Source organism: Carassius gibelio, chromosome B7 (genome assembly GCF_023724105.1).
Source record: "Carassius gibelio isolate Cgi1373 ecotype wild population from Czech Republic chromosome B7, carGib1.2-hapl.c, whole genome shotgun sequence".
Taxonomy (NCBI): domain Eukaryota; kingdom Metazoa; phylum Chordata; class Actinopteri; order Cypriniformes; family Cyprinidae; genus Carassius; species Carassius gibelio.
The window spans coordinates 15,435,841-15,683,576 of record NC_068402.1 but is presented as its reverse complement, the minus strand read 5'-3'; the positions used below and the strand labels follow the sequence as shown (position 1 = coordinate 15,683,576).

Sequence of the window (247,736 nt, the reverse complement as noted above, 5' to 3'; positions counted from 1 at the left end):
TGCTGTATCTGCTATCATCATACTCCGGTAACTTGACTGCTATAATCAATATTCATAAAGCAAGACCTTGAAAGCTTAGAAACAGTTGAAGAAGACTCAATATTAATTTTATGGGATCATGAATTATACAACCTCTACTATTTGGGGTGGAAACTGTGGTTACCCTGTTTTTTTGGATGTATGATGTTAAAGCAAAAATGTATATTAATTGCTTAATAAAATGTATATACTTGAACAAGAATCGCATATTAAAGATTCTTCTTAAAATAAGAAGTGTGAAGAACAAGAAAAACAAAAACAAACATCTAAACATGATGTAGGTTTAACTGTAACTTTATTATGTTCTGCTGCCCTCTTGTGTGCCTCAGCAACATTACATCATTAATTACATTTACTGAACAACACATTTAAAGGGATAGTTCACCCTGAAAATGTCATTATTCGTTCATAGCCGTGTGTACTTTGTTCTGTGGAACACAAAAGAAGATGCCCAATGGAAAAAGATGCAATGAAAATGAATAGTGACTGAGGCTGTTATTTTGGTTAACATCTTGTGTTGTATGGTTGAAGTTCATACTAAGGTTAACTTTATAACAAAATGACAATTACAAGTAGATAAAATAATTTTAAAGCGTGTCTCCACTTCCTTGAAATTGAAGCCAAAATGAACCAGAAATTTCATATTTTGCTGACATTTAGAGTGTGTGCAGTAGTGATTGTGGCATTTGGACCAATCAGACACACAACTATTTGTTCTATTTAACAAATAATATCTAGCCTTCCCTCATCTAACCAAAGGGTCTATGGACCCTTCTCCCAAAATGCAACTATCACCTCAAAAAAGGTAGAACAGGCTTCTGGTTCCATAGCAACCAAAGGCACTTTCAGAAACAGACTTTCAGAAATAAAAGTCTTTTAGAAACAGACACATAATGGCTATAAAAGGCACTCTTCTCTAATAAGTCCACCAGAAAACTTCTCTTTGATTGAACACACATATCCTTTAGGTCATTGTGCATATTATTGCTATTCTTGTATATTGTCTGTTGAATTTGACTGTTTTATGCTTATGATAGAACCAGATCTATCAAATCTTTCCTATGTGTAATCTTACCATGTTTAGTATCTATGAATTCGCCTTCTGATGATCTAAACGAGAGTGTATATTGTATGTTGATACCTATGCAACATATATTAGTGTTCTAAGAATCCTTACTAGTTTGTATATCAACTTTTGATCCAGTTACATATGCAAATTACCAGGCTTTCACACAAAGGGTTATAAAACTCCCCAATATTTCCAAACTCCTTTCTCCTTGGACAAGCCCATCCTGAGAGGCGTGAACCTTCTCAGACCTTAAACACTTCACATCAGGGGATGAGGAGGATGAGCTAGAACTCTCTTGGCCCCCTAAGTCTGCGCCAGGCCTCGTGCCTTGACTTTCCATTCACCAAAGATCTTAGGATCTCAGCTGATGTCTCTCTTAGCTCTTTTCACTTTCCGCTGGGAAGAAACTCCCAATCACCATCGAGTCACAACAGCTTTGGAATTCCATCACTCTTCAAAACCCGAAGAAGGTGATCATGACTCCTACGCCATTGAACCTCCAAACCATAAAGACTATGCATCCAGACGCTCGTTCGTTATGCCAAGGAGATGCAAGTATCATATATACTTGATATGCTAAACTATGCTATGCTAAACTCAAGGTGGCTCAAGTTGGCACAAACAGCCAGAGAGTCACCACTGTCTCCCAGCCATGAGTGGCAGGTGCGTGTCCGATTGTTCTGGACCTTTGACATCACTCGCGGTTGTCTATTGGATGGACAACAACGTTCGAAATAGGGGGATTATGTTTAAGCTGAGCTGGAACTGTGCTATCAAGGTCCTGCCCATTTTTTAACAGCAGCAAATAACTGATCAAAACCAAGTTTTAAAAACAAACACTTGCAATCACATTAGTGTCACTTTTTAGGATGTGTGTGACATGTTTAGCTTTTTAGTAGCCCCTTAGATAGCATATCTACATAATTGTTTAGGAGAAAATTGTGAAGATTGTACACTGAAGATGGGTACACTGTAGTCATAAAGGGATGGACATGGTCAGCAACAATACTCAGGTAGGCTGTGGCATTTAAACAAAGTTTTTACTAAGGGGGCCCAAGGTGTGCCAAGAAAATATCCCCCAAAACATTACACCCCCACCACCAGCCTGAACCATTGAGACAAGACAGGATGGATCCATGCTTTCAATTCTGACTACCACCTGAATGTCGCAGCAGAAATTGACACTCATCAGACCAGTCAACGTATTTCCAATTTTCTGTTGTCCAAAATTTTGTGAGTCTGTGTGAATTGTCTTCTGTTTCTATAGCCAACCTGCTTCAGGGTTCGACGTGTTGTATGTTGAGAGATGGAATTCTGCATACCTTGGTTGTAACGAGTGGTTATTTGAGCTACTGTTGTCTTTCTAGCATCTCTAACCAGTCTGCCCATTCTCCTCTGACATCAACAAGGCATTTTCGTCCACACAACTGCCGCTCGCAGGATATTTTCTCTTTTTCTGACCATTCTCTGTAAACCCTAGAGATTGTGTATGAAAATCTCAGTAGATCAGCAGTTTTTGAAATACTCAGACCAGCCCGTCTGGCTCCAACAAACATTCCTTATTCAAAGTCACTTAAATCCCCTTCCTTCCCCATTCTGATGCTCGGTTTGAACTACAGCAAGTCGTCTTAACCACCTCTAGATGCCTAAATGCATTGAGTTGCTGCAATGTGATTGGCTGATTAGCAGTTTGTGTTACCAAGCAACTGAACAGTAGCCTACATAATAAAGTGAGCGATGAGTGTATCTGTGCGTGTGCGCGCATGTGTGTGTGTGTGTGCGCGTGTGTGTGTGTGTGTGTGTGTGTGTGCATGTGTGTGCGTGTGTGTGTGTGTGTGTGTGTGTGTGTGTGTGTTTGCATGCATGTGCGTGTGTGTGTCTGCGTCTATGCATATACCAGAAACAACCCTTTTCAAAATATCTCCTTTTATGTTCAACAGGACATATAAAGTCATTCAATTTTGGAAAAGACATGGGTGTGGTATTCGTTTTATACATTCGTTATATTTACTTTAAGACTCCTAATTTGGCTAAAACAGGTCTTAAAGCTCAGTTATGGTGATTATATCTGATGTTTGGAGTATTGCTAGGGAATAGTGTTCAAATACCACATTGTCCTTAAAGTTACATTATAGCATGCATTGTCCAAGTATGCAGAGTAAATATTGCCTCATTAAAACAATATGGAGAAATGCCTGAGATAAGCCATGCTTTGAAATTCAGAAACCTAGTTACTGGAATTACTGTCTACCTACAGAAGCAGAGATAAGGCATGTAGTAAATATATTTTCTGCTCAGTCATGCCTGAAATACTTATTTATGATTTTGACTGGATCTGGAGAGCTCTACAGGAACTTAAAGTTGGAAATGTAGTTTTACAATTGACAGTGATGAGTGCGGTCATGTGTTACTTATAATCTTTTCTTTGGGTGTTAAGATGTGTGTGTGATCGTGCAGCAGGGGGCAGCATATTTCCCAGTGTTCTGTTCACTTGCAGAATGCTTACACTAGGGGGCAGTATTATACACTTTGCTTAAGTTGGACATTCAAGGCAGACCCCCAATTCTGGCTCGACTGTCCACCAGATCTGTCTGCACAGAAAGTGTTACTCTAGTGGAACTTTTAATGTGCACTTCTTTGGTTAAAGTTTCCCATGTACATGACACAATGTTCCAGCTACACGCTGTCTGCACAGAAACCACTTCCTCTGAGGTCAGGGGCGAAGGGAAAAAGTAAGGGCCTCCATGAAGGAGACAGGAGAGGACCTGATGAACTGATGGCCTTATGGAATACGGACAAAAAGAATAAGATGTAACAGAGGATATGGAAAATTATAGTTAAACATTAAATTTACTTAAAAATGTATGGATACTAACACTTTATATTCAATATTTTTTTTCCCAAAATGTCTTACTTTCTTCTGTAAGAACACAAATAAAGACATACAGGTTTGGAATGACATGAGAGTGAGTGAATGATGACAGAATTTTTGGATGAACTAGTTAATGAACTGGATAGTGAAAAAGAAGTAAACTATAAGTATACTTGTAAAAAGATCTACTTTTCACAGAAATAATATATTTGAAGCAAATTAAAAAGAGCTGTAAAATGAGTGCTTTGTTTTCAGACTCTTAAATGCATGTTAATTACATGAACATTTTATGATATTTAAAATTTACATTTAATGCAGTAAGCTGAACTGAGTGCTTTTTGACTTTTATACTTGGTACACATAAGTACATCATAAATACTGTAGAATACTGACAAGCATTTTTGCTAAACTAAAATATTCGTAATGTTATTTCTATTGAAACTTGCATATCATGTATTTAAATATATTTATATTTTGTAAAAATATATCCATAAAGTGAAGTTTCAATTTAGTAATTAATAATTTATGTTTGCAATTTAGAACAAGGCATTTACTTTGAATTGCCTTGCTATGTTAGTCAACACATTCAAAGAAATGTACTTCTTTAAAGCTCAACAACAGACTATTATTTATTTAAATTTTTTTTACACTATTACAATCTGCACTTTTTAAAAGTGTACTTAAATGTGTTAAGAAACAGTCATAAAGTTATACACTCTTTTAAAGTACTTAACGAGACATTGATTTCATTAGCATTATTTTATATGCAAGCACAGGTTTTCTATACTGGTAAGGTTTGAAGTGTACACTTCAGGTGCACATTCAATACAATTAAAACACTTTCTTTGACCAGGGATGCTGTGCCCTTTTTTAGAAATCTTCTATATAATGTTGCTGCAGTAGTCTTGTTTTTTTCTATATAATTTTGTATTGATTGTTCACCCATATAGATCTGCACCTTTAAAACATTACAAGTGGAAGGAAACCATGTGACTCCACTTCCACCATAACTCTCCCTGTATTTTTCTTTAGAGTGATACATTAAGGTTTGCATTGTTCACTTGGCATTTTTCCCCTTATAAAGACATTAACCTGTTAACCCCGTCACATCATTACAGGCTTGTTCTGGTGAGTTATTACCACTGCTCCAGAGGGTTAACTGGTTGTCTGGAAATTAAGCCTTCTCAATAGGTGATAACTTTTAAACAAGCTTTATATAATGTTCTCATAAAGAATTACATTCTTTTGCATGTCATATTTGACTGATTCACTGCACATATGCAAAAGACAGCTTAGATGCAGTGTTTAGATGTTAGGTATAAATAAATGTAAGTGTCCCTCAGGGTATCATTAATAAGAAACACCATAATTTATTCTATAGCAAAATATTTAGAATTATCGTAAAAATAACTGCATAAGAGAAATTACACAAGAACTAAATTACCTCACACTGGTTTTAGTATGGTGTGGCAGTTAAAATATAATGGATTTTTTTTTGTTTAATGGATATGCTGTTCGTATTTCTAAGTGTAAATGGTTTTAAATGCTTAAATGTGATTGTAAATTGTAAATTGTAATAGTTTAAGGCTGTCCTGAACTCAGTGATCACAAATGCTTTGATGTGGTCAGAGATCCATTTATCTATTCATTTAATGTTTGGTTAAGCTCTTTGTATGCTGGGCTGATCCAGTGCCAGGTACTGTGTGCATAGGTCAACACAACACAAGGTCAACACTTTCATGTGTGTGTGGCTTTTGTGAGACTGACAATCCAAAGAACAATATGGTGTGTGTGTGGTCTGTCAGCTACCTCACCTCTGAAGCACAATGGCGCTTTGACCATTAGTCCAGTTGTCTTGCTTCAATTATAGTAGCTTTGTGAGCCTGCTTACATCTCTCACAGAGTTGCATGCATAGAGCTTCGACTGCAAAGCTTTATTAACAAACCAGAGATAAGAATGAAAGGAAATTCTTCTGAAGTCATGCTGTCAAAGCATGGCAGTGTTTCCTTCATCATTTATGTGTGTTTGTTGTGAAAAACATTTATAAAGATCAGAGAAAAATGGAAAAGCTCATCATTCATTCATATGAGGTTGTAAAATTTGGACACTAATGTAACTGGTACAATGAATATTTTGTGTGTATATATATATATATATATATATATATATATATATATATATATATATATATATTGGCCAAGAACCACTAGATGCAAAGTGCATTTAAAATACTGTATTACACGGCTCTGTGGAATACTTGATTCTGATTGGTCAGTCTGCAACATTCCGAGGTATGTTATCCCTTCATAACAACTGGTAAAAGCTGATAACACGGACTCTTCCGGTTAACTGAAGTCTGCGCCAACATCAGGGAAACAAAGAAAACCATTACTGTTGTAAACCGTATAGCAGTCATCATAACTAACCCCAGCTAATGACATCAATAACACTATCAGAGAAAGAGATGCTTCACCAAGCACACTGTTTTTTATCACATCTGTCCTCCATCACATCTGTGGGCCAATTATACACCTATGTAGGGAAAAAAATGCCCATATGTGGACCTTATGAGACATCTCGTGAATGTTTTAGACTATGTCAACATACTTCCTGGTGACTTTCCAAACAGATCCTGTATTCTTGGAATGTCTGAAAGGAAATTTCTACAGAACTGCTAAGTTTGTGATGATTCCCTCACAAGGATAATGCTATTTGCCCATTATATGCTCAGATAATGTGTTTCTACTTTAGCATATAGGTCACCTGTATTCATTACAGGCATTGTGGGATTTTCCATTCTTTCCGTGGAGTGGTGGTGCTTCTACGCCTCTGGAATAATCTTTACCTCTAATTCACCAAGCAGTATGTTAAATCAACCGGCTGAAAATCTGAGCTGGTATTTCCAGCTGAACACTCGCTCCAGGTCCCCAGCTGTTTGGCCAGATCCAAACCCTGCCGTCCAGATATATTTCAGTACTCTTTGTAAAGATGCCCATGCGATATTTCCAGACCTTTTCAAAAGACTTAGGAAGTGAGTCATACCCATTTGTAGAGCAATTATGTGTTTATTTTCACTTCTGTCCATAGCATATTTGCAATTTCTGTGGTGTCTGTGCCTTAGGTCCAGGAAACTGATATTGTTGAGTGCTTAATCCCTGGCTTGTTCATTCCTGACAAATGACATGTAATGAAACTGTAACTTTCTGGGTGTGATTATCATACAAGCTGATGAAGCAGAAAGTACAAATCTATTTTAAGGGATTAAGTCACATTAGGAAAAAATCTGAAATTGTGATTTTTTTCTTCTTCCATTTTATAGTTTCCTTAAAGGGCAATTATATTCACAGTTATGACCATATTATACAGATGATGTCTTGTTACCGTAAATGGTCAGTGTAGGATCAAGAGGCGGCTTTTTCTCTGAAGTCTGTCCAGCAACCCTTGACCTGGCCAAACATCAGAGAAGCAAACGGTAAACAGGGAAGTACAATACTCACTGTTTACTTCCCGTCTTCTCAAATAGCTCCATTTTTTCCTGAGATTCTCATGAGAAAATTTCCTTTGTTTTAGTTTTTATAGTATATTGGATTATTTCCCTTACAGTATTCGTGGGAATAAGAAGATGAGTTGTATATGTTCTTAATCCAGGATTATCTTAATATTTAGGTTTTCCATTTTATTTTCAGATTATCTTAGTTTATAATTCTATTTTAGTTAATTTTTATGGCAGCTAATGTTTAATGATGTTTAATGTAAAGACTTGAAGTTTTATAATTTACCATGTATCCAAAACAAGAATTCATTTATGGCGTTTTGGAGTCATGGAAATGTTTTTATTGTTAAATTTTTTTCAGTTGACAAAAATGCTCTCATTTAGTTTTAATTTCATAGTTTCCTTTAATGTTAAAGAAAAAAACAACAACTTTATTCAACAATTTTCTTCTCTTCGGTGTCAGAATTCCTTGCATGTTACTGACAGTACCACGATGTATGCATGTGCATTCCTCTCTTTGGAAACAAGCTGCAGTGTCTCCACACGCATTTGTCATGGTACTCTCGTGAATGTGCACGAGGAAATGTTGGATAAAATTATTTTAATTTTCTTTGTGCACAAAGTATTCTCATACCACTGATCTCACATGGACTATTTTAATGATGTCCTTACTACCTTTCTGTGTCTTGAACATGTCAGTTGTGTTGCTGTCTATGCAGGGTCGGAAAGCTCTCAGGTTTCATCGGTTTTCAAATTTGTGTTCGTAAGATGAACTAAGGTGTTATGGGTTTGGAACAACATAAGGGTGAGTACTTAATGACAGAATTTTCATATTTTGGGTGAACTATACCTTTAATAGCAGTGGCTAGAGCACCGGGGATGAGAAGGGTCTCAATGTTTCCACTTGCTGAAATGTCCGTTAAAGGTACAGGTTGTAGGACCTGCCATGAGAGGGCGCACTACCAAAACAATAACAATCGTGTGGTTTGATGACGCTAAGAAGGAGCCTGGAATGATGGGATTTGTTGTTTTCTACTAAACCACTGACGGCCATCAATCAGACAGGAAGATAAATCATGGATTTAACGGATGCAAAGACGTGATCAGACTATAGATCAGACGCATCCTCACGTGGTTCTAGAGACGAGATCCCCTGCGTTTGGCTTGTATGCCCCATAATACTAATCTTGTTGATCGTTATAATAGCATACGTTTTCTGTAAAGATATGAATCAAAAAACTCACGTGTCGAGTAAAACACAAGCGAGATCAGCATCTCTTTCTAGTTGAAGTTTGTCGTGAAGCTCTCTCCATCTAGAAAATGCAACACCAATACAGGTCCTTCTCAACAAATTAGCATATTGTGATAAAAGTTCATTATTTTCCATAATGTAATGATAAAAATTCAACTTTCATATATTTTAGATTCATTGCACACCAACTGAAATATTTCAGGTCTTTTATTGTTTTAATACTGATGATTTTGGCATACAGCTCATGAAAACCTAAAATTCCTATCTCAAAAAATTAGCATATCATGAAAAGGTTCTCTAAACGAGCTATTAACCTAATCATCTGAATCAACTAATTAACTCTAAAAGATTCCTGAGGCTTTTAAAAACTCCCAGCCTGGTTCATTACTCAAAACCGCAATCATGGGTAAGACTGCCGACCTGACTGTTGTCCAGAAGGCCATCATTGACACCCTCAAGCGAGAGGGTAAGACACAGAAAGAAATTTCTGAACGAATAGGCTGTTCCCAGAGTGCTGTATCAAGGCACCTCATTGGGAAGTCTGTAGGAAGGAAAAAGTGTGGCAAAAAAACGCTGCACAACGAGAAGAGGTGACTGGACCCTGAGGAAGATTGTGGAGAAGGACCGATTCCAGACCTTGGGGGACCTGTGGAAGCAGTGGACTGAGTCTGGAGTAGAAACATCCAGAGCCACCGTGCACAGGCGTGTGCAGGAAATGGGCTACAGAGAAGCAGCACTGGACTGTTGCTCAGTGGTCCAAAGTACTTTTTTCGGATGAAAGCAAATTTTGCATGTCATTCGGAAATCAAGGTGCCAGAGTCTGAAGGAAGACTGGGGAGAAGGAAATGCCAAAATGCCTGATGTCCAGTGTCAAGTACCCACAGTCAGTGATGGTCTGGGGTGCCATGTCAGCTGCTGGTGTTGGTCCACTGTGTTTTATCAAGGGCAGGGTCAATGCAGCTAGCTATCAGGAGATTTTGGAGCACTTCATGCTTCCATCTGCTGAAAAGCTTTATGGAGATGAAGATTTCGTTTTTCAGCACGACCTGGCACCTGCTCACAGTGCCAAAACCACTGGTAAATGGTTTACTGACCATGGTATTACTGTGCTCAATTGGCCTGCCAAGTCTCCTGACCTGAACCCCATAGAGAATCTGTGGGATATTGTGAAGAGAAAGTTGAGAGACGCAAGACCCAACACTCTGGATGAGCTTAAGGCCGCTATCGAAGCATCCTGGGCCTCCATAACACCTCAGCAGTGCCACAGGCTGATTGCCTCCATGCCACGCCGCATTGAAGCAGTCATTTCAGCAAAAGGATTCCCGACCAAGTATTGAGTTCATAACTGAACATAATTATTTGAAGGTTGACTTTTTTTGTATTAAAAACATTTTTCCTTTATTGGTCGGATGAAATATGCTATTTTTTTGAGATAGGAATTTAGGGTTTTCATGAGCTGTATGCCAAAATCATCAGTATTAAAACAATAAAAGACCTGAAATATTTCAGTTGGTGTGCAATGAATCTAAAATATGTGAAAGTTTAATTTTTATCATTACATTATGGGAAAAAAAATGAACTTTTATCACAATATGCTAATTTTTTGAGAAGGACCTGTATTATCCTCACATCATTGTTTAGAATGGGGATTTTCTAGTAGTTTAAAACATTAGAGATATTGTTAGTAATCAGCTGGACAAAATATATAACACTAGCCTTATGGTTTTTTGATATTTTACTGCAAATATCTTACAAATTGTACCTTTAAATGACTTTATTGCTAGGAAATAAGAGGACAACAAAAACATTTAAGTGAAAAAGAAATGACTCTGCAAATTACTATTACTGCAAAAATCTTCCCACCACAAGCAGTATTATGCTTTCTTTTGCTAATATGTCATCATATGGGATGCATTTACAGGGCTTGCTCACAGGGGCTCAGTTCGGCGTTTAAGCGGTCAACCCTGAAATAAATAATTACGTATAAGGCTCCTCAAACCTAATAATTACACGCTGGAAATGACGGAGCTTTGGGTTTTCCATGGTGATGCAGGAGAAAAGAAAGATATGATTTTCCCCCACTTGCGTTTTTCCATTTCATATGAAGTGATGCGGAAGCTCTATGAAACAGGAGCATTTCCCTTTAGCAGGCACGCACAAGACATTGGGTGATTTAAGACCACATTATGAGCTAATTGGTCGATGGTGAAACAACTGCCTGTGTTCAAGCGGCTGCTAAAGGGCTGACTCAAGCGAGAACGAACCAACGCTAAAGCCTAGCCTCAGAAGTCATTACTATTGCAGCTTAAAGGTTACAAAGGACAGCTTCTGTCCACAAATTCCTTGTTTGGCTGTAGATGACAGGGAGGAATTGTGAATTTATGATTTCGTTAGTCCAGTGGTTTAATGTGTACCCTGAGTTTACCTGTGTATATAATTTGTTTGGTGGAGCAGTTATAAATTGCAAGGTTAAACGGAGCTGTATTGCCCCTGGTTGGTTCCTGGTTGTGTGTCTCCATGTCTGTGCATTTGTTTGCAAGTTTGAGCATTTTGTGCGTGTGCATGTGTATTTTACGTGGTGCAAATCATGTGGCTATTTCTGCTGTGGTGTGCGGTTTCAGTTTCCACATCTCCTGATGTTGCTACTGGCTCTGAGCGCCTGTCAGCTCAAATGCCAGATATCTGGAAAAGTAAGAATGACTCACTGCTCAGACTAGACCATTTGCTTGCTTGCTTTCAGTATTTATATTAAAGGCCTCTGCCATTTTTCACATCATATGAACATTTCTATTGGTACACTGTTGCCCTGCTTACAATTAAACCGCTCTCCATTCTCTCAGCAGTATTCTTATGTGAATAACCACATCATGTGCAATAATAAAACCAATGAGGACTGAGAGAGTTAAAGGGCCTTGGCACACGGTACTACAAATATGGAGACTTTCCTTCAGAAATATCAAGATTTTATGACACTTTTGATAATTTGGAGCTCCAAGAGTAGAACAGACCTCCATGGTGGCAAGAATGTAGCTAATTATAGTAAGTTCTTTTAAACATTGTAAGTGATATACTTTTGAAAAGGCAACATAAGGCACAAATAAAAAGCGTGTAAACTGTGGGAATATCAAGTAGTGCAGATCAAAGCAGTTTGCAAGGCTTAGAGAGTGAACATAATGACGTTATTTAGTCATGTGGCATGCCATTTACTGATTTATTTTCTACACATGAGTTTTAATTATTAGCTCATATGAAAAATGTCTAATGTGATTCTTGATAATCTTGCCAATTTATTTAAGGACCGTATGTGAACTTATTATTTTTTTTTAAAATTTATATATATATATATATATATATATATATATATATATATATATATATATATATATATATATATATTTTTTTTTTTTTTTTTTTTTTTTTTTTTTGACTTGGGAGTAGCTTTCCTAGCTTTTAGTGTATGTTTGTATTTTTGCAGTTTGTAGCTAAATTTTGGTGAACTGTTGTATACTTATTATGAAATTATACAGCCTCATTTGTATGTTTTACCCCCGATTTAGGTTAGGAGTTTACCTACAGTATTAGTGACCCCCCCCCCCCCCCCCCCCAAAAAAAAAAAAAGAAAAACATTTTGTTTTCCTACAAATCAATTGATCTGTTTGACCTCATCAATGGAAGTTATTTTTAAAGGTTCAGGAATAAATGTCTCCTTAAAATTACAATCTTCATTTTTTTCCCCCGAAGTGTGTATTAATCTTCAGAATCCAAAATAATTAGTCAGAGCATCTCTGTGAAGTGAGTTCATGTAAACCTCCACTCTAAAAATTAATTGCTGCACCCTGCTTAGATGGAAAAACATGTGGACCCCCCAAAAAACATAGAAAACACTCAAGAAAAAGAGAGAAAAAAATCTCTCGCACATCATAAAATGTCTAAGCTACTATTTTTGACTTCACTGTGGATGAGGTCCAGTTCAGCACTACTGTTAATGGAACGGTAGCACAGAACTGAGATGATTGTCTATGGACGTCATTTTTGTGCCTATGGTTTAACGTTCCAGAACAACAAATCAAAGTTCAGCGAATGTGTTTCTGCTCAGTGTAAACTCATTCAAGAACAAAGTCGCAAATCAACCATCAAGCCTGACCTTGACTGCTGCGTCCTTGAAAGGAACTCTGAGACCATTAGAAAACCATGAAAATCTCACATCATTTTTCATCAGTAATATTTGCCTGTTTATTTGTGTAGTTTTGTCATAGTTTGTCTTTGAACTGAACAGCATAACCAGCAAAAATAGCCCTTTCATGCCAGATCTCATGGAGAGAGAAGAGCAGCTGGAATGCAAATGGCTATGAGATCACCATTTACTGTCCAAACCGCTGGATTTCAACACAGCAAGAGTGTTGATTCGGGTTTTTAGCATACCAAGATTACACAAGTTGAGCTCTTGATAAAATATTGTATACTGGGAAAGCAAAGCTTTCATCACAGCTTGCGAGTGAGTGCGAGGACACTTGTGTCTTTGCCCAAACCACTGAATTCCTCCAGCTGAATGTTGCCTGTCAGTCAAATGGCCAAACACATCACACTCTGCATGTTTGATTGGTTGACTCATGCTTCCATGGCCTAACCACAAAATCTCTGATTCCTAGGATGATTTCATATGATTCATGAGCACATTTATGCTGGGGATTAGAGAGTCATATAGATTAATGTGATGTGTACTCATTTAATGAAAGAGTATTCATATTATATAAAAGAAAAAAGAACAACCTCCATCATATGCTATTTTTTCAAGGAAGATTCTTAAAATCTTTTTATGGCAACTGACTAATGTGTGGATTCCCTACTAGCAATTTCACAATGTTATTTGACAGAATTGTGAAAAGTTTACATTTTCTACTTGGGGTCATATAGGTCAACCATCATCTGCTTTCTGACGGTTTCTATTTTAAATTCTGGAAATGGAAAGAAACGGCAACAAAACAAAGCAGGAGACTGGCATTCAGATATTACCACAGTTCAGCATTATTGACTGTGGTTGCCATGTTTTGATCAACATCAGACAGAAATAGCCGAAGAGTCCAGATTTGGTTTGATCTGACTGGCTCTTGACGCTGTGGTGACTTCTAGGGTTTGACCACAGCAGGGTTGTCACTGAGTTTGCTGTATGTTCTTGCCAACACAACCAGGCTAAAAGCAAAGGAATATGTGATTACCAAAATATATTTGTTTTTATTGATGGAAAAATAATCAATCTATATGTTTGTCTGTTATGTACAGTATTTACGAGTACAGAGTTCAAAATAAGGACTTCTGGAATTGACCAAAAATGTATTTAATCATGTTGAATTTCCTTGTGATTAGAGCAGTTTCTGAAAAGCATTACTGTTATTATTTTTATTACTATTCAGATTGCAAAATCCATTTGCACAAGAGTGCAAGTTATTATTTCTCCATTAGTTGCAGCCATGATGATGATGTGGAAGGCCTGATGCTGTTGACTAATGACATTTGCATTGTAACCCTTAACTGTGATCCATTGAGTGCAACAAAGATTGTTACTGGCTTTATTTTGTTGGCATTGTGTTACTCTAATTGGTCAGTCATACATCATGCAGCAGGTAATGTGGAGGTTATTGGGATAATTGTTTGCAGTTGCTACTGCTGGTGGAAGGTTTGTGGTCATGAGGTAAGTGTTGCTCCTGCAGAGGATATGTATTGATTTCCAACCTCTTCTCAACAAGGTGCTCAGGACCCCCACATGTAGAAATAAATGTATGGTTTCCAGGAAAAACAACATCTCAAACATTTGTTTCTGCAGTCCATTCTATATGTCAGCCACTCTTTTTCTCTCTTTACTGAATGTTTCTCTGACTTTAAGTATTGGCATGGCAATTTTGGTCAGTAGCTCAACATCATGAACGAAAGCATTTTCCATCCATGTGGAAACAGTGAGTGAACCAACCCGTCTCCCTCTCAGGCCCCTATCCTATTTTGAAAGAAAGAATTTGACTTTCATTTAATTGCAGGTTCCTCTTTAATTTATCATTTATTTGGACTGTTGACATTTTGCAAACTAGCAGTGGGGATTCTTGAGCTATGAGTTACAACCTCACAATACTGGTAAAAGCTGCCTCATGTTGTGTAACCAAATAGCCCCTTCCGTCTATTAATTTGCCCACTTTTTCATTCCTCAATGTGCTTGTCTTAGCAGAGGACAGAAGTTTGCAAGAGGAGTCAAAAGAAACTGAGATGTTCCTTTTCTGTTTTGATGAGAAGTCTTAATTAGCTATGTTCATTGATATGGCGCTTGATGTATTCACACTCAGAAAAGAGTTCAGGTGTTTCACTATATTGTTCTTGTCTGTGTATGAATAGCCTAAATTTCTCTCTGTCTCACTCTTTCTCTTCCGCATCTGTCTGTTGGAGTAACTAAACAGCTTTCTGGTTTGACTGCGCATTCCTCTGCAGAATCTGAAAGAACATAACTCCCAGCTGCCTCATTTGCAAAGAGGGTGAATTATACTGCAAATTATAATGCTTGGCTTTGATAGAAACATCTGATGAAAGGAAAGCAAGATGACGTTTTAAGTACTCTTAATGAAAGCAGCACCCTTTCCTTTGGTCACTTATGTTTAAAGTAAAATCAGCTCAATGTTCATCAGATGTTTTATAATCACTTTGGTTTCAGATAAGAGGCTGAATTCCTTTAATTCTTATGAAAAATATATTATATATATATAAAAATAAATGTTCCAATGAATGTACTTGCAAAAGGCCTGACAATAGTAGTTATTATTTTTGTGGATAGTACAGTTATATGGTAGATATCTTCTCACAGGAAACTTGCCACTGTCTTATGAATTTTATAAACAGGATATTATGTGTTTGGTAGTTTGCTAGTGTACAAGATTGCATTTACACTGCATGTTCATTTTGACCAAAACTTAGTAAATGTGGTTTTGTGATTTTCAAGGTTAAGTTGAAATGGAGGTGGGCCATATTTCACTATTAGAGCAGCCAGAACGTCAGTATTAGTTAGTATATAATCTGTAATTATAGGCTTGGGTCGTGTGGTTTGGATGGTGTCTGAGGTTCTGCTGAGAGTTTGTCAGTGGGCTTTATATGGTAACATGCAGCTATGTTGACCACAAATCTCTGCATCAATCAAGACGGAGGGCATCTATCTGAACCGTATGCAGTTTAAACTGCATGTTAAGCAAATTAGAAGATTATAGAAGATCAGTTTGTGCCGTAGAGGTGATGTACAATGATCCCCAAAACCTGGATTTCCAGATTCATCACAAAAAGCATTTTCAGGAGCAATGCATGAGCTCATAACATGGTGACCCAAATCAAGCATAGATGGATAGACAGATGAAGAGACCGAAGTAGGGAGGGAGGAAGTGAGAGAGAAAGAAAAAGAGAGAAGATCTGTCTGTTGGCTGAATGAGCACCTCCTTTTAGTTTGGCCACAGTCCCCTCCTCCTTGCCTCAGATATAGAGTGTTTTTAGGAGCAGCAGAGTCCATCAGAGCCGGGTGTACAGGAGAGCGCACTGTCAGGATATTCCATCCTTACGCACGCGCACACACACGCATACACACTCTCTCACGTCTCCCTCACGCACACGCACATGGAGTACTATTGGACCCACCTACTCTGGATTCTCTGGAGCGTGATGCCAGGTGAGTTTGTATGTGTGTGTTGCCTGTTTTCAATCAAAATAATTTAAAAGAGGCAAAGTAGAAATGCTCCATTGATACTACAAAATACTTTGCAGCTGGAGATGAGACTTTAGTAAATACCATGGATGTGATTTGTGTGTAAGGGATTGTATCCCAGTGCTATGCATCTCCCACGTCTGCTTTCCAATGTCAGGCACTTTTAAATTGACCTCCCTTGATAGATGGGGATGCTGGATTGGCTGTGGAACGGCTGGAGTTTACCCTTGCTCCAATTTTCATCATAGCACTTGCATACTTTGAAATTAAAGGCGATGTTATCAGGAATATATTGGGAGTTCATAGTTTACTGTTTCTGGGAAAGATCTGGTGAGCAACCAGATGAAAGTTTACTTGTGAAAGGACACTCTTGACAGAATATTCAAGTACTTTTGCAGTTCATTGCTTTCGTGGGTCAAGAGTTCCTGGGAAAATTAAAATCAAACTTGCATTTCTGTCCATCTGCCAAATGAACAAGATGATAATATATATATATATATATATATATATATATATATATATGACTTATGTGTAAGTGATATAAATAACATTTGTGTTGCTATGTGCAAACATTTTTTTTTTATGGTTAGTGTGTTGCTCATTTTGACCAGCTGCCAGTAAGCCAGCTGTGAACCAGGCTTTAATCAAGTCCAGCAATCTAAACATTATACTAGTACAATACTGTCTGTTGTACTCGTTTTTTTAGCCTTTCTCTGCACACATTAAATGTGGCCCACATCTAGAACCTCTTTATAATTAAAATTTTTTTTTTTTTTTATTATTTATATATATATTTTTTGTGGCTTATGACCTAATAAATGTGGCCTGTATCAGATACTCATCTGAATAGTTGACACTCTTAAACTGACCTGAATTCACAAACACTATGGCTCATCGCAAGTGCACACTCATGACAAAATGTTTCAATTGATTGATGTCAAAACTGCCGTAAATCCAACCTGTTTATAGAGAACAGAAAGGCTTAGCAGTGGCTCTCTTCCTCACAACCAGTAGGTAATGACACTGATTTATATATCACAAACCTTCAGTACAAACAATTGCTGCTCATTTTCAGTAAGTGCTCTGATGGATTCAATGGCTCCTGAGTTTTGGAGTCTTTTTAGGGATTCACTAAAAGAACTGACTAACATGATTCTGTTCATGAATCAGACTACACAGCTTGTGCTGTCAGTTTGTTTTAGTGTGAAGCTTGCAAGAAAAGGACAACTCAATAGAAACATTTGACAATACATTCAGGCTGAAAACTCACATTCACAATTCAGGTTAAATATCTCTTTTGCTTTGATAATGGAGATAACTGCAATATAAACAATAGGTGAAAATGTTGTTTGAGTATTGGTCCACTTTCTTCTGGCAATTGCTAGTTTTCAGGCAGATTAATGGAGTAACAAACAACACTGCAAACAAAAAAAAAAGGTTTAGAAACATTTTACACTCAGAAATCTTTAGGAATTTTCACAATTTGAATGAAATCTTAAAGTGTGATTTTGAAATACCTTTTTTTTTTTTTTTTTTTTTTTACAGTGCATCTACAGTATTTATCTGTCATGTAGTTGGCAGATAAAGTTTTGCTCTGCCACAAACAGTTATTTAATCTGGCCCTAGATCTTAGTAGCAGCTGATTTACATTGCAATAAAACATATTGTGATCTCAGATGCTTCTACCTGGAATACTACTTTGGAAATAATAATTATAGAATAAGGTTATTTTTTGCGGATGAGGAACTCCAGAGCTAGTGAGTAATGCCTGACTGTGGTGTATATCAGTATGCTGATGCCACGTGCCTCACGGGTAGTTTACTTTGGCCACAAACCCAGTCGCAGGCCACCAGGCTCATCCCCTGCTAGCCATCTCTCAGCAGCCCTTCAATGAGCTTTCCAGACAACAGAGCTCACAGCTGGAAAGTCAGCATGAAATGAGCAATGTCTGGTCATTTTACTCTTGATCTGTGAGTCTAACAATGTATATCTTTCCCTGAGGTGCAGCACATACAGTAAAAGCATAAAGCCCATGAGATCTTAAGCAGAAGAGCATTTCAAAGCAATGCATTTCTGGCATGTGGAGTTAATTAAAAGCTGATCTGCTGGCCCATAATCCTCGCCAGTGGGCATCAGTGAGGCTCATTAGCATCAGGGCAGTTCCTCACGTAAATATTTGAGAAGGAGGGGATAGACGACTGAGGGGTAAGCAGATGTTTAGAGGGGGATGTCTGTCACATGTTGGCTTGTACACAGCTGCATGTTCAACTGAGGCCTTGGTAATGAATTAGTATTGGTAGTTTTCTTTGGTGGCAGTGATGTGGGTTTTGATTATGAATTAGATTTTGATGGATGGTTTGTGGTGGATGTGCCCTACATATGGTCTAGCACTAGCTCAAATGTTTCTTTTCTAAATGTTTTGATTTTAATCATGACCTGGGTTAACCTGATCATGATTTCTGAGTCCTAACATGAGGCACTGATTGTTTTTAAGAGGTTAGACAGAATATATTGCAGCTGCAGGCTGTAGCTGGAATTTTGTTTTGAATTTTGTGCCACTGTTAAGTTATGCATCCTTTTTGACAAAAATAAATTATGTATGTAACATGTATCAGGCATGCTTAACCAAGCATGTAGCTTTACTAAAATAATTTCCTCAGAAAATCAACAGGATGTAGCACTATTTTGCAGCTATCTCTTAAAACATCAACATTTTCATTACAAGATATTGATAAGATTTTTCTTCAGTTAGTGTTTTGGGTATTTAGTGAAGATGTAGATTATATGTAAAAGATGCTGCCTTTAATGACAATGCAATGGAGAGATAAAGGGGAATGAGACCAGAAAATGACGTAGGCCATCTTCAAACCTGCATCCCTGTGAACAGCTGCTCATATAGCCAGAAAACATGCATCCTTCCTGACTACTATGCCATGGTTCTGTCAAGCAAATTGTTTTGGTGATGCATGGACATTCTCATAGACTGGTGCTTCTCTGTCAGTATGACTGTGGTGTGGCTCCTGTAGCTTGATTGTGGTCCAAAAGCAGCTCAGGCCTTTCCCTGGACACAGAGCACAACCCTTGCAGCCACTGTACTGAGGTTTATTTATCTGGGCAAAAGAATCCACACACAGGAAACCCACTCTATAGGATCTGCTGATATTACAGAGAATATTAAAGTGCCTGCCACGTTTGGGCTTTTAAATGGAAACTAGAACTTTTCTACTCCCCCTTTTTACTCATTCTTTTTTCCCTTAGGTTTTTTTTCTCTTTTTTAAGGGTAAAGCTGTTCTCAGCTGGTGTCTGGGACAGTTTGGTTTCAGTAACAGACTGGATGCCTTAGATGTGCATTTAAGCTCTAGAAAAAGTGATCAATGACTGTGGGAGAGAATTTAGGTTTAAAAAAACTTAGAAAAAGGTATCATTATCAAGAATGATAACAGGTATTATTCAGCTTTTCTTCTTTGCTGGTCATCTGACTGATCTATTTTTAGATTCATGCAAGGCTGTCATTTTGTTGACTATTTATAAATGAGGACTTCTGAGGGAACGTTTCGAAAGATCAAAAGGTTCTGGATGTCTGCACTGTGTTGCAATTAGTGCAACATCATGTTGCCTTGATACAAGTGAATTATATGTTTTCATATAAGTAACTATTTGAGTTCATATGTAATTAAATGAGTTCAAGCAGTTAATTTAATGCTTGATCTCTGCCAATGCTTCTTTTTTCAGGAAAGAGGTTTTCGTCTGATAGTCAACAAAGCAGGAGGCAGGTGACAAACAGCTTTGCTTAAATAATATTTAAACTACTGTTCAACAGTTTGAATAAGTCTGATGATAATAAGTCTGTTTTTGTGAACCAGGATCAAACTGAACCTCTTTATATGAGCTTTCATTGCTGTTCACAGTGTGATATACAGTTCTCCTGCTACAATAATACTGTACGTCAGTCACTGGCAGTGTCACTCACAACTCTTCATCACTTTCTGTGAAAAGCTGTTGTCTACACAGTGAATGTGGGAAAGAGAAAAAGTGTATGTGTGTGTGTGTGTGTGTGTGTGTGTGTGAGAGAGAGAGAGAGAGAGAGAGAGAAAAGAACTAATAGCACTTCACTTCTCTTCCTCTCCCCTCTACTAAGAGGAAGATCTCTTCATCTCATTCATCAATCATCTGCAAGATATAATACGATGAATGGAAACTGTAGTAACAGACATTATACTTATCAGCACTGTCATCAATAAACTATTTCATTTTCGCTGGTAACAGCTGGAAAAAAAATTATATATGTGATTTTTTTTTTTTTGAAAGACTTTTTTCTTTTAATTGAATCCAGAGTAGATGGATGTTTTCCCTCTGGTTTTTCCATTGGTATAGAGGCCAGACTGGAGGCAAGGTGACCTGGGGCCACCAGAGAGAATCAGATCTTTCATAAGATCCCATTGTATGTTTTTTTTTTTTTTGAATCCTTGTCTTTTTATTTTTATTTTTTCAGTTTAGGTGTGCAGGGATATGATATCCATATGCTGTTGTTCAGGGTTCAAAGCATAGATTAACAGAGTAATTCAATGTAATTCTCAGATAAATTAACAGTTGTGTTTACACTTAGATCAAAGCTTTTTATATTTATAAGTTCAAAACTTGCTTTAGATTAATTTTAAGAGCCATGCTTCTGAATACTGATCTTTAGGTTATGGGGTTGCCATCATGTGATGTTCTAACTTGAGAATACCATCTCTGTACTGTGCATCTTATGTAAAAATATTTGCCAAATCACTAAAAACCTGTATGACATTAGTTCTTTCTTCAGTAGAAATCAAAAGAAGATATTTTGAAGAATGTTTTAGCTGTTTTTGTCCATGCAAATGACAGTCAGTGGGGTCCAAAACAGAACTGGACCTTTAAAAAAACCGAAACAAAAATAAAACATTGGAACATTTTTCAGCGTATCTTCTCTTGTTATCCACAAAAGAAAGTAAGTTTGGATCAACTTGAAGGTGAATAGTGAACCAACCTGAAGGTGAAAGTCAGTTTTTGGTGAAAGTCAGTTTTTGGTGAACTATCACTTTAATAAAAAAATATATAAATATCTGGAGCTTAAACAGTCATCTTTCTCAGCCTTTGCTTCGGGTTAAGCCATAATTATGGTGCTGAAAAGACAAAATAGTCTTTGATAGACTTGACTGAAATTGAACCTGCCTGTAAAAGCTCTGTGAGTCAGATGTAGCTTCCTTAACTGCTGTCTTTCTGTGACTGACAGACTGACTGTCAGATTTTGTTCCGATGACTGACAACTTCATGTTTAGTCTCATCCATAATGAGGTCCAATAGACCTGTGTCTCCCGCACCAGAGTCTGCTGACAGAGTTGAAGAGTGTCAGGTCGAGCTTTGGAAATCGTGCAGGCTTTCTCCACGACTGTGAGCATGAAGGCTTTTCAGCAGGAGACCTCCATCAATGTGTTTTTTAATCCAGTGACCAAGATCTTGTGTTCTTTGGGAGTCTGTCAGAACTAGTGCTGTCAAAATTAGCGCGTTAACGCATTCGATTAATTTGAAATATTTAACGCGTTAAAAAAAAATAACGCAATTAACGCGGTTGCAGTTTTTTTTATTTCCAGTTGTGGCCTATGTGTGTTCAACGTGCAAAGAAATATGGATAAGACCAAGGAAGGACTTTTAGACGGAAAGTTTCAGTATAAAACTCTGCCGGATTACTCTTCAGTCTGCCACAAGAAACATTACTCTTCATTTAGTCTGCCACAAGAAACAGCAACATTAAAATCATGAACTCAAATGTCATTGTTTAAATAAAATTTAAAAAAACAATGACTGTAACAGTGTGTAAATCAGACCTTTCTGTAACGCTAACGTTAAAAAGCTTAAACAAAAATAACGAAATAATTGTGTAGCGGAGTATTTTTTGAACACATTGCCGCGAACTGTCAATCACTCCTGTGCGCGTGCATCACTGTCCTCCTCGCAGCTGCAGCAACTTGCGCTCTCTCTCTTCATCAAGCTTTAAAACAAAAAGGGGACAAAAATATCATATTGTCTTTGTGCATAGGCTATAGATTAATTAGATAAATGAATATCTAAATTTGTGCCTTGCCGTCTACGGTATTTTTTTAGAACTTAGAAAAAAGATGCTGCAGCCAATGAACAGCCAGCGGGGGCTGCAGGACGACTCAACCTCCGCAGACAGTTTTTAATGTTTATCAGACAATAAATACTCAAGATTTTGCTTTAGTATAACTCACAACGAGTTTCACACACCTTCTCCGGCCACGTTGAGTTGTTGACACTTAACAGTGGGAAAAGCGACACATGCGCTATTCACTTGTATAACTTAAGGGTGAATGGGTAATGTAGTTTCTGCTATGGGTGGGATGAATTAGGAAGCTTGCATTGTGAAGGGCGCTCTGAAAATCGGCAGTGCAGGTAAAAGATTAAAACCTCTATTAAAACAGATGTCCAAATGAGCGTACCGGTACGCTACAAGCACGTTCTGGGCACACGGAGAGGTGGCGGTAAGCTCAAGAGCTATATTTGGAAGTGGCGGTACTGAGTACCTGTGCGTACTGGCCCACTTAAAGCACTGGCAATGACTATACTTTGGAATTTTTTTGCAGTCCACTTAGAATTCAACATGGAAATCATTTTTGTTTTTTTATTGGCATTGATTGTTTTGAAATTCAAATGGTACTTGCATGCCTGTGTTTTTATTTCTGTAATAAATATGGCTTTCAAGCCAACAGGATATTGGAGGATATTGATGGTTTATTGCAGGTATGTTGTTTACATGAGAAAATCTGTGTTACAAGTTAAACAAAAATTCCAATAAACAATCATATTTTGAATTTAAATAGTTTCTTTGTCTTGAGTTTACATCAATTATTTACATTTTACATTTAAATATCCAAAAAGTTTCAGTCTTTTAATTGCGATTAATCGCGATTAATCGCGATTAATTTTAAAAAATTGTGCGATTAATTAGTTAATTTTTTTTAATCGATTGACAGCACTAGTCAGAACATAAACAGAAGCCATAAAGGCATGTGTAAATAGAGGCACCTCTGAACTTTGATGGAGACAAAACAATTAAAGTTGATAGATTAATTTCCATTTAAGACCTGAAAAAAGCCAAATTAACACTGCAGCTCAGTCATCTTATGCTGGGTACACACCAAAAAAGAATCAGATTTTGGGCCGATTCCCCCCTTCCGACAATCCTAGCTCTGTCCAGATTATCTTGATGGTTCTACAGATTATTTTATCAGATTTTCCCTTGGTGTGAGGTGTGCTAAGGGTGTCCGAACCTGATCGGAAGAACGCCGGAGACCAGATTCATTGAAGGTTGTAACTCAGTTTTGACAAAATAATTATTGCGTTTGGCTTGCAAGCAACTCTACTCTTTAAAGTGCAAAACATTGCGAAAATAAAAAAAAATCTATCTGTTGTTTGCTCTCTGTTTGTCTGTGAGTTGTTTAGAAACGATACAAATTACATATAGTGTTCATGAAAGGAAACAACTGTTTAGGACTCTGGCAGAGACTCAGTTTAGCCACAATTAAATTTTGCTTAGTTTTGGGTCATTGCTGGAGCTCCTTGGCTCGTATAATCTTTTGCCAGTAAATGCAGTCTTGTGTCTAAGCATGCTGTGGATGGTTCATATTAAAATTGTCTGTCTCTTTACAGGGTTCCATGTCTGTTTCAACATTGACACCAGAAATCACAGGATCATAAAGGGCCCCAGGCAGACACAGTTTGGCTACACTGTTCAACAGCACGTAGCTGGAGGACAGAAGTGGTAAGAAGCATTTATAAGGGCTTTTTCTGTACCCCTTCATCCCATAATGTACTCCCGCTAAAGAGAGCTGATTTCTTCAAAATATCATAAAAGATTAATTTTTGGTAACACTTTACTTAAAACCTTTATGTAGGCATATAATGCATTATGAAAGTAGTTTTAATGTATTAATTATGCTTTGTTATTTACCACAGAATGCATTGTACAATCTCATGAATAATAGTAACCACAGTTAATGCATTATAACACTTATCAAGTTCAGTTACAGTTACAGTTATCACAGTTACTCTACAGACTTTAAAGTCAGCTATAATTATTTACAACAAGATGTAATGTATTACAATGTACATTATGAATAGAGTGTTATAATGCATTATGAAGGCTTTAAGTGTTACCAATTTTAATTCAAAAATATTCTGTTATGTGCTATATAAAGAAAGAGTTAGTATGACATTGGCGAGTAAATGATTTTAATTTTTTCAGTGAACTATCCCTTTAAGACTTTAAGACTCAAGGTTAAGCAGAGAATCTTGCTCCCTGCATTTTCTAACCTTTGTAGGATATCAAACGCACTTTAATTGTGCGATAAATCATAGTCTTTTTGACATTCATCTGGCAAAACAAAAAGTGTTTCTGTGTGTCCAGGTCTTGAAGGAAGTGTCATTCAGAGAGATGTCCCAAAAAAAATATTGAATTTGTTTTTCATTGCATCTCCCAAATCAACATTAGATCTAATTGCCTCAGTTTTCATAACAAGCAAATTTACTGTAGATCTCTTCTGAAAGGAAAATCCACCAATGATGCTTTTACGGGCTTATGAGAATTGAAAGGAGTTTAACATTTGTCGTTTATCACTGTGATGTCATCATCTCTCTTTGCCTTGGCAATTTGATTCCAGTCTGGCATCTCAATTTGTCTTCTTGGCCACAGCTCACCTGAAAACCAGACCAGAGGTATATATCACTGCGTGTGTGAAAATAATAAGTATGCCTGCAAAGAAAAATGTTTTTTTTTTTTTTTTTTTTTTTTTTATCCATGTAATTCACCTGAAGTAAGTGTTAATATACCACTCATGTTGGTTTGATGTAAGCATGCAAGAGAATCCAGCCTATTTGCTTCTATTCATAATGAGGAGAGTTTTTCACCTTTTGTGCCTGAGTTCATGAAAATAATATATTCTATCTCACATTCCCTAGATAACGGTTAAATGGCTCGGTCTGTAGATTTAGCTGTGAGTGTGTTGTCAGGTTTAGCTGGACTGATGTGGGGTGATATCAACAAAGACTTTCTCAAGTGAGCGGCTGCCAAACAGACCCCCTTTCTGTCTCTGCCCCATTCACACAGCATCTGCAAACCATTAACAGGCCAGAGGAAATTTTCAGTGTGGCATGTGTGTCTGGCTTGGCTCTTGTGTATGTGTGTGTCACTTTTATTTTATCATATGCAAGTTTTTGGGGGGAGATGTGAATTGTGTGTTGTGAATATTCACTTAAACAACATTCACAAAACCAGACTTAGAGACATGCACATCAACAAATACTAACAGACCAACTACACACAAAACCAAGAGATCTGTTTAAAGGCCCAATTACATGAACTGAGTCAGATTTCACAATACAGATCTATTTTAAACAGCAGTAAACAGTTGAATGTAAAATCTTTTTATGTGTGTGCGATAGAAGGACAGATCATTAGGGAAAGTGTGTTGTGTTTATGCTGACATGACTTTAGGCAGTAGGAGAGGAAAAGCTTTTTGAAGGAATTGGCAATACACAGTAGCTAATCACCATTATGTGGTAAGGCCACCTCAGAGCGTTTGAACAGGGAAAACATTTTGGACACTGCTGGCTATTTATTTATGTATCTGTGTACTGGTGCTCTTGCACAGTTTGACTCAGGAAATGTCTTGATTAGCACAGTCAGATCCTCAGAGGAGACTGTTTTGTCCAAAAAAGTAAAGAAGTCTAGCTGTGTTTCACCTCTCTCACAACCCCGAATCCTGTTACAGTGGATAACATATATTACATTCACTCTGACAGTTCAAACTCTCTCTCATGCAAGTTTCAGTGCAGAGTATTTACACTATTATATTCAGTGAAGTGACTGTTTTGACTGGGGTCCATAGAGACTTGTTTCTGAGGCTTGAGCCATAGTCACTTGCCCTCAAATGTTTTGACATTATACTGGACTGAGCGTCCATTAGGGATGCATTAAGTTCCTCTGTATAACTTACTGTTTGGGCCACAAAACCAGTCTTAAGTGTCATTTTTTCAAAATTGAGATTTATATATCATCTGAAAGCTGAATAAATAAGCTTTTCATTGATGTATGGTTTATTAGGAGATACAACTATTTGAAAATCTGGAATCTGAGGGTGCAAAAAAAAAGAAAAACTGAAAAAATCGCCTTTAAAGTTGTCCAAATTAAGTTCTTAGCAATGCATATTACAAATCAAAAATGAATATATAATTTTGATGCATTTACAGTAGGAAATGTACAAAATATCTTCATGGAACATAATCTTTACTTAATATTCTAAAGATTTTTGGCATTAAAGAAAAAGTGTTAATTTTCACCCATACAAGGTTTTTTTGGCCACTTTTATTTCCTCTTTTGTTTTATTTTTTGTTAATAAAAGCCTCTCCGAGGCCTAATGCCACGCCCACTGTGTGTAGTTTGCTCCTCCCGCCACAATACACACACACACACACACACACACACACACACACACACACACACACACACACACACACTCACACACACACAGGACACACAGCAAGACAATGATCCCAAACACAGCCAAGGAAACTCTCACTTGGTTTCAGAAAAAGAAAATAAAGCTGCTAGAATGGCCCAGCCAATCACCTCACCTAAATCCAATAGAAAATCTATGGAAAGAACTAAAGATCAGAGTTCATAGAAGAGGCCCACGAAACCTTCAGTATTTGAAGACTGTTTATGTGGAAGAATGGGCCAAAATCACACCCATTTATTTTATTTTTTTTCATTTAACCAAAAACTGGATAATTGAACTCAAACACAACATCAGAGAAGCACTAATTAACCCTCATGTAGTTTTCCGATCTTTTGACCGAAGATGATTTTTTTTTTCCCAAAAATGCTAGTTAATATTATCACTTTACACCAAAACTTGACTTTGCTCAAACAGGGTATAACAACTGATTATAGCATCATTAATCTTAGCTTATTCACCTTGGTTTTGAGTGAACATTGCCAAAATTATCCACGCATAATGCTTTTTTAACTCAAAAAATGAGGTAATCATATAACATGTTTTCATATCTCAATATCATCCAGAGAATGTCTAATGATGACAACAAAAGACTATAATCCAATTAGTCATTTTTGTCTCTTTCTATTTGAATCTGGCTATTTTCAAAATAGAACAACAATGTACTTATTAAGGCATACAGCAAAGTATATACTCCATACTACTGTTTAAACTAGAATACTTTATTTCTCTTTCTCTTTCACTTTGTCTTTGTCTTTCTCTTACTCTTTTCCTTTCTCTGTCTTTCTCTCGGGTGCAGACAGGGTCCTATCACAGCAGCATGCAGTGGCAAGAGGTCTTATCCAGTTTCAGAGGCACAGAGGGGGTTTAGTGGTGTAGGAAAATGGGGGAAAGGGGTTGGCAATACACATCAGCTGTGGTTACTGCTGTTGATGGCTGTGGAAGGGAGTATGTAGTCGTTGTTCTCTTATATTTTTCTCTTTGACTCCTAACATTATGTTAACATATGCATTTTATTTCAGGTCAGCACACCATTCACAATGCATGTTCCAAGGAACAGGCATTACCCTGCATGCTGTGTATTGGAACATTCTCAAAAGTTGCTACCATGTAGCAGATACATAATTACAGGCTAGAAACTTTGAAATGTTTGAAGTACCACAAACCGCTAAACAAGCATGTTGAATTTTATTTTAAATCAGAAATATATACATTTTTTTTCACAGAGAGTGAGCTGAACCCACTAACTTTCATCACATAGAGAAATTTTAACTCTTTAACTCTTTACTTTAACTCTGATGATGATAAAAGCAGATCCAGCCCCATACAGCATTCATTGCACAAATCATATGGAACATGTGGGAGTTTGGGGGCACAGGAAGTTTTCATGGGTGATGAATATTTGAACTATTTCAGGAATCTGTTGTTTTTGTGTACAGGACTGCTGTGTTTGGCTTCTTTGAAGTATGAATAATGTGTTTGTGAATGTTTCATTTTGAAAATTGCATGTTTTACACTTATTTGTATTTTTCTTGTTTTAAATTTACATCCTCTATGCACTACCAATCAAAAGGTTTTTTTTTATTTTTTTTTAAATGTCTTGTTTCTGTGATGGCAAAATTAAAGCCATTTGTCAACTCTTTAGCATCACACGATCCTTCAGAAATTCTAACGCGCTGATTTAGATTTTAAGTAACATTTCTTATTGTTATCAATGTTGAAAACAGTTGGACTTCTTCGTGTCTTTTTGGAACACAAGATAAGGTGTTTTCGCAATGGAGGAACCTTTTCATAGTTCCTAGAACTATTGGTGAAACTTCCTGCTATTTGGTGTTCACACCACCAGAACTAGGAACGTATTTTGTTCTGGTAAATCTGTTTGGGGGAACTAATTTAGCTCCTACTTCTAAAACAGGTCTATAGGAACCAACAGTAACATAAGCGTACATTGTTTGAAAAAACGCATTTACATTCCATCTCCATTATCACAAAACCCACGTCACACAACAAAAACAGCTCCGATCATGGTGTCTTCCAATCAGCGATTGATAATGATTGTAAATGCATTCCTAGAACTACACTGTGTGAAAGCACCTATACATTTCCAAGGGTCTTTGATCCTTTGACCCCAAACCTCTGAAGTGAATGTAATATTTGTAAATTTCAGTGGTCAAATATCAGAAGTCTTAAGAGCTACATAAAATAATCTGTTGCCATCATTACCTTCAACTCATAGTAATATCAAAGTGAGGAATTTTACAATTATTTTTATTCTGTCTCTCACTTTTTGTTGTAACAGTTTGGATAGAAAGAGATCACAGCTCACAGATGGAGAGAAAATGGCAAGGCAATACACAAGTAGCTGAGTCTGGTTATGACTTGCATGATTATTATGACTTGGTTGTCCATGATGGTGTTCATGGATTAAAAGGCATGCATTCTTTTCTTGGTGTCTTTCTGGCTGGCAATGGGATTTTTTTTCCTGGGTGGCCACTGACACATGCACATCCACAGAATTGGCCTGATAGATCCCTTGGGATGGACATACAGACCAATGTGGACACATATGAACAGCTTGTTTATTTTTTTGCAGTTTGAATTCCTTGCTGAGTTTTGACTTGTCTGGCCTGTGACCTCTAAATTCTACAAGCAGCAGGAGGGATGAAGCGTTCTTCATCTCTACTCTCAAACTTACCTGATATTCTGCTCACAAGTCTTTTATACTGGTCTAAGAAAATTAATCTGTACATGAATGTCTTGGTTGTCAAAGCAGTAATGATTAGATTAAATCAACACGTGCAGCAATAGTTTTATGGGTTTAAGGATGTGAGGTGAGTTGCAATAATTACTTAACTAGTTTTGCTGCCTTCACTTGGAAGAAATGACAGCACAGAAGTGTTGCGTGTCATGGTAACATCAGTCTGATGAGGTTTATGTGATGCTTGACGTGCCCATTTAAATCAATAACAGGCCATGAAAAGGATAAAGCATTAGTGGTTCATCTTTCCTTTTCTGTCCCATCATATATGAAACTAATGAAACGCCATATAGTATCAGTGTCTGTCTCACTGGCACTTCATAGACCTTAGCACCATGGTACCATGGCAAAGTGTTTTCTCACTCTCCAAATGTGAAAAACATTTGGCTATTAATGGCAAACCCTTTCCTCTTAGATTTTTCCAAAGGATCTGGGCTGCTAGTACAGCGTTTTGTGGCAGATTGAATATGTAAAGGTTGTATATTAGCGAGGCTGTTTCATTCAGTGCTATTAGCCTTTTGTAGCCCTGCCACAGAGAAAAAACTTGAGAGCTTAATGAGTCTGAGGCTGATTGTTTTAACAGCTTACTGTGTCATTACCCTGGAAGTTTGACTAGACCATTAAATCACTGTAACAAAGGTCCTCTTTCTCATGCTCATCTCTCTATTTTTTCATACTTTCTTCTCTCCTTTTTTTTAAGTGTGTCCTGAGCTGAACTCAAGGGTAAAGTATAGTGCCAAAGGCAGCTATAACAACAGTGATATTCACAATATTAATAGCAGCGAAAAAATATGCGCGCAGTCTGAGCTCCTTCTGTGAAAAATCGTTTCCAGAGACATTTCAAAATGTTTAGATGAACTTTTAACTGGAGACTTCTGTTTTTTCGTGTAAGCTTATTTCCTTGCTTATTTCATGCTAATTTTAAACCAGGGTCAAATTTAGATTGTTTATTTATCCCATTGTATATCGCAGAAATGTCATATTTACAAATGAAACCGTGATAGAGTGTCGCTGTCGGTTAATTTTGTTTATATGATCGTATTGACTGAATCAGGCTGAGCAGTAGGACGTGTGCAGAGCTTCTTGTTCTACTTCATTTCTTAATTCCACTGTAAATAGCCTGTGGGTGTCTTATAATTATATTTGAACTGTAATGGGTAAAATCCATTTGTTTGGGAAGCTGGATCCAGATTTAGTTGGAATGCTTCACTGCTGAAGCTTGCCAAACAGAGAAATATTACCTCGAGAGGCCCATGATGCTGACCCCTGGCCTATGGCAGAACAGTCATGGAGGTCTGGATCTGCAGTAAACTAGTGTCAGATATCGCTCTCTGAATCACTCTGTCCCTGAGTGGGTATTGCTCCTGTATAGAGCTTTAACCTTAACATTAACCAGTCAGAATCAGCTTTAGATGTGCTGATTATTGGTGTGTGTGTGTGTGATGCAGGGTTTCAAACGTGTGGCAGGATGTGATAGTGCCTTTGTGATTTGAATCTTTCATGTGTAATACAGAATAAAGAGGCGTTTTGAAACTATGCCATGAATCATCAGATGTGATGATCTCCTTCCTAAAATATAAAAGCAGCTCAATATTTTTCCATAGAGCCATTTATACTGCATCAAGTCAAGTGAGCTTTAGTGTCATTCTGCTATATGTGGAACAAAATTTTGTGCTTCATAGACCATGGGGCTACTGTACATATTAAAATATAATATAAATAAACACATACGGTATCTAACCTATTGAAGGTTTAACTGACTTTATTTTTATTTTTTATTTTTTTATTTGTTGCATCAGACATGTATCACTTTGCTCATATCTGATTGGTCCAATTTCAGTTTGAGATCTCTTACCTAGAACATAACCTGCCCCGGAGCAGGTTAGCTGTACAGTGTAAGTTACTATGGCAATGAACGCAGCTAAAAACCAAACCACTTTCATGATACCTAAAACCCAGGATTGGTGCAAACTAAACTGAAATTGACCTGGCTAGCCAGCTGATCCGGCTTCATGGTACAGGCCCCTGGTCTTTTGTTTTGTTAAAAGTGAGTGACAGTGAAAGTGACGTGACATTCAGCCAAGTATGGTGACCCATACTCAGAATTTGTGCTCTGCGCACGTGCGCACACACACACACACACACACACACACACACACAGAGGGCAGCCATTTATGAGCCATTGGGGGTCCTTGCTCAAGGGCACCTAAGTCATGGTATTGAAGGTGGAGAGAGAACTGTACATACACCCCCCCCCCCCCACCTACAGTTCCTGCCAGCCCGGGACTCAAACTCACAACCTTTTGATTGGGAGTCTGACTCTCTAACCATTAGGTCACAACTTCCCCCACTATTGTTTTGTTTTGAAAGGTCCTCTACCATTCCTTTGCAGCCCCGATTAACTAGATATCACAAGATTAAGGTTTCAAATAAATATTAATAATGTAAACTAATATTAAAATTAGTAAGCACTACTCTGAGCAGTGAACAGAACTTTGAGTAACAATCAGTAAAAACTGATATGCTGCTCTTAAGAAAATGTAACGTTCTACATGAGCACTGCTTTTAAAAAGGCAGACAAATAATCAGAGGATCATAAAATATCTCTTTTGTAATGGAAAACTGTCATTCTCAGACGCAAAGATACTGCCTTTACGTCTGACAGATGGTACCACCTCACCATAAACTAATTATTAAGTTCAGAATGATATTTAAGAGTCCATCCTGACCTGGCACAGGCACAGGCACATAAATGCGAAGTCAATCTAGTTTTCTATATCCCTCGAGACCACTATCAGCAAGAAAGAATTCTGCATCTCTTGCATAAACAGTTGAAGGTACACATCTTGCTGTGTTTAAGGATGCCTAGTCTTGCAGTGATCTGTGACTAGTTAAATGAGTCCTCTACGGCTACTTAGTGAAAGTGACTGGCTTTGCTTATAAAAGCTGCATGCTTCCTAGAGCCGTGAGAAGTACATACTGCTCCCTGCAGTGCTGCTGCTACTGCGTCTGAGTGATGTGTGTGTCCCTGATTGCTCTCTGCTGGAGCAGTATTACGTGTAAAGCATGCCAGCGTTAATGGAGCGATGTGTTTAGTCAGTCTGGGATGTAGGATACATATTTCAACACTCACGCAAATATCTCCCATACCTAACCGCCCTGCATGCTTCCATCAATACATTACCTCAGATGTCAACATTCAATTTAAACCTGTTTAAACATTCCTTTGCCGGCAGATTCCACTCACCTGCCATCTCTCCTTGATTCACTTCCTCTAACCTCCTTTAAATGCGCCTGTTTTCAGAGGGAGCTTAAATCAATAGGCTTCTGGCTGTTTTATTTACAGGGAAGTGGATCACACACCTGCTTGTGTGTTTCTTCTGCCGTTTTTGTTAGATGAATATTGTACTGTGTCAAAGGTAATATTTATATGTTTTGATTCTGGATGCTTCTAGGTTACTGGTAGGAGCCCCACTGGAAACGAATGGACAGCATCAGACAGGAGATGTGTACAAATGTCCCTTAAGCAGAAAATCTGGAGGACCCAGCTGCACCAAACTCAATCTTGGTATGAAGACTGCAGAGTTCATTTTCAAACTTTTTTGTCTTTGTTATTTCTCTTTTGTATTTAGAATTCTTTTTTTAAAATTTAGCCAGTATTTTATTATGTTAGTATGATTAAAATGACATTGTTAAAAAAAACATTGTTAGAGAATTGTTAATACTGCATATTATTATCACATTTTCTTCAATATTTCAATTAAAATTATATAATTTCTTAAACATTATTATCAATGCACATTCACTTTCCTTCATTATTGTTGGCAAGAAACTCTCTGTTAAAAATTTTCATCAGTAATTTTGTTGACTGGATTACCACTTTATGACTGAGTATAACAATTAATATATACTGAACAAAATTATAAGTGCAAAACTTTTGTGTTTGCCCCCATTTTTCATGAGCTGGACTCTAAGATCTAAGACTTTCTCTATGTACACAAAAGGCCTATTTCTCTCAAATATTGTTCACAAATCTGTTAGTGAGAACTTCTCCTTTGCCGAAATAATCCATCCACCTCCCAAGTGTGTCATATCAAGATGCTGAATAGACAGCATTATTACTGCACAGGTGTGCCTTAGGCTGGCCACAATAAAAGCCCACTCTAAAATAGGCAGTTTTATTGTATTATGGGGGGGGGGGGGGGGTCCGAAAACCAGTCAGTGTCTGGTGTGACCATCATTTGCCTCATGCATAGAGTTGATCAGGTTGTTGATTGTGGCCTGTGGAATGTTGGTCCACTCCTCTTCAATGGCTGTGCGCAGTTGCAGGATATTGGCAGGAACTGGAACACGCTGTCGTACAAGCCAATCCAGAAGATCCCAAACATGCTCAATGGGTGACATGTCCAGTGAGTATGCTGGCCATGCAAGAACTGGGGTGTTTTCAGCTTCCAGGAATTGTGTACAGATCGTTGCAACATGGGGCTGCATTATCATGCTGTAACATGAGGTGATGGTCGTAGATGAATGGCACAACAATGGGCCTCAGGATCTCGTCACGGTATGTCTGTGCATTCAAAATGCCATTAATAAAATGCACGTGTTCGTTGTCCATAACATATGCCTGTCCATACCATAACGCCACCATGGACCACTCAATCCACAATGTTGACAGCAGCAAACCGCTCACCCACACAACGTCATACTCGCTGTCTGCCATCTGCCTGTACAGTGAAAACCGGGATTCGTCGGTGAAGAGAACACCTCTCCAAAGTGCCAGACGACATTGAATGTGAGCATTTGCCCACTCAAGTTGGTTACGACGACGAACTGCAGTCAGGTCGAGACCCCGATGAGAACGACAAGCATGCAAATGAGCTTCCCTGAGATGGTTTCTGACAGTTTTGCAGAAATTCTTTGGTTCTGCAAACCGATTGTTGCAGCAGCTGTCTCAGTGGCTGGTCTCAGATGATAATGGAGGTGAAGATGCTGGATGCGGAGGTCCTGAGCAGAGCTGGTGTGGTTACACGTGATCTGCGTTTGTGAGGCCAGTTGGATGTACTGCCAAGTTCTTTGAAACACCTTTGAGATGGCTTATGGTAGAGAAATGAACATTCAATTCATGAACAACAGCTCTGGTGGACATTCCTGCAGTCAGCATGCCAATTGCACACTCCCTTAAAACTTGCAACATCCGTGGCTTTACGCTGTGTGATAAAACTGCACATTTTAGAGTGCCCTTTTATTGTGGCCAGCCTAAGGCACACCTGTGCAGTAATCATGCTGTATATTAAGCATCTTGATATGACACACCTGTGAGGTGGATGGTTTATCTCGGCAAAGGAGAAGTGCTCACTAACACAGATTTAGACAGATTTGTGAACAATATTTGAGAGAAATAGGCCTTTTATGCACATAGAAAAAGTCTTAGATCTTTGAGTTCAGCTCATGAACAATGGGGGCAAAAACAAAAGTGATGCATTTATAATTTTGGTCAGCCTATATAATTAGAATAAATACTTTTGTAATTACACATTAAAAGAAATTGTTATTATTTACTAGCAGTAAATAATTACTATGCGAAGTTGCCACAATAAGGGTTAGATTTGCGGTTTGGGTAAAGCGTTACCAGGCATGCCTTGTGAAAAGCAAAGGGGGTAAACACATTGATTCATTCAAATGCACTCCTGATCTATAATGACGTAAACATGTGGGTTCTTCACTACAGAACACATCATCTATGTCAAACATATGTGTTCTATATAATGTTAAGTGTGTCGATACAGCCTTTCTGCCAGTTTTAATATGTGCATGTGTATAGATGCACACGCATAACAGATGCACGCTGCAGATCAAATCAGGAATGTCTAGACAGGATTAACAAATATGTTTACAGTTAAAGGAAATCTTTCTGCAAAGAACATATGCCACATATGGACTGTGGTTGAATTTTATAGCTCAGCCTTTTATTTTCCTCCATCATTTGTTTTTTTTTTTCTTAAGGAAGGATATCGTTGACAAATGTCTCTGAGCGAAAGGATAAGATGAGACTTGGAATGACCCTTTCGTCAAATCCTAAAGACAACAGCTTTGTGGTGAGTTTGGATGGCTGGTTAGATAGTTAATAATGCATATTCTTTGTAATATTAAAGTCGCCTGGCATTTAAATGGTCTAAAACACTAATATTGTTAAGTGTTCAAACACCATCCATTACATTTGGAACACTATGGAATTATAATTTATGTTGAATGAGCCAATGATCTTTATGTAAATCATAAATGCATTTATTAATGGTGCAATTAATAACGTTTGTGATAATTCACAGGCTTGTGGTCCCCTTTGGTCATACGAATGTGGCAGCTCTTACTACAGCACTGGAATTTGCTCCAGAGTCAATGCCAGCTTTAAATTTTCCCGCACTATCGCTCCTGCTTTCCAAAGTAAGCACACGCACCTGCACCTTCGATTTAACAAGGACAGTTTCTGCAGTGAAATTTTTGGTAATATGTTTCCACTTTCTGTCTTAACCTTGGACTTTATTTTTATGCTGAATTTGGCCATGACAGTTTCTGGATCTGCCATAGGCAATATATTGTGAAATTAATCTTCGTTTTAAAAAGAAAATGATCTTGACTGCTCATAAAGAGCTGAGTTGTTAAATCTTTTTTCTTTTTGACGAAAGAGTCACAGACCTTGTTTTTAAATAATCACTAAAATTTGATTTTGAAAAGAACTACTACTGTTTAATGTCTTTTGTGTGCCAAAGACATCAATAACGTCTAATTTCTTCTTTCAGGGTGCGAGACATACATGGACATAGTGATAGTCCTAGATGGTTCAAATTCAATCTACCCCTGGAACGAAGTTCAAGACTTCCTTATCAACATTCTGCGGAAATTCTATGTTGGACCAGGACAGATTCAGGTGTTTTAGACTTTCTGACCAATGACAATGTGAAATATCAAATGTGCCTTTATCTCAAATGTGTGAATCGTGTGCTTGTCAGGTTGGAGTACTGCAGTATGGAGAAAAGGTGGTGTCCGAGTTTCAACTGAATGACTTCCGCTCTGTGGAGGATGTGGTCAAAGCAGCCCGTAAGATAGACCAGCGAGGAGGAGAAGAGACCAACACAGCGCTGGGAATCAGTGTTGCACGGTACTGCTAAAATAATTGTTTACTGGTATGATGACTTATAGTTATTGTCTGTTTTAATACTCTTTAAAATGCTGTTTATTCATGTCACGGCAGAGCAGGATTATCAGCAGTCTTTACTCCATTCTTCAGGGTCACGTGATCCTTTAGAAATAATTCTGATATGCTAATCTGGTCCTCAAGAAACATTACAAATGTCTTTACTGTCACTTTTACACAATGTAATGAGTCCAGGCTGAATAATAATACTAATTTCTTTAAAAAAAAAAAATACCTTTACATTTTACATATTGACATCAACAGAGCCCTCGAATGACATTTACAGAGCATAATTTAATATCTATGGATGTTCACAGCTCAGAGGCTTTTAAACAGGGAGGCAGAAGAGGAGCAAAGAAGGTCATGATCGTCATCACAGATGGAGAATCACATGACAGCGCTGACCTGCAGCAGGTCATTGAGGACAGCGAGAAGGACGGCATCACCCGATATGCCATTGCTGTAAGTATTCAGTATTCAAGTATTCTGGATCAGGTTTTTTTTTTTGGCATTGATCAAATGCACATTCTCATGCTGAAATGATGAGGTGACTTTGGACCAACCATTGAGGTCACATTCATCTGCCTCCGCCTGTGAAAAAAGGCCCAATGCTTTCATCCCTATTTATGGGGACTTATGGATTAGAATGTGGGTTTGGGCAATCGAGACAAATGCGTCATGCTCCGGCTGATTGATTCTTGGGGTCGTTCCTCACAACAGGTACTGGGCTACTACAACCGCAGAGGCATCAACCCTGAAGCTTTCCTCAATGAGATCAAATACATCGCTAGCGACCCTGATGATAAGCATTTCTTTAACGTGACAGACGAAGCAGCTTTGAAGGACATTGTGGACGCTCTCGGAGAGAGGATCTTCAGTTTAGAGGGTTGGCGACTTTACCACTCTAGCACCGCACACAGCACTGCATCATATTCATAACACAGCCCAAAACCTCAGCCTGTAAAACATTTACATCTCTGCACAGCACTACACTGTAAATCTCATTGGACCAAATCTTAAATTTTATACCACATCTCTTTGATATATGCCCTCTGCCAACTCGCTCTTTAAGACCGCTGAAATCTGCCCTGCTCTGTTGTAGGAAATGGCGGATTCTTTTGCTCTCCCATGTGTTCATTCTGTCTCTGTTTGCAGGGACTAGCAAGAATGGGACAGCATTTGGTCTCCAGATGTCTCAAGCTGGCTTCTCCACACACGTAGTGGAGGTGAGTCTGGGTGTCCGTCAGACTGTAGGTTCTCAATCGAATCTATTCCTCAAGTTCACAGCTCTTCATTTCATCTCATTTGAAAGAAAAAACCCAGACAGGTTGACCGAGATCAGATTAAGACCTACTCTGTGTGAACCAAAAGTCAGATGTTCAGTGAATGATTAGGGTTACTTTCTTTGAACCTAAACCTTATCTTTCCTCCTTCTTAAACATTCTTCATTTCTTTTCTTCTCTTTCTGTAGGTCATCTATATATGTCATTGTCAGTAATATGATACACCAAAAATATTACACCTTTACATTGGTGAGCAGATAAGAATTCCTCCCTGATAATTCAAACGAGCTTCTTTCTGATTCTCATTCCAAAGAAATGTAAATGTATATAAGTCTTGCAGGTTTTCCCAGGGAAAGGATTATTTTGAGAAGTATGGAGGAGAAGGAAAATGTCTTTTTTTCTTTTCTGTCTGAACCCAGAGCTGATATCAGAGCTGGCTTGTCATCCAGCACAGACTCAGCACCTGACGTTTTCATACTGTACCTGCTGTTCTGGCAGGCCGTCTGCCATGCTCCATCCAAAAATAAATCTGCCTAAGCTGTGCCTGGTGGGTCTATATCCATCCAAGACCTGCTCCCAACTGTAGCACTAATAATCTCTGTCCAGGTTGCACAGTTTCCTGATGCAACCCCTGATTTTTCCACTCCGTCCCCTGAAAGCAAGCACAAACTGTTGTGAGAGTTATTAATATCTTTTTTTTTTTTTGGTGAAGAAGCAGATAGGAAAACTCCAGATGGCCATTGTGATGACTGGAAATCTAATCCATCAGGCCTCTGGATGCCTGAAACAGCATCTGCAACAAAAGTAACTTAAGTGTTGAGGGGGATGAGTTGTTGGAAAGAATGTTTGCACTCTAAGAGAAAATCATACCCCTAAATCCAGATGGTACTCTCTAAAAGTGGGATGTGTGTAGGTTTAAATATTGCTTTTAGTTTACACATATTTTAATTTTACACTTTATATCATGCCCCAGCTTTGTTGTATTAGCTTTATTTTAAATGATCTCTAGAGGACATTATTTATTGAGATATGCTGCAGCAATATAAAGTGATTGCCTAAACATGATTGACAGTGAATTCAGCATTATGATTGATTGGCAACACAAAATACATTTGTTGGTGTAACTTAATTTTTATTTAATTTAACTTAACTTCTTTAGTTAATTTAGTAGAGATCACACACACTTACAACCACAATTTCCCAGTTTGTGTGATTAATCTGTGAACAGGCTGATCAAGGCAATCAAGGACGATTATCAATTTAATTTGACCTTTAGTAGGTTCCCTTTCACAAAATGCCAATTCAGTTCACACTGTCAAAAGACTCTAAGAGTGAACGCATCCACTGTGGTGGAGAGTCTAACAAGCTTAAGAGGTTTAACTGGGTAAAAATTAGACTAACAAAAGAGGGAAATTTAAAATGTGTGTCCAGTAAAAGTTTTGTGAAATCTGGGGTTGATAAAATGGGTGATGGGGAAAAAGTAAAGCAATGCAGTTCCGGTGGCATCGGGTTTAGAGGCAGTCCTGCTTTGTGACTCCATGCTGGCCTTTTAGCATGTCTTCTGCATGCGATTGTGGAGTTGGTTCTGTAGAAAAGGAAAGCTGACAGTGGATTTATGGCAATGGTGATGAGCTGCAATGGGCACCAGGTGCTCAACATCACATGTAGCCCCCAGCACTGTTCCATTTAATTGTGACTTCACAATAGAGTTGTTTAATGGATGAGGTCTCACCATAAAGACACACAATACAGGAGACTTTTCTGGAAAACTCTGGTGGTTTAATCCATGGTGCATTTTGTTCTCTGATTAAAAACCAAAAGGTCATGATTATCAGCTTTGTGTGTTTATGTTTAAGTCCTGAAGTATCGACTGAGCCAGAGCAGTGTGTTCTCAGTGGCCTGCAAGTTCGTTAAGAATGTTCCGTCTGGACTGGAATGGCTCGGAACGTTGTTGTTTGTTTATATGTAGGAAACCACCGGGAATTTCAGTTCTCTCTAAACATGAAACCATTCGACTTGCTCTCAGTCCGACTGCTGTCTTCACAATTAACAGTGCGGGAAGCCAAGGATTTTGTCCATAAATTATGACAGAATAAACTCATCACTAAGGAAATAAATTGTTTATGAGGTTTCCATGGCAATTGACTGCATAGAAGTTATGAAGGAGCTGTATGAACACTGAGAAGATTAAATGTATGAATCACTGTTTTATGTGTTCCTGAGAGCTGTACAAACAACTGAAAAATGTGAAATGTTTTAGATATATATATTTTTTTAATCATGCTTTTAATCTACAATAAGCCTAATGATATTTTGTTAATAATAACAAATAATTTTACCGCCTTCATATATTATGCTATGAAGGCATAATTGGCTTTTAAGATTTTAAGTTTTGATATTAAGTGATTGATTTCATTATTCTTCAGCAATTGTTTGAGAATTCATTCTGTTCAATTCTCAACACTATTTTTTATTATATTTGACTAAAAATTGGTAGCAAAACGCACCTAAAAGCAAAATTGCCTACTGCAGATAAAGAATTAGTTGAAAGACAGAGAACTGGCAACATAAAACACAACAAATGCCTCTATTAATTATTTTAAAGACCAAATGTCTGTAGTTTGATGGCAGACAGAAATAGAGAATATCATTAGTTTCCTGAATTTAATGTAATTGTGGATATATTCATATGCTCTGTCTGCAGGATGGAATTTTAGTGGGAGCAGTGGGAGCTTATGATTGGAATGGGGCTGTGCTGAAGGAGACTCGTCAGGGTAAAGTGGTCCCACTAAAGTCTTCTTATGAACAAGAGTTCCCAGAAGAACTGAAGAACCATGGAGCGTATTTGGGTAAAGAATTCAAACCTATACTTAACAAAAGTAGCTGTCAATGCTCATAATGGAAATGCCTCAGTATGATCTGGCTACATCTAAATGATGTCTGCTGTTTTTTTTTGTTTTTTGTTTTTGGTCTAATTCTTTCTCCACTCCTCTCTGTTCCCAAGCAAAGTGATTAATCTAGTATACTGTTTTACAAGTGACAGACATTTGTTATCATCTTTCTCATTTTGGTTTGTAGGTTACACAGTGACATCAGTGGTATCAGCTCGCAGTGGCCAGTTATATGTTGCAGGAGCTCCTCGGTTTAACCACACGGGCAAGGTCATCATCTTCACTCTGAAAAATACTGGAGAGCTCACTATATTACACTCACTCAAGGGACAGCAGGTAATGAACCTAAAAATATGCTCACAAACACTTGCAACGCACAGTGTTTGTATACAGTGCTGTTCTGACTCATTCTTCATGGCTTTTGTGTGCTTACAGCAGTCCTGTTTAACTGTATCTACGTGCTCATACTGTACAAACAGCAGTGATCAATTGGTCATTCTGTTTTCAGTTTGTTACATTTCTCTCCTGGCTTTCATTTGCCATGAGTGGACTGTCTAGATTACAAATTTATCCCAAACAGCCCATGTGCTTCTCATCACCGTCCTAAACCATGCAAATAAATTCGCTCTTACAAATGAAACACAGAGAAAATTGAATATTTTTTAAAGGAGATTAACATTTAACAGGTGATTAGCGCCACAGTAAACAGCCTTAAATATAACCCTATTAACTGTGCATCATTTTTCATGTGACTTGGCATTTACAAAGCATATACAGATGTTTGTGATTCAAAGATGCACAGGAGAAACGTGATAGTAGTGCATTTGAGTTAGGCTAAAATCTCTTTTTTTTTTTTTTTTTTTTTTTGACCAACTGCTTTTAACTACTGACTTTAGAATGATATTTATTCTGGAACTTAAATTGCCATATTATGGCATGTTTATTTTACCCTGTGTTTGCCATATTTCTGTGTCCTTATGTTATCCACTTTAAGTTGGTAGACATTTTCAAATATAATGATAAGGATATTTGTTTTACATAGAGGACAATACAAGTAAAAAGTGGCTCAGTTTAACTCCCTATGTGTTTTCATGCATTTTATGCTTACCTCAGTACATATCCAAGTGGGGTGTTTCACAGTTGTTAAATTTGTGTCCCTGTGCACCACTAGTAGTCATTTTGGTCTTGATGGATGTGTCTGTGCAGATTGGGTCATACTATGGCAGTGAGATTGCTCCAGTAGATCTGGATGATGATGGAGTGACTGATAACCTGCTGGTGGCTGCTCCCATGTTCTTCAGTGGAGGCTGGGAAAAGGGCAAAGTCTACATCTACAGAGTCACAGAGCAGGTAAAGTATCTTCGGCATTTTCTTGTGAAAAACAAGTTAATTAGCTATTGAGTAGCTATTATATTACCTCCTGTTTACTTCTTACCCAGAATACAACACTACAGATGTTGCATCTTGTCTTAAAGCCAAGGGATCCATGCTCCAATTCTGTGCCTGTGCATTAATGCACTTTCTCTTTAATGATCTCACGTAAATACTGACAGGCTTTTGCCACCTGCCATACTTCGCATCAGAGAGTAGTGGAGGGTGAACTCAGCAGGAAAATATTTCCCCCTTGAAATGTAATTATATGAAGCTCACAGAGAGAGAGAGCTGCTATAATAAATGGAAAAGGCTGGAGTGCATGCAAGAGCAATGCTGTGAATAGAGCAGAACTCCATCTTTATCCATTTAGCTCGTATAAGCCATTTCCTTACGGCCTTAGCCAGGAGACCACAATACCTCAGGTTGCAGCCAGACACTGGGTACATCAACAGAGCTGGTCATCTGCACTGTTTTACTGAAATAATTGATCATGGTTAAAGTCACTGCTCCTCAGAAAAATGATCAGTATATACTGTCCGTTTATTATGCACACCACCCTTCTTTTCTCTTCTCTTCTCTTCTCTAATGCTAATCTAATAGTTTTATAGGAAGGCTGAGAAAACAACTGATTTCACATGTCTGTCGTTGTCTAGCTGTATATTTTCAGAGAGAGAGAGAAAGATTTAGGAATTTAGGAGGAGGGTGATGTGCATGGCTAATTACTCTCCCAAATACTTGGCTGACGTGAACAGTCTTTGCTTTGAGAAACTGCACCTTTCTCTCAAACTTTTCAGCCATTTGAAACAAATTGTTTTCAGAAGCACAAATAACTACTAAATTACCGGATAATATAGGAGTTCACTTGACCTTGGGAGTCTGGTTTGGACTGTAATAGTAAATGTTTGTGCTTAAAACTATTTAAAACTATTTATTTCAGTCTTGTGGAATATTTTAGCATTTCTTCAAATATACTGTATGTGAAACTGCATTTAAGGCTGTCTCTGTGAAGCAGACTTTGTTCAATTTGTTGTATTTAGTCAACAATGTCGCCCAAATTTCTTACATAAACACATTGTAGGTTGTCGTCGTGGTCTCTGCATCTGGATAACAAATTCCTCAAAAGATTGTCTCTGGTTACAGAAATGTTTACCTCTTATCCATGACCTAAGTGGATATTTCCCTCATAAACAGACTCTTCTCAGAGTTTCTACATTTGTTTATGATAGGAATGTGATATAAATATAAAAAAAAATGCTCTTCTTTCTCATTAAAAGTTTGCATTGAACATTTTTGCCCAATAGCAGTATAAACTTTCATGTAAATAGGTTTCTTTTATATCTCTTTTAAACCATAATATTTATATATACTGTATTCCCAAAGTATTTTTTCAATTAAGACTTCAAGATTTCAGTTTTAAGCAAAAGCAGCATTGAATTATGGGTTAGATGAATATCCAATGTAGAAATAGGAGTTTATATCTAGAGTTCAATCCAGTGCATTGTGGGGCCAGCTGACTTCATTAAAGAGCAGAATATCTGAACATTGTTGGATTGTGAACCTATTAGTTTACCCCCTACCGTTGCCAATTTTGGTGTACAAGCTATCAACTTTTATGGAGCACCAAGGCTGATTTTGTTCTCATCATGCTGTATCTAAATTATGTTCTCCCTGATGGCAGCCTTTTTTGCTTTTTTTCCTATCAGCCTCGTTTTATACTGGAGGGCTCGCTGGAGATTTTAGATCAAGGTCAGAATGCCCGTTTCGGCTCTGCACTGGCCCCTGTGCCTGATCTTAACGGGGATTCATTTAATGATGTGGTAATAGGAGCTCCGTTAGAGGATGACCACAAAGGAGCCATTTACATTTACCACAGCCAACGCAACAGAATACTGAGGAAATATAAACAGGTACTGCATAAATGTCCAGCTACTCTCTTGTGTGTTAATTAATCTGCATGTATTTGCTTTGAGTAGATAATTATGGCAAGACTTTGCATCCATCTCTTCTTTCTGTCAGAGGATTGGTGCTATTCAGCTGGCCCCAGGTCTGCAGTACTTTGGTCGCAGTATCCATGGGAAGATGGATATGAATGGAGATGACCTGGTGGATATAGCTGTGGGATCTCTCGGTGCTGCAGTACTTCTGTGGTGGGTTTCTAACACAAGGTTATTTATACTCTCCTTAAAGGAATAGTTCACTCAAAAATGAACATTTTGTCATAATTTACTCACCCTCATGTCATTCCAAAGCTGTTTAAGTTTCTGTCAAATTTTGAACACAAAAGAAGATATTTTGAAGAATTTTGAAGAACCAAACAGTTGTTGGTCCACATTGACTTCCATTGTAAGGAAATAAATACTATAGAAGTCAATGGGGGCCATCAACTATTTGACTACCAGCATTCTTCAAAATATATTTTTTGTTCTTAACATAAGAAAGAAACTACAGGTTTGGAATGACATGAGGGTGAGTAAATCGTGACAACATTTTCATTTTTTGGTGAACTATCCCCTTAAATACCACAATAATGTAAAATGTTTGCTTTGCTGCAGGTCTCGAAGTGTTGTCCGAATCCATGCTATTGTTCGATTTGAGCCCAGCAAGATCAACATATTCAATAAAGACTGTCGGAGAGGGGGGAAAGATGTGACCTGCATGTCAGCTATTGTATGTCTGAATATCACAGCTAGGACTCCTATCAGAGACTCACAGGAAATAGGTCAGTATTTATATATTTTTTAGTGCTGTCAAATGATTAACTGCGATAATAATAATAAAAGTTTTATGTATGTGTACTGTTTATTTATTATGTATATATTAATATACACACATACATTATATATTTTGAATGTGCATGTGTATACATTTATATATTTACATTATTATATTTTATATTATATAGAAATATATTATATATGTTCACATAACATATTTTTCTTAAATATATTCATGCATGTGTTTGTAAATACATTATATATATATTAGTATACACTCTAATATTATGCAAACAAAGATTTTTATTTTGGTTGCGATTAATCACGATTAGTCGTTTGACAGCCCTAATATTTGTTATTTATTTATTTATTTGAAATACCACTGTAAATAAATAAAAATACTGAACTAAAAAAAAATACTGAGTCTTTCTGAATACATATAAATTGGTATATAAAAAGTTGAATCTCTATAAATTGTTGCTCATTCATTAAATCGTATTCATTTATGAACTTATTATGTAAATAAAATGATTTTTGTGAAATGACTACATCAGTTGTACTGCTGGATTGCAACAGTTCTTTGGTCAAAGGCTGAAAAGCTTAGGTTTCACTGAAAAACACTCGAAAAATGTTTTGGAGAATAGGAAGATATAGAAGTGCTTAGAGTTGACAGCTGGTGAGGTTTACACACCACTGACCAGCTGCACATCCAGTGTAGTTCACGTATTAAAGTATGCCACGTATTAGCATGAAAAAGATATCATCAGTAGTGATGAATTGTTCAACATACACTAATCTTTTGATCTTTCATTTGTTGCTTTTGTTGATTTAAGATTTACCTTGGGAATGGAAAAGAAAAGCTGATTAGCCAGCTCTGGAAATTATAAAGTAGACACATTGGGTAAAGACTCTGGCTGAAATAATAAAATAAATTAGTATAAAAACTATTTAGCTTGTGTAATATTGTGTCCAGAAGCTAAAGTCTTTAAAACAGCAGAAAAGATCAGTGGTATATTATAGATAGTTGTGTTTTATGCCCTACACATTAAGTAGAAGCACAAATCGAGGCAGACTGGACTGCCTTGCTGCATTAAAGTGCCTCAGTCCCTCAGGACAGGGCTAGTTAGTGTTTGACACATGCAGTTTGACTTAAGGCCTTGATGACCACAGGTTTGTTTTAAAGAGCCACACAGATGGGAAATCAAAAATTACCTGTATTGCAGTGTATGATGTAGCTGTCCATCAGTGTAAACAATGTGCAAAGTAATTAAACCAAAAAGTACACGATTTATAAAGTTATTGGCTTCTAAAGTAAGAAGTCGACTCTGAATCGCTGAAACGAGTCGTTATAGATTTCAAATCTTTTGTATGTCACTAGGAACACTTTGCATAATAATCTCCGCCTACCATCTCGGGAGAAACGAAACTCTGACCTGCCCCCCCCCCCCACACACACACACAGATGCTCTGGTTGGTGTGATAGCATCATGTCGAGGAGACAGTGTGTTTTTAATTGCAAAGGCAAGTTTGTTTTATTTTCACTGCCAAAGAATGAAGATCAGAAGAACCAATGGCAAAAATTCATTTTTACCACAATACCAGAGCAGTACAACAAATCCCTTTTGTTGTGTTCACATTTCACTGATGACTGCTTTTCTAATCTCGGTGAGTACAACGGGATTTTCAAAGCGTTTGGCCATAAAAGAGGGTTCATTACCAACTTTATTTAGAACAACGAGCATCTCCGAATCACAACGCGAAGTATGATTATGAAGTTATGTGTTTGTTTTCTCCTGAGTGTCTTATCAGTATGTGTGCTGTCTGCGCTGATCTTCATTTACAAACACGTCATTAAAATGAAGTGTAACTCCGTGAATACTCAACGAAGAGACATGAGAGCGATATCTATAGAAAGCTTGACATGTCTACTTTAAAACTAAACAAGTGCTGCCGATTCTTTATTCTGTGATAAAGTAATCCATATGAAAACAACGGGATGTCTGTTTTTCATGTCTCCCTTCGTTATATCTAATGTGACCACACCCCCGCGCTGAACGCACTATTCAGATTCAAACTGAAGCGCGCGGCTTGAATACACCCACACAGAAGAAAAAGCAGCGAGACTGTTCAAGTTTTTTTATTTTACTGTTTGCTTCGCGGTGAGAAGAATAAGACATAATTCACCCCAAACAGATGCTAACGCATAGTTTACCGTGAAGTTGTGTGCGGAACAACCAATCAAACCTGACTATGTTAGTTGACCAATCAGAACACAGTATGCTACCGAAAGGTGGGGTTTAAGGAAACTGAATCTTTTGAACAGCTTTGCACGAACCGTTCGGGGATCTCTGAGAATTGAGGTAATTTTAAAATGATATTTTGACAAAATGACAATGTTTTTTAACCTTGGATGGATTTAAACCTTATAAACAGTGATAGGAAGCTTAGAATTTTCATCTTACTGGCTCTTTAAAATACATGTGCGTGGAAGGTCAGGTTCCTGTGTAACGTGTAGGACCAGAGAGCAGCACAACTGTTTTTAGTTAACCTTCATTACCCCAGAGCATCTCCATCATTCCATGGGTGTGAAGCCAATATAATGGTCTCAGAGAGATGACATGTCTTAGTCTTTAGGGCCATTCAGGGGGATCGGACTTCTGGGGCAATACAGATGAAGGCACATATTTTATTTTGATCTAATTCTCCTCACATGGGGAGGGTTTTGAATATGTTAAGCTTTTAAGTGTGTTGTTTATTGGTAGGCCTACGCATTTTTCAAATTTATGAGATTTTAAAAAGTAGGATAACTAAGTTTATAGGCTTTTCTCAGCCCATGAACAAGGTTCAAATTGTCTTTCAGCATACTCATTTTTGAACCTTGATGGACATCCTCACAACATTCAGGTCTCTTAAAGGGGTTTGCCTTAAAATTTTATGGATGTTTTTTAAGGCCTCAAAACTCCCAAATTGTTTCACCTCTAGAGTTTCCTAAATCTGTCTGTAGTCCATACTTGGTAGAGCACTATTGTGTCCATAAATAAATGCCCCTAAAGTTGATAACACTTTCATTTAGTGTTATAGCTAATGCCTTCAATGTAATAATGATGCAAAGTAACTAAATATTTGAGAAATATTTCACTGTATGTTCACTCTTTTCCTTTCACTTCTCCTAGCTATCAGCTACAATGCTTTCTTTGAGGAGAAGCGCTTCAACCCTCGAGCTGTGTTTGATGACCCAGATCACCAGCAGCCACAGAATCTCACACTGCTTCCTGGAGAGGAGAAGTGTGACCACATCTTCTTCCACGTCATGGTTAGCTCTCACCTCTTAGGTCACCAAAGTGTCACAAGAGGGCATTTGCGTTGCATTTAAAATAATTGGTAATAAAACATAATCCACAATGACAACATAGCAGCATTCCTACTTTATTAAGTTCACTTTCTAGTATTACAACAGCAGATTATATTCTTCCAGTTCACTCTTTAATAGCCATTTATTTAGATTGAGAGATTTATGGTTTTGTAATGTTGATACAGGAGACTACAGACTATGCCAGACCCATTATATTCACAGTAGAAACTGAGCTATTGGAACTGGATCAAGGCCCAGTTCTGGATGATAGCTGGCCGACTACAGTGAAAACACAAGTGAGTGTCTTTAGGTCAAGAGAAACCTTACTGTTACACTCTATATCTTTTGTTAACAACATTAACACACACTATGAATTATGAAGCATGCTGAAACCTATGCGTGTAATAGCAATAATTACATCTAAAAATTTCTCTCCAGCTTCCCTTCTGGAACGGTTGTGACGAAGATGACCACTGTGTTCCAGACTTGGTGTTACAGTCTAAGACTGATCTAATGAATCGCAAGTAAGACAAAGCCCACACACATATGCAGAAACACTCACATGTACACATGCTCTCATTCCCCTCTCTTCTTCCACAGGCAGTTCTGTGCCCAGGCGTTTCGAGCAGGCAGTCTATTATGTCAGAGTCAGACGCCAGCAGAACCTTCTGAGCGCATTATAGAGGGATCCAGGAAGAGGATGGTTGTAGATGTTCGTCTGGAAAACAGAGGGGAAAATGCATATGGAGCTCAGCTTAACATCACTAACTCTCCAAACCTACACTTCTCCAGCCTTATAGTGAAGGTACAACATCACTTTGATGGCTTAGTTTTTTGATACCTGATGAGAACTGGTTGGTTGATTTGTTTCAATGTCCATTCATTCAAAACTTGATTGATACTAATGACCTTGGTGAAATGCATCTGCAATAGTATTTGTGAATATAAAGTTAATTCTGTTCTCTCTTTCTCTATTCATAGGATAACTCTGAAATACATATAGACTGCCGCAGTGACAACAGGCGAAAATATGAGAAATCTTGCAATATTAGTGCACCCTTTATGAGAGCAAAATCACAGGTGAGTTGCCATTGCCACAGTTTTTAAAACTCACAAAGGCTCCATTTATTTGATCAAAAGAATGAATGCAGAGAACACACAGTAAAAACAGCAGCATTGTGAAATATTATTACAATTGAAAATAACTGTTTTCTATTATGTGATTTAAAACTCTCTTAAGATTCCCATGATGCAAAACTTAATTTTCAGCAGCCATTGCTCTAGTCTTCAGTGTCACATGATGAATGCCACATGTTTAAAACAGTTGTGCTTCTTAAAACATAGGATTCTTTAATGAATCAAATGTTTAGAAGAATGTATTTTATTAGAAATAGAAATATTTTGTAGCAATTGAAATGTCATCACTTGTGATACATTTAATGCATCCTTGCAGAATGTAAAGAACTAGCATGTAGTTTCACTAAACCCTTGTCATATTTCCCTAATGTGTCTAATATAAATGGTTGGTGAGATGTTTTTCAGGAGCCTGAGCCAGGCCAAATGTATTTTGTTAACTTAGGCATTTAGCATATTGGACTCCATATGCAGAATTATGTATTGTATATTCCGGGCAGATGTTTTATTGCCATGCTCAGCAACTCAGGTTATTCTAGGGACAGCACTAGCTATGAATGAATGAATCAGTGAGTGAGGGATTTATATAGCCGACTGTGCTCTAGAAAGCCTTGCTTACACAAACATATTGGACCACACAGTCAAAAACTATATAGACTTATCCATATTACCCATCTGCAGAACCATCAGGAGCTATCACAGAAATACCTAAGTCTTTACGTCTGGAATGTTCACGGGGCATAAACATACTCACAAAGTCACCAGCACCCTGAAGTTTCAGAATGATTCACTTAGTGTCCTTTTTTCTGCTGACATTTAAGCTTGTGTTCAGGCATCTCCAGAAAAAGAAAACATGAGGCAAGAATGCAATGCAAGAATACTGTTACCATACGGTTACTACGTCCATACAGAGCAAGGCCCATCAATCACACGGCCTGGACCACAGAAGTCTGTCCTGCGCTAGGGCACTGCTTTGATAGGAAACTGGTCAGCAGCTTCTCACAGAGTCCTGATTCATTTTCTTGAAGTTTGGGGGTCATTGGAGCAACACTTGTGGCTACAGGGAGAGATTTTATTGGCCCACTTGGGAGCCTGGTTCTGCTCAGAACAGTATGCGATGGGGTTAAAGTGGAATAAAAGGAGGAGAACTCAGGAGGAGAGAACGTAAAAAGGATTTTCCATGCTGTTTTGTGGCTCTACTTACCAAGGGGGAATAAAGAGTTGCCCACGTAGTTATAGCTGTGTCCAAATGCTTCCATTTCTCTGAGCAAGAATAAAACTTAAAGCCAGCTCTTGTGCTTTAAAGGGATAGTTCACCCACAAATGGACATTCTGTTATTGTTTACATGTCATTCCAAACCTGTATGACTTTTTAATTTATTTTATTTTTGCTAAATGCAAAAGACAGCATTTATTGTTTTGGGTACCATGTTGTTTAAGACCTCACTGAGCTGATCTTCATTGTATTGAGGAACAGTTGGAACATTCTTTGAAATTAGCTTCTTTTAGATATAAAAGAAAAAATACAATTCTGGAATGACAGAAAGATGAATGCTTTCAATTAGTCAGACTTACAGTACATGATCAAATATCAAATAAGAAGTAGAAGATTCATTTTGTAAACTGCATGGAGGCTTGGATTACCACTGAAGTGGTGGCTAGAGCCGCAGCTTCATGAACTGCAGCAGATGTTCACTGGGAGAGTCTGTGTATCATCTGTATCTGTGTTTTGTCACTGTGAAGAGATGTTTATACAGGATATGGAAGTTAATACCTCATGTGGTGGTTAGACTGCTCAGTGAATAGCCAGAAGCAGTGGATGAAGCCCTTTCTTCCACACAAATGATGTTATTTGTCTGTAGAAAAAGGCTAAAGGCAGACTAGCGTAAAGGGTCTTGGCCTGTTTGTATCATTCTTGTATATCCAGACAGGCTGTTTGCCTTGGAAAATATTGGTTCATCTTTAAAAATGTAAGTTTTGGATATGATCAGGGTATAAATTTGAATTCTGGAAGCGAGGAATCCAGAAACTAGGGATGAGCTCATATTTGAACGTGTGTGAAGTTGGAATGGATGAGAGAAAAACTAAACAGTAGCATGCATGAAATTGTAAGGAGTGACAAAAACACTTTGATCAAGCATTACTCTATTGCTCTTTCTCCAGGTGACATTTCGTTTGGAATTTGAATTCAGTCACTCTGTGCTGCTGGATCACATACGGATCATGTTGGAGGTTACCAGGTAGGCTTTGTCTGAGATGTTGTAAAGATTTGGATATGAAAAAAATTTGGGAACAATGCAATTAAGAATATGAAACTGAAAAACTCTGAATTGTATTTATTATTGTAAGTCTCGTGATTAAAAAACATAAGATTAAGAAAAAAATCCACAAGAAAATTCAATGATTTGCTTAAAAAAAAAATCTGTTTATTTTTTGGAGCACATTTTATCCTGTGCAGGACAAAACAACAACAACAAAAATACACATTGATCACTGGATGACTAAACGGCCAAATTAAAATCTGCTAGATGTGGTCTCAGTTAAAGTGTCTAACATTGCTGATGGTTTGGAATGTTATGAAACTCTGAGGGAAAGGATCTTGGACACGGAGATGCATGAGCTGGAATGTTAAACTCCTGATACATGCAGCCAAGTGTCACTTCGGAGTGAATCCTGCCTGGGAGGTTTCTCATGCCTATTCTTATGTCTCTGCAGTGAGGGTGAGGAAGTTGTCCTACACGATAACATTAATAACATTTTCTACACTCTGAAATACGAAGCTGATCTGCTCTTCACAAGGTGAGATAGATGTGTGTTTGCTTGAGTGCTCTAATCAATATGTGTGATTGTGGAAGTTGGAATAGTTACAATACACTTTGATTCTGTCAGGGACTTTTACCCTACCCGATTTGAGCTTAAACCAGACCTCTCTCTAGAGGAACCTAGTGATTTCAACCCTCCGTTCAACTTTACCTTTCAGGTGAGGTCCACTTCATTGCTATCTATAACTAAAAAGAGGAGGGCCCTCATGTTTCCAACAAACCAAACATGTTTTCTCTATGCATCACAGATCCAGAACCTTGGTTATTTTCCGATCCAAGATTTGCAACTGTACATTGCAATCCCCGAGGTCACAAAAAATGGTAATCAACTCCTGCAGATCAAAGATTTCCATATTGATCAGGTGAGGAGGACACAACTAGACTAGTTTTACACTACTTGTTATCACAATTTGCCTTAGATTTCCAAAAATATTTATAAATGCTGGAAAATGCTATTTCCCAAACGTTTGCCTGATATACAGTCTAGATGAATCCGTGCTAGTTGCCAAAAGTCAGAGCCACTTTGCAGATTTGAGTTGAGAGATTTTTTTAACTTCAGACTATGATTACATCCATCTGGATGATATCAAACTTGTTTTATCAGGCCCAGATTGGCTAATCGGAAGGACGGGGAGAATTCCGGGCTGGCAGTGTTGTTTTTGTACGAAAGTAAAATTATTTTTAGAATAATTGTACATAAAACAAATGCGATTATTTCTGAGAACTTAATTTTTTTTTACATTTTTTTAAAATGTTGTGACATTTGGCAAGTATAGTAACCCATACTCAGAATTGGTGCTCTGCTTTTAACCCATCCAAGTGAACAAACACAGCAGTTAGAAGTGAACACACACCTGGAGCAGTGGGCAGCTATATCCAATGCCCAAGGAGCTACTGGGGGTTCAGTGCCTTGCTCAAGGGCACTTTAGCCGTGGGTATTGAGGGTGGAAGAGAGCTCTGTTCATTCTACCTACAACTCTTGCCAGCACCGAGACTCGAACCTGCGACCTTCGGGTTACAAGTCCAACTCTAACCATTAGGCCACAGCTACCCATTATAGGCCAGAGTCTGACTAAATGTTTTTATGCAGACATTATGGTACAGCACAAATATTTTGAGCTTTTTTTTTTTCCTCCATTGTTTCCTTATAAAGAAGCACAATTGTTTGTCACAATTGGGCTGAAAATGAATTTCACTCTGGCCCTGTGTTTTATATTTCAAACCGATTTTAAAACACTTGCTTTTTCATTTTTCATGTGTCGATTGCATCAGTCTAAATATTCTAATTATTCAATTAGTTTTTAGTAATTAGTTCAATTAGTAACTGATTTTTAAAATTACATTTCTGCATTTGGCAGAAGCTTTTAAAGTGAATTACTGCACAATTCTTTCAAGATATACATTTTATCAGTTCATACATTCTCTGGGAGAAGAACCCATTACCTCGACATTGTTAGCGTCATGCTCTACTGTTTTTGAGCTAAAGGGAATGATATTAATAGTGATTTGTGTCTTTTTTGTAATAATAGTGCTTTGTGCCTTTTTCCATCAGGAAGGTGGAAGTCATTGTATCCCCCCTCAGCATGTGGCACACAGTCGGGCGTCTCCGGAGGATCTCTCACGAACATCACGACTGGTAATACCCTCTCTGCACAGGCTTAAAGTGTCACAGACAAAATGTGTGCCACATTCCAGACTTTTGCTTTAGCACTTCATAAAAGCCTGGCTTGTGTTGTTATGGTGCTTTATAGTTTGCCTGATTTAGGGGCTTTCAGATATGAGATGTTGATTTAATGTGCAACAGCAAAGCACTTCTCTGCAAAATAGTTGGTTTTACTCTCTGAATAAAGCCACTTGAGTTTAATAAATTGTGTCATAAATTATTGGCAAATCTTGTTCATCTTCAAATAATTCTAGAAATGTTATTTTGTTTTTGAAGATTCTTGTATGTCTGAGGTAGGGAGTTTTGTAATGCAACTCTAATGCACATCAGATTCCCACCACAAGCATCTGGGTTTCATCAGTAAGATTGTCTCTTTGTCAGAGAAATGTTCCTTGCTCATTTGCACAGAACTACTCCAACACCCTGACGGTGCCAGTGCAGTGTACTGTCAGCCTGCCTTCCTACAGAGACGTCAGTGTGAGAATCGGTGGATCCCTCCGAACTGATGCATTGCATGCGGTGAGTAGCTGTGACTTTGCAATAACAATCTGATGAAGATGAAGAAGTATAATTTGGAAAGAACTTGTAATCAGGGCACAGTGTTCACACAACATGTAGGCTTTGGTCGAGAGGAGGATCTCCCAAAACCAATGCAAACCTATGATCGGACCAGTAATTAGAGGCAAGAAGTCATGCAGTACATGTAGACATACTGTAATCTGGTTTTGTTTACATTTTGTACTTTTTTTATTCCTTTTTTCTCTCGCACAACAACAAACAAGAAAGGCACATGCTTTGAATTTACAGTGACACCAGAAAGTAATTTGGACACTTAATCCACACGCAAAATGTTAAATGTCTGCAGCCAAAAGTCAAAGCAGGTGGCATTTGTTTTTGAAGGGGGAAAAAACACTTAAGTAAAACAAGTGTTGCTTAGACAATAGCTATATTGTTTGAAAGTAAGAAATATTATTTGTATAATTTGTGGCTGTCAAATGTTAATATAAGTTCCATAGTTAATATGCCTCAAAAAGAGAAGGAGTTACACATTTGATAGTCCACTTTAGACATCTATAACAGTAAGTAACTTTGCAGCTACTGTACATGTCAACTAACTCAGAGTATTAGTAGACTGTTAGGTTACAGAGTAAGTTGAATCCATTGATGTATTTAAAAAGTTACTTACAATCACTTATATATAGTTGCTTACAGATTGATGGTGCAAGTAACCATCAAAAAGTCAGTCCACTAATATTCTACATCTACTAATACTTTAATGACTGGTAGTTAGGACATAGTTGCAAAGCCATAAAATGTCTGAAGTACACTGTCAAAATTAAAATGTTACCAAGTTAAGTTACATTTTAGTTAGAGTGAAGCATCATTTTTTGCAGTGTCCACTTGGTTTGATATTGTTTATCTAAGGTCAGACATTTTGCTAGAAGTATGGCTTTCTCCACCACTTCTCTAGTTTCTCACTTTCAGTGCTTGCTCTCTCCAACTTTTGCACATCCACTGAAGTAAGCATCTGTAAGAGAAACTGAAAACTGTTTTTCTTGTCACGGGCAGCTGAAGTTCAAAACCCTCGAGCTGGTGACGACAGCCTCAGTGGAACTGAACCCATCCAGCCCTATGTTTCTGCCTGAAGAGAGGCCAGTCAGACATGTGAGTCACCCTTTATACACACAAGCATTTACAGAAACCCATAATACAGAAACACTGCAGGACAACATGTTTAGACTAGGTGAAAATAAATCCATGACTGAATTTGTGAAGATGTGGTTAGTATGAGGAGTTGCTGTTGTCTTTTTCATCCTTGGCAATTTTGACTAAAACATTGATAAATGATGTGTTTCATTCATCTGTCAGAAACAGTTAAGAACAATTGTACACAAGCATGTGATATAAACATCCTTATGCTAACATTACTGAATGTTTGACTTCATACACTCATGTGCACTGGTTTTCTCATGCCAGAACCTTATCTTTACACACCAGTGTCTTCTGGTGAGCTACTGTGTGTGTTGTTTCACCACAGTAAAAGAACCTGGAGCCAAAGGGACCGAAAGGACCAGCAGCACACTTCAGTTCTGTTCTCTTCTGTATTGCTGTGAGGTGCTGCCATCTGTAGGCAGGCCAGAAAATAGACATAAATACTAACATGAGGAAATCTGAACTCAGCTGCAGCAGATGAAACATGAAATGTGATAACTTGTTTAGAACAGAAAAGTAGTACCAAGATATACAGAGAAAAGACTTCTGAGGAACCCAACATTCATACCACAAGCAGCTATAATAAGATCTCTGGTAAAGCAGAATAGCTTGTTATATTTTTTCTTTTGTATGTGTATGTTTTTTTTTTTAGATAGTCCTGGAGATCAGGAAAGAGGAGGATTACCGTGTTCCCATCTGGATTATCATAGGCAGCACACTTGGAGGCTTGTTACTCCTCTCACTTCTCATTTTGGCACTTTGGAAGGTAATGTTTACTTATTTTTTAAGCATGCACAGATGCATGCATGTAAGCATGGATGGATTTAAGAATAGACAGAATAAATCTTGATTATTACTATTATTATTATTATTATTCCACTCCAATAGTTGGGGTTTTTCCAAAGGCAGAAAAGGCGTGAGGAGATTGAGAATGAGGCTAATGGCAAGATGATGGAAGAGCGATAACGCAGGCTGCTCATGAGGGTTCTGACAGGCCTACATCTCAGGGACCAACCAACAGCAACATTAGACGTCTCTGAAACAGACAGAAAGGGAGAAAGAGAGAAAAACAGGACTTGAGGCAATGAAGAAAGGAGAGGGATTTGCTCTGTGCACTGGACGACCTGTTGTTCAACCATGAAAAACACTGCAATGACGCTCACCATGCCTGCACTGCTTACTGAGCCGACCCTGCAGACGGGTCTCCATCTAACTTCTCACTCCAAATCAAAACCCTCAGATGGCAGGTTGAGGACATGTCTTCTGGCAGACACTTAGAAGATGCATTCAAAAAGAAAAGCCTTTTTCACGGGGTCTTTGGAAATGCAATCATTTGCATTTGATCCTTGGTCAAATCCAGTGTCTGACTCTGCAGATATACAAGAGAAACCTCAAAGGGCTGTAACTCTATAATACAGCTATGTTTTCTGGTGCTTCTTCTTGGACATCTGGAAAAAAGGGACATTTTGGAGGTAAAAAGTGCAAAAGTTAGCTCAATTTATTGTAATGCCTGTCATTATTATATGTTATGTAATATTAGGCACTGGAGTATGTAGCTCTGTGTTTTTTGCAGTGGCCATAATTTATTGAATAGGAAATGGACTGTTGTGGACTTAGTACAATTTTGTAAAGAATTATTCTCCTCTAATACTCTAAATAATTATACATCAGCATTTTATGTTTTTCTGTATGCTCATTCTTCAGTCTCAAATAACAATAGAGGTGGACATTTACTATTTGACTTTTTTTAAATATTGATGCACTTTTTATATTGTAGTGATACAAACTTGAATTTTGTAAATATACAGGTTATCTTTGTTACACAGATTTCAGTTGTTTGCTTTCATGAGGATGGTGGCATTGTAAAGCATCTCTAGTGAGATGTCAGTCCCAGTTAAACTTCCACGATTGAGCAGCACATCCTCTAATACGCTTCACACCTCAACAAGTAGCCTTTGAGAAAGGGTATGCTTACTGTACAGTACGTCATCCAGACATTTGATGGTTAACTCAATTTAGTTATTTAGAATATTGTTCAAATGTTCCCTAATATCAAATGATGTTGAGTGTTTACAATGCTATGAAACATCCTTATCATTTGTGGTATTGTAGTCAGGGATCCCTATTCTCCAATGCTTTATCATATATATGTGTGTGTGTGAATATACCTGTCCAAGAATATAAAATAAATATCTAAATAAAGAATTTGGAAAAAGAATGAGTGTTTATAAATGACGAAGAATACTAGCTCTTAAATGCTTAAATTATATGAGTAAATCTTCCCAAATGTATTCATATAATATTGTCAAAGTAACTTGTAGACTACAACTTGCTGATAAGTATTGGCAGCCCACTGTTTTATTGAAACATTATACATTTGTTCCACTTTTGAACAATTGTAAAAAGAAATGCATGAACATTGCAAGTATGTTTAAAGTATGTTAGATATAAATGGATCAATAAATGGCTAATCTGACAGGTTATTTTTATTTTTTTCAAAAGTCACAAAGAATGCAAATGTATTCTTAGAGTACAGACTGAATGATAAAAGATAAAGGATATATAATGAAATACATTTTGTGCATATAACATTCAGGTGTTATTCACTGTAATATATCTCAATGAGAAGATTTAGACTCATAAGAGTGTCAGCGATAAAACAGAAGTACAGCTGCTTCAGTTATCTCTTTGGAAGCACTCCATCCTGTATTAGTACCATATCCATCCCAGTCGAAGCTCGTAAAGTCCCCACACTGTCTAGGGACGCCCTCAGGAAAGTGTCCACCTCCACCAATACAGAACTGCAACAATAAGAGTACATTACTAGCAACACAAGGTGTATTTCTTCAAATAACATTAATGCTGTAGTTTTATTTTTGTTATAAGTGTATTACTGTAAATGCATCCATGTAATATTGTCTGATCTGAATTATTATAACACAAATTCTGTTCATTAATGTTGTTAAAAAATAATCCATATTATTTTTAACTCACATGTTCGGTGTGACAACCGGTTGGTTTAACACCTGAACAAATAGCCATAGCTGCCTTTTCGTAATTGAAGACCCTGAATGTGATGAATCCAGGCTCAAATATTCCTAACAACAAATTCACAAAATATATCATTGATGAAGATCTGTCATTGTAGATCCACATACAACAGTAATCAGATTACAAAAGGGATGATGGCTTAAATAATAGCATCACTGAACGATACAAAGATTTTATGACTGTCCTTCAATTTAGCTCCTTTTTTTTAAAAATATTTGAAAAATATTGGCTTAAGATGTATTGCTGTACCTCTTGAATTAGGACCATACAGATATTTTGTTGATATAGCATTTCCAGTATCATACACTATTGGAATAACAGGTCCATCATCAACGTTGCATGTCCCGATTCCAAACCTCACAGGGAATTTCTGGGAAAATGAAGATAAATGTCCGCTTTAGCTTTGCCTTTATGTGTGTCAATGTTTCAAACTTAAAAATTGTGTCGAAGTTTGTTTGACCTTGAACAAACTCAAAAGGTTTCCTCCATGTAGGGTTAAGAAGTGATTTTCAGTGTGGTATCTCAGGATGGAGGCAGTGGTCCAGTGTTCCAGTTCACTATTATTAGGAACATGCCACACAGACACATCCTGTGCCACAATGTCAAAATATCCAGGATTCTGTCAAGTCAAGTCACATTTATTTATATGCTTTATATAATGCAGTTTTGTTCTGTTTCAGATTCTAGATAAATCATTTGATGTCAGTCCAGTGTCTTAATATCCTTTATGTTGTAATAAACATACCTTATAATCATCACTTGTGGCCGCTTCGGCAGTTCCAAATGTGACTGTGTTTGCCCATGTCCCGTCACCATCAGGACGGTTTGGGTCGCTGCCCTGCTGACTAGACCAGCGATCACCAACAGTACACTTTCCATGCATGTTGTTTTCATGAACACTGGCCACCAGCGTCCAGCCGCCGCCAGCAGTGGTCATATCACAGAACGTCTGGTAAAGGACCCCTCTTGATGAGATCAGATAGTACAGGCCGTCTGAATGAACAGAGGTATTCCTGGGTCAAATAAATGCAGTTTGGTGCTTAAGATAGCAAAAAAAAAAAAAAAAGATTGTACCATCATAAACATGATACTTCTCACGAATTTCTTTGCAGCTTCGAGCAACATATTTAATTCGGCCCAGAAGTTTTGTAACCTCAGGGTTGATATTGGTTTCATCCATAGTAATACATGGTGCTTCTTGTTGAGTTGCTAAAATATGAAACATAAAGACAGTGTATATATATTTTGATACGAAATGAGATATATTAATTAAATGAAGAAAAAAATACACCCACTTAATGCTACGTCACAGAACCATAGATTCAGTGAGAGTGCGAGGCTGAGAAGGAACCCTGGAAACATTTTTGGGCTTTGAAAACAAAAGGAGAAAAGTTATTCACAATAACACATTAAGCACATTTTTCTTTCACCAGCCTCATCGCTATTCTCTGCGTACAGTTTTTCTCAGTCATGCTGTAATTTGTCAAGCAAAACAAGCTGATTCATACTGATGAATAGTTCTCAAGTGAATCTTGACTTTCACTATGAGAACATGAGGAACGATAACCAGGAAGTCCAGGAACGCCAGAAATATTTCTGCATGTACCGTTTTGTCTAAGGGGCGTTTCCTGTTTTACCTTTCTAATAAAATAGTCCTGTCTTTTTTTTCCTGTGTCGACAAACAGTAAAAAAGCGTGAATCCTGTCCAATCTCTTGCAATCAATATCCAACATACATCAATGTGGAAGTTTATACTATAGGAATTAATTTATGCCATTGGATGCTACAGAACATATTGTGCATTTTTATAGTTTACATCATGAAATAATAACACTGCAGTGTTATAATGATAACAAGGCCAAGTATTTTTACTATCTTGTTTGTGAACAATGGCTAGCCTACTGTTGGTTAGTGCACAAGTTTTTTTCCCCGTGCTGCGGTTATTCTGCCCGTGAACTCAACGCGCAGCTTGAAGCTCTGCTTTCACTTTTAAGGTTCTTTCGTAAAAAAGTAGATTAAATACAAAATTAACATCTACTTAGTTCACTTTCTTTCTTTTATTTATTTCATTGTATAGTTCAAAAAATCTTACGTTTTTGTCCTGTGTTTCCCTCTTCTGATTTATCGAGCACTGTCGAGACTTCTAGTTTGTGCAAGTCAGAGAATGCGCGTGGCCGCTTAAATGTAACCCCTCCTCCCCCCTGTTAATTCTAAACATTTTTGAAGTTTGATAATTCATTACATTTGATGAAATATCAAATCATAATGTATAAACTAATACTTATCCTTCATGCTTATTGCAGGCAGCAATTAAAGAGTGATTTATTCTCAGATTTTGGTGGGGGGTGGGGGTTCAAATCAATACCAAGCTCTGGGAATCACTTCTTACAGTCTTCTCCTTCTTTACTGTAGTTCAAGGTATCAAATTTTATACATTTTTAATTTCAATTTATATGGACACTTCAGGTGCATAGGTCTTTTGTTAAACTTAAGCAATACACATGACATTTTATATTTTTCTCTTTACATGTTTGTAGTTTATAGTTTTCTCTGTGAACAAAAAGTTTCCCTTTTTTGGTTTCAATATGTCTTCTCATATTAAATTGTCATTTTGGGCCCAATTGTTTTGTACTCAAAATTTTTTCATGCTTCAGTATTTATATGTGTGACCCTGGACCACAAAACTAGTCTTTAGTAGCTGGGGAATATTTATAGCAATATCCAAAAATACAGTTTACTGGTCAAAACTATTGATTTTTCTTTTATGTTGACCCCCTTTTCTTTTTTTTCTTTTTTTGCACCCTCAGTTCCTCTTCAGGAACTCGAGCTGCGTCAGATGCGCTTTGGGGAACACGCCCAGCGTGAGCGACTCTGAATATCGTGTGTAATCAGTCCAATGGAAGAGCGTGACGTCACAGGCGGGGTGACATAAGCGACCAGGAAGCTATAAAAGCACATGCCGCACAGCTAGGCGTCAGCTTCGCGTCTTTCAGCAAGCGCTCTGTGTGTGAATGTCACTTGTTTGTTTTGTGAGTCTTATTTACTGTTGTCTGTCCAGTTAAGAGCTCCTAGACATGCCAAAGAGCAAGGCGAAAGTTAAGCACTCTGATGGCGATTCCAAATCACGTTATAGGTTGTGTGTTCCTCCCTGCCCGCGATATATAATGGGTGGGGATACACACAGCCTGTGTGTGGTTTGCCTGGCTTCGAAGCACGCTGAGTCGCCTCTCGAGGGGGCCACTCTGTGAGTGTATGTCGGTGCGGCTGCTTCGTTCCCGGAGGGCCCTCTTCGAGGAGGGGGCCTTCGCCAGCGTTCCCCGCAGTGATGGTCCCGCTTCTGCCGAGGCAGACGGCGGCTGCACTCGTGGGGTTCGCAAGTGGATTTGGTGGAGGGAATGGAGACAGGCCAGTCCCTATCTCCTTCCACTTCCGCCAGATCTGGCACCCAATCGGAAGCACGCTCGGCGGTTCATTCCACTCAGGGAGAGGGGTCGACGCTCCGCCTCTCTTCCTCTGAGGAGGTTGATGTGGAGTCGGTCGACAGGGATTCCCCACCCGACTCGCCGCAATACGAGGAGCTCTTGGATGTGGTTACTCGCGTGGTGGCCAAGTTAAGCATTGATTGGTCTGCTGAAAAAACAACTGAACCGCAGAGAAGCAAGCTTGACGAACGCTTCCTGCGTGCGAGTCAGCTACCTCCCAGCCGGGGCCTTCCATTCTTTCCCGACCTGCATGAAGAGATTGCCAGGTCGTGGAAATGTCCATACTCGGCCCGCCTCTACATCCCCTCATCTGACTATTATGGAAATGTGGTGGGGATGGGAGAGCACGGTCATAGAGCGATGCCCCGGGTGGAACAGATGCTCGCGAGCTATCTTTCCCCCGGCGCGGCATCGTCTCTGAAGGCCCCAGCATTGCCCTCAAAGCCACTCAGAACAACATAGGCTTTAGTGGGCAAAGGGTATGCGGCTGCAGGACAGGCTGGTGCATGTCTGCACACCATGGCGGTGTTACAGGCGTACCAAGATGACCTGCTTAAGGAGCTAGACGAGCAAGAGGAGATCAAGTCCCATGATATTTCAGAGCTAAGAAGGACCGCTGATCTCTCCCTCCGCGCCACCAAGGAGACCACCCGAGTGGTTGGGCGGTCCATGGCAGCTATGGTGGCTGCGGAGAGGCACTTATGGTTGAACCTGTCCGATATGAAAGAGCGGGACAGGGTCTGCCTCATGGACACCCCGATTCAGCCGACTGGCCTGTTCGGCGACGCAGTCAATTCTGTTGTCGACAGGTTTCAGGAGGCCAGCAAACAAGCAGCGACGTTCCATAAGTTCCTCCCTCGTCGCTCTCTTGGGGCATCTGGGGGGGAGATGGGCTCGTATCGCGAGGCCCAAAAGCAGCTCTTGGCTGAGGTCTTCTAAGCCCAAGCAAGATCTCAGGGCAGTTATTGAAGCTAAGAAGTCCTCGGCCAAGAAACCCTGATGCCAAAAGGACGCCAAATGCCAAGGGTTTCAGAGGGCAGCCTCTGCTGGGGTAGAGCGGTACACACCGCAGTACACGGTGCCCGTCTTGCCTCAGCGCCCTCTGGGGGCCGGTCTGCCAACCCTGCCAGTGTTCCAGGGTGCAGCGGTCCCCAGCGAGCATCGGTCTCAGTATCTTCCGCCCGTGTGCGTAGCGGGGCTGAGACGCTCGCTGCCCCTGCGGGGGCCTCCTACACCAGAAGTCAGTCTCAAGAGACTGATTTCCTTAGTCAAATGCCAAATGTATCTCGATGGGTCCTGCATACAGTAGAAAAAGGCTTCTGTATTCAGTTCGGCTCCGCGCCGCCAATATTCAACGGGGTCATTTAGACGATAGTCGGCCCCAGGCAGGGTCTGGTTATGGAACAGGAAGTGAAAACCCTATTAGAGAAGGAGGCCATCGAGGTGGTCCCTCCTCAGGACAGGGAATCAGGATTTTACAGCCGGTATTTCATAATTCCAAAGAAGGATGGGGGGCTGCGTTCGATAATAGACTTGAGGGTCTTAAATCGTTCAGTTATGAGATTGAAGTTCAGAATGCTCACAATCAAGCATGTTGTAGCTCAGATCAGGTCCGAGGACTGGTTTGTCACAATAGATCTCAAAGACGCATACTTTCACATATCCATCCTTCCACAACACAGGAAGTTTCTGAGGTTCGCTTTCGGGGGTGAAGCTTACCAATATCGAGTACTTCCCTTCGGCCTTGCACTCTCAGCCCGCACATTCACAAAATGTGTAGACGCGGCTCTGGTCCACCTGCGCATGCAGGGCATCCGCATTTTCAACTATATCGACGATTGGTTGATTTTAGCTCAGTCAGAGCAGGTTGCGGCTCGGCATCGAGATGTCGTTCTCGCACATATGAGGGAGCTGGGTTTGAGACTGAATGCCAAGAAGAGTGTGCTTTCTCCGGTTCAGAGAACCACCTATCTAGATGTAGTATGGGATTTGACTGCAATGCAGGCACAATTGTCCCCTGCTCGTATCGAGTCGATCCGCATCTCAGGCGAGAGAGTCAGAGAAGGCCAGTCACTTACTGTCAAACAATTTCAGAGATTGTTGGTTCTGATGGCAGCTGCGTCCAATGTGATACCTCTTGGCCTGCTGTACATGAGACCCCTACAGTGGTGGCTCAAGACCAAGGGATTTTCCCCGAGGGGCAATCTACTTCGCACTATCAAGGTCACGCAGCACTGCCTCCGTGCCTTAGACATGTGGAATAAACTTGAATCAGGGCCCGGTGCTGGGAGCTCCTTGTCGCCGTGTAATACTGGTGACGGACGCATCTCTCACTGGCTGGGGTGCAGTCATGTGTGGCCACCCTGCCCGTGGTCTGTGGAGCGGTCGCCATCTAACATGGCATATCAATTGTCTAGAAATTGTGCACTGAACCACTTCTTCCCAGACCTAAGGGGTCACCATGTGTTGGTGCGCACCGACAACACATCGGTGGTCTCTTATATCAACCACCAGGGAGGTCTGTGTTCGCGCCCTTTGTACAAGCTGGCGCACCAGATCCTGGTGTGGTCCCAGAGCAAACTCCTCTCATTAAGAGCAGCATATATTCCTGGGAAACAAAATATGGGAGCAGACATACTGACGAGGCAGGGGCCGAGGCCCGGGGAATGGAGACTTCACCGAGAGGTAGTGAAGCAGATATGGAGAGTATTTGGCAGGGCTCAAGTAGACCTATTTGCAACTCAAGAGACATCACAATGTCCCCTTTGGTTCTCTCTAGTTCATCCAGCTCCTCTGGGACTGGACGCTATGGTACAGACCTGGCCGAGGCTTCTTCTGTACGCCTTTCCCCCTATTGCTCTGCTCCCGGGAGTTCTGGCAAGAGTACGCCGGGACGGGGTCCGTCTGTTATTAGTAGCCTCGTTCTGGCTGGGCCGAGTATGGTTCTCAGATCTAGTCTCGCTCCTTGACGGCTCTCCGTGGGAGATACCGATCAGGACAGACCTACTCGCACAGGCACAGGGTACGATAATTCACCCTCGCCCGGAGTTTTGGAAGCTGTGGGTGTGGCCCGAGGGGTCACAACTGTTAGCAGCTGATCTCTCAACTGAGGTTGTTGAGACCCTCCTCCAATCCAGAGCTCCCTCAACGAGGAAACTGTATGCCCTGAGGTGGAAACTCTTCACCTCATGGTGCAGAGACCGCCAGTTAGACCCAGCAAACTGCCCAGTTGGTACAGTTCTGGAGTTTCTACAGGCTAGCCTCTCTGCAGGGTTGACCCACTCCACGCTGAAGGTTTACGTGGTGGCCATTGTGGCCTACAACACCCTTCTCGATGGCCAGTCTCTGGGAAGACACCCCCTAGTTACACGTTTCCTCCGCGGTGCGCTGAGGCTGAGATCTCCAGTATGGTCCCGTATTCCCCTGTAGGACTTGGTTGTGGTGTTAGAGGCAATGTGCAAACCCCCGTTTGAACCTATTCAAGATATCTCAGACAGACATCTCACACTTAAAACCTCCTTTCTGTTGGCTATCACCTCTCTGTGGAGAGTAGGAGATCTTCAGGCCCTCTCTGTGGCCCCCACTTATCTTGAGTTTGCACCGGGCATGACCAAAACATTCATATACCCTCGAGCGGGATATGTTCCCAAGGTTCCCTCTGTTACACCACGACCTGTAGTGCTGCAGGCCTTCTGTCCTCCTCCCTTTCGGAAGGCTAACCAAGCGAAGCTAAATTGTATGTGTCCAGTTCGAGCACTGGACGCATACGTCCACAGAGTTGCCCTGTGGAGAAAAACTGATCAATTGCTTGTACGCTATGGTCCCCCCAAGAGGGGTTTTCCTGCTTCTAAGCAGACCATTAGTCGTTGGATAGTCGAGGCTATCAACGCCAACTATGAGTCCTCTGGTCGTCCCCCGCTGTCGGGAGCCAAGGCTCACTCTAATCGGGGTATGGCGGCCTCCAAGGCCTTCCAAGCAGATGTATCCATGCTGGACATCTGCAATGCTGCGGCACGTGCTTTTATAGCTTCCTGGTCACTTACGTCACCCCGCCTGTGACGCCACGCTCTTCCATTGGACTGATTACACACGATATTCAGAGTCGCTCACGCTAGGCGCGTTCCCCAAAGTGCATTTGACGCAGCGTCTCGTTCCCTCGAGGAACTAGGGTTACATACGTAACCTAGAGACGATTACAGATATTCAAATAGTTGTATCTTGGCCAAATATTACCCTATCCTAACAAACCATACATTAATGGACAGACAGAAAATTTATCCAGCTTTCAGATTGTGTATAAATCTCAATTTTGGAAAATTGACACTTACACTTTACAACAAGATATATATAATTTATTAAAACATGCTTACATAAAATAGCCTAATAGGCTTTTCTGTTGATCAGGAACAATAGATAGAAATATGATAGATGTACAAGCGCAATAAAAACACATCGAAATATCGAAATAAAAAAACCCAGCAGCAATAAGATAATCATCAACAGAATACACTGACTGAATGCTGTGACTGTCAGATCAGCAGTAGTAGAATTATTTCATTGTGTCTCAGACAGCAGTGATAAAGGAGCAGTCAGTTACTTCAAATGAACATTAAAAGACTTGTTTAATTTACTTAATTATTTTATCTTCATTTACAAGTGAAAATGTCACAATTCCAGCTTTTCTGAGCAAAGCACCAACCCTTTGCGCCACCTAGTGGTGATTTTGCGTCTCACATCTATGTCATAAACGACTTTTGACTTTTTTTCACAAAATAATTAGTTTGGATGCCATGAGTTAGTTTTGATGACTTTGCAATAATTAATAACGTTTTTAAAACAGTAAAAATGAAAATGAGTGTTTCCAATTTATGTAAACAACAAAAAAAAAGCCCCTAAGTGGAGCGGATAAATATAGTAGAAAGACAGGGAGAAAGAAAATTACCCTTCAGTGTCAGCAACCAAAGAAGCTTTCTCTTCCTGACACAGATTAGAGGTTTATTCCCTTAATTTGAATGTTAACTGCACCAAACAAATGATATCAGGCACAAAACACAGACACAGATGCAGGCTTCAGCAGGAGACCTGATTATTTTTAATAAGTCCAAAAATGAACCCCCTCAAAGAAAACAAAAAAACAGCCGGGGAAGATACCAGACAGATACAGAACACGCCAATCGAAGGACAGAGTGATCAACCCGAGGACATGACAAATGATGTCATGCGCTTAGTGGTCTTTAGGGGCGTTTACATTGACATGACAACTAACCAAAAACAGACTTTAGTCACATAAGTTATTGACAAGGTATAATTTGTTTCAATAGGTGCCAATCAACTGAATTTATTAAAATGTTATATATTTGCTCCCACTTTTCGGCAGTTATATAAAAAATAAACCATACACTTTTAATGTATTGAGTACTGGATATGGAGTAGAAAATAGCAGAAGATGTTTATTAAATAGCTAACACTTATTATAGCCATTATAAATATCAGAGTGTCAGCGATAAAAGAGAAGTACAGCTGCTTCAGTTATCTCTTTGGAAGCACTCCATCCTGTATTAGTACCATATCCATTCCAGTCGAAGCTCGTAAAGTCCCCACACTGTCTAGGGACGGCCTCAGGAAAGTGTCCACCTCCACCAATACAGAACTGCAACAATAAGAGTACATTACTAGCAACACAAGGTGCATTTCTTCAAATAACATTAATGCTGTAGTTTTATTTTTGTTGTAAGTGTATTACTCTAAATGAATCCATGTAATATTGTCTGATCTGAATTATTATATCACAAATTCTGTTCATTAATGTTGATCCATTATTAATCCATATTATTTTTTAACTCACATGTTCGGTGTCACAACCGATTGGTTTAACACCTGAACAAATAGCCATAGCTGCCTTTTCATAATTGAAGACCCTGAATGTGATGAATCCAGGCTCAAATAATCCTAACAACAAATTCACAAAATATATCATTAATGAAGATCTGTCATTGTAGATCCACATACAACAGTAATCAGATTACAAAAGGGATGATGGCTTAAATAATAGCATCACTGAACGATACAAAGATTTTATGACTATCCATCAATTGAGCTACTTTCTTTAAAAATATTTGAAAAATATTGTCTTAAAATGTATGGCTGTACCTCTTGAATTAGGACCATACAGATATTTTGTTGATATAGCATTTCCAGTATCATACACTATTGGAATAGCAGGTCCATCATCAACGTTGCATGTCCCGATTCCAAACCTCACAGGGAATTTCTGGGAAAATGAAGATAAATGTCCGCTTTAGCTTTGCCTTTATGTGTGTCAATGTTTCAAACTTAAAAATTGTGTCGAAGTTTGTTTGACCTTGAACAAACTCAAAAGGTTTCCTCCATGTAGGGTTAAGAAGTGATTTTCAGTGTGGTATCTCAGGATGGAGGCAGTGGTCCAGTGTTCCAGTTCACTATTATTAGGAACATGCCACACAGACACATCCTGTGCCACAATGTCAAAATATCCAGGATTCTGTCAAGTCAAGTCACATTTATTTATATGCTTTATATAATGCAGTTTTGTTCTGTTTCAGATTCTAGATAAATCATTTGATGTCAGTCCAGTGTCTTAATATCCTTTATGTTGTAATAAAAATACCTTATAATCATCACTTGTGGCCGCTTCGGCAGTTCCAAATGTGACTGTGTTTGCCCATGTCCCGTCACCATCAGGACGGTTTGGGTCGCTGCCCTGCTGACTAGACCAGCGATCACCAACAGTACACTTTCCATGCATGTTGTTTTCATGAACACTGGCCACCAGCGTCCAGCCACCGCCGGCAGTGGTCATATCACAGAACGTCTGGTAAAGGACCCCTCTTGATGAGATCAGATAGTACAGGCCGTCTGAATGAACAGAGGTATTCCTGGGTTAAATAAATGCAGTTTGGTGCTTAAGATAGCAAAAAAAAAAAAAAAAAAAAAAAAAAAAAGATTGTACCATCATAAACATGATACTTCTCACGAATTTCTTTGCAGCTTCGAGCAACATATTTAATTCTCCCCAGAAGTTTTGCAACCTCAGGGTTGATATTGGTTTCATCCATAATTATACATGGTGCTTCTTGTTGAGTTGCTAAAATATGAAACATAAAGACAGTGTATACATATTGTGATACGAAATGAGATATATTTATTTAAATGATGCAGATAAAAAAATACACCCACCTAATGCTACCTCACAGAACCACAAATTCAGTGAGAGTGCGAGGCTGAGAAGGAACCCTGGAAACATTTTTGTACTTTGCAAACAAAAGGAGAAAAGTTATTCACAATAACACATTACAGTTTTTTTCAATCGCTAACAAGCGCTTAACCATACTTCAGATACTTTTTCTAAACTCTTAACACAGACTCACACCTGCAAAACACAATTGGCCAAATGGATAATTTTCTTCTCAAAAACACATTTTGTTAAATATATACTAAATCTTCATTTCAAAATAGAACACATCTTTATCTGCACACACCAACTTTACCAAAACACTGGAAATCTGACTCAAAATTAAATTATTCTGTCAAAGAATAACACTTGTTTTCACCTCACAAGGTACATACAGTCAATCAAAGTACACCAGGTTTCAAAATACTAGCTATTGTTGACATTACTAAAACTGCATTGACTTTTATGTTTCAGTTTTACAGGTATTTGCATGCAAAACATGCAATTCACTGTTTTACACTAAATTTATTGGTTTGTAACTGTATGTCCAAATGTACAGTAATGTTCACATTCAAAAGCATTCCAGTAAAAAGCTATTTTTCCCTTTACTGTTTACTGCAGGAGGCAGTACAGTAGAAACACGGTATGATAGAACAGAACAGGCTCGACAGTATTGCTTACAGTGAACAAAATATCAATGAAACACATAAGAGCATTCTGAACATAAAACAACAACATCAAAAAGCCCAGATAAAAGGGGGGGGGGGGGTTTACAGTTTTTTTCAATCGCTAACAAGCGCTTAACCATACTTCAGATACTTTTTCTAAACTCTTAACACAAACTAACACCTACAAAACACAATTGGCCAAATGGATAATTTTCTTCTCAAAAACACATTTTGTTAAATATATACTAAATCTTCATTTCAAAATAGAACACATCTTTTTTCTGCACACACCAACTTTACCAAAACACTGGAAATCTGACTCAAAATTAAATTATTCTGTCAAAGAATAACACTTGTTTTCACCTCAAAAGGTACATGCAGTCAATCAAAGTACACCAGGTTTCAAAATACTGGCTATTGTTGACGTTACGAAAACTGAATAGACTTTTCAGTCTCAGTTTTACAGGTATTTGCATGCAAAACATGCAATTCACTGTTTTACACTAAATTTCTTGGTTAGGAACCGTATGTCCAAATGTAAAGTAATGTTTACATTCAAAAGCATTCCAGTAAAAAGCTATTTTTTTCCTTTACTGTTTACCGCAGGAGGTACAGTAGAAACACGGTATGAAAGAACAGAAAAGGTTTGACAGTATTGCCTACAGTGAACAAAATATCCATGAAACACATAAGAGCATTCTGAACAAAAAAACAACAACAGCAAAAAGCCCAGGTAAAAAGGGGGGTAAAATAAAAACAATCTCTCACTGCACCTGCTCCTCTCACTGCTCCTGCTCCTCTCACTGCATCTCTCACTGCTCCTCTCACTGCTCCTGCTCCTCTCACTGCATCTCTCACTGCATCTCTCACTGCTCCTCTCACTGCATCTCTCACTACTCCTGCTCCTGCTCCTCTCACTGCTCCTGCTCCTCTCACTGCTCCTGCTCCACTCACTGCATCTCTCACTGCTCCTGCTCCTGCTCCTCTCACTGCTCCTGCTCCTCTCACTGCATCTCTCACTGCTCCTGCTCCTGCTCCTCTCACTGCTCCTGCTCCTCTCACTGCTCCTCTCACTGCTCCTGCTCCACTCACTGCATCTCTCACTGCTCCTGCTCCTGCTCCTCTCACTGCTCCTGCTCCTCTCACTGCTCCTCTCACTGCTCCTGCTCCACTCACTGCATCTCTCACTGCTCCTGCTCCTGCTCCTCTCACTGCTCCTGCTCCTCTCACTGCATCTCTCACTGCTCCTGCTCCTGCTCCTCTCACTGCTCCTGCTCCTCTCACTGCATCTCTCACTGCTCCTGCTCCTGCTCCTCTCACTGCTCCTGCTCCTCTCACTGCTCCTGCTCCTCTCACTGCTCCTCTCACTGCTCCTGCTCCACTCACTGCATCTCTCACTGCTCCTGCTCCTGCTCCTCTCACTGCTCCTGCTCCTCTCACTGCATCTCTCACTGCTCCTGCTCCTGCTCCTCTCACTGCTCCTGCTCCTCTCACTGCTCCTGCTCCTCTCACTGCTCCTCTCACTGCTCCTGCTCCACTCACTGCATCTCTCACTGCTCCTGCTCCTGCTCCTCTCACTGCATCTCTCACTGCTCCTGCTCCTGCTCCTCTCACTGCTCCTGCTCCTCTCACTGCTCCTCTCACTGCTCCTGCTCCACTCACTGCATCTCTCACTGCTCCTGCTCCTGCTCCTCTCACTGCTCCTGCTCCTCTCACTGCTCATGCTCCTCTCACTGCATCTCTCACTGCTCCTGCTCCTCTCACTGCATCTCTCACTGCTCCTGCTCCACTCACTGTATCTCTCACTGCTCCTGCTCCTGCTCCTCTCACTGCTCCTGCTCCTCTCACTGCTCCTGCTCCTGCTCCTGCTTCTCTCACTGCTCCTGCTCCACTCACTGCATCTCTCACTGCTCCTGCTCCTGCTCCTCTCACTGCATCTCTCACTGCTCCTGCTCCTGCTCCTCTCACTGCTCCTGCTCCTCTCACTGCTCCTCTCACTGCTCCTGCTCCACTCACTGCATCTCTCACTGCTCCTGCTCCTGCTCCTCTCACTGCTCCTGCTCCTCTCACTGCTCATGCTCCTCTCACTGCATCTCTCACTGCTCCTGCTCCTCTCACTGCATCTCTCACTGCTCCTGCTCCACTCACTGTATCTCTCACTGCTCCTGCTCCTGCTCCTCTCACTGCTCCTGCTCCTCTCACTGCTCCTGCTCCTGCTCCTGCTTCTCTCACTGGGCGTGCTCTTTTCCCTGGAACCCTTTCTCTTACTCTTCCTCGTCCATACATTACAGTGTTTGTCTTTTTCTGTTTCTGTTTCCAAAAATATCACTCTTCAAAGTCCTCCTTTTATTGTACAAGTGTCAATGTAATAGAAAATAAGCCCTGCCATTGAGTCTAAGCCAGATTGGAATCAGTTGTGGTTGGCCCAATTTACACAACATAAATCAGCTAAGATATATTGTTTTTGAACTGATATCATTGCAGAAGCAGAGGTTTTTATACTGTATCTAAGGTTTGGAACATTGTTTTTGCTATTGTGGGATGTTGTGTTAACATTTGTAAATACTACAAAAACGATCCATAATTTTGTTGGGAGGTATAGCTCGTCTGTTCAGAAAATGTAAGCATTGTGGAAATGTGTTCAATGACTACATATTGTGTGAAAACGACATGAAATGTGTGAATGGTATGGCCACAATAGACAGATGCTGTGCTAATTGTGTTTAGAGTTTTGAAAATGTGACAACTGCTTGGACAAATGCTTGTTAGCGACTGAAAAAAACTGTAAGCACATTTTTCTTTCATCAGCCTCATTGCTATTCTCTACGTACAGTTTTTCTCAGTCATGCTGTAATTTGTCAAGCAAAACAAGCTGATTCATACTGATGAATAGTTCTCAAGTGAATCTTGACTTTCACTACTGAAGGGAAACGTGTGAAGCATTGCATTGTAAGGGAAGATATCGTGATGTAGATGAGAATCTGTGGACCGATAACCAGGAAGTCCAGGAACGCCAGAAAGAGTTCTGCATGTACCGTTTTGTCTAAGGGGCGTTTCCTATGTTTTATCTTTCTAATAAATAGTACTGTCTTTTTTTTTCTTTCTTTTTTTTTTTTTTTTGTATCGACAAACAGTAAAAAAGCGTGAATCCTGTCCAATCCCTTGCAATCAATATCCAACATACAGCAATGTGGAAGTTTATACTATAGGAATTGATTTATGCCATAGGATGCTACAGAAAATGCAATCTTGTGCATTTTTATAGTTTACATCAGGAAATAATAACACTGCAGTGTAATAATTATAACAAGGCCAAGTATTTTTACTATCTTGTTTGTGAACAATGGCTAGCCTACTGTTGGTTAGTGCACAGGTTTTTTCCCCGTGAACTCAACGCGCAGCTTGAAGCTCTGCTTTCACTTTTAAGTTTCTTTCGTAAAAAAAGGAGATTAAATACAAAATTAACATCTACGTATTTACACTCTTTCTTTTTATTTATTTCAATGTATAGTGTAAAAAAAAACTTACGTTTTTGCCCTGTGTTTCCCTCTTCTGATTTATCGAGCACTGTCGAGAGACTTAGCTTGTGCAAGTCAGAGAATGCGCGTAACAGCAACCCCCCCCCCCCCCCCACACACACACACACACCTCCTTTGTTCTAAACATTTTTGAAGTTTGATAATTCATTACATTTGATGAAATATCAAATCATAATGTATAAACTAATACTCATCCTTCATGCTTATTGCAGGCAGCACTTCAATCAATACCAAGCTCAGGAACTCACTTTTTACAGTCTTCTCCTTCTTTACTGTAGTTCAATGTATCAAAATTGATCAATCTTTAATTTTAATTTACATGGACACTTCAGGTGCATAGGTCTTTTGTTAAACTTAAGCAATACATATGACATTTTATATTTTTCACTTTACCATTTTGTCGTTTATAGTTTTCTCTGTGAACAAAAAGTTTCCCTAACATGTCTTCGCTTATTAAAATGTCATTTTGGGCCCAATTGTTTTATACTCAAAAAAAATTTCATACTTCAGTATATTTATGTGTGTGACCATGGCCCACAAAACCAGTCTTAAGTTGCTGGGGTATATTTATATCAATATCCAAAAATACAATTTATAGGTCAAAACTATTTTTTTTCCCTTGTATGCTAAGATGGTTTTCAGATGGTGTATAAATCTCAATTTTGGAAAATTGACACTATACAACAAGATATAAATAATTTATTAAAACATACTTACATAAAATAGCCTAATAGGCTTTTCTGTTTAACAGGAACAATACATAGAAATATGATAGATGTACAAGCGCAATAAAAATACATTGAAATGTAGCACAATAAAAATACATTGAAATGTCTAAAAAAAAGATAATCATCAACAGAATACACTGACTGAATGCTGTGACTGTCAGATCAGCAGTAGCAGAATTATTTCATTGTGTCTCAGACAGCAGTGATAAAGGAGCAGTCAGTAACTTCAAATGAACATTAAAAGACTTGTTTAATTTACTTAATTATTTTATCTTCATTTAAAAGTGGAAATGTCACAATTTCAGCCTTTCTGAGCAAAGCACCAACTCTTTGCGCCACCTAGTGGTGATTTTGCGAATAAGTCTCACATCTATGTCATAAACGACTGTTTTGATTTATTTTTGACTTTTTTCACAAAATAATTAGTTTGGATGCCATGAGTTAGTTTTGATGACTTTGCAATAATTAATAAAGTGTTTAAAACAGTAAAAATGAAAAGGAGTGTTTCCAATTTATGAAAAGAACAACAACAACAAAAAAAAAAAACACCTAAGTGGAGCACATAAATATAGAAGAAAAAAAATTACCCTGTCAGCAACCAAAGAAGCTTTCTCTTCCTGACACAGATTAGAGGTTTATTCCCTTCATATTAATGTTGACTGCACCAAACAAATGATATCAGGCACAAAACACAGACACAGATGCAGGCTTCAGCAGGAGACCTGATTATTTTTAATAAGTCTAAAAATTAATACCCTCAAAGAAAACTAAAAAACCAGCCGGGAAAGATACCAGACAGACACAGAACACGTATGACCTTAGAATTAATTTTCAGAAGTTAAAAACATTGGCGCATGTTTATCTGAACCAACCCCCCCCCCCCCCCCCCCAAAACAAAAAAAAAATGAATTATAGCCATTATAAATAATTTATGTTGTAAATAAATTCTTCATTGTGTTTATAATGTTCAGCTGGTAATAAATGCGGTATATCTCTTTAGAATGATCAGAGTGTCAGCGATAAAAGAGAAGTACAGCTGCTTCAGTTATCTCTTTGGAAGCACTCCATCCTGTATTAGTACCATATCCATCCCAGTCGAAGCTCGTAAAGTCCCCACACTGTCTAGGGACGCCCTCAGGAAAGTGTCCACCTCCACCAATACAGAACTGCAACAATAAGAGTACATTACTAGCAACACAATATACCTATGTATTTCTTCAAATAATATTGGTGCAGTAGGAGTATAATTGTGAACTTCCTCTTCATCAGGGGTGGGGGACTCATTTGGGGTTGGGGCCACGTTTGACAGAATATATTACATTAGGCAGTCTGCACAAACAGAGCAGTTAAAACTGAATTTAACACTTTACATATATAAATACACACACACACACACACACACACTGTGCCCTCCCCCCTCCCTCAATAAAAAAAAACAAAAGATTTGTATTTTATAATATAATATAATGTTATATAATATATATAATTTTTGCCATTACATTTCTGTGACTTGGAATTTGGGCTGTATGGAATGATCAGGCCGGTGGGTTACGTTTGTTTTGCACCCCTGCTCTTCGAAGCATTATTGCCTGTGATGATTAACAGCATGCCACAATTTCAGTTTAAAAAAGGAAAGATTATTTTTAACTCACATGTTCGGTGTGACAACCGGTTGGTTTAACACCTGAACAAAGAGCCATAGCTGCCTTTTCAGTATTGAAGACCCTGAATGTGATGAATCCAGGCTCAAATATTTCTGGGGAAAAAATCCACAGAATATACCACTGATGATGATCTGTCATGGTAGGTCCACATACAACATGGCTTTCATTCATTAAAGTGATCTCAACAATGATGATGCCTTGTAAGCAATACACAAGGAACTGAATAATACACAGATTTTATGTCTGTTAATCGATGTAGCTAATTTGAAAAAAATATCGGCTCAAAGTATTGCTACCTCTTGGATAAGGACCATACAGATTTTTGGTTGTTACTGTATTTCCAGTATCATACACTATTGGAATAGCAGGTCCATTATCAATGTTGCATGTCCCGATTCCAAACCTTACAGGAAATTTCTGGGAAAATGAAGATAAATATTCATTGTTTTATTTAATTTCATTTCAAAATTAGTATTCACCTATATTTCTGTGAAAATGGTGCAAAGTTTATCTAACCTTGAATAAATTGAAAAGGTTTCCTCCATGTAGGGTTAAGAAAAGATTTTCAGTGTGGTATCTCAGGATGGAGGCAGTGGTCCAGTGTTCCAGCTGAACATTATTAGGAACATGCCACACAGAAACATCCTGTGCCACAATGTCAAAATATCCAGGATTCTGTGACGGAAAGGAAACAGACTGTCATTTAAGATGTCGTAGACCAACATCTTTTCATTGTCAGTCCAATGTCATAGTGTCCTTTAGGTTGCGTCCCTTGAACCATGGCTGTAAAACCATTAATGCAATAAAAAATACCTTATAATCATCACTTGTGGCCGCTTCGGCAGCTCCAAATGTGACTCTGTTTGCTCATGTCCCATCACCATCAGGACGGTTTGGGTCACTGCCCTGTTGACTAGACCAGCGATCACCAACAGTGCACTTTCCATGCATGTTGTTTTCATGAACACTGGCCACCAGCGTCCAGCCGCCGCCGGCAGTGGTCATATCACAGAACGTCTGGTAAAGGACCCCTCTTGATGAGATCAGATAGTACAGGCCGTCTGAATGAACAGAGGTATTCCTGGGTCAAATAAATGCAGTTTGGTGCTTAAGATAGCAAAAATAAATAGAAAAGATTGTACCATCATAAACATGATACTTGTCACGGATTTCTTTGCAGCTTCGAGCAACATATTTAACTCTGTCCAGAAGTTTTTCAAGCTCATGGTTGCTGTTGGTATCACTGATGTTAATACATGGTGCTTCTGCTTCTTGTATTACATACATAGCTCCCACTGTAGAAAAAAACATTTAAAACAAACTAAATTTTTTTTTGTTTGTTTAAGTAGGTCATAATGTAATATATTGTGAAATCAATATCTTAAGGTTCTTAAGATAAATTGTTTTAGTTAAATCTTAAAATGAAACTTACTTGATTTAGCATCACACAACCATAAACTCAGTGAGAGACTGAGAAATATTTTCATAAGATAGACATTCTGCAAACAAAAGAAGAAAATTTTTCATGATTTAAACACACACTGAAAACTTGCAAACCTTGCATAATAACTTACCATTTCTATACAGCAGGGCTAAATGGTTTTGTGTGTCCTTAATTTTTAAAGTGGCTTAAGGAAATACTGTATTTAAATCCTTTTCTTATCAAGGGCTGATTTATAAGTAACTAAATCTTGCAGCTGTTTACAGTATGCTTATTGTAATCAACAACAAAAACATTTCCATTTTCTTAGGAATCCGATAACCATCAGACCCATTCCTGTCAATGGACAACCTTTTGAGGCTTCAGAACAATAAATTGTACTGTAATCATTAACTGACCTATATGACTTATTTAATGACTATATTATTAGAACCCTATGTGACTTCATCTCTTGTGTGGAACACAAAAGATTATATTTTGTCCATAAAACAGAAATCAGAGGGTGAAATGAGTAGTCGGATTTATATTCACTCTATTCACTAAATTTATTCTCACTACAGTATATTCACAGGTCAAAATGTGGATGTTTCTTTTCTCTCACACTGTATTTCTAAGATAAAAACTTAGATGAACCAAACGTAATATTGATAAGACTTCGGTTATGTTCATTGGCTCCGTAAAGCTGCGGTTTGCTAATTTATACACGGATGTTTCTGTTTTGGACTTTTGAACAGATATATAAAAAATTAAGAGTTATATTTGACTTTAATTTGTCTTTTGACCCACATGTGCAATGTAAAACTTCCTTATCATTTATCAGAAATATTGCTAGACTTCGCCCTATGGCTTTTTAATACTTTTTTTCTCACATTCACTGCAATGCTGCTTCTTGCTGGGGTCCCTAATAATATCAAACTTAACAAACAACATATGTGCAAAATTCTGACGAGACTGTTATGTATTCAAATTAATATGCATCAGTATGTCTGAGATCATCTGCAATAGATCTGTCCTGTTTTTACATTTGCTAAATGTGTAACTGCAACACAAACACAGCCTCTCAGTTTATCACCTCTGTTGCTACTTTAGTTGCTTACTAAAAGATACATGGGAATAACTGTCAGAGAGCACCTGTCCATCAAAAGCTCACTATCCAATCAGAGTAGATCACTGTTAAGCCCGCCCCCACGAGAAGTTTGTGGCAATCTGTGGCAATGAATTCAGATCCACGATTAGCGAAAACGAATCTTTGAAAAACATTAACAAAGAATGAAGCATATTTGAAGAGCCTGTTAAATTTTTAATTTTCATTGTGTTTTTCTTCTTTTGTAATGACATATTTTTGATAGTTTCTGAAAAAGTTACGTTCAGTTTTATAAATTTTCTACTTTGTATTTTATATTGTCCAAAAGATTTAATTGCATTTAATAGAGATTCAAGAAAACATTGCATGTTTTTCTTCTTCTTCTTCTTTCCATTTGCATCATTCATATCTATAATTCTGACCACCAGGCGTCACTAGAGTTTCGCGTTTAGAGTGCTTCTAAACAATGACTCATTTTGCGAAGCAATGGACAATGGTTAATAAATTGTAAGTTTTCACATGCTTCATTGTTACTACCACTACGTTGTATATCTATTTTAGAGAAAATAAATGGGAATATTTGCTTCCGGAACATGTTGCACTTTATTAGTACTGCAAGAGTTGCGCTGGCCAATAATATTCGTCTTTATTAACAGGTGGAAAGCCCGGCGTTTCTAGGACAACGGCTCACAAACAACTGAGTGTGGCTGGCGTTTCCCACTTTGTTTAGTTAGAAACAAAAGCATTTATATCACAAAGTCGACGGACCTGATCCACAACCTCCAGTACACCTGAAGAATGGTAAGAATAATGCAGATATGAGTAACTAAAGTCAACGAACTAGGTAACGTTAATCGTTGCAGATGCTACGATGCGATGTTGTATTGTACTTACGGGAAACCGTCTTTTTGCAGTCTTTCACGAGCCAGCAGCGCAACATCTCTCACAGCCACCATCAGAAGATGCTGCTGGAGCACCGCAAACAGGAGGAAATGCGTGAGAATCAAAGCAAACACATCGCCAAAGACAAGCAACTGCAAGCCAACATCCAGTGCGAAGACAGAATCGAGAAAAAGCGCTTCCTGCGCAAAATGCAAGATGAAGAGTACGGCAAACAAATGGAGGAATCACTTCTCAAGGTTGATTTTATTCTGATCGTTTTACATTATTCGTATTTTGTTTATTTGTTAGGATCCCCATTAGCTCTACCCTACTGTTTATTTTTTTTTCTGCCATACAAAAATATGAACATACCTTTAAGAACATCCATGCATTTCAGAACATACACTGAATACAGTCTGTTCTAAATCAAAACATATACTGTATATGTAACCTTACCATTTTTATGTTAAAATATAAATAAAATAGATGCAAAATGTATGTTTTAGGCAGAAGCGGACAGACAGTTCAGAGAGAGGCAGCTTGAACAGGAAGAGAGGATGGCCAAGGAGCTTGCCAGAATTAATAATGAGAAACTCCGAGATGAGAAGATGAGGCAGTACATTAAAGAGAACAGGTAAGAGACCGGAGAGCTTGATTGCACTATAGCACTGCATAATGTTTTTATAGGTTTAACATTTATTAAGCTCTGTTTTTTTATTGGCAGCGTTGAGCTTCGAGAGCTGGAGTTAAAGCTCAAGTCTGCCTACACGAACAGAGAACGGGCAGCACAGATGGCAGAAAAGGAAGCCATGCGATATGAGACAGTGGTAACAGTGTGATCTGCAAATATGTGTCTGACATTTGAGTCTCTTATTTTGTGGTTTTGCTTATTGTGAATTTACATCTTACCAGCGACAAGAGGCAGCTGTTGCCCGTAAGATGAAGGACGAGCATGAGCTTGCAGAGATTGAGAAAGAGAAGCAGGAGCAGAAGAAGTATGAGGAGGTAGTGCGGTACCAACAAGAACTTGAGCGGCAGCTTGAGGAGAAGGAGCGCAAGAGACAGGAAGCCTATGAAGAGTTTCTTAAAGAGAAACTCATGGTGGACGAAATAGTGCGGAAGATCTATGAGGAAGACCAGAGGTAAGTGTGTTCTTTGTTTTCACGTTTTCCTGAGTATTATGTTTTCTACTTCATTTTTAGAAATTCTGGAGAAAGCTGACAACATAACCTCTTTTAGATTAGCTGGTTAAATGGTCGTAGGATGGTTTGAAACTGACAAGCTTAATTTACAGGGAGCTTCAGTTACGACTTGAGAAAGTGGTGGCCACTAAGAGATACATTGAAGATTTTAAAAAGCAGCAAGCAGAGTGGAGACATTTAGAGCGAGCAAAGGTGGAGGCGGAGAACAGGCGCATCATTGAGTTTGCCCACTACCAGCAGAGGAAGGAGGAGGACAGGATGGCCAAAGTTAGAGAGCAAGAACAGGCCAAAGAAACCCTGCACAAAATGGTACATGACAGCTCACCCTCTGTGCCATTATGTACTCAAGATTCAGGTATTAATGCATTCTTTCATTACTTCTTGTTAAGCTCTCTGAGCAGATCGAGATGGAGAAAAGAGAGCGTGAGAAGATGGAGCGCGTCCGTGAGGAACTTCACTTGGAAGAGCAGGCCGAGGCTGCAAGACAACAGGAAATTGTGAGAACTCTCCTACAGTGTCTCTTACTACATCTCACTTTACTGGATACACACTGTGCATTTTTACAAAGAAGACACAGGTTAATCTTATGCAGGGTTGCCAGATCTAAAAAGAAACAAAGAAATTCTATTCCAAAACTGACTCAAAAAAACCCACCCAAAAGTAATGAAAACGCAGTTTTTTTCCTGTATCCAATCACTGTTGACAGATAAAGGGCCTTGAAATAAACATTTACGCTTTTTTTATTTTATTTTATTTTATTATTTATTAGTTTGTTTGTTTTTGTGGATAATTTTAGCTAGACCTTTTATGCGATATGTGCACATTTGTTATTTAATCTGTATAGCTACACATTCTTTCACTTCCCCAGTTCTTTTAAAAATCTTCTAATCTCAGTCAAGACTATTATTAATAGTCTAAATACTCTTTTTGTTTCACTCTTCTACTCTCCACATTTACTCTTGTTTTGTCTACACACAAGAATAAATGCATTATTAATCTATAATGGCAAACTTAATTTAACTGCTTTCAAGTTCCTGATGTGTGTGAAACTTGTGTCTAAATGTAACCTCTAGTAAGCCTTTTGGTGGCTGTGGTACATTATATAAGTGGCCCAAAAACACACAATACAAAAAATGTTCTTGTGACATTTTTAAAATAGCCCAATTGTGTGGAAAATCGTGACCCTGGGAACACTAACCTTATGATGCCTATCTAGAAAAATCCCAGTCATATTTCAATTAACCAAGAATATTAAGCATATTTCAGGACTGTGTACATTTATTATTTCTTTACCATCATGTCACTCACTTACAGGAAGAGATGGAAAAGAGGATCCGGCAGCGGCTAGAGCTGCAGCAGACATGTCAGGAGATGATGGCCTTCAAGCAGTTGCGCATACAAGCTGAGAAAGAGGAAGAGAAGACCTTTAGACAGATGATGATGGCCAAGTTTGCAGAGGATGACCGCATTGAGCAGATGAATGCCCAGAAGCGCCGTATGAAACAGTTGGAACACAAACGAGCTGTGGAGAAGCTACTGGAAGAAAGGAGACAGCAGTATCTGGCTGAACAAGTAAGACTCAAAGCCACAAATCAAGCATGCAAATGTGCAGAAATTAGTTCCATTAGTTGCTTCTGATTCAGACTATACCAATAACCACTGATAGTACAGACGACATGGAATGAATGAATCTAAATATTCAACAGGAGAGGGAGGAAGAGGAGCGAGCTATGGAGAAGGAGAGAGAGGCTCAGCGGCGAAAGATCATTGAAGAGGAGAGACAGAGGCTCCTAAAACAGCATGCAACGAAACTGTTGGGATACCTTCCAAAGGTGAGAACACCACACCATAGTGCACAGACACACACACATTTCTCACGGGATTAGACCCATTACTTAGAGAATGTATTTTTTTTTGTAATGGAGCATTTGTATGTTTTCTTATTTTCCTTGTATTCTAGGGTATTTTCAAAGAAGATGACCTGGAGCACTTTGATGAGGATTTCAGAAACAATTTCAAACAACGACAGGCTGATATTTTCTCTGATGAGGGTTGGGGAGATGATTCGCTGTAGGGTAATTCCTGGCATGACCACCATGTGGCGCTGTTTTTAAATCCCGTCTGGTATACTTAGCATTGCATTATGAACTGTTAGGTGCATCTGCCACTTCCACAAACTGTTGAACAAATTTCATACATGACACAAATTTACCTTTATCTTAAATAAATGTATACAGTATATTCAAACTAACTTTGTCATGTTATGTAACCATTTAGTTTTCATAATTGTTTTTCCTTCTTTCCTGAACTGATAGTTAAATTTCACTTTTTTGTAGAATGAACTCAAGGGAGTAATTCTGAACAATTTCACCAAATGTTCACAATTTGTAGACTAGACTTGGTTAGCGTTCCTCATTCAAGCATTTCCTTTCCTCTGAGTGGTTTCGTTGCTTCCTAAGAAAGAACTGGATATGGTTGATGGTTGGAAGGCAGTATATCATCCGAGCAAGAATTTAATCAAATGTGACTGCTCATGTACAGTCAAGTCTGTCAGTGTCTCTACAGCTGTCGGTCATTCTGTTGGGTTAGTTAGTCCATTAGATTGGTCTGGCTGCTGTCATGGCCGTACTATTCTTCCATTCAAGTGTTGACTGTTATATATACCTGCACTATGAAAATGTAAAGCCTCTCTTGTAACTGCTATTCTGAAATTCCCTCTAAGAATTGTAAGAAACATGCTAAGATGCAATACATTTCAAAGTAAACATATAATGAATTTAATAGAAAATTTCAATAAACTGATCCCCCAAACTTCAATGCAACATCACCATCCATTAGCAATAGAAGTTCATTTTCAATTCTAAACCTGGCAAATTCAGTTTTATTAGATCGCCACATACTCTTCTCACAATACTGATAATAAAATATCTGCTACTCTCTGCAAAGTGCATTCCATTTTCTTAATGATGTTCTAGAAATTTCCTCAAAGTAGTTGAGAGGTACTGTCTAATGTTAAAAACGGAAAGGTCAGTAAACCTTTTTATGTGTCTTGCAACTAATTTCCTGTGTCATACAGCTTCAGCGTTGAAATGTCAATACCAACCTATTACGCTGTAAAAACTCAGTAATTTACTTCAGAATGATTGTTGAAAGTCAAAAGCATATTGTCAATATTGTTACAATGTTGGATGAAGTTTTGAACGAGCATAAAGACAAGGATCATTCAAGATCATTTACTTTCCTTTGGATGGATTGGCTCTTGTAATATTTATGAACACTACTAGTCTCTTATGCTCACCAAAGCTGCATTTATTTTTTATCAGAAATTTTGTTTTAATAATAATATTAAAATTTAAAGTAACTTAAAATAACTGACTACAACAATCCATGGTATCACATGCTCCTTCCAAAATCATTCTAAAATGGCAATTTGATGATCAAGAAACATTTATTATAATCAATGTTAAAAACAGTTGTGCTGTTTAATATTGTGGAAACCACTTATGAAAAGAGCATTACTTTTTAAATAAAAAATCTATTAGAACATTATATGTCATTTCTTCACTTTATGAAACAGGAAGTCCCATTGATTTCCTCCAGAGCTTTAAAAAGATTATGATGGAATCATATACCCCTCTGTCCTGTCACAGCCTGTTTTGCAATCCATCGTCTTTACTGGGTGATGAAGAGGTCATAGATTGCCGAGCGAGCCAGATGCACAAGCAGCATGCTGACGCACATGTTTACCCCTGGTCAAACAAATTAGCTCTCAGAGCTTCTGAGCTATACACATTCATTTCTTCCTCTCTCTCTCTGTATATCGATGAACATTTGCATTTAAATAACAGATATAAAAGGTCAACATAAGAATCTACAGTCTCATAAAGTTTGCAGACCGTGCCAAAACTTGACTCAAGTGCCTCGCAGCTCGATTAAACCACTAATGAGAGTTACCTAGGTCTTTTTCCCGGCACTGGAGCAAATCTTATTTGGTCCACCTACTGTAATGGATTTTTTTTTACTAGGCTGGTGAGATATTTCTTACGATTGTCATCTTTCAACTGAAGCTCAGTGATCATGACCAGACTTAATCTTTCCTGACATTGTTCTGCATCACATCATAACTTGTCTTGCTCACCTAGGAGGGCAGGAAGTACTAATACCTTGAAGGAACTTCAGGTTGTTTGACAGACCAGTGAACTCACAATATGTATCATAGCTTTTTCTATCATTGCCTTTTCCTCACAACCTCGATTGAAGGGAACTTCCTGTTGCTGAGACGGATTGCAGATTGAATTGTCTCAGAACGAAGTCTCTGATTGCAAGCTGTGTGTCTACAGTGAAGCTTATGCTAATAGACCAGGCTCCAGTTCTGCATTGGATTAGTCTGAGCATGATTTGACTTGGCTCAATCATGCTGTACGTCACCGGTTCTGCGCAAACACCATTATAATATGTGGCCAAAAGGAAATGAACATAAATCTCAAAAGTAAATATAAGGTTACATGCTAACCCTATTAAGACACATGCATCTTTAGATGGCACATTGCTCATTCCCTGCTGCTTTTTGACCCCCAGATAGCTGTTACCACCAAAAAGCTCAAGCATTTCCTGTGCCTTACCTCTAAATGAGTTGCGGTTATATGAATGAGATTTTCTTCGAGTCATAAAGTACAACGCATTTCGATTTGCACACATCTTGTTTTTCAGTATTTGAATGATATAATGTAGGATATTGGTTTGCAAAGCTAAAGATATTCTACATCTCCACTAAATGGTGCACAAAATCTGGACATGCTGTTGGAACTGGTATAAACTGGCTGCGTTTCAATAGATGGTGAATCTCTCACTTCATAAAGCCTAATGAGATGTGTACTTATGGGCTGCCTTACAAAAGACTGTCTGTGTGTCCCCCTGAGGAGGGGTATGGAGGTCTTTCAGATCAATGACCAAGCAGTGGGAGGCACAGACAATGGACCAATAAAGCACAGAAGTAGCGTGAGAACGTCTGAATAAAAGATTAGTCATGTTGTTTGGAAATGGACGTACAGCAGTACCTAATTATATTGCATTTGAGCTAATTAATGCTGGTGTGAGCTTGTAAACAGACATTGCTCATAACTACCACATCATTATTTATTAATCTGAGCCATGCTCATTGACGTGCTTGTATTATTTTCCATGTTTCTCCCTTTGGAACAACTCACCCCCGGACTGGAACTGTAGTGTGGACTGCAGGGGCCTTTTGGTTGGAGATAACAGGAACCAGTGACAAGCACATTCCGAATCAGTCATCGGCAGTTAATCTAGGCCTGCTGCCGTGTCTTATTAGACCGTTATCCACATCACTTCATCACTGGTCTTTCCGCAGAGGTGTGGAAATAAAGCTCACTGATCCCAGACCAACCTTGGAAAGAGTAAATCAATAAACGAAAGTCAACAGTATGAACCAAATGAAAGATTGGGTGTGTTTAAATGCCAAGGTCTATGACATGATTGTAATGAACGTTTTAAAGGATTGTCAGGCAATAGTGTTAAAGCATATCAACACTGAACCATTGTGCGATCGTTTTCTATTTTATATACATTTCCTTACCTTTTTGTTCTGTTTTTTTTTTCTCTCTTTTCTTGTGATTTTGATGAACTACTGATAGGCTGGTAATTCATTGACATTTTGTAACTTCGATCAATAATAAATATTACTATTATAGATTAAGGAACATTATCAATAGCATACAAAAATTTATATTATGCCAAATAAGCTGTCCAATAGAGACTGGGGCTTGTCACTGTGATATCTCATTAACTTTAAGGTTTTGTAGGCCATGTGTTTAGTTTAAAACGTCCTTGAATTATATCAGTTTTGTAAAAAATAATAATAATACAGATATCACTTTTTTCAGTAGATCTAGGGAAAACAGTTTTACATAATAAAAGTAAACTGGCATACATTCAGGCAGTAAACTTTAAAGGGCAGTGTGTGACCGTGTGATTCAAAATCATTTTAATCACTAGAGTAAAATAAAAAGCTACAGCTAATCCTGTTTGCTCCTATTTTCCGTTCTACCATTAATAACACAAGTTTTGTTTCCCCCACTTTATTTAAATGTTATTATCATTATTATTAATGTACCATAATGATCTAACGGTCGAATAGTCCTCGGTTGCTGAACCATTTCCAGTCAAAATCTTCTTGTCGGCTGGTCAGGAAGCACTTTCCAGAGCCGCGCGCTCCTCCCCCTCCTCCGCCTGATCTCTTTATAAATCCAGAGAGAAAACATTATTATCAGACTGACAGAAGCGTATCTGTGAGCCACGCACCTCCATATTCTACTATAAAAACAGAAGCTCCCATCCATGCTCTCCAACAAGCTTGACGGGCCGCGTCGAGGACGGTCTTTTGACTCCATCAATAAGAGTTACGAAGAGAAGCAACTCAACAAAGAGGTACGAACAACTTTCGACATATATTCAAAATAAAACAATTTTTGATAATATCTTACATATCATAAAGGTTAAAAATTTGAATTTGGGGAGAAAAGTCATTGTCATCATTAATGTGCATTTAAATAACTATGATAAAAAAATTTAACACACATTATTATTATTATTATTATTATTATTATTATTATTATTATTATTGAATGCGTATGAACTTCTGATTTGTTGTGCATTGTATTCTACAATTTTTTTTTTTATTCATTGGCTTTTACATGCAGTTGCTGTCCACCACATAGTGCTGGTCTAGTCATATATAGCCTAGCCCTAACCTAAATTTGACTGCATAATGTATTATACTCAGCCTTTTGAAAATAATGATCTTTACATGTTATTAGCCTGTGAATAACGATTTCGTATTTTAAAAAAACGTCAAAAGCAAACAGAAGTTCACTCACACGGGATATTAAACATCTGCTGTAGTAGAGAGATTGTCATGCAAATGTGAAAACACCTGAGGTAAAACCCAATGATATACTGATTATAATCTCTCTCTCTTTCTCTCTCTCTCTCTCTCTCTCTCTCTCTCTTATTTAAGTTTAAAAAAACTACTTTACATAAGACAGAAGAGAACAAAGACAAGATACGTTCCTCCAAGAGAGAACATGCTGCAATTGTCTTCTCTCTAAAGAATGAAGTCGGAGGGCTTGTGAAAGCATTAAAATTATTTCAGGTACATTAATATTTCCCTTCTTTAACTGTTACCAGTCTGGTCTTTCTTTCTTGACTATTTTCTAGATTTTCAGCTTCAGTAGAATCATGTTATTCATAACTAAGACATTAATGGTTAAATAGCTAGTTGTTTAATAATTCCAGATAAAGCAATAATAAACAATAACTTTGAAACCCTATTATGGAAAGTGTGCACTGTCAAAGAATTAAGTGAATTTATAGATACTGTATCAAGTTCCACCTCCTTCCGTGCCACTGCAGTGTACAAGTGAATAGATATTATTCAAACATAAATTTTTCCATTTAAATTTAAAGTTGGCTAAAATATTTTTATTCATTATAAACAGGACAGCCAGGTAAAGCTTTTGCATATTGAGTCACGTAAGTCCCGGCGGCGTAACTCAGAGTTGGAAGTACTGGTGGATTGTGACAGTGATCGAGAAACTCTAAAAGAGGTTGTTCAGCTGCTGCGCAAACAAACAAGCATCATAACCATGGACTCACCTGATAAGTTCTGGACTCCTGCAAACGGTACTGTGTTTTGCTCCTTTATTAGATAGATGAGTATTGCACAGAAACGTGTCTATAAATCTTGCGTAACACTGTAAAAAAAACATTTTTCAGATCTTGCTGAGGTGCCTTGGTTCCCCAAGAAGATCTCAGATCTGGATAAGAGTGCCTGTCGTGTTCTGATGTATGGTTCAGATTTGGATGCGGATCATCCGGTCAGTATTTTCTTACATCTTCCTAGATAATAAGGCTATAGAAATTCACTGATAATAGTATTTTTGTCGTGATCATGTAACGCTCTTCAGTATTTGAGCTGCTAAAATATTCCACGACCTTATGTATGTATTTGTTCCTATATGATTTCAGGGATTCAAAGACAACATTTATCGTAAGAGAAGGAAATATTTTGCTGATCTTGCCATGAGTTACAAATAGTACGTTTAACAAAAAGGTTTTAAAACTCTTACATTATTTCCACATATTTATCTTTAATATTGACAAGGTTCTCTCTCACTCCGCAGTGGAGAACCTATACCACGTGTAGAGTTTACAGAGGAAGAGGTGAAGACGTGGGGTGTTGTTTTCCGGGAGTTGAATAAGCTGTACCCCACACATGCCTGTCGAGAGCACCTAAACAACCTGCCTCTGCTCACCCAGTTCTGTGGCTACAGAGAGGACAACATACCACAGCTGGAGGACGTGTCCAACTTCCTGAGAGGTGAGACTGAGCGCACACCATCAGTGCACACACAGCCATAAACTATGTGATGCATTTTAATGTTACAATTGCTACAATACAAGCTGAGAGAAGTATTAGTTGTGTGACCAGGAGATGGCAGTAGTTATATGGCTGCTGGATGTGTGTTTCAGAGCGAACTGGCTTCACCATTCGCCCTGTTGCTGGGTACTTGTCACCGAGAGACTTTCTAGCTGGTCTGGCCTTCAGAGTGTTTCACTGTACACAATATGTGCGTCACAGCTCAGATCCTCTCTACACTCCTGAACCGTGAGTACAAAGCATACTGTATATCCCTTTATCTCTTCAGGCCTGTTTATTGACACAATCTTTTGAAAAAGGCTTTTATGAAGCAGTACCTATTGTTGAAGCAATACCAACTGTCTGTCACACCTGATGCATGAACATGTAGAAATGAAAACAAACACATCACCTTTTAATCAAACTGAATCCAGATGATTAAAGCAGTTTATATTTTGCACTTTGGGGTTTGGGTTCCATTCATTTAATTTTGTTGCAGTTTGGAACATTGCATAAAAGTTTATTTATTGCAGCATGTTAAAGTTTTAACATTGATATAAAATTGATTGGTTTAACCTATTTACAATCCTTTGGCATTAAACATTGTTGCAATGTTTTTTTCAACCACATTTCAATGTTTAAACTCCGTCACATGATTTCAGAATGATCAAGTTAATAGCCAGTGCTCTCAATAATCATTTTAAATATATGGCAGTTATTAAAGTACCCCTATTATGCTTATTTAAAAGTCATACATTTATATTTGGTGTCTGATAGAATACATTTACATGATTTCAAATTAAAAAACATAATTTTTTCATACTGTACTTTGCTGCAGCACCTCTTTTTACATCTGCTTGAAACTTTCTTTTTTGGTTCCCATCTCCGAGTTCGCCCATCCAGTCTATTGTGAATGATCAGTTGGGTTTTTAGCTTCCAAGGCCCCATGAGCAACTGTAAACTATATTATATCTATGGTAACTGTGGCGTTGGTATTGGTATAAATTGGTATTAAGTTTATTTTTTCTTTTTGGTGATGTAGCATAGTCATAGACATAATGGCATGCCTATAAACAAAGTGTGTTAGGCGAGTGTTATCTACTGGAGAGGTTATATCCATTTGGTGTGGACTTTGTTGTGCTTTATCTTTGCAGATGATTTGCATGCACCAACAGATTTAGTACATATTAAAGGAAAGGTAAAAATAAATCATAAAAAGCATAAAGGTGCATTTTTAAAGAAATACTCAATGTAGTAATCCAGAAATCAATCATTTTCTGCACAGAGCTGCAACTCTACAGCAGAAACGGTCTTAACATCAAATCTTTATGCAAGGGTGCTTCTGCTTCACTTACACAGTTTGTATATGTCTTGTGAACTAGGCCTTATTCAGCCTTATTCGGTAATTAAAGAGATCTTCTTGATCTTCTTGTCTGTGTTTTTCAGGGACACATGTCATGAATTGCTGGGTCATGTTCCTCTGTTGGCCGAACCCAGTTTTGCACAGTTCTCTCAGGAATTAGGACTGGCTTCTCTCGGGGCGTCTGATGATGCTGTGCAGAAGTTAGCAACAGTATGTATTTCTTACATTTAGCTTTCCTGCTCTTTACACAGTATATAGGCATAAAGCCTTAATATTGTTTGCACTAGTTTTGATGGTTGGTCTGTTGTTGTATGTTCCATTGCAGTGCTATTTCTTCACGGTGGAGTTTGGCCTGTGTAAGCAGGAGGGATCGCTCAGAGCATACGGCGCTGGGCTTCTCTCTTCCATCAGCGAACTTAAGGTGGATACACATTATCAGATTTAGAATTATAGATAAAATCTTTAATCTTTTTATGCTTAATATAATAACTAGTTTCAACAGTAAATATGAATAAATTGCTAGATGGTTTTTTAAATGTCTTTAAAAATACCAAAGCTGCATTCATTTGATCAAAATACAATAAAAAAAGAATATTGTGAAACTGAACTGTTTTTTCTTCAATTGCTGAATTATCATCAGCCATTTGTCAATTTTCCATTTTTGCATGATCCCTCAGAAATCATGTATAAACTGAGACAGTTCAAAATAACAGCATTTATTTGAAACGGAAATCTTGTGTAACATTATAAATGTTGTTATTGACACTTTTGTTACATTTACTGCATCCAAAAAACAATCTTATTGACGTATTGTAACTGCTGTTAATGAATTTAACTGAGGTGAATGACTGAAACGCATGTGTATTGTTTTGAAGCACTCTCTCTCAGGCTCTGCTAAAATCCTGCCCTTTGAGCCCAATGTCACCTGCAAACAGGAGTGTCTCATCACCACCTTTCAAGATGTTTACTTTGTTTCGGAGAGCTTTGAGGAAGCCAAATTTAGAATGCGGTAAAACTCTTTTTTAAATAAGTGACTTGGTATTTTTGGATGCCATATCATTGTTGTTTTGTTTTGACCGTATATTTCCTCTATTTTATTCTTCACAGTGAATTTGCAAAGACAATCCAGCGTCCATTCTCCCTGCGGTATAATCCGTACACACAGAGCGTGTGTGTGCTGAAGGACATGCCCAGCATCAATGACATGGTCGAGGAGCTCAGACACGAGCTGGACATTGTAGGAGACGCTCTCTGTCGGCTCAGTACACACCTTGGCGTCTGAAACCATTATGACTCTTGCTCATATTAATAGCTTGTATTCCTTCTATCTCTTATATCAAAGCACGTTACTCAACATTCAACTCTGCAATAGTATTATCTCATTATCTGCCTTCTCTGACTGCAGAGGTGAATCACTTGTAATATCTCTGTGAGCACCTTTCCTCTGCTACTGAAAATCTGCCAAATACCACAAAGCACTTAAATATCCAAACACTGCTTTCAAAGTGAGAGACTTTAAGTGCCCTTTGAGTACACCAACCAGAGTCCTCCACTGCTATTCATACACAACCACAGTATAAAACTACGACCATCACATTAAATCATGATCACTATATTCATACAGTCTACTACTCTAACCTCCACCCCAGCTTCAGTCTCTGTAAATACACAGTTCATTCTGTTGAGATTATAATCTTTGAAGATAAAGCTTAGGTTTGAAAAGCACTGCTACAAACATCATATCTTGAAGTGTTATAGTTTCATCACACATTTGTGTTATAGTTGTTAAATTAACACAGGCAAAAACTTAGATGACCAGTTAAGAGCCTTTGTTGCTTTCTCAACATCAAATCTACTGTTTCTTCTAATAAATTGACCCATTCATTTCTTACTATGAGCTGAATAATTTATTTATTGGTGTTTGTGATATAAAAAATATACATCATAACTAATCTATTTCACCTTTTTCTTATTATTCTGATGTGAATCTGAAACTGTGGTGTGTATATTGTGTGTTTTGTCTTCTGAAGACTGTAATCCTTGCTGTTTTTCCATGTCCATTCATGTTTATGCTTACTGAATGCCAATTAAGTGATTCTTATAGGGAGAGATCAAAATTTAATTAATACATAAATGTAAAAATGTAGCCAACTTTTATTAAATATTTTGTTCTGAATGATATCTGAATTGTATCTGAATGATACAAATGACTCGCATGTTATTACTGAAACAAAGTAGCTCATAAAACCCACACTTCTGATATATTTGTTATCCTGTAAACAATTTTTTTGCCAATAACTGAAGTTACTGTAGCCTGCAGTGTGATACTATAGCCAGCAGGGGGCAATGCAGTTATATTACAGTGATGTCTTGACTTGAAAGAAACACAATCGATAAAATTTGAAATTCAGGTAAGAATTCCCAGAGCTATGTTTGCAAAAATCAAGTCATATATTTCCTAAATTGCTTAAAATTACATTTTCTGTAAAAAAATCGAGATAATAACCATTGTGTCTGTCATTGTGCAAAAGTACTATTTTGTGTTGATTGCATTTGGTTTGATGTAAGTTATTTAAGTTATATTAAGTTATAGCAGTGTGTTTTTGGTTGCCAGGTCAAGACAACCCTGCACAGATTACCAAAAAAGAAACAGCATTAAGGGACCAGTGGATGGAGTTTATTTTTACAGAGCATCAACGGAGTTGTGCAAGTGTTTGTGTTTGTTCCCCTGCATTTCGAAGATGCTTGTTTTACAAACAAGGCCCAGTTTGACGCTGGATTTGCACATCATTTATTTCTTAAGGATAATGCAGTCCCAACGAAAAAGGGTCACGATCGTGTGTTGGAACCGCATGCGGTGAGTAAAACTGCTTCAAATATCTCTGTGTTGTTAACTTAGCTATCGGCGCGTAAGCACATCAAGTACACAACATGCGTTGTTGTCATCAAACTGCACTTTCCACGTGTACAGCTTAAAAAAAAAAGAAAAAAAAAAGAAGACAAAGTGGAACTTAGTCATTTTCCAAAACCACTAAGCAAATATATACAGTTTCAATACATACCACATAGAGACGTTGTTGCTGATGCTGCTCTTGTTAAATTTCAGCCTCTGGATCTGATTCTGGATCATAAATATACGCTGAATCTGACTGTTAGCCATGGTTTGTTTTGGTTGGTTTTGTCCTCACGGTATTGTCACAGCATCGCTCTCAACACAAAAGCCTACTGGCGCTCGTGATTCTTTAGCTCCGCCCACACGTCACACCTCCAGCCAGTCGTTTTTTTTCCGGGAAAAATAGTTCCAGACTATCTTTGTCTTATGAATATAATAAAACTAAAGACTTTTTGGAGTTATGAAGGATGCAGTACTACTCTATAGGTACTCAAGATTAACAGGATATTGAGTGAAAACGAGCATTTCACCCCCCCCCCCCCTAAAGAAAACAGATAGGCTACTGGACAACGCACATCTGGTTGAACAAATTTGATGTGCACTGTTGCATTGGTCTGCAGTAAGTACTGAGGGGGGCGACAGAGTTACTTTATAATATATTTTTGAAACTAAACTGGATGTGCTATGCTTCGGAGCCCCTCTGGTCCCACTTTGTCAAAAAAAAAAAAATCTTGTGGCCTCAAGATTCTAACTCGTGGCCTCAAGATAAGTAACTCGTAGCCTCAAGATACTAACTCATGGCCTCAAGATACTAACTCATGGCCTCAAAATAGTAACTCGTAGCCTCAAGATACTAACTCTTGGCCTCAAGTTAAGTATCTCGTGGCCTCAAGATACTATCTTGTGGCCTCAAGATAAGTATCTCGTGGCCTCAAGATAAGTAACTCGTGGCCTCAAGATAAGTATCTCGTGGCCTCAAGATTCTAACTCGTGGCCTCAAGATAAGTAACTCGTGGCCTCAAGATAGTGAAGTGTCTGACACATGGACAACTTGTTATTAAACTGGAACCTGTACTGTAGTGCAATTATTATTTATATTCCTTTAAATGTCTTGATGTGCACATCAACTGTGACCAGGGTTCTAAATTAACTTTTTTGATCACCAGCCAATGTGGCTGGTAACTTTCTAAAGTTACCAGCCAATCAGAATTTCCACTAGCCATTTTTTTTTCCGGTAAAAATAACAAATTATGAGTGCCACTAAATGCATTTGATCATTTTATTAACATTGTTGGCATGAAAAACATCAGTTTATAAACCGTACTCACGAATTCATAAACTGTTACCTTGGTTTAACAAATTGTGCCCACGAATTTCCAATCCATGCGCTCAGTTTTTGTAAACCGTACCCTCGGTTTTTGAATCCGTACCCACAAATTCATAATCCGTGCGCACACTTTCGCAATACGTTCCCACGGATCTGTAAACCGTACTCACGGATTCATGCAGCAAGCTCCTGTTAACATACAGTTTTATTGACTATTATTATGTGGAATAGGTTTAATAATAACAAAGGAATAATCTTATAATAGCAACTGATTATTATTGTACAATAAACCTGGCATTGTGACTAACTCTGGAGTAAATTTTTCCTGTTTTTTCCTGTTCCTGTTGTAAATTGTTTTGGATAAAAGATTCTTATGCATAACCTGTATAATAATATATAATAATGATAAAAATAAAAATAAAGTTATTTTTATCATTTTAATTTGTAGGCTAAATAAATGATTACAAGAAAATAATTCATGAATTACTTTATTTTTAAATAAACTTTGACAGTTTTGTAAATGCTTGTCTACAATTCTTTCTTAACATGCATGAAGACTTATTTTTCTGATTTTATTATACTAAGCTCCATCCACCCCACCTGCCGGAGTTAGATGCATGTTTCACTGTTAATGTTTTTAATAAATAATGAGGCCGAAAATAACATTGCATTCAGTTAGAGAGAAAGGAATGAAAACATAACCGGCATATTATTTGTTTTGTATTGCTTTTTACCCTTATTTTCTTTTTCTTTTTAGCGTTTTTTTTTGGGGGGTCATAAAACACAGGCGGCTGTGTCTTATCCTATTGGTGATTAATATAATAATCACTATTAAAATAAACGCTAAAAAGAAGACTATTTGTGAATGCTGATCGTGTACTCATTGGATACTATGAAAAATAATGTTTAATAAACAAATGAATCTGCCGGTGGGGGCGGAGCTACAAATGCATGTCAGTTTACAAATACAAATCCGAGGGAACGGATTGTGAAAGTGTGCGCACGGATTATGAATTTGTGGGTACAGATTTAAATAACCGAGGGTACGGTTTACAAAATATGAGCGCACGGATTGGGAATTCGTGGGCACGGTTTGTTAATCCGTGGGTACAATTTGTTAAACCGAGGGAACAGTTTATGAATTTGTGAGTACGGTTTATAAACTGAGGGGACGGATTGCAAAACCGTCGTCACGGATTGATTTTTTTTCTCCTACAGGTGACGTGCGGGGCTCTCCGTAATATCCTCATCCCCTGCCTCGTTCCTCTTTTCGCCCCCAGAAATCTGTCCCAACCACCGCCACATTTAGTTTAATCTTAATTTTTTTTCTTTAATAGCTAACTCCCTCCTCTTTCAGTCTATGCTCCCTGCTCTGGCTCCATTCATTCTTCTTCCTTGTGTTTTCTGATGGACGCTATTCGTTTCCATGTTTTTTCGCGCTGGTTTCACTGCAAACTGCGTGCAGCCAATGAGCATATGAAACGTCATCACGTAGCATTACAGCACAGTGTTCGTGGGAAATGTAGGAAGTGCTGCCAGGGGGATAAATGACCGAGAACAGAACCTCATGTCATGCATCACCAGCCAAACTGGCTAGTAAGTTTTAATTAACACCCGCCAAAATGAATTTTAACCCGCATTTGGCGGGTTGGCGGGTGTTAATTTAGAACCCTGACTGTGACACAAGAACTGTCCCCGGGTTATCAATATCAATTGATTTTAAGTTAGCCTATAGTAGTATGCAGACTGGTTCATTAATTATTGAATTGTTTCACATTTTGGAAAGCATGTCTGTGTAGCCTACGATAAAACATCAGCAGAGGGAGTTCTAGGCTTATGTCACGGCACCTCCGTCTGGCTGTATGTATTTATATGTATTTCCAGCCAGTATTTGTGACGTCACATGCAAAGTATGAATTAATAGGATCTTGCCAGGACTTTGCCAGTTTTAATATACAAAAGTTGGTGGGGCAGAGTTTGCACTGAAGTGGATGCGCCTGTCTCTCAATGGGAGGAAGCCACACCCTATTTTGGAGTTCCTGCCCCTATTTGGAGATCTCCAGGCTGCAGTTATACTCTTCTCTCATCCTTTGATGCATATCCTCCTGATCCACACTCCAGTCCAGTCGGTGGCAGTAATGCACCTATAAGCTGGTTTGCCAAACACTAACGAAACACCAAAGAAGAAGAAGAATTATTTAGCCAGGTAAGTCTTGGCGCGTTGCCGCCTTATCATAATTACAGTAATTAAAAGATACCAACTTGTAAAAAGTTTACGTCTTCGTAGAACTCGACTCGTAATTACAACTTCAATTCATTGCGCACTATGTTTAGGCATTGATGGCAAAAAATATTAGTGTCCTAGTCCAAGGATGTGAACAGCAGAACGTCATGTGTTGCCATCTCAAAATGAGGGTTATTACGATATGGCGTGAATGCAGCATAATTCTTTAAACATGCTGATTTTCACTGAGAAATATTCTCTTTACATTATATCTCCAGACACGTCTTTCTGAAATAACATGAGAGTCAAAGTGTTTCAGATTATTGGGTCAAAGAAGAATTTGGGATATTTCCGGGATCCCCTTTTATTACAGATGAGAATACATGTAATTAGATTACCACCTGAGTAGCCTACATTTCAAGGTTTCATTTCAGGCACATTATATCTTGTGATTAAGGAGATACTTGGACTGTATTTAATGGAGGAGCACTAACATCAGAGTACTTCGACTGTTTCCAGAACCGCTTCCAACAACAAAACGTTCAGAAGTCCTCTGGAGATTTCTGGTAGACAGCCAAATTAAAAATCAATGATCTTTGGTTTCATAAAAATGGCATGCACCATGACAATAAAACATGTCACATTGCATTTTAAAGAACATTCCAGTCTGTATGGGGTTCTTTAGATTTTGCTTATATTGTGTGCATTGCACAGAGACTTAGATAATTCATGCAATTATTTTGTATTTGTATACCAAATTTATGATGCACGAGTCTCAGTCAGTTGCAGCAGTAATGCTACATATGTTGGCTGAAAACAATTAAGTTTTCCTATTTGCATATTCTATAAACTTAGTGTGCATTTCAAGCTTATTCCAGTGGGGCAGTAAAAAATCTGTATAACACACTCCAGTGCTCCTTTTGTAGTCATAGAAGAGATAAGATGAGAGAGATAGAGAGTCAAAGGGGGCTTGGCTGCTTTACAGGGTTCCCACCAGAAGAGATATAAAAGGGCAGACAGCAAAGAGCTGTAGATGAAATGCACATGTGTCGATGTTTCATGTGGGCATGCAGTCAGGGCTGCTCTCAAGATCACAGAATGACACTAATAAAAAAAGATATGTTTTATCATTCATGTTAAGGTATAATAATAAAGGGAAGCACATGAGCTACTACGTTATTGGATTTATTAAATATTTTGACATTCATTTTAACAACCTGGTAATGATATTATTTTCTATATAATATTAGTGAGAGCATAATACCATCAAGAAAATATTATCGTAATTTAAAAATATATAGATTTTAAAGTTGTATTTATAACCTTATATAATCAACTTCTTTTTCCATTTTACTCCCTATTTCTATCTCTCTCTTCATTATCTCCTCCCAGAGCTTCTCTATCTCTACTGCCGGTAGTCCAAACCACTTAAGCGATTGTGAAGGCTTAATTGGTGTTCATTAAACTTTCAGGGCTGGCTGCTCGATGGCAGGCCATCCTGTGACAGCACAGGAAGATGAAGTAAGAGCACGAGCAGCAGAAGGCCCTGAGCAGACTTACTGCACATGCTCAGTGGCCTTCAGCCTCATCATCAGCACAGTCAAAGATAGTTCAGCTCATTACTCAACTCCAGTGAGTAGCATAGGAGGTTATGCCCTGCCTAGGAAGAAGTCCTGTCATCAAACATGTAATTATATCATTCACTTAAGGAAATTACCTGAGCTATATAAACAGCAGTTATTTTAAAATTGGAATATCCTCGGAATCTGATCTCCTAATCCCTTTGAGATATAATGGCTCCAAGGACAAGTAAGTCTCTCCAGGGATTTCCTGATTTCAAATCTAGCTGGAGTCCAACCTGCAAGAGAAATCTGCCCTATTCCCAAGCACAGTATTGATCTTTGTATCAGTGAAAAGGTTTCTCTTGTAATATTTAAAGAAAGGACAGTGCAAGACATGAAAAATTGAGTTGTCTGATTTGCTGTCAGCTGATGGGAGATTTATTCGCTTTAGTGCATGCTTAAACCCATGGCTTCAAGGTTACCATTTTTCTGGAATTGTAAGATCATACATATACAAAAATGTACCAAAATATACACTATTTTCCCTTTGCACAATGCTCATTTAAGCTAGATGTTACCCAGGTATAAATGGATATATAAGATATAATACATATCTGTCTGTCTATGTGTGTGTGTATGTGTGGCCTATATTTTTGTGGAACCCCTGAAACATTTTTCAGAATTCTTTGAGTAGACCATTGAAAAACACAATTATTGTTGTGATAGAAGTCTTTACTGTCAGTTTTAAACAAATGAATTTCAACCATGATGAATAAAAGTATACATTTTCTTTCATATGAAAACCTCCATATGTGCGCACACACACACCCACACTGGTTTCATGCTCACATTTTATGAGGACTTCCCATAGACATAATATATTTTATTCTGTACAAACTGCATATTCTGTTCACTAACCCTAACCATACCCCTAACAGAAAGCATTTTTAGACAACCCCCCCCCCCCCCTCCCTAAAAAGAGTTGTTGTGAATAAGTGGTTTTTCTCATGGGGACCAAAAAAAAATAAAATTGTCCGACAAGGTTAAAAATGACTAAATTACTGGTATTACTATAATTGTTTGGTACCAGGTACACACATACACAGTTTGGAAATAGATTTATGTTTATTACTTGAACTCTAAAATGCTACTCCATTAAGTGGCAATAAAAGCAGTCTTTTTTTTTTTATTAACTCTTCATAAGGACTCCTGGCACTGGTTGGGCACTGTCAGTTCTGCCATAGAGGCTTTGCTGTTTCTGCAGGTTAAACCCCATTGGTGCAGTGCTCTGAAGTCAGAAGTGTTACTATTTGTCTCCTTACCTCAACTCAGGCCATCCTCCAGAATTTTACAGGTGATCAGTCGCTTTGTGTGTCAGGGTGTGTAGATGGTAATTTATGATAACCACAATTGGAAAAGATTAATAACCCAGGTTGAGATTTCATGCACACATATAAACACAGGTATGTAATTACTGGCGAGGTAATTATCGATATAAATACCCCAATTACCCACAGGGACTAGTTTTGTTTATGTTCCTCGTGAACAGCATTAGATCTATGTAGGCAGATGCAACAGACTGTAATGATACCGTTGCTGACATAGAATAGCATCAGTGATAATTATGTGAAGAACTTTGTGTTCTGATGTGTGAACGTGTCTGATGAATCGCAGACCCAAATAGCACATACAAATGTAACCAGGCAGCAGGGAGGTATGGGAGAAATGGGCTGCCCTTGAAAGCAGATCACATACTTGTGTTGCTATGGCTACGGTCCCTATTAGGTAACTAGGTTGCCATAGAGTCTGAAAAGATCAAAGCTCAGCAGCAGAGCAAAGAACTGGGTACATGAACTCAAACAGAGAAAACACAGACCCTTGCACCCAGACACGCTCACACAGAGCCACACGTGCATTTAGCTCCCCGTCAGTCAATATGGATATAAAGGAAGATGAAATCATAAATCAAACCATGGGAACATTTCATTTGACACATTTTCGGATGTATTTAGACATATACGACAGCCATGATACAAAGTCTCAAAGATATACAGTATATAAAAGGACAAATACAACAAAGATATTCAAATGGTTCATTTATTTTTTATTAAACCTTATTTGCCTTTACTGAAATCCTTAGAAGTCCCCCTTAAACATTTAGTTGGTTAAATAAATAGTAGGTTATCATAGAGAGTTTATTTGAAACGCAGCCTTTCTGTCAAGCTGATAACTGCAATTAGCAACAAAACTGGTAATCTGTTCGAAGCAATAAAACAGCCTTTGAAGCATCCTCTCAACAGAATTCAGTTATATTCAGCTCATTGTGTAACTGGAATCATGCCTATATAGTTTATTTTCATAAAATACTTTTATTTGACTTTTTCAAATGCACACGTGGAACTGGGGGTAAATTTTATATTTACCATCAACATCATGCAGTTTGCATTCATTAATAGCATCTCTTAATCCACCTAAAAATGTGGACTGTACAGTGGCTACCTAAGGATGGGAGGAATATTTACCTAAGAATAACCTTGCAAAGTTTAGCCACATAGTATAGTGTAGGTAATATTAATGTAATATTTACAAACATATCAATTCTTGGTGACAGATTTAGGTTCAACCCTTGTTCTTAAAAGGGTCATGAACTGCCTTGGTTTTTTATTTTGCACAGATTTTCACATCAAAAACATCATAATTTAGAAATTATAGGCTAGTCTCTGTCCTGTTTTTGTCGCCCCTCGTCTGTTTTAATAGGCGTGGCAGATTTCAGACTCGGAAGTAAACACCCACTGCTATATGATTGGCTAAAAGTTGTGTATGTTTGACAGCCTACAGCCTTCAATGATAGACACTGCTGTGATTTAGGTTTAAACTTCATAAATACTCAGTACATATCAAATGATCTGTTATAACAGACAAAGCAATATAGTGACACATAATGAAAACAGTTACTCACACTTGTGTTGTGACATTGCTGTCAGATCCAATGTAGTCGGCACAGCCTTGTCTTTGAGTTTTGATCTTTTTAAAAATCCCTGTCAAATTGTGCCTTGTTTGTTTTCTGCTGGAAAATGAAGTGAACAAAGTTCTTACTGACGGGTTCTGGAACTTAATTAAAAATAAAAATAAATTCATCCACTCTTTCCAAATGTTTGGATCAGAATAAAAGCAATGCAAAGTTTTTTTCCACAACTTTGCACTGCACAGCCTCTTGTTTTTGGAGCATCTTTATTGTTTGGTTTCTGCATAGATCTGCGCATTTACCTCTCTCATTAACACTACATGTGCATGAATCGGTGGGCAGGACAAAACAGGCAGCGCTGTAGAAGCAGGCGTTGATCTTCTTCTGCGGAGGCAGTGCTTATCCACACTATTGCATCATAGAGTTGTACATTCCACAAGCTGCCTTCAATATAAGCTGTTTTTAGACTAACGAGAGTTTTGAAAGGTACAAGATGTTTTTATACTACAATGATCTCTTATTTGTGCAAAGAGGAATGGAAATTTGGTTTCTCAGTTCATGACCCCTTTAAAATAAAAATACATTTATCTGTGAGCTTCTCTTCGGTTTAAAGTGAACCACTCAATCTAAAAAAGTGTAGCCTTATGCTATAATGTAAAAAAAATAATAATTAAAAGGCAGATGGTTTTTACTTGTGAAAATTTAAGATTGTATTAAATGTACTGTTTTAGTTTAGTTTAGTGATAACAAAATGTTATCTATTTTGAAATCCATTTGAGAGAATTAAAGTCTCATTCAATACAACATTTGCAACAAAGATTCTTAGTAAGTATTGCTACTTCTTAATCTGGTTTCTTCACCTGTAGATTTGAAAAACTCAGTAAAAACATGTCTTACTCATTGGCAGTGAGTTTACTCCAAACTAACTGGATATAGATATTCTGATGTCAGTTTTTAAATGATTTTAAAAGAACACATCAATGTGTTTTGACACTTTCTGGTTAAAATCTCACTCCATTTAAATAACCACTTGCTTTCACTGGAGTATACTGATGTCCTTGCTGGGTTCAAGGAAAGAAAGAGTTAGAATGGAATTAAGAACATTATAAATACATACAATTTGTCCACTAACATTTATAAACCAAGCAAATACAGGGCTCAACAATAAGGGCTCAGGGGTTTGCCTCAGTTGTCAGATGATCAGTCAGACCAATGCTATATTGTCAGTGTTTATTGATCCCTATATACAGAAATACATAGAAAAGGTTTGCAAAATCTGTTGGAAAAGGCCACCAAGATCAAGGTTATTTGTCTTACTAACAAACTGAAATTTCTTTAAAAATTGGTCCACACAAAAATTAAAATTCTGTTACAATTTACCCTCGATGTTGCTCAAAACCTGTATGCATTTCTTTCTTCAGCAGAACATATTATGAAGAATATTAGAAACCCATTTCCCATCGACAACCACTGTATGGACAAAAATACAGTATGAGTCAATGAGAAATGAACATTCTATCTTCTATCATGTTCCATAGGATGAAATTGCGCCATCAATTTGGAACAACATAAGGTGGCATAAACAATGATAGAATTTCAACCCCTTTTATAAAACATTTAAAAACCTAATAATTTATTTGTTGTAAATTTTGATGTAAGGAAATGAATTCATATATTTTCAAAGAGTTCTTATTGTTGAGCCCCGGAATGTAAAAGTTTACTGTAAAAGTGCAAAGAGCAAACAAAGGCAACTGATGACTTACAGCAGCAGCACAACAGAGAACAACATCATTAGTTTGAGCTCAATCTAATTTAAAGGCAGCTTTGTGAATATTAGTTGTGATTCACCAAAAGTTATTGGATAGGTTTGACCTTATAACCCTGTAAAGATTACACTAGATACTCTAAATATTCAGTCGCAAGCGTGGGCAACACAAAAAGCATATTTACAGTACAGACACACGTACAAAAACACACACATATTTAACACGCATGCACTCAAATACACATATTACACACCACCACTACAAGTTAACAGTACTATCCGCCACAGACCACAAAATAAGTCCTGTTGAAATACATTTAAATGTGTAGAAAGGGGTCTTCCACCCATTCGTGTACAACAAACAGACTTATAGAGCGCTATCAAGAAGTGGGAGGGGTGTTCTGGGCCATGCACACAGTGGTTGGAACACCACGATTCATGACACACACAGAGTCTGCAGGCGGTTTGTGCCGGCCCTGCCGAGAAGCCTCTACAGACATGAAAAAGAAGAGAGACAACAGACGAGTTATTACCCAGACACCTAGAACAAAGACGGGTGAAGAGGGTGCGGGACGACGTGCGAGCCAGCACAGAGGAAGGGGTCATGGAAGGGGTCAGGAGGAGAAGGGATGAAAGGAGAGCAGAGAGTGACGTTAATGCGGTCTGCTAGCAAGCACGTTTAGCAGGCGTATAAGGCAGGCTTTAGCATCATACCTCATTGAGCAGAGTGTATGCAGACATCGCTTGTTCAAAACTTCAGCTCGTTCACAGCATGCAGGTGTTTCACTGTTTCCTTCAAATGTTAATGGTTTAATTCATCACCATGCTCATCAGTGCAGTCTGCCATGCTGCTCCACCTGGAGACATGTTTTCTTTTTCTTTTCACTCGCATCAAAGACCTTCCAATTCAACTCTTTGTGCCTGTCGACTTCAGGTCAAAGAGAGGATTGGTACATCGTCCAATGAGAGAAACCGAACTAAAACAAACATTCCACTGCAATCAATGAAAAAAAAAAAACACAAATAAAAATAACAAACCCAAGCCCTCTAACAGGTTTCATAGAAAATTTATTTCATGCTATGGTTGTAGTCATGTTTTCCTGTTTTTCTATGCAGTTATTGTTGCATAACATAGTGCATGCATTTGTTTTTCCTCTAAATTGCATACAGTTCTCTTATAATGTAAATATACATTTGTCTTTTTGCTTTTCTTTGTGTTTTAGTACCTAAAAATAATGAGAGACAATGTGGAACATCTCGACAGGATGCGTTTTTTTTTCTCATTTTTTGATGTTTTTTTTTTCTCCAAAAATAACACTGTTAAAAGTTTTCACTTGATATGTGAAATAAACAGTTGCTCACGACAGTTTCCACAGGATCTATTCACCAATAAGTAAGACATAAAACAGAAAAATAACGTATTTTGCTCAGTTTTTTTTTTCTCTATAAGATCCAGAATCACAAGCATGCCAGACAGAAACAAAGCTGAAAAGTGGAATTTACAATCTATCTGACGGCAATAACCACTAGCGTCTCATTCAGAATTTGAGGTCAATGTGACCAGAGCTGAGTCATGTGGTTCACAACAAAGACGAAATGAAGAAATCAGTGGCTGAAATAAAGAACATGGTCTCTGAACATCTCATTATCCATGGCTACATGTCAATTCTGCAAAAGTCAAGAACTCTTGAAAAGAAAATATTTGTTTTGTACAGACAGATTCATTACAGATATAGAATATTTTCCTCTTTTTTTATGTAACACCATGCAGCTCATGCTAAAATGAACAGGTAAGAGTCCACTACATCTGTCACTGCATGTACTATCATTAGTATTATGATGATAAATCTCATTTTGCCGGCTTTCAAGCCATCCACTCATCGCACTCTTCAGTCGATGGTCCTTAAGGTTTTCCTTAAAAAAAGTCCTGGTCCATGAGATTCCTCAGACAGACGGAATCTGGATAAAAATGCTTGCCACTGCGTCGACTTACAACATCCTCTATTGTGCTTCCTTTCTACATATACATCCTTCCTTTGGACTCCAGCCTGAAATCCCTCTGGCCATTGTGAGAAGGGAAACCAAGGTTTTGAGATTCTGCTGCCTTCTCAGGTCACTTTGAGCACCTCTGACTGCATATACTTAACTAGGGCAGTTTCCTCTTTGCAGGGATCTGCAGTAGAAAATACAGGGAAGGATGGGATTGCTCAGGGTCATCCTGCCATTGGGCCTTGTTTTCATTCAGCTCACAGAATGAGGAGGAAATGGGCTGAGAAATTAAGACTTCCCTTTTGTCTGCATTGTAAAACTGTTCATTTGGGTTACTTTCGCAAATCCAGGGCTAAAGAAGTCGGAGAAAGAGGGATGGACAGAAATTCACAGGGATAGTGAAAGAAGTGCAGAGGAAGGAGAGACATTTGTTGAGGACAGCGAGACAAAGGTAGTCTTGATACCTCCTACCTGGGGTCTTGTCAATGAGGTGATGAAGAAAGAAGGGAGGAAGACTCCACCAGAGCAAAGGGGAAGTACAGTAAAAATTAAACAGTGAAACGAAACCAAAAGACGAAACCGATAAAAGGCTTTCAGATGTCTGAAAGGGTTTTATGTGAGAATATACTCAGACAGGAGAGAATTTATAAGTAAATATTCATAAATCCTTAAAAATATAATTATTTCTATTGTTTGAAGGGAGGATGCAAGTCTTTCCAGTACTGAAGTGGTTCCAGGAACAACGACTGTGTGCTAGAATAGAAAGGTTTACCTTTCTCATCCCAGTTCTTTTACTGTGTCTGCTAAACACTTGTAATTAGGAAATCCTTAAAAATTCCCCTGAGATCATTAGGAGGTTTTCTTTCTCTCTGATGGCTTTGTATGAGTTGAGAGTCGGTACTTAAAGACAAGAAACAAGCAAAACAGACGGAAGAGGAAGAGGAGACAAAAACACAGCTCCAGAAAACAAGGACCAGAGAACAAGACAGACCAGACCAAATCAAACAGTGCAGAGAACAGGAGGCAGCAGAGCAGGAGGAAGACCCAGGGAGACAGCTCTAACTACACAACTGCTCAGTTTCTTAGAGAATGGAGGGAATTGGAGAATGGGACCGCCGCAGGAGAACAGGTGGGACGCAGGACCCGGTGGACAGCGATACCACCTCGGCCAGCGTTCGGGCCTTGCTGGTTATGGTGCCCAGGCTTCGGGACTTTTGATAACCTTGGTTTAGTGGAGAAAAATGTGCACATGGCAGTTGCTGAGACACAACAGTCAGTTTGCTCCACACCATGTTTGCTGCTTTGGGTCAGGTTTAAAGGGTTTAATACGGCATGCAATCACTGAGAGGGCATGCACAAAGATCGGTTGGTTAATCTGGCATTAGAGTGAGCAAAGAAGGCTGTGGATTGCAAGGCAAATGTTACAGATAGTATTGAGAAGTTTACAAATTCGTTGATCTAGAAATTTGAATTAACTGGTATACTTGAAATTAAGGCAACCAAGAATCCAAGTCCAATGATTTGTCAGAGTCAGACCCTCAGTTTCTGTCACTTTTCCAAAGTCTCTATATGACTTGCTCCATCATTTTGAGTCATTTTGACAAGAAACACATTTTAAGTACTGTATATGCACAATGAGAAAATGAAAGTCTCAGCTTTCAAATTATATAACTCTAGCTGTCATAAACAATTATCTTTTCATACTTTTTTGGGAAATTGATAAAAGAATTTTTAAAAATAAATAAATAATTACGATGACGTGGAAACATTTTAAGAAAAAAATAATTGCACTTATAGTGCATATATTTAACAAGTTTATTTTCCTTTTCAACAAATTAATTTATTAAAAACATTATTTTTTATTATCATAAAGTGAAATAAGCCATTTCATTGACGCCTTTCAATCGTATAAAAATGTATTGGACAATTACTTAAGGGACAATTATTGTATCAGCACACCATCTAATGTTCATTCATGTTCGCTACTAAAAAATAAAGATCAGTTCACATGCATTTATGTGCTACTGTTTGAACTGAGGCAGGGGGAATTTGTCAAATTTCATCATGAAACTGAAATAATTTGAAAAAAGAGACTTTAATAATTTCTAAAACAACAAAAAAAGAAAACCTAAAAGTTGTTTTTCTTTTTTTTTTTTTTTTTTTTTTTGATTATCAATTTTCTCCATGAATGTTTTTTTTTTACTTTTGACGTGAAATGAAAGAGCATGTCACATATGTCAGTGGTATATCTACACCATCATATTCTTTGCCATTGTGCAAAACCAAGTCTTCACTTTCTCATCCAATACCATGCAGGTATCAGGACAGATTGTACAGCAAGGCTGCAGGACTGCCCCAACACTTGCACAACATAATGCTACAGAAAAAATAACAGTGCACTCTGAAGCACTGCATGCACACACACACAAACATCTCAAAACACTCATAAACTTACACATACACATACAGTAGAACACACAATGAAAAAACACATATTTGTTGGGAACAGTGTGTGTAGTTCTACTTGGTGGTGATGTTGATCAACTTGTGGTGCTTTTGGCTGTGGGTAAGATCTGAATTCAAACAGAGCATGCTCACACAGAGCAACATGTCATAAGACACAGACAGACAGCGCCATTGATTAGAAAATGATCACATGACAAATTGGTGGATGATGGCAGGATATTCTTTTGAATGTGATCAGAAACGGCCAGTTTATTTTTTTCGCTGTCAGTGGTGTCATTGTGGAAAGATCATCTTTAGTCTATTCATACCGGAGGGGTTAAAGGTCATACTACAACAGGTCTGAGATAACATGAACGTGTGTTTGTTTTTATAACACTACATTTGCTGATGTTAATTGAAAGCCTGTAAAGCTACATAGGCGGTAGGGGCCTTTTATTTATCTAAGGCTGCTGTGAGTGGTTTGAGTGTATGACAGCGAAACAGACATGGATCTCAGGTGGTGACCCTGGCATGGCCGTCTTCTGGGCTGTGCGCCCAGCCTAGCTGCAGCAGAGGGTAACCCTGTGTGCCGGCCGGCTCCGCCCCTGACCTCCCTGAGAACATTCCGGCTATGAGCCAATCGGGTAGCATAAGGAAGACGGGGGAGAGGGAGAGATGGAAGGAGGTACAAACATAGAGACAGACCACAGGCATGTACAGTGGTGGAAGAAACAAGTAAAAAACAAACAAACAACGAAGAAAAACAGAAAAAAAGGGAAGATTAAGGTTGGCCCCAGGAGGCAGCTGTATGTGTGTTAATATGAGTTTGATGTAATGCAGCGTGGCGTGGAAAAAAACTTATTTACAATATGTTAAAAGAGAAGAGGGTTGGAGAAATGTGACTTGTGGAAGGATCTGAGCGTGCAAGGGTAGGGTCTTAATCATTTGAAAAATGCTCACAGTATTGTTTGAAAGATAATAAAATAACAAATGGAAGTAAAAATTTCAACAGAAGATGCATTTTTTGAGCCCATCTGACTAAAGTCTGAGATGGCTGAGTTTTTTTTTTTGTTTGTACAAATTTGGTCTTTAACTGCAGTTATTAAACTGCATTATTATAAACTGTCTGTTGTGGGCGAGCTCTGCTTGTCTGTATGTTTATACTCTCTTTACTTACTGTGTAATGCACCTGATATGTACATCTGTGCGTGTGTGTGTCTGTGTGTGCGTGTGTGTATGTTTGTCAGGCAATAGCCTGAGCATATACACAGCAGTTACATACCCTTTCTCACTCGGGTGCCCGTGTTTGTGGATCGTCTGCCGACGTTTAGCAGAAAACACGGAGTGTCTCCTCGTGGCTCGCTTGAGTTAAAGATCTGGCCGTCCTCAGGGGAAATGACTTGGTCTATGTGGGGACAATCTTCATTGGCCAGCGCTGCTTTAGCTGCCTCACCATTCACTTTGGGATCTTCAAACACACAAGCACATGTAAGAAGAACATGTAGCCATGGTGAAACACCAGGACTGATGAAAGAGAGGGCTTGTGCAGGACAGAGAAGAGGCAAGAGAAGGTAAAGGAAAGCCCTTCTAGTGACATGGATGTAAATTGATGTTATGTATGCATACATTCATTTATTTTGGGGTTGCCGGCATACTCATTCAACAGCAAAATTAATATATTAACATGGTATTCTGGTCACAGTATTTTATTAGTAGTTCAGGTCCTATTTTAACTAGCTGCCTAAACCTTTTTACATTTTTAATTTATAACACATTATTTTTTTCACTGATTGGGATAGATGAATTAATAAATAAAAACTCAAGAATTTAAGTTCAATTTGATCATCTTCATATTTAATATGCAATTTATGCAAAGTATTTATATAGAAATTCTATAAATATAGTTTTTATTAGATATCCCTAGTTTCCATTTGCAGAATGTTTTTCCCCATCATTTTCCATCTGTTATACCCAATCTAAATTACCAACCAAATTACATTACAATTTTCAAACTATAATTTGCATCTTGTGATCATGGTGCTAGAAACATGTCATGGGTTCAATTCCCAAATTTAACTGATATACGTAGCTTAGATGCAATTTAAGTCATTTTGTTTTGTATTAAAAAAAAAAAAAAACCTAGCAGAAAAATGCATAAATGTAAATAATATCATCTAATTGCATCCCACATTTTTACCCACAGATGAATTGTGTGAGAATAAATTTAGTTACCTAAAGTTACACCAGCACCCAGTTTTAAGGTTTAGGATGTGCGTGCTGTACCTTTGAATTCTAATAAATTTAGTTATCCATTGGTTAGCATAAAAAAAACTACTAGTACTGCAAAGACCTAAGCCTCTTCTGTTTTCAACACTACATTTGACCAAACAGTAGGGTGCAGCTCTGGTTTTACTCCAAAGAAAGAGGGAGGAGCATTAGATTATAGCTCCTAGCCACGGCGTAATATATAGAAACAGCTCATGGCAACCAGCCTGTTCACCTGTGAGCTCTCTGGCAGCCAGAAGCTTCTGCTCACTCGATTTACACTTCATCGATCAGACCTGTGAGAAGGGAGAGCGCTGCCAGAGCTCCTCGGGGGAAAAAGCGCTGGGAACTAACATATCTTCCACCTGGATTTTCCATTGTATCGCCAGCACTGATTCAAGCACGCTCTTACTAACATATTACTGTCAACAAAAGAGCATCTATCAGCAACTATGGCAGGCTTTAACTTTGTGGTTATTCAAATAGGACATGAGTCCTGTTGGTTATATTACAGTGGCTGCAGAACATTTCATTATGGTCTGTTGATAGAAATGCACACCCTGTAGTGTAGACACATATATACTACGGTTTATATTGACATTGTGACTCTTTGAGTTATATTAACATTGTGAAAATATATCTTCATAAAGTAACAAAGTAAAAATTCTGTCATCATTTACACACCCTCATGTTCTTCCAAATCTTTGTAACTTACTGTGGAATACAGTTTTACATGCAATTACAATTGAGCTTTCACATTCTGAAAGGCACATTAAAAGTATTTTAAAGACATCGGTATAATAGTCCATACAATTTGTGCATTATATTTTAAGTAGGCCTATAGCAAAACAATAGAAAAGTTTTGTGCTGAACACTCTGAAACTGGATCAACTCGTTCACTGGAAAGGTTCAAAAGAACATTTTTTGGAAGAATTTGGCATGGCATAGTTCCTGATGAATGCACTGAGGAGTCTGTTCCTCACAGACACACATAAAAAACTTAAAATATAGAGAACATGTCATGAACCACAATACTTTATGAAAGAGCCACAGTTTTTTACTTTCATTACACTGAAAAGAGCGGCCAGGATATATATATATATATATATATATATATATATATATATATATATATATATATATATATATATATATATATATATATATATATATATATATATATACTTTCATTACACTGAAAAGAGCGGCCAGGATATATATATATATATATATATATATATATATATATATATATATATATATATATATATATATATATATATATATATATATATATATATATATATATATATATATATATATATATATATATATATATATATATATATATATATATATATATATATATATATATATATATATATATATATATATATATATATATATATATATATATATATATATATATATAATAACTGAAGCAAGAAAATCATACCGGTTTGGAATGACATGAGGGTTGAGTATATGATGACAAAATGTAAAATTTTTGGGTGAACTACATTTTAATTCCCTTAGGTCATGTTCTTCCAGAAAATAAAACATAAGGCTAAACATAATTCAGGTCATGTCTTATTTGCCCAGTCTACTATGGCAAGTGAATAGAGACAAAATAATATTTCCAAAGCAGAAACATGCATTTGAGTGGATTTGTGTTTTGTTTTTTTTTTGTTTTTTTATGGTTCGTGGTGTGTGCACATTTACAGTTTATAGCTAACAGTACAATGATACTTAAACACACAGTGCAAGTTGGAGATGGAGAGTCTTGATAGGACTTGATGGGAGAAAGGACGAGATTGACTCATCTTTAGGAATAGTTAGAGAAACAGGCATCACTCTCTTTCTACCATTGTTTCTGTTTCTCTTTTACACTGCAGACAAAAAAAACTCTTTCTCTAGCACTGCCAATTAAAAATTACTCATCAGTTGTGTTCTGACAAAACAAATTTGAGCAATATTTATGTCTAAAATATTTCATCATATTAGGAGTCAAATGGCATTTACAGCTAAATTTGATTTTAAAAGTTTAATCAGCAAAGATGGCATATTTCAAATCAGTGTTAAGTTTACTAATTTGCTATATATTTTTGTTTTTTGTTCTGTTTTTAACGTAATAAGGAAAAAGATCAGAAGTATCAGCTGATATTTTATGTTTTTACAATTAGTCTTTTTAAAGAAATCTCTTTGATATTGACATGTGTAAGAAATCACATATTAATACTGATTATGAATCTGTATGGTGTTGCTATCCCTGGTTTTGCCACCTCATCACAGTCACATCTGAGATGTCTGTATAGTTCAGCAAATGGATAGTTTATAAATGGTGAAAAAAGAAATATTGTGTGAAATGTATGGGAATATAATGGTAAAATGATACCAAATGTAGTACCATTTAATGTAATACCTAAAATCTCAAAGGCTTTTATAGAAAGTTTCATTCAACTCATTCTCTTCATCTACATTAATAATGGTCCTTAATTCAATACAGTTCTCGAAGAAAAATCCAGAGATCTCTAGCTGTAGACCACGTGTGCTGTATGTTATTTCCTCAAGCAGGAATATCCAGCTCTAATCTGTATGAATGAGAACCGACTCACTCTAAGTACACAGAGAGTAATTATTATTTACATATGAGAGGTAGAGCCCCAGTGTAGAGTCTGTAGTGAAGGACAGATCTGCTGGGGCCCTGCTGCACCTGTCCTACTTCCTCACTGCTATTTCTGCCCTGAACACCCTCGAATCTCTCTTTCTCTTCATCATCCCCCTCACTTTCGGCACTCTGCTCATTTCTCCTCTCCTTAGCACTCAGCCCTATGATATGAATAACAGCAGGAAGTGATAAACAACCTCAAGCATCAGTTCAGAGATTGGCCACATCTTAATGTAAATATGGTTGTCAGTACTCGTTTTATATTTTACAGTACAGTTGTTTATGGATTAGTGGGCATTACAACTACATTCTACAACCAGATTCACCTTTGAAAAAGTCATGTCGTGATTTTGCAATAAATCTGTGTAGCCTCGGTAGGACCAACTTGAAATACTAGTTGTCTCAGGATGCAATTTGACATCCATATTTCTTGTTTACAGCCGTGAGACGCTCTCACTTCTCACATCCAAAACTTTTTGGGGGTTTGTGGCCACTGAATAACCTGAAGTCAACTAGGGTCTTAAAGGACCCAAAAATGAATGTGTCATCATCATCCTCTCAAACTCATGGCAGTCCAAATGAGATCCATCTTTTCAAACTGAGGACAATTGAAGGTCTTTTACACAACAACAACAACAAAAAAAACTTCAATTATGCTCATGAAGACATGGTGTATATAAAATTATATTAATTATATTAATATTATATTAACTGTATATGTACTGTGGTGGCCCAGTAATGCACAACACAATATAATTGCCACAACACAACACATAAGACTAATTTAGTTGAGTTTTGCTAATTTCATAGTGTTGCAGCTGTTGTGTTGTGCTAATTTGGCTGTGTTATGGCTTGTTTCCATTGTGTTTTGCTTTTATCGTGTTGCGGCTTGTTTATGTTGTGTTGTGGCTTGTTTCCATTGTGTTGTGCTAATTTGGATTCGTTGTGTTTGTTGTGGGACAGATCTGAATACACAATGAAACTGAATATACACAGACATTGGAAGATAATTATTTAAAAACGTATTAAAATAATGGACTGGATGTGCCTAAAATTTAGTTTTCCAGCTGTGACTAAATCCAGTTAATAGCGACTATCCCTACCAACTGATAGGGGTGTTATATTCTGTACAGTAAATCAAAACCAACCTATACGTTAATGGTACATGACACAAAATATAAATATTGTCATATCTCTGAATGATACAATTTATAGTTAGAGCAAGAGCAGCTCCTAAAACACCATTATGTTGGATGTGTTAAGTGTGAGTGGACCGTTTTGAATAAAAACAGGGCCAAAAGCATAATGATAATTACACAACTCCTATTTTTCAGGAGACCTCAGAATTAGAAATAACTATACGACAGGGACGGATATAGGCACTGTCTATAGAGGACAGAGAGTTGACTCATCTCAAACAGTGACTGTGTGTGTGTGTGTGTGTGTGTGTGTGTGTGTGTCACAGAGCTGCAGTGAGAGTGTTTGCTGTGTTTCTCTGTAACCGTGGCCAATTCAACAGATGCTTTCGCTCTATGTGCTGGTGATTCTTACGGTTCTCTGCCCAAAGTCAAATGGATGGAGCTAATAATCAAGGCCTTTGTGCCATCTGTAAACTCATTTACAAGAGAGATTTAGAAAGGCTACGCTGAACAGAAAGGGAGAGAGAAGAAAGGCCAGAAAGAATTTTTTTTTTCTCTGTATAATTTATTATTTTATATTTTCAATCCAACTGGCAATGAATCCAAAATTTAACTGGATTCGTTATCCATTATCCATCTCTGTTTGTCTCATCTATAAACATTATATGTTATCCCCTAAAAACCTGTGCAGTAATTAACTGTAGGTCACGTATTGATTTATACTGCATTCTTCCTCAGACCATCCATCTGTGTGTGTGAGGTGTGTGTGTGTGTGTGTGTGTGTGAATAGCACAGGAGTCGTGCAAGGTGAGTGAATGACTGCAGCTCATTGCAGAGTGCGATTCCTATTGTGCGGTTGCTTGGAAACTGTTGCCATAGCAACAGGCTCTAGTGCAGTTTAAAGACACAGAGAATGAAATAATAAAGAGACTGTGTGAAAACAGAAGGCATTACCCATCCTTTCACTTCATAACAAAGCTTTGTTTTTAACTGGACAGAATGATCATGCAAGTAAAAACTGTAGATGGCACTCTACTTTTCTAACTTAGGTATACAGTAAATAGCTGGGAAAAGGTTGTCTCTAATACTGCATCATTATTCATTGAGTAAGTTCCCAAAGTTTAGTGTTTGTCAACAATGGCATGATATTGAGTCCTGTGATCAATGGAAAGCACGTTTGGGCCATCTACTCACACTGGATTAATCTAGGGTTTTTCACATGGGGTTCACAAATGTTTTTCTTTTGTTTGTTTGTTTGTTTGTTTTTTTGTACTCTACTGTTTCAAAACTTTGCTGTTAGTAAGATTGTCTGTTTTGAATATTAATTGATCTTTTGTAACATTACAAATGTCTTAACTGTCACTTTGGTTCATTGCTGAACAAGGTATTATTTTCTTTCATACATAAATCATACTTCCCCCAAGCTTTTGTTATAATGTTTTAATATCATAACATGATTAAAAAAAATGTTTCAAATGTCAGATATATATTTATTTCTTCTGATGGGGAGATATATTGTGTTTTCTTTCTTTTTTGTTTGATTGTTTTTAGACATACATTGCAAAAAGGGTTTTTTCTGCACTTTTCAACTGAGTTTCTCTTTTCCACCTTTAGCTTTATATTTCAGTGTCATCATCACAAGCGGATCATAATATTTGGTGGTTCTTGATATCAAAAGCTTGATTAAATGTATTATTATAGCATATAAAAGTGGGGGAATCCCTCCAGTCAGACTTATGAAGGAGTCACCCACAGTTACTCTCACACATTAATGAGAATATCTTTACCCAGTCTGATCAGACAAAGCCAACAAGCCCATCTCCTCACTTCTCTTTTACAGCCGATCTCTAAATGAGTGCTCCAAATGAAGGCACTCTTCACCACTTTCTCATGTTAAGAACGATGAGGACAAAGTGGAGTGGGTTGAAATATCTTATTTATGCTGGTCAGGCATGTGGATGTGACACAAATTCACAGCTTTTTCACTTTAACATTTTTCCATAAAACTGAACTCAAATCAACATGGGAAATTATGAATACTGATTATGAGTGTGTGGTTCACAACATAGTAGTAGCTGTTTACTACACCACACTTCTGCAGCTACAACAAATACTAACCAATGCAGTACGCCTCAGATTTTAGCTGGTCATTCTAATTGTCCTTTTAAGGAAATCAGAAGCTCATGCAATACCCTAAATGCATGGGAGTGTTTAAAACTGTTGATAGACGTTTTTCCTAACATGTAATGTTTATATTTTACACATTTTATATGCACATAATGTTGCACAAAATTGAACTCTTTTTGCTTTTTTGTGACCATAAATTTCTCAGTAGGTTGAAATTATTACTTAATTATTTTTATATTTGGTTAATCTGATGATTCACTTGATTAATTCGATTAAAAAGTAATGTTTAAACATCTGATATGCCGCTGCTGAATTGCTGCTGCTGTTGGTTATTGCTGTAGATAATTTCTGCTGCTGCAAGCAAGTTCAGGAACTTGCTACTGCCAATGCATATAGATATATGGTGCCATGAGTATTTAAGACATACTGCTGCTGCACAAATAGCTTTTAAAATAACCCGTAGCATATCTATACAGGTGGAGCTGGGGAAGGTGGAGGGTTTTAGATAAACTCTGAAAGCGCGCTGCAGAAATCTCATATAAAGGCAGTAAGCTCATTGGCTGCATATCATAAATCATTTAAATCTCTGAATATCTGAATAAATCTGTTTTGTTAACACCTGTGCCATCTAGAGTTTCATGACTGAACTATATATATTTTTTTTTCTAAAAAAGTTATATTCCCATAAATAAATAAATAAATAAATATTTAAAACATTTCACATTCTGCTCTCCTCTAAAAGATAAAAAAAGTAAGCTACAAAAACAAATATACAGATTAAGTGCATAAAAATGTTTAAATTATAAATATTATATATTAATGGAAATTAAGGTCACAAAAGCAAATAAAAACTATTGTTTATTGACATATAAGTATAATGTAATTAAGCTGAGCTGATAGACACAAAAGCAAGCTGTTGAATGAGTGTGCTCCTGTTTGTCTGGGTGTATATAATTTATTCTCACAGGAGTCTGATGGAAAAACATATAGATATGCAAAATGTTGCATGGGGTATTAGTCGTTATGCAACCATGGAGAAGATGTGTGTTTGTTTCTATGCGCATCCTTGTTAAGAATGCAGTGCGATGAGATTTTATAATGTCTCCAGATGGTAGAGCTGCATTTGAACAATTCCCAAATGAGGGATTTTGAAAACAGGTCTAGAAAGACTGTGAGGTGGAAGGGAAGAAAAGGTGAGTTAAATCTCATTTCTGATTCTATTCAAATTAATTCAGACCGACTTTACTTAAACAAGCCTCCTACCTGCTCTGTTCATTTCTAAAATCTCCTCTTGGGCAGCAAGAGCGCAGTGGTCACTTTGTGGGCTGTGGTGGGGCGAGTTCATGGCAGACTTACAGTAATTCGGTGAGCCCAGCTGAGGCGCACGAGGAATATGCTTGTTCTTTTTCTTTGGTAGCTTCTGCTTAGCCATGGCTAGAGAGTAGTACATCCCAAAGTTATTGACGATGACAGGCACAGGCATGGCGATGGTTAACACACCCGCCAGAGCACACAGTGCGCCCACCAACATGCCTGACCAAGTCTGAGGATACATGTCTCCATAGCCCAGTGTGGTCATAGTCACAACAGCCCACCAGAAGCCAATGGGGATGTTTTTGAAATGGGTGTGTTCGCTGGCACGTGGGTCATTGGGATTGGCACCAATTCGCTCGGCGTAGTAGATCATGGTGGCGAAGATGAGCACTCCGAGCGCAAGAAAGATAATGAGCAGGAGGAACTCATTGGTGCTGGCGCGGAGAGTGTGTCCCAGTACGCGCAGGCCCACAAAGTGTCGCGTCAGCTTGAAGATTCGGAGGATCCGAACGAATCGCACCACTCTGAGGAAACCCAGAACGTCCTTCGCTTCAGAAGAAGACAGTCCACTCAGGCCCACCTCCAGGTAAAACGGCAGGATGGCCACAAAGTCTATGATGTTTAGGGTGTTTTTGATGAATTTCTTTTTGTCTGGACAGAAGGTAACACGCATGAGGAACTCAAAGGTGAACCACACCACACACACTCCCTCGATGTAGGTTAGGTAGACCACCGTCTCTGTCTCCAAGTGGAACCTGGAGCTGTTGTCTACAGGGTTAATATATGTGCGGTTAATGATGGGGTTGAATGCCTCGTGTGTCTCCAGGCAGAATGTGGTTATGGAAACCAGTATGAAGAACAGCGAGGCAAATGCCACCCACTGAAGGAAAGAGAGAAAAGGGAAAATGAGAAGGGAAAAACACAATGTTCATTTAAAAAGCCTTTAGTTTGCATCCTTCCAAATAAGACAAGCCTAAACAGACATCTTTTAAAGCATTATACAGTTCTTTACTCTAACTTTTGCTTGAATCATGCATCCCCAAATTTAAAATAATAGTGTAATTAAATATCAAAAGACTACTAAAAAAACTCATTGTGCCATATAGAAGAATCCACTGTGTGTAGACTGTGAGTACATTAATCTGAACAAATACCGAACAAGGCAAACAAACAGTATTGAAAAACACAAGCTAATTAAAAGCTAATAGAGTAGCAACTGAATAAACAACTCCGATTCAACAGAGCAGCGCTTCTATGGTGGTCATTGTTAATTTCTGTTCATATAATAATCACCTTATAATCAAAGGAGCTTTTATTTAGAATTTCTAATGTTTAATGGCATTTAGGATCTAGTCTGTGTGTTAGGTTATCCACAAAAAGGCTGCACTGATATAAGCAGTGATTTCAGGAGCTAAGGGCTCTCAAAGATGCTTTAAAGCATAAACAACATAAACTCTGCCTGCAGCTCATGGGCTCTGGGTCACTTTTTTTCTTGCACATCCTCTGACTAGTTTACTCTGATATTCTCTTTAGAGTTTGATGATATATATAGTACATTGCAATAAAAATAGCAAAATGCCACAAAATGTATTTTTTTCTCTGTTTTATTTAATCAGTCTCATAGTCCTTTAGCAAAATGTATCACTTAAGTCCAGCCAATCGATCAGTTCAGCATCAGTTACCATAAGTGATACAAGAATGGAAACCAGGTCAATGTATCACACAAACTATTAAGGAAGTTTTTTTTTTCATATAGCAAATGAAAATTTTGATAAATTATTAGCTTGTCCTTACATTTCTTTACAGGTGAACATAATGGTCCGCATTACGTGGCCTTGTGTAAGGCAAGCCTCCTACAGCAAGTCCCACGCATGAAGTCTTACACCAATACCAAATGCTTGAGCAACACTTCCAGTCTCAGAGGTGAAACTCAATGCAGCAACACTGTAGAGCAGCATAAAGATCTCAGCAACAAGCCAGGTGTTATCAGCCAGTGCAGTGCAGCAGGCAAATATCAGGGCAAGCAAAAACTAGCTCTGATGATGACCTCTGACCCTTGACTGACCTGAGGCCTGTAACACAAAGCTCAGACTCAAGGACATTCCATGAGTTTTCAAACCTTATCACATCTGGCTTTTTGTTGGGGAGCAAAATCACAAAGATATTAAGAAGTACAATTGTTTTCGACATTCTAAATAATAATAAATATTTATCGAGCATATTAGAATGACTGCTGAAAATGTAGCTTTTTAACATTTTATTTAAAAATATAACAGTTATTTTGAATAAATGGTAAATGGTAATATTTCAAAGTTTTACTTTTAATTTAAAACATCAAAAGATCTTACAGACTTCCAAAATTTTGAACAGTAGAGTTTAATGCTGTTTGACTGAATCAAATCACAGGCTAGAATTGCTGGGCTCTCATTGGCAGTTATAATTCAGTAGCACAATTGCCTTTTAAGCATCAGTAAATCCATTTCTGTGAGGATGAAAGGTGCCCGAATCTGAATGACTAGTTCATGCAATGTCCATGTTCAATGGCTTTGTCAGCACAATTGTTTAGCCATGGTATTGATTCTTTTCTCTTTCTCTTCAAAGATATGAATTACCCCTGCTGGACTGTTTGGGTTTCGAATCATGTTACCCCATTACTGTCATCAAAAGATTACGGATTAGTTACCCGAAACTCTCTCTCAGTCAGTAGATCTAAACACAACAAAACACAACATGGTTTGTGGACAGTTTGTGGTCCGATTAAAATGCTGAGCACTCAGTATTCTACAGAGTGCATTTATATATTTATTTTTAAATAAAAGATGACCTTCTTAAGCTTTTATGGGCTTACATGTTTGTTTGATTCAGGCAAATGGCAGAGTTGCTGTTTTCTGCAGTGACAAAGCACTCAGCCCACATGAAACAAGCTGTTATTTTATTGCTATAATAAATAGGCAAGTTCAAATCTCATTATTAAAGTTAAACATCCAGCTATTTTGCAGATGAAGATGATGCGAATTAGTGACCCCTTTGCCAAAGCATTTACTGCATTTTAAAATGGAGAGAGTGCAAAAGGGAGAGACAGAGGGAAAAAGAAGGGGAGAGGCTCATTCAGTTGTCTCAGAAATAGCACAAAATCCTCCTCCTTCTCCCTTGCATCACCTCTTACTCTCATTCTCTGGCTGTACCTCACTTCCTGGAGATGAGAGCTTGTCACGTTCTCTTATGTAACTAAACACTGCCTAACACAGTGCACCCACATTTGGGACTGCGTCTGTATTTTGCGCCTTGTTTTGTCACTGCAGGAGGGCCTTGGTACTGGGCTTTTCGTATATGGCTGTGAGTGCTGGCAGTGCTGTGCTTTCATTTTTGGACAATAATAATGTCCCACTGGGGCTTGACAGAAAAGACAGTTGGGGAGTCCTGATTAATTCCTACCAGTTTATGGCCATCTGTATTAATTAAAAAGGAGCTGGTGGCAGAGCTTGTTTATTTCTTTATGAAAAATACCAAAAACACAAAAATCACTACAAATCTCTTGTCACATATCTGTAGATTGTTTCCTTTCAGAAGTGCATAACGGACACCCACATCCCCGGGACACTTTCTGCAGGTTAATCCAAGAGGTGGCATCAATGATAGTCTTTGTGAGTATATCTGTAAATAATTAATTGAACTGATTGGTTTTGAATTCATTTATAAATTAAACTGGAAGTGACTGGCTGCATCTGAAATCACATACTTCCCTACTATATATTAGGCAAAAAACATTATGTGAAAAAGAAGTTCGAATCTACGGTATTTATAATATAGTAAGCAAAAAGTACCCCGATGACACACTGCTTGCGGTGAAACTGTCAAATATGCATCCCATGAGGCCACAGGAGAGGATTTGTAAACACATTCATACTATATAGAACATATTTTTTTGTAGCAGTCGTGAAGTAATTACTTATTCAAAACAAAATACTTATGAATCATTGAATCAATCTTTCACTCAGCCAATTTGTTAAAAAAACGATTCATTAATGAAAGCCCCCCCCCCAAAAAATAACTTACATTAATTGAAACTCTGTAAGTCACTTCTTTTTATATCATAAAACAAATGAACTCAGTCCTGACTTTTTCAAGTCAGACAAGAAGCACTCCAAAAGTAGGAACCGGGGCGTTCTAGCCTTTAATCAGTACTGGGGCACAGGCCCACCATCTTTAAAAAGTGTGTCCATATTTTTATGTTTTTTTTTTTGTTTTTTTTACTACTACTATTTTGAATATAAATTGATTTAAATTATTTTTCCCTGCAGTACAGAGTCAAAATTATTCATTCGTGATTCTGACATCTTTAGTTCAGATGCACATAGAAAACACACAACATGATTGCTGAGGTACTGTATGTTCATGCTCCAGTAAAAAAGGTTTAGGGACACCTCAGGTAGTTATCTTATGACTGACTCTTTCTGGGTTTCCAGGTGTATTAAAGGTGCTGTAGGGAACTTTTTTAAAAAATATATTTTTTACATACCTGTCATTATGTCCTAACAGTAGAATATGAGACAGATAATCTGTGAAAAAAATCAAGCTCCTCTGGCTCCTCCCAGTGGTCCTATTGCCATTTGCAGAAACTCCATCGCTCCCGGTAAAAAATAACCAATCAGAACTGCGGTCCGTAACTTTGTTTGTGTTCAAAATGTAGAAAAATTTATATAATAAGCGAGTACACCATGAATCCATTTTCCAAACCGTGTTTTTGGCTTGTCCTGAATCACTAGGATGCACCTATAATATGTGTTTATATTCGGACTATTTTAGATTGCTTCGGGGATACCGCGGCGGAGTAACCCAGTACCTTTGTGATTCTTCATAGACATAAACAGAGAGAAGTAGCTCCGGCTACGATGTTCTTCCGCAAGACGCAAGCAGTTCTGTTTATTAACCGCTAGAGCGTCAAAAGTTCCCTACCGCAGCTTTAAACAGGGTCAGAAATACAGCCTCATAAATTACTATTGAGTCTATGAATGCTAGGTCAAGTTCGTACAAAATATATCTTTATATTATCTTATTATTATGTATAATATTTTTTATATTTTAATTTTAATGTTCATTTTATTTTATGTTTTCTTTTATGTTTATGTTTTATATTTATTTATGTTATGTTGTATTCATATTGATTTCATTTAATTAAAATCAAACAATCAATAAATGTTTATTTCATGCCATTTTGTCTCAAGCCCAGATTAATTTCCGAAGCTTATAGTAAACGTTACCAGAGAATAATATACTATTCTGAAAAAGATATTTGGCTAGAGAGGCACCAAACAAAACTTTAAAACCCTTTCCTCTAGGAAGCCGTTATTTTTAATGCACATGTCCTTATTGAAAATTTTGTGTTAATGCCTAAGCGCATGACTGTCAGTTTACAGTCCATTAGCAGGTTTAACCAGGGACTGCCTTTGCAAAATATGCTCAACAGTGCTATGTGTGTAAATTGTCTATAAATTATGTATGTTAAAGATTGAAACAGACAATACAAAGACTCACAGGCAAGTGCAGAAATCAGCAGAGGCATAAAAGGCTGTTAACCACATCACCTAAAACTTCCTGTGTACTGTATGTGTGCTAGCATGCTTGACACTGAATCCACACAACAAAATTCCATTAGCTTGCAGTAATTCATAAATATATTCCACTCATGCCTGATGACGTACACACTGCTGTTATGTCATTAATGTGCACTGAAGTTCCTCGACTCAAAGCAGATATGAGTAGCTCTCTCCACTGATGGCAGATTAATGGGAAAGAAGTTGCGGCTGGCCATTCTTGAAGGAATGAGAGGTATCCATTCATTATTGTGTATTCAGTAAAACACACCACTAATTTATTAACCACAGTTAGGCCTACTTAAGTTGACGTCATCATCTCATAATGAACTTGGAACTGATTATAGTCAAGAATCCTGTTGTAGCTACACAAATTGAGAGCAGTTGATTTAAAATTATTCCATCACTATCCTTGGCTCACAGTCTTTTTTACAGCACTTAGCACAAACCGCACAATATTTACTGTTTTAGTCACAGGAAACACCCAAACCAACACTCTGCTGTCAGAATGTAGACACAGCCTCTCCCTTGGCTTCCTCTCAATCAGCGGTCAAACCTAAAATGCTACTGACACTTTTTGGTCTGGTTTGTTGGGTTTTCTGTGTGTGTGCATGTTCATGGATAGCAGAGAAACAGCTCCAAAGATACTTGGAATATGAAAGGAACATTACTCTATGATCAGTCTGTTTGTTTGAGTGGCCTGCTGGGCTTGACATAACAACACTGGCTCCAACAACAGTGTGAATTTGGGGTTGGACTGCCTATTTGAATGGCAAGAAATGCAACATTATTTGAGCTGCCTCTAATACTAGGGAATGAAATGAGACAGATGCGTGTTTTGGTAGATCCAAACTTAAAAGCAAATCCAACTTATCTTAATGGTGTAAAGAGGCCTTTTCTCACTCACTTTGTGTAATGCACAGGGACACACCCTGTGTTTTAAAATGCTGTGAATATTGATCCACAAGAGAAAACCACTACTACTAAGTGCAAATGTGCTTTGTCTTTTAAAAAGCATGCAAACAGAAACCGGATACATTAACTAAATTCCTGTCACTGTTTCTGATTTTAACTGCTTGTTGTTTGTTATAAAGAAATTTTAAATGCAATCCTTTTGGCTAGCAAAGACCTCTTCAAATCTCTCAAATTTTTGCATTTTTTAAAAATAAAAAATCTAATCAAATAAAAAAACAATAATGTGTTTAAACTTTGTTTATTGCAAAGTTTTAGTTTAGAATAATATTTGTTTCCAAAAGGTATTTTGCAATTCTGTTTGTTGGAATTGGTTATGCACAAAATTAACATCACCTTGAAGCTTGCATGGTTTTACTGGTTTGGAAGCAATAGGGTCTGTGTAGATTTGTTTACGCAGTACTAAATTAACATTTACAGTAAACAGATTTATGAAGTCAGTCAGCTAATTATCCAGTTAATGGTTTGTCATTCATCAGCTTGGTATCTGTTTGCGTTGACACCATTAGATCTTAAATGACAGCATTGTCCAAATAATTATTAATGGGGCAATTCTTATCAACACAAATGATCACACAATGTCTTTCTACACAGAGCAATACCATGCATTTATCCATGTGCACAAGCATTAAATCCATGATTCATAAAAAAACACAGGAACATCTCAGCAAATGGTATATGTTTATGATGATTCCACAATTAATAAAATTTTATTATAAGGAACAAAGGCTTCTGCCTCCCCTTATTAAACAAAAATATATTGCAGTATATTGGAAAATATCATGTAATATATTAGGCATATATTCTTATATATATTTATTTTTCCAATATATTTCAATATATTGAAAGCGGCAATCATTTGTATATTTTGCAATATATTATATAATATATGTATCATCAATATATTATTTAATGTATTCAAACATATAAAATATTAGAAAACAAAAAGGGAAAATAATATATTACAATATATCACAATATATTTTAAGAAATATATTGGTAAATATATTTTCCTTTCGTAAGGGCATGACCTCTTCAAGATTTAGTTTGCATGTAGCACTTGACTATTAAATATCATGTTGACATGCTCATAATCACACAAGTAACACAAACAGCAGACTTCCACAAACCACATGCCACATTTTAGATAAAGTCAAATAAAGTCCTGTATTGTCTGTCATCTGTTTAAAACCATTAGCTTTAATGGGTTTGCTAATGAAATACATAATAATCGTCTCTTTACATGAACAGGTCAACACTGTCTGATTCAGTCTGAATTATTTGCGTGGCCAAATTACATAGTGCAGCTTGTGAATGCAAACCAGTCTAAGTGCAGCTAAAAACATCTTCCATCTAGGAATTATCATAACACTAACGCTGCATAAAAAAACACTAAAAGATCCATTTTGGGACATTCCTGGGAGTACCATTCAAGTACCAATTTTCACCCTATAATGTTGCATGTAGAGTTCTGTTTGGCTGACAGGTGGATAAGCTGAATGAGACGCAATGTCAATGTTCAGTGGCTTTGTCAGCACAATTGTTTACCTGTGACAATGATTTTTATCTCTCCTCTGTATTCAAACACATCAATTGCTGCTGCTGTATTGTTTTGGTTGAGAATCATATAACCTCGCTTATTAGTAAAAACAGTCCTTCCCTTCCTCAATAAAGTGAGCCGATCGACAGTGGTCAGACTACTCTGCAATGGAAGCAGACGAGTCAGCATACCATAAAGTCCATTAAAAAGAAAGGTATCAGCTATCTTATCTTGTTTACACAAATGCCTTTCGGCTTAAATGCATAATAAGTCACCCCTCAATGGCCGTTAAACATTCATTTCTGTGAAGCTGACAGGTGGCTGAATCTAAATGACCAGTTCATGCACTGTTGAATGACTTTGTCAGCACAATTGTTTACCTGTGATATTTGATTCTTTTCTTTTTTCTGTATTCAAACAGATGAATTAGCCCTGTTGGACTGTTTGGGAATCACGTGAACTCATTGCTTACTGCAGTCACAGGAACAAAGGACAAAACTCAGACCATCAAACAGTGCTCTGACTAGAACTAGAGTGCATTAAAATGAAAGGTATCAGCTATTTTCCTCTGTTTTCACAGATACGCTGCCACAGATCTCACCATGAAGCCTCTTCTCCAGCCCCGGCAGCAGCACTTTATACCCCAAGCTCTCTCTGTGTGCTTTGTCTAAAGCTCTGCTTAATGTCTTGTTCTATTCTGGGATCTCCCTTCAGGATCAAACAGGACTTTAAATAAACCATGAATTCAAAGGCTAGATTAGAAAATTATTACTGGTATAGACAGGTTTGTTTTAAAACTATTTTTTCTCTTATTTGAAAATTTCATATTTATTTTGCAGATTTTATGCAAAGTTCAATTTTACTTAATAATATATTCATATAATAATAAATTAAAATACAACATATACTGTATGTTTGTTTGAGTTAGTCTTTCAGCAGCTAAATCTTTGACATACTTTTAAATGAATAGTTAACCAAAAAAGTAAACGCTTAACCTCGCGTCATTCCAAACCTGCACAATTAACTAATATTAAGAAAATATCTTAATGTTTTAGTATAATTTTTTAATATTATAATCATGATACTCGGCTTGTGCAATAAGATGACAATCATCAAAAAATTAAAATCTATGCTTTAAAAACTATGCTTTTAAAACTGTTTGGAAGCACAGGAGCAAAAGCCTCTTGAGCTTAAAGGGCACTATATGTAAAATCCACTTTTACATGGTGTTTGAACATAAATGTGTGTTGGCAGTTCTACCCTACAATGATAAAAATCCACCCACTCCTCATTTTTTAATCCCCTTTAAACCAAGTCAGTCTCATTATAGGCCTACCATTTTGCAGTGTGACGTCACACTTCATAGGGCGGGGCCACAGGGTTGATTGACAGTCCTGCATTGCTACAGTTTCCACCTTCAGCAGTTGTATGCTATCCTCCATTTTCTCAGCGATCAGCATTTTAACCATATTTGTGTGCATACATTAAGACCTCTTTTGGAGAAGGGGCTGGAAGATGTAGCTCATTTGCAGCCCTTTTTTTACACCCCCCAAAAAATGACATTTTCCAGCTGTTATAATAAATTATCTGTTGGGTATTTCGGGCCGAAACTTCACAGACACATTCTGGGGACACCCAAATATAATAATACATCTTGTAAAAAGGGGCATAATAGGTGCCCTTTAAATACAGTTCCACCTGCCTTGAGCAAAATCCACAAAAAAAAAAAAACAGCAAAAAAAAAAAAAAAAACAGAGCTCTTCGCATCTGGGTGCCCCAGTTTGAATGTCTAACACCCAATTCTAGTGGCCCATGGTATCAAGGCTATTCACAGTTGCTGGGTCTCTAGAGCCACTGCCCTGCAGCTTTTTAAAAGGGTGTCCTGCTCTACTTACAGCTCATAGACAGAACTGGAGGAGATGGAGTCGGGGAGAGCGGTAATCACAGGGTGTCCTAAAAATTAGGAGGAATGGGACAGCATGTGTGAATTGCAGTAAATGGTGCTTGCTCTTTTTTTCTTTAAATGTTCTGCATGATAAGAAATACCTTACTCTTTTTCTCAGCAGATCATTTTCAGCGGAACATGCCGGAGGTTATAGCCAGTACACTGTGTCAAAGTACTCCACCCTATCTCTCTCCGGTAATTAAGGGAGCATGGGCTTTACTCAGCTGCTGCAATCTAATTAATGTTAATCACTGTAGGCTTCCTCTGGGGCTGACTTCTGTTCTGCATTAACATAGCAAGAATCTGTGCAAGTCTCACTTCAAGGATCTTCTGCCAGTTCGATGAGAGCAGGGTAAGACGTATCACTATCCTTACCATTGCCCTATAACTATTCCAATGCATTCAGTGTTTTGGACTACTGTCTCCAAGGGAATAACCTTTGAGTTGTACCATTAATAATGAAAATGAACTTTTAAACAAATGACTCACTTAGGGAGACAGAGATGGAAATAAATACTAAGGAGAACAAAAGAAAGAATTAAAGAAATGTGCCTGTGGCCACAAGGCAGATAGAAAAGCCTTCCATAATAATAATAAAAAAAAAATGAATCCATGGGAAACCTCTTCCAGTCCTGTTAAATTTTTTCATGCTGACTTATATTACATAAAAAATATATTACATAAATCCAGTTAAGTGCATGTACAAATAATACATAATAATAATGCATTAATATATGTCCCCAGTGTCTTATTCTGTCTCTATATGTTTCAGCACTTATCCACCTTATTTTTCAAGGCTGTTTGTAAATGTGCAAGACTTTATTTTCATTGGTCGAAATTGTTAAATAAATAGAAGAACAACAAAGTGAGGTAAATGGCCAAACTATTTGGCCTACAAATCAGTGTGTTTATGAGAATAAATCTAATAGCAAACTGATAACTGATAACAATTAATAACATCATGCAGCATAACACTGTTTTTTAAGCTAAAATAAATAAATGCAGAAAACACAGGAAGCCTTGCACATTGAAGTTAAATATGGCCAAATCTGCTCGTAGGTTAAAAATAAGGTGGAAAGAACACACGCTTACAGTAGACATTACACTCAAAAGAGATCAAAGCATTATGTTTTTAAGGAGTTTTTGTCCTGTGAACTACACTGAGAGCAAATATATTTTGTTTAAGCTGATGTGTTTAATTTAAAAGCTGGACCAGTCATCAGTTAGGTCCCCTTCCATTTAAATCACAGCCAGACAAAAAAAGATTTTTACCATTTTTACCAAACCATTGCAGTCTGTCAGTTATATAATTGCAGTCAATGGGCTACACGGTTTTCAGAGTAAAAAAAAAACATATACAGTCAAAACCAAATTAAACCCTACAGCTCATATGGACCATGGTCAAGTGGATCATTGCCACTCTATCTGTAATCTTAATTAGGAGTGTCAATGGTCCCTTTGAGAGATAATGCACTTATAAGTCGGCAAACTGCCGTAAAGCAAGAAGAAGAAGAAGCGACATGCGCCGGCTGAAGAAGAAGACGCAAACTTGCTTAGGACAGATCTAACATTGCGGTGAATCAAAGGTAAAAAACTATATAAATACTGTTCAGTTTCTTGCACAGAATGATCTATCCATGTCTTTACACATGAATTTATAATGATTTTGATTAAACATCACATTTTCATTTGTGGGTGAACTATCCCTTTAATGACCCAGAGGGACCTGTTATATACCTGAATGCTCCCTATACCAAGTTTCTGAAGCTCTGGCACCCACAGTCCTCACACACCCAACACAGCACACATAGCCTGGCCTGATCGAAAAAAATCCCAGTTTATTATAACAGATGGTGTGCTTGACTTATAATGTGACATATATAATATTATTATGCACATTATGATGATTATGCAAGAGGTACAAAAAATAGTCACTTGATTCAGTGCCTAACCTTTTGGAGAGAGAGAGAGTGAGAGAGAAAGAGAGAGAGGGAGAGAGAGAGAGAGAGAGAGAGAGAGAGTGTGTGTGTGTGTGTGAGAGAGAGAGAGAGAGAGAGAGAGAGAGAGAGAGATGTTTCTGTCCATGGTTGAGTATACAGAGATCTGCTAAATGTTTATAAATGTTTTGAATTTATACTTAACAATTCAGTAGAAACATCACTATTGTTCAATATTGTTACAATTTTAACATTTAAATGTTTTATTTTATATTAAAATGTAATTTATGTTATTGCAATACTGAATTTTTCAGTGTCACATCCTTCAGGAATAATTAAAAATACATAATAAACAGTTCTTATAATTATTGTGGAAATGGTTGTGCTACATAATATTTTTGTGGAAAAAAAAACCTTCTCAAATGGTGACCCACAGATTAATTCAGTCCTGTTAGTTATGTTTAAATGCCCTTTTGATTGATTTGTATGAAGTCACTGCACTGACTGATACATCAGAGGAGTCAGAGGTCAGAGGTAATTTGCAATTCCTTTTGAAAATAGTCCGGAATATGCTTCCATACAGAGGATCAATACTTTGTGCAGTTGTCCACAGTTAATCTAAATTATTTAATTTTTTTGCAGTTCTGTATAGTGTAAGACCATTTTTTTCTTATGTGGATTAACATTCTCAAAAATAAGGACAGATTAAAAAAAAAAATACTTTTCTCAAGAGGAGAGGACCTTCTCGATTTGACGTCTGTGGCCCAGGCAGGAACACAATTGAAGAACCATGTCTCTTTCATAAGAATTATAATTACAGGAAGTTATTATAACAGATTATTTCTCCGTGGTGGGTTTTCTTTCCTAAATTATTCCCAAACCCCCTTCTAATATCTCTATGGCAACCAAATAAATTTGATGAGCATCTTTCAGATTTCATGCTGTTCAAGATAATCAAGTTTAAAATGAAAGTCTGCCCCTCACTATCTCCAACAGTCAACATTACCCATTTAAATGAGGAGCAAAAACAAGACATCAAAGAACCTGTTTTGTTCCAAATTAGGCTGTTTTGAGATCTGCTGAGGGGCAGGTAGGACAGTCCTGTTGTGGAGTGAGCGATTATGTGCTTTCTGCTCTGTTTTTGTGAGAATGTCAGGGTTAGGGCTCAAGGGAGTCTGTTGAGGTGAAGGTGATAATGTGTGAATCCTCCCTCTCTGCAGGTACAGAAACAAGAGTTAGAGGTGGGAGATCATGTGATCTTGCTGTGACAACAAACTCATCACAGCGGACCATGGCTGAAGACTAATACAAAGAGGCCCAGAATGCCTTGATTTGGTTTCATTTTTCCACCTACCCTTCTCAAGCTGCTTGACCTGCAAAGGACAACATGGAGTTGTCTTCACACTGTGCTTCATGAAATGTAAGATTTAAGTAGCAACAAACGGTGTTGGGGAAAGTTACTAAAAAGGTAACTAATTACATTACTTAGTTACTTTTTATTGAAAGTAATGCATTATGTTACTTTTGCGTTACTCCTTAAATCTGGGCTGGGCTTGCTTGTTTGCTTTTAAAATACAGCCCTTTCACACCAAAAGCCTCAGGCTGAAGGAAATGAAAATTCACGTCTGTACAGTAGAACGCAGAAGAAGAAAGTTCAACACTCTTCAGCAATAAAATAAAAGAAGAAATGTTAGTTTATACTGTGTAATTTTTCCTTACCAGTATGGTTGAATTGGATCATCGAAGGTCACCAGCAAGTTGGTTAATAAAATTAGATTAAATCCATAAAGGATATTTTAACAGTTTTTATTCATTTTGAGGAATTTTTATTTATAATTTTTTGAGTGAGTGAGATGAATTAATGCATTTTTACATTTATTCTAATACTAAAGTTACTCCCGATTTCTCTCAACATGGGGACAGGAGAGCTTTAAATCAATAAATGGGGAAAAAAGTAACTCCGATATTTTTTTTGTAAATTAAAAAGTAATGAGTTACTTTACTAGTTACTTGAAAAAATAATCTGATTACATTATCTCGCATTACTTGTGATGCATTATCCTCAACACTGGCAACAAATTGAAAACCGACAGACATCTCCAATCACATAATCCACTCTACACTCCAGAAACACCCATTTATTTTTAAGCGCAAACACTGACATCTCGGAAATCCAGTCAACTATTCTGGAACCAAGGGTCGCAATTTATATTAAGTGGCTTTAACTACTATGTACTTACATTTAAATTCATCTTTTAATACATTGTATGTATTGTGTACATACATGTTTTTACATTGTGCTTAAATTTGAAAAAATACCTGCATGTAATTACATTTATAGTTACACTGTTAACCCATCCCATCACCTTAACCACTGCTCAGCTACCATTCCAACATCCCACATTGTTGGGGCTTCCACTGGGAGAGCCTGGGAGATGAAAGGAAGTCTGGGAGACATGCCAATTCCCTCATCCAGGAATGAGCCAGCAGGTGCATTCACATATCGACCAGTGCATTAATTACCAACACTTTTCCTGTTGTTGTACAGGGAAAGGCACACTGGAGCATGTAATGGCCTAAACGGCCTCCTGGGAGAATAGGACATTATGGGAATATTGCATGGCACAACTGGAAAGACACATGAGTATGGGCCATATTTTAAGCAAACAGCCTTTATTATTTGTATAATTTACCCCATTATTATGTGAGTATGTGGTAAGTTTCATGTACCCAGTCAGCCTGGTCTCCTCTTTTGTATATTATTATAAGCCTCCAAACTTGTAGATAAACCTTTGGGAATTCATAACAGCTCCCACTTTCTCTAACAAGCTTGACGATTTTTATTCATTCCAGTGTTTTCTTCATTCATTGGCTTATATTTTGTCACTGCGTAAACAAAACTTCATACTAAATGATGGATTTACAAAATAAAGTAACTGACACGGGGCAAACATATACACAGACAAATCATCATCCGAAAGCCCCAAGAGAAGTTTACCATGTTTTCTGACATCTCAGGAGGAAGACCAGCTTTCATCAGTTTCATTAGAGCTCTGAAAGCGTTGCCATGACAACTTATTCCCAAGACATGCACAGAAAATACAGCATCTTGCCTGCCAAGGACATAAAAATATCAGGTGCCTTTGGGAACCAGGACAAACATCTGCTTGATGACAACAGGATAACAGCTCTGTCTCTATTTCACTCTGTCTCTCAATCTCCTGCTCCCTCACATGCAGAAACAATAAACATAAAGATTGTCTGAGGCATGTCCATTGTGTGTTGGGTAAAGCCTGCAGTTCATTCAGATGTATGACTCATTTATTTTATTTTATTATTAATTCAGATGTGCTGAATAGCTGATTCACTGATCACTAAAAATGCCATAAGGCTGACTTGCTCAGATCTGATTCAGAGCTCTTCACAGACACTTCATCACATTAATAATCAATATACAAGTCAGGAAATGGCATTAATAATAGGCAAAGTATTCATATGCAATTAAATATTATTGTGTGCCGCATTATTAAAAATATTTTGGTGTGTTTTCATCATTCAAATGAAGTGATATTTGACAAATGTCAAACCGTGTCATCTTTAAATAGCAAATAAAGTTAACGTTTTTTGAATATTTTTTACAATTACAGGACAAAAAAATCTACTGGTACTGTATGGTCATGTATGTTTCTTGTAGTAAAAGATGTGTACTTCTGTAATGGCACACTTGAACACTCCCCTCTTTTTTGAGAACTTGTTCTAATCACAGAAAAAGTTCATATGATTCATTGATTTCAGACATAAATCCACTCTACTTCTAACTGTATATCGACATTCCTTGACTTGTTTATCAGCGTTCAGTAGCCTAGGGTGCAATCTTGGCAGTGATCCTGGTCCATTTTATTCCTATTAAACAGGCATAAAACAAACAGGGCAATCTCTTAATTGTCCAAACCAGACTGGCCTTGCATGTAATTGACATATAGAATGCATAAAATCCTCTTGACCCCATCTGGCTGACACTTTTATCTAAAGTAACTAACATTGTATTGAAGGTAGACACACATTTTATCAGTTCTGGCATTCCCTGTGAATCAAAACCATCACCTTGTTATTGCAAGAGCTTTGCTCTACTGTTTGAGCTTCAGAATTCAGCAATTGCTGTACACATTTCAATACCTTATGCCCACTGTAAAAGTATGTCAGGACCAAAAAATGTTTACCACATCTAGCATCTCAAGTGCTGTCACTCAGACCTCCTGAGCAATATGATGTTATCGGCCTTGCGTGTCTTATCTCAAAGCAGCATGGGCACATGAATAAAGTAAAGCCTTTGCTTCGTTATGTATTCTCTTTAATGTTCTCCCAGAGTGGTTAATTTGTGCACGAGCACGCCTGCGGCAGGGAAGGGAGCTCACTGTGCGTGGCACAGCAGCATTGCAGTCAGAGGAGCTGTCGATCAATGCTGCATGCAAGACGCCTGGAATGACTGCACATGTTTTCCCCAGGGTGACCCAATTTAGTTGCTTCAGTTTGATGTATCGCTAACAATGCTACAGGAAATGCAAGACTTATAATTTCATCAAAACACGGTCAAATATATAGACAACCAGTTGTTGTTGTTGTTTTTTCACAAAAGCAACTGTACATTGTGATCAGCTTTTCAAATAAATTATAAAAAGGAGAGGTCCTTTAAAAACTATATTAAAATACACAAGCCAAGTTTTCTGTATTATCTTTTTTAAGCATATTTCATCCATTTTTAAAAAAGTAGCTTAAAAATTATGTATAGCATTTCCAATAAAAACTTAATTAAAGAGCTTGCATTGCATCTTAAATATATACATGCATGTAACTATCATTTCAAAAAAGTAATTGAACTGAAAAAAAAATAATAAAAAAAAGTATTATGTTTTTTCTTGCCGTCACATCATGACAAAATGACTCCTACCAAACTACTGTGATTTGGATGTGGCTTCACAGAATCTCAGCCTTTTAATACCACATTTTATTTTATATCTTAACAGTTCTTTAAAAAAGATATGTACAGTATTTTTAATTTATTTATTTATTTATTTAATTGCATATATTGCATAATATACCGTATATATATATATATATATATATATATATATATATATATATATATATATATATATATATATATATATATATATATATAATCTTTTAAGCTAGTTCAAGTAGATTTTAATATTGGCATGCTATTGTTATCCATTACAACACTTGCTTACCATCAGTGAACAGCGGTGCTTCTACTTTAAAACTTGTTCATTACTCACCCTTGCATATTTAGAGGAATATGGATCTTCAAAGAGCGCCCAAACACGACGCTGCCAACGTTGCCACAACCCTACACTTTTTGCGTCAGGTAAGTCGCCGAGGGCAAGGCGTTTAGTCATCTCAAGTTCCTCGTCTCCATCCCCTGGATCACCTAAACCTTCTGTGTCCATCTCATCGTTGCCCATTTCAGCTGGCCCTCCACCGAAACTGTCCAGTGCCTCCTCGGCCTCCCGGTGCTGCCGGTACGTCATCCAGCAGCAGGGCTCCACATCTGTCTCATCGATGCCCCAGAAGGCCAGTTCTTCCTCATAAAGAGGGCCACAAACATCAGCGGGGCAATGCAACTTGCCAGTCCTATAATAATTGAGAATATGTGCAAAAACTCCAGGGTGGCGATCAAAGAAAAACTCGTCGATCTGGGCGTCATAGTCGAAGTGACTGTGGGCATCGGGCTCAGCAAGCCAGGCTAAACGCGTGCCGGGGAGAGTGCGCAAGGTGCTGCGGTAGGTCTGGTGTCGAATCCCTCCCACGTTAATCACAACACGGTCTTTCTCGTCGCCCTGGCCCATCTCGTCGCTTAGGCATGTCTCGAGCCCGGGCCAGGCATTACAACGCTGAAAGTCCCGGAGGATGCATGTGCACAATTGTCAGGCAACGGAAAAAAGAGAGTGAACAGGATGTACGGAGAAAAACAGGTGCGCAAAGGCAGCTCAACTGCAGGAAATCGCTTCATGAGCGCTTGAGGTTCTTGTCAGGTGAATAAGGGATTGCCTCCAGATGCCAAGAGAAAATGACAAAATAAAGACGTTAAATGAATGCAGAGGTTGTCATGAATTTGGGCTCCGCACCATGAAGTCCGGAGAAGGTGCGAGGCTGATGGCTTGTGGTGCACCGCTGGTGGCAGATGTGTGTGTGTGGTTCTGAAAGGACAGCTCCAGCGCGCACACTCCCTCCTCTCTCCAAAACGAGACACATACACTGCCCTGATTCCCAGTGGACGCCTCCTCAAATCCGACAAAAAGTGGAGGGATCGAGGCTCACTGGAACGGTCACATTTTAAGCGTTTTTTCGATCAAAGCATCAGTCATTTTCTTCGAAGCATAATCAGATTGCCATTATTACACGCAGTTTGTTGACAAATACGACACACATCACATCTAGAAAATTATTTGCCACTGGATATGTAGATACACTCATACAGGAGACGTCAGCTTTGGAGTGTAAGAGGACAGGTCCTTCAGAAATCTTCTTTTGTCTCGACAATGTCCAGTTTGGCGACGTCCTCCTGTGTTTGTTCGGAATTGATCGATCGTATCCTCTTTATTTCCATCAAATGAATATTTTCAGTCTCCCTGTCCGCGCGTGCCTGTCGACGAAGAGTGGATCGAGGCTCGTCATTCCTGCGGAGAGACAACATGAGCCTCCTCTAGAGCCCACCGACGCGCATGCGCAATTGCTGAGTGGATGAGTCGACGCGTGCACTAGATCAGATACTGGGATGGTATCAGACGGTGGAAAGCTCAATTCAAAACGACATGCAATCTTTTTCAGAGAAGACAAAGCCTGAAAAAACGCTGCGCCATGCTATTCTTTCCCTCGTATGCACTGCTCACCATATAAATCACATTTACTAACATGAAAGTCCAGAGAATAAATAATAATATTAAGTATGAGTCAGAGTAGAAAATCATATAGGAATGTTTAAGAAAAAAGAAAAGAAAAATTAACAGACCCTTTATATTTAATCTGAGGACAAATAAAGCAGTGATTTCTTTTATAATCAAATTAAGCGTTTTTAAATTAAAATTAAAATTTAAAAAAGTTAAATTTATGCATTTAGCAGACGCTTTTATGAGGCTATCAATTTTTACCTATCATTTTATCATATTTTTAATATAATAATTTATTTGCAGATAGACTGTACTTACTGATTTTGGCAAATTTGTTTAATTAAAGTATTTGACATGCCTTAATTTAAAGTATTTAAAAGCCTTAAAAATAAATTCTTAAAACTCTAATATCAATGCAAATCTATATATGTATATGCAGAATTTCAGTCTATTAACTGTCAGATATTAATTATCAGGCCTTGTAATCTTTGGAAAGCATCAAAACAACTTGAAATTGTGAAACGTTTTTAAAGTGGATATACCACTATAATATTTATGTAATCAATCTTTCGAAGAAATCTAATTTTTGTTAACTAGTTTATGCTGTTATTTCCATAGACAGTAAAAGAAAAGGTTATTTCTCCCTGTGGTCCTGTTTAGTCTCGCAGCTTGACTTGTGTTATTTTGTATTGAAAACGTTTAATGTTTGATTGTGATACTATACATACATTGTGAATTATTGTTTATTAAAATTGGCCCTTTTTTCCCCACTTCAAGCACTGAGCCTAACTATTTATTAAAGAATGTTTTTTTCTACATGGGTTTTTATTTTCATATTTTGTTATGATTTTACCACTGTTATGGGTTAATCACAAATGGCACAATGTTTATTTATCTTCTCATGTTTCAGTTTACATTTTGCTGTTTCTTTTTCTAATCATCATTCCTGACAACTTAAAGGCAGATTACAGTATGTTCTTCTCCTCAGAAAACACATAATGGGATTGATCCCAAATTATCCTGCTCTGCTGAGAAGAAAAAGCAATTAGGCTTCAAAGGAAAGATAATGTCCACTCACAATAGTGGGTTGTTGGTGCATGGTCCCAAGGGCACTGTCAGAAACTCATTAACAGGGGAGGAATTACCATGGGCAGCCAAAACCTTCAATAGCCTCAGCATTTATCTACTGCTTGTAATAGCAATTTAAGTCATTCATGTATTACAAACTTATGATATCATAGCAGTGATTATAATATATCATAGTAAAAATGGAATGAACTAAGATTTCTGTGTGGCTCGAGTAAGACGTCATAATTAAAAGAGCTCTGACATTATCTTTGCAGGCGAATTTATTATATAAAATATGATATCAATGCTATAGTAAAAACGATGAATAAACACAAGATAGGCTGTAGCCTAGGCTATACTAACCTTTCTAGACACCATGTTAATTGATTCTATATCTAGAATATTAATGACATCTAGCGACAGAAAGTGTTTTGACAGCGCAGGATTTAGCTGTTTTATGCTTTATTAATTAAAGGCCACAAGAACATGGGGCATTACATATTCACAAGATCAAACTAACATTAGCTGCCAAAGAGAGAGAGAGAGAGAGAGAGAGAGAGAAATACATTTCAATTATTTCAGATCATTACATGTTTTCATTGCTGTTTTGTTTTTTGTTTGTTCCAAGAGATTAACATATAGGCTAAATTAAAGTCGTTTAAAATGTGCAAAGCGCATGATTTAACTGACGACGACAAAATAGATGTATTCATTTCATAATTTATTAGTATTTTTCAATTAAAATGTAAATAGTCTCCACATTTTTTTTATATAGGTTATCTCAAAAAATAAATAATTTATTTTATATAGGTTAAGCATATATACTTTGCACTGAAAATGTTCGAACCTATCTGAAGCAATTTGTACTTTCACTAATAAGTTTATCATATTATATTTAATTTAAAACATGGTAATTTTATACACAATCAAAAATGAAGTGCATGAAATATGGATAATATATTAAATGTATTTATTATTTTTATCATGGTATTTAATTTCCAATATTTTTAGAAAACAGTTCTAAATAGCTATCATACATTCGCACCCAGCTGTAGTTTCTCAGTTTAAACTCTCTGAAGCTCTGTTTCCTTCTCACACACAGGGTGGAGACATACACTCATTTTGCATGAATAAAAGGCGAGTATCTTGTAAACATGCCAAGTGTAGTTTATACCTTTCCTATTGTTTATATTTCAATCCCACCTTCAACGAAGGATATTTTTAAACGATTTTATATGCGGTGTCAAATGATAAGAAAGCACTTATTCTGAACTGCATTGTAAATAATAAGACAGATCAAAATGTTCATAAATGTTTGGGTTAAACCTTGAATTCTGAGGATTTCGTATGAATTAGGCAGCTAATCTATTATGAACGAGTATGTCGTCTTCTTAATAGTGATTATTTTTGTACGGTCTCTATGCTGTTATTCGACTGTGTTTAGGGGGACTCTCTAGGGGGAGGAAATTGGGTGTTGCCCTTTTTTCTTCTGTCGACTGAATCCAAGCAGCAGCTCACTCACACACGGAGACTGGAGTTCACTCAGCGCGAGCACTGCGTAACGGCTGCTTCTTCGAGACACTTCTTCGTTAACCTGCTTTAAAACATCCTCCAGAAACTGACACCATGGGCGTGGAAGGCTGCACGAAATGCATCAAATACATGCTCTTCTTCTTCAATTTCGTCTTTTGGGTGAGTGACCATTCATTTTATGAAGCGGAGCTGTGTCTGGCCTGAGTACCTGCCATTGGTTTTCTGTATTAAGAAGGTTGTTTATCCTTCATGTTTTCAGTCGTTATCAACGGGCATTTAAACTGCGCTGCTCATTTTTATTAACTTAACGTTATGGAAAACGCAGATGACCCTGTTTACGTTAAATTATGCTATGACTTATTAACGGCAAAAATTATTTTTTTTAAATAATGTTACAGGTGTTTTATGTAGAATATAACATATCTATTATAGAATCGCTTAAATAAAATGATAAAAAATCTGCTATAATAAAAGCCTTTTCTGATCTCGCCGCGAAAATAACGGACGAGGGGCGAGCAGAAAGATTTCATCACAGCTCTCGTCTGTTAAAACTCCCCACAAAGACTAGTCTCGTGTTTATTACACCCGTTAAACTTACTATGTTCTTTTCCTCATAATATTTATAATTCCACAAAACTAACGTTACGCGTTTAACAAATTCTTTAGCTTTTCACACATGGCGACACAATAAAGTAATAAAATTGGCGTAGTCTGGTCCCTCCCACTCGAGGTAGTTTCGAAACCTGGAAAAGTTAATGACAGTAAAATATTCCACCCAGCCAGAGCCCGTGGAGAGTCTAGTTTTCGTGCCATAGTCATACTAGTCATGTTGACCTTAATCTCAAAGTGGGTTTTGTGACTCACTTCCTTTTCGAAATTCACACTTATTAAACAGTGTAGAATATAAATCAGTCATGGTTGTTTTATTTAGAAGTGAATAGTATTTCAGTGTGTCTCACCTAAAGCACATGTTAATACAGCATTTTACAGTTTCATCTTAAAATCTGGTTGATCAAAAGGGTCTAAATTTTTCCTTCATTTTCTTCCCATAAAGTGCCTTTGTGAACAATATAGTTGCAGCGTTTAAGCCCGTTATCACCAAGTGCAATAAGTATTTATGTATATACTGTATATCGGTGGGAGACATACTGTATAAGCCTGAAAAAAGTTTTTATTTTTTACTTCAAATATTAGGCATGAAAAATATTGAGTTGTTTTGTACTCTTGCATTTCCCAAAGTATATATGGTCTTTTAGATTTTCTATTTGAAATTGGATTTATTCACCAATTTGTTGCATTCGTGCCTAAAATTGTCATATGGTGTGACGTAAAAGTTATTCTATATAAAAATGGAATATACTCTGCCTAAGTAACTAATTTCAACATAAATCGTTATCACTACTATCTTAAGATTAAACATTTATTTTGTGCAGATTCAATAGATTTTGTATTGTTTTTCTAAATCATCATGCAAAGTAAGTCATCTCTTCTCAGCCTTTCCAGATATTTTAGATTAATTATGTTAAACCCGGTTATAAATCTATGAAAATGCTTGTGACTCCTGCTGATACTATTTCTCTTGTGCTCCACTGAATTTTTTATGATTTATAATTAAGAAAGTCTTTTTACTGGCACAATTCTGAATGTCACACCAAATTATATAGTGTCACACTATATGATGAACTGCGCCACTACACAATTTGTCAACACAAAAAAACTGTACTTTATTTGCATTCAATTAATTCAATTCAGTTAACATTAATAAGACAAAAAAAACATACTAACATTGTCTTAAAACTTTTTAAATTATAAGAAACTCAGAAATATGAGTAAATCAAACACCATCTCATTTCAATAACATTCAACATGAACAATTTAAAATTAGAGGAGAGTGTTTGTTGTAACAACAATTTAAATTGTTCAACAATAAAAAAAACTAATTAATTTATGATTAGTTGAATGTTTTAGATTGAAAAATTCATAGATATTAGTAAAAAATTTGTAAATAATTAGTTAAATTAGTAAATTAGTAAAAAAAAAAATATTTTTTAAATTAGTAATTAGTATCATTTGCCTATGAATTATACAATGAATCTTGAGACCTCCTCTCTCCTTGCATGGTCAGCATTGCGTCTTTCCCTGTATTTTTTATTTTTTTTGTCCTCTCTTTACCTGAGATTTCTGCCTGACAGACAAAACATTGCATCTTTTAATAGACAAAGCATTGCAAATATGGTAAAACATGGTTAAATTAAGTATAAAATTGAAAAGAAATACATTAATTGTATAGGTAATTTAATGTTCACTATTACATCCATTGAATATGTTTTTAGGGGTGCGTTATTTATTTATCATTTAAAAAGGTGTATGTAATATTATGTGACAAATATATCATATGGTGTGACTTAAAAAAACAGTCACACCATATGATACAGTGTCACACCATATGATGTTTTGTTCAGTTAAGCTAATCTCTTGGTTAACTAAAAACAGCTAGCTCATATTTAGCATGTAAATTACCACATGGCAGGGATGATTTTTAAGAATTAATAAGTAAAATTTGTATAAAAGTGTTTAATTTATATGTAAAAAATGTCACACCATAAGACACAAAACATTGACCACTAGTGAGCATATCAGATAAAGAGCTTTTCAATTAAAAATTAAAAAGCCAGAACTCACTTCTTGATATTTTAAACCCCTCCAGAGATGACACTGCAACTTCCTGGTTGAGTGTTGACTTCTTCACCATAATGATGTCCAAATTATTGCCCGTTCAAAATATAAATTGCAGTGTCACACCATATGACGCCCATTTTACAGACAAAATGTATTTGGCCATAACTTGCTTTAAAATCATACACAGACATCAACACTTTCTGTGTCTGTTGAAATAGCCTAATTCTGTTACTTAAACTGTAAATCTATCAATTATTTATACTTTGCTGATATATAATGTCATATTAGTAAGGTCACACATACCCCGGACAGTCACACCAAATTACAAATTTGATGTTTAGATAAAAATTTGAAGTAGAGGTCTTTAAACACCAACTACAGCTATGGTATGCTGTAATTATATCTTGTCAGAGGAACATATTTTTAACAAATACGTATTTTTATTAGGTTATGACATCATGGACAGGTAGAATTGCATGTCATGTCTCCCACCCATATATAATATTTTATAAGTTTTAATAATCATTCAGATTTTATGAGAATAGCAAAGCCCGCTCCACTTCTGTCCCAGTAACGACACAATCGTTACTTTACTTTAAAGGGGTCATCGAACGCTACATGCACCTTTACAAGTTGTTTGAACTGAAATGTGTGTTGGCAGTGTTTGTACACAACCACCCTATAATGATAAAAATCAACCCAAATTTTATCTCATTAAATAATTTCCCCTTTCTCAAATCAAGCTGATCTCAGATGCTTTATATGCTTCACAGACACAGTCTATATATATATATATATATATATATATATATATATATATATATATATATATATATATATATATATGTGTGTGTGTGTGTGTGTGTGTGTGTGTGTACTGAACAGTTTTTTTTATTTATTCATCAAAAATAAGACAAATTCCATGAAATTCCACATTATACAGTAAATTTCATTTTTATGACTGGATTCGGCGATTCCGTCCATGTTTTCCGTTCATGTTTTTCATCTTGAGAGTAAAAGACAGGGACATTGTTGTTTATTTACTTAGCATTTAGTCTCTCCAACTAGGTGACAATGTAGCGTTAAATCACCAACAGACACAAGCCACCACCGCACTGCCGTCTATCGGATACAAACTTTTCAATCTGCTACGATACTGACTGTACTGACAAACTATGCTGACACCTTGTCTGCGCCACAACAGGAAACGACAAAGCAACCATTTAAATTATTTGAACTTTGTATCAGCACATCATAAATAATACACTGCAAAATGTAAGTTGAGTTAACTTAAAAAACTGAGTTAACTTTTTACCAACTCAAAAGTAATACATTACTTCCCTTATAAATTTAAGGCAATTGGTTTCCTCACTTTTTTAAGTTAGAGTTTTGTTAAGTTTAGAATGAGATATCAGTTCACTGCATACAGTGTAGATACCATCTGATTATAATGGGTTCTATTCTACGAGTGGTCTGTGCAACAAAATATAATACAATTCTATTGTATTTTGTCGCACCACGTGATGTGACCGATATATGCATTAAATGTTCTGTAAAAATCTTTTTATATCGGCAGCATATTCGCTGATACCAGTATAGCAGCGGATGTTTTATATCAGCCGATAATATCAGCTAAACGATCTATTGTTCGGGATCTAATTGTTATGGTTATCTTTATACTTATTGTTCTTGAAGTGAATGAGCCTTTAGACACATTGAAAAAAACTAATCTTTAAGCTAATAAGTACCTTGTGGCAAAACAATAAAACCAACTTCAACCAGTAAGTAGAGGGATATTTTCCCACTGGCTAATGGGTTTAACACCCATGATGAATTCTGTACAGGCCCAACAGGTGGTGAGACCCCTCACGTGTGAATGAACTGACCCATAGAGATGGTGGTGGAGAAATACCTATAAAGAAGGTGTTAGATGGTGTCTAAGACTCCATTCCCAAGCCCAGAGGAGTTGTTTGACAGTACATTGTGGTTAATGGATGATGTGTGCAAGGGTTTGACAGAAGGACTGGGCCTTCTACTTCTGAGCCTCATGCTTTGACATGCCAAGCATTCTACAACCACCTCACACTGGGCCATGGGTCAAAAATAGAAGCAGCACCAGACTGCTGGCAATAAAAGGGAGAAATATGAGAAGGCGGCTCTGATTTTAAGACCCTTACACAGGCTGATAACTGTGTGTGAGAGATAAGGAGAAGTAAGTGTGTGAGGGGGGAAGCTAAATTTCATCATGTTGCAGGAAAAATTAAGCAACTGTAACAGTCACTCTAAAAAAGGAAGGCAAATGAGATGAGAATAATCTAAATAAGTCTTTAATATTATAGTCCACATCAAACAGAACCAAAACTGATCATACTTGTGACAGTTCCCCCCCTCCTGGAACAGTGAGTCATCGCAACGACAAAAATAGTCCAGAGGAGGGGGGTTCAGGAGGCGGGTGTGGGACAGGCAAGGAGTAGGCAAAGGGAAAGAGGTATAGTCCATAAGGCCAGGGTAGAGTAGATGGAGGAATGAGCCAGGGAGGAGCCTGAAGCAGGAGGAGCCAGGTGGGGAACCAGAGTCCAGCCAGGAAAGTTGACCACGACGGAGTCAACAACAGGAGGAGCCATGATGGAGATAGTGCCAACGACACAAGGTTTTACATTTACATTTGTTCATTTTAGCTGACGCTTTTATCCAAAGCGACTTACAATTGCTATATATATCAGAGGTCGCACGCCTTTGGAGCAACTAGGGGTTAAGTGTCTTGCTCAGGGACACATTGGTGTCTCACAATGGATTCGAACCCAGGTCGAACCCGGCTCTCACACCAAGTGCATTTGTCTTATCCACTGCGCCATCACCACCCCACCCCAGCCACAAGGTGGCTGACTGACGGAGACTGAGCTAGTTGAAGAGGAGTCCAGGATGGAGACAGAGAGCCGTAGAGCCTGGGTGACGCAAAGGATCTGGAGGGCCAAGGTGGAGCTGGCAGCTCTGGCAACTGAGATGAAGACGGGACTCTGGAATACCACAGCGGAGCGACTGAGGATGGAGGCAGAGCCGGAGGGAAGGAGGAGCCTGATAGAGATAGAGGGACAGACTGATGAGGCGAAGCCAGAGGAGTGGAGTCCCGAGGTGGTGGATGGTCGACAACTGACTAATGTGGAGCTGGAGAGACGAGGGAGCCCGGTGGAGCTGGTGGGATGACGGGCCGTAGTGGAGATGAGGGAACTAGGAGCCAAGGTAGAGCGATGGGTTGGAGGACCGAGGTGGTGTCAGGGGATCCTCACACCAAGGCGGAGCTGGAGACTGGAAGTCTCGAGGTGGATTAGAGCTCTCAGATGGCACTGTGCTGAGGGTGAGCTGAGGGACTGACAGGCACCAGCAGAGATGGGGCTGAGGAACTGACTGGTCTTTTAAGGAGACTGGAGAGGGAGGCTGGGAGGGAAAACTGGATAACAGCTGGGCGGAACCAGCAGAGACACAGGAGAACTGGGTATTACCTCCCTAAAACAGTCTATTAAGTCAGTTAAAAAAATGTCCATTAGTTCTTCTACATTAAGTCTAGAAACCAGTTGCAGCTCACACACAGTCGTGGGAGTGTGGGTGGGGCTTCTCTCCAATCCCTCGATCTCCACGAGGACGTTCCGTGCAGCATGATGGTGATTGCTGGCTGGCCTCTGAATTGGGAGTTGGACTGGTGTTGTCCTCAGTGGGGCAGATGCAGAAAAGTCCAGTATTCTCCAGCACCCCCTCCACACAAGTGGCAAAATTTTCCACTGGTAGGGGTGCCTTACACTATTTAATAAATCTACTACTAATAGTCAAGATGTAGCTGATTGGAGGAACCCTTGTTTTTTATGGTACATAGTTACATAGCTTTTTTTAAGGCTATGGCTTATGCAAAACTATAATTAAAACTAATGATGTATGGTTTATTAACATGTTTTTTTTAGCTGTGTATTGTAATTATTCAGAGTAAATGGATAGTTTACATAGACTTGTTTTGTTTCTGGTAAAACAGTTCATGCAAATTCCACCAATCAGCCTCATGCATTTGAGGAAGTGTGTGTAGCTCTGTAATAATTGCCTACTCATTACACCTACGTAGGCTATTATTATAATTCAAATTGATTCTATTTGTGTATGTGCACAAATCTTGTAACTGTCCTCTATTATTCTGTTTTTCTCTCAGGGTCTCACACTTCCTTCCTTATCAGGAAGGTTATTCTCAAAATATTGATGCTCTGCTCTACAGAAATGCAGTAAAACAATTGGGTAACATTAAATAAAAAAATAAAAAATAAACACTGTTTATACAAATATTTAGACCATAAGAACTAGAGGGAATATGTTTTTATTTTGTTCTTGTGTTCCCTGAAAACATGTGCTGAAGCTGGTACACTGACTGGTTTTATGCAATCAAGTTTAAATCAGTAAAAACCAATAAACCTAATAGGTCATTAGTAGATTTTTGTGGAAATGATGACCATGCCACTATGTAGTTCAAACACTAGAGAAACACCAAAGACATTGGTTTAATTCTCATCAAGTTAAATTTTTAAATTAAAAATCACTCATTTCGATAAATGTCTTCTCAAAGCATAAATGTACAGTAAGTGTATGTCTTCATGCTGACTACTCTGCTCATTTGGGGTTGTCTTGAGTCACTTGCCAGCTGTGTTAATCATACTGTAGTTTCTGCTTTGATCACAAAATGCATTAGATTCTGTCCAATAATAATATCAAATGTCATGTATGTTTTCTATGTGAGTTTGCTGTTCGTAATTAAATAGTTGAATTATCCTTGTGTTAAAGTCACCATAAAATCAATATTGATATTTGGAATGTTGTAGTGTTTATTATAGATAATTTATCTGTGCACATCTTTTTTTTCTTCAGAAAATCATGTACGCTCTTAATTTTTTATCAAAATCATTAATGTGTTCATCTTCTCACAACAATTCTATGTAAATGGTCATGAGGGCTGAGCAATAAGGTTGTCCAATCATTACAGTCCACTCACATGAAACGATTTAAACAGTTAGCAAAATATCCAATAATTTCCTTACTTCCCAATCCCACCCAACTTTTTTTTTCTATGTTTTTAAAATTCACAATAAAAAGAGAGAAAAGTTGTAATTGAATCAGTAAAAGTTGTATGAGCATACTCAGCTTTTATTTAAAAGCATTATAGCATGGATTGCCATATTAATGCCCATAATAGTTTGTAAACAGTATATGGCCAAATATCCTGTATGACAAATAGCTTATTATTATATTAATCCTTTGTTTTACTCTACAAAATAAATGGCATTTCCTGCTTTTTCCTACATAAATTCAGTTAAAGTATGGAAAGTTAGAAGGGAGAATGCCCCCAGATCGCCTCACAGTAATTATGGCTTATTCTAGTTATAGCTCACCCTAACACCTCTAGTCAACTGGAAACTCTTGTATTTAGGGGAATCTCTTCTGCCTACTCAGATATTTCTGTAAATGTAATGTGGAATCCACCGAGGACGGGTTGTTTAAAGTGACAGAGCTTATCCATGAACCATCATTTCTAAACCTCTCCCTTTGGCTGGCCCTCTGTTTACTCAGTTGCTAAGCAGCCGGCTGCCTGGGCTCTGGAATGGACCTATCTGACCTTTGGAGAGAGTGAGAAAGACAGAAAGAGAAATGCAAGGATCTCTTTCTCTCACACTTTTACCCTCTGTGGAAAAGGGTTTTCTCCCCTGTGTTTGATTGGAGAGAAAGTTCCTTATTCAGAAATTGTTTATAGATAAACAGTCTCACACAATATCCAGCATGCTAATGCACGAAATAAAATAAAACAGATAAAACACCAAATAAAACAGATGACATGATTTATTTATTTTTTATAGTTTTTACACTATAGCTTTTACTATTATAGTATTTATAAAAAAAAGGAATTTGATTTACATTAAAATTTTATGAAAATAACAATCTTTTTTTATTACTTAATTTTTCTTATATATTTCAATGGAGTTTTAGTTTAAAATTATTTCTGTATTACTTTTAGCCATTTTAGAACTACAACTTGTTTGATTTCATTTAGTTTGCAAAGCAACTTTTCTTTTTTCTTTTTTTTTTCTTTTTTGTTTTGTTTAAATTTTCATACTATTTATCTATTATTTCAGGGTATTTTTAATTGACAAAATGATTTTAGTTTCATTTACTGATAACAGTTGTAACAGTTTTTGTAGAGGAGGGTGTGTGAAAGACCAATGACCATGGGAAAAAACATTTAGAAAGAAGAGAAAGTGCTCCCCTCGTGATCCTTTATTGGGGGGTGTTGTATGTAAGAACCGCACCAACAAATGCCTTTTGGTTTGACCTGGGGTGAATAGCTGTGGCGATGCAGCTGTTCGCAGATGTACTGTAGGACTGGTGCAAGTGCTGTTAAATAAAAGGGGTTACAGAATAAGAGAATTAAAAGGAAGGAAGTCCATTGTTTTCACAGCTAGGGGTGTGCCGGTTTCAGAATTGGTGATGACGGTTATGACGTGAGTCAAATGTGACGGTTCATAAAATAACCGTGGGGGGGGGGGGGGGGGGGGGGGTTAGTGGATCTACCGTAGAGCCAATTGGTTGTTCTTGGAGATAGCGGGTTAACTCCGTGTCAGCGCGCGCTCTGATCGGTATAGGGGCAGAGATTTCAGACCTCCATTTATTAAGGAGATCGGTCACAAAACTCATCATCCGAGCCAACGTTTTTGGAGCAAATTTCAGAGCCGCACCCGCCCGCCATCCGCTGATTGTTTTGCGGTCTATGGCCATGCAATGCTTTGCTGATGCGAGTCGCAAAAAAAATGCCATCGTCTGTTCTAGAAAGGATGCAGCAAAGATATTTAATGCTATTGTATGAGGCATAGGCCTACGCTGAGTTTCATTTGCGATGAGATGCGCTCTAGTGCAGTGCAAGTGAACGCGGCGCGCTGGTGCTTCCAGGTCACGGTTATCATTGTCTGCTATATTTGCTTTTTATTTATTAAAATACACGCAATTGGTTGATGAAACATTCATTAAAATTAAGACAAAATTTGTACAAAACGAAATTCGTTTTTAAGAAAGGTTTTCTACAAAGCAAAATTTTATGAAGTGGTAAATATCATGTCTGACGATTTACAAAACTTCATTAAGTGGTAAAAACCATGTCTCCCGATATATTGCGCATCTTATGATCCTATCTAAAAAATGTTTGTAAAAAATATTTTAATGACACGGTTTTGGTTCTAATGTTCTAATGACGGTGTTCAACTATAACCGCCGGTCTCACGGTTATATACGAACCGTCACACCCCTATTCACAGCCAGAGATGAGCGACCTGCCCGTCCCAGCATTCCTGCTAATGGTCTTTGCTCTGTCTCACATTCCCGGTACTCTCCGCTGTGCAGTGTAGTCAGATCTCTTTTGCTTCTAACGGCACCCAACAAGTTCTTGGCGGTCTTTAGTGCACTTTATTTGCACACTGCATTCCTCCACAGAGCGTACGCATTCCTGACGAGATCCAGCTGCTCTCAGAGGGCCCAGCTCTTGTCTGATTTGACAGTGATTTCACTGTAAATAAAGCCATATAAACAAAGCCAAATAAACCATTGCTGCTTGTGATGCAGCTGCCCCTCCACCACCCAAACGTTTTCACTTCTTTTCCGCTTGCGCATACAATACCACACATTGTAGAACTACTTTAAATGGTCTTGTCAGCTGCCTATTTCCTATTTCCTTTACACCCTTTTCTATCACCCCCAGCTGCGAGAGTCTGTGCGCACCCACACTTGTGACTATGCCATGTGTTTATGAGCCTCACACAACAGAATGCTCATCACTGTGAGCCATGTGAAGAGAAAAGCGAGCTCAACCATACTGCTGTAGCGTACAGTGATGTTTTGATATTCTTAACCCCTCAGCACTGTGGGCCTCTACATAGGGTCTGTAACAAGATCCTTCCCTCCCCCCGCCTCACAGAATGTCTCCTTTCTCTTTGTTGAATGGAAAATAAGCAGACTACAAGAAATAGACCCAAGAGACTGACAAAATGCAGCCACACACCACTTTAAGAGTCGAGATGAAAAAGAAAGTTTTGTTTAAATATGTGAAAGCCTAAATATAAGGAAGAAATAACACGTACAAAGTTTGCAAAAAGACTCGCTGGTTTTGTTTGTTCCATTAATAAAATGTGTTAAAAAATGTTTGTTCCTCTCTCTTTGTTTTTTTTTTTTATAGCTGGCTGGTTGTGTGGTCTTGGGAGTTTCTCTCTGGCTTCGTCATGACAACAAAACTAGCAGTATTCTGGAACTGAAGTATGAGGGCGCAGAAGCACCCAGCACCTTCTACATCAGTAAGAGATCAGTTTCTCCATTTCCCATTATTATCCTCTTTCCTCATTGAGTCTCATTTGTTTTCCGTCTCTCATTCCTTAGTCTTTCAACCCAATCTGAAATCCTACCGCTTCATGTGGTCACATAGAGTGGTTTGACACAGTCTCTTATGTATAATTTTCTTCACACAGAAAATATCTTTACACAGGTTTGTGTAAACTGAGTGTTCTCAGTTATTCCTCTGGATGGCAAATGTTTTATTAGCAGTTCTAATTAGCAGTGCATTGAAATTTTGGCAATGGAAAATATTTTGCAGAAAAAAAAATTCTGTTTCAGATGAATGGTTTTGGATTGCTGGAATGTTTTACTGTAACAGTGACGTTTAGTTAGCAATTCTCTGGTGGTGTGTTTTGACAGTCTACATCTATTTCATGCACACAATGTGGGTAAGGTAAACAAGTCAGCTGTGTGGATGTCTAGACACACTTCACTTAGACTGCAAATAGCAATATTTAAAATTTGTTAAGCTGAAATATTTCGAGGCAGCTCATTGCTGAAGAACTTAAAAATAGCTGCGTTTCCAGTACCCTTCAAATTGCGCAAATTGTAATTGCTAATTGAAAAAACACGCCTAATGGAAACATGTCAAATTCGTAAAAACTTCCATATATCGCAATAAAGTTAGTACGCTCACATTAGGTAGTTTTTCAGGCAATACAAAAAAGGAATATATCGCAAAACTGCAATAGAAACATTTAATGCAGCATGTAAGAAAACCTAAAGGGGCTCTCGCTGCTGTTTTGCTAAAGATACATGCATTAGTCTCCTTTGATTAAAAATAATGGCTAGTGCGATGGCTGCGATATAAACCTACCACCATCCATCGACATGACTTGTCGCAAGAGGAGAAAATTAGGTTTTATTCATTTGTATTGACAATTATAAAAATGTTAAAAGTTTTGCGCAAATCTCTAATGGAAATGCTCCTTATGACTGATTTAATTTATCATTACCTACATTTACATAACAAAACTTTATTTTTAGTGTTGTTTTTTGCGTCACTATTTCCAATGTTTTTGTTGAGTGAACAGGCACACTAAGAATACAAATGTTTTGCAGTATGTGTCTTAAAGAAAATAAAATTATCAAAATAAATATAATTTATATAGCTCACTGGATAACTGTGTTAGTGAGGAGCAGTGAACCAAGCAGTGACACACCCCCGAATTTTGTAATTTCAGAGAATTTCAGAGAAGTCAGTTGAAACACATTACAGAAGAAATTGTCACTTTAGTACTAGCTGATGGTTTTGCAATCCTTAAAGGTTTTAAAGTTTTCTGTTGTAGTTTCCACAACAGTACAGATGGTTTCTTCCCAGTGATTGATGATAAGTAAATTTCCAATTACAAATCTACAGATCAGTTGACGTCCATGGAAAACTGAATAGATGGTTCACTTGGACATTTGTGAGGTCAGAGGTTAGTGTCAAGGACTCTTACAGACGCACAAGTGGGCTGTTTCTGATGGCGACTGTTGAAAGCTTTTTGTTTATTCAGGAAGGCCTTGTGTCTGTTAAGGCACAGAGGTTAACAAGTGGATAAACAATTCTCCAGTTCATGTCAAAGCTATTATAAGACATAATATTTACTGACTCATGGATTTCAAGAGAGAAATCTCTTATTTATACCTGAGGTACCAACAAAAAACTATTTAGAGGAATAGTTTACTCATCTTTTTAAAAAAAATTTCTAGATGACTTTTAATGCCTTGCAGATGTCAACATTGTGCTTATTATTATTGTAATATTGTTATTGCAAATTGCTAAATATGGCACCACCAAGGTTGGCTTGACATAGTTGAGTCATGAAAGACATTGTTTTCCAGCTATCAGCTAACATTCAATAAAATATAGAAAAAAAATATATATTCTAAATATTTTTGGCACATAAAAGTGCATGCAATACTTTGGAGCATTAGGATAAAAGAGGCACTGATGAGTAAATAGATTGGTCTATGCACCATTCTTTATCATATATTCATCTTTTTAAACACCTTTATAAATACCTCATTTTCAGCTTAGCTGTGTATTTTGTCAGTTAATACATGGAAACACGTGGCTTACACTCATCCAAACATGAAACTTAATATTTTCGACATGTTTGTTAATGATATAACTAATGGAAACAGTAAAATCTCATTTAAGAATTACAATTACACAGGGTTTGTACTGTATGTTCTCCTTCTCTGTGATGCTTTCCCAATCCCCTACCCCCATCAAACACATAAACACACTCGAGAGACAATTTATTTCTTCTGGAATGCAGAATATCTCTGTTTTGCTCAGTTGGAGATATTTTTGCAGCTCTGTGTGCTAAAGGGAAGAGTTTAATACTTGTGGCCCTGCTTAGGGTTTGGAAAATGTGAAATTCACAGTGAGTCATGTTAAGTATTTCCTGAACATTTAGGGCTGGTTACAGATGTGACTGCGTCTTGAGTGTATAAGTGAATATAGTTTATACAGTGGTGCTAACACCCCTCATTGGGCTGCTTGAAACATTTATATTAAATATACAATTTGAGACTCACTTTCAACAGCTATTAACTATACTCTTAATTAGTTTATAAGAGTTTTAAACAAAGGTTTGGGAGGAGCATGTTTTTCTAATCCTGCAAGTCACCATGCAACAGTCAGCATGTATAAATGCCTGCTTAACTCACACCAGTAAAAATTATTCAGGCGTCCCTTTACCACCCAATCTCCACCTTTTTGTCAGTTTTATTACTGATTCATGTATAAGTCCATGGGAGGTAGAGCTTGAGAGCTTGAGCCTTTAATCATGAACAGTAATACATTTCAATTTCAGAATACATATATAGTTTCAAATATATACTTTATTTCACAAAAAAGTTATATAAACATTTCACAAACATTAATAATGTAACGAAAGATTTTTATTTCATTTGTTTGAACATTCTATTCATCAAACAATCTCAAAAAAAGGATCAAGATTTCATAAAAATATAATAATAATTATAAAGGATTTTAATATTTTTTATTTTGAATATTAGCTGGAAATTATACAGATAATATGCAAAAAATTACTGAGTATGTGGGTAATTTAGAAACAACAAAACAAAGGTCTTAAAAAACATTTTCAAATTTTGAAAGTCATCTTAAAGTCAAGTTTTGGTTTTCAGTTTTTTTCCAAGTTTTATTTTTTATTGTATTTTTTTTTTTTTTAGAAGAACTGATGTGACTTCATTTTGATCAACATCTGGTCCAAAACTAAGTTTGTTTGTAGTTTGAATCAACTAGGGAACTTTCTGGAACTTCCTTTGGTCACTAAAAGTTCCGCTGCTCCGGTATTACAGAAGTCTTTTTACCCCAAGCGAAAAACATAAAAGAACTTCACCATAAGTATATCTGGGCCTTAAGCTTTTGACCATCAAGGTCCAGTTTTTCAGCAGGACACAGCCCCTATAAAAGCCCAGCGGGTGGCCTGCGTGATGTCTGGGAACAGCTGAGGGCTCAGGCGACATGGGAGCAGCAGTGGTCAGGGGGGCAAGAAGGCAAGACGTAAAACTCAGATTTGTGGCATCCTAACATAACACATTGGCAACCCAATAAAGAATACTGTCAGAAAAAAAATACAGCTGCTTATTCCTGTAAGGTAGCAGATCTGAAAGCAAAGCCAGATTCCATGATATGAAATGTACTTGGCAGAATAGTGAAATAGAGATTTTAGGGAATGACGTAATGCAAGTGATAATTGACAGAATCCGATTTAGAACTCAAAACAAGTATACTTTAATCTATTGTCTGTCTGCAAAGTGCAAAGATGCCATGTAAGAAGCTGCAGATGAAACATTACAGCTCTCAACAGCGCTCTTAATGTGAGGAAATAACCTGCTGCCAGCAGCTCTACACACTCTGCTTTGCTCTTTATGGAGGGTAATGTGAGAGAACACAATCAGAGCTCAAGTCCATCAGAGAAAGAATGGGGGGCAGCTCCAGGTGGGGAAGCTTTTTGTCTTGAATAGAATTATGCTTGTCTCTTTAAAAGTCATTACTTCATCTCATAGCTACAGAATAGTATGCAATTAAAGAATAGGCACTCATGGATAGTAAATAATAAAAGTCAATCATTCATTTCCACAAAGCAGTGTGGATATATTTACTACTCGTGAATAAATTATGTTCTAGAAACAGGATCAGGTGATGAGGTGAACACACACTCCGTGACTGAAAATCTCCAAAGACTCGTCATTGTCTCTGTTGTACAAACATTTGATACTCTTTCCCTTCTCATTTCTTATCTTGAGCAATTCCCATCAGCCACAGTGTTAACGTCATGGTGGTGTGTGGTCATGTCTGCCTTTCCCTGCTAAGAGTGAGGGGAACGGAGCTGACCCGGGTGACTCAATTATTCCATCATGGCAGGGGAGGGATGTATTCATAGCAACTTAATTAGATGAGTGAGTGCTGCTGTACTTAAACACTATAGTTTGGATAAGACTGGATTCAGGACTCAAACAAATATGAAATTAGTGCCATTAGTGCTTCTTCTAGCGTCTTCTTGGCTCTTTGGGTACATATATGCGGCAACTAATCATAGGGCTCTTTTCTGGGACCTGTTTAACAGTGCTAACTCAAGAACGAGTGTAGCTATACACTTTCACTCAAAGTTTTTTTTTTATATACCGTATTTTTCGGACTGTAAGTCGCACCAGACTATAACTCACATCAGTCAAAAAATACGTCATGATGAGGAAAAAAACATATAAGTCGCACTGAACTATAAGTCGCATTTATTTAGAACCAAGAACCAAGAGAAAACATTACCGTCTACTCCTGTAGTCTACACTGAAAACAGAGCGCCCTCTTGCAGCTGTAGACGGTAATGTTTTCTCTTAGTTCCTTTCTCTCTGATTCATGTCAAATTAATTTTGATAAATAAGTCTCACCTGACTATAAGTCGCAGGACCAGCCAATCTATGAAAAAAAGTGCGACTTATAGTCCGGAAAATACGTTATCAGTTTCCACAAAATTATAAAGCAGTTTTCAACATGAAAGAAATGTTTCTCTAGCACCAAATCAACATATTGAAATTAGCTTTGCCATCAAAGGAATACACTGCATGTTTGAATACATTAAAACATCCCTAGGTTACATATGTAACCCTAGTTCCTCGATGGAACGAGACGCTGCGTCGAGCGCTTTTGGGGAACGCCTTTGGCAAGAACAACTCTGAATATCGTGTGCTATCAGTTCAATGGAAGAGCGTGACGTCACGGACGGGGTGACGTAGCGACCAGGAAGCTACAAAGGCACGTGCCAGGCAGGTGGCTTCAGCTTCGAGTAGGGAAGCAAGCGCAGGCAGGTGTGCCGGGAGTATGGCTGGGCGACGCAGCGTCTCGTTCCCTCGAGGAACTAGGGTTACATACGTATCCTAGGGACGTTCCTCTTTGGTAACTCGAGCTGCGTCGGGCGCTTTTGGGGAACGATGTGCCAACGCTGCCAGACTACCAAACCCCTGCCTAGTGTGTATCAGAAGAGCACAGCTTAGGGTGAGAGGACAGAAGAGCCAGGAGCGGCTCGCATATCGAGATTGTAAAATCTGGCGAATGTAGAGGGCGTGGACCACCCCGCAGCGTTGCTCCCTCGAGAGCCGACTCAGAGTGCTTCGACCCCAGGCAAACCATGCATAAATCATGTGTGTCGCCAGCCGTGATGTAGCGCTGGCATGGAGGAACACACAGTTTATAGCGCGATTTGGTTTCGCCCTTCAAATGTCTGGTCTTTGCTTTAGACTTAGGTATTTTAGTCTAATGATACTGGACAAACAACAGTAAATAAGACTTACAAGACAGACTTATGAACATGCACACATGAAGCTGAAGCCAGCTGCGTGGCAAGTGCCTTTATAGCTTCCTGGTCGCTACGTCACCCCGTCCGTGACGTCACGCTCTTCCATTGAACTGATTGCACACGATATTCAGAGTTGTTCTTGCCAAAGGCGTTCCCCAAAAGCAGCTTGAGTTCCCGAAGAGGAACAAACAGTTATTTGTTTTAACTGTAGCAATATTTTTCATATTACTTTTTGTGAAAAAAAAATAAATGCAGCCTTGGTGAAACCTCTTTCAAAAACATTTGGTTACACTTTATTTCGATAGTCCACTTTAGACATTCTACTGACTATAAGTAACTTTGTAACTACATGTCAACTACATATCAACTAAATCTCAGAAATTTGGAACTACATGTCTACTAACTCTCAAAGTAGACTGTTAGGGTAGGTTTAGGGTTAGTGTTAGGGGTAGGTTTAGGCTTAGTATAAGTTGATAGTTAGTTGACAAAGAATGTGTTAGAAGATATTAAGCAGACAGTCTGTTAATACTCTACTAACTGCTAGTTGACATGTAGTTGCAAAGTTACTTACTGCTAGTAGAATGTCTAAAGTGGACTATCAAAATAAAGTGTTACCAAACATTTTCCTAGAGTATTTGTTTTCCTAATTTACAAAAAAAATAAAATAAAAATAATAATAATAACCTTATTTACTTAAAACCTTAACCAGAAATTATACAGAGACTATGGCATGCAATGCGAAACATTCACTGTGTTATAATATTTAAACTACTACTTACCACTAATTAATGTGCAGAGCAACCCCACAAAAATGTTGGTTATTGTGTAAAACAATCTTGTGATGAGTAGTTTTTTCAGGAAAGGATGCTTTTGTGATTCATTCACCAGAGAAATTCCCACAACTTCCTTTTAGTACAGAAAACATAGTGAATGAATGTCTTATTGGCGCCTCTTTAAGTAGACAGATCCACCCAGTGAGCAACAAGCCGATTGTGGCTAAAGAGAAAATGTATTTTTGGACCAATACCAGACACTTGGCAAACTATTAACTCAATGTCAATCTAATGAAAACAACCTGTGGAAATCACTAGTGGGGGCTGTCAACCTGAAAGCAAAACTCAAATAGTCCTGTATTAAATACAAAGCTAGACCCTTTGACCAACATGTTGCTGAAAGTAGTTACATCATTTGTTAAATATTCCCTTTAGCATACATTTCGTCTGATAGCATACCTGTGTCAGTAGGCCTCATGAGACACTTAGCTAAAATATATATTTTTTTTCAGTCAATACTTAGAATTCATTTATATTCAATTAGCACAAATGGCTTCCTGTACCTATGATCACAATCACTTTGAAAATCCATCAGCGCTCAGCATTAGCATTGCAGCTCAATGTCTTTGTGTTATTTGTACCACAGAACTGATGTGGATTTATGCTCCTCTCCACTGAAAGCCTTTTCAAGTGGACAAATTAATTTCAGGAGAGATTTTGCTGGTTGCCAGATGGAAGCACTCTGTGATGGGGAAAAAAATTATAATTATCCGACCTTATTGAGACATATATTACGCAATCCTGTTACTGCTAGAATTAGTAATGTAATATTGCATACACAACATTCCAAAAAAATGCAAGAAACATATAATACATTATTTTTTTCAAAAGCAGTCAGCCTTCCTTGGAATGCAAAACTAATGCAATTTTCTTTGGTATGTTCTTACTTAACAGACATCTACAGACATGCATTTGTGTACTTATCTCCAGCTCTTTTCAGGCTTACAGACCCAAAATGAAATTTTTTTTTTCTTTTCCATAAGAATGCAATGGCTTGTTTTGCTGTACTCTTAAGGTCAAATTTAGTTTTTTAGTTGAGCAAACATTACATTTCCTTTTTAGGAAGTGACCCTGAAGTACTGTGACTTGTTTTTTTTTTTTGTGTGTGTGTGTGTGTTTTTCAAGGTTTTCTGCTTTCGACTTGTCTTGTTTATTCAGATTTGATTGGCATATCTTAAGAATCCAGTTTGGGCTGTTACTTCCTGACTTGTTTAAACAAGTTAGTTTTTTCATATGTGAGAAGAGGGTATTAATTCAGCCTTTTTCAACTCTACTTGCACTGTAAAAGTTACTGTCATAGGTGCTACATATAATACTATCAAATACAGACAGTGAGTGTCTTAAAAAAGATTTGGGAACCAAGACAAAGGGTGAGCATGTGAATCTTGAACAGAATCAGAGATGTGAGAGTGGGAACACAAAGGTCCTGGTGATAAATATTTATGAGATGGAGTGAATGGTGATGCTTGAGTGTGAGGAAAAGGAGGTGATAGCATGATCAGGGGAAAAAAGGCAAGATTAATTAGGAAAACAGGAAAAGGAAGTAATGATACTTAGAAACTCAACAAATGTACTTCCAGAATAACTAGCCACGGGCCTACAGCTTGAAGAGTGCTTACATGCAATTGTTTCCTTAAATAGCTATTTCCACTTAATCAGACCATTAAAATCACATTTGTTAGTGTAACCTGATGTGTTTAGGTTGATTCAGTAGTGTTAAATAATGGTTTTTGAAGGCCAGTTCATGACTGATGTTTAAGCGTTTTAACACAAAATTATAGAAAGAGTTTGTTGTGTGTACACTAAAATACAAATGTTAACCTAAAATCTCCTTCATGTAGTAACATATTTAATTTTTATTTTATTCAAGTAAAAAAAAAGAAATCTATACAATATTTAACATTAACATTTAAATATATATATATATATATATATATATATATATATATATATTTTTTTTTTTTATTAACTTGATCATCCTGAATATATTCGTTCACAACTACGAAACTACAATAAATCAGATGTGCATGTTTGGACTTTCAAAAGCAAAGATGTTACTTTGTGTTCAAAAGACGTAAGTTACAGAAAACACTCTCTAGAAAAAAAGGAAAAAAATCTGGAGGAAAAATCTGCTCACACATCCCAGCACCCCTCCTCCAACTACAACTCAGCCCAATGTCTGAGAACATGCCTCCCTCCCTCCCTCCCTCCCTCCCTCTCTCTCTCTCTCTCTCTCTGCAGTTTTGCCTCTCACCGTTACTTCCATTGTGGTTTAACTCTGAACTCTGTCATCATCTGTTTGTGCTTAAAATTTGCAGTGTGTGCACTGACTTTCCTATTTCTTTTTCACCCTTAAAGGGATAGGTAACCCAAAAACTTTAATTCTGTTATCATTTACTCAACTTCATGTTGTTCCAAACCTGAGTTGCTTTCTTATGTTGAACATTGAAGATATTTTGAAGATTGCTGGTAATCAAACAGTTGGTGGTTCCCATTGACTTCCATAGTATTTATTTTCCTACTATGGAAGTCAATGGCAACCACCAACTATTTAATTACCAGCATTCTTCAAAATATCTTCTATGTTCAACATAAGAAAGCAACTCAGGTTTGGAACGACACGTGAGTGAGTAAATGATGACAGAATTGTCATTTTTGGGCAAACTATCCCTAAGATGTGGTCACATTAGCGAAATGTCAGCAACATTGCAGTTGTCAATACTGTGGCACATAGTTAAATCAGAAATCAATATCAAAGCAAGCAGCATTCTGATGGTTTCATCTGCATAAACAGTTTGAAACCTCTTAGAAAATTTTACAGGCAATACAGTTCAGTTGTCTATTGTCAATAGTGTCGTGATGAATGAAGTCAACATCCATGTGACCAAATGAAATCCATTACTAAATCTGCAATGGGAACTTTTCCGCTGACACACAGAATTTCTGTTTGCGTAGATTCCTGTTGAAATTACAGATTTTTTCCTGATAAATTGCTAAATGGTGTCCACACTTTTACCCTATTCACTTCTTCACTTCCCTTTCTAGTCACCTTTGACTCATTCTTCTCATACTGTTGTTCACAGTCCCCCTTTTCCTATTCTTCTCCTTCATATTTTCCTGTTTTTTTGCTAATGTCTTTTTTCCATTGTTCCTTTCCTCATGTGACACACCCATCTCTCCCTCCCTCTCTCTCTCTCTCCCTGTTTCTCTCTCTCTCTCTCTCTCTCTCCCTGTCTTTCACTGGCCAGGAGCCAGATGTCTGCTCTTTAGAATTAATGAAAATAGCAGCTGCATTTGGCAACTTTCTTTGCACTCATACATGATTTGAAATACTCTTTTTTTTGAGACTCACATGCACTCAGACAGAGATGCAGACAGGGGAGTCAGTGCCTTGATCGAGAGATGGGGGTCTCTTCAATGTACTGTGTCATAAAACGCTTATTCCCTACAGGAAGCACCTGGCCACAGAACTACCCTTACATTCTTCTACTTGTTCACATTATTCACATTCGTTTTAGACTACATGAAATGTCTCAAACTTACCACCCTCTGCACAACTAGTTAATTGTAGAAGCAAGAAGAAAATGGTTTGTTTAAAGAAAAAGTGAAATTGTGACAGAGGGAGAGCTGGTGTGTATTATGCAGCTGTTCAGTATGCTAGTCACATCGTAGTGCTCCATTCAGGCCTGTCAAACTGAAAAATGGCCTGGCGGCAGTTCCTTTAGCCCCTTACCCACCACAATTAAGTAAATGGAACCAGGGCTCGGTCAGTCCCCTCCCGCACCACCCCACATTACATTGATTTTTTACAATTTCTCCTGCAAGGGAATGGGCTCTGTCGCTAAATGACAGCAGGGCATTTCGATGTTTCAAAAACAAATTGAATTATGCTCTGGAGATTTAGTTTGTAAGTTAAAGTGCCCTGGGTGTGTCGCTGTGCAGGCTGGAGCATGAGACAGAGGACTGGAAGGACAAGATCAACTGAATTTGAATAAGAGATGGAGAAACAAAGAAAGAAGACTTTGCATTACGCTTCCAGAGCAAGGAATTCATTTGATTTTAAACCAGTGATGCTGAACAGTTTTTTGTAGCGTGCCTATACTCTTTAAAATAAAGGTGCTCTTCAAAGCGATGTCATAGAAGAACCATTTTTGGTGAAAGAGCCATCTCTTTCTTACCTTTTTATAATATAAAGAACTTGATTATTTATTTATTTATTGCTGGAGAAAATAAAATACATCTAATGATGTTAAACTAAACAAAAATAAATAATATAAAACCCTTTAATAAACAAAACAAAACAAAAAAACTTTCAGGAAAGAGTTATTGCCTCAACAGGTATTGCCTCAGTGAAAGATAAAGTTGCAGGATAGTTCATTCTGTGAGGCCTGCTAAGTTGCTATGATTACAGCAGTTATCACTCAGCCTAAGCGATGTAAACACTGGGGAAAGATGGAGCTCTTTCTTTCTTTCTTCTTTAAGAAGCTGTTTATTTTCTTTTTTCCTTCTACCAGTGCACGTCATGTTATATAAGAATCCTGATTTGCTGTTAACTTGAGGCTTTTTTATGTGAATGAGGGAATGGAAACAACAAGTTAATTTTGGCCCTTCATGACTTCCAAATGTTCTGCAGTTTTCCTTCTGTCTAAAGTAGACTAACCTCCCCTTCAAAGTCAGCACACAGTGACTCCTGCTGGTCACAATCCAGCACTGCATCCTCGGTATATAAAAAGCATTTAGACTGGATGACTGGTCGAATATAGTTTGGTTGTTCAGTGTAATTTAGCACCTCTTTATGACTCACTCTTTGGTCCTAGTTTTGTTGAGGGGTCTTGGATTCTCCTTTATGATGACACACATCATGCTCTTCTTGTAGGTATCTACATCCTGATTGCTGTCGGTGCTGTGATGATGTTTGTTGGATTCCTTGGGTGCTATGGAGCCATACAGGAATCGCAGTGTCTTCTCGGAACAGTGAGTAACAAACCCTGAGCTCTCAGCAAACTCCTCCAATCACATGATGCCAAACAATAATCGGAAGTACGAACTGTAAATCCCCACTGTAGAAAAAGAAAGGAAACTGCTTGTATGGCTTTTTTTGTTTAAAAATTATTTAAGGTGAATTTATTAACTGAATTTGTTAAAACGCCATGACCTTGTTTTGTGTCCCTTTTTATACCACAGTTCAAATTTTTGGTGCCATTAAGCTTTTTTAAAGGAAACGTTTTAAATGAAGGAATTATTATTATTATTATTTTGATTATCAAATTTGAATCGTAGTCTGGTTTTTAAAGGATTGCTTAATGTATGTCTTTGTTACTGCAATTGGCAGCTCATACTTTTGCACTGTTAATTAAGGTACGTTTAACTAATAAATATATGAACCTTCTTAATAAATAGTGTAAAATGTAAGAATTGAACATTTAAGATGTTCAACTTTATTGCATATAAGATCAATTATTAGATTTATGCCCCTTGTATACATCAGTTGTAAACTGATGCAATTAATATACATGAATATTTGTAAGTAACAGAATTAGATATCGAAAGTATAACATTTATATTAGTGCTGTCAAACGATTAATCACATCCAAAATAAAAGTATTTTTTTGCATAATATATGTATGTTAACTGTGTGTATATATATATATATATATATATATATATATATATATATATAAATATAAATATATATATAAATATAAATATATGTATGTATATATGTGTATATATATATATATATATATATATATATATATATATATATATATATATATATATATATATATACACACACACACAAACAAACAGTATATATTTTAAATATATAAATATGTATTTACATGTATATATTTATAACAAATATAGACGGTACACTCATATTAATGACGATTATTTGTTTGACAGCACTAATCTAAATATATCCACATTATTGTTCATTATGAATTCAGTGACGTCCCTTTTCTTTCTCTCCCACAGTTCTTTGCCTGCCTGGTCATTCTGTTTGCCTGTGAGGTTGCTGCTGGAATCTGGGGTTTCATGAACAAAGACACGGTCAGTTTCTTTTGACAAACATGCATACACAGTGCCAATCTGATGTACACATCTTGTTTTCATATTTGTAATTATACTTTTTTTTTTTTCAGGTCTCCAAAGAGGTGATCTCTTTCTATGACTCTGTGTTTGACAAAGGCTCATCAGCTCCAACTGAGGAGCAAAAAAAGGCTGCCGCTGCTGTCTTGAAGGTCTTTCATGAGACTGTAAGTGGTCCTGATGTTCTGAGGAGCACACAATTAATCAAGCTAACACAAACTCCTCTCAAACCAAATGATAGTCCAGATGAAGTAAAGACATATTTCTAATCACTGTCATCTCTGGTTTTCAGCTTAACTGCTGTGGCAAAGGAATCTCTTCAGTGTGGCTTTCAGAAATCTGTAATAAAGACAAAACAATTTCTACTTTTTTTAACCCCTCTGAGGTAAACCCTCATATTGAAGAACTTTCATCCAAATTATCCCACATAGCATGACAATAACCTGTTTCTCCAATTTTCAGAACTGTCACACCAAGATCAACGATCTTTTCACTGACAAGATCCATTTGATTGGTTTCGCTGCCTTGGCTGTCGCTGTTATCATGGTGAGTGAGTCCGAGTGTGTTTGTATAGGGGCCTGTGTGTTACGTTATATTCTACTAGCGTCTGGTGTTGCTTGCATCATATTTTACCCTTATTTTACTCTCTCTTTCTAGATCTTCGAGATGATCTTCAGCATGGTGCTTTGCTGCAGCATCAGGAACAGCCCTGTTTACTGAAACAGAAGGGCAAGATTTTACCTTTAAAAAATTAGCCAAAAAAAAACAACCTTTTTTTTGTTTTGTATCTACCATCTTCTATTTTGTTTTGTATCTACCATTGTTTCCTAATGTAGTCACCCTGCCTAGTTCCCGATGTCTCAGAACAATTTTTTTCCTTTTTTTTTCCTTTTTGTTTTTTGATCAAAAGTTGCAGTGGAACCACCAACAACTAGTCAGCTATTGTTTATGCTGTAGTTGGAAAAGACTAGTCGGGATCTGTAGCTATAGCAGTAGACTTACAAACACAGTACATTATCACATGAAGAATTGATACATTTATTTGCTTGTAGTTTTTTTGCATTAAATTTGGAAGTACTGTTATTGCTATCAGTCAATATCATTCTTTACGTGTGTACATGTATAAACTGTATATATTTGCAGCCCTGTATGGCTCTTAAGCATGAATCTTGTATCGAACACTCCTGTCCATCTTCTTTTCTGAGACTGCTGTTTGTATGTTCACGGTTCTTCCTGAGAAACCACTAAATAAACAGTGTTAGCTAGGTAGGAGAGCAAGTCAGAATAGAGTGCTTATTGGAAGTGAGAGTAAAAGGATTAATAACATTAAAGACCCATGTATACTTCCTTTTCCGCGTTCCGCTCCATCTAGCACAGTTGAACACTCAAGGAATTCAAAATAAACTCCGTAGACAGTGCTTTAGGACGGATGCGTTCGACGCCTGCGCACTGCCTAGTGAACCTTCGTTTCCAAGGCTTCACGCGGACAGTATGCACTGACGTTAGCAGACTTGCATCACACGGACTGTCAACTGGAGTGAAATTCGGACAAGGAAAGTATACATTTAAGCTCATTCGGTTCAAAACGTACTATATACCGGGCTCTGTGAATCAACAAGTTAATGTCAGTCAACAGCACTTGTAACATAATGTTGTTTACAACAAAAATTAGATTCCACTCTAAAAAAACAGCAACATTCTGGGTTACAATGATGTATTTAAAATAACGGTGAATGAGGCCGATTTGTAAACATTTAAATTTGGTTGTTTGATTAGAGAATTGATCAGAACAACTTAAGAGCTCAAATAATATTCAAGCTTTAATAGATGCGTTAATTTAAGCGTGTGTATAAAATGACTCATTTCTGTTTTAAAATTCTCTAGAAAGATACATCATTCACTTTTATTTTACGTGCCTTCACCGCAGCATTGGTTTTTGATTTTTTGAAGATCCAGAATTAGTTTTTGTGCAACATTACGCCGCGAATGTTATCAGTTGAGTTTAACTTAATCGGCAGAATCTATGATCATTGTGTTTCTTATTTGTGAGATCACAGACGGAGAGAGCTGATCCTAGATCTGCATTCGTGCTGTGGAAAGCTGTAAACCTAGAGCTTCTGATGCCCACTTCAATCTACAATCTCTTTATGCTCTCTTAATACACTGTAATGTATTTTTCTAGATGGCTGTCATACAAGGAGTTGGACCACATGTAGATTCACTGCCACAGTCAATGGAGTTCTAGCCTTATTTACAGTGATCCAAGCCATAGAGAGGATTCATCCAAACCTACTAGCCTTATTAATGAAACACCTCATCCCTTAATCACTTAGATAGCAAATCCAAATTGATTCCTAATGGAACCGTCTATGCTGTAAGTGTAATGTGTTCTGATATCACTCAACTGGGAAATCCAAGGAGTTTGCGTGATTGTCTGTATGTACATGTGTGATATGTATTGACAGTGAGTTTAGAAGGACAGGCTTGGTTGGTTATAGGATTGACGAGCTCTTGACTCTTCACACTGCCACCTCTATCACAGATGTAGTTGTTGTAATACCTTGTCACCTTCACTAGGTGGCGCTCTGGTAGTAGGCTTTTCATTTTGAAAACTGGTGTCTACTCTCTTAGTATGCCTGTGTACATGTCTGTCATGCACTTGTTCTTCTAGACCGCACTAAAACGAAGCGCCTTCATCCATGATGCATAAATACCATCAGATTTGTGATTTACATACATTATGCAACCCTGTATTGTTAACACATAATGCCTATGCTGATATGCTTAGAAAGTGTCTTGTAATGTGTACAGCTATATAGTATACTAATTACAATGTAAAGACAATGTATGCCTTTAATTGTGATATCTTTTTTTCTCTCTCTCTGGTATGCAATGATTTCATTTGAAGCATGTAAGAATTTTGGGGGTCCTGACAAGTCGAGCATGATCTACTAACTATTAAAAATTATGAAGGAGAAACAGTTGTTAATGAAATTAACTGTTGAAGTTAAAACACATCAGCGTATTTGGACACTATCAAATGTTACTGTTGTGTTGAAAGAATCTCATACTAATCTGATACCCAAATTGACAACTGTAACTCAAGCTCTCATCATCTTGACACATCATTTATAGATTTTGGTCTGATTTTCTTGCCCAAATATTAAGGAATTAAACGTATTTTACAAATAATAGCCTATATCTTCATTTTGTGCTTTTTTTCTACATTATTCCATTGTTGGTGAGAAAAAGTTTACTCTTAGTGATTCAATAGAAGAAACTTTTTGGGTTCTCCCGAGAAGCTTTCTGTAATTGGTTTATAAAGAACCATTGGGTTTTCTCTTTTCCTTTAAAGAACCTTTTGAGCAATGGAAAAGTTCCATGGATGTTATATGGTCCTTTATGGAACCACTGATGCAACACACATACACACAGAAAGAAAGAAAGAAAACTGTATTTTTAAGATTGTTGTCATCAAATGACACTGATACTTGTCATATTCTTTTTAAAGAATGGAATTTACAATCCAAATCTATTTTCAACATGAATCATGTTCTGTGCATCAGCACATTCTTCTTCTGTCAGTCATATATCTAACTTCTAAAAAACCCTGAACTTTTTTTGGTATATTATTTTTGGTATTTAATTATTTTTGGTATTTTATTTTTTGACATTGTCTTTTTTGTCTTTTTAAATGACTTTTAAAGATAGATACCAAAGGTGTAAATCTCTGAAATTTGCATTTGTCACTTTCAGTGTTGTGGGATATAGTGACCACTCTGGTGATTTTCTGGACTTCTGCATGGGGTGTGTCTTCTGAACTATAGGCCTACCTTTGTTTGAAACAAAGGGATCTTACCAACTCATTTCCAGCAGTAAGTGGATAAAGCAATCAGCCAAAATAATACATTCACTGCTGTATGAGTCAGTGATCTTCTAATCGTCTAAATATACCGAAAATAAATATATAATAAATATAAATATACCGAAAATAATCACATTTAAACCAACTCAACTGAAAACCCCCTCAAATCTCATTCAGCCTGTTGACTAAACAGTTTGCACATCCTCTCCTCCTCAATGTGGGATTTTTTTAGAGCCCTGCATTTTCCTTCCTATCTTTATTTAGGATTAATTGAAGTTCCTGGGAGGCGAGATTATGTCAGAATTTGGGAGTTAAACAGAATAGTTAAAGCCAAAGAAAGAGCAAAGGGCTTTATACGAGCAAAGGGTTTTATAAAAAGGTAAACTGTGAAGACTTGTTCATGAAAATCAAAAGAAAAATAAACAAGGAACATATCAAACAATGAAACCAGTGTTAATGGTGAGTAATTATTTTTGTTGTTTTTCAGTTATATTTTCAAATATATTAATTAATTTAGATTCCATACAAAAAAAATATGTATCTCATGGTAATGCCATTGTGGTACAAGAACTTAGCCACTTTTATGAAGCGTATGATATTCTAATGGCACCATGTCAAAAACATGGTATTACAGTGATACTTTGATATTTATCATGGTCCTAAATGTTTAGCATATTCAAAAACTATTGTAATTAAAGTTTAGTCTGAGAGAAACAGAATACCAATCACTCATAGAAAAGCATGGTATGCTTGTAGTATCATGTAAAAACATGGTCATACCATGATACTTTTAGGTTAGGGGTGACTAAAGCACAGCAGGCAGACGCAATCTGCAGGGCTGAGCTCATACACTCTCTGTAACTCTAAGCTGGGGCTGATAAACGCGTATTTTAGTGCTGAGAGCAGTGAATGAGGAGGCTCCGCCCCGGCTACACAATCTCTGTATCTCTTGACGACAGTAGCGCTGAGCGCACAGCTGCCTGCAGAGCTGCACAGATCAAGTGTACGAGCTGCTGCTCGGCTGACCTGCGCCCCGGGCTAATTACTTTCAGTAGATATTGGAATACTTTGAAAAGAACATTAGAGGGGGAAAAAAAACGTTTCCAACGGAAAACGGTTTTCGGATAGAAAAAAAAAGTTTGGATTGTATAATTAGCCTACTGGAGCGAGTTTTCGGACTTCATGATGAGCGCTGTTGTGGCCACTGAGGGCCTGTTCTTTTCCGCCTTACAGCCCAGCACCTCGGTCACCACATATGCGATCCCGACCGATGACCATCTCAGGAGGGACCAGCTGTCCAGAGCCAGACGCGTCCAGCAGCAGGTCCAGCAGCGCATGGCGGAGAAATCCTCATCCTCATCCCGACTCAACGCCTCCACAGGTGAGCAGAACCTGTGGATGATCCGTTAACCTGCGTCCTGTGCGCTTTAAAACAGCAGCTACACTGTTCTAGAATGTGCAAACTAAAGTTTTAAGCAAACTTTTTCAACTTTAAAATTAAACTTTTTTACCTTTAGTAAATTACGATCTACAATTTTGGGCTAATCATATTTTAGGTGATATTAGGGATTTTTCTCCCTTTAAGATGATTATAAATAGGCTACACTGTTTTTCCTCATTTAAAATTCTAATATTTTTACTCATTCCAACGCTAAATATTATCAAACTAGTAGTTATGTAAGTACACAATAAAATGAATACTTTGACTAATTATATTATATATTGTTAAGTTTAAGCAATATGTCAGAAATATGTCAGAACATTCCTACAATAGCTGAACTTGTGAACTCGATAGCTCTGCTTCGACTTTCAGTGACACTGATAGGATTTGTTTTGCATCAGAATGCAAATATCTGTTTGGCCTTCATGTTCTGGCCACAGTCACTGCGTTTGCTGCAGGTGCACACACTGGTTTTCCAACATGCTTGTTATGTTGCTTTGTTAAGAAGAGACAGGATTCCTCTGCTGGGAACCCCCCTAAAACAGGACATTGGAACAACTGATATCCTGACACTTTCCTGAACTATGTTGGCCCTCATAAGAATTAAGTTAAACTTGTAAACGTTACATAAGCTCGCATGAATGGAAAACCAGCCCATTGTTCTTTAATGAAACCTTGACAAGATATATAGATGCTTTCAAATGCAAATGTGTAAAATGGATCACTCAGCACGTGATTTAGTGATGTTAGCCATTGTGAGTAGTGTGTGTGTGTGTGTGTGTGTGTGTGTGTGTGTGTGTGTGTGTGTGTGTGTGTGTGTGTGTGTTTGTGTGTGTGTGTGTGGAGGAGGAGGAGGAAGAGGAGTGTAGATAACTCGTGGGAAAGGTATCACTTTCTTCTTTGGTTTAGAAAGGCAGGTAGAAATTAGGGCAATCCTCACTCTCCACCTCCCCAGCACCCCACCCCCACTGCCCCCTGTAACAGCTTTCTCTCATCAGAAGGTGGCTGAAATATAACTTTAATAATGCTTGAAAGAAGCATGTAAGTAAAGCATTATATTAAAAATCACAAATTAACAGGAATAGGAACCTAAGGAATCAGCTAGTATAGTATCATACTTCTAGACCATGGCTATTCTACTGGCGGCCTTCGGGCCCAATTAAAGTTTTTTTTTTAAAGGGAACAACGCTGCTTTTAAAGTGAAATTGTCAGACTCTGGTCCATGTTTTGTGTGTTTTGCTCCTCTTGTAACTCTATTGCCCTTATATGGTCCTTCCTGTTCCTGTCTTTGTTGTGTATTAATAGGCACCTACCGGTAATCACAATTACAGAAAAATGCACAATTATTATTATTTTTTTTTAATCAAATCACAGACAGCATCATTAACTTTTTACAGATCTTAGTATATTAGTTCATTTTAATGCTGAATATGCATTTCATTTAAATTTAATTTCTAATTTTATAGGCCACCCTGAAAGAGATTGGATGGCCCCCACCCCTTGGCCCCCTTCCAAAATGTTCAATTCGATAATACGGTCCTCAAATAAAACTAATTGAATAGCCCTGTTCTAGACATGTCCAGATCTCATGAAAGTCATCAAAGTCCATTTCTTTCTTAATATTTAATATTAATATTTTTCACAGTTGTGATTGCAAATCGAAAGTCTGATTAATCTGATTATAAAAACAACGTTCCCAGTAGCACTTGATCAAATCTTGCAGAAACTAAGCTATAGCGAGAGGAATGTTAGGCATTTAACCTTTGACCCTATTGTTGACCCTAATCACAATAAATGACTTGGAGAGCTGTATCTGGTCAATGTTAGAGAATGAGTTTGGACATGACCTTTTAAGAAGAAGACGAAATGACAGTTTTTCACTCTTTAAAATAAAGGCTCTTTATTTGTGTCCATTGTTCCTTGAAGAACACGGGACTCTTCCATTGAATAAATGTTCCTTTATAAGGTTCTAAAGATTAAAAAAAAACTGTTTTCTAAGAACTGTTTACAGAAAGGTTTTTTTAGGGGAACCAAAATGGGCCTTCTGTGGCATCACTTTAAAAAACTTCTTGGAACCTGCAATTTTATATAGAATTTATACAGAAGAATAAGTAAATATATATGAATATATTGTTTCAGTCATAGTTTAGTATTAATTTATCATGCAAATCCATAATCCAACAATTTTTTTTTCATCTTTTTGTAGTCCGCTTACACACTTTTGACCTGATCTGTGCTACATTCTTGCTCACACCTCCATGTCCTTTGCCAAAGAGTTTCCTGCCATTTGGTGTTTTATCAGTAGGCCAGTTCTATTTTAGCTTATGGGGACTGAATGGGAGGATGTGGGATGTTAAATCATTTCAGAAAAGAATAACCCTGAATAAAGTAGTTGTCTTGCTTTGAAGGTGCATTCATTCCCATATAAAAGCCAACAGCTGCTTTGCAATTATCCTAAAAATATGGTGCACAGTACACGCAATTTAATTGTCATCAAGATTAATGCTCTGCTTCTCAGTTTTTACAACCAAGTTCCCAAGGAATGTAGGGATTGCATGGGTTTTAATCATCCTCAGACTCATTGTGGTGATTTATTGAGCATGTGGTGTAAGAAGTTCACACTTCTCTATCAATATCAACAGCAATAACTTTAGAATGTTGTTATTGTACATGGGTTTGTAATGTAACATTTTAGATGGACCAGCCACAAGACTCATGTGTTCATAGGCCAGATTTGCCATGCTTTTTGTAATAGTTATTATTATTATTATTACTATTATTGTTTATGTATTTTTCATTTTTACATTTTGCAATTGTTTTGTAGAAAACAATATATATAAAATTGAATAATATATGCATTTAAAATCATCACCATCGTAATATCTATCAATACAGCCTGCCTTTTCCAATTATATTTTGTGTTACGTAAGTAATTAAGATGTTTTTTATGTACTCTGAACTCACTGAAAAACAGGAGGAGATGAGCGAAGACACGCAGTCACGCCAAGCCTCTCTGAAACAAAACAGATGTTTCAATTTTAGAAGTGATCTTCCTCCAAACACTCCTTCACCCCAATCTAAAGGAATTTACCATTTAATAAACTTCTTTATCTGCTGTCTACCAGGGAACCACCTCAGTACAATGCACTTCAAAAGACTGAAATCTTGCCAGTTCAAAAAATGCTGATTTTTAAGAGTAAATCAAAACAAAGACAGCTGTGGTCAGGTCTTGAACTTTCAGACATTCTTGCCCTGACTGTAATTTGGACGGACCTTTAGGCTTCCTGTCAGACTTCCTACAGACAGCTTAGAAACTCTGGTGGAAACAGGAATTAGTTGTGTTTTATGATACGACAGTTTGAGGAGGAGGGTGTGATAACGACGCTAATGAAGAATTTTTAAACATTCTGAAGAATTATGGAAATGTAAATTGCATTATCATACCATTTTCTACATTATTATTGCAAAAATGAGAGCTCTTCTTTGGAAGCATTTTTAGATAGTCGTGTATAATAAATTGAATTATGTAGCACAAAAAATGAATAAAATATTAAGACAGATGTTTAACACTCTTAAACCCGATGAGTTCAGTATTTGTCTTTTATTTCTTCAGAAAAGCCTTCTAAAGAAAGTGCCAAATCTGCTTTTTTCATCTATTGAGCAACATCCCCTGACACATGTATATGGAGCTCTAGCTGAAATTCATCTCTCCTCTGGGAGAGAGAGCAATATGGTTGACCTTATCTTTCAATCATTGGAAAGACCACTTCTCTCAATCCATCCTGGGTTTGTTGTATTTTCATATGTCCAGTGGTACTGCGATGGAGCTGACTCGCATTGGTTTGTTAAATGTAGGCAATTTATGTTACTGTCCCACTGCCTTAATGTTTTCATAAAGTTCTATTATATGTAGGGATCAACCACTTATGTTTTTTTTTGTCTGCAAAAGTCATTGTACAGGGGTAAGTAAGAGAAAAAGAGAGCAAAACAGTAACGAACAGAATAGAGCACTAAAGGACCTTCAAATCATTGAAAATAAGACAAAGGACCACCCTATGATGTCATCCTGCTTTCCTTCTGTTTCATTCTCTTACCGTGTGATTGTTATACCAGACTTCCCCTCTCACCCATGAAATAACTTCCTCTGAGCATGTTTTGGAGCCTTAAACCTAATTTTCACATATCTAACAGATGTGAATAAACTAAGCAGCATTATTTGCAGCAGACTATGTTGAGAAGCCAAGCACTGATAGAAACCCCATCTCTTAAAAGTCGTTGAAGCACAAAGTCAGAGAGCTGAATGCCAAACATAGATCAGGTGACACACTGGGTCTTATGTCACTGTTGACCAATGTAATACTTTGGAAGAAATCCCATCAAAATGAAAGCCACCTGGGAGAGACATTTTTTCTGGGTTGTTCTTGTTTCTCTGAAAACAGTGAAATAGCAAAAGTTAGATGTAAAGATTATTCACAGTTTATAAAGAATTTAGACACAAAAATGTTCATAAACATCTTCATGAACAGATCTTGAAAACATTTTAATTGCCCTCTTTTTCAGAATTTGACGGCCACACGTCCACTGTAAGATACCAAACCAAAACTCCTGGATTCAGTTCCAAGTCTGTGATCTACAATGGCAACAGAACAATGGCAGTAAGTGTGACTACATTCACTACATTTCCAACTGCATCATTTATCTGAAGCAAATGCTAACTGAGCTTGTTTTAGTAAAGGATTAAGCTTGACAATAGACCAGGGATAACATTTCCGTATCATTTCAAGTTCCAATTTTAAAACAGAAAGAAATCACATTGTTCATTTCAATCGGCAAGTTCTTGTTGTAAGCTACTGAGTTCAATTCTATAATTTTGAATCATTTTGCACTGACAGCACTATTAAAATCAGGTCATCCATGGATAGTAATTTGTTGGACTGATTGCAAAGTCCACAATCCCTTGACAATGACACTCTGTGTGGCTGCACCCTGCAAACACAATGATGCGGTATTTTGCGTTCTCCTGTGGGAGCTGTGTTTAGAAAGTGAAGTACAATACTATCAAGCTGTGGAATTGAGCTCAGAGCCCAGTGTGCATCTGAAACATTCCTAACCCAAGACCTCATGACCAGAGGCCAAGTTACCCCTTCTGTGTGATAGCAGTGAGCCTGCAAGAGCAGTTAGCATGGGCTTAATCACTCATATCAGACACAAAATGTTGCTTTTTGAATAACTGTTATATTCACATGACTCCCTTTTACTCAGACGCCTCGACTGTCTCAGTATGCAGGAGAATTTTCCTCTCGCTCTGCAGTAGAAATGGGCACTCGGCACAGAATCAGCCATGGCGTGCCTATGCCCGCTGTAGTGGGCCGCCCGTACATGTACCATGATGATGCACATCTGAATGCCTCTTACAATCAAATGCAAACATTGGAAACAAGGGCGCTGAGTCGGACTGACCAGGAGGCGGCAGCAATGGCCGGACTCACGTTACAACGGCAGCCATCTCCTGTGGGGAACTGGGTGGCGTCCTATGGCTACAGTTCTCCACCCAATGTGGTGCAAAGGCAACGCACCCTCAGTGGGACCATGGCACGAGAAGGTTACAATACAGGATGGAGGGAGGCAGAGTTGGCTAATCAATATTCATTTAAAGGCCCTTCCCACCGAACCATCAGCCGCATGAATAATCGTCATGTGCAGCAGCAACAGCAGCAAAGGCTGAGCAGCAGCTCAATGCAGTGGCAGCAGATGTCCACTGGGGGCACCAGTATGATGGGTGCTGGGCATTACCAGGGCGCCATGAAGAGAGCGGGGTCTGTGCATAGTATGAAGAGTGTCGGTCGTGGTGTGGACATTTATGACGGATTGGCCGATGGAACCACAGATGCTCTTGGCGGGTAATGTAAAATATATTTTTAAGAAGAAGAAAAAATAATAATTTGACACCATTTAGTCATGTTTCATGCCATATCTACATAATTCAAGCCTGTGATGGCAACGGTGACATTTCATCATCTGTTACTCCAGTCTTCAGTGTTTCAGAGTCCTTCAGAAATCATTAATATGCTGATTTGGTGCTCAAGAAACATAACACTTAAAAACATAACACTTAAAAAAAAGTTCTTTATTGGCATCAATTGTTCCACAAAGAACCATTACCATCCATAGAATCTTTTCATTCAACAAAAGGTTCTTTACGGTGGAAAAAGTTTCTTTACATTATTAAAGTGTTCTTCACACTAAGAAAAAAAAAAAGTTTCTTTTAAGAACTGTTCCCTGAAATGTTTTTTGGGGAACCAAAACCGGTTCTACTATGACATTGCCGAGGAACCTTTATTTTTAGGATTATATTATTAAGATAATAATATCTTGTTGGAACATATGAAACATTTTTTCAGGACTCTTTGATGAATAAAACTTTTAAAGATAGTAATATGTAATAATCCAAAAGTCTTTTCATAAATTTGAACCTTTGAATGGAAATGTATTCATTTGTTCATCTCTTTTTATACTATAAAATAACGTTTCATGTGTAATCTATTTCAAGTATATTATATTTTTATGTTATATATTTAAAGCACATTCCATTTGGTTTTTGTGTGAATGAACAGAATCCATAACCTGGACATGACTACAGCGATCAGTTACATCTCTTCCACTGATGTTGCCATGCAGATGTTGGGAGCAGCCTACATACAACATCAGTGTTACCACAGCAATGAAGCCAAGACCATGGTAAAAAAAATAATAATTATATATTTATCAGATCAGCAATATACATTTGAAACAAATGACACTATGGAAATAATACATATGCGAGAACTAAGGAATTTCAAATAGAGATCCTATTATATATTTCACACTAGTCAATAAACCTCTTATTAACGTCCTTGTAAAATATATAAAATATTGTTATGAATATTAGATTTTTTTTAAACTTCAAAACATTTCACATTTCACTCTAGATATTTTTTCATTTTGTGATTGGTTAAGATGTCATATTTTCCATTACCATGAGGGTCCATCCTGAGCAGACAATTTGTTTACTTTTCATGCGGCGTCTTTCAGTCCAGAGCAACAGCGGAGCTCTGTTTGAGCAATTAAAGGGCGTTCACACAGGATGTGCTCTTCCTTACCAAATTAGCTAGATAAACAGCATCCGACAGAAACACAATGCACTTTAATGAACTTCACAATCTGTTTTAAAAACTCAAAGCTCATGGTGTGACCAAAGGCAGGTGCCTATGTACAAAAAAATCAACTAAGTAGAAAAAAGGGTACTAGAGGGAATCCTCTTCAGGTGGTTGGTTGCTTTCTCTGTTGAGTGGTTAATAGACAAAATGATCAAAATTCCTTTTAGCCTCTAATCTAGAAAAATGAACCATGTTGCAGGGAAGAAATAATGTCAAAGAGGCAACTCTATATTTAGTTAAACAAATCTAGTTGTGAGCAATATATATATATATACTTTGTATAATTAATGGGGCATTGTATGGATCGAGGCTAAGATGCCTTTTCCTTGCTTTTTGTTCTGTTATACTCAAGCCAGATGGAGAGAATAACTTCACCCTGCCCTTAATCTTTACCCTGGACCTCAGGGGGCAGAACATTCTGCCTGAGAGCACATCATAGCAAAACATAGACAGCTGTCTGAGCAGGTTGCCATGTTGGGCTGAAAAAATGTTCAGGAGATTAACGATTTTTGTCTATACTCTATCAAGCACAAAAGTGAGATTTATATACATGGGATCACACTGGAATCAGGATAAGCAATAAAATGATTAACATAAATGATTTCTCACAGAACTAAACTAGATGTTTTTCTTGTTGCATAGGTGCGCAGTTTGAAGGGCATCTCAGCATTAGTACAGCTGTTTAGCAGCGAGAACCAAGAGGTTCAGCGCTATGCAACAGGTGCTACACGCAACCTCATCTATGAGAATATGGACAACAAGACAGCGCTTATCGAAGCCGGTGGCATTAGCAAACTAATTGGTGCTTTAAAAGAACCCGATGATGAGCTACGCAAAAATATCACAGGTATGTTTGTTTTGTTTTTGTTTGTTCAAGGTAATTATTTGGACCGTGAACTTTTCTTTGCAAATACAATGTGGCACTCGAGTCTCGATTTAGTACAAAAGTTCACCTGCAATAGCTGGGTGATCCAACTTAAGCAGAGTGGAGAGTTAAGAGCAGCGAGTGTATTTGAAGAAACAAAGAAAGAGCAGCAAAAAAGTGGTCTGGCTGTTTCCTGGAATCACTTCAAGTCCCAGATGCATTGGGAAGTAAACTCCCAGAGGCCTTTGTGCTTTCTGAGCTCTGCTGTCACCCCCTCCCCCTCATACACCCACACTCACTTAGTAAACAATCCTTGACATTCTTTCCTGCCGGACTCAGGGTTGCCAGGTCTCTTAGTGACATTTTATGACCTGTATTCTTATCTGTGTTGGCTTTAAACCTCACAAGACACTAGCAGCTTAGTGCTCCGTGTAGTAAAAACCCCCTTACTAAACAACATTCGAGAAAAAAAAACATTTTTATACATATTAATCAGACATTAACATATTATTCTAGATGAATAATATGCAACAGTTGAACATTATTTTAATGCTTAACTAGTTTACCATGACTGAGCAGTCATACTGTGTGTTAATATATTCATCCCTCTAATGTCAGTTCATCAGCTATTTTCATAATGAAATGAATGAACATGTTTTAAATTTTAAACATAACTTTATTTATTAAGTAGTACAATTTATAAACAAAAATGTAGTTTTTCACATTTGCTTTATTACATAAATCCATTTAGTTTTATGAATTAATAATTAAGTCTTAAAGGGTAAGTTCAGCCAAACATTAAAATTATGTCATTAAAAACTTACCGTCATGTTGTTCCAAACCTGTGAGACCTCTGTTCATCTTCGGAACACAGTTTAAGATATTTTAGATTTAGTCCGAGAGCTCTCAGTCCCTCCATTGAAGCTGTGTGTACGGTACACTTTCCATGTCCAGAAAGGTAAGAAAAACATCATCAAAGTAGTCCATGTGACATCAGAGGGTCGGTTAGAATTTTTTGAAGCATCAAAAATACATTTTGGTCCAAATATAACAAAAACTTTATTCAGCATTGTCTTCTCTTCTGTGTCTGTTGGGAGAGAGTTCAAAACAAAGCAGTTTGTGATATCCGGTTCGCGAACGAATCATTCGATGTAACCGGATCTTTTTGAACTAGTTCACCAAATCGAGCTGAATTTTTTTAAACGGTTCGCGTCTCCAATAAGCATTAATCCACAAATTACTTAAGCTGTTAACTTTTTTAATGTGGCTGACACTAAACGAGTCAATCTTTCGTTCGTTATCTGGCTCGGCTCGGTGTTCATCTTCAGTTCTCTCTTCACAGCAGTTCAGTCAATGTACTGTTTGAGTGCATGCATTACTCCGGGATATTGGTTTGTTTGAACTCAGAGGGAGTGTCAGCCACATTAAAAAAGTTAACATCTTAAGTCATTTGCGGATTAATGCGTATTGTAGACCTCGATTTGGTGAACTAGTTCAAAAAGATCCGGTTACATCGAATGATTCGTTCGCGAACCGGATATCACAAACTGCTTTGTTTTGAACTCTCTCCCAACAGACACGGAAGAGAAGACAATGCTGAATTAAGTCATAGTTTTTGGTATTTTTGGACCAAAATGTATTTTCGATGCTTCAGACTGTACTGTAGTGGAAGGTCAGATTAAAAAACAACAACAACAGTGATATAACTGAAATGTAATAGGTTATTAGCTGTTACAGTCTATTAGCATTTGCGAATATATATTATATTTACAAGCAAAAAGCTAAACCCATTAAAGAGGACTAAATAATGTAAATGATAAATGACTTTGACAAATTTCTCTCTTTGTCTCTGTAGGCATTTTGTGGAACTTATCTTCTAAAGACAGTCTAAAGGAGAAGCTGGCCAGAGAGGGTTTGTCTGAGCTGACGGAGAGAGTGCTAGTGCCTCTGTCTGGAGGAGGAGATGCTGGTGTCATTCAACAGAGTGCGTCTGAGGCCGATATTTTCTACAACACCACAGGCTGCCTCAGGTACACACCTCACATATACATGCATGCATTTAAATGCATTTAAGTTCCAGTACCTACATGCACATGCGTGCACAGCATGGTCAACAGTGAACTAGAGCATGGGGCAAAAATGTCAACGACTGTAGTAAAAAGCCCCAGATATTTAAATTATTGGATAATAAAATTCAAAATAACATCATATAAAATTAGAAATTGTATATTTTGGAATATATGTATTTATCCTGTTATTGTGTGTTATGTCATTGGCTTGTATATTTCTTACAATTGCGCCTTAAAAAGGGTGGTGTTGGCACAGTGGATAAAACACATGCCTTTGGTGTGAGAGACCAAGGTTCGAATCCAATGTGTCCCTGAGCAAGACACTTAACCCCTAGTTGCTCCAAAGGCGTGTGACCTCTGACATGTATAGCAATTGTAAGTCGCTTTTAGCGTCAGATAAATGTAAATGTAATTTAACTGAAATTAAGCAAACAAAAATAAGAGCTCATTTCTGATCAGAAATCAGCCACACATTTTCATTGGTTAACAACCTTAAATATGAATGTTTATGGCTGGTTGTCACTGTTTGCAATATAAAAGTTTGTAAAAGATACTGGAAACAATTATAGCCACAATAAAGATTAACCTGCTATAAATATTTCAACACAAATGCATGAAAAAAACCCATCTTGAATCACCCCTTTTATACGCACTGAAGGAACCTGAGCTCGGTGAATGAAAGAACCAGGCAGCAGATGCGGGAAACTCGAGGGCTGGTTGACTCTCTGGTTGGATACATCAAAAACTCCCTACAGGAGGGAAAAGGAGAGGACAAGGTCAGACCTGAAAATCAACATCCAGATGTAATATGTTAGCTTTGAGCCATTGCCCAAAAACGATGTCTTTGCCAAGTGAAAATCAGTTTAGATCTGGTTCTCAGATGGCAATTAGAAAATGAATCTAATGAATCTGTAAATTAATCTGTAATCTACAAAATAATTTCCAAAAGTATTTGAAATCCTCATTCTGTAATTCTGCGCTTCTAGGGAGTTGAAAACTGTGTGTGTGTCCTGCGCAACCTGTCCTACCAGCTGTACTCTGAGATCCCTGCTTCAGTTCAGATGCGTTTGGAAGGACCCACTCGAGCACAGGACATGCGACACAACGACCCCATCGGCTGCTTCACACCACAGAGCAAGAAAGCAAAAGATGTCAGTCCCTCATCCGCAGTCTTCTGTATTAGCAATGTCATTAGCCTTACTTGAGAAATTTTTAGCAAACCTTATCTGATATTTCATTAAAACAGCAGATTTGATATAGGATACTATTTGAATATACAGTATAGTGTAGATAATAATACATACACTATCATTAAACAATTTGGGGATGGTGAGATTTTTTTTTTATATGTTTTTGAAAGAATATAGTTAAAATATAGTAATTTATTAGATATGTTTTGGAAGAATATTAACATGGTGGAAAAGCTCAATTTTCAGCAGCCATTACTCCAGTCTTCAATGTCACATGAACTTTCAGAAATCATTCTAACATGTCTAATTATTATCAATGTTAAAACCAGTGCTGCTTAATAATAAGTGTAAGTAATAATAAGAAAAAAAATATTTCTGTGAAAACTGATACTTTTTTTTCCAGAATTTCATTAATGAATAGAAGGTTTTTTCAAAAAGATCAACCTTTATTTGAAACTGAACATTATAAATGTCTTTACTTTCACTTTTGATCAATTTCATGCATCCTTGCTGGATAAAAGTATTAATTCCTTTAAAACAAAAATCTTACTGTCCCCAAACCTTTGAACAGTAGTGCAGTTATCTCTCCAGTGCAATAGACAGAGGTATTATACTTCATATCTGCAGTCTAATGAGTTTATAATGTGTCCCGTCAGAGGAATCAAGACCTGACCACCTTCTCTGAAGTGGCACGTGTCCCAAAAGGAGCAGAGTGGCTGTGGCACCCTAAGATAGTCGCTCTATACAACCGCATCCTGCAGAGCTCTGAAACAAACACGGCCACACGTGAGGCAGCGGCAGGAGCCCTGCAGAACATCACAGCGGGCGACAGAAGGGTGAGATACCAGATCTGACACTGAACTTTACACAGCGTATTTAATCTCACCTGTGAGACGTAATCTTCTGCTGTGTCAATCTTAACTGCAGTTTAGTGTGTCACTTTTAGTAATGTTCAGTGTGTTCTTAAACTCTCCTACTTATTCTGCCTGCATGTTTTTCCCATAGAATTTTTCTATTTCTCACTGTTCTCCTATACTCCTATATATCTCTGTGAAATCCCTCATTTGGAGCCTTTATTTTTAAAAGTGTATGTGTCTTTTTGTTTTATATGGCTGACAGTATAACTTATTGTTCTCTGGCTCTCTTGTTTTTCTTCTCTCACCATTTTCCTGTGTTCTCTGTTAGTGGGCCTCTGTGTTGAGTCGTGTGGCGCTGGAGCAGGAGCGGATGTTGCCAGTGATTCTTGATCTGTTGCGAAGCCCCACAGATGCCGAGCTCCGTTCTCTCACGGGTCTGCTGAGGAACCTCTCCCGACACTGCAAAAACAAAGCTGACATGGGTTAGTGAATGACTTTCTGTTCCAGCTCTCTGTCTTTAATTACAGCTTAATGTGTAAAACATCCCGATCAAGATTTCCACATTCTGGCAAAGAAAATGTCTAGATCAGTAAAAACCCACATGAAGTATTGCACAAGGCGATAACTACGAAAAACAATCTATATTTTTCTCCTCACTTTCCCAGAGTGAGCCGTCCCCGCTCGTAGTATAAAATGAATTTCTTACACATTGTTTTTACTCCAACGCATTCTTTTCGGCTCCCCCCAGACTCATACTTGTATCACTTCCAGTATCCGGTGCCGCCCGTTTATCCCCACCCTGACCTCAGTTCCCTGCTTCACTGTGATCCACCCCCACTGGGCCAAAGGGCGCCTCCTTCTTCACACTACACATATAACATTCACTCTTTTTGTTTATGTAATTCCAGCTAAATTAGTTATCGCTTCCTATCTTTAGCCACCAAAGTGGTGAATATTCTGGTGAACAAACTCCCCAGTGATGGACATCAGAAAGAACCGTCTAGTGACGTGGTGGTCAACGTCTGTGGGGTTCTCAACAACCTGGTTACAGGAAGCTCTCTAGCTGCGAGAGATATCACTTACTTTGATGGACTACCCAAGCTTGTCAGCATTAAGACATCTCATGACAACAGGTAAAAAGACCAAAAAAAAAATGAAATCCATAGGTTTATTCAAGGGAGATTTGAACTGATCAAACACGACAGTAAAAATGTTTTGAATGTTGCTTAATGTTTTATTTCAAATGATTGCAGTTCCCGTAAACGTTCTATTCCTCAAAGAGTCCTGGGAAAAAAGTCAAAAGAGCAAGATGTACTTAAAAGCTGATAGAAATTGGTTACATGTGGAGATGGAGAAATAAAGAGCATTTCACAAAAATTTTAATTTGTGAGAAAAAAATTATAGAATCAGGCCAAAACAAGGTCAAAATTGTGTATAAATTGCATATTTACTATACTATGCTATAATGCTTTACCTTAAAACACTTATTTATAATGCGTTATAAAGTGATTCGTAATGAATGTTATAATGCATGGTAACACTTCATAAATAATTAACCAAAGTTAATATTCATCAATTGTTATCTGGCATGTTTCAATGCATTATATGTTCTAAAAGTGTGTTTAATGAATAGATAAGTAGTCCATATAATGCATTTTATAAAGTGCATTACAAGGCATAACTACTGCATTAAAAATACATTCATAATGCATTATTTATAAAGCTTTACCAAATGTTGTAATCAGATATTTAAGATTGAAGGTGCTAGTCATAAGAATTGTCATTTGAAAACTCATATTTGTAGTCCGCTATTCAGAATATTGTTTTTTTTATGATGCTTACTTACAGCCCTGTTACTTTAAACCTGAAGTGAGAAAGTACCAATTCTTTGAAGTTCAGCCATAACCCAACTGATATGATAAGAAATCAGCAAGGTTTCTTGACATTTTCAGGCATAAATCATACTCTAAATTATCAATTTATATTAGACCATTTAGATCTCGCCTACCATCTCTCATAGCACTACTGTTGTAATGTAGACTACACACTGTTGCATTATTTAGCTGTTTAATCAAGAGCACAATGTCCCAGCATTGCTTCTCATGTTTCTCCTTCTCATTCTGTCTCAGTCCCGGGAAGCTAAAAGCCGCCAGGGCCGCCTCCACCGTTCTGTCCAACATGTTTCAGTACACCAAACTTCACAAAGATTACAAACAGGTGAGTCTTAGAGTAAAACCCAGCTAAAAGCACAAATGAATGTGTTACTGTTCAGAGTTACAAGTAGAGGACATGTGACAAAGGCCTCTTCTCTGAAATTTGATATGAAAATGGGTACCTTTCTGTATACAGACTTTGCACTGATGGGTATTGTGTCTATTTACATAAGTATCAGCCTGCTTGGCCAATGGTCAGCTGTTTTATTATGGAAAGTCAGTAAAAATGGGCGGTTACAGTGTGTGAATAGCTCAGTTAAGGATACTGTAAAGCTGTTAAGATGCTCTCCTATATGATATCAGCTCTCTCAGTCAGTTATATTACTGAGCTGGAAAAATATTTACCTACCACCCATTACTGATTACCAGACATGACTCTTCTGTGACTTCTGTGTTTTTACTGTTAAAATGACTTTTCTTTTCTCATGTCTTTAATTACATTGGGGCATAGTTACACAAAATGAATTTACTGTGAACACATGCCAAAAACTGATGACAAAATAAACTATTAACAAACTCAGATAACGTTTTTCACCCAAGACATGTCATTTAGCTAGCTTTTGTTGTATTAAATGGTTAAAGCCTAGTCACACTGACCAGCTTCATATAGGAAGAGACCATTTGACTCATATGTGACTAACTGTAAATCCTTGTAAATGTACATATTCAAATCTAAAGTAAATGCAAAATAAAAAACATGTAATGAATGTACAAAAAAAAAAAGTGATTGTGCAGATTATTTCAAATATACTGTATAACCCAATAAACAAAGTGTGGTGCACAGTTTTACTCACAGATATCCGAAACAAAGCCCAAACAAAACTTGATTCCAAGCATGTCACAAACTGCAATCCAGTGATTTATTCTTCCTCGGAAGTGCTCATTGTTGCAGGCCAGTACTTTGTTACCAATGAGGTCATTTTTTTACCAGCTATTGTAATTTTTATGTGTAGAGTGCATCAGATGGTCAGTAAATTGACTGTGAGTATAGTTCACAGGTTTGCGAGACTAGTTCTGTGGTGTTCAGAATGGCTTCGGTCAGATCAGTGGTCCATCTGAACTGTAAAAGTGCAATGCAGGATTTTCCATTCTTCTTTCCATTATCTAGAGTACCAGTACTGCCATTTATATTTAGACTGGTATACAATACTAATTTAGAATTACTGGTCATTTCTCTTTTTCTGTTTTTAATTTTACAGAAAGGCTTCACAAGACGGGATTTCATGGATATGACCATCTAATCATTGTCCATGACTCAGTGCTAAACTCAGTGGACAAGATGGAATTAGATGTCCATGGGATTGTACACCAAAGTCACAAAGGGAATGCGACCAGCCTGTTTCTCTCAAACACACACACAGACATATTATGACCTGTAGTGGAGTGAGTGAACTCTGAAGTTTTCACTAGATTATACATTTTAGTCAACAGCACCATCCAGTATTACAGCATGCCGGAGATAAATGCTTACAGAGCACTACAGTAAGTCTAACAGACGATGATGAGATGCACCCGAGGCCTATTTGAGAGAGGGCAGCTTATAGACATGAAACATTAACAGCCATTAGTTCAACTAGCAACACTTTACTATGAGTAATTCAAAGACTAAATCGTTTTCATCAGACCTGCTTATGTTACATACATTTTGAAACGTAAGCATGTCCAGCTTGACCATTTTATCCCAAATATGTATTTTTATTTTGCACACAGAAATTCAGTTTATAGGCTATAATCATGAAGTCTAAAAAGAGAAACTGAAGTGAACTGTGAACTAAACTGTTGTAGTTGTTTACAACTAAAGAAACCGATATTGTTGGTTTTGCAATAAATATATGTGCGATTTTTGCTTTCCACGTAACACTGCTGCAGGCTTCTGTGGTTGTTACAGTTACATTGGCCTTGGATTTTGAGTGCAAAAGAGATTCTAAATATATTATATCTGAAATAAACCTTTGAAGGCTTGCTCAGAAAGCACAAATATGACAAACCTATTGCCTTTGAAAATAAAAGAAAATGCATATTTGAACATTTGTGTGTGTCATTTCCAGAGAATTTAATAGCAAAATAACTTCCTGCCTTGTGTGCCATTTGCAAAGATTAAACAAGCAACCACCAATAATTTTGATAGAACTTTCTCAAGTTTGATGTGCAATCAATTTTTTTTTCCAACTCACACAAATATAACACATGAACTAAATTGCTTTTAATGTACTTTATATCCTTTATCTGAATCAATCCATTTATGCATCAGAGCATGTTCATATGATAGTAATATGATGGTATCTGATAGTAATTATGAATAGATCAATTCATTAATGTTGAGCATACACTATATGAAGAGATGCAAAAGCATTTATGTGCCATTTGAAATGTTCTTCTAAAATTAGTATTTTTGTCAAGCTCCCATGTGTAGGTTCAGTAATTTCACTTTAATGACAATGAATAGGTTCTTTTCACTGCCATTAAAGTGAAACAACAGAAGCACAGCAGCCCGAGGAAAAAAATAATTTTAGAAGAAAATTTCAGACGGCAGTTAGAGGCTTCTGAACACTTAACACACACTCTCCAGAATGGGAACTGATATACAGTAAAAAGTCTGGTTTATGCATACTCAACTCTTTTCTTCTTCTTCTTCTTTTGTTTTTGAAGGCTTCTTGAGGCTAATAGCAGACAGGTTGGAATGCATTATGGGTCAGTGTACAATTGTTGTGGTCTTTAGTTGAGTGCATGGGAAAATCCTGAGTCACCACTGACCAAAACAGCTCTCTCTTTAATATAGAGACAGAATTGTAAAGCGCTGACAAACAGCTTTGGCCTGACTTTACTCAGAGAGACAGAGGGCTCAGTGGATGAAGACAGCGAGAGAACAGACTACAGAGAGATGTTTGTTTTCAAAGATCATCTGCCCAGCATTTTCCTAACAGAGAAAAATTCTCAAGGACAGAAGTTAAATTCAAAGCATTTTATCCGCATGAGTGAAATGGTAATTAAAAAGGAAGATTAAGACCTATAATGTCCCTAAATTACAAAGGCACTCCACATTTTACGCATATCTGGTTTGAGTGGTCTGAGCCAAGTATATTTGGCTGAGCGGAAAAGCCCAACGCAGCCACAGAAATATGCACACATGAAATGACTCTCAGCAACACTTAGAGAAAGCAGCAGTTCAAAAAAAGTTGTCGTTTTATATAAAAAGAGTGAATGAACAAGTTCTGCTACCAGATAAGACACAGCTGGCTCATCTTTTCAAGGACTATTTTAAGAAGATACATAAAATAAGATTTATTGATATTTTAGGAAGGTTTATGAATATGAGGAAATATCAAGGAAAAAACATAAACCTCCTTCACATTCCATTTATTATTTCTACTATTAAATTCTTGCAAAATCATGAAGAAGAAGTAACCTAATACAGCTTATCTTAAGCAGCTGACAGAATAAGACAAACCAGACTGACCAAAAGCAACTATGTAATCTCTGTGCAATACAATACTCAATCTTCGTCTGAAGCAACTCAGCAGTGACACCTTACGGTGGAAAAAATGCGGACATTTTTATTCCAACTTCGACTTCAACATTTCACGCCATTACTTCATTTATTGAACATAATTAATGAACACATCAATAAGACAATATCAAAAATACAATACAATATCAATATATATTTATATTTAATGAGTAAGAAAGTTGTTTAGAAAAGCCATTGACAGCATTATAAAGAGCATGCCACACACTGACATAACTTCTTTGGATTTAGATAAAACGTCAGTGAAGCCAAAGATGTGTTGAAGCTTTCTTACTTCTTAAAAGTAAACACCAAAATATATCAATATATCCTGTTAACATAGTCTTCTAGTCAATATAAATCATCGTAAAATAAACATTTGGCAACAAAATGAATGGATACTTTTAGGCTCGTTTCATACTAAATAAAAAAAATGCATCAACTGTCTCAATTTACATTTTCACAGTTCTTTATTTAAAGAGCTTAATTTTCTTTCCTTGCTCAGAAATAATTAATTTATGATACAACTAAAATGTACGGTGTATCCCTCTGAAGCAGAGCATGTATGATGCATCCCGAGGGAAAACTGTAAACTGCAAAGACAGCAAACCTCCAATGATGGTTCTAAAGGTAGTGAAGAGATACATTTCATGTATGGATACAAGTGAGATAATGATCTCAAATACAGAAATCTTCCTTGTGTAAAGTCTTGTGCACACGGAAGTCGGGTTTTCAAATCTAGGATATAAAAGAATCTGGTTTGAACCTTCAGCGCTCAAACCTCAGTGCTTCTGCTGTTATAAACTGCATCTGCTTCCCTGTTAGAAACAGAAACACAGGAACAGTTCATAAGAAATCACAGAGAAGATTTTTTGCTGTGACTTCTAAATATTTGAATATAACTTCACAACAAATGCAAAGCTGCAAGAATGAGTTATATCTCAGTCTTACTCAAGTATACTTACTCAAGTTCCTTTTTCAGTCTTTTCAGTTTGTCATCAAGCCTTTCATTTTTCACTCTGGTGGGATTGTCAGGTATAAACCAGGCCGCAATAAACTTGCACATCACCACTACATGCTGAGCAGAGAGAGAAGATCTCAGACAATGTTTAACCAAAAATCAACACAGTTTGATTTTTGCACATTAAAAGATGCATAGAACTAATAAAAATATGTGTACCTCGAACAGAATCACAAAGGCAAAGCGGAGTGCCAGAATGAGCCAAAACTGAGAGGTAAGACTCTGGTCTTCATCACTGCGGTAGTCTTTGTAACTGTAAAATACACATTGCACATGAAGCAATTCCCTTATTAACCCGTATGAACAAACCAATAAAGTTGATGATTAAAAGGTACATCAAAACCACCAAAACAAGTGTCACCTGCACTGCGTAATATTATTTCCATGCTCTATGAAGTACTTGAAGTCTTCTTTGACGTACACATTTGACATGAATGCTGTTGCCAGAGTGTTGTTGATATATCCAGTCATACAGCTGTCAGACAAAATAAATGTACTCATTACAGAAGAAATATATGCTTAAACAAATCAACAAACAAATTGTTTGATATGACACTTTTTTGCCAATAAACTGTGGTGAGATGAAAAGGTGGGATAATTTGTTTTATTTGATTTCCTACTCACTCCAGGCTTGTACTATTGCTGGTAGCACAAGGTCCGTAATGGTAACGATACACCAGACGTGGAATGAAGTCAGAGGAAATCCCAATCACTAGTCCATTAGCAATGACAGCCATCACCCCGACAGCTTCTAATATTCTAGTCCACACACCTGCCGGAGGAGAATAAACGCCACATTATGTTTACTTGAAGCTGAAAACTGACATACTGTACACATCATCCTCTACACAAATACAGTAGCTATTCACCAATGTCATTTGTCTTTTTGGGCACTAAGCGGCGCTCAAGGCTGACCATCTTGATGGCATCCAGTCTGATCTCAAATATGTTATTGATAAGAGCCAATAAGGGAGCCAAAGGGAACGCAGCCACGAAGATGGTGGTGAAACTGAACTGAAGAACTAATGACACAGAGAACAGATATGTCAAAGGAAGATACTTTAGCATGGGAACATTACCACAAAAAAAGCCACATGCTTTACCACATGCTTTACCACAGTAAAGCATGTGGCTTTACTGTAAAGATTACTCAAAGAAATGTCAAAATGTGTGCTGTCAAAAGATGAATCGAGATTAATTGCATCCAAAATACGTTGTTGTTTTTTTTTCAGATATGCATATGTGTGTATACTGTGTATATTTATTATGTATATGCAAATACACACACAAGCATGTATATATTTAAGAAATATAAGTAACTTTTATATATTAGATATATTTATATATAATATAAATTATATGGAGATAAATATATATGTAAATCTTTTCAAAATATATACTGCGTGTGTGCATTTATATATACATTACATGTTATGTATATAAAAACTTTTATTTTGGATGCGATTAATCGTGATCAGTGTCAGTCAGTGGTGCTGTAAAACTAGTGTAGACCAGTAACCAAGAAAGATACCAACCCATCTCCAAAAACTCATTAAACAAGCTGAATGCATTGACAGCATTCAGGTCATAGTTTTCCATCCAGTTACGAAGCTTGCAGAGGTCACATTGGTCGAAGTTGCCCTCCTCCTCTTGACATGCCTTCCGGTAACAGTTACCACACTTCCTGCGCATCGTCTTGGCTTTCGTCCGCTTAAAACACAGCTTGAACCAGCTATGGCCACCAACAAAGAAAAAGAAGTAGAGACAGAAAACTATTTATCAAATAAATAGTGTATTTATTTTAATCTGGAAAAATATGAAGATTTGATCTTATTTGGTTTTAATGTCCGCAGTATTTTAGAAAACACTTACGGCACTGTGAACTCAAATATGTTGTTGATTGTTTGTTTGAGCAGCAGAATAACAGCCATCTGGATGAAGAGATCTGTAAGGCAGCCGCTTGGATGGCACTAAATCACAGAATGTTTTGGTTTGCAATTAGATTTCAAGATTAGTGTCTGACAACTGCATACATTTAGCTAAATATGCATTTATTAATATAAATGTACTATAAAATAATACTGGCATGACATACCTCTTCTAGTCTCCATTTCCCTGCAATTCGAACATAGTTTCCTGGATAGCCATTGATTCTAAGTACAACATAAAGAGACGCTTTGAATAGTCTGCCTTGCACAACAGAATATAACTCCAAAAGCATACACACATGCAAACAATTACCTTCCTAGAAAGAATGCCACATAAAATAAAGAAGAGAACAGAGTGAAGAATTGAAATGTGAACATCTTCACTGTGAAGTGCTTCTCTGTGATTGCAAAAGAGCGGGGCTTTTCTGCAAATAAACAGGTATTACGTTTTAGTAACAGGTAGTTTATTAACGTGATCGATTTCATTCTAACAACATTTAATACCCACCAAATTCACACAGTTTGAAGGCCACAATTTTGTTGACCTGAAAGGAAATGAATCTATTATTTTCTTCCAAGCAATTTCTTTCCTCATTGGACAGTTAATCTACCAGTACCTGTACTTACCCGAGTCATGATCTGAATAGTAATGTAGTGCAGTACTGCTCCAGTTAACATGGCAATTGTGGAGGAATTATCGCGCAGAAAGTGCCAAGTGCTTTGGGACAACAATATTGCAGTTAAAACACGGCAGATGACCAGAGCTTGGGTCAGACCTATGATCACCACCAGCTGAACACAATGAAGATAAAAGATTATTTGTCACATCGTTTGTTTGTTTGTATGTGTAAGTAGTAAGTAGTAAGGGAACCATTCTCACCACTAATGTGACCAAAAGAAGCACCACGATGCTGCGCAGGTAGGAATGTGTGAACTCTTTCGGCTTACACTTGGGGTTATTTACGATCTCCAAAATCAATTCTTCCTGTGCACAAACCGAGTTATTTGGCTCCATTAGAAGGTGCACCTTAAATATGCTAAAAATGATGATGAGGAAAAAAGTAATAACCCTTACCTCCTCCTCACACCAGTCAAACACTTTCCACTTTGACACATGCAGAGCTCGATGTCTCTTCCACAGCTCCAAGAACAGGGTTGCTAATCAAACAACATTACAGTACTGTAACATCTATGTCATATCACATAGAAATATGGATTTCATTTTTGCTAACTCACAAAAACTCACCCCAAATTGCCATGAACATGGCAAAAGCCACCGTCCCTTCATTGTCGAATAGTTGGCTCACCTGTTGGTAAGAATTTGCTTTGTTAACACAACTATTCAAGACAACACAGAGAAGCCCTGGCAGCAGGGTTTACAGGTTTTCACAATAAAACCTCCCCAATTACTTCCCGAAACTAGTCCAATCGTATTTTGAGGGGGTCCCCCCATTAACAATTGCATTCCGTGGGGGTAAAATACAAGTTTTTTGGCAGGACTCCCAGTTAAAATTAGCATTTCTGGGGCTAAATGTCATGTTACTGGTGTCGCTTCCACCTTCAGACATGAAAAACAACCCATGGCAACAGTGTCAATGTAGCCCAATACCACAGGAAAACCACAGATTTGGCAACATTGACTGGCAGATAATAGTGTTGTTTATTTTGAATACACACTACTCTTCTAATGTTTGGGTTAGTAAGATTAATTTTCAGAAGAAATTAACACTTTCACTCAGTAAATATGTACTACAAATAACAAAGACAATTATAATATTACAAAATATTTATTTTGAACTTTCTAACTATCAAAGAATTCAGAAAAAAATAGTGGTTTATGCTAAATTATTTAGCGCCACAACTGTTTCCAAATCAGCAAATCAGAATGAATTCTGAAGGACCATGTGACACTGGAGACTAGAGTAAAAACTGATAAAAACACAGCTTTGCCATCACAAAAAAAAAAAAAAAAATGATATACTTTATTTTATTAAAAACCTTTTTAAATTTCAATATTATTTCACAGTATTAAAGTTTGAATGGCATTTTTGTACACATAAATGCAGACTTGGTGATATTCAGCACTTGTCAACACTATTAACTGTTATATATCATATATAACAACTAATAGTGTCGAAAAGTGATGAATTATAATTAAACAGTTCATTATCTGACCTTGGCATATGTACAGGTGTCAGACAGGTTCCATTCGCTGCATCTTATGTCACATCTTGGACACATGACGATGTTGGAGTCACAGACTTCATGACTGTAAGAACACACCACATTACACAAGAGATAATGGGGTGTAGATTAAAATCAGATTGGTCTGACTGAATTTGATCTATCATCTGTCTCTACACCTCAACACTCACGTGAATCTGTTTGCTCTAAATATACTCACATGAGTGGACTTGTATTGAAGAAGGCAAGGCCATACAAGAACACAACAACACCAATAACGGCTGCAGGGACGAGCATGCGTGTGTACCAGCCCAGCCACAGGAAATACAGTGCCACTTTCTCCCCAAAATAGTCCCTAAAAAATATGTGCGTACAGATAGTGTTTAAAAAAAATATATGATCAAAAAACAGAGAAGAAGATAAAACAAAGAGTACTTACTTGACATCAGTGACAGGCTGTTTAAAAAGCCTCATTACTGACAACCAGCTTGCCCACTTCTTCTTTAGTTTTTTCTGTTCTTTTTTCTGAAGAGACAAGTCAACAATGTTTAACACAACCTTTTAGAATAAAAAGCTCAGACATTTATTTTATGTTTCATTAGGCTACAGTGTAGATTAATATAACAAATAAGGGCTTAAAGACACTTACCTCATGCAGACAGAAGGTGGACTCAAAAGCACCTTTACACAGCAGGTCTCTAAGGCCCTCTAACAGAGTAAAATAATGGACAGAGACATTGACAATATTGTATAAGACCTTTCTTATATTTCTTAAAACAAATTGAACATGAATGGGTGTTTCTATTTATATCTAAAGCATTTTAATATGTGCTAAGGCGAATGTAAACACATTTAGATTCAGTTTAGTTTTACATTACACCATTTTATCATGCCTGTAGTCAGCTATGAGGTCACTGAGGTCCGTCTGATCTCTAAAAGATTAATCTGCTGCTTAAAGCTCCTCATTTGAGTGTCTGTATGTATAATTAAGTTTAGACAGTTTGCAAGAATGTTTAGCACCCCTGGTATGAAAATGATCTCTGCAAGACACTGGCAGAGTGAACAAGGCTTGAGAAAGTGTGTTGCCAGATCCAGCTATTATAAATGTCTTTGGAATTGTCTTTTCTACTTCAGAAAGTTGATAAGAGCGGGAAGTTGTAGTTTAGGGTTAGCGGTATCTTTATCTTATCTCATTTACAAAAGATTTGAACTCATTTCGGTTTATTTCTGATTTATTTTTCAGGTTTATATTTGTTTTTAAAGCAATATTTGATTGCTGACAGGATATCACATTCGGTAAGTAAATAAATAAATTCAATTATTAAAAAATAACATCATGCTACTATCTGTCAGAAACTTTATCAACGCTATCAAAACAATAGCATATGACACTAGTGCAGAGGTCTGTATGTGGAAAAAAAAATTACAGAATGAAAAAAAAAATCAACAGTCATGAAAACGTCTATGCGATTTAATTGAGTATTGGAGTTAAATTTTCACAAAATCATGCTAACGACATTCATAAGAGCACTAAATAAGTTATCATCTATATAGCAATGGTTATTAATGAAAACTAGAACAGTAATACTATTATTAACAGATGTGTTACTGTAATAAGGCTATGTATCGTTGAATTAATAATCAAAAACTGATAACATTATACACCCCTATAATAAGTTTAATGTGGGGTTATTATAGCACTATTCATAAAAATTTACCTCCTGTTCCTATAAACGTATTGTTCAAGACAAAGTGGACAATCCTGATTCTGTGAAACATAAAAATAGAAACTCATTACAAAAGCTTTGAGTGGAACAACCGATTTCAAATGCATTTTATGCTAAGTGAGGATATTTATTGTGACCCTCACCTGGTGCAAAATGAGACAGACAAGTCACACTTTTGCTCTCCACTCCAGTTACAGGCATCAGACACCTTTAGTAAGTACTTGTACCTTGTAAAAATCTCCTCAGGTGCACAGATACCGAAGAATACCTTTTCTTCATGCTCAATTCTCTGTTCAATAGAAATGAGAGCCCGAAGTAAGCAAAATTTAGCAGAAAAAATCTAAATGACACAACACTAATGTGTTTGATGGTGACACAACATACAGTCACTTTAATGTTCTTCCGTTTCAGTTCGCAGATAAAGGCATCCTGCTTCTTGAAGATTTGGTCCTCCATGTCCTCCACTTTTTCAGCCACCAGGACATAGTCATATAATCGGGGGAGGTACAAGTTACGCTGAATGAAACAAAAACAGAAACTAGGTTAAGGAAGAGAGAATATAGCTGCAGATATGCAATTTTTCTGTGAACTTCAATTATTGATCAGATGACTGTATTATGGCTGACTGTTTCAGCATTTGTGTCTGTGACTATAATGTGGTTTTCTCGGGAAGTTTAGGTCATGCAAGGCAAGTGGTGGTGTGAATGTGACATTATGACCATAGTGTGGGGATTTCATCATGTGCTTTGCATGTGCACTGCTTATCATATCTGAACATGTGCTCATGAAGAAATATCAGTATGGTGACTGTTATATTGAGGCCAGTTGGTCAACAAATGGACAAAAACGCATGGTTTCTTTTCATACCTGTGATGTAAGTAAAGGCTCATTTCCATTGTCCAGCTCATACAGAGCAACATCTTCCTACAATACACAGGAATGACAAAGAATAGGTAAAAACACTTTATATGCATACATTATTCTAAACAATGCTTCATTGCAGCGTATATGTGAACTCCCTCAGTCTGATTCTGAATTCTACATCTGCTGCCACTGTCCCTCATATATATTGGACAGCAGCAAGACTTCTGTATTTACTTAAAAGTAATCAACCCAATATCTTTAACAGATATACTGTAAAGGAAAATGTGCATAATGCAAATTGAAATTTTGTTTGTGGAGCCATCCTTATCTCAATTGAAACGCAAATGTCTAACCCATCCTCATGCAAGTTATTACAATGACAGCTGGACAGTGATACTTAATGACTAGCCTTTATACTATAAAAAAGCAAACTGACCATAGTATTACAGTGGGAGCATTTTATTTATTTATTTTTCAATGAAGATTTTTGCTCACATTTCTTTTTTAAATCATTAAATTAGTATAAATCAATTTTACTAGCCGGGTCAGGTTTTTGGATCCAAGTGTATCTGGACTTCGGTGGTGCTTATTTACAGTCTTTCAGAAACCACGTGCTTGTGAAAAAATGGGATGGGAATGATATCATAGGATTATGCTTATCATTCATAAAGTCAAAGGAAATGAAACAAATCATCTATGTTAAAAAATAATAATAATCAGAACTTTATTTCATAAAACAACTTCTTGTGGTAGCGTTTTAAAGCTTTATTTCTTATTCCTGTAGTTTAGTTTACATTCTGTTTGACAGAAGATTTAATTGCTGGTATGACTACAGGTCTAAACATGCCTTTGGGTAACCTTTTATACTATGATAATTATCTGAGTGTGTGTCGGAAAGACAGAAACACTGAGGAATCACATGGATTTTGCCTTGCATAATCATTGACTAAAGCCACTACAATGAAAGTATGTTTCTTGCTCTAAGACATTTAAAGCAGCACAGCCTCAAGACAAATAACCTGTTCAACTACAACAATACCATTATTCATTCAGATTTTGCACACATTATACGCAATACGAACACATCATGATCATTTCACTCAATATCTCACATCCATTAAAAATGAGTCATATCTAATCCATAAAATAAAGAAACAAATAACTATTGTTTTAGTAAACCATGAGAGTACGCAAACATGGTAGTGCACAATATGTTTACAGTCACAGCAAAGCCTCTCTTCTGAAGCATACACATACACCTGAAAGCTCTCCGCAACAAGATGTTCAGGTCCGGTGACTGTTCCTCAGAAAAGTTCGTCATCTTCTGAGGTCATCAATCCCTCCTAAATAACACTTTTATATCATTGTGAAATAACTACACTGCACTCATTTTAATAATTTAAATGAGACTGCTATTTAACATCCCAGTACACAGTCATTCACGAAGAAAAAACTATATAGCTATAACAATGGTTTTGTCTTGCTTGACAGAAGACTGTAAATAACTACATTTAACAGTGCTATGGGACAGTTAATGTGAATTGCCTCTCTCTATATTGTGGAACTCATTGTTTCAGTAAGATTAGCCAATGATGTTTACGAGAAGGTGAGTGCAACACAGAAACTGCTACTCTGTCTACTGTTCTGAAAATTATACATTTAATGGTATTTAAAAGCATTTTTCATTCTAAATAGCTTTATTTAGTCAGAAAGCAGCATTTCGCTTTTTTCTTCACATGAGCGATCAAAAGTCTCTCAATGATCAAATGAAGAAACTTCAAGACCAGTCACAGAGACCTATGCACCTGCGAAACCTGCAATACACACACACACACACACACACACAGTACCTCTCGATCAGTGAAGAACATCCTCATCAAAGTTCCCAAAGCAGATCGGTTAAGCAGGCTATAGGCAGACTGACGCGGTGTCTCTTCTTTAATCCTCACATAGCCGATGTCCAGCTCTAAAGCGAGAAATTAAAACTGAGAGCGATCGAAAGGAGTGTGGACTTCCGCATTTTTATGTTTAAGAGCTCCGCGAGCACGATGGTATGCTCGTGCCATTTACCTTTACAGGTGAGAGCACATACGTCATCGCTTTCAGTTGAAGGGCGGGCTGAGGCTTCTTTACTGTCGATACCGCATATTAATACTGATAACGAGAGATCAAAACTCAACTTGGCCTTCTCCTTAAAGAAGTTCACACTACACACAGACGTTGCCGCATCAGTTTTTGTCACGCCTGCATTTTCAAAATTATAAAGCGCACCCAAAACACTTGCTTTAAAAAAACAATAATAATAATAAATAATTTTATATATAATCAATATTGTATAGTATCATGTTAATGTATCTTGTTATCATGCGTCTATAATTTGGTTTAGATAGTGGGAGTTTTTTTTTTTATTATTATTATTATAAGAAAAAAAATAAATAAATGAAGTTGTCCTTGTCAAACTTAATGCACATGGCTGTGATAGCCTTGCTACTGTACCAGAAACAGAATTCCTCTTCTAATTTGCATTGTTCATGATCAACCAGCACGTGTCCATGCAAAACATTGAGCCGACATTTTCACCAACATTAAGACAAAGCACAATTATTAAATGTGATCTCAAAGTACATAACTGAGTCAAATTTATTCATGAAAAGTGGTCATACAAATTCGACACAGTACCTCAGAACTATTGTACACACACACTAAAACACTGATAGGCTGCAGACAGGTTTTCAATCTACAGATATGTGGGTTATTTAGTTTGACTATCCTGTACAGTATTACAGCAAGAGCTTTTCATGGATTATACAACAAAAACTTAGATACGTGGAAAGTCAAACAACTTTATACAAAATAGTATGTTTGAAAAACAAACATTAAAACAACAGTTTTAAGTATTTATGTACAAAATGCTCACTCATTGACAACATCATCTTCTAGCGTTTTACGGAAGTGTTTGCGATTTACTTTCTTGCTGCTGTTGAAGACAACACTGGACACTTTTTTGTCTTCCTCCTCTATTTCAGTCCTCCACTTTCTTTTTTTCGATTTATTTTCCGGTGAGCTGAAGCGGCGGTGAAGAGGACCATCCTCTCCTTCATCAGCCTCTTGTCTGTCATCCAAATGTTGAAGTTCGACTCCTTCCTTCTTAGCATGATCAAGTTTGCTCCCACTCTGATCTTTAATCTTGGGTTTAGTGAACACAATCTTATTCTCACTGGGGCTGCCATGATCCTGGTTAAAAGCTGGAGTGAAAGTCTCAAGCACATCTTTCTGAGACCTCCTGCTGTCTTGAAGACCTTGTATAAACTGATGAGCGATCTGAGTATTCACTCTATCACTGGTGTCAGCTGTATCTTCAAGACTGTAGTGGGTCCAACGCTCAGGGTTTGCAAGATAGTCAGGGAGTTTTTTACCTGGAGGTTGTTTTTTGGTCGTCTCTTGGTCACCACACTTCATTTGAGCTTCCTGTGGAGGCGATGGTGGAGCAGGACGGGCGAATGTGCCATCGAGGATGTTGTCTTCACCTAGATCTTTAGACGTGAGCTTTGCAGCACTATCCAACTGTGCAAAGATGTCTCTGCTCCGATCTAAGAAACCAGAGCTCCCACCCGTCAGACTGAAGGTGGGATTCTCTTGAGGAACAGGCTGGACATACTGCGGAGTCTCGTCTTCATCCTCTGAGGACGATGACAAGTCCTCAACCTTTCTGCTAAAATGCTCAGTGGGCTCATCCGAGTCAGAGTCGCTCAGAGAAAGATCGTCTGGGAGTTCAATTGTATCTCTATTAGACAGACTGTTGAGGGCATCCTTTTCTTTGCGGTTTGAGTCACTCATTGTGCTGCTATTCTGAGGTTAGGTCAAGTGATGCAATTAGAAGCTGGATATTTATGCTGAGAGATCTTCTGAGAGATCTGAAGATAAAAGAAATGTTATAATACTTGCTTAGTGATGCACTAAACCTGAATCTCCAGACAGTTTCTCCAAGAGTAACAAAGTAAATGTAAAGTATTGACTGCACATAACACTAGTGCTAATAAACTAAACAGAATGGGGATCTTAAACTTTATTATTTATTTATTTTTACCAACTCATGAAAGATAAACTGACAAACGGAGAGAAAAGCATAGATGAAGAACTCCTTGCTCACCAAAAGGATCTTGAGACACCTGTAAAAAACAAGAATGAAAAACAGGCAGTGAGATCTTCACCTATTAAATATGCAATCACGTCACATGTATTTAGCACAGGTATTCCAATACATTAATAATAATTAAAATCGATATTTTTACAGATATTGGGACGCTGTTTCTTTAATATGAAGACGTTTGTTTGCTTCATAATGGCAATTCTCTGAATAAAGCAGAGGATTTGTTATACGTGTGGAACGACACATGGGTGCATGCAGGTATCTTACTGGGCTTGTAGACTCACACGTACTGCGATATGTTCATTTTAGCTAAAATCGCTGAAGTCCAGAGTCCTGATCAAAGCTGTGGCCTCTTGAGGCTGTCCTCTTCTTCCTAAGCGTGTATGAAACAAAATCAACATCTTTCTATGTATGTCTGCTTGCTTATTAAATTAAAGAAATTAGGAAAATACAGGAATTTTAACAAAAAAAGAAATCATGACTAGAATGAAATGTCAGAGCACAGAAACATAATCTGATCACGCACGTTAAAACAGCTAACGCAAGCAGCTAACGTATTCCGCCTAGCTGTGATAATTAACGTGATCTAAAGAAACTCAAAACGCGCTTATACCTTACAGAATTTTCAATAACTAAATTATTTAAATATAGCTTCCATATTTTGAAGATTATTCAAGTTATTTGACTCGTATCTGGCTGTTCACGTAAGCAATAGCATACCTTTAGCTGTAGTCAATGCGCATGCTAAACGAAGAGATGCTTTGTGGGTAATGTAGTTTACCTTCAAGAAAGAAAACAGCTGCGTCGTTCACTTCTTCTCAAACATAATATAATATAATATAATATAATATAATATAATATAATATAATATAATATAATATAATATAATATAATATAATATATACATCTAAATAATACAAATGTGTTTATATAGCTAATATATTATTACATATTCAAATAATATTCAATAAATATTTCAATTATTTGAATACCGAAATGTAATGTTATAAATTAATGTTGTGGTGTTTAATATGAAAATAAATGTGCTTAATTTAATTAATTTGTCATAGTAATAATAATAATAATAATAAAAACATTTTCACCATATACTATTCGTTCAACCTAAATTTATAAATATAGGTGGTGCGTAATGACTGGTGTGTAAACTAATAAAGATTTCATATTCATTTCACATATTAAGTGTAGTTCTTAAAATAATCATTTGTTTCTTAGTATGATGAACATTCAACAAAAAAATAAAAATAAATGGGACGGGAAAAGTTCCATGTTTGTTAAATATTCTTCATGGAATCATAGATGCCCAAAACGACTTATTTTAGAGCATATTTAGAACAATGTAGTGTGGTAGAATACCCTTTTAAGTCCTCTTGGGTATTATACTGTATGAGATTGGGACACCCCACCCCCAGCGTTTTGCTATCTGCTCAACGACCAGCAGAGGGAGCAAATGCTCTAAGATAGAGGCACGTGCGACCTGATCTAATGTGCTTTCATTAAAGATTTATTGAGGTAATGATATGTAGGACTGCTTATAGTAAGAATCATAATCTCCTTTAAGTCTCCTTTACATGAAAAACGAATAGAGGCGTATACTTTTAAAGATTAATATTGCATTTAATCAAAACTGTTTACTACTGTGATTTAACATAGGAAATAAAGAACGTGACCTCAGAGCCCAGTAATAATTTTCACGAATTTGATATCAGTATGCCGACGGAAAGCCACTCCCCTTTAAGACATCATCATCATCATCATCATCACGTCTTCTCAGCTCGCCGCTGCTGCTGCTCCTCTAGTAATTGATGTTATGGAGAAGAAAGCGAGCGAGGGATTCACAGTTTAGCCACTACATTCTCCCTACCAACATCCCAAAGCTTGAAGACGGAAATCCCTTTCGGCAGCCAAAAAAAAATAAAAAAAGGTAGATTATTCTGGTTGACATACAGATTCTTTTTAATTGTCCAGTGGGAGAAAAGAAACGAGCGAACATATCATGAAGAGAATAACGGGGAAGACAAAAGAAGCCACTTTGATAGAAATGACAAACACGTTGGATTCTCAGATTGAAGGTAAGGAAACCGTTACTACAGCTGTGTAACAATAACATTATTCAGTATCACAATAATGAGAAGGTCAGTCTCTTGGCAGTTGTTGTCAGCGTAAAGGACAATAACTAACCTCTGCGTTCATTAAGCTGGAAGAATCAAAGAACGATGGAAAAAAAGATACACTGTTACATGTTCGCTCGGTCAGTTCGCCATAACAAAATTAAAAAGTATAAACAAAGTGTTCAGATAAGCGGTTTTGAGCTAAAACTAAAATAGCCTTAGTTCCTGACATGGCAAGGCATGAAAAAGTTACGGTCTACACCCAGAGGCTGTTGTTACCTGCCATCGTGATCTATCCTGTGTTACGAAAGCGTGTTTTAACAATGTTTAAATCCAGGAAAAGAGTCCTGGTGTTCATTTACCTACAAGACCTACGGATTTAGAAAAAGTACAGAGAAACGTGATATTTTATGGTACGTATCTTTGTATGAATAGCGGTTTTGGGAGCAGCTTGGACCACCCCTTTAATTCGTTTTTCGCGTTACTCTGTCTTGCCACATGGCTTGGCCTCAGTCCCAGTTAAACTGGAGAATCAAACAGTCTTTATGTTGAATCAGTTAAAATGTCTGGTGTTGTTGTGACTCATTTAGAGTTTATTCAGTTCCTCTGCACACGGGACATTTTTAGACTAGAAAACATAAGGCTCCTCCTTTAAGAATGTGATATAAAAAAGAAGCGAATATGGAATAGTGTAATTAATACATTGTACTGGACATTACAGTATTGCTTGAACAAACTGCTAAATCCTTATTTTATCTGCAATGATACCCGCAGTGGGCTTTGCAATAGAGGACCTGAAGGGGCCCCTTGACACGGGGCCTGGGAAAACGTTCCTGGTTTTTCCGCATGGCAACTAAATAGATTATTATCTGAACAGAATATCCTGCACTTAGGGATGTGACAGATGTGTCATGCAACAGTGTAGCTTGATCCCACTCGATATTACTCGGCTTGTTGTTTTTAATAATGTAAAATGAATTATTGAGCTGAAATGAATCAGTCCTGGGTCTGGTACTTGGCTCTTGTCACCCTGAGGCTTTTTGTTGCACAGGTTGAGTAATGGTTGTTAAAGCATTCAGGTTTGAGGGAGACTTTGATTAAGTGTGATGCATGTAGGTGTATGTTTATGTCCACGACTTGTGTTCACATAAGTGTGTGGGTTTTTATGCCCAAGTGACTTATTATTATTATTATTATTATTACTTTGCTCTGCAGTTCTTCTAACTGATGCTGGGGTTTGCCTGTGTCATGAATGTGTTTTCTGTAGGAGGGAGTGGTTGAAAGGGAAGAGAAAAACTAAAATGTTTGGAAAGTGGCCTTTTCGTTGGAAATCATCTAGAGTAGATGATATTTCAGGGGAACCCCGGTCTAATCCCTCCTGCTTTGTCTGTCACAGCGACTGTTTAATCTGTGTACTCATAGGTGATTCACTGAATAGTAATTTGATTATGCTTCCCGACTGGGACTGTGGCACTGCACTGCCATGTGATTGAAAATACAGAGGGATTTACAGTGACAGTTTTATATGAATATGCATTTTACTTGCACTGTATTTTATTAATATGTGGAAATGTTTCGCACTGAAATGCTCCCAAGTTAGATATTTTCATATGAAAAGTTTTATATCACTGCTGTAAGCTACAGGCACACTACAATCTCAGCTAAATGTGCACTACAAGATTTGTGAGTTTAATATTAGTTTGATTTATAGGTGCTTAATTCACAGTAAAATGAACAAGAGCAGCACTTGGCCTAAAATACATTTACGCAGGTCCAAAACAGTTTTAACTTCTCTTAGAGAATGAACCTAAAAGCCACAGCTAAGCTAATGGCCAGCTCATTATATAGCTGCTTAACAATGTCTGTATTGCACATTATTTCATTTTAGCTGTAATTAAAGCTTCCTGTTGCAGACATAATTGAAGCATGGTAATATATTACTTCTTATCATAATAATTGTTAGGGCAGGATGCATATCATGACTATGCATCACTGTAATTGTATTTAGTTTCAGATAGTCTTTTTACTCTTTTCAGATATAATAAAACCCAAGTTAAACCCAAGTTAAACCCATAGTTAAATAGTTAAACCCAATTATAGTTTTATAAACACTGAGTGGTCTGAAAAATCTCTAGAGCATATTTCATGGTACATGAATGTATTATTATTTTTTTTAACTTAAAATTTAGGTCCAACTGCAATGTGATTATATACTCTATATTTCCCAAGATAAAGACTTAGAGTTGACACTTCAAACTTTCCCATTGTAAATTGACTCCTAATTTGTAAACCTGAGCTATCTTTATCTACGTTTGATCTTAAATTTCAAGTCCAAATGTTTATATATCTACATGTACCTTGTAATATGATCTAGCGATAAGTAAAGAAGCTCAAAGCTGAGATATGGAGGTTGCTGATAGCGTCTGATTAGTTTAACCAAAATTTGTTGTGGACCATGACTCAAAGACAGCTACTGCGTGCGGTTAAACAAAGTAAAAGAAAGAAAATGGTGGTTTTACAATGCAATTACATAGATGTAATTACTCTTACAAAATTTGGAAAAATGGTCAAGCAACCTTAATTGGACAACTTGAGATGGATTAATCTAAATCCAATTGAAAATTCACAAAACAATAAAAAAAAGAAAAGAAAAATTAACCAACTTTATGTTTTTTTTTTTTTTTTTTTTTTTTTTTTTTGATGAAATGGGCTGATCAACTTCAATTTGAACTGTATAGCATTTTTCACAGTGCATAATGTTTCAAAATGGCTTTATGGAAATCATCCCTTTAGTGCCACCAGTGAGCTAACACAGACAATAGTGAGAGGAAAGAAGATGAGAGATCATTCTTAGATCTCATCATCAGAAAGTAGTTTAGTCAGAGCAAGGTTTTTTTATTTCTGTCCTACAGAAAAAACATTTATTGACTCTTTTGCTTTTCAAATGAGCTGCATAATAGAGTGTCTGACAGTGTGAATGGCTCTGCTGTCTCTTCAGTTTTTACCAGTGCTTTGTCACCTCGGGCTGCCGCACACAAGACAGAGTCTCTTATCAGGGCAGACCTCATGGTATCCTCTTAAGAGCGTGCAACACCCATGTGGACCCTGAATAGATGTCAGAGTCCTCCCTGTCACACCATGCCTGCTATGTTTGTTTTTGTGTGTTTGCATGAGTGGTTTCCTTCCCTTGACCTCTCCTGTAGGGTATTAGAGATGCATTAATTACAGAGGTACTCTACTAAAATGTTTCCAGAGTTCAACTGAAATCAAATTTAAATTACTAGATTTTTTCTCAAATCTGAATTAAAACGGTTTAACTGTCACACCACTTCCAGACAACAGCCAACAAGTGAGGCTACGCTTGTCAGTAACCAGGAGAAAGTTAGAAAGAGACTGAAAGCTGTTGCTATGGTAACAGGCTCTTTAATTTAGTTTTCTCTTTGATAGCCATACTGTATGAACGAGTAGTTGACCCAGTAAAAGTCATAAATAAAACTCTTAAAGGGATCATTCGGTTTTAAGGAAATCATTTTAAATAATTATGACTCTTGAGCACCAACGGATAGATAAGAAAATTAAACATTCTACATATTTAATATTAGGGATGGGCAGTGTAGTTATTATTTGCTTTGCTATGTAAGACTTTGGTGGTGAATGTAAAGTCCTCATTTCCTCTGAGATACAATTGCATCCTGTTGATAAAGATACAGTTCCTATGTTATTGTGCAGCTTAAAAGACTTTGTGCTGGACACAAGATGTGGTTTGTAATTGTAATTCATAGTTGCTGTTAATGTAGAATAGCTATTCTGTGTTATCTGACCTGATTCTATGGCATTTCCTAACACACTTTCCTGTTGAGAGTGATGTGTTTTGTCATGCATTTAAAGTTCAATGATGTAAGCTCGATTCATTCAGCTGATAAAAATTCAGTTCACTTTATAGTCCTACTATAGCGAGTCTTGTGATACGTGAGGAATTGTGAATATATTTTCAGCCCATCTGCTGAACAAGCTCAGCCCATCTCTGTCAATCTGCTGAACCAAAAGAAATGGATTCAGTGAAACTGTTGATGTGTTTACTAGGAAATGACTGTGGGGGCCGCAGGTTTGTATTCAGACAGGTTTTATCAACACTACTGCTGCTTTTCCCCTCTCTGCTTCAAAGTATTACACAAAGGTGCCATTATCAAAGCCTTCTTTCCCAGTAGGCCTAATCATCACCCATAATAGCACGATCAGAGGAAGCCTGCGAGACCAAAGCACCTGTTGGATCTGCTCAGAGCAAATGTTGGTCTTCTTATAGAATGGAAACGATAGAGACCAGACCAATACCAGTGCACATTTTTGTGATTTTGATAATGACCAAAAAAAAATTTTTTCATTGTGGTGGTTTCATCGTTTATATCGGTTTTACACTGCATGGGCCTTTATATGAATCAGAATGCATGAATTAGTTGCAGGACCACTACATTTTAATCACTATCAAAAAAAGTAAATACGATTGTAGAATTTCACAATTTAAGGTAATAACAGAATATTATGACTTTGTGAAAATGTACTACATAAAACATATCTGCACACAAAAAAAAAAACAGCAAACAGGATGAATGAGAATGCAAATTCACTCTCTGACAGCAGGTGGCACTTATGGAACAGCAGTCATAGAGTAGCTATGTTTCCATCCATTACGAATTAAACCTATGCGAAATTGAAATATTGCATAAAACATTTGGAAATAAAGCACCATTTCCATTCGGTGAGTTGAAGAGAACATAAGTGTAATTTGCTTATTAAGTTCGCTAAATGTGACTCCGGACCACAAAACAGTCGACAGGAATATTATTGTAGCAATAGGCAACAATACATTTTATGGGTCAAAATTATGGGTCAGAATTGCGCATTAGGGAATTTATTTGGTAAAAGTGTTTCTGTCGTAGCTTAGGCGCATGTTTCCTTACCGGAAAAGAAATGTATCCGACTACCATTTTTAGAATTGATGCACATCTTGGCATTTCTATCCAGTGTTTTTTTCTTTTTAGCCATGACAAATTATAGCTGCCATGGGTTCCAGACCTTCAGCAGTCAGCAGTCAGGCTACACGAGACTAGGTGGATGGAACATAGCTACTTTCCTTGATTACCACTGTAAACAAAGCATTGCTGCTCTTATGTAACTAATTTTAATATGATTTATATGGAGTCAAGATGAAAATAAAAAAACATCAAAACTTTTCTGAAGGCAGTTAGAGCCCTGTTTACCTTGCTAAGGTACTTGTCCTTTTATTTTTTTTTAAGTCATACTGGTTGTGTAACTATATGACCTGTATACTGCATGAACCAGTGTATCTCCCAGCACTGGGTTAAAGTGTTACCCATAATTCCCCCTAGAGAAATACATGTAGAGTAAGTTGCTTGTGTGGTTTTAAATGATTACTTTCATCTTTACACTCCTGCCCATCTATCTTATGGGTTAAGATGGCTGTGCCGTTCTGACGGGCTACCGGAGGACCTTTCAGACAGGTACGGACAGAGCTACTTGTGCTGCTTGTCTGTCCGTCCCCCACTTTGCTTCTTTTTCTTCTGTGTTTCTGCTTCATATTCATTATTCAGCATCATTCAGCATTAGCATCAGCATTTTTCAGAGATCACGTTGTGACAAGTGTGCTTGTCTGTGGCGTCACATATTTGGAAATATATGCTAGCGAACGCTAGCGATGTCTAAAGAAACGTTGATTCCCTTGTCCATTATTTCATTCCATTGCCTTATAGCTGTAACCTTCGGTTTGTCAACTTGTCTAGATTCATGCCTCTGCTGCAAGGCTGGATATGAGTGTATGTTTACAGCTACTTTTATCAGAAATGCTGCGTTGCTTTGTGCTTTTGTTGTTTAAATTGATATCAGTGTTGCTCCTGAATATTTGAAGAATGACGCAGCATAATTGACATAAAAATTTAATAAACCACAATCGAATTAACAGAACAGGATACTTTAATCTAATCTGTTAATGATGGAACATATATTTACTTGCACTAATTTTCAGTGTTAAGTACCTCTGATTTGATTGGCAGCATTTACTAATTGTGATATCATGCACTAGAGGCCAGGCAATGTGTTGTGTGTATCCTGGTATAAAAACAGGACACTACGCCTCACTGTTCCACACAGGAAGTGCTTTTATCCCACAAAGCTGACTGCTCAGCATTAAAGTTGTTGCCTGGCTAACCAATGGAATATCTACCAATGTGTGTGTGTGTGGGGGGGGGGGGGGGGTTAGCAAAGGGCAGCAAAGACAGAAATGTCATGTACTGCTGATCAAATTATCTGTTGTGTGACGTTTCACTTCAGCAGCTATAAAATCTGTTTAATTTTGAGCTGCTGTTCAGCAAAGAAAAATAAATAAAAGATTCTGAAAATGTAATATGCCTCTTGAAGCACAGTGGAATGAATCAATTTAGTCATTTGAATCCACATTAATACTCCCCACTTTTGGACAATGAGCTACAGTATATGTGGACACTACAGTACTGAAAAAGCAAACATTTCCTGTTTTCATGCACTGCCTGCGAAAATGTGAAATAATCTTACCTTTTAAGGGTACAACAGCTTGTCACTGGGGCAGTACTAGTACTAAAGAGTAGAATTTTTTACCTTTAAGGTACTACTTTGAACCTTTTGGGTTAAATAAAGTGCAAAATTGTCCCTTTAATGGTACTGCCCTAGTGACAAGCTATAGAGTGTGGTGAAGTATTCTGGTAGGCATGTTTCCTGTAGACTGTATGCATTTGTGGTTTTGATGCTGATGTCATTTCCTCTGTGTCTATTGCAGGTAATAATGGTAGCATTAACTCCATCTCTGACCGAGGGACACAGCTGCCTGGTCACCGGGAGGTAAGATGTCAGATATTTTCATCTCATTCAGAAATCTGAAAAAGCAGCTGATTGCTGCTGTTTTGTAATGCGGTAAACCGGTCACATTCTGGTTGTGGTTGCTGTAGTTTAAATGTGTTAATATACTCAGACCACGAGGTCTCCCCACTGCTCTCAAATATTGGCGAATGGTCACATCTCTCTTGTAAAGCTTTTGTTGGACCAATTTGAAGTTGTAAATGTCCAGTATATAGCTTTTGAAGACAGGTCAGATGGATTAGCCACTAATACACATTTATAATGCACACCAAAAGCAACATAAAAAAGTTCCCACTCTTTTTGATGAATGAATTTGTGAACAAAAAGGACATTTGTGGTTACTGAAGAAAAATGTTAAAAAACCATTTTGTGAATGATTTTGAATAATTCATTGAAAAGACCTAATAATTTCACCCACAAATCAAATTTCATTATGGCTTGCAAAATGGGTTTTACTATAAGGGATATTTTAAAACAAAACATAATTAAATGTATATATCTATTGATAACCATGAAGTTTATATGATTTTTAAGTTGACAGTAGCTTTCCTGGCTTTTTTTGACCTATGTTTTCCATGACTGAAGGAACTCTGCATTGAATATATTCAAACCTGCATATGTTAAGAAAATGTTAATGTTTATTATAAAGTTGAAGTAGTTTGTTGTTCCTGAGGTGGACATTGGACATTTTTAGTGCATTGTTGTGCAACATTAAAAGTACTCCCTTTCCTCAGGCTTAAGCATTGATTTTGCCATTTTACATGAAACCATATAGTTTAATCAAGCAATATATTATAGTATGCCTTTGCTCTGTATCTCTTGCTAGTGCACTTTGCTAATGATACTTTTCTTTATCTAAGTGCAGCCAGCAATAAAGGAGTGTTTTGGCAAACTAGATGCAATGGTACATTTTTGTTTCATTATCTCACTAAACTTGGATGCAGAAAAATTAATAAATAAATAGTCTAACTGCAAGGTTGTGGAATTAGTCCCCCTTGTGATATCAGTTAAATGAGGGGCATCCAGAGTTGAAGCTGTAGCTCTGCATTTGTATTCAATGAAGTACAACGAGCAGCACAGGGATGGAAATTAGCACCCGCCACCAGCCAAATGCGGGTGTTTTTGTGTTGTGGCGGGTAAACTCGCTTCACCTACCTGCCACCATGGCGGGTAAATAAAAATAGCATACTGTTTTTAAATAAAAAACACGCAATAAAGTGTAATATCATCCGAAGCAGCTCCATGGAGAAAGGCGGTGTAAACCGGGCTCGAAACGGCGGCGTTGTGGCTAGTAAGTCAACCCTCTACATTGCGAGTAAATCACTCTCATATGCGACTAACTCTTCCTTCTGGCTACTAAAAGATGTCTAATATTAGCCAATGGCTAATCAATTATCTGATTTTACTCGCCAGTGTGTTAGTTGAAGGCTAGGTTTAGCACAGATATTTTCACTCGCGAACACTCTCTGACTCTCCGTCAGACGATCTGTGCTTTTTTTCCGTAATGGATGCACAACGCACCTGTATAAAGTACTGTAAACTCTAGTGTTAAGGAGCACAAATCGCCGTCGCTTTCTCTCACACTCACATAGAGAAAGAGAGAGAGAAAGGGGATTGACGTGCTTAAACAATATTATTTGGTGTATTTTCCTGTCAAAATAACGGCGTTCCTATGGAAGACTTCAGCTTTTAAGAACAGCTGGGTTTTCCGGTAGTGGGTGGAGTTAATGCACGAACAGCAGTCTTAATGGCTGGCGCTCACCTATTATCGTCCCTGTATTGATTTCAGCAAATCAGTTCGAGCGAACACACAAAACCTAATTAATATTCATGAATCCAGCAGCTCATTAATCCTTAGTAATCCTTGGTGTGTTTTATCGTTTTTATTAGTAGGAATCGTATTATTATTATCTTATCAGGAGTTTTGTACGTTTTTTTTCCCCAATTTCCAGTTAAAATGTTCAGTTAAAACGACTAATAAGCATTCAAACATGGTTATCAAGTTTACTTCTAATTACTAAAGTTCTATTCTTAAATGATAATTGATTATTATAAAGCTTGACTTAAATTAAATTAAATTAAATTAAATTAAATTAAATTAAATTAAATTAAATTAAATTACTAGCCAGTGGCGATTCAATTGCCAAGGTGTCCGTAGAGGGTTGTAAGTTGTTATGTAGAAACAACATTGTATCACTACACAGCTGTTTGACTGTGTTTGACAGCTCTGCTGTGAAGAGACACGTAAAAACGATGAATTGAAAATGCTGTGTGTTGGTTTGTCAATGGTGTAAAAGTTTGAGACTTGAGATTAAATAAACTGTATTGTAGATCTTGTAGTTTTAATTTTCACATGCAGTTACACATTGTCGGTTAAAAACAAGAAAGTGGCTGGTAAAAACATTGAGTGGCTGTTAGATTTTGAAATTCACCAGCCACAGTGGCCGCTGGACAAAAAAGTTAATTTCCATCCCTGGAGCAGCGCTGTGATCTCAGTCCCAGAACAGTATTAACCAGATTGTCACAGGAGAGTCTCCAGGCAAAAGCATGTGTCCCCGAGTTGTCTGCAGTAAGGGGGAGTGACCCGCTCTTATCAGAGGTCTCTGTGTGAGAGAGTGTTAGCTCACAGTTAGCATTTGCTAACACTGCTTACAACATGGACATTTTGTGAATGCTCTCACCACTGAAGCACTTTATGAAAGTTATGACGGCTCAAACTGAGGTATGGATACTAGAGTTGGGTCCGAGTCCACCTTTGTCGAGTACGAGTCAAGACTCAAGTCCGAGTTCTTAAAGGCCGAGTCCGAGTCGAGTCCGCCCGAGTCCAGAAAGTAATTAAATTAAAAAAGATTATAAATTGGTATTGTAAATTTTTACATTCTATTAACACTTTAACCTTTCAACCCATTAAACCAATGGAAATCTAAAAATTTATTTAAAAAATACCACTGTTACATCTAGTCATTGCCATTGAACATTTTTATTTTATGTCAACAGAACTAGTTTCCTATCAAAAAAGGTTTCAAAGGTTTTATTGTATTACAAGTGCATGAAAATACAAATGAACCTGTTTTATTATTGTATCACACTATATTGTTCTCCAGTACATCGGAAAGTGTGATTAAAATAACTATATATCTATATCTATATCTATCTATCTATCTATCTATCTTTTTTTTTTTTTTTTTTTGCATGTTTCTAATCTGTATATTGTAGATTATGTATAGGCCAAAGGGGTTTTCAGGGAAGTTGGACAATAATTAAGACTCTAAAGACTCTGTTTAATAGGAATAAGGGATGATATATGAAATATCTGTACTGTATTTATAGTTAATGACGACACATTCACAAATTGAGTTTGTAGTAAACAGAACATGAACACGAGTAGAGCAGCTGATGATACTGAACTGCAGTACGTGCCGCGATTAGAGCGATTCTCATTCTCGAGTCAAGAACCGGTTGCATCGGTTTTCAGATCATCAGTACACTGAACCGTTTCTTTCGGACGCGTCCAATTCGAGAACCGAGCAGGTGACTATGGGAGCTACTGCAATGCGTTATTCAGCGTAAAGCCGACGGACTCACAGAGCATCTGAACCGAACTGATTCTTTTGGTGATTGATTCTGAACTGATTCTGTGCTAATGAGCGCGGGTGAACCGAGGGCTTGAATGAAGGACAATCTGGTGAAACGTAAGTTCATTTAATAACAAATACATCGCAATGGATTACGTATAGTAAGTGGATCATGGTTTCTGCACTGATGACACCTAATTTATTTACTTTATATCTTCAAGACTTAAATCCTCGTATGCACATTATTGCTGTTACTGTATTTGGGTGCGTTGTTGCAAAACTTAATTGTCTACTTTTCATGATTATGATGTTTTTAACTGACTTAAGTTATGATTACTGACTTTATATATTTGAATGTTTGAAAGACTTGACGCCAATACGTCATCACCAATGACGAGCGTAAAAGAACCGGTGAACCGTTTTTTTTTTCCCCAAACGGTTTATTGAATCTAATCTAATTTCTCATCTCAATTTTATGCTGGTTTTATTGTTACAAATGACGCGGACTCGACTGTACTCAGAATATTTTCCGAGTCCAAAATGTTCAAGTCTGTGTCAAGTCCGAGTACAAATTCACCCGAGTGCGTGACAAGTCCGAGTTCATTCAAAATTGGACTCGAGTCCGGACTCGAGTCCGAGTCCAAGTTCGAGTACCCCAACTCTAATGGATACACTATTCATGATCAGATCCTAGGAGAGATTATTGCTGACTTTGTTAGAGATGCTTTAAGTGACTATATTGTACCTTAAATTATGTTATACATTACACTTTTAGAGATGAACATTACATTTGTTCAGTACTAACAGCTACATCCATAATGAATATTTATTTTTGTTATAACTTAAAATAACATGGTGTATTTAGGCAATATTAGAATTTTATTTTTGTTATTTCATTGATAATAAGTGAATTAGTGAATTATGAATTAGTGCATAGCAGATCATGTGAAACTGTATAGCTGGATATTCTTAGGAATCTTTGTAGTGGAAATAGGATTTGGTGGTTTGTTGCTGCTTTATAGATTGATTGGAAGTCTGTGATTTTCAGTTTGACATCAATAGTGATCAATAATCGTCCATGTCATTTCTTAACAGAGCAGGATACAAAGGTCCCACCTGACCAGTAGTGCTGATTAACAAAGTGCCTCTTTGAAAATAAGTGCTCCCCTCAGCTGTCTCACATTTAATTAGTAGAATGCAATAAAATGCCTTCACAAATTGCACAGTGCCTCCAGTTTATTAGTTTAGCGGCTTTCCCTGGTTCAGTCTCTAAATGGCCTTATTTAGAAAGACATGTCAAGCAGGCAACTGTTTTTGTGACTTATCTGTTTTGGCTTGTTTTACTGTCTGGAGCAGCATTTTTGAAGGTACAGTTAGTATTTTCTCCTCCTCTGTGCTTGTGGGATTTCTATGCATGACGTATTCAGGTATGTGTATGTCTCGCAAGAGTGAAAAACAACTCGTCTTGCTTAACATAATTCAAAGGCATGTTTGCACAAGTATGACATTTGATGTTGCACTACGATTAATCATCTGAGGTTTTATGTCATAATTTGCATAATTTTATTAATGACAGCAGGTTTGGTATCTGTTTGTTTGTGTGCGTGTCTGGGGTGGCTGGAGTGTTTATTTATAATAATATATCAAATCAAATTTTATAAATATCATATATGAATATATGATTGTTAGAAGTCTTGGTTTCAAACATTTTCAGAAAGGTGCCATAATATTACTACACTTGTAATTGAAAGTGTTTTTATTCATTCATATTTATATATCACCATTTTTTATTTATTGTTTAAAAAATAACTTTAAAAGAATTGTACACATGCAAAAAAAATTCTGTTAGGTTATGGTCATTTAAACTAGCTGTACATAAAAACAGCAGAGCTCTATAGAATGTCCCCATTTGATACTGAAGCTAAGTATATGTGTGTTGTTTTCACACTGCACGTCTGCAGAAGTAACCGTTCTCTTCATACTGTACCTGTGGTTTTTCTGCACATCTCGCTGCAGCTCTTCCTGGAGCCTCTCACGCTGTCATGATGCTATTTCTGCAGTGCTAGTGGGATGATGTTTTACTCAGCAGTAAATTTCTTCTCCTGTGTTCACTACCCTGAGCACTACAGTGATTTATGCACTACATTTCATGAGCATCACATCCACTTACTGTTTCACACCATTATTTGGGGTTTCGTCACCTGGAAAAGATAAGAGACCCTCACAGTTGATAGAAATCACATGCATCACGTATCCTTTGCTCATTGTGACAAGTCAACTCTCTGAGCCTTCATGCTCATGTGGTTGTGTATGAAAGAAGGATTCTGATTGGAATCTCTTTTTCTTTTGTAGATTGACAAGCTTGGACAGAACAGGGACTCTGTGTACTTCAGGGATGGTGTACGGCGCATCGATTTTGTACTGTCCTACATTGACGACAAGGATGGAGACAAGAAAGCGGTATGCAACTAATATTCAGAACTTTCATAGTCATTTCATTAATCCACGTCTATATATATATATATATATATATATATATATATATATATATATATATACAGTATATACATACATATGGTATAACAGTAATTCAAAGCCGCATGAAACTAACATAAGAACAGAAAGTGAATTTGATGTTTCTAGCTTTTCTTGATCGTGCACACTCATTGACCAAAATGCAAAACTCATGCCAGTTTTTGCTACTCTTAATGATTGTTTTCCACAAACATGATCCCATTATGCATTTTGATGCAGAATTACTAATTGGTGTGCATTCTTTCCAAATGTTCTGTACTTGGCCTTGTTAAGCTATCAAACAGTGACTGATGCTTAATATTGCTCATTGTGTACAAAAATAGTTTGATGGAGACCTGTGTGTAGGCGTGCAGTGGTGAGATGGGGTGAGGTGTCTGCTGGGTCATAAGGCACAGTGAGAAACAGTGAGTCAGAGTCAGATTGACGCTATTGCACAATAAACTGAATGCTGAAAATTGATTGCATAAAACGAGAGCAGGGGTCAACCACTTCTCTTTTGCCAGACCCTTCATTCAGTCAATCGCTGAGAACACTGAAGGTTTTGCTGGTGGTCCTGTTTGATCTGTTTTCTCCTGTATGCAGAGGTTGACGCGTGGTCAGGCTTCCTGCTTAATGAAGGTCATATCCCTTGTGTCACGCGCTTGAGATGGTGTTCCATAAGATAAGATGTGGTAGCCATAGGTCACCGGTGCTTCTGGGAAATACGAGTTTTCTCTTAAGATGAAGTTCAAAGATTGTTTACAACCCTCAGAACCTAAAATGTCACACTGTTACCAGAGACAAAGCTAAATTAATAGGTGACTTAAAGGCAAACATTTTTATTTATTTTTTTGCCGCAAGAGGGCGCATATTCAAAACAAACATTGATGACGCCGAGTGTGGAATCATGGAAGTTATTAGTAGTAGAATGAAGCAGAGTAAGGTGCATTGTTTTCCTCCAGGAGAGAAGAAGAGAGTTTGAAGCTAACCTGGAGAAGGCTGGTCTTGAGCTGGAGACTGAAGATAAATCGGTGAGGTTCTGAATCACACATGCCCATCATTGTTGCACTTTTATTATGCATCTTTTATTATATTTTATTTCATTTAATTTTTCTCTCCAAAGCTTAGAGCTTAGACAGCTTTATATAAAATAATTCTATATTGCACTTTTATTTTATTAAGTGCAATATAGAATAATTTTATATAAACTGTTAAAAAATCTTAATACTGTGTGTCATTTCCTGGATGATTCATGACTGTTTTTCTGTTTTGTGATAGTTGTTCATGAGTCCTTCATTGGTTCTGCTTCAGAAAAATTCCCCAGCTCCTGCACATTCTTTGTTTTTTCCTGCATCTGCTGCAAATTTGAACCTTTCCCAAAAGTGACTATGATTTTTAGATCCATCTTTTTACACAGAGGACAACTGAGGGACTCATATGCAACTATTACAGAAGATTAAAATGCTCATTGATGCTCCAGAAGGAAAAAAACATGAATTAAAAGCGGAAAACTTTTGAACAGATTAAAAAAAAAAATCTTATTTTGCAATTTAAATATTATATATTTTTTTTATTTAGTACCGCCCTTCAGAAGCTAACGTATTTTTCGGACTATAAGTCGCACCTGAGTATAAGTCACATCAGTCCAAAAATACGTCATGATGAGGAAAAAAACACATTTAAGTCGCACTGGACTATAAGTCGCATTTATTTAGAACCAAGAACCAAGAGAAAACATTACCGTCTAGAGACAAACAAAATCTAGAGAGGGCGCTCTATGTTTTCAGTGTAGACTATAGGAGCACTGAGCAGCATAGATCGCCCTTTCGCGGCTGTAGACAGTAATGTCAAATTAATTTTGATAAATAAGTCGCACCAGACTATGGGCCCTATCTTGCACCCAGCGCAATTGACTTTGTACACCGACGCATGTGTCATTCCTATTTTGCACCCGCGCAAAGCGCGCTTTTCCCTCCACAGAAGCACGTCGCCAAACTAGTGAATGAACTTGCGCTCCCTGGGCGGTTCAGCACAAAAAAGGAGGCGTGTTCCGGCGCAAACAATCCCTGGTGCTATTTTGCTGTTCCATTAAACAATTGCGCCACTGACCAGAAAAAACCTAGTCTAAAGTCAGTGGCGCGTTGCGCGTTGTTCCTTATGCTATTTTAAGGGCGCATGCTTGACCATAGTGTATAGCGTGCACAACGCGCATACACTTTGCTCATGTAATCTACACAGATGCAACAGTTATTTTTGCAAATCATAAATTGTTACACTAAAAAAATATTAACACATGAGATGACGGAAATCATTGTGGTGTGCCACGAAGATGTGAAAAAATAGGCATTAATCTAGCTTACAAATTATTCAGGCTAATTGTAGTAATTAAGGATCAGACATGTTTGAGGTCATATATGTATATAAGGACATCTGACAAATTGGTTTGTCCGTCAAGAACCAGGAAAAAAAATAAATGAAACAATTGTGGCTATTTCCTCCCACGCCTGTTTAACCGACGCTATTTTGGGTGGGTTTCTCCCATCCCCATACAACACAACTTCTCTGTCTTTCACTGCTCTTACAAGAACAACAGTCTCCTCGGCTGTGAACCGCTCCTGGCGTGCGCCTGGTAAATACGCCATAATAATAGCAATCCATAATGGAACTTGCGCACCTGCTTTTAAAGGGAATGTTGGATGACGCTCTGATTGGTTTATTTCACGTTACGCCCAAACCACACCTATGAATAATGAAGCTACTTCAGACCAACCCATTTTAGATTTGCGCCGGGCGCAAGAGCCATTTATCCCGCTGGGAAAATAGCAACAGCGCCGAGACCCGCCCACAAACTTAATTGCGCTTCGCGCTTTGACACTTGCGTTTCAGATCGTTAAAATAGGGCCCTATAAGTCGCAGGACCAGCCAAACTATGACTATGGACTTATAGTCCGGAAAATGCGGTACATAAGATAGTTACATGTAAGAAGTTCAAATTCTACGTTTTCACCCCCTGATCTTAATGTGTGGTTTTTCCTTCTGGATCATCGATGAGCTTTTGAACCTTTTGTAATAGTTGCATATTTGTCCCTCATTTGTCCTCAGTGTGAAAAGATGAGTCGCAAAATCAGTCAGTTTTGGAAAAGGTTTGAATATGCAGAAGATGCTGGAAAACCAAAGAAAGTGCAGGATCTGGGGGATTTTTCTGAAGAGCAGCAGGCAGTTGAACTGTTCAGGACCAATGCAGGATTCATGAAAAACAAAAACAAAAAACAGTCTTGGATCATCCAGGGAATGACTCACAGTATTAAGATTCAAGTGTATGTAAACTTTTGAATGAGGTAATTTTTATAAAATTAATCTTTTTTTTTTATTGTGGAGTATATCTAAACATCTGTTATGTGAAATAACTTATTCATGACAGTACTAAAAAAAAATAACATGCATTTTTCATTAGATTTCGTCTTTTGTTAAAATTACAAACATTTGCATATTCTTCAAGGGGTATATAAACTTTATATAAAGTTCTTACACAACTGTATATGTGCACATTCCTTTAGGATGTCATTTAATATGATTTTGTGCATTTGATAGTCACATACAACACTTCCCCACTCAAAAATATCTCCCCCTGTAGGAGTCAGATGACCGTAAGACGTATTATCTGAAGATTCACGCTCCGTGGGAAGTGTTGGCCACTTATGCTGATGTGCTAAAGATCAAAGTGCCCTTTAAAGCGAGTGATATTCCCAAAGCTCGAGAAGTTCCTCTGGAGTGGCTCACTCACCCTTTCCGGCTGCCAGACAACATCATGAGGCCAGAGCCGGACTACTTCACTGCACCTTTTGACAAGAGCAAGGTTGACTTCTTCCTTATTGATGACAAGGACACATTTTTTCCTCCCTCCACTCGCAACAGGATAGTGTATTACATCCTGACCCGCTGCCCTTACTACAAGGAAGACCGTATAGAGAAAGATAAGACAGGAATTAAACGACTGCTGAACAATGGCACCTACACCTCAGCATATCCCCTTCATGATGTGAGTGTGAGATTTATGCCCTTTAATCTAATGTATCTGTCTCTGTCTGTCTGTCTGTCTCCTTTCAAAAGTTTGGGTTCATTACTAAGATATTGTTTTTTAAATAAATTAATACTTTTCATTAAAAGGGATAGTTGAAATGAAAACTGTCATTAATTACTCACCCTCATGTTATTCCAAATCCATAAGACCTTTGTTCATCTTCAGAGCACCAATTAAAATATTTTAAATATTTTGATGAAATCCGAGAGCTTTCTGAACCTCCATAGACCTCAATGCAACTGACACATTCAAGGCCCAGAAAGGTAGTAAGGACATCAAGAAATGGTCCATGTTACATAAGTGGTTCAGCTATAATGTTATGAAGCTACAAGAATAATTCTTATGTGTAAAGAAAACAAAAATAACTTTAATCAACAATTTCTTCTCTTCTGTGTTAGTCTCGCATATGTATGGTGCTGCTGATGAAGAATGACAGCATTTAAATTTTTGGGTGAACTATCCCTTTTAGGATGCCCTACATTTAACAGTAAAGTCACTTCTGTAAACGCTGTAAAAACAAATATTTTAAATTAAAAACTGTTCTTTTGAACTTTCCATTCATTAAAGAAATTCAAATGTTAAAACTTCAAAATTAAAAACTACAATTCAGCTTTGCCATCACAGAAATAAATGACATTTTAAAATGTATTAAAATTAAAAATAGTTATTTTAAATTGTAATAAAATAACACAGTAATAGCATTTTACTGAGCTTTTAATCAAATAAATGTAGCCTTGCTCCACACAATAGACTCCTTTTAAAAACTTTTTTTTTAAATGTTACCAACCTCAAAGACAGTCCCTTTGTATGTTAAAAGTGTGTGTGTCTTTGGTCAGCATCTGATTGCTGTTTGTTCCTCAGTGCAAGTACTGGAAGAAGGCACAAGACATGCAGTGTGAGAGTGAGAGGTATCATCTGTACAAAAACTGGGCTCGATTCCTCTGCTTCTACAAAGAGCAGCCGCTCAATCTGATCAAGTGAGGACTGCAGACACAATGCATGCAATAATCAAATCTGGAGCAGATGCATCTTAGATGCACTGCAGATTGCAAGATTACGCCTTAGAAGAATAAAATGATTTCACTTTTCTAGAGCAGCATATCAAACCATAGTGTCACATTTCCTGTTTGTATTTTGTCATAGGAAGTACTATGGTGAGAAGATTGGTATCTACTTTGCCTGGCTAGGCTTTTACACAGAAATGCTGTTTTTTGCTGCAGTCATGGGAGTGATCTGTTTTGTTTATGGTGTGCTTAGTTACGAAGACAACATCACAAGGTTAGTGACACTGGCAGGTTATATGGGTCAAGTGAACACACATCCTTGCCACCTGGGTTTGAAACTATGTGGTTACATGCATTTTTAATAACCTTTTGCAGTTTGTAACCAATATTACAGGGCCTGATAACTGTAAAAGCTAAGCCACCATAAGACAGGAAGTTGTTGTTTCTTTTTTATTGTTGTCTTTGCAGTTGAACTTAATATTGTTATACTGAATGAAATGGCAATATTTGTGTTCTTTTGTCATAACCTCTCATAAGTGTTAGGTGATATGTTTATTAAAAAAATCTAATGACATTTATAGAAGCCTGTTTTAATTCAATTCAATTCAATTCAAGTTTATTTGTATAGCGCTTTTTACAAAATAAATCGTTACAAAGCAACTTTACAGAAAATTATGTTTCTACAATATTTAGTAGTAGCTAGTAGTTTGTGCACATTTGACAGGATTTTAGAAAAAATAAAAATAATAATAATAATAATATAAGACGTAGTCAGCTAGACGATGAACTATCAATATTATTAATTAAGTTATTATATGATTCAGTGACACATTTAGCAATAATTGTTAGTTCTGTTTGTTGATTCAAGGTAGCATCATCTGGGGTCCTCTGAGGGTCAGCATCATCTCTTCTCAGGTGTTCTGGATCCAGACTGGAGCTTGTTTAAATCCTAGTTACCACGGGATGTAAATCCCGTGGCGAAACATAGAAACAAAATACAGACATCATTAGCATAGCTGCTGATCCAACAAAGTAAAATTAGTTTAACCCAAGTTAATGAATAAAAATGCACCTTTGAACAGATGCAACTACACTCACAGTTAAAAAGATACATTATTCGAATGCTTGGCGAAAGAGATGTGTTTTTAATCTAGATTTAAACAGAGAGAGTGTGTCTGAACCCCGAACATTATCAGGAAGGCTATTCCAGAGTTTGGGAGCCAAATGTTAGAAGCCACAATATATATATATATATATATATAATTTGAATAAAAATAAATAAATCAGAATTACTAGATAAATTGTATGTGATATTAATAAACTGAGATTAATTATGAGATTATGAAATCTGAGGAAAAAGACAATTTCTGAGAATTCTGAGGAAAAAATTCACAATTATGACAAATAAATTGAGAATAGTGGCGTCAACTTGGAATTGCAAGTCCGAATTGTAAGTTTATATCTTGCATTTCTAACTGTTTCACAGAATTGAGTGAAAATGTGAAATAATTTGTATTTATTTATTTTTTATTCCGTGGCAGAAATGGGCTTCCATAACATATGACAATATATATTATTTTTTTATCTGTTTTTGTATAACAAGCAAACCCATAAAGAGCACATACAATCTGTAATGTGACAGATGGACTCTGGAGCCAAGATGTGTTTGTTTTTCTAGTTTTCAGAGCTAAATCATTTGCGTGTGGTATGGTGTTTGTTGTTAAACCTGAGTAGTTCATTTGTGCCCAAGTTTTCCATGGTGTGTCTACTTAGTATACTGATGTAATGCAGTCACAGGGGAACTGAGATTTTGGTCATACATCCACTTCTCCATTTCAGTAACATTTCTCTCCTTTGCTCTCCTCCTCCCTGTTTCCAGCAAGGAGATCTGTGACCCAGAAATCGGTGGGATGATTGTCATGTGTCCACTCTGTGATAAAAAGTGCAGCTACTGGAAACTCAACTCAACGTGTCTGTCCTCCTGGGTCAGAAACATTTTAGATTCACGGTTTTAAATCATAAATAATGATTTTTCTTTATCATAGAATGATTGCTCTTTTTCTTTAGCAATCTCATCTATTTGATAACGAGGGGACGGTGTTCTTTGCCATCTTCATGGGTATTTGGGGTGAGTGCGCGCTTATGGTTTAAAATATTAGCTCAAAAGCCCCATCTAGTGGTTAGAAGGATATTACTAGTCAGACTCTAATGACTAATGAGAGATTCGCAACTGTGCATGAAGGATTTACTCATTAGTATTCATTTTGTCACAGAATTAGTTTACTGGATAAATCTACAACGAAGGAGAATAATTTGTGTATGCTTTACACAAATGATGTATGATGTATGTTTAATCACTTGAGGGCAGTGGTGCATTTTGATTATCATTTATTGAACGCCGAATTCATTTCACACAGGCCTCAAAATGAGCTCTGCTTATGCAGTGATCTGATTAATCAACACTGTGTGAATATTTCTGCGCCCAGTGCACAGTGTACTCATAAATTAAAAATGGTTTATTTAGCATCTAAAGTTTTGTAAGACTTAGTTTGGGTAAAATCATTGTAAAAGAAGAAAACAACAATCGGTGTGAAACCATAGGATTTAGATAGAATTGGTATTAAGTGCGAGCGTGATGCTCCTAAATAATGTATTTCTTAATTCTTCCGCTCTGTGTCTCTGGGTGCTTTGCAGTGACCTTGTTCCTGGAGTTCTGGAAGCGGCGGCAGGCCCGTCTGGAGTATGAGTGGGACCTTGTGGACTTTGAGGAGGAACAGCAGCAGCTACAGATCAGGCCAGAGTATGAGTTGAAATGCACAGGCCGCAGACTCAACCGCATCACGCAGGTACCTGCAAACATCACGGCGTGATTAAACACATGATCCTGCATCAACCTCAGTTGTTTGTCATGGAGCCATCACACTTTTTAAACATTTTTAAGCCTCACTCTAATCAAAACCAGAAGCTACCCTTAAACTCAGAAGGGAATAGGTTGAGTTATTTGAGCAAGAAAATATAAATGACATGAAACCCAATGAAGGGTCAAGTTAAGTTCAAAGAATTTGCCTGTAGGTTTTTCTGGGATATTTGAGAAATCGACAGTGGAAGGAATTAGTGGTAGAATTGAGGAACGTTTGGTTGACAGGCAGAAACCAAATAGAAAAAAATCATGTCATAGAAGTGCTAAACCATGAGTATAATAAAACATTTAATTCCATATTGCAATTTAAATAGTATGTAAATGAATGGTTTAGTTCCTCATAAATGCTCAAATTCCTCAAAAAAGGAGCAGATAATTGCGGGTGCAGGATGAAAACCCATAAATCAATTGTTGAAAAGTTAAAGATCTGCACTGCAAAGAGCTCCCACTAGCAGGATGTTTCAGATTTCAAATGCATGCCTAGCCTTTGTCAGTGTTGATTAGTGACTTAGAATCTTCCCGATATCTTTCAAATAATTTGCATGATCTGAGTAAATATTTGCATTTGTCATCTTCTGCCTGAACCGGTTTCAACCACTTCATTAAACATATCATCATAACCATGGCAAAGGGAATCTTGCTCTCAGGACTTTGCTTTGAATTCAACCCTTTTAACTATTGTTCCATGTCACAGATGTTCTCAGAATAAATACAAATTTATGTAAGTTTTTGTTGTTGTTGTTTCTCAAGTAAACACTGCATGCAGTCGTAGTTATGATATGCTACTTAAACAATATCATAAAACTTCAAGTAGTCCAAATATAATTTGTTTTGTTAATGCATAGTTGTTTAGCTTTAATGATTTTAGAGGCAACATGTTTTAAGTTTGAGTAAATTATTATGTTTAGATGAAAGATTACAATGGCTAAAATATTTAGATTCACCTTAGATATTTTATTTTATAAAAAATATAGTGTAAACTAAAATTGTGGAATATTATAATGATTTATAAAATCTATTTCGTTTTTATTTATAAAAAATATTGACATATTATAATTAACCAAGTTTGCAGTTGCAGTTGAACTCCAGACTCTAGTCTAATTATAGTGCTTGAACACAATCTTTATGCTAACAGGAAATGGAGCCTTATCTTCCTTTCCCCAGCAAGTGTGCCCGATTCTGTCTGTCTGGAGCAACGGTTCTTTTTTGGGTGAGTTAGTAAGCCAAACAGTGCAACTGTATGATATAGATTAGGTTACCGCTTAATATGATTAGTGAGTTACATTCTGCAGCCAGATATTATTGTATGTCCTTTTAAACTGTATATTTGACATTTTGTCCCTGGCAACCAATTTCTTACACTTTGCTAAACCAAAGATCAGTTGTGGTTTAAGTCCTTCCCTCGTTTTGTGTCTTGACAGACGTGTCTGATAGTGGCCTGTATAATGGGAGTAATCGCTTATAGATTAGCAGTTTATGCAGCGTTTGCCAGTGTCATGAAGGACAGCCCCACCAGTAAGATCCAGCTGGTGGGATCTCTCATCACCCCTCAACTTGCCACCTCTGTCACCGCTTCCTGCATCAACTTTGTCATTATCCTCATCCTCAACTTCCTCTATGAGCAAGTGGCCATTTGGATCACTGATATGGGTGAGCGAGAACCGCTTCCTCACTTCACACAAGAAATTAGAGTTAAGACAGTCTAATTGAGTTTGTTTGACATGTCAACTACATTTTAATCTCTGGAAAATGGTTTATAAAGTTTATAGTTTGAGTAATTAATATAGTTTATTAAAAAAGTAACGTGTCCACTTATTAGTAGCTATGTAAAAGGCTGGATAATGTACAGTCAGATTGTCATTGCAAAAACACAAAACCATGTGCATTTATTTTCTGATAATGACCGTTTGACCGTACATTATGCCTCACGTATTTGCTCATCCATATTTTGCTTTGTATTGAAAATCCTTTACTTTCTTCCTCTTATTCATTTGTTTATTTACTTTTACTCTCAGAAATCCCCAAGACCCATCTGGAGTATGAGAACAAGCTGACCATGAAGATGTTTATGTTCCAGTTTGTGAACTACTACTCCTCCTGTTTCTATGTGGCCTTCTTTAAAGGGAAGTTTGTGGGTTATCCGGGAAACTACACTTATATGTTTGGAAAGTGGAGCAAGCTGAGAAATGAAGAGGTGAGACCGTCTGAAATATCAGTATTTCAGAGGACATAATGTTCTTTCGGTTGAATGTCAGAATAAGTAGCTCTAACATGACAAAATGCATTTTATATTTAGTGTGCCCCTGGGGGCTGTCTGATTGAGCTGACCACACAGCTGCTTATCGTCATGGCTGGAAAACAAATGGTTGGGAACGTCCAAGAGGCTCTGCTGCCGTAAGCTTTACATTGAACTTTGACCTCTAAGCATATCATATCAGTAATGTTTTTTAGCAATTGTCCTTTAGGCACTATTTATATCTAAACACACACTCACACACACACACACAAATTCCTGTGTCACAGACTTCTCAGAAACTGGTGGGGCAGCAGGAAAGGGCGAAGTCATCCCGAAAGTACATACAGTAGATGGGAGCAGGACCACGATCTACAGAACTTCAGCCAGTTTGGACTCTTCTATGAGTATCTGGAGATGGGTATGATTTTACTCCATTATACATGTTGGAGCTATTTGGTGTTCATATACCAAAACAATTAATTCTATAATTCATTTAGATAGCCTACTGTAGTTGTGCTAAATCAAATTGCATTTTATAATACACTCCTGTTCAAAATGTTGTTGTTTTTTAAAGATTATAATATTTTTATTCTTTAAAGATGCATTACACTAACGACAGTGAAGACTTCTATCGTTACAAACCTTTCTATTAAAAAAGAAAAGAAAAGCTGTTCTTTTTTTTTTTACTTTATACATCAGTAGGATTATGAACATTTTTACCACAAAACAAGTTATGATTCTTCAGCACCTAATTAGCATAGATGATCACATGACACTGAAGACTGGAGTAATGGCTTCTGAAAATTCAGCTCTCAGTCACTGAAATTAATAATATATATAAAATAAAAAACAGTATTGCTGTTTTGATTAATTTTTTTTTTTTGACGCAGGCTTGGTGAGCATATGAGACTTATTTTGAAAATCTCATTGACTTTTGAATGTTAGTGAATACATTTTTTTAATAGAAATTATACAAATAAATACATTTATATAAGAATAAATATATTACAAATAAAAACAATTAACAAATACAATTAATTAAAAACCAATATGCTCCTATTAGAGAAGCCTCAAAGAAGTGGCCAGATCTTCAGATTTGACAGGGGTTTCTGTGAGCATTTATTAGTACCTTATCAATTAAACCAATTGTTTCCTGTGTGTTTTACAGTGATCCAGTTTGGCTTCATAACACTATTCGTAGCCTCTTTTCCACTGGCTCCTCTTCTCGCCCTCTTCAACAACATCCTGGAGGTGCGAGTGGATGCTTGGAAGTTTACTACACAGTTCAGAAGGCCAGTGGCAGCGAAGGCTCGCAACATTGGAGCGTGGGAAGAGATCCTTAATGTGGTGGCCATCTTGTCCGTGGTCACAAATGTAAATGCAAACGGTTTTGTTCTGCTTCCCTTACTGTCTTGTGTAAAACTGGATGTGGCATTTAACTGCATTCTAAATTTAGTTAACTAATATAAGCAACATTAACAAAAGGAAAGATATTGCTTGGTCAAATCAAAACACTATTTCCACCATACTTAAAATCTATTGTTATTTCTTTCTCATTTGCACTTGAGGCTTTCATCATGGCATTCACCTCAGATATGATTCCTCGCCTGGTCTATCTGTACACCTACCGCCCAGGCAGAGAGGCCACTATGAGTGGTTACATCACCAACAGCCTCTCCTTTTACAACATCTCTCAGATCCCTGAAGATAACCTGCCTGAAGCTGGAGAAAACCCATCATGGTTTAACAGCTCTACCATCACAACATGCAGGTGTGTGACCGCCTGGTGAGAATGATCGTCTGTATTAGGACTACACATCGATGTAAATTAACAGATTTTTTTTCTCCAGGTATCGGGACTACAGATACCCACCTGGGCATGAGAACCAGTACACACACACCATGCAGTTCTGGCACATCTTGGCTGCTAAACTAGCCTTCATCATCATCATGGAGGTACGAACTTTGCATAACATTGCTTCTAATTGCCATTTAGGAAAACGAGAGATAACATAGTGGAATATGCAGGGAAATTCAAAATAACTATATTTTTATTACAGTTTGAGAAATTTAGATGTGGAAATGTAGTTCAGTGCACACAGTGACTGTTCCTCTGTTTCCTCTTCTTTCTCAGCATGTTGTATTTGTTGTGAAATTCTTCGTGGCATGGCTGATTCCAGATGTGCCGGCAGAAGTAAAGGCCCATATAAAGCGTGAACGCTTTCTGGTTCAGGAATACCTGCACAACTACGAAGTGGAGAAACTCAAGATGCAGCTGAGCCAGAGTTTCTGTCTGTCCACAGAAACAGCCTCACTGCTGCCCTCTAGTCCAAGTAAACACCAGGTGCTCACTGAATGTATTTGAATATCCCTGAACCCTCAGGACTACTCACATATACTATATCCTGCAAAGCATGGAGGAATAGAATCTTCAGGAAACCTTCATACTAGGGTTGCATGATTAATCGAATGTTATTGTCATGCATATCTTGTCAGTTAAGCCGGTTCTGGGATTAGTAGTAAATCTCCATCATGTAATTTCAGATGGAGCAGCATTTACTACACATAGCTGTAGTTCACTGACAAGCTACACAAAATCATGCTAATAATCACAGATTATTATTAAAGAAATCGTTCTGCGATTATGAAAGCTGTTTGTGTAGCTTGTCAGTGAGCTACGGCTCTGTGTAGTAAATGCTGCTCCATCTGAAAGCATGTGAAAATACCACATTTAATAACATATTTTTACTCCAAACCCACTTCATAACGTCAATCAAGTGTTTGAAATAAACCTTTCCGTGAGATGATGTGGTTTCTTACACAGAATAAGGCACGCAACATATTTCATAGTATTCTAAGCAGTGATAAAGGCTATGACAATTAGCATTGCATTATTGTATACATTATTATAATGAAAATTATAATATGACAAACTAAGATAAACCATATATTGCCATAGTCTTGTGTTTATTAGTCACGTTGAATTAATGAAAGCAGTTAAATCTTCTGTTTATTTAGCCACCTCTTTAAGGATTTCCTGGGTTTCTCAGCCAGGTGTGTTTGGAGTCTCGGTGTGAGAGCGCCCTCTGGCCTTCGGTTGGAGATTTACTGCTCATCACAAAACTGTGCTTCAATGAAAGATTTGCATGACAACAGATTTATCGATTTATATCGCCTTTGCAATTAAATTTAAATTAATTGTGCAGCCCTACTTCATACATTTATTGCAAAGAACCGCCTGCCCACATCCAAACAACTGCCAGAACTTTTATGAGGTCCTACACGCCTAAAAGTCTCTTTTCTGCTTGATGTTTGTGGGAAAACATTACCGCTTTCCTCTGTTTCTCTCTAATGTCTGGAGTCCACTTACATAACTGCACTTTTACAAAGGAGAAAGGCTTGCAGACAGACCACCGAGATTTCGGCGCCGACCCCTCTGGAATGCAGCCTGCTGTTCCTCAGGTTGCCTTCGAAGCAAGCTGCTGTGAATTCAACTTATGAATAATCATTTATGACCATTAAAAACTGAACATGTTTAGAAGGCAATAAGCATTTATGTCTGTCCAGCTTGTTGCTGTTATAATTTTATTTTTATTTTTTTAAGTAATCTGCATGTTTTTTCTCCCCTGTATGTCTGACTGTGAAAGAGATTCATGTAGACAGTGTGTTGTCTTTTTTTTTTTTTGACATTTTTTGTGGGCATGTGCAGTTTAAGTTAATATATGCTGTTGTCCATTGGATATTTTCTCTCATGAAACACACTGATAGCTGAATAGCTATCACACAATATCATCATTTCTGTAGCGCTTACATCATCTTGTCCCTTATAATGTTTATATTTTATTCTTATTTTTAATTAATGCTGTACCTTGCCACCCACATATTTTGTTCGGTGTCATATTAAAATATAATGAATCTTTTTTTTTTTTTTTTTTTTCTATTGTTGATTTTCTTCAAGGATGTATTTATTGCTCAAGAGTTAACATATAACTGATTTATTATCCGGTTGGAAGGATTGATTTGACCAGATTAAGCACTATAATGACTTGCTATTTTTCTGATACTACAAAAATCAGAAACTCAAGCCTTTATTCATCACCTTGTTCTGCAAGAGTCTGTCAAGGTTTGCACGTACCACATATCTGATGCTAAAGGAACATTAGCACTCACCTGTAATCGTAACTAGGAGAACACTAGTCTTTTTCATCATGCTATTTCTCTGTAACTAATTTCTGCAAAATGCACTTGTGCAAAAAGGATTAGTTTGGATTTTTGTGATCATTTCCCCATGAATCGGGGACTTCGATATCCACCCTGATAACTTCATTTGATATTGCAGAACTGCTGGGACAACTTAATTCAGTGAAACAGACTTTCAGAGACTCCCATACATGTCAAGGCCAAAGGCTTTTAAAGTGACTTATCAATTGAATTACTCATTTTGTGAGCCATACCTGTTCATTTCATTTCACAAATGTTATAAACTCTATACATATGTATTTTAAGCTTGTCAAGTGATTACATTTTTTTTTCTGTTATTCATCAATGTTTTATGGATACAAATACAGTTTACAGACATTTTCTGAATATTATGTTGCTATACTTGTATACAAAGTTTTATCCAAAACAAAATGTGTTATAAATGTACCCTAAAGTTAAATGTTACAGTCTATTCATGATAAAATATTTAAAAAGTTATTCACCTAGTTTAAGATATATTTGTGTCCAAATAAGAACATGTCACATGCATTTTGCCTTAACTGCTGTCATGATGTATGTGTATACGGGTGTTTTTTTGTTTTGTTTTGTCGTCTTCTTTATTTAGTCTACAAATGTTTACAGAATGAGTTGCATGAAACCGTGTGAAAGAAAAGTTAGTTTATGAATAATCATTAATCAATCTTATAAAAGCGAGAACGTGCCAAAATAAAGTGATTTAAGTATACTATACTTGTTGGGCGTCCTCTGCAAGTACTGTGAATGAACACACGATGGCGCGTGCGCTTCACTTAGAGCGCTCTCAAGCTACCTGTTGTGTGAAGCTTTTAAGAGCGCAAAGCGTTGCAACTGCACTGATTTACTCCTATAAAGTGGTCTGTGATTTAGCAGGATGCTGAAATAATAAATACGATAATATAAATTATCTTTAAAAAAAATGCGCATTCAGCATACCCCTTATCCTAAACCGTTAAAAACTGACTTGAATAAAAATTAGCTTCCATCTGGACTGTACATAGAATAGCAGTTTTTATTTGTTTTTGCTGTGAAGGACAGAAAAGAGGGATGGGGGCTACGAGGTAGGCTATGTATGAATTATTAATACGCTTTCTTTCACACCAGCACACACCCACACACACTTGGAGGGGGAAACACCCCTCGTTCAGTTTCCATAGCACCGCCCCCAGGAGGCTTGCACGGTGTTTGATGGAAAACAAGCAATAGGTGTAAAAACACAAATGTAAACTTCGAATGTAAGGGCACGTGCCGTTTATAGACGCACCGAAAGACTCTCATTTGCCGCCTGTGAAACATAATTCAGATCATCTGTGGAGAAAATGTGAATGGGATGTGAAGATTTTCCGCCCCCTCCAACCCCTCCCAAAGCAGTGGCACTCTGACGGGAGGGATCCAGCGCTAGACTGTCGCTGACCTTGGTGCTGAACGCCATTCACCTTCCCTCCTAAAGCTATTTCACTGGTACTCTGCATCGAAAAAGTGACATTGCTCTTAATTAATCAGTCGTCGGTTTTTATTTAATTTAATTTTTTTTTTTTTACATTAATTCGTTGACTCAAATCTGAGATGGCATCGCGTGCTCTTATTGCGCGCGGAGCAGTTTATGACTTTATAACTATGAGTAGACAGCGCCAGACCCCTTCTGATATCTCTCTTGTGTAGGCGGATTTTCTTCGATCTGTGACCACCGTCGTAAATTTTCTTCATCTGTCTTACTGAATCATTGATCCGCTGGGTATCGGTCCGGTGCTCTGTCATCTCACACTGTGACATGGTACTTTAACACTACCGGGGGAAACCGTGGGAGTATCATATTTGGACATGGAGACTCCGAGGGAGCCTGGTGCTATACCCAGCAGCAAAGAGAGACTGAAGCAACTAGCGGGGAAGACACTGGGACACTTGTACAAGTAGGATGTTTTAACATTATGAAATTGAATAATTCACGTAGAAATAAAGAATGTGTTGTATGTTGTGGCTAGATGGATAAATAGGCTACGCTAACTATTGCTATAAAAGAACAGAAAAATCACAAATATGCAGCTAGTTTCTTGTATTCAGTAAAGAGATTCCCCAGTCGTTTTTGGCGTCTCGCCCCATGGAGACGTGAATAAAATTATGTAATTCTGCATAATCTTGGGAGGAGGGGATGGAAGCACGCGAGTTTTCCTATCTTTGAAGTTTGTCATTGTAATCCGACTACTAAAATGCATTTATAATTGAATAGTAATCGTTCAGTTAGAGGATTCCCTTGAGTGCCGATTCCTTTTTAGAGACAATTTGCGTATTCCCGCAAGACCTGCAAAAAAGACCACAATTGAAATCGCATTAAAAAAAATCGGGTTGTACATAATTATTTCATGTTGATTGACGCTGTTTTACATCAAGTCATTATTTTTTGATAAAAAAATAAAAATAAAAAATAAATAAAAAACGGGGGGAAAAAAACACCGCTTCGCAAGCCTGAACTAATTGTTATTTCGAAATAGAAATAGGCCTATCTTTTCTCCAGAGTACAACTATTATTATTATTATTTTCGTTTGCTTAGGCCTATAGACCGTCTCTAAGTATTTTCCAAAATATTGGTACATCGTCTCTTATTTGTCTTCTGAGATTAAAAACCGAATTGACAATTATAGTGCAATTAATTTGTGTTTTTTTGCATTTAAAATATATAAAAGATCACAAAATTAAAAAATTTTTACTCCCACTTGTTAATAAAAATCAATTCCCTTAAATAAAATGTATTATTTTTGTAACAAATACATATAAACTACAATTTGGTGCACATTAAGTTTTAGAATTTGTCTCGAGTCTCGACACAATGTGTATTTTGATTTTCTAGTAAATAACTGTACGCAAATAACTCTGCTTATGACTCTGGTATAGCCTAATACTATTAGTAAAGTGTTAGTGAAGTTCGTGAATATCAGTGGACCTTAATCCTGTGTGAATGTATATAAGATGAAATGTGAAGGGAATGCTGCAATGCGGTAGGCTAGTGCGTTTTACAGCAGCACACGAAACCTATGTGGAGTTTACATAAAAATTCTTGCGTTGAAAAAAAAAAGAATTTCTGTAAGCCATTTTAATGACTATTGTCTTATTTTTTTCCTTGCAAATTAGAGCATGCTACTAGTAGTGAATGCAAATTGAGTTATATGTCAACATAAAATCTTGATTCACTTGTTCTCAATTGTCTTAAGTAGCCTAATAAAGCTGGATGAGATTCCTATTAATTGGTTCTTCTGGACTGTAGTCGTCTGACGGTTCTCTTCTGACTGATGCAGAGTGATAGAAAAGCGACAAAAACCTGGCGAGAACATCGAACTGACCGAGGATGGACGGCCTACTCAGATCAACGAGAAACAGACACCTTTGTGCGACTGCACGTGCTTTGGACTTCCACGCCGCTACATCATCGCCATAATGAGCGGCCTCGGGTTCTGCATCTCCTTCGGTATTCGGTGCAACTTAGGCGTTGCCATAGTGAGCATGGTTAACAACAGCACCCTTCACCTGAACGGGAAGATCATCATCAAAGAGGTTTGTGCGCGTGGCACGCTTCGGTTTTATACGTTCGCGTCAGCTTCGTGACACACCCCTCACGAGCGTGCATGCACACACTGACACACATGCACACTGGCTACACTTCGTATGGAAACTGTAGCCTAACGATTTATGGAATTTAAAAGCACGCTTACTTGTGTTTGTTTGAAAGAGGCTTAGTGGATGTCACTGCTAGCTTGGAAAATATTGAAAACACTAGACTACTCATGCAAAAAAATTGACCTTGGTTACTTGAATGTCATCGGCCTCAAATTGATTAACTCTTCAGCTGGAAACTAATCCTGCGCGCTTGTCATTTTATCTATTTATTTATTTTTTTGTTGCAAACAATAATCAGTATATATATATATTGCCATTGCTCTGAAAAATTAAAGTTGCATTTTAATATCTAATTTATATTATAGCCTATATTATATTTAACCTTAATAGAGGTCTATGAAAACGTGTGCATTCACATTTTCAATTGTCCCTAGCCTTCTGCAAATGGGATTAGAAACCTGATATTTTTTGTTTCTCTCCATTAGAAGGCAAAATTCAACTGGGACCCGGAAACAGTTGGAATGATTCATGGCTCGTTTTTCTGGGGTTATATTGTGACACAGATTCCCGGGGGATACATTTCTTCTAGATTAGCGGCAAACAGGTAAAGCCCTAGGAATTGATTTATTTATTCAGAAGATGATAAAATGATTGTTGTTGTTAGCTCATAATGCAACAGTAAATATAGCCTTTAACATCCTATTTGGTTTACTGAATTTCCCCAATAGAATACGCATAGATAATACCTTAAAGATAGTATTGCCTTATTTTTATTAATTATACACTAATATAGGTGTTATTTTAGTTTCTTACGGATCGCAGAATTTGAGTCAGAAATGTTGCAAACCGAGTCTTATAAAAATAGGCTACAAAACATCTGCAGCTTGTGTCCTATGTTATGCAGGTAAATGGCTTACTGTTACAGGGACTGGCAAGTTCATATGGACATAATGGCCAACATCTCCAAGTGTTTGTCAAACATGGAACTTCGTGTACTCTCTATGAGACGTTGAAAGTATTATTATATTTCAAGAATATTTAAGGAAGAGTACGACTGTCATAGACAGTTATGTAAAACTGTAATACATTTTTGAAATAATTAAAAATCGTATTATGGGTGATTACAGTGATAGTCACGGCGAATTCGTACTTCCAAATTCGTGCTGCAAAGCTACAAATATTTCATTTAGCTCTACACAGTAGCTTGGCGAAGCATGCTGTATTATACAAGGGATGATTATTCATAGCGGCGGATGAAACTGTACCCGTCACTGAAAGAAAAATGGGTGGGGGGCGCCAATTTAGCAAACGTTCAACACAATCTTATTTATTTAGCAAAGACTCTTGTAAGGTCACATGTTTCTTTTGAAAATATATGTTTAAATAAATTTATTTTAGGCATTATTACATTTTATATTGAGTTTATTTAGTCAGAAAAACGAACGATATTTGGAGATACCACTGTTGCGATTTTATTATTCTAATATAATATGATAAAATATAAACCTTAAGAATACTATTTTCATTCAGGCCTCCAGGGGGAAAAGAAATCAAATAAATAAATCAGTACTGCAGAGAGAGAGAGAGAGAGAGAGAGAGAGAGAGAGAGAGAGAGAGAGAGAGAGAGAGAGATCATTGCTATATGGATGATCAGCACGCTTGTGTTTCCACAGTGTTGTGTGAGTGGCAAAGTGAACGCTGACCCGTCGTGTGAGTTGTAGGATTAGACTTTGGGAGCGGGTCTGTGGGGCATTCTCCACCTGTTAATGAGATCCCGAGGGAAGCGTGTCTAATCTGCTCAATGAGGGGGGCATGGCAACCAGCCCCGGACACGTTGACAGAGGTTTTGGCCGACCTCATCTATCACACAACAATTTATCAAAAAAGAATACTGCCATTGTCGCTGGCTGGAAATATGTTTACACTATTTGTGCTCACTAAAACATATTTTTTTGACGGCTGGCCAATAATAAATGCACGTTATCAAGAAACTAAAATGCTGTGCAATTTTAGGCTATAGTTCTGTTAACTCAGTAGGCTACGTCAATTATTATATATATATATATATATTGCATTCTTTAACTTAATTTGTGTATAATTCAACCATGTTTCCGTCCGTTGTTCAGGGTTTTTGGCGCTGCCATCCTCCTCACATCAGTACTGAACATGTTCATCCCCTCAGCTGCACGTGTTCATTACGGCTGCGTCATATTCGTCAGGATATTACAAGGGCTTGTAGAGGTAGGGAAGTACGATTTTCTCTCATCTGTAAATGCTTGTTTGCTAATAACGATCAAATACCATAACTCTCTATAGGTTCCTATCTAACATTTGGACACTTGCCTTTGGTAAATAAGTTCTAAAAGAAAGAAAGAAAGTAACCATGCTATAGCAAGAAAGAAAAACATTTGTGGGAATTATTCCGGGGAAAATCCCAAAGCCCTGTAACAATCAGTTATGGCCTGAGGATATTTCTGTGAGAGTAATAACCCAGGCTTTGTTTTAAGTACAGCTGTATTGATCTGTAGAGGCGCTTCTATGTGTGTGAAATAGAGAACTAGATCCACTTCCATTACTCCAACAATGTGTATTATTCTATTATTTTTTGTAAATATAAATTTGCATTAAATGGATTTATGTGATGTAACTTTAACTGCTGCTTAAGATTTTTTTATGATTTGAAAAACTGTCACATTTCTTAGTGATATGGAACCGATGTGTATTATTATTGTTTTTCTAGGGAGTGACCTACCCAGCCTGTCATGGGATCTGGAGTAAGTGGGCTCCTCCACTGGAAAGGAGCCGTCTAGCCACAACCTCCTTTTGTGGTAATCTTTGTTCTCTTTAAAGCAAAACAGTAGATTAGTGAAAAAATAAAGAAAACCAATGGCATTATATTTGTTTTGTTGCTACGTTATGTTAAAACTGAAAGATACATTTGTTGTTTATCCTCAAGAATTCTAGGAAACCTTATTTATGCATGAACTGGATTTTCCTGTGTTGTTTAAATGCATACTCTGCAACTGGTTTTGAGGCATTCAGAAAGATTATTTCTTTCTTCTTTTTTGAAGAAAGAAATGGCTTTTCTTCAATTTAAACTTCTCCTCTCCTCTTCTGTAGGTTCCTATGCTGGAGCTGTCATTGCCATGCCTTTAGCTGGGATCTTGGTGCAGTACACAGGCTGGTCATCGGTTTTCTACGTCTATGGTAAGAGCGTTTTTTGTGTGGACTGTTTGAGCCATGGTTATGGTGCAAACCATCATTGCATGTGCGCTTCACAGTTTTGATGACTGTACTTTAGTAACACACTGATGCTGGGCATTGATTTTTCCTCTGATGCTGCCATGTGTCTATCCATTGTGCTGACACTGAATCTGCTTGTCACTGTGCCAAGAATTGGCACATACTGTCTGGAAAGCAATGAATTGTAATCCATTTAGTTGTATGAAGCGTTTTCAGTTAGCCCATCTTCCTGCCTGCTTCTTTCATGAAGTTTTGTTTTAAGACCAATGTCTAAGAACAGTTTGTTTCCCTTTAGGCTGTTTTGGGATTTTCTGGTATATGTTCTGGATCTTAGTCTCATATGAGAGCCCAGCTGTACATCCCACCATCACGGCCGAAGAACGCTGCTACATTGAGGAGAGTATCGGCGAGAGCGCTAAGCTGCTAGGTCCTGCAGAAGTAAGTGACCACAAACATACAGGTCCTTCTAAAAAAATTAGCATATTGTTATAAAAGTTCATTATTTTCCATAATGTAATGATAAAAATTAAACTTTCATATATTTTAGATTCATTGCACATCAACTGAAATATTTCAGGTCTTTTATTGTTTTAATACTGATGATTTTGTCATACAGCTCATGAAAACACAAAATTCCTATCTCAAAAAAATAGCATATCATGAAAAGGTTCTCTAAACAAGCTATTAACCTAATCATCTGAAACAACTAATTAACTCTAAACGCCTGCAAAAGATTCCTGAGGCTTTTAAAAACTCCCAGCCTGGTTCATTACTCAAAACCGCAATCATGGGTAAGACTGCCGACCTGACTGCTGTCCAGAAGGCCATCATTGACACCCTCAAGCGAGAGGGTAAGACACAGAAAGAAATTTCTGAACGAATAGGCTGTTCCCAGAGTGCTGTATCAAGGCACCTCAGTGGGAAGTCTGTGGGAAGGAAAAAGTGTGGCAAAAAACGCTGCATAACGAGAAGAGGTGACCGGACCCTGAGGAAGATTGTGGAGAAGGACCGATTCCAGACCTTGGGGGACCTGCGGAAGCCGTGGACTGAGTCTGGAGTAGAAACATCCAGAGCCACCGTGCACAGGCGTGTGCAGGAAATGGGCTACAGAGAAGCAGCACTGGACTGTTGCTCAGTGGTCCAAAGTACTTTTTTCAGATGAAAGCAAATTTTGCATGTCATTCGGAAATCAAGGTGCCAGAGTCTGGAGGAAGACTGGGGAGAAGGAAATGCCAAAATGCCTGATGTCCAGTGTCAAGTACCCACAGTCAGTGATGGTCTGGGGTGCCATGTCAGCTGCTGGTGTTGGTCCACTGTGTTTTATCAAGGGCAGGGTCAATGCAGCTAGTTATCAGGAGATTTTGGAGCACTTCATGCTTCCATCTGCTGAAAAGCTTTATGGAGAGGAAGATTTCGTTTTTCAGCACGACCTGGCACCTGCTCACAGTGCCAAAACCACTGGTAAATGGTTTACTGACCATGGTATTACTGTGCTCAATTGGCCTGCCAACTCTCCTGACCTGAACCCCATAGAGAATCTGTGGGATATTGTGAAGAGAAAGTTGAGAGACGCAAGACCCAACACTCTGGATGAGCTTAAGGCCGCTATCGAAGCATCCTGGGCCTCCATAACACCTCAGCAGTGCTACAGGCTGATTGCCTCCATGCCACGCCACATTGAAGCAGTCATTTCTGCATAACTGAGTGCATAACTGAACATAATTATTTGAAGGTTGACCTTTTTTGTATTAAAAACACTTTTCTTTTATTGGTCGGATGAAATATGGAAATTTTTTGAGACAGGAATTTTGGGTTTTCATGAGCTGTATGCCAAAATCATCAGTATTAAAACAATAAAAGACCTGAAATATTTCAGTTGGTGTGCAATGAACCTAAAATATATGAAAGTTTAATAATTTTTATCATCACATTATGGAAAATAATGAACTTTTATCACACTATGCTAATTTTTGGAGAAGGACCTGTGATCTTGCTTCACTCTTTTGGCCGGATATATATATTCTCAGGAATATAATGGGGTTGTTGCTACTTCACTTATACTATGGTTGTTGCTTAGATTAAGAGTTCAGAACAAATTGTGTGTTGTACTAAGACATCATTTTGTGTCTGATGTCATTTCTCAAAAATAAAGTCACAATGAAATGGAAGAAGCAACAGATATTTTATTCTGTATTTTGATGGACATCTAAGTGTAGCAGATTATCAGAAATGACTTGGGACTTGGTTTTGTGCATCTGTTGTTAACTGGATTTTGAGATGTGGGTGTTGCTTTCAAAAGTGATGCAGATAAACACAGGGCACTAAATGATTGGAGAAGTCCTTCATGTGTCACCAAAGAGAAGTCTGTCATTTTCACCGGAAGATCCATTTACGGCATTTTGATTATACATTACAAAGTTAATAAAAAAATTAAACATGCACAGAAGAACTGTTCACAGTAAGATATATACTGTAGTATTCATTTACAAAACACATTGGGTGAATTTTCATTTCATTTCATTTCATCGACTTTAAGAGCTGAGACAAACCTCAAAATTCTCTCTTTCCTTCATTTGCAGTTACTGTGAACAAGACATTGCTGTAGTTTAAAAGTGTAAAGCTTAATTTCAGTAATTTGTGGTTTTAACCTGATAACTGTCACTCACGTTTTTGAAGATAGACTTGAATGTGCATGATACAAACCTAAATTTTATAATTCATGACTGAAAACATTTTGTAACATGATTTTGATGTACCATTTACATGGTAATGCAATGTCTGATTTTAAAATGGGTTTTGAAGGATGAATTTTGAGATTTTATGTTTTCAAGGGATATATAACTTCTGATGATTTCTAAAATGTGATAGAGAAAAAGGCAACGAGGAAGTCTTTTTTTTAAACAAAGGTCAAAGCTCTTTTTGTAATGTAGATTTCTGAGGGTGCACTCTTGTCATAAATTCATCTATTACTTTTCCTACATAATTTTTAACAAAAAATATTGGTATAATATATATTTAGGAGTCTTAGACCTTTCCAACGATATATAGTTTGTCAAGATTAGATTAAATTTGATTGTAATATAGTATAGTCAACGTAGGCGTCCCGTATACGGGACGGGGTGACATTTAACAGGTTAAAGAGGGTAAATGAAAGCACAGAGCAAATTTTGTCAGGATGCCTTGAAAAAGGAAAACTTTTGCCATCATTTTGAGGTGAAGGACAATATTTGCAGTGTCACTAAAGGCTGATTCTGTTGCCATGGTGTTATATGAGGACATATACTGTATACCAACAAAGGCATATCAGAAAAGTCATTTTTCAATATTTATGTTATAATTTGATCAAATTAGTTTTGCCTCAGTGTGCATTTCTCTGGTCTTTGGTCTTCTTTATTGTCCACGTGTTGCAATACTCCTTTCTCTTACAGAAATTCAAGACACCTTGGAGGCAGTTTTTCACATCCATGCCCGTCTATGCAATTATTGTGGCCAACTTCTGCAGGAGTTGGACCTTCTACTTGCTGCTCATCAGTCAGCCTGCATATTTCGAGGAGGTGTTTGGCTTTGAGATTAGCAAGGTAATTGCAGTTTACCTTTCATATTGCATGCATATAAATTGCTATTTGTTGTATACAAACTGGAAAATTCTACAAACATGAACAGTTACTGAATCAGCAGTCAAGCTTTATTTGGGTGTCTGAATTGCATATGATTTTTGTCTATAATTCCAGTGTGCAGCAGTAAATAGGTGACTTTTGTCATTCCCTAAGGTCTGAAATAGGTTGATGAATTATTAATTGTGAATAGTTCATAATGAATAATTCATTAATCACTTATCGGTGATGCTTGCATCTCATTTTGCTCTCATTTTCTCACTTTCTACAGTAAAACCTTCAATCATGTCTTTGCATCTAGTTACAGTATTAACACACTAATAGTAAATATTGCATGTCAGCTTGATTGATTTTTTGGAAGACATTTATTTACCAGATACATCCATTGTAATTAAGTCAAATATTTTATTTTATATTTCGACCTTTTTTCACTTTACTGTGGTTCAGCCTCATCCTAAAATGCCATAATATCAACTAACAGTGGTCAATGGATATTGCATTCGTTCTGCAGTGTGTTATCAAAAAGATCCTTCTGAGCCTAACGGCTGCTGTTTTATTCAGGTTGGCATGCTGTCAGCCCTGCCCCATCTGGTGATGACTATTATCGTACCCATTGGGGGACAGATAGCCGATTTCCTCCGTAGCAAAAACATCCTGTCTACTACCACAGTTCGGAAGATCATGAACTGCGGAGGTGAGTGCAAACTACTGCTAGGACACAAACGGAATGATAATAGCTCATATGGCTAAATTCTGGTTAAATCCATGCAAGCTAGGATCGTTAAAGGAATGAATGAGAATAAATATAATTTTTATTCAACCTAAATATTAATAGTCATAATTATCATATAATTGCCCATTTTAGCTTAGTTTGTTGAATATCCACTTGTGTTTATCTTTCACAGGCTTTGGGATGGAAGCCACTCTATTGTTGGTGGTTGGTTTCTCACATAGTAAAGGAGTGGCCATTTCCTTTCTTGTGTTGGCTGTCGGCTTCAGTGGATTTGCAATATCAGGCAAGTCTTTGGAGAAAAAGTACAGTATTGTTCAAAATAATAGCAGTACAATGTGACTAACCAGAATAATCAAGGTTTTTAGTATATTTTTTATTGCTACGTGGCAAACAAGTTACCAGTAGGTTCAGTAGATTGTCAGAAAACAAACAAGACCCAGCATTCATGATATGCACGCTCTTAAGGCTGTGCAATTGGGCAATTAGTTGAAAGGGGTGTGTTCAAAAAAATAGCAGTGTCTACCTTTGACTGTACAAACTCAAAACTATTTTGTACAAACATTTTTTTTTTCTGGGATTTAGCAATCCTGTGAATCACTAAACTAATATTTAGTTGTATGACCACAGTTTTTTAAAACTGCTTGACATCTGTGTGGCATGGAGTCAACCAACTTGTGGCACCTCTCAGCTATTATTCCACTCCATGATTCTTTAACAACATTCCACAATTCATTCACATTTCTTGGTTTTGCTTCAGAATCAGCATTTTTGATATCACCCCACAAGTTCTCAATTGGATTAAGGTCTGGAGATTGGGCTGGCCACTCCATAACATTAATTTTGTTGGTTTGGAACCAAGACTTTGCCCGTTTACTAGTGTGTTTTGGGTCATTGTCTTGTTGAAACAACCATTTCAAGGGCATGTCCTCTTCAGCATAGGGCAACATGACCTCTTTAAGTATTTTAACATATGCAAACTGATCCATGATCCCTGGTATGCGATAAATAGGCCCAACACCATAGTAGGAGAAACATGCCCATATCATGATGCTTGCACCTCCATGCTTCACTGTCTTCACTGTGTACTGTGGCTTGAATTCAGAGTTTGGGGGTCGTCTCACAAACTGCCTGTGGCCCTTGGACCCAAAAAGAACAATTTTACTCTCATCAGTCCACAAAATGTTCCTCCATTTCTCTTTAGGCCAGTTGATGTGTTCTTTGGCAAATTGTAACCTCTTTTGCACATGCCTTTTTTTTAACAGAGGGACTTTGCGGGGGATTCTTGAAAATAGATTAGCTTCACACAGACGTCTTCTAACTGTCACAGTACTTACAGGTAACTCCAGACTGTCTTTGATCATCCTGGAGGTGATCATTGGCTGAGCCTTTGCCATTCTGGTTATTCTTCTATCCATTTTGATGGTTGTCTTCCGTTTTCTTCCACGTCTCTCTGGTTTTGCTCTCCATTTTAAGGCATTGGAGATCATTTTAGCTGAACAGCCTATCATTTTTTGCACCTCTTTATAGGTTTTCCCCTCTCTAATCAACTTTTTAATCAAAGTACGCTCTTCTTCTGAACAATGTCTTGAACGACCCATTTTCCTCAGCTTTCAAATGCATGTTCAACAAGTGTTGGCTTCATCCTTAAATAGGGGCCACCTGATTCACACCTGTTTCTTCACAAAATTGATGACCTCAGTGATTGAATGCCACACTGCTATTTTTTTGAACACACCCCTTTCAACTAATTCAACTAATTGCCCAATTGCACAGCCTTAAGAGCGTGCATATCATGAATGCTGGGTCTCATTTGTTTTCTGAGAATCTACTGAACCTACTGGTAACTTGTTTGCCACGTAGCAATAAAAAAATATACGAAAAACCTTGATTATTCTGGTTAGTCACATTGTACTGCTATTATTTTGAACAATACTGTATGTCTGATTTCATATTTTGACAAGCAGTAGTATAAAAAGCAACCATCCACAGCCAGGGAACACTGCAAATAATGGCTTATTTCTGACAAAAACCATGTTCTCCTTTTATCACTCAAAAACGTTCTTCCTCTGCTGCAGCTTGGAAGGAATAAGTCATTCCGCTGGACTTTTTAAATAATTCATACACACTGTCCCCTGAGAGCAGCCTCACAGGCAGCACATCTAGACAGAGCACTCAGTAAGGGAGGGGCTAGGGACTCCTCCGCTCTACAAGATGGCTACTCTTTCTATTTTTAGGCTGGATCTCCAACATCATGGTAGAGATACTGAAAAATGTGCACTCTTGATGCAGAACCAAACAGAGCAATGCAGTGATTTGAGAATGACATTCTGTAATGTTGTTTGTTGTAGTGTTATTTAATTGTCATTGACTCAAGGACATTCACAGAGTAGTCTATACGCCACTCTTGCTGTGTGCTTAGGGTCATTGTTCTGTTGCAAGATGAACCTTCTGCCGAGTCTGAGGATCTGAATGTTCTGGACTGGGTTTTCATTCAGGCTATCTCAATATTTTGGTGCACTGAGCTTTTCTTTTACTCTCATGAGCACCTCAGTCCCTGCCACTGAAAAACAGACCCACAGCATGCTTTTTGGGATGCTACTCTGCAGGTGATGAGCAGTGCCTGGTTTCCTTTAAACATGATGCTTAGAAATGAGGTTCACCATTGACCAGATAATCTTGTTTCTCACAGTCTGAGGGTCCTTAAGGTGCTTTTTTGGCAAATTCCAAGTGTGTTTTCGTGTTTCTTCACTGAGGAGAGGACTGAGTCTGGCCACACACCGCCATGATATTTGTCCTTCTGTAGATTTTTCCTATCTCCACATATGATCATGGAGCTCAACTAGAGTGAACATCAGCTTCTTGGTCAGTCTAGACAAGGTCCTTCTCTATCAGTTGCTCTGCTTGGCAAGCTGAGTTCAGAATTTTTTCTGAACTCCTCCCAAGATGTGTGGTTTTATGCAATCCTGTCTCTGAGCTCTACAGGCAGGTTAATATGCATTTTCAGCTGTTAGACCATTTATTAAGACGTGTGCTTTTCCAAATCAAACCTGTTCAATGAATTTGCCACAGGCTAACTTCACACCAAGTGTGGTGACATTTTAGGGGCAAAATTAATTCTCTTAAGCTAAATTTCTTCACTTCACTTAGCAAAATGAGAAAAAAAGGGGTTTAAATACTTTCCCAAGGCACTGTACGCACACACACACGCACATACATATATATATATATATATATATATATATATATATATATATAATTTCTAATCTTATACAAAGTTATTTCAGTTCGGTCTGATGTTAATGTGATGTATACCCTTATTGCCCATCAGGTTTCAATGTCAATCATTTAGACATTGCTCCTCGCTATGCCAGTATCCTCATGGGAATCTCTAATGGAGTGGGAACTCTGTCAGGAATGGTGTGCCCTCTTATTGTGGGAGCCATGACCAAACACAAGGTAAGACACCTTGGATTTTCAGGATTTTCCTTTGCATTCTAGATGTTCAGTACTATATGAGTGGATTGGATGGATCTTAACTTGTATGAATGATGTTGCCCCATGGTGGATTAGAAGGTGGATTTGTGACACTTGCGTGGTTTGAGAGTCACAGCAGATTTTTTATTTAGTTTTTGTTGTTCCAAAACCGGATGTATTATTATACCTAAAAAAAAAAAAAAAAAAAAAAAAAAAATAATAATAAAAAAAAGCTCCCTGGTGTTTCCTTAGGTCAATGAATTCCTGACAACTCTTTCTTCCTTTCAGACCCGAGAAGAGTGGCAGTATGTGTTTCTTATCGCTTCCATGGTGCATTATGGTGGTGTAATCTTCTATGGCATCTTCGCCTCGGGGGAGAAGCAGCCATGGGCAGATCCAGAACAGACCAGTGAAGAAAAGTGTGGCTTCGTTGATGAAGATGAGCTGGCTGAGGAAACAGGGGACATCACCCAGAGCTACAGTGCCCTGGGAGGTCCAGCCAAGACCTACGGTGCCACTACGCAGTTGAACAGTGGATGGGCAGAAGGATGGGATAAACGAGAGGAGTATGTACAGGAAGGTGTGGAGGAAGGGGGTTACGGATACAGGCAGGGTGGGGATTACTCCTAGACCTCACATGCTGTCACACACACAGATACACACGCACATGATGCACACAGCTATACATAAACATTCAGTGGAGCAAAAAAAGTATTTGGATGGATACACTTGGACACAAGTCACAACTGGAAATGTCTAAATTCCATTGCATTAAATAACAAAATTCAAGTGCAGTCTGCAATTTGTCTTTCTGTGCTTTTCTTTAGTGGGTGTATGAAGTGTACTCATTTTGAAAAAATAAATAAATGTATTTATGTAGCTATATATTTAAATATATGTATATAATTTTATAAACCAATATAACAAACTGTTTTTGTAAAATGTTTAGCTTTAAAAAAGTTGCCTTTTTGTTATCTAATCTAATGCAATGACATTTCTACATTTTTAAGTGCAACTTAAGCGTCCAGTTACTTTTTGGAGCCACTGTACATACAGCACAGGATAAAACAATACATGCCCACACTGTAGATTTTGTAGTGTCTGTGAGCTCACTCTCTCTCTCTCTCTCTCTCTCAAAAAAAAAGATGAATTAAAAAAAAAAAAAATTGTCTTTGCACAAATGAAAATGATCAAATTCTATATTTAAATATGAATTTAAACGAGTCAATTATACAAAGGAGATATTACATATCACAATTGGCAGACTGTAAATATTTTATGTATTAAAACAGAGTTACTTTATTTCGAGTGCAATCATATGTAATATTGTGAAACCAAGTTTTTCACCTTATTATTTTGAGCCGTTGCAACATAGAGAAGCCTGTAGAGTTAGTCAGGCAACCGGCTTCCAGAAGCGATTCTCTGGAGTCATTCATGGAGAAATACTGCTGTAGAGATTTCCAAGCAACTGGTTTCCACTGTCTTTTTTCTTATGGCACTGAGAGAGCTGTACAATGTAATTTAACAGCACAACAAAGTGAATTTGTTTATACCTCATGATGTGTTACTCGTCCATCGTAGAAGTCATGTTTTTGAGAGATAAAAGATGACTTTGGTCTTTGACACTGCAGAGAAAAAGCACAGTTTTTTTAGATGATGAAATAAAAGCAACAAGTTTCTCAAACTCAGTTGGCTGGTTTAGTCGTATCCGTATGTATATACATATACAGTGGGTATGGAAAGTATTCAAACCCCGTTAAATTTTTCACTCTTTTTATTATATTGCAGCCATTTGCTAAAATCATGAAGTTCATTTTTTTCTTCATTAATGTACACACAGCACCCCATATTGACAGAAAAACACAGAATTGTTGACATTTTTGCACATTTATTAAAAAAGAAAAACTGAAATATCACATGGTCCTAAGTATGCAGACCCTTTCCTCAGTATTTAGTAGAAGCACCCTTTTGATTTAATACAGCCATGAGTATTTTTGGGAAAGATGCAACAAGTTTTCCACACCTGGATTTGGGGATCCTCTGCCATTCCTCCTTGCAGATCCTCTCCAGTTCTGTCAGGTTGGATGGTAAACGTTGGTGGACAGCCATTTTCAGGTCTCTCCAGAGATGCTCAATTGGGTTTAAGTCAGGACTCTGGCTGGGCCATTCAAGAACAGTCACAGAGTTGTTGTGAAGCCACTGCTTCGTTATTTTAGCTGTGTGCTTAGGGTCATTGTCTTGTTGGAAGTTGAACCTTTGGCCCAGTCTGAGAACCTGAGCACTCTGGAAAAGGTTTTCGTCCAGGATATCCCTTTACTTGGCCGCATTCATCTTTCCCTCAATTGCAACCAGTCATCCCCCCCCCTGCAGTGCTGCAGTGATGGTTGACTTTTAACAACTTTCTCCCATCTCCCGACTGAATCTCTGTAGCTAAGCCACAGTGATCTTTGGGCTCTTCTCCCCCGATAGCTCAGTTTGGCCGGATGGCCAGCTCTAGGAAAGGTTCTGGTCATCCCAAACGTCTTCCATTTAAGGGTTATGGAGACCACTGTGCTCTTAGGAACCTCAAGTGCAGCAGAATTTTTTTGTAACTTCGGCCAGATCTGTTCCTTGTCACAATTCTGAGCTCTGAGCTCTTCAGGCTGTTCCTCTGACCTCATGATTCTCATTTGCTCTGACATGCACTGTGAGCTGTAAGGTCTTACAGGTGTGTGGCTTTCCCAATCAAGTCCAATCAGTATAATCAAACACATCTGGACTCAAATGAAGGTGTAGAACCATCTCAAGGATGATCAGAAGAAATGGACAGCACCTGAGTTAAATATATGAGTGTCAAAGCAAAGGGTCTGAACTGAATACTTAGGACCATGTGATATTTCAGTTTTTCTTTTTTAATAAATCCGCAAAAATGTCAACAATTCTGTGTTTTTCTGTCAATATGGGGGTACTGTATGTAAAATTACTTAAATGTACCCACTGTAAATATATTTTTTGGACGGTGCTGTTCAATTTGGTGTTTGGTGTAATAGATGAAACTTGGGAAGGGGTTTGATTTTAGATCATTGGAATTACAAGAGCTAAAAATCAAAAGCACAGGGTGTCAAGGCTGTGGACTCCTTAATTTCCATGCCATTATTTTAACTCCATGCCATTTTGACATGTGAATGCTAGTTATGAATGGGTCAAAATGGTTTGCATTTTTACAAAGGTTTATATATATATATATATATATATATATATATATATATATATATATATATATATATATATATATACACACACACACACACACACACACATATATATATATATATATATATATATATATATATATTTTTTTTTTTTTTTTTTTTTTTTTTTTTTTACTATGACTATATTGTTTTACTTTACTAAACTGTTACTGTTGTCAATTTCTTTGCACAATTAACCAAAGGTAACCACTAGTCACATGGGTCAAAAAGTTTATATTAAGAAAACACGGGAGAACCTGTAAAATGGGCTGGTAGTCCTAGCAGCAGGTAATAACCATATTCAATGTACAAAGCAATAAATCTATGGTAACAGTTACTTAGCAGTCACCCGTTCGAAAATATGTAACACATTAGCACATTAAGCTGTAATCATTTTGGTTAAAGTGTTTTTGTGATGACAATTAAAAAAGAGAAAAGATTAAACAACTACTTACTTAAAAAAAAAAAAAAATTATATATATATATATATATATATAGATTTAGCAAGAGTCCAGTGCAACTCTCTTTACAGTTAAGAGTTTGTGCGCTGGACCCACTCACCAGAAGAGAATGATTCTTAAGAGCCGCCTGCAGCTGCTTCCTGTCTGAAACTCCTGTCAGGGTCCTCAGCGCCGCAGGTGGCCGCGCCTCTGTAGTCGTTCTGTGTTGTTGCTTTTTGAGAGTATGCTGTTGTCGGAAATCCTTTACGTTAATCCTCTCTTTTTGTCCTCCTCTTTGTTTCTGGTCTTTGTTTTGTCTGTGGCTAGAGAAGCACTCCCTTGCCTCCCTCTTTTCTCCTTGCATTTTCCCACTACTGTTGCAATATAAAGTGACACAAGGATTGTGTGTAAAGGTATTCAAAAATCTTCAGAAATGACAGTAATTTGCCTGATGATGTTGAGGTACCTTATTCTTGTTTTCTGCCTAAGAGTGAAGTGTGAATGTATGGCTTCCGTGTTGTGTTACTATAAATGGAGAGGTATGTTGATGTGAAATTGCAATGCTCTATATAGCCTTTTTTATATAAAGTTATTACAAAATGTATTTGTCTGTGTTGTTTTACTGATTCCATTAAGCTTTGCAGGCCAAAGACGCCTTTCTTGAAATTGTGTCAGATTTGCTGCCAATATTGTAGATAGATACTAACCAATTACGAAGTGTCTGATTAGAAAGTACTGCTGTACTGCATCTCTGCATGTTTGTAAATCATATCTTAAAATTTTTAGCCATAGAATTGGTTATATATCACCAATATGGTATCTCTGTATCCTTTCCTTGCTCTTGTTAAATCAATATGAGGCACCCGGGAGATCTGCAAAACCTATTGACCACACAAACCTCCTGATGGAGACAAGGAGGAGGGGCTGCATTAGAAGCTATTTAGAAGATGTGTTCAGACCCATCTCTCATATTGCCCTCCTAATACAAACATGCCCTCCTGTTGTTGTGTATCATTACCAAACAAATAATAAAAAAAAAAACATTCTGAACTGAATTGTTAAGTGTTAAGTTAGAATTTTTATTTTATTTTTGAATTAAGAGCATCAATGGTGCCTGATTAAAATGTATCAGCATTTGATCTTTAAGTCGGACAAAAGAATTGTCTAAAATAAGGTTAGGCCTGTTCTTCAGCATAGACATAGATAGGTTAAGTATGTTTGCATCTGTGCCTGTTCTTTCAGATAGATAAAAAACACAGTCCTCTCACAAATGGTGCTGCAGATTCATGCAGAACTGCATCCCTGCAGAACATCACAGAAAGAGAGGTGCAAATGAGACTCTCGCCTGCCAGAGACTGCCAGACACTGGCCTCTAGAGGTTTTGACCTTGGCAGTGTTTTTGCCTTGGTGTAGGACATCTCCAAGATGCTTCAAGAGAACTACCTGCAAAGCTACCTGAAAAACTGTGCGCAAGTTCACCGAGGGCGAGGACAAAAGCTATCTATCTATCTGTATGTTTGTGTATTTACAAATGTATTTAGCTGTAAAAATAATGGTTTGTAATGAGGAGATTATCATGGCTATTGCATTAATATACAGCACAGGAAAAAATAATATTTCCAGACTTGTGAGTATCATAGGCTCAGATGTCATAAAAATCCACAACCTGGAACACAGCCAAGTGACCCCGTGCATTCAGAAGGGCAGTCAGAGTCAAGCTCCTGTCCCCCTCCGGAGGGAACCGTCACAGTCTGGACGGTGTCCAGCTTTGCCCTTTTCTCTCTGTTACATCGTGCAAGTCAGTTACTAATTGGATAACCTTTCTTATAGCTGCAGATTTACAATATCAGATTGACTGAAGAAGCACGTTCACACTCGGGTGGATGTAACTGAAAGCTTGTCAATTGAGTGTGGATGTGTAACTGCTCTAAGTGAGGTTATGTCCGAACGCCACAAACAAAGATGCACAGGCTACTATTTTCACAGAAACATTTATTTAAAACACACCACCCTGATACCACAAATAGAACTACAAAGGTGGAGTAACAGCTCAGTTTTAATAGTTAGTT

At 37.4% G+C, this 247,736-nt stretch overlaps 11 protein-coding genes, 1 long non-coding RNA gene and 1 pseudogene across 24 annotated transcripts; 8 read left to right on the top strand and 5 right to left on the bottom strand.

The window, feature by feature from the left end:
• The first annotated feature begins 16,252 nt into the window (after positions 1-16,252).
• On the top strand, positions 16,253-58,106 carry itga11a (integrin, alpha 11a). 2 transcript variants are annotated; one of them, XM_052561027.1, is made up of 30 exons: positions 16,253-16,413; positions 24,142-24,253; positions 33,219-33,331; positions 35,767-35,858; positions 36,090-36,204; positions 36,561-36,688; positions 36,771-36,919; positions 37,273-37,417; positions 37,676-37,841; positions 38,111-38,181; positions 40,943-41,087; positions 41,317-41,465; positions 42,336-42,479; positions 44,207-44,410; positions 44,520-44,650; positions 45,056-45,222; positions 48,391-48,530; positions 48,755-48,865; positions 49,008-49,093; positions 49,170-49,374; positions 49,551-49,649; positions 51,867-51,943; positions 52,419-52,502; positions 52,593-52,683; positions 52,774-52,887; positions 54,078-54,161; positions 54,597-54,707; positions 55,758-55,853; positions 56,554-56,667; positions 56,807-58,106. In XM_052561027.1, the coding sequence occupies exons 1-30, from the start codon at positions 16,362-16,364 to the stop codon at positions 56,819-56,821; spliced, it is 3,510 nt and encodes a 1,169-aa protein (XP_052416987.1). In that variant the 5' UTR covers positions 16,253-16,361; the 3' UTR covers positions 56,822-58,106. The 2 variants fall into 2 exon arrangements, with proteins under 2 accessions (XP_052416987.1, XP_052416986.1); XM_052561026.1 differs by having other exon boundaries at positions 56,790-58,106.
• Positions 58,107-58,234: 128 nt separating this feature from the next.
• On the bottom strand, positions 58,235-73,913 carry LOC127961779 (intelectin). Of its 3 annotated transcripts, XM_052561031.1 has the most exons (9): positions 73,841-73,892; positions 69,650-69,723; positions 69,502-69,557; positions 60,027-60,105; positions 59,698-59,945; positions 59,413-59,571; positions 59,202-59,322; positions 58,896-58,999; positions 58,235-58,702 (listed from the first exon to the last, which is right to left on the bottom strand). In XM_052561031.1, the coding sequence occupies exons 2-9, from the start codon at positions 69,714-69,716 to the stop codon at positions 58,550-58,552; spliced, it is 987 nt and encodes a 328-aa protein (XP_052416991.1). In that variant the 5' UTR covers positions 69,717-69,723; positions 73,841-73,892; the 3' UTR covers positions 58,235-58,549. The 3 variants fall into 3 exon arrangements, with proteins under 3 accessions (XP_052416991.1, XP_052416990.1, XP_052416992.1); XM_052561030.1 differs by lacking the exons at positions 69,502-69,557; positions 69,650-69,723; positions 73,841-73,892 and adding exons at positions 60,248-60,321; positions 61,045-61,141 and having other exon boundaries at positions 60,027-60,161; XM_052561032.1 differs by lacking the exons at positions 58,235-58,702; positions 58,896-58,999; positions 59,202-59,322; ... (1 more) ...; positions 59,698-59,945; positions 60,027-60,105 and adding exons at positions 67,499-68,084; positions 68,280-68,383; positions 68,585-68,705; positions 68,796-68,954; positions 69,081-69,328 and having other exon boundaries at positions 69,423-69,557; positions 73,841-73,913.
• Positions 73,914-75,501: 1,588 nt separating this feature from the next.
• On the bottom strand, positions 75,502-77,788 carry LOC127961778 (intelectin-like; annotated as a pseudogene).
• A 1,617-nt stretch (positions 77,789-79,405) lies between these two features.
• On the top strand, positions 79,406-83,797 carry mns1 (meiosis-specific nuclear structural 1). Its single transcript, XM_052561028.1, has 10 exons — positions 79,406-79,569; positions 79,683-79,907; positions 80,157-80,284; positions 80,375-80,477; positions 80,563-80,792; positions 80,945-81,161; positions 81,242-81,349; positions 82,167-82,424; positions 82,559-82,684; positions 82,813-83,797. Exons 1-10 carry the CDS (start codon positions 79,567-79,569, stop codon positions 82,924-82,926), a joined length of 1,512 nt encoding a protein of 503 aa, XP_052416988.1. The 5' UTR covers positions 79,406-79,566; the 3' UTR covers positions 82,927-83,797.
• A 3,360-nt stretch (positions 83,798-87,157) lies between these two features.
• Positions 87,158-93,182, top strand: LOC127961777 (tryptophan 5-hydroxylase 1). The gene is made up of 11 exons (XM_052561029.1): positions 87,158-87,299; positions 87,889-88,023; positions 88,370-88,553; positions 88,647-88,747; positions 88,899-88,966; positions 89,054-89,250; positions 89,403-89,538; positions 90,736-90,862; positions 90,978-91,073; positions 91,528-91,661; positions 91,760-93,182. The coding sequence occupies exons 1-11, from the start codon at positions 87,210-87,212 to the stop codon at positions 91,932-91,934; spliced, it is 1,443 nt and encodes a 480-aa protein (XP_052416989.1). The 5' UTR covers positions 87,158-87,209; the 3' UTR covers positions 91,935-93,182.
• A 7,457-nt stretch (positions 93,183-100,639) lies between these two features.
• LOC127962636 (potassium voltage-gated channel subfamily C member 1-like) lies at positions 100,640-136,080 on the bottom strand. 5 transcript variants are annotated; one of them, XM_052562258.1, is made up of 4 exons: positions 134,621-136,077; positions 117,285-118,215; positions 109,105-109,290; positions 100,640-103,878 (listed from the first exon to the last, which is right to left on the bottom strand). In XM_052562258.1, the coding sequence occupies exons 1-4, from the start codon at positions 135,188-135,190 to the stop codon at positions 103,769-103,771; spliced, it is 1,797 nt and encodes a 598-aa protein (XP_052418218.1). In that variant the 5' UTR covers positions 135,191-136,077; the 3' UTR covers positions 100,640-103,768. The 5 variants fall into 5 exon arrangements, with proteins under 5 accessions (XP_052418218.1, XP_052418220.1, XP_052418216.1 ...); XM_052562260.1 differs by lacking the exon at positions 100,640-103,878 and adding an exon at positions 104,440-106,599 and having other exon boundaries at positions 117,378-118,215; positions 134,621-136,080; XM_052562256.1 differs by lacking the exon at positions 100,640-103,878 and adding an exon at positions 104,440-106,599 and having other exon boundaries at positions 134,621-136,076.
• Positions 136,081-138,777: 2,697 nt separating this feature from the next.
• LOC127961516 (CD81 antigen) lies at positions 138,778-165,846 on the top strand. Its single transcript, XM_052560679.1, has 8 exons — positions 138,778-138,991; positions 149,757-149,871; positions 161,431-161,528; positions 162,534-162,608; positions 162,701-162,814; positions 162,940-163,032; positions 163,110-163,193; positions 163,305-165,846. The coding sequence occupies exons 1-8, from the start codon at positions 138,926-138,928 to the stop codon at positions 163,365-163,367; spliced, it is 708 nt and encodes a 235-aa protein (XP_052416639.1). The 5' UTR covers positions 138,778-138,925; the 3' UTR covers positions 163,368-165,846.
• LOC127961517 (uncharacterized) lies at positions 142,404-146,313 on the top strand. Its single transcript, XR_008154456.1, has 2 exons — positions 142,404-144,161; positions 144,390-146,313. It is a non-coding gene; the product is annotated as an uncharacterized LOC127961517 (long non-coding RNA).
• A 1,630-nt stretch (positions 165,847-167,476) lies between the features above and the next one.
• pkp3b (plakophilin 3b) lies at positions 167,477-184,369 on the top strand. 3 transcript variants are annotated; one of them, XM_052562076.1, is made up of 13 exons: positions 167,478-167,893; positions 172,514-172,608; positions 173,216-173,853; positions 174,568-174,691; positions 175,792-175,996; positions 177,870-178,044; positions 178,742-178,859; positions 179,070-179,234; positions 179,930-180,109; positions 180,459-180,612; positions 181,068-181,263; positions 182,260-182,347; positions 183,543-184,369. In XM_052562076.1, exons 1-13 carry the CDS (start codon positions 167,695-167,697, stop codon positions 183,582-183,584), a joined length of 2,379 nt encoding a protein of 792 aa, XP_052418036.1. In that variant the 5' UTR covers positions 167,478-167,694; the 3' UTR covers positions 183,585-184,369. The 3 variants fall into 3 exon arrangements, with proteins under 3 accessions (XP_052418038.1, XP_052418037.1, XP_052418036.1); XM_052562078.1 differs by lacking the exons at positions 182,260-182,347; positions 183,543-184,369 and having other exon boundaries at positions 167,477-167,893; positions 180,902-181,211; XM_052562077.1 differs by lacking the exons at positions 182,260-182,347; positions 183,543-184,369 and having other exon boundaries at positions 167,477-167,893; positions 180,879-181,211.
• Positions 184,370-185,999: 1,630 nt separating this feature from the next.
• On the bottom strand, positions 186,000-195,657 carry ano9b (anoctamin 9b). The gene is made up of 24 exons (XM_052560000.1): positions 195,423-195,657; positions 193,576-193,632; positions 193,093-193,224; positions 192,852-192,997; positions 192,700-192,749; positions 191,631-191,689; positions 191,421-191,506; positions 191,202-191,336; positions 190,973-191,066; positions 190,044-190,104; positions 189,873-189,955; positions 189,678-189,782; positions 189,425-189,589; positions 189,306-189,342; positions 189,111-189,222; positions 188,965-189,022; positions 188,742-188,839; positions 188,405-188,601; positions 187,739-187,891; positions 187,494-187,641; positions 187,231-187,344; positions 187,029-187,122; positions 186,814-186,926; positions 186,000-186,666 (listed from the first exon to the last, which is right to left on the bottom strand). Exons 1-24 carry the CDS (start codon positions 195,447-195,449, stop codon positions 186,624-186,626), a joined length of 2,367 nt encoding a protein of 788 aa, XP_052415960.1. The 5' UTR covers positions 195,450-195,657; the 3' UTR covers positions 186,000-186,623.
• Positions 195,658-196,173: 516 nt separating this feature from the next.
• Positions 196,174-198,485, bottom strand: tssc4 (tumor suppressing subtransferable candidate 4). Of its 4 annotated transcripts, none has more exons than XM_052562342.1 (4): positions 198,443-198,485; positions 197,990-198,095; positions 197,723-197,741; positions 196,174-197,486 (listed from the first exon to the last, which is right to left on the bottom strand). In XM_052562342.1, exon 4 carries the CDS (start codon positions 197,407-197,409, stop codon positions 196,486-196,488), a length of 924 nt encoding a protein of 307 aa, XP_052418302.1. In that variant the 5' UTR covers positions 197,410-197,486; positions 197,723-197,741; positions 197,990-198,095; positions 198,443-198,485; the 3' UTR covers positions 196,174-196,485. The 4 variants fall into 4 exon arrangements, with proteins under 4 accessions (XP_052418302.1, XP_052418304.1, XP_052418303.1 ...); XM_052562344.1 differs by having other exon boundaries at positions 196,174-197,474; XM_052562343.1 differs by lacking the exon at positions 198,443-198,485 and adding an exon at positions 198,336-198,354.
• Positions 198,486-199,500: 1,015 nt separating this feature from the next.
• ano5b (anoctamin 5b) lies at positions 199,501-228,037 on the top strand. Its single transcript, XM_052561281.1, has 19 exons — positions 199,501-199,812; positions 206,678-206,739; positions 212,685-212,792; positions 213,809-213,877; positions 216,481-216,885; positions 217,789-217,904; positions 218,071-218,205; positions 219,811-219,916; positions 219,999-220,059; positions 220,626-220,777; positions 221,987-222,061; positions 222,273-222,501; positions 222,867-223,045; positions 223,148-223,245; positions 223,375-223,505; positions 224,256-224,461; positions 224,656-224,858; positions 224,938-225,043; positions 225,222-228,037. Exons 1-19 carry the CDS (start codon positions 199,737-199,739, stop codon positions 225,450-225,452), a joined length of 2,748 nt encoding a protein of 915 aa, XP_052417241.1. The 5' UTR covers positions 199,501-199,736; the 3' UTR covers positions 225,453-228,037.
• A 650-nt stretch (positions 228,038-228,687) lies between these two features.
• On the top strand, positions 228,688-245,200 carry slc17a6b (solute carrier family 17 member 6b). The gene is made up of 12 exons (XM_052560032.1): positions 228,688-229,233; positions 230,615-230,870; positions 231,419-231,537; positions 233,060-233,174; positions 233,674-233,761; positions 234,054-234,140; positions 234,472-234,614; positions 237,605-237,754; positions 238,352-238,484; positions 238,696-238,806; positions 241,852-241,979; positions 242,286-245,200. Exons 1-12 carry the CDS (start codon positions 229,145-229,147, stop codon positions 242,625-242,627), a joined length of 1,761 nt encoding a protein of 586 aa, XP_052415992.1. The 5' UTR covers positions 228,688-229,144; the 3' UTR covers positions 242,628-245,200.
• The last annotated feature ends 2,536 nt before the right edge of the window (positions 245,201-247,736 follow it).

Coding starts and splice junctions, on each gene's coding strand:
- LOC127961777 (XM_052561029.1), top strand. CDS start 87,210: ATGCTCTCCAACAAGCTTGACGGGCCGCGTCGAGGACGGTCTTTTGAC. Junction 87,300..87,888: donor AGAAGCAACTCAACAAAGAG/GTACGAACAACT, acceptor CTCTTATTTAAG/TTTAAAAAAACTACTTTACA. Junction 91,662..91,759: donor GAAGCCAAATTTAGAATGCG/GTAAAACTCTTT, acceptor TATTCTTCACAG/TGAATTTGCAAAGACAATCC.
- slc17a6b (XM_052560032.1), top strand. CDS start 229,145: ATGGAGACTCCGAGGGAGCCTGGTGCTATACCCAGCAGCAAAGAGAGA. Junction 233,762..234,053: donor AGCCACAACCTCCTTTTGTG/GTAATCTTTGTT, acceptor CCTCTTCTGTAG/GTTCCTATGCTGGAGCTGTC. Junction 238,485..238,695: donor GAAGATCATGAACTGCGGAG/GTGAGTGCAAAC, acceptor TATCTTTCACAG/GCTTTGGGATGGAAGCCACT.
- mns1 (XM_052561028.1), top strand. Junction 80,285..80,374: donor CAGTACATTAAAGAGAACAG/GTAAGAGACCGG, acceptor TTTTATTGGCAG/CGTTGAGCTTCGAGAGCTGG. Junction 80,478..80,562: donor CCATGCGATATGAGACAGTG/GTAACAGTGTGA, acceptor ACATCTTACCAG/CGACAAGAGGCAGCTGTTGC.
- LOC127961779 (XM_052561032.1), bottom strand. CDS start 69,716: ATGTTTCCAGGGTTCCTTCTCAGCCTCGCACTCTCACTGAATTTGTGG. Junction 69,558..69,649: donor GTTCTGTGAGGTAGCATTAG/GTGGGTGTATTT, acceptor TTCATATTTTAG/CAACTCAACAAGAAGCACCA. Junction 68,706..68,795: donor ACCTTTTGAGTTTGTTCAAG/GTCAAACAAACT, acceptor TCATTTTCCCAG/AAATTCCCTGTGAGGTTTGG.
- ano9b (XM_052560000.1), bottom strand. CDS start 195,449: ATGAGGATGTTCTTCACTGATCGAGAG. Junction 189,783..189,872: donor TTGACTGGTGTGAGGAGGAG/GTAAGGGTTATT, acceptor GTTTGTGCACAG/GAAGAATTGATTTTGGAGAT. Junction 189,343..189,424: donor CTATTCAGATCATGACTCGG/GTAAGTACAGGT, acceptor ATTTCCTTTCAG/GTCAACAAAATTGTGGCCTT.
- tssc4 (XM_052562342.1), bottom strand. CDS start 197,409: ATGAGTGACTCAAACCGCAAAGAAAAGGATGCCCTCAACAGTCTGTCT.
- itga11a (XM_052561026.1), top strand. CDS start 16,362: ATGGAGTACTATTGGACCCACCTACTCTGGATTCTCTGGAGCGTGATG. Junction 37,842..38,110: donor GAGGATCTTCAGTTTAGAGG/GTTGGCGACTTT, acceptor CTCTGTTTGCAG/GGACTAGCAAGAATGGGACA. Junction 49,375..49,550: donor TCTCCAGCCTTATAGTGAAG/GTACAACATCAC, acceptor CTCTATTCATAG/GATAACTCTGAAATACATAT.
- ano5b (XM_052561281.1), top strand. CDS start 199,737: ATGAAGAGAATAACGGGGAAGACAAAAGAAGCCACTTTGATAGAAATG. Junction 223,506..224,255: donor CTATGAGTATCTGGAGATGG/GTATGATTTTAC, acceptor TGTGTTTTACAG/TGATCCAGTTTGGCTTCATA. Junction 225,044..225,221: donor CCTTCATCATCATCATGGAG/GTACGAACTTTG, acceptor CTTCTTTCTCAG/CATGTTGTATTTGTTGTGAA.
- LOC127962636 (XM_052562256.1), bottom strand. CDS start 135,190: ATGGGCCAGGGCGACGAGAAAGACCGTGTTGTGATTAACGTGGGAGGG. Junction 118,216..134,620: donor ATTCCTCTAAATATGCAAGG/GTGAGTAATGAA, acceptor TCTTTCCTTCAG/TGGGTGGCATTTGCCTCGCT. Junction 109,291..117,284: donor TTTAGAAATGAACAGAGCAG/GTAGGAGGCTTG, acceptor GTGTGTTTGAAG/ATCCCAAAGTGAATGGTGAG.
- pkp3b (XM_052562076.1), top strand. CDS start 167,695: ATGATGAGCGCTGTTGTGGCCACTGAGGGCCTGTTCTTTTCCGCCTTA. Junction 175,997..177,869: donor GCTACGCAAAAATATCACAG/GTATGTTTGTTT, acceptor TTGTCTCTGTAG/GCATTTTGTGGAACTTATCT. Junction 178,045..178,741: donor AACACCACAGGCTGCCTCAG/GTACACACCTCA, acceptor TACGCACTGAAG/GAACCTGAGCTCGGTGAATG.
- LOC127961516 (XM_052560679.1), top strand. CDS start 138,926: ATGGGCGTGGAAGGCTGCACGAAATGCATCAAATACATGCTCTTCTTC. Junction 162,609..162,700: donor GTTTCATGAACAAAGACACG/GTCAGTTTCTTT, acceptor TTTTTTTTTCAG/GTCTCCAAAGAGGTGATCTC. Junction 163,194..163,304: donor TGGCTGTCGCTGTTATCATG/GTGAGTGAGTCC, acceptor CTCTCTTTCTAG/ATCTTCGAGATGATCTTCAG.